This window comes from Pogoniulus pusillus, chromosome 22, assembly GCF_015220805.1.
Source record: "Pogoniulus pusillus isolate bPogPus1 chromosome 22, bPogPus1.pri, whole genome shotgun sequence".
Taxonomy (NCBI): Eukaryota; Metazoa; Chordata; class Aves; order Piciformes; family Lybiidae; genus Pogoniulus; species Pogoniulus pusillus.
Genome location: NC_087285.1, coordinates 12,525,057 through 12,799,121, shown reverse-complemented (window position 1 = coordinate 12,799,121; position 274,065 = coordinate 12,525,057). Strand labels below are relative to the sequence as shown.

The window sequence follows — 274,065 nt, the reverse complement described above, 5'->3', positions numbered from 1 at the left end:
AGTTGAAGAATATGAGAAATATTACTACTTCAAGAAGAGCAGAAGAAAAACTTGCAGGTAGGTAATCACTCATTTAGCTGTCAGACTCTCCCATTCAACCACTACTATTCTCAAACTGAAAGCTGAGTATCAGCACAGCAGTCAGACAAATTCTGTTCTTTCACGAAAACAGAACTCAAAAAAAAAAAAGAGAGAAAACCAGTCCCCATCCGGGTTTGTGAGTTGTCTTAATTACCAACAGTGCTGATGTGTGAGAACTTGGGTACTGTACTTTTATCACTCATTCTGGCAGTGTCTTTCTCACACTGATATTGTCTGCAGTCAGACCAAGGCTCAGACATCTGCCTTTGTTTGTCTCTGTGTGTGACACGTGCAGTATGAAAACAGCAATGATATCCAGAAAGAGTACAGGCATATTGAGCCAAAATATACAGCTTAATGTCATTAATTCAGCATCATCCACTTAAAGGGCAAATATTCTTTCCCATGCATAGTCTTGTGAATATTAAATAGTATTTATGTTACAATTACAGGCATATTCTCTTTGTCCTCCACATCTTTTACGATAAAGCTGATACAAAACATGAGGTAAGTGAAAGATGAGGGTAGACAAAGTTTGAATTCACATTAGCACTAGCAGCTGGAAAACAGAAGACTGAACTCAAACTAAAGCAAAGGCCCAGCTGTGAAGATGCTGAAGTTTTACAAGATGATTTCATGAAGATTTTGCACACCCAGGAAAACCTATAATATCAAACATTAATGGACTCCTTATGCTCATGTTTTAGGCCTTTCAACTTCCAAGATACTTAAGGATTTTAAAATCAGTAGTGTGCTTTCCTTATTGTTTTCACCTAGAGATCTCAACACACTCTTAACAGCCAGAGTAGAATAAGCAATGTCTAATCCCCCAAGAAAACAACACTTCAACTCCACTTCAAGCTGTTAATTCAATATAGATTCATTTTATATTTTCAGTAAAAATAAATCTTCTGTTTGTGTTAGTGTTGCATGCTGAAAGATGGCCAGATAAGTGGTGGCTAAGAGGTGAGAGACCTGAACTCAGCCTTCACATCACTTCTTAGTATTAATCTGTGTATGTAATGAAGAGAGTTTTACAGCCCAGCCAAATATTTGATGAATAAGCTGTCTGAGTGCAGTGCTAATGTGTGACCTGGGTCTGGTTTTGTATCCTTCCTTGAGAAAGGCCACACACAACTATCATTGCTTGTAAAATGCCATAGAAATCACCCAGTTGTAGGAGCAAGGAGTTTGTTTTAGCTAGTCATATTCTTCAGGTCACTGGATTATGTCATGTTTTGAAAGTACAACGTCCAAGCTAAGTATCTCCTGGGAAATGTTAAAAGCTATAATTTTCACTCTCTCACTGTGACTCAGTGCTTCACTACTGAGATTTTTTGTGGTTGGTATTGTTGTTGCAGTTTTACCATATTAGGGGGTTGTTTTAATTTTCTTCAAGGAGCAAAGAAAACAATTCCCCATCCAGGAAGATACCTACCTAACATACTGAAAAAGGGAAGATAGCATCCATTATTTAGTGTGTACCTTCCCTGCATTCTCCTCTGCTCCCTGAAGAATCATTCTCACTGGCATTTGATATATTTGTGCTGACATACTTTGAAAAATAAAGAAAAGCCCCAAACATCACAGGCTGTAGGGGACATTAATTTCATACATTATTCCAGCTTGGTTTCTTGGCAGGGAGAACTTCTGCTTTAATGGGAAGGAAGACTCAAGACATGTAGTTATGTGTGGACTGGCAGTACTGGCTGCAAGTGGACTAGGACCGTCTTTGTTCTGGCTCCTATGATAATGATGAGCTCACCAAACTTCAACAGCTTGCTTCATTGGCAAGGATTTTATCTTATTTCATAACAGCCCCAACGTATTACAGATCACATGTATAAAACTTGCAGTGGAACTGGGAGGAGAGGATGGAGGAGAAGCTACAAGTCACCAACAGTCACCAACCAGCAAGTGTGCTGACAAGACCAACCTCTGAAGCTGCCTGAGCATGACAAAAACCAGCTGGCCTGTGTTTATGTGTTTGTTTCTCTGAGAAATCAATCAGAAAAGCTTTTACAGAAATGAGTGAAAGGACAAATCACATTACCAGCCATTAGACTGTAGGTAATGTGCATTATCTACAGCCTGAACTGGAAAAAGGCAACCAAACAAAAAAAAAAAAAAAAAAGAGAGAGAAAATCTGCACTGCTGGTCCAACAGTTTTCCTTACAGACTATACTTGCTAAGCTGAGAAAATTCACAGCTTCTGACTAAAGATATCAACAGCACTGAAGGTCTGCCATATAGTACAGAGCTAGTGTGGCTGTCTGTCAGCAGCATCTGTCCTCAGAACAAACCCAATTTTGTAAGAACTTACAATGCGTAACAGCTCAATTAAATTGAAGATACCAATTAGGCACATTTAGAAACATTGCTGACAACAATGCCTGCTTTTTCTTTCTCTTAGAAACCTAACCCTATACATCAAAATGCTTTTTCAATCCTCTGAGTCCTCAGTGCTCCACCTCTGTAGTACCTTTATAGCTTATTGCTAATGTCTTTGTCACTCACTGTGCAAGTGTGCAGTTCACAAAGAACACAATAAGGACACCATTGCCAGACCTGTCTTTTGCAGCTGAAGGGAAATGCCAGGTTTTACAGTATAATTATTGCCACCTTTTTTAAGGCTAATGCTTAGAAAATCCCAATTGCTGGCTTTACCACACTGAACTTCATCTAGATATTCTTATTGTCCTAGTCAGTTTTTTATCAAATGAAGTACTTTTTGTGCTTGAATCTTCTAAAACTGCAGCTGCCAGACAGTGGAGCTCTGTGAGAAAGCAGCCATTACATGTGGACTAAAATATCAAGTGGAATAGGTCCCATAGAGCTGAGAAAAGGATGCTCTACTTCCTGTAAGAAACAGCATATGAGAGCAACTGGCTACCTTGAAATAATAAACAAGTAGTGGATAGACAAACAGATCCCAGATTTTTCCTTGGTTTTGCTTCTTGTGCAGTACAGCTACTCAGAAAAGGTGAATGCAGTTCTTCCCTTCAAAGTACTAAAATAGTATTAATGCCTGCATATAAGCTTGGCCCTTGCAGAGGAAACTATCTAAAGCAAGGCTTTGCTTTTGCATTCTTCGTGTAGTGACCTGAGTAATCTGCCATCACAACTCACTGACATATTCACTCAATATAAAGCCAAAAGCAGCATTGTAGAGCCTCAGTAAAAATTCCTGGCACAAATCTGAGTGAATTTGCATTTCTCTGGATACAATATTTCTTTAGAAAAATAGGTACATATTGATTAGATAATTGCTAACAATATAAACTTTGCTATTGCCATCAATAAATGTTTTTCTCACTTGACATACTCATTTGTTACTTCCAGTTGGAATTTATCAAGCTCCAACTTCTAGGTAACAGATCATGGAATACATCTGTCTTCTTATGGAAAAGATGTATTAAAGTTGGTTTGGTCTGTGATTTATACTTTTTCCTTGAAATTGCTGTTTGTATCTTATTATCAAGTCATACTCATTAATAAAGAAGACTGAGTTTTATTTACTCTTTTAGGAATCATAAAGGATATTTTTTCAGACCTGGCAATTTTTTGCATGGATTTCCTTGAACTTCCTGAGTTCACTGATTTTCTTCTGGTACTAAGAAAGGTTCCTGGTAAGGCAATTTCGCAATTTACTTTAGAACATATGTTTATGAACTTGGCTTCTGCACAAACAATTCATTATGCCTTGAGTCAAATGTCTGCTAGTCTGCAGCCCTTAAGGTGATCTACTACACGGCAGAAAGAAGAAGTGTTAAAGAACCTTGGAATTCATTCTGGACTGCTCACCAGCTTATACTGCTTACATTTATACAAATGAAAGTACAGTTTGACTTAGCAAAAGCTTAGGTGCCCTTTATCTGCTCTTTCATGTCAGTGCAAGATAAATGCAGTCAGGAACCTAAGCATTGTGGATTTCTTGACTTGTTCAGTCCAGGGACTACTGAGAGAGGTGTTCTGTCCTCTTAAGAAAATACGTTTGAAGGCAAAAGACCTTTAACTTTGATGCCAGTTCTTTTAAAGTTAACATCAATTTTCTTATTTGTGGCAGCCTCCTAAGAGTAGCTTCTTTCTTTCTGCATGTTTTTAAAAAAGTACTCATTGTATACAGGAAAGAGCTAACAATAATACAGCAAGAATATATTGTTACATGGCCATCGAATAAAGAGTATGACCACATCTGCCTTGATGTCAATCACAGTTTTACCATCAACTACAATTGGATTACTTCATATCCAGGATCTTTTGGTTTGGGCTAGTGCAGCCCTCACAGCTAGCAATACAAAGCCTGGCTGCAGGAAGCTGGCTTGTACCCCACTGGATTGATACTCTGTTGGCATTAAACTCAGCTGATCATACATTGCTCACATCACCAAGAAATCTGGCTCTATTCTCACCTCATACTTGGTATTCATTGCTATCAATTTTAAGCACGATCTGATCTTGTTTCCAGTGCTACTTAGATCTGGAATTGAGCTGAACAGAACTGTTTTTGATTGCCTGCTCATGGCAGCAAGGGTGGACGAGATGTCATGTAAAGGTCCCTTCCAACCCAAACCATTCTAAGATTATGTGATTTACATCACAGTAGATGAGATTAGAGTTCCCCTGTCAGCCCTCTGGTATCTGCTCTTTCACTCAAATATCGTGTCCTTTCTACTATGCAGCATTCAGGGCTGGCCCTTCACTGTCATCTTCTCTGCAGATTATCCATTTGTAACATCTCCATGTTCTCTTATCCTTAAAACCTCCCTACCAAACTCTTAATGTTATTACTACTGCTCATTTACAGCACTTGCAGAGTGAAAGTATCAGTCATGCTTTATCTGTGCTAAAATGGTGATTAAAGCTGTTTGCAACCACTGTCATTGCTGCACCCAGCTAGGTATGGGAAGCAGAAGCAATTACATTAGTTGTTGGATAGTCTTGAAAAAGGTAATGCTGCATCTTCCTCTTGATATTAACAGTGGGTGGCAAAAGTGTTAATTTCTTTTTATCCCGCCTGCAGTATCTCTGAGAGTCAGACACAAGAAGCAATAATCTTCTAAGTCACTCATTTCTATCTACACAACCTAATAGAGTCAGTATTCTGTATGTCATCCTTCAAGGTCCTGGTTCAGCTCTGACCCAGGTGGTTTCAAATTTGACCTTACAGAACCCATTTTACTGCAACACACTGAGGCTGAGAGAAGAGTAACTCTTAAGGGAGAGGTCACATTTCCAGGTGTGGGTTGGTTTTTTTTTTTCTGATTTATTCCCCTTTTTAATACAGTTCTGTGGAGCTCTGAGAGTTTTCAGAAAACTCTCTAATTTGATACAGAATTAAATCCATTGTATAGCTTGGCAGGTTTTTAGTTTAATGATTCTGGGGAATTCCAAAGCATTTTTCTGTACAAGATAAGGCCCTTCTAGAAATGGCTACAGATTACTGTGCCTGTGCCACAGAACAGCTCTCTGCACACTTTGGGGATTAAAAAGTTTTAATTGTTTGTGAAATCAAAACAACAACAACAACAACAAACCCCAACCTAAAACTGATGTTCCTTTGTGCTATTCATGGAAAACATGTTTTCCTTATTTTCTAGAACAATCTATGACCTTAACATGTGGTTGGAAAGTATACACTTGACATTCTGATTTAAGATCTGATCTGATCTTGGACCAGAGCATATTATCTGATGAAATTTTACAAGATACAATAAATGATGGCTCAGTTAAGTTTTGTTTACTGGAATCAGGAAAAGTCAACATTATACCAGTAAAATGAGGGATGACTGCCAGCAGTGACACCCAAACTCTCTTTATATCTCAATGCAAGCCCAATGGATCTGGTGGGATAATCAATACAAACCTGTATTGAGTGGATTGATCACAAGGGGAATAAATTCCTGCCAGTTCTGCCACATTACTCATCCAGTTTCTCAATGAACTTGAATGTTATAAAGACAAGAAACAAAAATACAAACATAGGGTTAATGTGAAACCTACTGTCAACTGGTAAGAGGTCACTTATATCATACTAGGATTCCCCTCAGCCATAACTGCCAAAGAAACAAACCACAGTCATTGACTGACTCAGAAAAACCTGGACTGAGCTTCAGCTCCACATGGCTAAGCAGTTTGCAGATTAATATGTAGTCATCTCTCCTCACCATTGCAAAAACATGTCCAAGAGTTTTGATAGGAGTCAACATGGAACAGATACCAAGAATGAGGGACGGAACTACAGTCTCAGGAAGTGAAAAATGCTGTTAAATATTCCCCCAAGTATAAGGCACTGGAACACTGGAACAGAAACTCTTAAGGTTCAATTAAAATTTAGTTAATATTTTGCAACTCTATGTGTCTTAATTGTCTGGGACTAGGAACAAGAAATCCCTGAATTCTAAGCCTAGGTATGTAATGGCATGCAATGTATAAATTAGACAGTTTGCCTAAGCTCTCTGTGACCATTTCTTCTAAATATGGATGATGTAAGGATGTCTGTTCCGAGGATTTTGTGAGGACAAACTTGTTAATGCCTGTAAAGCACTTTGCCACCACAACACAGTCCTTAGGTAAGGTCTAGGGAGAGAGAACAATACTTTTGTAATTTGTATTTAGCATTTCTGATAATCTTTATTGATATTTTGAGTTCTGACATTTGAACAGCACTGATTGTTTTCTTCTTACCTAGAGCCAGTAAACTGAAACAAACAAAAAAATCCCAAATAAATGCTAACTATAAATGCATTAGGAAAGCCTGTCTGAGAAAGGCTCTAGTTTATGAAAGGTATTAAAAATCAGTGTCTGCAGTCATTACTAGTGTGTTTCCAAAGTATCACAAGAACTGTACTGCACAGAAACTGCTCCAGAACCTGTGGTTCTGTATACAACTGTTTCTACATACAACCTATAGGGTAAGGAAAAGAGTAGCTGAACATTTCCAAGCTTAGTTTTGCTTGTGGAACATGTCACTGCAAGGCGTGGGGGCCTTATCTTTTATTTAATTCTTTCAAGCTACTTTCAATAGGTACACATAAAATAACTTTCAACCACCTGAAGGGACATTGTGGAGAGGATGGTGCTGGTCTCCTCTCATAAGTAATTTGAGACAGAATAAGGGGGAATGGCCTCAAGCTGATACTGGGTAGGTTTAGATTAGATATTAGGAAAAACGTTTTTCACAGAGAGACTGGTCAGGCACTGGAATGAGCTGCTCAGGGAGGTGGTGGAGTCACCAACCCTGGATGTGTTTAAGGGTCGTTTGGAGGTGGTGCTTAGAGATATGGTTTAAGGTGAATCTTGCAGAGTAGAGTTATAGGTTGGACTTGGTGATCTTGAGGGTCTTTTCCAACCTGGATGTTTCTGTGATTCTGTAATCTTAATGTCTGAAGTAAAAAACTGAAGGATGAATTGTTTATGCTGCTTTGTACTTCCCTGATCCTATGTATTAAAAACAAAAACCAACCCTACCAAAACTGATTGAAAAACTAATCTCTCTCTTTGATTTTCCATCTGCCCTTCCAGAGAATGCTATTAGCATATTCTCCAGCAAACCCAACATGCCTAAGGCTACCTGATACCACTGAAACTGCAAAGCTATCTGCCAGGGTGTGATTGTCAACTTTTGTACAGTTTTTGCAGCCCTCCTGATGCTGGAATATAAACATAGCTTTAACCTCTGCAAGACTTACGCACCACAGAATCGCATGGAGGGGAACAGCTGACCTCAGTTCCCTTTCTTCACTCCACTGCACAGACTGACTTTTGCATTCAGCTGTGATACAGAGATAACCACATGGGGAATTGAACCCACTGATCACAGCTGATTAAAGGGTGGAAAAACTACCACGAACACAATACTGTGTGGGAAGTTATATAGAATTGCTCCAATCTGAGTTTGTCTAATTGGAGGCAGACAAGTGATGACTCAGAATCTGGAGTCAAAAAAGAAAACGTCTGTTCTAGCCAAAGCACAAACCTCAGTACCATTTTTCCTGTGAACTATAGTGGAAACAGCTCGAGACCTTCTTTTTGCAGTGAGAAAGTGATACTAATGATAGTGCATTATCAAAATTACAGTACCATTCATGTCCCTACTGTCCCATCCAATCCCAGTCACTGTTATCACTACCAAAATAGAGCAAATCAGCATATCCAAATCTATTTTTCCAGGTTCCTAATCAACTTTGGCACAGTGTTGCTGATTTTTTTCACAAATGACAGATGTTTTGCCTTATACTTTGCTAGTGGGAGGGGTAATTCCAGAACTATCTGGATGAATCTAGCAATTTGTTTTTAAAAACATTGAAAGTCAAAATATTTGGCTCCATCTGTTGGACCAAAGAAGGAATCTGAGTTTATTTCTTTTTAAAAAAACTATTTATGTGTAGGCTCCTAGCATTGAAAATTTTAACCTATATATTTTGTAAGTAAAGCCTAAAAACTTTCGTAAAGTTAGGCTGGTAAATTTATTTCTAAGTATGGATTATAAGGCAAATTTCAGACTGTTTCAATGAAGAAGAGGACAGAGACTTTCTGGAACAGGATGAGCAGCTTTGCCTATGGGCAGACACTATATCAGAGGATGGTGCAGCCAGTTGTTCCCCCTCAGGAACTCGCTCATTTGTGTTAATGAAAGGTTGGAAGAAGGGAAAAAAGCAGCCTTAGCCAGATAGTAAGCATCTGTTTTGCTTATTGCCTTAGCAATTCTTATTAATATTATACAGTGACACAGTTCCCAGGAGATTAAGATTTAAAATGCTTTACTTCCTAATAATCTTTTATTTCCCACGTAAACATTGTGCTAATGGACTAAAGCCTAGTAAGTAAGTTCTTCTGAATGCAATTATTAATTAGTTATGAGTTACTTGGATCTTTTGGTTGAGCAATATTTGCTGAAGTAAAAGGTCATCAAAATCTTGTGTTGTCTGTGCTGATCTCTGCTAGAGGACCTGTGTTACAAGAGGCTCTTTTGGCAGGATTATCAGTGGCAGTCTGCAGTAAAGCTGCAAAATTCTTCCTAGGAAAATCCAGTATTTTTCTTATTCCTGCAAAGAGGTTTAGTACCATGCTGGGTGAGCTGAGTTTTTAATTTCTTTTGAAACTGTGATTATTGATAAAGAGTTTTCCTGATCTCTACTACAACTAGGAGATGGTCATGAAAATTGGTAGCAAAGGGTGGGAACAAGCAGCTGGCACAGGTCCATGCAGGCCAGTTACCTTGTGAATACACTCTGGAGCCAGTATTGCTTATGCTGGGGCTGAAGGAAGCTACAAGAAGATCACGTTGGACCATTTTTCTTATTCTAGAGTTGCCATTAGCACGTGACATATCTCATCCAGTCTGTCATGAGTCAAACATGTCTCTAAATCTGAGCCATTGATGAGCCTCAGTTTGAGTACTTCTAGCAGAACTTTCCCTTCTTGGCTACCTCACAACTTCCTCATGAAGCTGCTGCTAACAGTTGTCAGTATTTTGCACTGATCAAATTACATGAGGACAGACAGCTGTTCAAAATGCATCAGAAAGCAATTAATAAAAGTCTATTTTCAAAGGCATAAGTTGTGAAAATCGAGTATCAAACAATTTTTAAAAGACATGAGGTGGAGAGTGGTACTCAGGGCCCCAGGTACTCTGGGGCTTCTTCAAGAAAAGCCATTTGGATAGGTGAAGCACTGTCATGTCACACGGCTGCCCATCTGTCACTGTAGGCATCTCCTAAACATTAGAAGAATTGTCAAAAGAAAAAACAAAGAAACAAACAAAGCAAGGTAGTTTTGTGAATTACTAATTACAGCATTCTTCTTTTGATCAACAATGAAAGCCATTGGACAGAATATATCTGTCCAATAGATATCTGCCAAAGGCAGAATGATTGATGTATTATGACACATGATGGCTCACCCTAATGATTTATTTTACAAGATAAACATCCACGATTTAAAGAATTTACCCTCTGTTTTTCATTTAGCACAGGAATCAGACTACTTAAACATTTTCTATTGCTTATAGATGTCTTGCTCCCATCCAGCTAAGCATATCCACTGAGTACAAGAATTACTTTGAGCAGAGACAATACAATGCAGTTTTCATGCAGCATTATCTGTCACTCTCCTCACTGAATAGAATTAGAGCTGGAAAGGACTTTCAAGCCAATAAGCTTCTCTCCTTTACATCAATTAATCCAGACTCTTGCCCTTGCAAGATTTTTTCTATGTTATATTTACTATCATTTTATCCAAAATGAGATAAAGACATCATAAATTACAAAGTTCTAGCACATAGTCTGGCAGATAATTTCTGATGTCTCCTGTTGTCGGGAAGCTTTTCACAGATGCTCTGCCCAAATGTCTGTGGAATTAATCATTAATCAGAATAGTAAATACTAGAAACAGAAACATACCAAGTGAGTCTTTTCCTTTCTTTTACTATTTCTGTTGATACTGCCAATGGATAGAGATCAAACTATTTTTCAGATACTGGCTCTTAAATAACCACTTGATGGTTGTTACGGATAACAGTCAAAAGCTCTAAAGATGCATATTAATGATGGCTCTATTAGTAAGGACTCTTACAGAGTCCCAGGACAGCTGGCTTTTCAGGTTGTCAGCATCTTTTATGCTTTGCTTATTACCATTCTCAAGCTATGGAGACACCTATAGATCATTTACAACACCAGCATTCTCATGAATAATATGGAGCAGGAGATGTCTGACAGACAGACATGAGCCTTTGGGACTGGATAGTGTGCACGTCTCAGCATGTTAGTACCTAAGATGGGTAAGGGCTACACTGCCCAGAGTACAGGGTTCAATGGACCAGGCATCAACTAAAGAGCCCTGGAGGGAGACATACAACAAATATGTCCTACTCCCTATAGTTATTTCTCTTAGTCAGTTCTTCGCTTAGGTTGAGCACACAGGATGTGCTTGCCAGATTCTCGTAGGCAATTCTATTAGAGAAAACAAAAAAACAGAAATTAAGTTTATCTTCTCTTATGCACACCACCCCTGCAACTGTAGCATTCTTTAGTAGCTAAGACAGCAGATGTAGGTATGAATGGCAGCAAATTAGGGCGAGAAATTCCCATATGGAAAGTCTTTCAAGGCTAGGATGGCCCTTGATACTTATCAGTTAACCTAATACTTAGTTGTTTCATATGAGCCTGTGCAGCTGTTTCTGTAGATCCATTGGCTTTCACTGCATGTGTCTGTTCTTTTCTTGTTAGGATCTCAGACTGATAATCATCCTTCCCACTTGCCACTAGCTTCTCCCTATCCACACCAGCAGTAAATATATTAGATTTTCTTATTGCATGCTGAAAACAAACAAGCCTGGGTTTTTTAAAAGACCATTTGATTTCTGTTTATGATCCTAACATCTACTCTACTGAAAATCCCAGCGTACAAGAACTCTGTAATGATCCAATCTAAAACAGTGGGGGGAAAAATAACCAAGGGAGAAATATTTAGCAGAAAATGAAAGTTAGAAAGTGCCAGAAGACAGGTTTGTGAAAATTGCAATGACATTTATTTCTTAACATCCCATTTAAATTCTTTGCTTTTTACTAAGAAAAAATTTGGAAAACTAAGTTCTTTACCTGAAAGCTGGATGAGGATGATTCCACAGAAAGTCAATTTTTTTGTTGCAGAAAAATTCAAGCCCACTATTGTATTTTGTTATTAATCTAAACAGTACTGACAAAGATGCACAGATTATTCCCTTTACTATTCTGCCATCCCTGTGGTATGATCACAATTGCACTTGCTCAGAATGCCAAAATCTTACTACAGCCATTTCAAAACATGAAAGACTTTCAGGGCTTTCCTTCAGAGTGAAAGCACAGCATGGTCCAAAATGCTTCTGCTTTTGAGCTCTTCCCATTGGATCCTCAGCAGGCTTATGGCCTGAGGAATAAGAGTCAATCTCTATCAGAAGACTTGCAGTAACTTCAGAAGATCATATTCAACCTGAACTGCACAGCTACCCCCTACATTTTTGGTGGATCTAAACAATGTTAAACCTAACCCACCTTAAGCAGAGAAGGCTTCCCTGTCACATATGCATCCAAACGCCTGCCCTAGCTTTACTCTTTTCTAATCTGCGAAAACCTTGGATTTGCCTCTTTCTATTGAAGTAGCAAAAGAGAGCTACCAAATGGAAGGCAGGAAGTGATGGAAAGCTAGGGCTTGAAAGGGGACTTTCTGAAGGATATTGTTTACAGGTTTCAGTGCAGTTTGGCCCATCTCTCTGAGACAAAGATCTCCCTGCTGTCCTGGCAACACAGTAACGCCAGTGGAGCACTGAATGAAGGCCCACAGAAGTGTAACTCTAAAGGAAAAAGCTCATCATAAGGTATAATGTGCAATTATACCACTCTGAAAGAAAGCAGATTTTTATGTTTGAGTGAAATGCGTATCCAACAATCAAGAGGCTCTTTCATCTTGTAGCTCTCCAGCTACACTGTGCTACTGAATAACAATGATGGTTTCATGCAATAGCTCCAAGCAGTTTGAAAACATAAATTCTTCTGTTAACCTCTTGTTTCTGAGGATTAATATATTTGCAGGCTTTCCTCAATATGACATCAACTAGACTTATGCTCTGTACTCAGGTTTCATATACTGGGACTTCCCAAGTGTTAAATCCTGGAGCATTTATGCATGTAAAAATAGCAAAAACAGAGTACAAATTGTAATAAGCACTTGTCCTCTTTTGTACTAAGTGACATTAGTCATTATTAGTTCTCATAAATCCAGGGTTATTGTAACGGTAAGAAATTCAAACATCCGTTTTGTTTGTAAAAGCTCATTCATTTGCTGATTTTTCAAAGCAGATAATATCATTTCTTTTCATCAGTAAAAGAAACAAAACTTAATATATGATCAGTCATAATCTTGACTGTTGCAGCACCGCTAACACTGATTGGCATCAAGTGCCTGGTGAACCGTTGCACAGTTAAGCTGATTAAAGCCTCGATTCAGTACTGGTATTAGAGAGCACTTTTTGAAATTCACATTTTGTATTCTGTATGTTCATTTCTGCAGTGTTCCAGGCATAAAAGGATCTATACAACTCAATATGCAACTTTTACCTCTCTTCTGCTTTTTTACCTTTTTTCTATTTTTATAATTAATGTAGTATCAAATCAAATTTAGATAAATTAAGCACAGTAAATAGTGCGCATCTAGTTGGAAGTTGCTGTACATTGTTTAGCATAAAACAGAACCCTTTGATGTACATGTATTGCACATACATAAAAGGAATTACATAAAAAAAGATGCCTGAATAATATATTTGTTCAAATAAATGCAAACCAGTACCCATTTAATGCAATTTTCTGTCAAGAACTCTCTGGGGTTTATCGATTTTTATGTATTTGTCCTTGGAGCTCAGGATGAGAACTCCTGACTTGGTAGTTGCACAATAGTTGATCTGTCTTTTTTATTGCACCACTTTAGGAAATAAATTGCTTCAGTGCATGAGCAGCATTTCCTAGAAATTGTCCAGAAGAACTCTTGCTTTGATTGCAAGGGAAGAATTTTTTATATGTATGTATTCATACAGCTGCTCTTAGCAATTGCATAGCAATTTCCATCTGCAGATCACCATGGAGATTAAGAACTGATCTCTATCAATTTTCTCTATCAGAGTATCTTCACGATTCACTGCTTCATGAAGAAGCTTTCTCAACATTCACTGTGATCTCAGTCCAAGATACCTGGTTCAGAGGCTTCCCTCAGAGCAGCTGCTGCATCAGGAGATGATTGATATTCCTAGCACACCTCTCATAAGGTCTTCAGTGCTCTGAAACAAGACTTCACACTGAGCAAGTAACTCACCCACTACTGCCTGCTTGCCTGCCTGCCTACCTGCCCCAAGTTTTGTGACTGTGAATCCTCTTGCTTTTCTCTGGACAATTTATACATAACCAGACTGCACATGAACTAAAAAAGGCTCATATGAGTGCCTATGGTCTCATAATTCCTAACAATATTAGTGTCAGAATTGGGTTTTGTGAGCATTCGTGCATATAAGAAGCTCACTGACAACGAAGAGACTGGAACAACCAGTAAAAGGAGCTGGATCAGATTACTTGTGTTGTATTGATCCAGGGTGCTGGGTTCAGTGACCAAGCTATCTTCACAAAGACAGCAACTTGATTGCTATACTTGCAGGGCAGTTCTACAGAGGGAGTATTATCCCTGTCTACTCCCACAGTCCCCTCCACCTCATGCTTTAAAGTTTTAATGCAATGTTAAATGTAGTACAAATCATCACTGGTTGCAGAGTAGAGGTGATCCCACTCCACCTCATAAAGCAGGCTGAAAGACTCCAGAGCTAGCTGGGCTCTTAGCAATGGATTCTAATCTAATGCCTCAGAATAAAATCCATACATACAATCTCAACTCTAGGCTGAAACAAAAATCTAATGCATCAAGAGAAATTACATCTTTTTTTTTTCTTTAAAGGTGCACATTCACTCTGTTAATTGGAGAGCAGACACTGGAAATAATCAGGTAATTGGTTCTTGCTGTAAATGATTGTTGGGCATTATAATAAACACAACAGCTCTTTCTACTCTCAGTCCACAGTTTTCCTCACCTAACTGCTACTGCTAGGCTAATTGTCCTTGCTCAAAAATATATTTGTATTATGCAAGCCTTTCCATTAATGCTATGAGATTAAATGTCACAAAATTAGATGCGTTTTTCAGTAACACTTGAAAATGTAGTACCTGAATTACAGCAATGGCTGCACTGGTGCAGCTGTAAACATGATATGTTGCCCTGAAGAGGGAGTCTGGAATTTTTTATTCATCTTAAAGCTTCCATGTGGTTTAACGTTAGTGTTATGATAGTGATAGCAACATTCAGCAAAGAATTTCACCCAAAATTACTTCAGCTTTTACAGCCAGTGCCAGAAGATTACTATCTGTAGTTACCTAGATGGAGAACCATAATGCATATATAAATACACATACAGGCAAATGCACACATATAATAACTTAAGTTTCTTAAATTGCTGATCTTCAGCTGGCTTACTTTGTACCCTCTTAAGAAAACAGGAGAGATGAAACAGTGTCATATCTCCAGGATGCATTCAGAAAACATCTTATGCAGCTGAACAAGTGCAGTGTTACCTGCTAAATTAAGTGTGGTTCTTTCAAGGAGATGGTTGACTTCTAGCTGCTGGAGAAAAGGAATATTTATGAGAGAAAAGAACGGGTGAAAATATGTTTATCATATTAGCCAGGGCTTTTTTCAGTCATCTTTTCATGTGCTTTTATGAAACTCTAGTGAACTATTAGGAACCAGCGGTGAAATCAGGAGTCCACCCAGCCCAGGACCCAGAGCTTCAGAGGAAAACATGGAAGAGGAAACTGAGAGTCTGCACAGGCCAGTGTTCCTTCCAGTCCTAAGGTACTTAACCAGGTTGGGGTTTTTGCTTCCTGTTTTATTGAGGGCTACAAATACCATCTGCAACAGAAATCATAGTGCCCATCATGAACTAAAGGACTCCAAGCCATGGACTCAAAGGCTGTCTAAACACATTCTCCTATGTGGTGCCTCCCTGAACTAGTTTGCTTGCTCACTGCCTGACCGCTGTTCTCCAATCATTGTTTTCCAGCTGTTCTGACACTCTTTTTGTTGTCTATCTTCAGATACAAAAGCAACAGTTATTGTTGGAAAAGGAAAGAGTAGGGAAGTCACACATACAATTATGAAACACTAATCCTGTGAAGAGCAAGCTAAACATTCAGCATTGCCACCCATATGCCTCAATCAAACCTCTGCTGGAGTAGAGTCCTCTTTCACAGCACAGGAACAGTATTTTTCATCAGATTAATTACTTCCTAGGAAACATGAATGCAAATAAACTATTTGGTAGGGAAGCAGATGTGTTTGGTGACAGCCTGGGAAGCAGAGTCATGTAACGTAATATTCTTTCAATTGTTGTTTAAATTACTGCTTCCAGATACTAAACCCTGCTGTTTTCAACCTGGAAAATAAACAAAACTGGAAGACATCTCAATTAAAATATTACCTCTTTTGTTCCCCTAATTTTCAGAATGGAATTAAGGACTTGGATCAGTTATGGTGGAAGCCAAATCCTTATGTGTCCCCCAAAACGTGGCAACAACAGTAGTCAAGAGCACATATGCACCCTGAGCAAATAAAATACTTTGGTCTGTGAGCTCATGCTAATGAAGGCTCCTGCGAGATCCTTGAGTGCTGCTCTGCTGATATTCCTAACAGAGGTGCTATGGTTGTTTTTCATGGACTGAATCACACAAATCACCTCTGCTTTCTTTGTCACCTGTAGAAAAAATCTTCAAACTATCTATCCCTAATCACACTGATTATCATTCTATTCCAAAGTAGTGAATAAAAAACAATATAAAAACTGGAGCAGGATAGAATGCTGCCCCAGGAAACTATAAATCCCTGAAAAATACTACTGTTCAACAGCTATCCAGATTTAATTTTAGGATAAAAAGTAGAACACATCATCTTTTGTTCTGCCTAGCACTGATTTAATACTTGCAGTACTAATGTAAATCATTCAATTTGCAGAACTTTTAGGTCCATCGTCTGTTCCCACAGCTCAGTCAATACTGTAGCTCAGCTCACACAAGAAATTGATCTGCAGGTCACTTTTTTACAAGATAGATTAATTTTTGTCAATTGATTGATTGGCCTCTGCCCACTATACATACTAATTTTGGACCATTTAAAGCTCATAAGGCTTTATATTGAGATTCATTGATTTCACAGAGTAATAAAATGATGAATGGGTGTTCAGCCAAGAGCAGACAACTGATGTAAGCTTGAGGAGAGACACCAAAATAACTCCCACAGAGCAGAAAATGCAGAGTTGCAATACCCCTTCTGGTTCTGTTCTCATTTTCCTCAGGTGATTGGTGGTGTGTTCTTCAGCCCATGCAGACCAAAGCAATGCTTAGAGCAACTTCAGGCACTTTTACCAGATCTGTGCCTCAGGACCTGTTCTGCTGCCTCACAGTCCTAATTTTTAGATCAAGATCTCCAGGTCTAAATACAGGTGGAAGAGTCAGGATGTCCCTGTCAGCATCTTAGAGGATGACAGTGAACACACTGTTCACAACCTTTACTTGTGTCTGTCATGTGTAGTGAGGCATATTGATGTTTTTTTAACGGTCGAAAATCAGATATCCTTCCTGGAGATCACCTTAAGTATTGTTATTATTTGCCTATGATAACATATAGAAATGCAATACAAATGCAAAAGGTAACTAAAGTAACATATTTTCCTGATAAAATATCATGCCTTTAGAAGTGTTCTCATGTGAAGAAATTAAGACATTTTCTGGTGTTTGACAAGGTTTTGTATTTACAGGATCACAGGATATTAGGGATTGGAAGGGACCCAAGGATATCAAGTCCAACCCCCCTGCCAGATCATTCAGTTCATATTCATTCAGTTACCTCCTAAAATTTCCCTCCTAAAACTGACTGAAGAATCAATCTCATCACACAATTTTGTGTACTCAGCTCCCTCAAAAGTCAGCTGGGAAACAGAAACATGATCTTTTATGCAGTGCTTTTTTGACGTAGGTTATAAGGTGTTAAGAAAATCTCTAGCACCATGAGGATCCAGTCACTGCAGGCTACCAATCAAGACCACTGTTCTTCCTAAGCCAGAGTTCAGTTTTCCAGTGTGGACAGAGGACTGCTTACCAGAGGCAGAGCCTCATATGGGTCTTGCTTCTCTCATTTGTCTGCTGTATCGAGTGTCTTTCAGCCCACCATGTTAAGATGTGTGAATCATGTTTTCAGTTTGGTCTTGGGAGCATTGGGTCTTATAAACTGAATCTTGTAATAACAATGATTCCTTCTTTGTTCCACAGTGTTTGATATTACAAAATCTGGATGCCTGGAAAATAAGCACCACCACATTTATATGAAACTAGAATATCAACCAGCACTTGGACACATGAAGCATGTCAACCACAGGAAAATTATCCAGCTCACTCTGTTGGAATCTGCAGAATTATCTTGGCTCAAGGAACCTGAACTGAAGCATTTTTCTTTCTGCAGGTTATAGTGTCAGGATTTATTTTCAGTCTTATAAGCACTTTGGATACTTCTCTATATATAGTTCTTATAAACATGACTGATTCACGCAGGGCTTCACAACATCTTGCTTCAATCTTGATGCCGTACCGTATGTTTTTTGAACTACCACTTCAGCCCACTCTAAATTCCATCAAATGGAGATGATCAGTGCAATCCCAAGCACAACTCCAGGCTGGGTGGCAAATGGCTGGAGAGCAGACTTGAGGAAAAGGACCTGGGGGTCTGGGTTGGTGAAAAGCTCAACAAGAGCCGGCAGTGTGCACATGCAGCCCAGACAGCCAACCATGTCCTGAGCTGCATCAAGAGAAGTGTGACCAGCAGGGCAAGGGAGGTGATTCTTCCTCTTTACTCTGCTTTTGTCAGACCCCACCTGGAGTACTGTGTGCACTTCTGAAGCCCCCAGCACAAGAAGGTCATGGAACTGCTAGAGCGAGTCCAGAGGAGGGCCATGAAGATGATCAGAGGGCTGGAGCACCTCTGCTATGAGGACAGGCTAAGAGAGTTGGGGCTTTTCAGCCTGGAGAAGGCTTTGAGGAGACCTTATCTGAAAGGGACCTATAGAAAGGCTGGGGAGGGACTACTTACAAGGTCTTGTAATGACAGGACAAGGGGTAATGGGTCTAAACTGGAAGAGGGGAGATTCAAACTAGATGTTAGGGAAGGGTTCTTTACAGTGAGGGTGGTGAGACACTGGCACAGGTTGCCCAGGGAGGTTGTGGATGCTCCCTCCCTGGATGTGTTCATGGCTTTGTGGATGAGGCCTTGAGCAACTTGTTCTAGTGGGAGGTGCCCCTGCCTATGGTGGGAGGCTGGAACAGGATGACCTTTGAGGTCCCTTCCAACCTAAACCATTCTGTGATTCCTGTGCCAAGGAGGGAAGCACTTCAAGGCAAAATGTGTTCTAAGCTACACTTTGTAAATGAGCAGATTTCATTGCAATTACTCTGATTTCCACACCAGCATAAAGACCTGTCTCTTCATTTTCCTCTTCCATCAAAGAGATAGGTATACACTCTCTATGTAGAGATTTTCCCATGCTGAAAAAAATACATATTCCACACAACTTCTTGCTGGTTAGAATTAATTTGAATTTGAACTTTTTCATTGCAATATCATTGGACTATAGACTTTCCAATTAGACAATCTTTGCAACTCCAACTAGACTATTAATTGACGTTACTGCCCACAAGTTACCAGATTCTCTTTGGATACAAACAAAAAAGAAAAATACCAAAGATTTGGAGTTAATAAAAAATAGTAGCAGGCTTCATTCTCAGACTTCTGTTTATACACTTTTAGGACAACTATACTGCACTGGCTGAGTGCCACAAGAATATATGCACTTGTGTATTTTATTAATAATTGCATTATTTTTGTGTGTCCTGAAATTTAGATGCTTTGTCAAACAAAGGCTGTATAATGTAATATTAACAGGACTCCTGGGTCTATCTCAAAATCTGGAGCTAGAATTTCTTAAAGTCTCCCAAAAAGGAATGTTTCTCAAACTCTTTCTACAAAAACCCTCTCTGAATTAAAAAAAAAAAAAAATCTATCATTTATCTTGTTCAGCATTAGCATCATGGTATTCATTTATAAACAAGCAAAATTAGACTATCTGGTTTAGTTTATCAGGTTTATTTTTACCCATCTTGTTTATTTCTTGATTGCATACAAAGGAATGTGTACATGCAGTTTCACATTTGCACATATTCAGAGACTGTTTTTTCACGTCTTACAGAAACAGCCACAGCCAAAAGGCACTGAAGCCTGAGTGTATAGACCTGGAAGCTCAGAATTTCCACCACTGCCGTGCAACTATGCAGATTCTCATTTATATGTACTTAGGAGGAGATTAACGAAGGTTGAAGGCAGCTGCTGCTTCCTTCAACAAACCAAAGGGGTTTTTGAATCTTTCCATCATATATGATTAGACCTGTTTAGTTCTCTGTTGTTAGGAAAGCCAAAAGTTAAGTTTGGGACTCAGCAGGATGAGCCTAGCAGGATGACCTGCCTGCTCTTACCACCTCTTGCAACCTGCCTGCTCTTAACCAGTTCTTGCTCTGTAGGAATGCTTGTCCTGGGGGCTGGCATTCCTGCCCCAAATGGGCTGCCACATACACAGGTGTACACTCTGCCTTTGGTCTGCTTAAGTATCTTAGTCTTGAGCAGTGAGAGACTTTGATAAGATGCTATAATCATGAATTTACCCAGGCCTTTTCCTGTTGTGTTCCATCTGACAGCCTCTAGCTAGGAAGGGGAAGAGGTTATGAGTTGTAGTGAGACCTCTTATGACTCACACCTAATTTAAGTGCAAGTACAGAATCTGCTAAAGTCCAAGGAGAGAAAATAGAGTGGTATCTAAATTGTACATTTCTAACAGGTAATCTGCTTCTCACCAGGATATTTGTCAAATTCTTGAGAGAGAGACTGACATACACATAATGGACTTAAAGCATTAGCCTGGCTCAAGGTCCCATTGCAAGACCCTTCATCCTTCAACAAATCAAATGGTGAAGCTCTGCTGCATGATAGCTGGGCTCTGCTTCCCCTGTCAGAGAGCAATAATCACCAGCAGGGAAACCTCCCTATGCAAGGGTAGCAGACAAAGGAGGAGTTCTGGGGTGCCCACTGCAAAGCTTGAGGGAGCAGAGAACTCTGCCAAAACCATTCCCTTTTGCACAGGAAAAAAGGCATCAGCCCTGTCAAAATTCTTCAGATAGAAGAGCCATAGGAGATAATAGTTTAATCCTTCCATTTTACTAAACAGCAGTAAGATAAAAGAGCAGGAGATGACTGCAGAGGGGTTGGACCAGATGCCTTTTAAAGGTCCCTACCAACAAAAGATTTTACAACTCTATGATATAGGGAAAATCAGGAAGAAGGTAAATGGTGTATATGGGCCCTAAAAGAAGTTCCAAGATGGTGAATACTTCTTTAATTGCATAAGTAGGCCTTTAAATTAAGTTCATCGACTATGTGAACAGTAATTTAGCATATAGATTCTATTTGTGCATCAGAGTGTATACAAATAGCTCAGTGTTCTGCTGGGAAACTATCTGGAGAGACTGGAGCAAAGGCAATATCATGTTTCCCACCACAAGGCTTGGAGAGAGCTGTGCTCTCCCATCCTGGCTTTGCCTCTTGGCCTCTCCAATCCTGTGAATACAGTTCCCTACTTTAAAAGGAGGATATTTAATTATAGCTGGATATTTTAAGTTCAGGAGAAAGGAAAAAGGGGAGAGGCAAACAGTTTTAAACATAAAACAATGCCCTGTTGTTTATTTTTCTCTTTTATATGGGAATTCTACTGCCTTGCTCTTATTTACTCTTACTCTAATTTAAAGTGACATCTGTATTTAAAACAAACAAGCAAAAAAAAAAAATCTGTATATACTACCAAGCACTGAGAAAACAGGAAAAAAAGTTGACTAATAAGACCTTCTCAAAATACTGTCACAGACAGTGTAGTTGCCTGGAACTCAGAGATTCTGTGCTTTTTATTTGCTCATACCACAGTTTTGCCACTGGCACACATAGAAGTTGTGGCAGTATTACTGGCTTGGTTCATGAATTGTTTAGACACCAGTGGATGAAAAGCGGATAAGAAGAGGTATGCCATTAAACAAACTCTAAATCCCTAGTTGGAATAAATCAGCAGCTGTAAGCCATATGATAAAACCATGTTCCCTATCACAAGCACTGCCCTTGGGGCAGATGAACATTTCTGGTTGGAGATCCACTGCACACAGCCAATTCCTCATCAGGCTGAGTTGCTTCAGCCAACATATCCTCTGCAGAGGAGATCCTGGGAAAACCTCCAGGCTTGTCCATGCCATTGGAAATAACATAGTGAAGTTGAGGCTGTCAGAAAAACACTGTATCATATGCAGCATGCTGTGGGTTAGGTGCTGGTGATCATGAGTATAGGATGTGTGGGATGAGAAGGGTAGAACAAATTCTCTGTGTGGAAAGCCCTCCTACTCACTGCCAAAACTAAGAGGACATGAGTCTGTGCTGGTCCACTGCATTAGTCCTTCACATGGGCACTGGCAAAAACACCTGAAGTGGCGCTGGGGATTTCTTTTGAGTAGGAACTGAAGTTCAGATTCAACATTTTAATTTGACAACCTGTAAAATTACTATGAATGGAAGTTATTATATTGTAGTGTAGTCACCAAGTGGAATTTACATGGAAAAGTTAACACATTTTTCCTTTATTTTTTTTCCTTACAGAAATTACTGTCAGTAGTTATGAAGCTTTCCTTAATCATTTCAACAGCACCCCACAACTGAACTTACTCTGCTGAAATCCACAAAATTCTGCATTTGAATACTGCTTAATAAATAGTACCAGTTGAATTCAGATTATTTTCCAAGTGGCAAAAATGTTTTTTCTTCGGCACAAAGCTGTTGCACTGGGGAGTTACAGGCTTTTTCACAAGCCTCATTATATAGTTGCTATGTTAGAATCATAAAGTCATACATTAAAAATGTATCTGGATAGCTTTATTCTACTTTCCTTTCACCTCTCCTATAAATGCATCAGAAGCAGATACAATAAACAGGGAAGCATATTTGTCACCCTCATTCTTTTAACAAGATCTGGACATGATCCTTTTCTAATAAAATTACAATACAAAGTGATTGAGTCCCAAGATAAAAAATGATTGAAACAGCGCAGAAATTCAAAGCTATGTCATTAAAGAGTGATATTTGCACAGTGCTGGACCAGATAAGATGGAGACAACTTAAGGTCTCAGAATTTAAACCTGCATTTTATCCAGAATTAATTTCCTCTAATAGCATTCTCAGTACCTACGTGGTTATTTCTCTACAGTTGAGTGGCTTTGATAGCCAAGCTGAAAACATCTCTTGTATTGGAAGAATGAAAATAAGCAGATTTCTACACTAATAACATGGGGGAAAACTGAAAAAACTGTAGAACAGGCTTTATATCATCAGAGGTGTTACTAGGCAAACAGCAGAAGTTGGGTGAAATGAAAACCACAGTTAAGGAAAGAGAACGAAATTACACTGTCACTGTATTAAAATGTACCTTCACAGATGCAATTTTGCAAGATATTTACAGGTTGGCAGCTAAATTTCGAAGATGCAGTGTCAAACAGAGGCAATAACAGAAGAGGTTATTTTGGGGGGGGGGGGGTATATTTAAAAATAGCTATTATTTCAGGGGTTTTCAGGTAAAAAGAACACAGTATAATTAATCACTAGATTGGAACCTTCCTTATTGATATATAGCACATCTAGCTTATCAGAGACTAAATACATTTGATCATTCTGGGAAAATATCACAAAACTATATACTGAAATATTTTTTTCAGAGTAATGAACAAGTGATAAAACTTAATCTGACCTTTTTTTTTTTTTTCAATACATAGCTATAACAAACCTCTAAATTTAAAAGAAGGTTACATTCTTGGGTGTCTTTAGTTCCTCCAGTGACAGCTTGTATATCTCCACAGTAAAAGCCTGTCCATCTGGTCCATATTTAGAAGTTAACAAACAGATGTCAACAACTGAGTTAGTTATCAAGACTCCCTTCAGCATCAGAAGGGAGAAACTGGCATTCCTAAAGGGCAATTCATTCACTATTTTAGATTTCTACTTTAAGAAGAGAAGAATCATCCCATAAAGGTGGTGCTTTGCCAGTGAGGATAACCTGGACAAAGAGCTCAGAGCTGATGACAGATACATGACAGATATCTCAAGTTAGAGATTAATTCCACCATATACCTCTATGTCCAACATCTCCCTAGTACAGAAGGTTCATGATTAATTCCTCAAGGGAACATTTGCAGCTGGCAAGGAGGCCAATACACAGTGTTTATGTACAGATACTATTCTCCCAGGGAGAGAAAAGTAAGCAGGTCAAAGATCAGCTATGTGCATTACACATTGTGCTGTACTGTGTTATTTCTATCTAACATTTCACAAAACTACTTTCAAGGTCTTCTGGGACTACAGTCTTCATTTTGGGCTGAAATAGCTGTTCAATAAAGATAGGAGGCATCTATGATTCTAAGCAAATATATGCTTTGGCTCAGAGGCGCCAGAGTTCCGGGATGCTGAAAAGTTGCACGTCATTGACTTCTCAATCTGGCAGGTGTCACTCATGAAGGAAACTAAAAGAAATGCTGAGAGGCTGCTGGCTTTGACAGGCAGATGTTCACAGGTACAGCAGAGTTCCCTCATGGGTTTGGCTTATACAAAGTGACAGACAGTGAAGTGTAGCATAAGAAGAGAAAGGCCTCCTTTGGGAAAAGCTGCCTGAGAGAGCTTTCATCAATGCAGAGTGGCTCTTCTCTAAATTGCAATCCCAGTGCTTATTATTCTATGGAACTTTCTTGCCAAAAATAACCATGAAAGGGTCAGAAGCTATGTCAAAGGTCTATCTAAGCACCACTAACATTTACTTGTTCACAAAGTTTTTGAGAACATGCACATTACCAGCCGGTCTCTGACAGCAGAACCTCAGCATGCGGAAAAGAAAATCCACTTTTTCAAACTAAAAATAAATATGAGACATTGAGCTGCTTAATTTCACTGCCAACATTTTTATTCTTTCTTTTGCACTCTGTAAACCCTTATCTTAAATTTAGAATAAGAGTGATAGACAAATCCAACTGGAGAAAAGGGAGGTCTCACATCTCAGCCTGAACTTTACCTTACATAGTGTCAGAAAGCAGACATCAGCCAGTGCTTCCCTTGTGCATAGACATGGGTTAGGGGTGAACATGGTCCATTTCCTCCACTATGAGGAAAGAACCTGTACTGCTCTAGAAAGTGCTAATAAAATAATTAATGATCCCAGAGCTTCTCCCCAGTAAAGCTCTGTTTTGTGAACACAGCTGGAATCTTCACAAACCTCAGCTAAAGTACAGGGGATGAGTATGGCTCAAGCCCTCTCTTACAGTCTTTATCTTTGCACCACACTCTCCCATTAGAAAAAGAAAAAAAAGGCAATACAGAAAGGCAGCAGAAAGCACCTAAGCTGTTGATTTTGAAACAATCTGAATAGAAAAGTGTTACAGTTTGTTTCTATCAGAATCAGTTATTTACAGATGGATGCACTTACAAAGCTGGACTACCCAAGAAGCTGTAAGATATGACAGAAGAGACACCAAAACCTTCTCTGTGCTGACCACTATCACCATAAAACAGAGGTAGCACATTCATGAGGAGTGTGTAGCAGTCTGTTTTCTCTCCAGGGGCTGCATGAGTCATGCTCCAAAGGATTGTGCAAATGTGGAGCTGAACAGCACGACAAGAAGACGGAATATTCCACATTGCTGTCCAACAAAGGACATACACTGTTTACATTTACTATAATTTCATTGTTTGGAAGATGAAAGTAAGTCTTCTGTTCTTTGAGCAGTGACATTTTAACCTAGTGAAGTCTGGAGCAGCACTGCCTATCATGAAATTACAGAATAGGAAAGTTTTGAGATATAAAATTGAATTCAGAATATTAGTCAGATTTCAGCAGCAAAAATAAAGTTGAAAAAAATAAGAGATACTTTCTGAAACATGGTATATATTTATAACACTCATCCCACTGTGACAAGACTGTGGCTAAAGCATTTTTCATAGCATCTTCTGTTGCCTGAGACACAGTAACAGCAGAAAAGTAGTTAGATGCCTATAATGATTATGGAATTATTTTGTTAGTCCTTTAAAGTAATCTCTTACTACTTAACAAGAAAATGTCTCTGAAAATAGCTAGAAAACACATGTTTGCATATTTTGACACTGTCATTACATTTATATTTAGAAGTGTCATTAGTTATGCTTCTGGTCATGTGAAATGAAGAAACTACACTATTGCAATGTCTTTCAGTTTTAACAAAGTGAACTAAGAAAAGTGCAATATGTCTAAGAAGAAGTTCTGGAAATAATTTTCACAACTAAAAATGAAGGGGAAAATGCTTCCTTATCTGAGACTGCCTTCGCCAACTTTAAAGTAGGGTGCCTCAGTCATAGTGTATGATTTCATGGTAATTCACACATATATACACACACAACTAATTTCAACACAAACATAATTTTCAGCCTTTCTCTGTATGCAGCTAATACATCATTTCTGTAGAAACATTTGAAGTAGCTAAAGAATAATAGGACACAATTTGCTTTTATCCCAAACATGTAATAACTGTCATTTGCAAATGCTCAAAATCGCTCAGAGTGGGAGGAGGAAATTCTTTTACTGGCTGTAATTGTGGATAGAAAATGTATGTGCTTCAGGGAAATGGTAATAGTTCTAATATGAACTAAGGCATCTGAGGACAAGGGGCAAGGGAGAGGAGGAGGCTGTTTGTTGTTGAACATTTCCTAGAAGACGGCATTTATAAACATGCATTTTCTACTAAATAAAAGCACAGAAACTGAAAAGTTAGAAAGAGCAGAGAAAGGTCTTCACTACCCAGATACAGAGTTCATTGGGTAAGTGGCAAAGACAATCAGCTGTGAATTTGTGCCACTGATGTATTTTCTAAACTGTAGCACGTGGCATTGCTTGCTATGAATCCAGTCTCCTCAAAAGCTATAAAAGGCCTCTCTTCCAGAACACAGAAAAAGTATTTCAGAGAGGAGACTACTCAGAAGAAAATACATTTTTTGAAAGTAACAGTGGTTCATACGATAGAAGGGAACTCCCTGTGCCCAGAACAAATAATGAAGTGCCACTCTTAGAGAAGCATTGTGCAATTTTAGCTGGAAATAAGCTCTGGATGTCTCTGATCCAAACTCCTCATTCAAAGCAGAATAAGTCTTAATGTTAGAGCTGGCTTAATCAGCTTGTACATATAATTAAATTCATATTATAAGCTCTACTCAGTCCTTGAAGGCTAATGGTAATGAAAAGGGAAAGTTCTCTGCAGTATCTCTAACATGACAAGTGCTTCCAGTTCTAGGTACAACAGACTACCTGTTGTTTTATGATCCCCCTCTGTGGCAAACCAGCAAGGTTAAACCAAAATTCAAATAAGATTTATGAGGACAAGCCAAAGAAAAAAAAAATTATCAGAAGAATAGGTAATGAATTATAGAATCAGAGAATGGTTAAAGGTCAGAAGGGATCTCTGGAGATCATTTAGTCCAACCTTGCTAACATAGGATCACCTAGATCAGATTGCACAGGAATGCATCCAGGCAGGTTTTGAAAGTTTCCAGAGCAGATTCTCTGTCACCCTGTTGACCCCTGTCCTGTCACTGGCCACCACTGGCCACTAGGAGGAGCCTAGCCCCCTCCTCATGACCTCTGCCCAGTACTGGACTCAAGCTGTGGCCTCCCTACAGCAGAGTAGAGATATAAGAGAACTTCCCTCAACTTGCTGCCGGCCACACTCTTTTTCATGCTTTCCAGGAGACCCCTGGCCTTCTTGACCACAAGGTCACATTGCTAGCTCATGGTGAACTTGCTGACTACCAGCACTCCCAGGTCCTTCTCTTCAGAGTTGCTTTCCAGAAGGTCAGCCCCTAACCTGTAATGATCCATGGGCTTATTTGTCCCCAGGTGAAGGACTCTGGACTTGGCATTGAAGAAATAGTTACAATGATCATTTGTGCAAATTAAATACATCGATTTTAGAAAATTAATTACAAAAATCACTTTCAAATGGGGCTTTAAGTATGTGAAGGCTTTATCTGATTGAGACAGTGGAGACAGAAGCACTGGGATCATTCATAAATCCCGTTAGATTTAATTAAACTGTCTGTGAACAAACATGCCAGCAAGAATGTAGAGATTCTGGCTTCTGTCCCAGTTATTTTCTCAGAGGCTTTCCTCTAGAGCAATAGTTATTCATCTCTTCTGTTGACTAAACTTTTCCAAAATCACATTTTCTGATGACCCTATGCCCTAATAGTTACTACAAAAGAAAGATCATGATCATGTACAACTGATCAAAACAATAAAACTCCAATGTTTATTTTTATGCTTGACTTTAAAGGTTTACAGAAAATAGTTAACCTTGAAACAGATGGGAGGAGGATGAAAGAGGGTGAGATTTTTTCCTGCTTTGGACTGAAACACAATTTATGGTGACTTCTTTTTCCAGTGCCAATTATCTTTTATTCTGCCCTTCAAGGTCTACCTCTCACTGCTTGTGAAACACCTTCAGAGGTAATTTTGTTAATGTGTAAACTTTGGGTACATATTGCCTCAGAAATCTTAAAACTAGGAAACCATTTTCAGAGCATTTACTCAGACTCCAGGCCAGTCAAGCTCATTATATTTTATCCAGTAACCCCTGAACAGAACTCAACAGACTGAACCTAGGGTAAGGCTACAGGTATTAATTTTTAAATAATAGCCTACTAAGATGAAGAAAGTACCAGACCTCTTGAAAGCTGTTTCAGGGTGCCACTGATAACAGTATGTCCATTTCTTCACTTCTTGATCCTTTATTTATTACATATTACACAACTGAGGAGAGGAAAAACAATGCTTTATTTGAGCCAAAGGTTACATAAGTTCTGGTATCACTGGTGAAGCCATATCTCAGCTCTCTGCCACACTTGTAGAGAGTGAATCATGGACTCTAAGCCTTTAGTTAGCTTTGATTTTCAAGATTTTACTTCAAGCTTTGGTTTTATCAATCCAAGAAGTGGTGAAGAAGAATGCTTAGTTCTAAGAATGTTGTTTTAATAATATGTGAGCTGATGAAACTCTCATGTTACCATAGAGAAAGATGCAAGAAATCCTAAATGGACAATTTTCTTCTCAAGTTAGAATGTGTACCACAAACTATGAGGGTTAACTGCTTTTTCAAACTCATATTAATTTGTTTTAGTATTATGATACAATTATTGGTATCAAATACATTAATAAGTCAAATCTTTGGATGTTGTGTCTGACAGTGCTAAAATCAACTCCAAACCTTCTCCATTAGATTGCCAGAATAACATGTGCACCATATGCTTCCTTTATAAAAAATGCTGACATGATGACCTTGTTTTTTTAATCCTGCATTGACCCAGACATGACCACACAATAAAGACTGATACAGAAAACTCTTTACGTTCTCTTTTATGAGCTCAGCTTTGTATATAATTGAGTGATGTCATCCCAGGGGGAAACGAAGATACAAAGATAATCTGACATCCTGAAGTTCCCAGAAGGTAGTTGTTTGCTGTAAAGTAGCTCATTTTGTTTTCACTAGCTTTCAAAAAAATAACAGTACCTCCTAACAGGCTGTCCTAATTAAGATTCATTGAGTTGCTGTTTAAATTAAGAAGAGTTTGCATTCCCTGTTTTTTAGATTTATCCTGAAAACAACTTTTGAATGAGCAGCCTCTGCAGCTATGTGTGTAAGTCAGAAATGTGCTTGGGATTTGTACCCTTCAGAAATGAGATATACCCATTTCTCTTAATCTGTGCCTGCCATGTTTTCTGTGTGACACTTAACAAAATGATTCATCACAGTGACCCAAAACAGCTTCTCAGCCCTGAGGGAGTTGGGGAGATATAAGAAGTGGATGTCTCTTTGAAAATTTTTATATTAGAAATGGCCATGATGAGGTGAGAGAGGTTTCCATGACACCTGCTGTTACAATCTAGTATCTTTAAAAATTGGTTAGGAACCACAATAAATATTTTATAATGATTAATTTACAAAGGTGTCTTCATGGAAATTGGTCTTATTTGAGTATCTTCCCCTGCAGTTCCGTAAACAGTTCAAGGTACAATTAGATTAACTTGATAGGATGCATGTAATTCAGCTTGTGTTCACACAGCAACTATTTTGCCTTCAAAGTTGTTCTTTCTGTCTCATTGATTGTTTTAGGGCAGCAATCTGGAATATTCCCAGAGTTTTTCTTTGCCAGGAAGCATAAGTTTGCAGTAAAAATTGATTTATTCATCTATCTCTGATTTACTTGTGTAGATCATCTTTCTGTGTTTGTTCTGTGCTGCTGACAGGAAAATTACTTGTTTGTGTCTGCAGTCCTAGCAGAAGCTGGGGTAGTACAAACTCTGAACACTGTCAAACATGCTGAGCAAAGCAGTAGATTCAAAGGATATTTTGGTCAATAAAGGAAATAAAAGTGAAGAATAAGACAAAGATTTAATTAGTGCCAGCATCAAATATTCTAATACAGAATGTTTCTATTAGCACAAACACCTGAGCTCAAGTGAGGATGGTATTTCACAGGACAAATTTACTCTTGTCTTTTGTCTGCATGGGGCGGGCAAGAGGGCAGAAAAAAAAGAGTGTGCAGGAATTCACCCTCACCCCTTCATGCTCCCAAAGAACAGGTGGTGTAGCTGAGCATGCCATGCAACCCATTCAAAGTTGTGGGATCCTCTATGCTATGGCTGACATTAAGAAATTGCACTCAGAAATTACTTAGAAATGTGGTAAAGTACATGCTGTACATTATGTTCACAGGGTGCTTTGAGCACAGAACTGGAAAAACAGCTTTTATCACTCTCCCTCTAAATAACCAGTAAATTACTAGGTCTTTCTACACACAGAGGCATGTTTAGCACAAGCAGTTCCTGTCAGATTATGGACCATGTTTATGACTCTCTGTAAAAGCTGAAGCATAGATACAAAGTCTTCACAATACACTTTTTCTCTTGCTGCATTTTAACTTGAAATTTCCAAATATACTGGGGCAAGTTTAGCATGCCATATATGCCACAAAAATTGGCCCTTTTCATTTTTCTTAGAAAACATAGTGTAGACTGGAATTTACAAGTTTTATATTTGTATGACTACAGCAGAAGATGCTTTCAACAAAGGCCTAACAAAGGTTAGGATTTCATAAAAATCAAGTTGATTTTAATAGCAGAAAATCTGTTCCCTGTCACCATCAGAAGCCTGAGGTCGAAATCTCCAAAACTTCTTTGTAGGAAATAAAAATGCCAGATGCTTTCTTAAGAGCAGAACTTGAGTATTTTCTGTTCACAACACTAAATATTTATGGTTTTTTCAAAGATCTGCTGGAAAATAACAGTTGTTGGCCTGAGCATATTTCCATGTCAACTACTTGCATCACTGGGATGCTTCCTGTTTTATATTTTGGTCACTCGACTTTAAATAGAGGACTGTTTCATAAATCACTTGAATCATGTTGGTGAAGCATTGAGAAACACGATTTGCCAGGAAATCTATGTTCTCTAGTGATACAAGTCTGACTGAAGAGGTGCTGAAAGAAGCTGATTAAGAAGCAAAAAGCAGTATTTGGTACTGTGTGTTCACAAGTTGTCAGTAAGCTGCTGTATTAGCACAAGAAAGTCTTGCCCTAGATGGAGGGCAGCATATGGTCCCTGCTGTTCTGTAATACAGGATGTCTCAAGTCCCTGGTTGTCCTGCTCCAGCATAGACTTGTCTGGAAACAGCAGTGAAAAAGACTCATGAGTCAGAAACACTTAACTGTTTTTTGCCTTAGCATATTATTCCAAATCACCTTGTTTTAAAAGCAAAGAACTCACTCATCAGTAAGTATTTTAGCACTAGACAGTGAGCTGAGACTGGACCATGGCAGGATGAAAACAAAGCAAAAATACATTGTTTGTGCCATAAACTTACTCACTCACTACACATCAGAGTGGAAAAAGCATTCATTAATATTAAAAACCTGGTAATTAAAAGAGCTATTAATTGCCACAAAATCACAAAATGTAATGTTTAGCACTGGTGTTATTAATTTTTATACTTAATATTTTAAAATATAAATGTTTTGAGGCACCTAGTGATGTCAATGTTAATGGGAAAAAATCAGCTGAACAAAATACAGCTTTCTTTTTCAAAATTGGATTGTGAATTTGGAGATATTGATTTATCAGTGACAAGGTTCTGTAAAGAATCCATTTGTAGTGAAAAAAAAGCCTGTTACATGAACTCTACCTTTGTTTAGACCCTGAAACTTTAAATTTAAGCTGGTATTATGGCATTAGGTTTTAAAGTGGGTGTTTTTTTGTTTGAGTTGGGTGGGGGTTTTTTGGTTTGTGGGTTTGGTGTTTTTTTGGGGGGTTGTTTGTTTGTTTTCCCCTTTCAATCATTCCTGTCTGATCTGCTCCAGGTGATCCTACTCCAGCAGAGGAGTTGGACTAGATGATCTTTTGAGGTCACTTCCAACCCCTAACATACTGTGATTCTGTGATCCATACTTGAAATCTCATGCCTGCTGTTCACTTGTTTATATTCAATTAAAATTCTGTTTAGTCAAGCAAAATATCTTCAGTTTCACAGATCTTTTGCAAGACTAATGACTGGTGGCAAGTTATTCTTTGAAGATTCCCTGGAGGTGTTCAGCCTTACATATCTGAATTAAAAATATTTCACCTTGATGTACAAATAGAGGTATTTAATATTGATGACAAAACTGTGTTTTCTGAATTCCCTATAAATGTCTGATAAGCTTGATGTGCTTGAAATAAGCTGATAAGCTATTCAGAAGCTACTAATTCTCTGGAAAAGGCCAATGTACTTGAAAAATTCCTGATGCTCATGGACAACTCTCCCAAGCATGTACCACAACCACATAACATCAAACTTCCTAGCAGAGCCCTGAGCAGTAAGTTGAGTGAATTTGATTATTTTCTATTTTAACTATGCCATCAGATTGTTTTCATTGTTAAATATAATTTAGTTATTTCCCCATCCCTACGTCTGCAGGTTTTGAAAATTCCAGCTTGTAAAATTCTATTTTCTTGAGAGAGTCATTTTGATCAGTGTCCCAATTCTCTACATCCTCCTGTGGATATGCACAAAACTCTGTGCAATGCTAATTTTTAAATGAAGTAGAGTGAATACATCTGGTCTATCTTTTCAAAGTGCATCCTCTGCCCATCATACCTGAGATAAACTCACTTAGTGAAAGGACTATTTTCCAAAATAACATTCAAGCAAGCTGCAGAAGCGCCACTGAAAGTTCATTTTAAGCATGTAGCTCTGTCTACTAATGCAAATTCCAAAAGCTCTATCAGCCATACAAGGGGCTGGCCCTCTGCTCCTGAGCTACCAAGGCCTGAGGATGGGCAAGCTAGCCACAGACTACCAGCACACTTCTCCAAATGTATTCAAAGGACAGGAAAGAAAAAAAGAAATTAGCCTAACATCTCTCTAATAGAGGTAAAGTTCTAAGGCAGTTATGGTCAGCAGGAAAATCAACTGAACAGAATCCAACTGTTTCCATGTAGAGATTCTTTTGTGCTTAATAAAATACTCTAACAAAAGCATGCTGCTTTTTGACATAATGTACTGGCAGCTGAGAAGCAATTACTAACTGTACAATTTATGCTTTCTTCTTAATTATGTTAAAAAAACGTGCACATGTACATGTACACCATATCAGAACAAATATTACAGACAATATTAAATTAATTGTTTATCCCTGACCAAATACTAGCAACGATAACTGGATAATTACACAACTACAGAAATTTCAGCAGTTATATTTCCTGATAAACTTCTGCTAACTTGGATGACTTTATATGCTTCATATCTACCCCTTGCTCAATATGAAATTTTAATGACATGTCTGTTTACATGCTCTAATCTACTGCAAAATGTGTACTTTCTCTTAGATTTTGGAAGTACTTGTTTTCCTGAAAGAATGTGAAAGGACATAAAAAAAATCTTACGTTTTTATATCTCTGTTAACCCTCAGACTCACTGAACTCTGTATTTCCAAAAGTCTTTCTCAAGTGTCTTGTAGTTCAAGTATCACTTTGCTCTCCTGGCCCTTCAATCTGTGGACCCAATGATCTGGTAGGTTCCCTAATACTGCTTCCTGTCGACTTAGAGTACTACAAGATTTTTTTTTTCCCTCATAATTTATTCTGTGCCCTGAAAAAAGGCAATACCTTGGAAGCACAAGCAGGAAAATACATTAAGGGAAGTGAAGAAATTAATCCATCTTTTAAAAAATCTGCTTACTTATCAGTGATCATTGCACTTACACAATCACTCACATGAACATTACTGGAAGTCTGAGGAATGACAATGAAATTCTGCAGTGGCTGTCAGGCAAAACTGCTTTAACAGGACAGGAATGCATTATGATTAGATCAGAAGAGTGTGTTGACTGATGGCATATACAGCTACTCTTTACAATATCTCTACATCAAACTGACAGAAAATTCTAAGCAACTACCCAAGTACTTCATGAGTTATTTTAAATCATCCTTACATTAAATTTGTACTTTCTCCAGCCTCCTCCTCTGTCATGTCCTGGTACCACGCAGTGTGTACCCAAACCCTGTCTATGCCCTGTTAGCTAATGCTGTGGACTGGGCTGTCTCCCAGCTTGGCAGGAGGCTATCACTTACAAAGCTGATTTCACAGCTGTCTTGTCTCCTTATCCCACCTCCTTTCTGCTCTCGTCCCATGATATTTAAAAGGCAACTAAAAATAAGATAGCTGGGCTCCAAATGTTATTGACATAACCACTTCTCAGCTTCCTTGGATTAATGATATATGTGTTTGACTTCACTATGGTGCCAAATCCCGTTATTTTCTTGCAAGTTGCATAGTACCTCCTTAAGGCCCTGGTTGTGTAATTATGTAAGAAAGCCAGCAGCAGTTAAAAAGAAAGTTTCTAGGATACATGTTTGTGGTGAATGGTTTGAAAACACAAGGAGCCTTTTACCCTAAGGCTCCAAAAAAGGCAAAGTGAAAATGATCCTACGTTGTTTTCTTTCTTCTTCGTGACTTACAAGTTCATTTTGTGAATTTTCTGGGCTCTGAACTCACTTTTCAGTGCATGGGTTTGGCATTGCTAATGTAAATACTCAGTAATTAGCACAAAGTGTCCCTTTATTTTGGGCTCCAGTAAGTCACTTAGTTATGACAAGTATTTCTCAGTGTAGAAGAGACTTTGTGTGTTATTGCACTAGATGCTGTATCAGTATTACAGGCTCTCAAATGAGATCAATCTCATATATTTTCAAGTCAAGGCACTATATTCTAATAATGAAGTCAAGTCAGGTAATGCTTGAAGATCCATTGTGTCTAAGCAGATTTTTCAGAGGCCTAGAAACTAGTCTTAAACACAGATGCATTGTCATTTTTCATATTTATTTGTTATTTTCTATTAATAAAGAGAGAAATTGCAATTCATATTACCATGTAATTATAATTCTGAGACATTAACTGCTTTGTATTGTAGACTGAGCTAAAATAATTGAATTGATTCCTCTTAGGCCAGTCTTTTTCAAGCGGAAAAAGGTGGTTTTCTGCTTTATCTCCTCTGTATGGTAGGACAAATACTTCCACAATTATCTAGCAAACCACAGATTTTTCATAATTTTCTCTTCTTCAACCTACTAGCTGATATCATACCAGTCAAGTCATCGGTAGAAATCGCTTCTCTCAATTTATACTTCACATTCTCTTACATCTACCAACATTACCCTTTGTAGAATCACCCTGAAAAAAATAATAATCATTCTCATCAAAATTTTGTGTCTGGCTTTTGATGTTGGGCACATATTTTTGTACATATATCTGAGCCAAAATGTTAACCCTATGTGCATACTTGTATCTAGAAGTTTCCCCTCCAACTGGTGGGCACTGCTGTGACTGGGAATCTAACAGTCTGCAAAAAGGAATCTGTTTTGCTTCATTTGATCTTATCAGCTCCTTTGTACACAGCCACTATTCCTTCACCACTGAACTGTGTGCTAAAGCACAGCTAGAGATAGACATACATTGAGCACTGTCAGTACATGGAGCCTGAGCCATACCCATAATGACAACTGAGATCTCACTAACATGCATCTGAGCTCTGTGGTAAAGGGTTGGACTTGATGATCTGTGAGGTCTCTTCCAACCCTGATGATACTGTGATACTGTGTGATACTGTGAATGACATGAGAAATTAATGCCTTGGCCTGCTTGAGTGTTAATTATATGTTTCTCAAACCACAGAGTATCAAGGAGGTTAAACACGACTTGCAAGTTACCACATCAAAACATCCTGATGTGACACACAAGAGCACACTGAAGACTGACTAAATTAATTTGTCCCTAAGAATTCCCATATAGTGCCCAAGACATCCATTACCTTGCTACATATAGCACGTCCTGGTCATGGCCAGGGTAAGTTCATCTTGTTGTGCATAATAATAACATATTTCAGCAACTACAACTTTAATTAGACTGTCTTAACTAATTTTTTATTTGTTTACTATTCCTCTCCTAAAATACAGCTAATTATGCCTGGAATATTTGCCTTCCTATCAAATATACTGTTATGTTGCAATTTAAGGGTGTCTTCTAGAATATGGCTGAACAACAACAGGAAAGAGGCATGGTTAAAAGCCAGCCATACTTTGGAAGTCAATATTCAGATAACCAATATTGGTTATCTGAAGTTTTACAATTAGTGCATTACCTGGACACTTTCTACAAGCAATGAAGACACACACTGTACAGGACACCTCCACTCCTGCAGTCAGGGTGGGGCAACTGTCACCCCAGTGCCAGGCCTCTGAGTGTGGCTATTTGGTGGGACTGATCACAGGGCAAATGCTATGGTTACAAGTAACTGATTTCGGTCACACTGAAAGGTCACTCTGACTTCAGTTTAAGGCTGTTCCCCTTTAAAATAAATAAATAAATAAATGCGTGGTAACGTCAGTTTCTTGAATACACTAAACCAAAAAGAGATTTTAAATGAGAAGTATCAATCCCATCTGTTTCAGCTGAGGCAGTACTTTGGGCTCAGTACAGCACTTCGTACTGAAATCAAAATCTCTGTGCTTCCACAGATACATAGCTGAATTACAAGCCACAACTGAAAGTTGATAGAAAGATTCCTTTGCATTCACAGGAGTGATATTTAATCAATTTACATCCTATTACACAATCACCAGCTACTCTCTTCCTTCATGTCTCTTTCACTAAGCCACAATCACCAGCATAGTGCAGATGGAGGCCTGGGCAGGATGAAAAACACATAGCACAGACTAACAGATGAGGACACTAGAACCTCTTCTGGGACATTTCAACATGCTAGCAGTTATGTCCATTGCAGAAAGCAGGGATACACAGGGAAGGAAGTCTAGACGTAACAAATTCAGATGTGGGCAGTCAGTGTACTCTGTCATTACATGGCACTTACAGAAGCTATTACGATTAATATAAGAGCTCATGGAAGAAACCTATTCTTATTTATGATATCTTTATATGAACAGCAGATCCTCATTTTCTGACCTTTACTGCTAGCAATTTCTTGTCTGGCTTTCTAGAATTTACAGAAAGGAAAATGTGTACCCATTTATGTGTTGAAAAGCTGTCTAGTTGCCATCCTCTGCTTCTTTATGAAAATGTGACTCTGACAGTCATCCAAATCAAAATGTGACCCGCTGTATATTAAGAGCATTTACAAGGTGCTAGGTAATTTCAAGAAAAGATGTGTTTGCTGAAACCTAAAATGATAAGATGTCAGGAAAGGTTGGTGAATGTCTTCTGCACAATGTGGCATAACAGCACTCAGCAGTTTCAAAGCAATTTACATCACTTAAAGAAGCCAATTTATGTTGTTGTAAACAGAGCTTTTCCCTGCATTACCGGAGGCAGTAGATGAAACCAGGCAGACTCAAGACAGTTCCTCTAAAGTTCTGTCATCTGCAGAAGTGCATAACCTCCCTGCTGTATGCCAACAACAGGAAAGTATTTCACTCATTTCTAAGAGTCCTCTACTCTGATCCACCCTCCCTTCTTCCCTATGTCCAGCTGTCACTCAGTTCAAATGACATTGTTGTTAATTCTAGTTGTCAAGGTTTTAGGAGGGCAATACCAAAAAAGGTATTTGGTTTGGAAAATATGTTATGTGTTCTTGGAACTGCATAGAATTGGTGACCTCATGACTTTAAATATAGACTCCAAAACCTAAGAATTTATCAGAAGAAATAGTAAGATTTCATGCACATTTTGTTAATCATGCTCATTTAGAGTGACTTGAGATTTCTTGATGTGTTCTTTTTTCCTTACACTTTGCTTTTCAGTAGTTGACATCATTGGCCAGTGTTGAAAGTGATAGACCAGCACTCACATGCTCCCCTGCTTAGGATCTTACCCAGACCCCCATGCTATCCAGCCCTACCTCAGAGCAGCTCTGCCAGTATGCTTCAGTCTCCACCTGTAGCTCCTAATTTCATCCCTGTCGTTTATAGGTCTTCTCATTCAGTCTGCTATCAAAATTCTGTCCAGAACCACAAAATAGATCTGTAACAGGGACACAGATTACTTCTCCAAAAGGACTGCCATAATGAATGAGATCAAAGGTCCACTATATTGAGCATCTCTCCTGTGGGAGAATTTCTCCCGCAGTGGGGCATGAGCTGTAAACATGAGAACTTGTGGTGGGAGATGTCCTGGGAGCCCCAGCTGGCCCCAAGGAAGCTAGGCTGTTAGGCTGAGCAACCCACGCACACCTGATAGGGGATGGAATCTGCCAGCCCCTGGGGCGTACACAGCTCCAGGGGGCTGTCCCTGCCAGCCCCCCTGAGGTGGGACCACAGGCTGTTTTGGAAAGGGACCCTATCTGCACCTTACACATAACTTTGAGCCAATCTGTACCTTCCACTTGTACCAATCTCAAACTAAGTTAGTTGTGCACACCCCCTCTGAGGGCTATATAAACAGCTGTATTGCCTTAATAAAACACACTGATGCATAGCAGCTACAGAGTCGACTCATCAGTACCCCGATCTTGCCTCTCGCCAGCCTCCAGACCCCAACACTCTCCATCACAGCTCACAGCAGGTGCTTAGGAAAGGAATACCAGGAAGGAGAGAGGAAGACTCTTCCCAGTCAGAGGAGCACTATCAGCATGTCTTTAGCTCATCCACAGCTACAGATGTTCTACATTCTTGCTACAAGTCAGTTCAGAAACAACCAGTGACAGGACAGCTTTCTATTACATGATTAACATCATGGTCTAGTAAAAATCACTTCATAAATGCAGCTACCATTCTCAAAGCCCCATTTATAGATTGGGCAGAATGGATCTCAGGATATTTATTTACAGATGTGAGGAAGAGACAAGTTCAAATACTGAAGCCATTATATGTCTTTTGGAAGTATACAAGACAGGACAGGACAAGTCTGACAACTCTTTTCTTCTCTACTCCTTTGGGAGAGGAGATGCTCTTGCTCTCCTTATGGGGACCTGCACAGCAGAGGGGCTGTGCATGTCCCCATAAGGACCAAAGGAAAGAAGCAAAGCCTCCTGCTGCAGACACTTCTCCAGCAGCCTGCAGACAGGGTGAGTGATAGACAAACTCACCACTGCATGGACAGCACTGTGTGCAGAGGGAATAGCAGAGTTTAGAGTAAAAGCTTCATCTGATCCAAAATTGACTGCATCTTGTGCCTGACTGGAGCCCCAAGGAAGACTGTTACTGCTTGCATCAGCATACATGAGGAGGAGGAAGAGATTTCACTTCATCCCTCGTTTCACTTGAGCTGGAGAGGTTATCTTGTGTCATCAGAACAGGATGGAATAAATACCTTTTGTCACTGCGCCCACACATAGCACACTCTAAGTACTACGGATCAGGATACGTGTTTTCCTACTCCTTCTAGTAACCACTGTGTGGCTTTAGCTATACGTAGTGAATAGCTTCTTGTCTTTCCTAACTGGACTACTACCTCTATTCTGCAGGTTTGCAGTTGTTTAGTAAGTGTAACATGCTCCCTTAAAAACCACTCTACTAATAGACAAAGTGTACACAGATGCACACTTTATTAATTGCTTTCTCTCTTTGTGTTATGTACTTTAACTTGTAATTTCATTTCCCATTTTTTATTTATGTTGTTTAGTCCACAGTCCCTGAACTATGTTTTGCCTTCTGATGAACGTTCCCTCCGGTAAAATCAGCAGTGGCTAAACAGCCACTGTCAGCTGAACTGATTCCTACAGTTGGAAGCAGAGCCACTCTTATTAATGTAATTAAATTTTGTAGCTTAAAAGAACATGCATCCTCATTGATCTACAGTATGCAGCTGGTGATTAAATTCCAAAAAATTCATTTCACCAAGACACTGTGTTCTATTTCAGTTCTCCTGGGATGATCACATGGTCATTCAAAAAATTGTTGATACACACTATTCTGTCATTAAAAGGAGCTGAGAAAGCTCTTAACACAGAGACATGGATTATTTCTTTTGAATCAGACATTCTAAAAATAGCTGAGGAGAAAACATCAGTGTTTAAAAGCCAAAAAAGTAAACAATAGATAAATCCAGCCTAGAAGTGAAAATAACACATGCCAAAAAAGAAAAAAAAAACAATCAAATAACCCCCTCTACCCCAAAACACTCAAAAAACCCAAGCAAAGGCTGGAAAAAAGAGTTGCGAAGTATCACTGGAGACAGTCACAAGGGATGATGAAGTCAGAAGTGCACAACTACACAAACAGAATACTCTCTTCAGCTGTCTGCAGAGTAGATGCTGGTAAAATGGAAATCTTTCTGGAGAGAACATATAACTCTGTGTAACCTTTGTGGGAACAGACACACCAATAAAAGCCAAATTCATTAATGGAATTTCTGCACCTTGTGGGTAGTGGATGTGCAATGGATGCTCAGGTATCTCTTAAACTATCAAATAGATCACATTTTCCTAACATTGCTGGATGTATCACTGCTGTTTCACTGAACGGTATCCATTATACATTTCTTCAATGAAAGGAAGAATCACTGGCCTGAGGCCTGGAGAAAATTACAGATATTTGATAAGCATTTCTGAGTGATAATTAACAATTGGAAGGGGCCCTAACTCTCATCTGATTGCTAAATAAAACAAGGAAAAATACAAGATTTTGGAAGAGTTCAGAAGACTGTTGAAGCTTCAGCAGAGACAATGTAAAAATTGGTTCTCAAGGAAAATTATATTCTTGGATAGTCAATACTCAAAGAATTCTTCTCCAAAAGCACCTTCTCTACATGGAAAATGTAGCATTCACTGCCATTGAAAAACTGCCTGAAAAAAACTTTTTTTTTCCTGAAAGCTAATTTTGTCAAACAAAATCAGCAGTTTTAACTTAGGTTCAGCAGCAGCAGCGCACTGAATCTTAAGTTGTGTAGTATCCATTCATCCTCACGGATGCAGGTTTTATTCCTGGACATCTTTGGAGCAGAAAATTCCCACACAAACTGCCTTTTCCTAGCCACGGACTCAGCTTGGGCAGCACAGTCCACATGGAGATACTGAGGCTGCATTTCCCCCAGATAATTCAGGTGGCACTCCTAGCTTCTACCCTATCTTATTGCTTGCAGGTCAGGTAAGCATTCAAATGTAAATAGCTCTGCTAATCATAGAATCATAGAATCAACCAGGTTGGAAGAGACCTCCAAGATCATCCAGTCCAACCTATCACCCAGCCCTAACCAATCAACTAGACCATGGCACTAAGTGCCTCATCCAGTCTTTTCTTGAAGACCCCCAGGGACGGTGCCTCCACCAAATGCCAAAACACACCAAAGACCAGGATCTATCTTTTGCACCACATATGTGTCTATTGTGCAAATTCCTTGCCACTTCGCCATCTTATCTGTTCTGCTCTTCTTTCTTCTTAAAAAAAAATGCCCTTTGAATAACCTTCAGTTTCCTGTCTGGTTGAGGATGTTGCTCCAGTCCCATACACTTTGTTTATTTGTCTTTTGATGCAGGCATCTTCTTCACAGTTCACTCCAGGTCCTCTACTACAAATATTTGCTTTGTTTCCATGCCTCTTATATTGCAAGTTTTTTTATTACAAAGACTGACTTAATCTTTTCTGTTAAGAACACTCTTACTATACTGGTAAAGAACACTGCTACTATACTTCATCCATTGTAGATCTATAAGTATTTATTGTATATATAGATTTATGACACAAAAATATTGAACAAGTGTAAACCTTAATTACAACTCATGGTATATTCCCTGTTTCATAATCATATTATATTATTGGTTATGTAATATCTGCCTTACTGAAATTAAATAATACATGTTTTTGGAAACTCTCACCTATAGCCAGATGTCAGCTGTTGTGGAATGCTTGCTTGGAAGGGGGAAAGATCAGAGAAGCCAAAAGATATTTTACCCATTGGTGAGAGGTAAAAGACTCAGTTGCCTTAAAACTGAAACAAACAAATAAATTCTTTGCTGCCCCAAACACTGCCTCTCAAACACTCAAAAAAATGTTAACATCTTACACATGTCAAGAGAGTTATTTATGAAACTATTTTCTTGTCAGCCACTGCAGTACATTCCGTCCCTTTGCTAAGATACTGTAAATTCATGAATGATGAGTAAAAGTCTTACTTTGGCAGAAATATTTATCTGAAAATTATCAGCTTGCTTCAATGATGAGATCGTCTTCCACTGACTAGTGGTATGCAATTATACCACGCTCTCTCCCTGTGCTAGGGCTCTGACTTGTAGCAGACAGTGTTTGTTAGTTCAATAAAGGATTTCAGTTTGGCTGAAGCAGATTTTCTTCCTTAACAGCTTCAAAGTTTCCTCTAGTTTTGAATTTCCAGGCCTTGCCTGCATGGTTTCTGTTGCTTCAGCTTGTGAACTGTTAATAGCCTCCTGCAGGGAGAGCTGGGTGCTAAAAGCAGTGTGGTTGCCACATCTGCACAGGCCTGCCCAAGCTGGGAAGAGAAGTGCTCTGCCTTCAGAGCTGTGCTCTTAGCTTACCTGCTCCAGTCCCAGCTGAGCTACTCAAAGCTGAAACTTCTGACAGGTTTTCTGTAACAGCCAAACACTCTCTCACCAGCTGAGATAAAAGAAGGCTTCCTGCCCAGTATGGTGTTTTTTCAGCAGAGCAGGACAATTTATGCCAAATTTATGTGCCTCTGTAGTATTATGAGCTAGAATGTGGCTGTTGTCTGGGAGGTGATGGTAAACATGAATGGGCTTCATAACCCAGTCTGACAATCAGTCACACAGTTGCATTCACTAAAGCAATGTCTGTTTTGTTTGCTTCTCCAAGTTGTAAAACAAGCATTTTATTGTTTAGCAGATTGATAATCTGAAGGCTGTAGGATGAATTTCTATGGCCAGTATTAGGCTGGAAGTTGGGCTTGGTGATCTAATTATCTATCTGTCCATGAAAACTCTGGTTCTATGAATTACAATGTGTTTTTGAAAGAGACCTAAACAACCACTGTTTGAAAGCAACTGTATAGAGCTCTCCTATCACTCTAAAGAGATCAAATACAAGGGACGAGAGACCACATTTTACATTGCATCCCAAGTATCTCCCTAGGTGAAAAAGAGTCTAAAGCTGACTTCTCTGAAGCTTACCTCCTCTAAAGTTCTGAGCTGCCAGAACTGGACCCCAATTTTCTCTGGTTATGTTTTAAACCAGAGCGTAAGAACACTGTTAGCTGTTAATAAAGAACAAATTGCAACAATCTTCAGCAGTTCATTGCAGTAATTCTTCCTGAATGGTGGATGCTTCTAGGATAGCACAGACCCAGAAACATTACAAAATGAGCCTTCCTCATAAAATTCCAATATTCCCTGTTCCAGAACGCGGGGTCCAAACTGGAATGGTGATCTCTCCCTGAAAACTCTTGTGACCAAACTTGAGACTTCAGAAAGGAATAGGAAAAGTTGATATAATTGAGTTTCCATTAGTGGAATGCTAACCTCTTTGCTCATCAGAAAGAATGTGGATCGTGACTTTATAAATACATGTCTGTAATTATAATCATAATGCTTTATAAAAAGCAACCACCATTCTGTCTGGAAATTAGCCGTAAATTTCCACACAAACTTGAAATCTATTTTAAGCAAAGTGCAGTTTGTGATCTGACAAATGTCAGTTCTGTGCATGCTTGCAAAAAGTCTGATATAAATTTGGGTAATGCTCTCAAGCAGTCTTTTTCTAGCAATGAATAGAACATGAAAAAACGGGGAGAGGGAAGCTTTCCCTGAGACTGATCACATTTCCAGCCTCATTAAAATCCTCCTCTTTCTTTAACGCAATGTTTGTTCTCATTATTTATCTTCATTTCATAACAGAACACTTGTTCTCATGAAAACATAACTTTGTTCTCACACCCTTTCACAGTACATGCCAAATTTTGGTTCTGACATATTTAGTTTTGTTGGTATTCCACTACAACTTGGAAAAAGCAGTTACTGAATGACATGAGGGAGTCATAAACTTGAAGCACAAGATGACCACAATGCCAGCAAATTATCTGTAGGATCTGCTACAAAGTTAGCTGAGGTTCTGACCATTTGAAAAACAACTGATGAAACTCTAACACACACACACACACACCCACCCCATTTATTGTTATAAGAAAATCTTCAATATTTAGAAAGAAAGACAACTTCATACTTATAAGCATTTTCTCACAGTGCAGACCTTCCATTTTAGAAAATGCAGTAACTAGATGGAGTCATGTTTGTAATTTTGAACAGACGTATTTGTATTCATAGTTTATACCAATTAGAACAGCTATTCTTCTGTGGAACCACCACTCAAAAGATGACATGATTTGGAAGAGTAGGGGTGGAAATCTAGCTCATGATTATCAAAACTAAAACTTCAGCTCTGCTTTGAAAGTCCCAAGTTCTGTAAATTATATGAAGAGCACCATTTTCAAAATCCCCAAGGCCAAATGGTAAGAAGGAATCTCTGAGAACCTCAATTTTCACTACTTTTCCCAGTGTTGTGGGGTCTTCCCTTTCCTGTTTGATGAATTAGACTCCTTGTACTTATTTACAGATTTGAAACAAACAAAAAACTTTGCCCACGCAATATGCAATACCCATGAGACACAGCTAAGGCTAGTGATTAAGATAAGCAAATCTAACCAACATATCATTCTTGACCTCCCATACATTAAAAATAAAAAACAAATAACAAAATCCAGCCACAAACCAAAACAACTTCCAGAGATGAACAGGGTCTTAGCTTGCCATTTCAGAGCTCTTTCTAAGTATAGTTTTAGGTAATTTCATAGCACCAAAAGGAAAAGCATCAATGAAGGTACCTCAAGAGTTCTTTTTTGCACACTTAAGAACAGATAGATAGCTTGTGTTATACCACTGATTTGCACAGCATAACAATGTAGAACACTTGTGCAACTGCAGAGACATCAATCGCTGGTTTTATTTAGAAACAAACACAAGGGGGTCTGAGTCAAGCTGTCACTGCCAAGCACCACTAATCCATACCCAAAGTTGAATTTCTCACTCTTCTTTCTCTTCCCCCTCTTTATCTGAATCCAGAAGATTAATAAAAAATATTAATTTCCCTAAAACTTGATGTGTTTAAAATTCAAGTCTCATTCTTGTGTCTCAGCCCATTTCTAATTAATATCTGTTTTACTGTTTACATGTTTTCCATTTCACTGAGCAAAACAGATCACTGATCTGTCCATCTTCTTCCTAATAAGACATGAAGGCAAAGAACAATATGATCTTCTCATTTATTTAATCACCCAAAATATTATGACTTGCTCCCTGTCTTTAAGATACCATTGAACTTTATTCTGGTTGGAACATTTTAATAATAACAAATATTGAGATTCCTATAGTCAGCACATATTCATTAATGCTAAATCATTTAGCAGTTTCTTGTAATTATATGAAGTGTCCAAAGCATTGACCACTGAAGGAAATTATAATTAAAGTGATTAAAATTAGTTAGGAACTGAGATAGTAATTAAATTCCAGTTGCTGAAACATTAAACTGCACTGAAATTAAACACTATCAATGCTTCCTCCAGAAAGGAGAATGCTGGTAGCATTTCTTTTCTTAGTTATTCAAAATTTAAGCTAATCTTTATGGTAATATTTTTCTCTTTAATAAAAATACTTGAATAAAATTCTTTACCCAGTCAAGTTTTTTCTAAGATGATTATCCTTCTATTTCGTATTACCCTACTAATCCATATTGTTTAAGTCTTCCCTTTAAAAGAGAGACCTGGTAGCAGGCCTGGTAAACTCCATGGTCTTACCACCGGCTGCAAAACACCACAGTGATAGAGTTAATGCTGAAAGCAAAGCAGTTTCTCAGTGACCCACTCCTTTTCTCAACTACGTGGTAATGAGTAATACTCGTCCTTATCTTCATCTTGCCAGACTTACTGCTGTGAAGATCTGTTTTCATTTCCCCAGTAAACATCCTCAGTAAACACTCACTAGCTTTCCCAGTCTCCCTCTGCTTCAGTAATAAGTTTTCTTGTAACACACAACGGCTCAGGCTGCCACAGTAGACTGAAGGCCTTTCCACACAAAAGCGAGGACAGGATAGGCAGCTCTGATGGGAGGAAATCCAAGGGCAGCTCCCAGGCACAAAAGCAACTACAGTTAGATTTCTCTGCTTTGCTGAGAGAACAAGCTAAAATTTACTGGCTTTCAGTGAATAACCTCAGTCCACTGAAGCAGCTCTCATGTCCTCCTCCACATCAGGCACCATGTGCTCTCCTGAATGTTTTTTCCAGGAAATAGTTGCATTTCCAAATTGAATCTGCTCAATGAAGGATTCATTCCCATATACATGGAAAGGAATCACTACTTCTATAAAATATGAGTGCATCCTTATTTGTGTTTCCAACTGACAAGTTAATCCTAGCTATTATAAAACTCGGTACTCTGATCTGAACCTCTGAGAAGAAAGAGGTGACTATATAGAAGCCAATGAAAACATTTTATTTTCCAAGTCATTACAAAGTAATCTGTCATTTTTCAAGAAAAGTCATCCCATCACTGCATAGACTAAAAATGGTAAGTTTCATATAAACCCAAAAATTAACTGTCTTCTAAGACTTTCCACATTAGTGTTAACTGCCTGTAAGACAAACACAAAACGTGCAACTCTTTATGCTACTGGGCCATGAGAGACTAGAATGAATCTTTATGAGTAATAAAATCACTTGAATGTTATTCTTGTGACTACTCATGGAAATATTGATTCACTGTCCATTGTTAAAATAATATTGACAAAAGATTCATGTTCAGGGGAGAAAAAAAGTCTTTTCCTCAACCTCTTTCTCAGTCATGAATAAAAGAAAAATATAAGAAATAATACAACCCCAAATTAACCATCTTGCACAAAGCTTACGATTTGTGTTTAGTTCCTGTATCAATACACTAGAAAATCTGGTCCAGGCTGTAGATAATTAAGTTGAAAACACACTAAAGTGTGACATTGATGGAGAAATTAGCACAAGTCTGCTTTGAGGATTTTTGTCATGATTTCTTGAGGAATAAAACTCTTTTCAGTGATACAACTTTTGCAACAAATTGATGCAAACTTGTCTGGAGTTCCCACTAAGTCAGTAAAATGGAGGCTGGACTGATGAGGAACAACCAGAAGGTTTGGACAGCTATGGAGAAGTTTGCAGAACATTTTTTTTTCTATTCCATGCGCGTACTGTGCCTTATCACTGACTTGTCCCTTGATTCAAGCTTTTGATTTTGCACTTGGATCTCCCCACCACTCCTTGTCTCCTAGAGCCTTCTCCTTCCTCATCATTTGCTCCCTAAAAAACCCATCAATATTGTCCTTCTTTCCAGCATTCACTCACCAGGAGCAAAGTGGAAGCAAAGCAGAGGTCTGCTGCCTTGGATGAATCAGGCACAACCAATTCATTCACAGAGTACACCCAAGGAGAAATCAAACTATAACAGCATTATGTAGCTGTCCTGGGAGTGATTTTGTGATACATAGAGCTGTTCACGCTTACCAGCTGACCAAAGACTCCAGAAAGCCTTGTAAAAAAGTGCTAAAGCTAAACTGTTCAGAAGGAATTAACTTCTGTAATGTTTATGTCCACAAAGGCCTCTAAAACAGGTCAAGTGCTGACCAAATTATGGGTTTTTTTGGCATTTCTTCAGTGGGTCTAGCTGTCATTTAAATGTTCTCACCTCAGCTAGATTTGAGTGTATTCTCTTTTCTTAGCACTGCTATCATTTCAGAAAAAAATATCATGAAGCTTAAAGCAGTTCTTGTGTAGACAGGTTATGCACAAAATCTTATGTGGAAGAAGGCAGAAACTGCTCCATTTGAAACAAGAAATCCCTACCACTTTTCCAGATAAGGTTGCTTTACTTAGTGAGTTTACATGCATGAGTTTACGGTTCTTCACCAGCAGATCAGCTTGAAATTATACATCAGGCAATATGACCCATTTGCTGTTACCGTGCAGCCAATGAAAAGGTATTCAGATACTATTGATGGTTAGTGGTTACCTTTCCCTCTAATACCAGCTCAAAGAGCAAAACATGGTGAGAAGTTTTTCTGGCTTCTGGATGCCAGTCCAAACCTTTTGGAAGCTCAGCTGTCATCTTACTGTTTTGGAAGGAAGACATCCTCCCATACTGAAATCGGACTGGTTTATAGTGTACTCTCTGCTAAACATTAAGCTGTGAAGAACAGCTGATTCTTTGACAGCTACATGCACACACCAAACTTCAGAAAAGTTTTTACTCTACTGGCATGTTTTGCAACTCCACTTTTTGCTTTAAAGCTAGCAAAGCATTTAACAGTTTCAGTGGCAGATGACAACAGCATCCTTAATACTAAACTATTATGAAAAACTCTTTTATCACCATTACAGATGGATTTCCTATACTCTAATATCAAAAACAGCTTATCTACAGAATCCAATTTCTAGTGTTACTACAAACTTTGTGGTAGGATCCCTTCTCTCCTGGGAGAAGAGAGATTCTATTAACTGTGTTGTTGATTATCTTCTATATGTTCCTTTCGAAAAATTATGTGCAACTCAGTTTATGGAAACGATCTTCAGTGAAATTCAGTGGCTCCTGCAGTTGTAGAAGCATTCCTGCTTGAAACAAGATGTGTCTGAGTGATAATATACCTTTACCTTAGGCTAAGGACCCTAAAGCTGGTATAACAATGGCATAAAAAAGAAGCCTTGCTAGTAATAAACTTTCATGTTTTAAGCCTGCTAACTTGCATTGTTCATATTGGCTTAGGCTGTTTTGTACTTTTGGAGAAGATAAATTACTGTCTATGAAAAAAAAGCAAATAAATGTTCATGCGGTACTTTGCCAATAAATCTTTTCTACTATATTTTGTATTCCTTAAGTAGCTTCTGTAGAAAATCTAGCATAGTCATAATACATCTGACTCATGATATTGAATAATACATCTTGATTAGTTTGAAAACCAAACTAATTCTTTCTGTGATGTTTTCCTCTATCATATTTTCCCACAGGTCAAAGGATGCAAAAATAAATATATTTCCACAGACACAAGCTGAAATCATTTCAATGACTGTACCTCACTTTAGAGCTGTGCTCTCCAGAGGTTTGCTCTGATCACTGAAACAAAGCAAAGACACTTTGACTATTTCCAGCTGTTGGAAGAACAAATGCAAACTCAGTTTCTTTGTAGCAGCAGATATTATAATAGGGAAGAACATTTTGTAAAATGATGGCTTTAAAAAAAGCTTCTGTCTCCTTAGGTGTCTTCTTTATGTACTCAGAATTATTTCTGGCAGCTAACTTTCTGATACCTTATCTATGTTTGGGTAAAGAAAAGGCTAAGATTACTCACTATTTCCTTGTAATGATCACAAATGTTTCAAGTACAGCTAAGTTTTAGAAGCGGGTATTTTGGGTTTTGGCTTGTTAGACAAAGAATACTTTGGATGTGGTGAAATTGCAAAGTTTGTCTCTTAGTCACATTTGTGCTGAATAATCTAACAAATAATTTTCCTGTTCAACTCTGTCAGAAGCACAGTGCTCTGAAAAAATGAAATGAAATTATGTTGCCTATCATAAGCAGTGAGCCCTCTTTCTTTCATGGGGTGAAGGTTCAGAAGCAGCAGTCCATAGAAACACATCATCAGCGAAGCTTCCATAGGTTTGTTGCTGCCACTGAGTCCAAGAAATAGTATTTAGTCAATGAACTTCCATGAAGGTCATGAGATATCTGTGGGCTTATAGGCCAAAGCCAGCTTCTCTTCCTATTCAACAAGGGTTGAGTGTATCCCAAAGGAAATGACAGACATGTGTTGCCTGGAACTATTTACTTGTACTATTAATCCACCTCTACTTGTACCCTTTCCACCACATAGCCTCCCAATTTGATACAGCTTTTTTTTAGTATTTTCATCTCTAGAGATTTCATTCATTCAAATAAAGCCAGCCTGTGGACAGACATTTCTGCTGGATAAGGAAGAAAAATCCAGTAGCTGTTAGCCACAAACAGAAACAAAGTTAGAAGTTTACTTTCTCTCACTTAGATTTCTTTTGAAAATTCAGACATGGGTCAAACCTCTTCTGCAAAAAAAATGCAGATCCTAGAAAACCTTTTATAAATAAATAATTTAGGAGAATATTTCCATAATCAGGACGGTCAGACACATAGGTGCTGCAGCACTGCCTCAGGAAGATGGCTGGAGAGCACTGGTGAATAACTGTACAACAAGGATCAATCACCAAGCCTGTCCTGAAGAAACCTTGGGATACACACAAATACATGCAGTGCTGTAATCCACTCCACTGACTCCTGCAGATCTAGTTACATGTTAGAGGCAGCACCTCAGCAAAGAAGTCAGCACTGAAAAACCCATAGGACACTGAAGGAATTTCCATTGGCTACTCTTTTTCCCATGCCCTCATCACAAGCCTGCTCTGGAAAGTCCTCAAGATTAAAGGCAGCCAGCAGCATAGCCATCACTTGGCTCAGCTGCTTTGGGAGACCTAGCCCAGTTCAGACACTGGACAGAATCTGAGTATAACCCAGGCACCTCTGTTTAGAGAGAGACAAACACACTCTCCCAGACTGTACTTCTGCATCACCAATATACTGTTTACGCATACTCATACTTGTGGCATTTTCTGAAAGTCCCAAACCTTGGAATCATTTTCACTTTTCCCAGACACTGTCTTGGCATCAGCACCAGATTTTGAGCGTGATGAAATTTCACTTATCATTCTTAACTGATCAACAGTAGATACGAAACATCATTCCTTACAACTGGCAACAATTCTGTGCTATATTCTCACTTGTAAAACAAGCATTTAACTGCATTTGTGTCCTACTGGCCTTAGATCATGGTATTAAAAAAGAAGGTGCTATTCTAGAAAGAGGAAATTTGGAATGAACTTTAAGCTATCCGTACTGCAGATTTGTAAAGAGCTACTGATCATAAAACATTAACTAAGTTTAAAGAATTGTTCATTATCACTATTAGATATAATTCAGAACATACATACTTAAAAAGATCTGCCATCATCCTGCTGAAATTGCATCTAAGTAAAAATCCATCATCCTCATTATTCAATCCACAAATGTCTGAAGTGATGAATCAGAAACAGAAGTTTGTAGCAGCAGTGCTCAAGCTGTGAGTTGCACCAGCAGCCTCCTCATCAAACGTAAATCACTGCTGTGTTAAACCAGCTTGAGGTATCATGACTTGACTGAAGAAGTAAGAAAGGAGTCATTACTGCACAGAATAGGTAAAACACACAAATGAAACAATGTCTGGAGAAGTTCAGCCTTAGAGGTGCAATAAACTTGAACTAATTTCATTAAATAGAGTTTGGATCTTTAGGAAAGGAAGCAAGAGACAGTGTATATATTATAAGAACGAAGGGTTGAAATTACAATATATTTTCTTTATTTTTTTTTTCCTGGCACCAGCTCTTGAAGAGCTTTAGTCACTGCCAACCTTTCCACATGAGCTCAGAAAGCTGTCATAGCTTCATGATTCCATACTTTAACACAAACACTTCCAGTTCTCCTAGTTCTAGGATATGGTGAGTCTCTGATGATTTCGTTTGAAGTGCATCTGAGTTTGTTAGCTGCCACAACATCAGTGTGTTTGCAGAGAGACTGAGAGGTCTAGGGCTCACATATTGCCTCAGTAGCTGCGGGGTTTGATACACCCTTATGTGGCCTAGACTTACGTAGGTAGGTCATAGGAATGGGTGCTACCCATGGTAAGACAGAGGTGACATTTCAGAGGGGCATGTTTTTCAGGGCACTGACCTACACAGGTGCCAAGATCTTTTCTGTCCAGATGTTCTGTTTCAGAAGTGCTACAATTACATGTTATAAGGCTGTGAATCCTCAGTCCAAATGCCTTTGCAGTGCACCTCCTCCAGCAGCACTGGTAAAGCTCTTGAAAATATTTCTCATTTTTGGCCAGGCCTTCTCAGCAGCTTTGCAGGTCAGTCAGCTGAAATCCCCAGCCTGATTCAAGAAGCATGCTTAGCAAAACTCTGAAATGTGGGGCAGCTCATAAACAAAGCAAGCAAAAAGCAGTCTGCATCATATCCTTTGGATGAACACAAATGAAGCAGACCATTTCAAAGATACCCAGTCTAGTATAATTTCTGTTTCTGTCAAACCAAAAGGTCAAAAGCATGTCTACAGATGATACTGCATGTTATCATTACTTAAACCACCATAAAACATGGGACAGCTGGCTCAATGCTTAAAAGAAATAAATATTATGACATGAAATGCTAACATTGATTCTTATCTATGAACATGAATAATGCATTGCATATACTCATCCAAATCTAGAAGGCAGGAAAGATGTATCTGTTAGAAGGTGAAAGGATAAACTTGGTAACAAAAAAGTAGTAGGCATGATAGAAGGGAGAGACAAGACAGGGAATAGAGTTCCTGTATTCATTGAATACTGCAATGTAAAATCAATCTGAAAGCATTTTGATATTCAGAAAAGAAGCTACCCTATATTTGGCATAGTATAATGTTACATCTGAATGTTGCTTGCAAGTCTTTACACTTATTATCCTATCTACTTTCACACAGAGTAATCCCATTTCCCTGGCATTTGAAAGAACAGGAGCACTGAGGAGCAGTGGTTCACTCATTTACACAGATTCTTATTGGCTTGTAACCTATCTATGCAGTACTTAGAAGCAATACTGCAATCATCATATACCAATAAAACACTGTATATACTTATTGAAGGTATTGGTTAAAGATGATTCCTATTCAGGCAGCTGTAGAGAAGGTGACTCTAGTCAGAATGCAGGGTTTGCATGGAATAAAAATTACAGCATTGTGTTCCTTCATTTTTCTAACACAGCTTTAAAAAAAAAAAACATTGTGTCTGTACCTGCTATATTTAATAAACACTATTCCAGCTAGACAACTGCACTTGCATAGGTGGCAATGAAGAATAAAGAAACAAAGCAGACTTTGGTATGACACGAAAGATAGCCATGAGAAAATAGTTTTTTTATTTACTACCACTTGTTAAATATTCTGTCATTTAAGAACATTAATTTCATAGATCTTACTTTTATTCTGCTGACTAAACTTGTTTTCTTTCAGAGAAGGCAAAGAGAAGCAGGTAATAAGTAACAATCACACCTTTCTCCTTAAAAGCATTTTATATGTATAAGTCATACTAAAATACATTTTGAGTATGGAAAGACAACATTTAGAAGTAGAACAGTTGCAAATGCAGGCCAGTTAGCTGAAGATACTGTGTTCAATTAACTAATTTCATATATACAGGTCTAAAGAGATTATTTTCAATAAATAGGCAAAGTCCATTTAGTATAGAAAACTATTTTCTTTCTAAGAGATGCAAGTACACTAGTAAGATCCACTTTTCCTATGAGAGCGTTTCCAGTTAACATACAAAGTCCCTTTATAATTTGGAGCTTTTTAGAGAAATATTTCACCAATCTTAATTTGCTGAATTTGCATGGTCACAGTTACTTCCTCTGGCACTTTCCTTGCTTTTGCAGGAATGGTGCCTGAGCCATTACTTAAAGGATGATGGCAGCACAACATGGAGATAGAAGCAGAGTTATTAGACTTTCAGCAACAGCAAAACACATTAACTGTCCATCTGAAGTTTCCCATCAAAAAAGATTACTGTCAGACACCACCCTGTAGTGGGAGTTTCCAAGCCTCCATAGGCTTCACCCATTACAGTCTCCCCATCCTGTTGGTTGCCTTTGACAGCCCACAGCTTTGCCTCACTTGCAAAGAGCAGACACATTAGGACAATCCTAGCAACCTTATGGCAAACCTGTCTGTGTACTAGCAGTTAGCTCTATTCCAACTCTTGCCATGATTACAGATCAGCAGCCTCCACCATCTCTGGAAGTCTCCAACAGCTCCCTTCCAGCACACACCTTCCCATATTCCTGGGGACACATAGCTCTATGATTTCTCCAGTCTAAAAGGAAAAATGATCTCCAGTTTTCACCCTGCTCCACATGAAGCTAAATGCTGAGCTGCTCCTTATCTACTTGCCACTCTGACATTTAGCCTGTCCTTCTGCAGGCATGCTGGAAAGTGCATTCTACTAGCCAGGTACTCAACTGAAAACATCCAAAGAGCAACGCCAGCCAGGATCGGGCAGGCAAAAAGGAGAAAATTGATGGAAGGAAAAATCTCTTCACAGCCATGGAAAAGAAGTGAAATATGATAGCCATATGTGTGAGCCACTTGGATGTCAACTGTGAGATAGGTAGAAGATGAATTTGAATGCTGGCTTAGCCAGAATTCAGCTAAAACAGAGCTGTCTCATGATGGGCCTTTATCTCTCTGATACTAATCAGAATTTCCACCCTGACACACAAAAGTAAGTGAAAGTTCAGCAAAATCTCCATGTTCTTATGGAAACTTCAGATTGCAAAGAACTTAAAAGATTTTGTAAAGAGGAATTTATGATAAAATCTATTTCACTGGAAAATTCTGATCAGCATCTACAAAATGTCCCTGCTTACCAAAAACACAGTTTAAGCCTCATATATATGGAAACCTCTTACAGTACAAACCAGTAATAAACAGTGAAAAAAAACAGCTATTATCTCCTACGTGGGAGTTACCTTCATTTCTTCTAGTAGCAGTTTACATTCATCATGCAGCTGCTGCAAGCAAGATTTGCAGTTTGAGATGCATCATATATTCGGCAGCACTGAGATCACAGTGACGTGCAAAGCAAGGCAAGAGAATCACCCCTTCATCCATTCCAAAAATACTCCTCTTACAGCCGGCAAGAGCACGCCTGCAGCTGATCCATCCACCACCAAAAAGACCCAAGTTGTATTTCCAACTGCTCCATTTTTCCAAGGCTGAAGGACGTCACAGAGACAGGTACACCACTAAAGTTCCTAGCTGCTCATTTATTTTTAAACATTGATGTTATTTCTCTCTGTAATAGCTTCAGAGTCACACAACAGACGAACAGGCACTCACCCTGTTAGTATGCGTAAAAGGCTACAGAGGCTCTGTGAAAAATTCACTCTAGCAGAAGCAGAGACACAGGAATGATGATTGTAAATATAACAGAAAGAAAATCACACTTGTACTAAAGTGGATCTGAATATATACATCTATATATCTGTATGCATGTGGGAAGATGGAAAGCTTGGGTGTTCAGAGAATTGTATTTTCTTCCTAGCTAGCAATAGAGTCTTTCTGCTATATTGCTTTTCACCTAAATGTCTGGAGGTATTTTATCTAAAAGACAGGCATTATAATTTCCTTGGAAAAGGCAGAGAAACTCAGCACTAGCAGAGTGCATGACTGTTTAAATTCACTCAGCAACCCATTATAAGAGCTCAATCTACAATTACCATCTCCTCATCCTCAGGCCAGTGCCCTGTCTAGTAGCAACACTGCTGCTGCATACCAGACCCCAGCAGTGTGGTGTATGAGGATCAGTCTGGTCAGAAGAGATCACAGCCCAAAGGTGAAGGAATGGTATTGTGACATTGTACTGCTATTAACTTGACAGTACATTTCTGTTACATAAATACACAGGCAAAGAATTCCCATGAAGCCATACAAGTCTTTGTTTTCACTAAATAACATGCATGACAGGAAATTCTGTCTCCTTTATCAGCTCTGGAGAAGTCCAGAATCTATTTTCTGGCTGCAGTTACTTTATGATCACAGTCAATATGACAGTGACAGCCATGTTACATTTTATCCTTGCAATTGTGAATACTTTTATCCCTGATTATATTTCAATACATTTAGAGTAGTAGTACACCCTATGCTGGTAGTATTGAAGACTGGCAGACACAAAGATGAGATGCAGACCATAGTAGTGTTCTGAATACTCTCCAGATTTGTAGCTGTTTCTATTTTAGACATCTACTGCTCTGCTAGACAGAGATAAAGGCAACAAGTGAAATGAAACCTTTCCCCCAACATCTATTCCACAAAGTCTTGCAGGACTCTCCAGAATTGAAATTGGTTTAGCTCTTTTCCAGTTTTACTACCATAATGTGCTCATTTAATTTATGACAGAAATAGCATGTTTCAATTATCATCATTCATCATGTTAGCTTTTTCTACAGTTTCATTTGTCCTCTTTCAACTCTCCATTGAGTTTGCTTAAGCTATAAATACAGATCTCCTGGGATACTGGATCTTGCCCTCTGAACAGAAATTTCAGTGACTCAATCTCATACATATTTTCTCCCATTATCTTCATCATGGGCAAATGTTCATGCTCATTCCAAAAGGTCAGAAGGAAAGAAGCTGGGACAAGCTTTCTGTCAGAATTAGGTCAGAATGCTCTTTTCTTAGATGTCCTAAAACAAAGGTGAGTTATCTATTAACCAGAGACTGTTTGACTACTCCCTGGTTACAACTAAATCTTTTGAAGCCACAGAGATGTTGGGCAATTCCTGCCCAAAAAAGGAAAGTTGCTAATCAGAAGAGTGGTGCCGGACTGACTGACAAGTCTAATGACTTCATTTGGCATTACTAACTTGTAAGCTAGTTGACGCCTTTTTGAATTGGTTTTACTAATGGATATGTACAGTGCTGGAGTCAAGAATGTCATTCTTCATTACAACAACTACTAACCTGAGTAATAGAATTGGAATGGACAAAGTCTACAGAAGCACTGCCTGCAGGGACACACACTATCCAGAAGGTACCCCATATCTCAGCTAATCAATACATTATTGCTAAGGGGTAACTTCCTATTTCCTATTTGTTTGAAATCTGAAATTTTTATAATTAAAAAACTCAGCGACTTATGGTCCTCCACTGTCATTAAGTTCTTTACACTAAACACTGGCAAGATAATGAGATGTTCTCCCGAACAGGTGGTTATGACTAACTGGATCATGCACTGCCAGTGGGTGGCAGCTTGTAGAATGATCTTGTGAAAATTTAGAAAGTGAAACTATTCCTGGTGGGTCAAAACTGTTGCATTTAACCCCCTTTTATTTCTGACTCACAGTGACTTCTGACACTTCCAAGAATATCTCTTGCAATAAGCCTGTAAAAAATGTGAATTCCATCAAAATCCTGCTTATTATCTCAGTTGAGCAATAGCACAAAGCAGCTGCATACTGCAGCACCATACTACTTTGCTTCTGGTAAATAAATCCAAGAGTAAATATTCCTGCGGTTATAGGCCTTTTTAGGAACATGCCCTTATCTTCTATGCCTGGTGTTACAGCTACATTGTTTATGTAAGAAAATGACAAATCAGTAGCTGTGTTTACCTTTAATAAATTATTGATAGCTCTGTGAGGAACCCAAAGTGGAGTGCTAGTGCTATTGAAGTATGCAATCTCTGCTCTACACTGAGCTCTACACTGCTGCCAGTAATCCTCCAGGTTAGAGTCAAGGTTCTGGTTACAGACTATGTAGTTCTTAATAGCTTGAATTCCAACAGCTTTCCTTCTCTGATCTACTGTACAATCTGCATTCAGAACTAAAATGTTTCAGGCAACTGTGCTAGTGATGAGACTTCAGAGGGTGTGGGACATGGGTTCAGGCTGCTCACAGAAGCCAGCTCTCCTGCCTGGTGGCAGAGCTGGCAATAGGAGCATTATTCATGCTTGATAATGATCAGATGTGTTTTCTACTGTTGGTGAGTATTTCTTGTTGCTGTCAGGGTTTAGTGGCTGATGCTATAAAAGGATTACAGAGCATACACTCCATATAATGGTGAATGCTTCTGACTCCAAATCACATGTAACAAATCTGAGCTCTGCACTGCTGGGCACAACATGCCTTTGCAATCCATAATAAACCACTTAAGCACCTGTCAGAGTAGTTAAATAATCAAAGTGAGACCTGTGAAGGTGATTTGTGGATTTTATTCTTTCTTCTCTTTGTACCTGGAGGGATCAGGTGATTTGCCTGGCTTGAATCCATTCATGCAATGATTTTATACCCATCTGCACTCACCTGACTTGCTGTACCACATGGCATGTGTGGATGAGCAGCAGCCAGATATTGCATGTCTCTCTCTTAAACCATGGGAATATAAAGAAGCAGCAGATGCAAGCTGTTCTCACTGTTTTCTTATACTACCATCAGCTATTAGACAATACTCAATGCAGCTCACTTTTATATCTAACGCATACTTAATTAGAATTAAATAGAATTAGGTCTTTCCCAGTTGCTTTAATAGTCAATATAATTATTTCAAATCTTGACAGGAAAAAGACAAGAAACAGATGCTTTCTTTCACTTAATTTTTCTCTGGAGAAATAAAGAGTGGTTAGAGATTTTTATGGCTTCTCACAAGAACAAAATATGGGAAAAGTAGCAGATTCATGAATAATTAACATTAATTCAAAGAAGAGTTCAGTATTCATTTTAGCAGAAAATACAAGCCAAACTACTTCTTTGAAATTTTCACAGTTCCACCTGCAAGTACGTGCTCTAACTACTGAGTGCTTGACAGTCACTAAGGCACTGACTAACACTGAAAAAATAATTTATTTCTCCTCTTAAGTCACCTTTAGAAGATGGAGTACCACACACTTCTTTTATTTACTCTGAGTGGTGTGAAACCAGTAGGGTGTATTTTAAAGCATTACAAAATGTTTATATGCATTCAAAATAGTCTTGTGAAGGAGAAAAATCTGTAACACTTAAAACACCTGACTCACAAGCTGAGGCTTACAAAGTAGTATGGAAGAGGGAATGAATATCTTGGTTCACTGTTTAAGCAGGAGTCGTTAATTGTCCTTATAAGAAAAGGCACAGCAGAGACAGTTTATCTCAGCAAGTTCCATACTACAGCACAGTGCAAACATCCTCCTGCTTAGATGAACAGACTATTGGGAGCAGCACATTTGAAGACAGAACATAAGTCACTGTTCCAGTTCCTTCTGTTATGTTTGCTAAGAAGGTCTCTTTCTTTCATTCTCTCCTGCACAGTAAAGAGGTCCCCTTTGTCCTTTAGCTCTTTATTATCTTAATGTCTTCAAGAATGGACCAAAGAAGCTTTCTATCCATTTACAATCCTTCTCCAAGCAATTACACCATTTAATATTATTTTTACTGCAATGAGTTTATCAAATGAAAGACTGTATAATTATTGAGATATAGAAGAGAAACTCCAGCTTCAAGTTTTTCTGGGATGTTCTGCTGGAGCAGGCAACCAGGAAGCCTAGACTAGTTTCCTTTCCTCAGAGATACTCATATTTTAACAAAATGCTTCAAGAATAAAGTAAAAATAATAAATAAATAGTAATAAAAGATTGCCCTGATTCATTAAATGTATTCTGGAATATATCTAAATACCAATTTATGAAAAGGGACAGATCAAATGAGAAGATAAACTGACATACATTTCTCTGAAGGAAGATCTCTGATCTATATTTTAAGGCCTGTTATTATTGCACACATAAAACTTTGCCACTGACTCTCCCAGGCATTTTTATCAAGGCAAAACATCCACATGGGTTGGTATATCACCACAGCAAGATGAATTTCAGTGTTTATCAGCAGTGGGTCCCTGCCCACTTACTGACAAAAAGATATTTATGCTGCAATTGCAAATTCTGACTGTCATAACGATGTAATGAAGTACTGTGCACACCATGATCAGAACTTAATGAAATGGAGAGAGACAAAAAATAAGTTTAGGTTATTTATTTTAAAAAAAGAAATATTGCTTTTTCACCAAAATGCCCCAGCTTGAACGATTCAAGTTTAGATTTCAAATGCCCCAGCACTTTGGGACTCAAATTGCTATGACCTGCTAGAGGCAGAATAAACCATCTGGATATTTAAAAACAAAGGGCAGGCTATCATCAGGCTCAGAAATAATTCTAGTTCTCTTGCACAGATCGAGGAAAGCTTTCAGAAGCCTCCAAGGACCAATAAGGTATTCTGGAGCTTAAAGATGAAGGTCAAAAATATCAAGCAGTAGAATTCCTTTCTGGTGCAGCTAGAGCCTTGAGTCAGCCTAGGTATCTTCAAAGAACCTCTTTCCTAGCCACATTTCTATTCTGTTAAAAATATTACTTTAGACTCAGCACAGAATTATTAGAATGAAGAAATAGTTCTGAAAAAGTCATAGAAATGAGACTAATTACTTATGACATAATTGCCAGTATAAGAAGCTTCTTTCCAGCCTGAATTTACCTTCAAGTTTATTTTTGGAGGCATGGAGATTTATAACACTGTGGTCATCTTTGCCAGGTTATGACTGGATGTTTCATTAGCCACATAAATGTCTAATCTACTTCTAATCTTGCACAGCTCTTGCCACAGTGTTGTTTTATGACAGTGAGTAACATGAGTTATGTGTTGTGTTTAAAATGGTTTGGGGCTTTTTTCAGTATTTAATTACTCTCCTTTTAATGACACATTAAGTATTTTAAATGAGGACTGGTTTATTTAATGTAAATAAATATGTCCAGCCATGTGCCTTTCTTTTGAAAGACTGCAATTTGTATTGATTTAAATGTTTATGACCAAGAACAGACTATAATATGGAGATTAAAATGTCAAGTTCATTTCACCGTAATTTTGTTCTTAAGTGTCACATTATGAGGCAGCTTAAATGCATATGAAAACAAAGGATTCTTTCAGGAGAACCTGGTATCTCCCTCCTGCCTCACCACCACAATTCAACTGCTTACCTTAGAATCCCAGATCAGCACCTGTCAAGTCCTTTTGCACACCAGTAGGACATTAATGAGAGCTGAAGGTGCTGTCAGCCTTGCAGAACAGTTCAAATAAAGTGTGATGCTTTCTAAATAAGTCATTATGGCATTTAATATGGTGACTTCTGAGTAGTCATGGACAGACTTGTTTCACTCCACTCCTACTTCACTTTGGTCAGACTTTAGCCATGTTTGGCCAGGAAGCCACATAGCCATCTTTCAGAGCTCAGTGTTCAGGCTCAAAAGGCTTTCTAAGAGTAGCAGTGGCCCAGTTCTGCTGTCACAGCTGTTCCACTGCTGGGCTGACAGTTGGCCAACATTCAGCCCATGCAAAACACAAACACTGAAACTCATCTGGTTCCCCTAAGTGTCCCCTTACTGGATCAATGTTTAGAAAGATTGCCTATGCCAAAGATTCACCAAGATTTAGGACTCAACTCAATCAGGAAGAAATTCTCTTTTCTTTGGTGCAGTTTAGCATAGAATTGTAAGGGATTTACAGGTTCTTTTGGGCAGCTTCTGTCCAGGCTATCATGCAGATGGGATACAGGCCAGCCAAACACTTTTGCTGCAGGTCTATGTTATTACACTCATCAAAGATAAAATCATTCTGCTCTGTTTTATTTAAAGTGTGAATCCTTCAAATGGCCCAAGTTTTCAGTCACTTGCATGCCAAGTGATGTCTGTCATGAGCTGATAACTGACTCACAGCTAGGGTTTCTTTCAGACATTCAAGCCAAGCCAAACTTTAGACTATATAATGTTTAGACTGTTGGAGCTCAGATTCATTCTTTGCTTACAAATCAATAGGTTTATAAAAAAATCTAAACATACTTTGAAAGGTCACGGTTAAGATGGAATACACAAAGAAAGATGAGAAGAAATAAAAGAAGGCTTCTGATCTCTAAAGCATCAGCCATTATTTGAAATTCTGTACAGGGGGTACTGTGTACCCTGCATGGACAGTTAGCCAGTATTCACCATGGCAGTCCATGGCCAAAATTAAAGCTATTTCCTGTGAAAATGGCTCCTGAAGATTAAACTAACTCGCCTCTACCTCTGACTGCCCAGTTGAGAATTCTTTGATTAGCTCAGTGCTTGGAGAAAGTGAATTAAGAGGTTCCTAAATCTAACACACATTTTCCCTTTCATAGAACACTTAGGATTGGAAAGGACCTTACAAGACAATCTAGTTCCAACCCCTCTGGCATTGGCAGGGACACCTTCCACTAGACCAGGTTGCTCAAGGCCTCATCCAACCTTGAACACCTCCAGAGAGTTTACTTTCATCCCCTTTATTTTCAAGGCATAGTAATAAGGACTGTGGTCTCTAATTTGGAATGAAGACTGCATTTTCTACAAAGGATACATATTTCAAGCAACAATCAAGAGGGCACAAGAAAACTCTTTGAAGAGTTTCTCTTTCTCCTCCTGCATTTATGGCTTTAATCCATGTTGCTCTGATTAGCTGCACTGCAGAGTGAAAGCAACTAAGTGACCAAATTACTAGGCAGAGAGGAAAAGGATGGAGACTGCACATTTGCAACCAGAGCAGGATCAATACACTGCATGGGCAGTTCCATCACACCAGCTCACCAAGAAGAGGACTTTTTTGCAAGCTCCCATACAGTGACATCCTATGTTAGATTTTCACTATTTCACATTTCATCATTTCACATTCACACAAAAGATAAGCACAACCGTATAATCCAGCACATGTCAAACACAGCTTCATGTCTTTTCCTTATTCTTAGTAAAAATATTTCACCCTTAACAGTTTTTTTTTACTGCATTATGTTTGTCAAAACATCTTGTCAGCTAATATTATCTTACAACAGCTCTGTGATCTCCACATATCAATTAACTCCAAGCCAGTATGACTTCCTGAAAAAAGTCAAAGGAGACTCAGTAAAATGAAATTTTCTTTCACTACAAGAAATGTGCTATTGTTCAATGCCAGTAGGTGGAAATGCTTAAGAAGAGACCTACAGTTTACAAAAGAACCACAAGTGATTGTTCCTGTAGAAACATTTTGATTTTTTGCTGTTGTTAGGCCATGCTACAGGATAGAACCATGTGTTTTATCTCACTGAAAGTCCCAGTGCAACCACAAGCAGAAAATAAGCTGCCTGCATGAACTGATAAGAGGGTCATGAATAGTAAGAAAATTATATCATGTATGCTAGCCTGCCAGCAGACCATGAAAACAAGTCAGAACTTCATGAGTTCTCACTTTTAAACTCATCCTCCGGTGATTTTGTCTGATATTTATCTAATTCGGTGGTAGTTACTTCTCCAGTAGTTCTAGTCCTCTCCTGAGAAGATACTAACAATATTAGCTTGGAGCACAGAAAAGTGCTGAGCTTTTTCTTTTTGATATCAGCAATCCAATGACCTTGTTCAAGCAGCTTGAAGGAGTCTGTTTATAGCTATTCATTGGTGTTACTGGATGGGGATGCTTTGTATTTGTACCAGGAAAGTGTGCAGACTAGAGTCATTGCTGGAGCTTCAGGAAGGTGATGAGACTGCCTTCTGAATAGTAGTGCCCTGTCCTCTCTTCACAGCTCCAGGGAGCAGGGGGCAGGTGGGAAAAGAGAGCCAATAGTCATGAACCACGTGATCAAAACATAAGAGGCAGGTAAACAGGAAAAAAATGCATAGCTTAGATAAAACGTAGAGAAAAGGCAGAAACTCAGATGTAGCATCTCCATACTCTTCTTTCTCTTGTTTTGGGGAAGATGGATCAGCTTTGAAGTCATCTGTGCCCCTCCTCGATGCTACCACTGTGTCGCCATATACAAAGAAAGAGAACTTGCTGAGATTAGCAGGTCATCCCTTTCTCTTTGCAGGTCTGTTTAGTGCAGTGTTTGGTTGCAAACTACATACTTTGTGAAAGACAGGTAAGAGTATCAGAGCAGAAGACACAAAACAGTATCTGTCCATCTAAAGCTACTCCCTTTAGTGAACTTGTAGAACAACTGTGACAGGAGCCATGCAAGATGGCAGCCTAAGGGGAACCTGTGTACCAAAGCGGCCCCACGGGTTTTGATAAGTGCAGTTTGCATTAGAAGAGCAGCAAAACTGTCCCAGACACCTTGGCTTGCCTTTAGAGAGGATGTAATTTGCCATACTGTGAATTCCACTCTAGCCTGTGGTATTTTCTTTTTTAATTCAATTGCTTGGTGACATTTTTATAGGGAGACAGCATGAAGTGGGTCCATCAGCTTCCCAAGCATTTTTAAGCTGAGAACTACACACACAGACATGCATTTATTTCTCCCACTGCTGGAGACAGAGAGGCTGTTATTTGCTCTCTCTTTAAGGCAGGGACATACTTTTTTCCCCAGACTTCCAAAGACTGATTTTTTTAATGGACTTAAACAAATAGTCCATTAATCTCTGCCCAAAAAAGTTGAACTGACATCATCCTCACCAATTCTGCTTCTGAGATGGGTATCAGTAACTGGTCATTCTGAAAGTCTTTAGCATAGCTCTAGCAGAACTGTACGACTAAAGGAGTGTGTGAAAACATGTGTTTTATTGTGGGAAATGGGCCTGCAAAATTGAAATCTGGAAGAGAATTTAAGAGCCAGGTATAACATAAAAGACATAATATTTTACTTTACTACATTTTACTTTGAAAATGCTTTTTAAGTTCTATTTACATAAAAATGACAAGTACTGAAGCATGAGAGGAAAAAAGATTACACAAAACTGCATATGTTTGCAGCCCTCTTTTGGCAAGTTCAAGCTGACAACCTTAGCTTTTAATCCAATTCTGTGATATATTTTTCTTACTCTGAAAAGAGAAAAACAAACCACACGTTTTTAAATACCATCACTGGACAACTGAAAATTAGCATTTTAAATGTCTTTTTTTTTCCATTTCTCATCATAGACATTGACTCTTTTCCTGAGGTTCAGGGTTTGTGTTGTACACATTCACAGGAAACTAGCCTCTGCCTAACTGTGAAGTTTAAAGAAACTCTAACCTCGTGTATTTCCAAAGTCCATGGAATTTTTTCACAACTCTCCCTAAGCCAAAGAGGTTTTCTATGAAGGACAAAAATCTGCTAATCAGCATTAATGGAAAAGAAAGGAAGAAATTTTGCAGATCACACTGTCTGTGGATTTTAATTGTTGCCCAGTGGTCCTTAGAGAAAGAAGGAAGACTTCAGAACAAACACTTGTGCCAAAACAGTAGCAACTTTTTGTGTCATCTGTAATAAGCAATAAAATAAGTGTAGTTATGCAGCTAATGAAGTTTCTTACAAAAGTAGACAAGAGTTTCATCATTCTATCAGTTTATTTTTAATGATTAACTGTGTCTACAAAATAGCTGTAGCAAGAAGAAAATAATCTAGTGCCAAAGAATTAGAGCCTCGCTGATCTTCTTTGAGCTGCATATGCATTTTACACATCACATGAGCCTATGTAAGCACCCATAATCATACAAAAACCTTCCCCTAGCCCACCTCCCCACTCCACATCTTGGGAATGTTTTAGTACCAGAGACAGTGTCAGAGAAGTGAGATGTTTCTACAGTTGCATCCAATGACTTTCTCATTGCTTCCTGCTTTTCATATTACTGTCATGAGACAAAGGCTTACTGGTATGACAAGAACACGTGTATCAAATATGATAGCATGTTCATAATACTCTTCAAGTCAGAAGGAATAAGCTAAACTATTTCTGACACTATAGCCTTGTTTTAATTCAGTAATTTGCTTATTTTTGTGAGTTATCAGAGTTTCTAATTACATCAATTAATTAAGAAGAATGATATAAAACTATATGTGGATAGACTCATTTAAATTATATATTGGCTCATCCTCCCACACCCAATTAGGAGCAGGCTGTGTTGTTATTCACTGGTGTTGCAAAAGTGCTCTGGAAGTGCTTGTGCTGTTTCTGAAATCAGATCAAAATGCCAGTACATATTTTTAACATCACTTTGCAAAAGAATAAAAGAAACACAGCTCTGTACAAAACTGAGCCATGACAAGATGACTCATTTTGTATCATTTATATGATACAACAAAATACCTTTTAGAAGTTCAGCATATTTCAACATTTTAACTAGTCTAAGAACATATGAAGGTGTTCTCCATGTTTCCTCAAATGTACATTCTGTGTCCAGTCTTGTGCTGCTTCAACAAGCTCCCAGCAGAAGTATACTGAACAGCTACAGAACATCCTGTCTTGCTGTACATCATTATTGAAATAATATCAAGTAGAATCTCCAGGCTATTAAATTGACTTTTTCATTGAAAACTGTGATTAATGTGAACAAAAGCAACTCTGCATTGAACACTATCTGCACTTTCCTGACCAGCTGTTTTGACTGCACTATCTTGAAGTGCTACCTTGAACTTAGCAGAAAAAGTCACCTGTGTTTCATAGTACCCACTCTCACTTATCCAAAGTAGGTGAAGAGTTAAAATTCATGTCTGGGTTTCAATACTCTGTTTTATTATAGCACCTGCCAGTGAAGAACTCAGAGCAATTTATGAACATTAATCAACTGAGCCTCATGATTATTCAGCCAGTATGTTATTACACAGACTGGTAAACAGAGATGTGAAAACACATCAGAGATCTTGGTATGGCTGTAAGAGATGAGCAGTAGCTTTGTCTCCCTCTTTGTCCCCAAGCCTGAGGAATTGATGCTTTAGACAGACAAGGCAGAGAAACAAAGTCAGGAATTACAAACAAAACTCAAGTGTGTTTATGTGGAGGCCAGTAAGACTGCTAAGTGTGAAGGATGCACATCCAAAATCAAAGGCTGCTAACTGCTTTTATTAGCAGTGAAAACTCTGCCATGAAGAGTGGAGGCAGAAAAGTTGGGACTAAGCTCATAAACTGAGTGTTTGTTCCTCTTCCCTTCAGTGACTCCATGACACGGTATCATGTCATTCTTGTAAATGTTTCAAAGAAAACTTTTTGAGTGATAGTGTGCTGCTCTAGTTCCTGCTGTTAGAAACGGCTATACAAACATCAGCCATACTCTCCTCAAATAAAATTCAACCAGAGCTTTTGTTTACATGGTTTGTCCTTAAAACCAGCACTCCCCTGCAACTTCCAGCCATAGCTGCCTTATTAAAAGTGAACCTTTTATTTTAAACATAGTACATTCTGTAACAGGAAAATCAATATACAGTAACCCAGAGTGCTGCAGACAACAGCTGCCGGACATAATGTGATGACAGAAAGTTGAGAACAGTATTTTGGCAGTTATAGGTTCAGCTAATCTTTCACTTTTTGTTTTTAATGGCAGTGAACGACAAAGATCTGAGATTTCTCCCTACCTGGTGACTCAAAGCTACACAAAATGAGGAAACTAAGAAACCACTGTTTTCAACATTAAAGGCTATTCTCTAAAAAATAATCCAGTTTTCACTTATTTTTTTCCATTATAGAATACTGTAAGAGGGCAGCTCTTCCCAGAGCTACAATGAGATGTGTCTGCTGCACAGGATAAGAGGACAAACATAAAGATCTTAACAGAGATTTTTATTTTGATTATCTGTTACTTTTTCTTTATTTACAATTAGAAACAAACTACTCCATATATGCCATCATTAAACACTGACCCCGTGAATAAATTATGGATTTTCAGAACCTATCTATTTGTCCTCAGAAGGTGGGAGGTGATTAGTTTTCTAAAATGCATGTGATTCACTTCAATTACAAAACAAACACATTCCCTTGGTGAGCAAAAGGCAAAGGGTCCTAGATCATTCTGTACTGAAATTGCTTTTTTTTCCACATCCCACCGAGTATATTTTTCTCAGATAATGAAACTGGGTTTTTAAAAGGTTTCCAGTCCAGATTTATGTGGCAAATGCTTTAATTAAGATTGATATGTTCCATTTGTTTAGCTTTCAGATTTTGATACGGGAAGTTTTAACTTGAACTGCATTGCCCTCTAGCGCTGTGACGGGGCCGGCGGCAGTGATGTCACCAGCACATGCAGTGTGAGCACAGGCAGCCAGCTCATGCAGAGCTGCCTAAATGCTGACAAACCCTTCTTGGAGACGCATGTCACAGCAGCTAGACAGGGGCATCCTTCCAACAGAACCACAAGTGCACAAGGGAAAATAGTAAACCTGTCTTTTCTTCCAGGGACATCATGATCGAGACAGCTACTTTCGGGCTCCAGCCAAGACTCCTGCCTGCTAATTTCTGTTTAAATGAGTTCGTATGAGAAATTATGCAAGTTTGCACAGCTTATTATTTCTGACAGGCTTCAGAGGACTTCACGCCGTACAAGTTTCACATGCTCGTGGCCGACAGCTTGCTGGAGAGATGAGTTCTCAATCTAAAACTGTCCGGGGCTTTGCAGCAACTTCTTGGGTAGAGAGATAACTTTCAACAGAACTCAAACCATCTGTGTGCTGTGCAAGGGATCCAATCACAGCTTGCTATGGAGGATGATTTTTAAGATGACTACCTACCTTGGTGATAAATCCAATTCATCAATACCTGGATATTTGAAAGTATCTGCACTAAATAATGGCAACCTCTCTGCAAACAACTCCAATGAGACAGCAAGCAACCTGGATTCACCTGCCTTGGACATCAGTAGGGCAATAATTGTGGGACTCATCCTAGGTGCCTTTATACTCTTCGCTATTATAGGTAATATCTTGGTAATTCTCTCTGTTGCTTGCAACAGACATTTAAGAATCCCTACAAACTATTTCATAATTAATCTGGCAATAGCAGATTTGTTGCTGAGTTTTACTGTCCTTCCGTTCTCTGCCACACTGGAAATACTTGGCTACTGGGTTTTGGGGAGGATATTTTGTGATATCTGGGCAGCAGTTGATGTACTGTGCTGTACAGCTTCTATTTTAAGTCTGTGTGCAATTTCTATAGACAGATATATAGGGGTGCGTTATTCCCTCCAGTATCCAACTTTGGTAACAAGGAGAAGGGCAATTTTAGCTCTCCTAGGTGTCTGGGTCCTTTCCATGGTAATTTCTATTGGGCCTCTTCTGGGCTGGAAAGAGCCAGCACCCAAGGACGATAAAGAATGTCGTATCACTGAAGAACCATTCTATGCTTTATTCTCCTCCTTGGGGTCATTCTACATTCCTTTAATCGTCATCCTCGTGATGTACTGTCGGGTCTACATAGTGGCAAAAAGGACTACTAAAAATCTGGAAGCTGGGGTTATGAAGGAAATGTCCAACTCTAAGGAGCTGACTTTACGGATCCATTACAAGAACATCCACGAGGACACACTAAACAGCACCAAACCCAAAGGTCACAATCCCAGGAGCTCCTTAGCTTTCAAACTTTTTAAATTTTCTAGAGAAAAAAAGGCAGCCAAGACGCTGGGAATCGTGGTTGGCATGTTTATCTTGTGCTGGCTACCTTTCTTCATTGTCCTGCCACTAGGTAAGTTGGTAATCCAGGGGTTGTGAGGGGAGGGTGAGGAGTAAGGTTAGTTGTTTACTACAGAAATATCACAGAAAAAAAAATCAGACGAATGCTAAGTAGATATCATTTTGAGAGCTGCAGTGAAGAGATGAAAAGGAGGGCAGTGAAAGTAATTTGCTTCTGATGTTGGCTTTTTCAAAGTGTCATGGTGAAACTTTACAAAGCATGCAGCCTGAAGAAAGCCTGCTCCTCTGGTAGTTCTTATCAGTGACTGGGCAGATGTCAGTCAAATCTAGGGACAATATCTTCAGAGCTTTTATATATTACATCCCCCTTTATGGTCTTTGTTTGAATTTAATTTGGTTTCAGAAACAGTTTAATAGAATGCTTTAAGAAATATCTAGATAAGAGCACAAAAAGATTTCCAGCACTGAAATGTTCTTAGTTTAGTTTACTGTTAGATGTTTGGACTGTAATACAGTAGGTCTTCTGGCATTATTAGGTCTTTTAAATGGAAGTGAATCTGCAGTAATGATGAGGTGCAAAACTTCTCTGAGCTTTGGGAAATGAAAAAAAGTTTGTGTTAATTTTCTCTTTCTGTTTACTTAGTTACCCTACCAAAACATTTCTGAGTAGTACACAAATATTTTTACAGGCTGATGTAGAAAACAGAGTACATCAACCTGGCCACTGAAATGTGAATTTCATACTGAAATGTGATATAGTTTAAATTATACTCCTAACTGCAAGACAACTCCTTAAGCTATTGCAGGGTGACTTATGGTACCAAAGTATCACAAACTTCAAAACCTTTACAATTCAAAATCTGCATAAAGCTAATATTAAGGATATGAAGAATTCCAAATAGATGGAAAACTGTGAGCAAAGTTCTTTTCACCTATTAATGTTTGAATCTTTGTGCTGGCTCTTTAACAAAGTTTGTAACACAGAGCAGGTTTCCACCTGTTGCAAAAATACTTGTGGATATAAATAGGTTTTCGCCATGTGGTATCAGTAGTAGTACTGGATGTGAAGCTAGTAGGTCATGATCCCCTGATAAAGTAGACTCTTTTTGAGACTCAATTTTGAGTTAAGAAAGGAATTGTGGGGTGAAAAAAGTAAATGTGAATGCAGTACAGCATACCTTCAGCTCACTGAAGCCAGCATTGCTACTGACACTATTGAACAAGTGTAGACTAGACTTCCAAAGGCTGCATGGTCACAGGGCAGAAGCAATGTGAGAAACAATTAAGTTTCTTGAAAGAGTGTCAGTTTTTCATTTGAGAAGTTATTTCAAAATTCCTGAGTTTTTTTGAGAGTTGTTGCTCAAGATGCTGGAGTGTAGAATTTATTGCTTGTCACAATATGATTTTGTCTCTCATATAAATAGTGTCAAAAGCGTAAGTGAGGTGAGTCTTCATCACAGCACTTTGTCTGCTGGCAGAGGTGCTGGGTGGGCTGAGGGGCTAAACCCACTGACCTGACTGTGATTAAGTGCCTTAAATCCCAAGATGCTCACTTCAATGCTGTGAGCACCTGGTGACCACAGAGATGAGGTTCAGAAAAAGTTGCTATTATGTCACTTAGAAGTGTGAAAAAAAAACAACAAAAAAACCCAACAACATCGTGGCATTACAACACAGTCTGCTAACTCTCTTATCCTCTATCTAGAATTCCCCCCAGGCCATAACTCTTAATCAACAGCCTTTAGTCTAAAAAAGAAGAAGAGAAGATATACATTGTATACAGTACAGTATCCAAATGTATCTAAATAGTAGGTACCCTATCTTTGTGTTGCTGATAAGAAATGTATTTAACGCACTCCAAAACCTTGTACATTTCATCTCTGTGCATCAGTGTAAAGTTAATTAATGATAGAGATGACTAAAGCATTGCTCACTAAAACAAGAGGGGAAAGGGCCTTTTCCTGACATGCATAATGAAGGTGATCTTAACCAGAGGAGAGAGTAGATTAGTGAAGAAAAACTTAAGGAGCTTACTGTGTGCTGCATTCTTCACACCAGAAATCATTTACTTTGTGTCGTGAAGTCACCAGATTAAATGAAATGCTATTAAGAACCCTTACAAAAAGCACACAGTGCTATAAAATGAAAAGGGATTGATGATTTACACATTTCTGCATAGGTGCCCTAGACTTCTTTAGTCACAGCCTACTCACTCATCAGAGCCAGACTGCAAACCGTGATGCCTTTTCTGTTACTGAGTCCATACTAGATGCTCACCTTCACTATACAGGAAGGACAGGCTTGCTTCCTCCCTAGTTTGTATTTTTCACACCTTCTATTTGCACCATTAACACAAATCATAGCCTCAAATCAGCACTTACTATTTTTATTTTGCTCTAAGGTGTTTCACTCAGTAATACCATGACTCTGCAGAATGGTGCTAGCAGAGCAGCTCTGGATTTCTGAGGATGCGACTACAAAACATGACAACTCAGTAAATGTTATTTCTGCAGAACCTTGAAACTATGTCTTAGAAAATCTGCTTATACTTAGAGGAGCTTCCTTCATGTTAGAAGTGTTCTCAGCTCTTTTATCCGTTTCCCAGACACTGAAATTTTAGTATATTCCACAGCTACCCATTTTGATATCCCAGACAAAGATTTATTACATCAAGTAGCAGATATAGACTGGGAGCTGATGCAGTGCTAAAAGCAGGGATATTGATTGAAGAAAAAAAATATGTGACAAAGGAAAAGAAATAATACTAACATTTACTTAACTTTCAAGCAAGAATCAAATGGCTTTACATGAAAAGCTCTCTGACAGCACCCTGTATACAGCTGTGGAGAGGAATTACAGCACTGACACGATGATGCACTGAGCATTGTGAAACGATCAGCAGAATGAATGATCCACAATCTTTTTTTTGTAGGACTGAACCATGCTGCCTTTACTGCTGAGCACCTGATGATGCAGCAAAACTTGTATCAAAGAGCCTCATGTGAGAAATTTGTTCTCCTTCCAATAGTTACCAGGTGCTCTTTCCAGACAGCAGTAGAGATATAGAATATCCTTGTGCACATTTGTAAATGCTCCATGACCTTTGTGAACAGTTGTGTTGGCACTCAGAATTATTTGTGGTGTAGCACAAAATATCAAATTAAAACATATGTGTCTTTGAGGCAACTTCTTGTGCCATAAATTCAGTGACTCAGCTTTGAAGAGTAAATATCTTGCTTATTTAAAACAAATGTTTCTGCCCCCTCCTGCAGATCCATTCTTAGGCATCAGGACTGTATTAAATATGTATTACTAGAAAAGATCATTTTTTAGTAAAGACTACAGCCATGCAAAAATAAGGTAGCACTCATTGAAACTTCCTCATTTGAACAATGGCCAAATTTATGCCAATACATCTACTTTAAAAAAATAATATGTTTCACCTTGGCTACTACACAGAAATTTAGTCTCATTCCTGTTAACTGAGATATCAGAGTGGGCTTTCCAGTCTTCTTACACCCACAAACCCCCACTGCAAAGAGAAAACTTGCCACCTCCAGTACTTTAAGCAAAGTGTATTAACTTTCCCAGGCTACTGCTTAACTCCAGTGGAGATCAGCAGAGCATTATTCACTTCCTGGTTCAGAGTATAACTCCTTCTCTTCCCACAAAACCTGCAAAGTCAGAAACAAAATTCTTGTAACTTAACTGGCAGTGGGATAAGGTCTCAAGACCCTCATAATGAAGATAGAACTGTTTTGACTATCCTCAAATATATTAAGTTTTTGAAACCTCTCTAAAACAATAAAAAAGAACATAAAAATATTCTGCATGCTCCAGGTCTGCCAATAAAAAATTATTCTTAAAATAAAATGTTATTCAAGTACAGTATGTAGATTTATGTTACATCAGGCTGGCCTCTGAATCTCTGCACCAAACATACCAAATTAGGCCACTCAGTTTCCCATGGGAAACACTTGAAGGCATTAAGTCCAGTGCTGTCAATGCTACTGGTTTCTGCTTTCTGCAAGTTTTTAGGCCTGGCTTGTCTTTAGTCTCATTTTGGTCTTGTCCACTCTTCCCACTCTAAGCAGCTTATCTGTTTAGATTTGATGCTCTCAGGTTAATAGTTATACAGAAATTGAACAAATTACTGATATATGTGGCAATCTGACCCTCTGCCCACTTGCAGGTCAATCTTTGGCACACCGTTCAATTGCACAGGTGATAGCAGGAACCTTGTCCACCTATGTTCTAGCCAACTCCTATGAAATTAAACAACGTAAGGGCATTTAATGACCAGCACAGTATGTTTCATCACAAGTGGAGGCCTAGGTTATTTCAAGACTGTTCTTTTACTGCTAAAATAGCCTTGCTTAAGCCTTGGCTTAAGCATTTGGGTTTGCAAAGGATGCCAGTGGTCAGCTACATGCACACTTCCATTTTTTACAACAAAGGTGTTTGTTATTGAAGTGGATCAAACTGCACAAATTCTGGAGTACTTCCTATGTAGGCTTTTGATTTGCAAGTCAGAAAAACACAGGGGAATTTTAAAGTGTTCAGTCTTACAAAAACAAGTATGTAGAGAAATACAGGAAAAATACAAAGGAATCAACTTGCTGACTATTCAGTCTGAGGGACAGCAGCAACTTCTGTCTCAAGTCATTAGAAAGCTCCAAGGGAAAGAAAACCTCAGGACTGCGCCACTGGGCAGCAATAGGAAATCTCAAAATATTTTAGAGGAAACACTGCAAACAAGTGCTATTACTCAGCTTGGTAGTTTAGATTAAAGCACTGAGTAAACTCATACGTGTGCATCTGGTTCTAAAGCCTTGCTGCCACATCTCAGCTGTATATCCTTTAGTGTACCTACGTGAGAAATACAGATGTGAACCAAAAAGTGATGAGATTTTTAGTATCTTCACTAAAGTCCTCCTCCATAGCCCATTACAAGATTTTCAGCTATTCTGATGGGCTCCAAGTGACACCTAGAAATAACCATCAGTCTCCAAGTAACAAAAAAAGAAAAACATAATGGAAGTTCATACAATACTTCTGTTGCTTTGTTATTCAATTCCACTCCAACGGTGCCCAAAGCAGATGGCCTCAGTTTTAAGTTAGAACCAAGAAGAAGAGAAAAAAACACCAAAGCGTGCCCAGTAACTGAAGATATTGAAGTATAATAAATGAAATGTCAGCAGACTTAGATGAACTTTCCTAGGGCCCCTTAATCAGCTAATCTTTTGCAAAACAAGCATAAGCTTGGCCTATATTTTTTCTAGTTAGCAACCTGCAAAAGTCTGTAACATTTTTAAGCAAAATAATAGTAACAATGATATTATGTTCCTGTCCCTACCTACTGTCAGTTTCAGAGAGCTAAACAATATTCTTGCTAAAACAGGTGTTGATTTTCCCAAATTTATGTGAGGGCAATACAGTTTAAACACCAGAGACTTCTCCATATTTTAAGTAACTATAACTATTCTGGACTGAGAGGTGATAGTCTAGTATACATAGTTATAGAAGGTTTGTGTCAAAAATGCAAGTGCTTGACAGAATTTCCCCTGATCTCGTGTATTTTCCATCTCTTATATCTCCATATTTTGTTATTCAAGCTATAATCAACATTTTTGCTAATATGAGAACTATTTAAAGGCAGGAAAAACCTTAATCCTGTTGCATTTTGTATTCTTCCTTTTTAACTACACCTTGCCTCTTTCTTTTTCTTTATGGGCTCTGCAAATAAAGCTCCTATTTCTATTTTCTATAGCTCTTCTAAACAGTAATTTGCAAATTGTCTGTTGTACTATAAGTTTTTCAAGAAAATTTTCATCTGTCAATGATTTAGAGCACCGAAATCATCTTTTGTATGTGCTACAGTAAGAAGAGTCATGGACTGCATATCAGAGCAGGATCTCTGAAACTTATAGATTATTCTTAGTTCTGTCTATAAATCAGAGACAATCTTACAGTGCCAGGGGTGCTAACATTAGCAGCTCTGTGGTTAAATATGTAGGCACCGTCTCTTGGAAAATGCAAACCTAGTTACTCTGTTTTGCAACTGCTTGTAATACAAGATGTAGCAACTCTGGGGTTTAGTAAAAAGATCTGATCCCTATATGTACTGCAATTACAACCTCCATCAGCAAAGGGTCAAGCGAGGTAAAGTCCTACTTTTATTTTGGCCATTCTAGATAAGTGTATTTTTGAGCCCTTAAAAGGTTCTTAAATTTGAGCCACTGAGTATGAAATTCACGTACGTCTCATCAGAGAATGATTTGTTCATCTGAAATATAAGACATCCGTTGTCAGAAACAGACAGTGTGGATGGTGAGAAATTATAAATTTTAATTAGGATGAGAAAATAGAAACAATAACCTTTCTCAACCTATGAAATAGGTTTTCTCTTACCAATAACATACCCATGTGGAGTTGCACATTTTATGGACAGATTCTGCATTTGTTTATGTCTGATACTTTCATCTGACTGTTTAAGAGCTTGCTACACAGGGTCAGGTCTTAGACTGGTATGAGTTACTGAGATTAGTTAATACCATTAATGTACTGATTTGCAGGTATTTATTTCCCCATTTGAATGGGATGGAGGAATTAATATGAGCCACTTTTACCCTGTTAGGACAGTTAAGGGAGATTTCTCTGTATGACTTCCTTGACTCAAAGGAGCACTGGGAAATGAAAGATTCGGGGGCTGAAGACTGGCTGAATGATATCCTCATCACCCCATAGGCTAGAAGGCTCCAGTAACAGAGACAGGTGATCACTTGTGGGACTACTATTCCTCACCACCCAGGCACTTTTCTTCATAGCTGGCCTAGATCCCTGGATATATGCATAATGCACCTGTTAATACAATGAAGAATGAGAACTCCTGTACTTGTGACAGCATCATTTTTGTATTTTTATTTCTCTCACATTTTCTGAAATACCATTGTCAGTTATTCCCTACTTCATATTTCCTCTTCCTCAACTGCAAAGTGTTCTTTCCCCAACAGACACATAAGTTACTCCCAACAGACACACAAGTTACTCCCAAACACAAGAGTGCAGATCTGCACTGTGTTGATGTCTGTGGGATTACCGTTATTCTGACAGTGTGCAGCCTGTGCCCCAGCCTGTAATAACACCACTAGAATATGCAGCCCGAGACATCCCACAGAGACAACACGCTCAAAAAACATAAGCAAATTCTAGCTGTCATTTCTTGTTTGTAGTAGTTATAGTTTAACCATCTTTCTTTTCATTTTATTTAATTTTATCCTGTTGATTTTGGATGCTTTTCATGTTTCTTAAGATGTTTTTTCACTGTTGTCTGTATTCTCTTCTCCAGAAAGCCTGCAGTCCCTCCCAGCTTGATCAACTTCTAATTTTATAATCATACTCTCTATTTCATCCCTTACTGTTTGTAAACTGTCGGGTTTTTTCCTATATTAAATAAGTCCAGGGAATGTAAACAAACATTGAATGCTGGAAGGAAAGAAATCAGAAGCTTTAGAAATCCAATTAGCTTTAAAACCTTGGCATGCTGACTTGGCTAAGCATGTGGTAAAAAGGCCCACAGAAAGAAAGCTTAAACAAAAGACAGACACTTCCTTCCTGCATTCTTTAAACTCAACAGCTCAGGTCAGAGGCAGCTTATTGCTTTTACAAGGAAAATTTTGACTAGCTATACACATCTAGCATTTGAGATTCCCCTGCTGATTAAGAAGTGGTCATAACTCAGCCATTAGCAGCTACCAGCAGCTATGACTGCAGCAGGAACTACAGCATGAGCAGCAGAGGAGAAGCGGAGGTTCCCAGCCAGGCCAGCAGCAGCCATCTACTGCATAGCTCTGGGAAAGTCTCTTTGGTACTCACATCACAAATGTGATCGAGTCATTTTTCACAAGAAGGCCTGAGCTCCATCATAAAACAAATTTCTCACAAAGCAATAATTGTTTTTACAAAAGCTGTCTTCTCAAGAACAGATGGAGAGACTGGGTTTGATATTGTTGAAGCTTCCTGTTTTCCATGTTCCAGCTCTCATTTGTTACCACTGTGTATTTTGCCATGGTTTCCATCACCACGATTTTAAACATTGGAATTTTTTTCTTCTGTGGAATGTTCAAAAGTTCAGATTTAACTCCAGTCAGAATGACTCTAGTTCCCCAAAGGGAATAATTCTCTCCTCTAAATAAAAAAAATGGTTTGCCTTCCAAGGTTACATTAACTATTTAAATTTGTCTAGATTCTAAGAAATTTACCAATATTTCTAAATTCTCTAACTATTTATGTTTCATGGTATTGAAACAAGGTGTTTAAGTCCATATTGGATGAGGCCTTGAGCAACCTGGTCTAGTGGAAGGTATCCCTGCCCATGGCAAGAGGGTTGGGACTAGATGATCTTCAAGGTCCCTTCCAATCCAAATCATTCTATAAGTCTATGAATCCCCTCGCTCCATGTGGCTTTAAAACTGTTCATTATCTGCATGTTACAAATAAAGACAAGCAGTTTCAAATTTTATGACTTTTCTTTCATCTCAAGATGATGACAAAAATCTGTACAGCAAAACTCTCCTCCTACCTCATCACTGTTCCACAACTTAACTTATTGTCACTAGTTCACTATTACTAGAATTTCAACTGGCATGTTGTGAAGAATTTAAACAACTCCAGGCCATTTTGTTTCAATAAAACCAAACATTGTATTTGTCTCAGTACACAGGAACATACAGTCACTCTAGGTTGGCTTTCATCTAAGCAATACTGAAATTAGAAGACTTGGAAATATGACTTATGGTAACAGGCAGAAAAACACAGCACCTGAAAACCCAAAACTCGTTCCCAGGAAATTTTCCCCCTTAAATCCAGGAAATTCACAGTACTTCTGCACAACTATTATCTAATCTAAGTATCAAATACTCAATTCTGAACAGAACTAATGATTCCAAGTAATTGAGATACTTACCTGGTATCAAATACACAACTTACTACAAATTAATTGCTTGTTAATAGGAAGTGATTAGAAAAGAGATTAGCAGTTAGAGTTATAAACCAAAGAAAACATAAGGAGAGCAAAAATAAATATTTAAATGTTAAGAGGAAGAGAGGAAATGAGTAACTGTAAAGTGAACATGCTTGGCTGCAAACATGAAAAAGAGAAGGCAGACAATAGAGGAGAAGGCAATTAGTTTTATACTTCAAGAACATTGCTAGTTTAAAATGTTCCTTCCACAAGGTACCAATAATAAATAAATGGCATTCTTGAAAATATGCACACCCAAACTACCCTTGCTACTGACGATGGATCACACAACATTAACATAGGATGTGAACCTATTCAAGTGTCCCTATCAGATGTAAACTGAAGCATCTTGGGCTGTGTAACAGGAACAAAACCAGTAGATGGAATGAAGCCATTATGCTGTTTTACTCAACACTCATTAGACTGTGCCTGGTGTACTGCATTCATGCAGTGAAGACAACAATAAACTGGAGTTCAGTAGAGGCAACCAAAATAAACAAGAGGCATCTACAGCCCGGAGAAGGGAAGGCTTCAGGGCACTTAATGCAGTATTGACTCTGCTTTGAGCAGGAAGCTGGACAAGAGACCCTTGAACATCCCTTCCCTATAGTAATTCTGTGGGCTTTCAGTCTCATCATGTATAAATATACATATATTCCTTACATGAAGGATAGAGGGAGCAAATCTATGCACAGAATGAAACCAGTGATATTTCACAGATGACTGTCATCGCAAACAATGGGTGGTGACTTACACATAGGTATGTTTCCTCTAGGTGGCTGGAAGTGGCATATAGAGCTGAATGGCACAGAGGTGATTTAAAAAGTTTTCACTCATAAACATTATCTTACATGCCATTCTTGAGATTTAAGCTGCAGCTAATCACTTAATATCTGTTCATCCTGCATATGTGGGTACTGCACAAACAGAGCAGTAGGTTTTTCTCCCTCCTCCTGAAAGTAGATTAGGAAGTTTGATCTGGTTGGTTGGTTGTGTTGGCAGGTCTAAATTTGTGGCTAAGTTCTTTCTTCCATAAAGTAGAAGTGGAAATTCAAACATGTTCTGTGTATTACACTTCTGTTAATAAGCTTGCCAACTATTACACTAAGAATCCACAAATAGAAGGTCGTAACTTCCCCACCCTTCTTTCCCTACCAATACAGTAGTCAGCAGTGAGAGGTAGCAAAGGAGCAGGTATTGAGATGAAAGAATAATATCAGAACAGGAAAGAATGAGTTGTGTGTGTTTCTCCTGCGCCAAGGGCTACATCAAAGATTCCTTCACTGAAAAGTTTTCCTTAATTAAGAATACTGGGATTAGGCCAGTCCAGAAGATTTTCCTGCTGCTCACCCTTCTATTTTAAGGACTCCCAAAATCCACTGAAGTCCTTATGAGGCATTGTCCTTTACAAAGGCTTTCAAAGACTCCTACTGACTCTAGTGGACTCTGAATTTTAATGTCCCAGTGGCATTTTGGCCAGATATCTAGAGATTATGTGAAGACAGTTAATATGGAAAATTGTTTCCCACAATGTTCCCTAATCTCACTGATTTCCCTAATTTTACTTTCTGTGTAATTAAGCATTCATTATAAATAACCAGTGTTATTTCCAAACTGAGTAACTCTGTGAAGTCTGGTGAGCATGGTCAAAAGCCAGTCACAACTGATCAAGTTAACTGAGTTTCCAAAATATTTCCTCTTCTCTATTTGTGCTGGACACAGGCTTTGCAAAAGCTTCATTGGTGTCAATGGTGCAATTAAGGGTAAGATTGTGGTGCTATATTTAGTAAGTCACAGAGTTTAGTGCAGAAAAAAAAAAAAAACAGAAAATATAGATTGTCTAGGGTGAAGCCATGAAGGATCAGAATAGTGATCAGTTTGAGTAGGGAAGTCACTCTGGCCGCCCCCATCATAAATAAATCACTGAGGAGACAATTGCATGCAAAGTTTTCTGGCCATTTTGAAAGGCAATCTTAATCAGTACCAGGAAATGTTTAATCTTCTCATCAGATTGCAATGGGAAAGTACTTGGAGATTAGGGGAGGAAATATTAGTCTCATGTTTAGAGACTGTGTCTAGTAGGCATTGCTTTATCATTCTGTCAAGGTACCAAAACAGACTGCACCTGTGTGTTATTGACAGGTTAATTATGAGGTAAAGCATGTGTGCAGCTAAATAGAAGGTATTGTTAATCTGAAGAGGTCAGGAAAAGGATAATAATGTTAAAAATATTAAATATTATCAACATATTTTTTGTATCTTTATATAGTGATAGCTAGTTGGAGCTTTGCATAATAGTTCCCAAGTTAAACTATACTTAGAAGTACAGGGCAGGTATGGGGACTTGGTGACATCCACCTCCTGGATAATAAAGAACAGCCTTTCTCCTGCTGTAGAAAACCTGAGCTGGGATTCCACCTAGTGAGGAGGAACAGAACACAAAGCCTCAGAAACTTTTCAAAGACCTGGAGAGAATAAATACCAAAATAAACCTGCCTCAGGCATTGCATTTTGGTAACAGTTAATCCTCAACCTACATAATGGATGTACTTACCAAGGGATCTAAGACCATACTGTCAGCGAGGTTCCACTATTGCAAATGTAAAACTACTGGGCTGCCAAAACACAATCCATAATGCTTTCCAGTTAAAGTCTGCAGAATTAATCAGAGAAAGGACTAGAAGGAATCTGACAAGGTCATTCAGGCCATCCTCCAAGTCAAAGACTGGATTAACTATACATAAATCAGTAGATGTGTGTCTACTCTGTTTTTAAGAGCTGCCAGGGTTGGATTTTTACACCCTTCTTAGGCAGTATGTTCCATAACTCATATTGTAAAGGAGTTCCAGAAATCAGAATAAGAAAATTTTCAGCATAAGCTCCAAAATGTTCCTTATTATACAGAATACTGCTTTGTATTTGTTTTGGGATGTCACAAAAATCATACTTCCCCTAAACTGAGGGGAAAAGACTAGCAATTATTATTTAGAAAATGAAGCCTGAAAGTTTTGCATCTGTGCATATAGGAGATTTTGGAGCATCTTGCTCATCTTTGGTGCTGATAGAAACTTAGATCAACTTTTCCCTGAAGGTTTATAGGAATTTGACATCTATTTAACTACTTATTATATAGAATCATATGATTTTTTGTCAAATGGTATGCAACACTCACAAAACAGTTTTTAGTGCTTGCATTGATTTCAAATATCTGTTAATCTGATCCATCTGTTGGAATCATAGAATCCTAGTATTTATTTATCAAACACAATCCATAGTTTCTCTGAAGTCAGACATTGTACTTTCTGCAATACCAGTTATGACAGATGTAGGATCTCCATCAGATGAACACAATACACATCAGTCAATCCATGCAAAGCATTAGCAGCAAAAGAGAGTTAAGGGACATGGGTGCAACTTACAAGAGTCTTGTGTATGGAATAAAAGTCAATAAAGTGCAGGAGTCATGAAAGAAACACTATGAGTCTTGTAATTTAAAACCTTAAGGGCTTAGCTCTGAGACAATGGATAGAGCTGGCCCCACCCCAAAGCACTACTATGGAAAAAAAAGTCCATTTTTCTAGATTCACAGGATCTTTTCTGGCTCCTATTGCCCAGCTGAGGCAGAAGATGAGTCTCTCCATATAGATCATACTGTCTCAGTATCTTATTTTCTCTTCTAGGATAGTTTTGCTTTCTTGTGATCTGAGGAGTTTCAGACTCCTGCAGTCAGCACTGTCATCTATATAAACAGCATTATCTGCTGTGTACCATAAGAGCTATTTACTCAAGAAGCTAGGACACCTTTTGCACAGTTTTGAGGTCCAAGCCATGGCCTCTACATTGCTATGAGACGGGAAATATGCCTAGAATTATATCCCTCCCCATTAAGGCATCCCGATGGTCACAACTGACTCAGCTGCTTTCACAGCCCAAGGAATCTGAAACTACTCCAACAAAAATTTTCCCAGAAATGTGACATTCAGGCTTAAGCGTCACCTTCCATTTGAAAAACCCTTCAAACCCCACTCCAGCTCTTGACACAAGAATTCTCTCCTGAATCCCCACTCTGGCTACTTGAGCCTGACACAAAGGTGGTTTCCCAGATGGTTAACTATTGAATGCCTATTTTGCTTTTAAAACATCATACATTGTTTTATAAAGCCCCATTTGCTAAATTTAGCTGATCAATTTCATGTTTATAATACTAAAAGTACACAAAATGAGTTTCCCAGTATGAGTTCTTCATTTAGGCTGCCTCTTTAGGGAAATTATTTGGTTCTGAACAGGAGAGGAAGTATTAATAAAATAACCTGTTTGGGTTACACCATTTTTATGAATGCCTGAGATAGAGGAAGTACCAGAACTAACCTAGGTCTCAAGAGGTTTGTTCTATCACAATAATTTAGATAGATGGGGTGATGTTTAGGAGCTGCCAGAGACTGTGTTAGAAGTTATATAGTCTTTCTGAACATGCCTCTTCCAAGTAGCCTGGGAACAGTTAGACATTTTTCTTCCAAAATGACATTTGAAGGCTCTTTGAAGAACAACCTTATTCCATGTGTGCTTTGTACAACAGATTGGACAATGGAGATTTGATTTTTCATTAGGATCAATACATGTTAATGCAGCAGCTGTGTGCAGTTAGACACAAAGACTGCCTTTTTTTTTTTTTCTTTAATTCTACATTAGCCACAACAACCTCAAGCAGCACTACAGGCTGGGGGCAGAATGGCTGGAGAGCAGCCAGCAAGTAAGGGACCTAGGAGTACTAGTAGATAGTAGGCTGAACATGAACTAGCAGTGTGCCCAGGTGACCATGAGAGCCAATGGCATCGTGGCCTGTATCAGGAACACTGTGGCCAGTAGGAAAAGAGAGGTTATTTTCCCCCTGTACTCAACACTGGTCAGGCCACACTTTGAGTGATATGTCCAGTTCTGAGCTCCTCAATTCAAAAGACATGTTAAGATACTGGAATGTGTCCAGAGAAGGGTGACAAAGCTGGTGAGAGGCCTGGAACACAAACCCTATGAGGAAAGGCTGAGGGAGCTGGGGGTGTTTAGCTTGGAGAAGAGGAGGCGGCTCAGGAGTAACCTCATTGCTGTCTATGACTACCTGAAGGGATTAAGTATGTGTTCCTTTAACTTTCAGATGCTAGAAGGCATTTACTTATTCACTGCAAAAATAATAAAAATAATTATTACCAAAAGACCAAAAATGAAAGAAACATGCACAAAAAATTTTCAAGAAACAGATTCTAACAGTGATCTGATGGGACATTTACTCTTCCTATAGGAAGACAAGATGATTATCTCAGGTATTTTCTCTGCTTCTTTTTCCTGGACAGGATCTCTGTTTTCAGCTCTGAAGCCCCCTGAAACGATCTTCAAGGTGATTTTTTGGCTTGGCTATTTTAATAGCTGCTTGAATCCAATCATCTACCCTTGCTCAAGCAAAGAGTTCAAGAGGGCTTTTATACAGATCCTAAAATGCCAATGCCACCGTCGAAAGCAGTTTGGGTGGTGGACTTACAGCTATAGAAACTGGAATCGGTGCTCCTTTGAACACCACAGGAAGGATTCTCTGGAAGACAGTGGGAGTTTCTTAAGTGGCAGTCAGAGGACATTGTCTTCAGCATCTCCCAGCCCTGGCTATCTGAGCAAAATCACTCACCCACAGATGGAGATGTGCACATTCCAGGAATGGAAAAACTCCAGCTCTTTCCTGAGCCCTTTACAGGAAGGCAGCAGACAAAAGGACCCATACCAGTTTTTTACTTTCAATCTCTTAACAGAACGCAATGGTCATGTTCCTGCTGGCAGCCAGGTTTCCATCAATGGGGACCCTGAAGCCATCTGTGACACACTGAATGGCAAAACCCACTGTAGAGCAAACACAACACTGGAATGAACAGATGCTAAATGGTCTGCTGTCTTTGTACACCAACCCATTTGACATTCAGCCTGCTGGAAGAAATGGACTCTTACAGTTTCTCCATATGGTACTAGAAGGAAGCCACTGAGGAACAGGCAGATTTATGTCACAAGAGCGGCAGTTTAGGGACTAACCATGCTCCCAAACATGGTTGCTAGAGAGGCTCCTGAAGCAAAACCAGAACGCCGGGAAAGCGCTGCATAAACCCAGGGAAGTGTACATACAATTATTTAGCTGTTGTGGAAGAGCTGTGGAACAGCCAACCAACATGTATATAGACAGAGTGTATAAGTATGGGGGTGGGCAGGGGCAATGTGTATAGGGGGGGGTGTGTACACGTGTGCTAGCCACATGTATGGATGCTGAGAGTCGAAGTGAGCAATGCAGTGTTGTTTGTACCTCTCCAAGGTACTGGCTGCCGCTGATTTTGCCTGTAAATTCTTTTTGTTGTTGTACTTCACTGTACATTAGCACTTTAGAAATGGAAAACAACTTCAAAGATTAAAGTAATTTCACAACCATATAAACACTTACACTTTTACTACAGGAATGGAATTCAGCCAACTTCCCTCACTACAGTTTTCACTTCCAAGTAAAACACTTGCAGCAGTTAACTTAGCCACTGTAACTCCTAGCATGCTCTTGAATCTCTCTGCAGTTGCTTCCCTTCCATGATCCTTTTATCACCAACATCTGTAACTCCTCTCTCCTTCACCATGTTGTGTTTTTTTTTTTTTTTTGAAAGTTTGGAAATACCAGCAATGAGGAGAGTTCATAGTCTACATTTCAAAACATTAGTTAGTGTCCTGCAAACATACAGGCTACCAGAGAATCTGATTTCTAAAAGCAACATTCATAAATCATCCAAAATACCTCACAAACAGTGTTGTGGACAAAGCACAAAAGAGCACTCATCGCTGGAAGCCCAAAGCCCAGTCTTAGGACAAATAGGCTGAGCACCTGGTTCTTTCAGCACACTTTGAACATTGTGTCACACATTTACTTTGCCACTTAGATGAGAACGGAAAGTCAAAACAACGGAGTAGTGCAAGTTTCACTGTCATTAATATGTTTTACCTCAGTAATACAGCACTGAAACAGAATTCCTAAGAATATCTTCTAGGGCATCTTAGGTCATGTTTGGATGTTGTTTTCATCTCTTTCAATTAAGTATGAATTGTGAAACTAGTGACTGATTTTTTTATTACATGAAGTGGTACAAACCGTGGAAATTAGTATTTTCTCCTTCCTCCAACTGAGACTTTCCTTATTAGGAATTTTACTGTCATTTTTCTTAACTTGAAAGATAGAACGAGCCATAAACAGATGTACTAAAAACATGAGGGACAATTTAACAATGCTAGGTCCCAAGGGAGACCCACTTCCTCTCATTTCCCTGAAAGTGTATTCTCTCATTAAATTGACAGGGTGGATGTGACTTGTGGTTAGATGAACTATCCCCCAGCTCAGTGAGCAACAAGAGGAAAGTCATGTTCAAAGGTCTTCCCATGGTCCTATGCTATGGTATGAACCACATTAATATATTTTAAGTCTTATCCTGACTGAAGTTATAGCCAATGTCCCTTTTTAATAATTGCATTTTGATTCTGGGGCAGGCCAGCACTTATCATCTTTGTACAGTTTTACACAGTGTTAACAAAAACTGCAAAGAAAACTTCCTTAGTGCTTTATCTTTAATCTACAAAAAGATAATTTCAGCCTTCTTAGTACTGAAAAAGCAGCTTTCCCTAATCCCTGTAACAGATCAGAAGAAGAAGATGAGCATTATTATCAAGTTAGCCCATGACATTTAGAATATTCAGTGCTTCTAACCTTATCAATCATACACCAAAATCCTCAGAGAGCCAAAATCCCCAAGACATATGTCCCACAAGTTCTAAGGAGTAGAGAAGAGAAGGCTTCCACAGGCAGACAGTAATATTTTTCCCCAATAGTTAAGCTGGGAAGGCTGTTGGGCCCTGCAGGGACAGCAGCATGGACTCAACCCATCCATGCTAACTTGATTCTGTCATAGACAGCCACAGCACTGCAGTTCCTCTTGTGTCCTGCCTAGCATGGAAGGCACATCTGAACTGCAAGCAAAACATACATGGCTTCAGAGTCAAAAGATCTTTGTAGTTCTTCCCTTCCTCAAGCCCAAGTCCTGCAAATATTTTAAGGGCAGTATCCCTGGGGACATGACTCGGTTATACTGCCTTGGCAAGAAAACAGGAAACTAAGAGAAACTCTGCCTTGGGATTTCTGATACTAGGGAAAACAAGAAGAGGAAGAAGACTTTATTCATAATGTTGAAATCGGAAAACAAGAAGCTGGAAATCAAGAAGTCTGAAATAATCACAGGCAATCAAAATAAATATACTCCATTATTTCTAAGACAGACACTTACATCAGGCTCATTTCTCTTAGCATATTCATTAGATCACATTCTGAGAGATCATTGCATACAATCCCTGGCATCAAAGAGATAAAGGAATGACAAAATGTAGCAGAGCAATCAACAATAATAGAAATAAGTGAGAACAAGCTCAGACAATACCTGAAATATAATTTCGATAGAATTCTAACAAACTATGTTGCATTCTTAATCACTACTCAATTACATTTTTAGACTCTAGAGCCTACAACTTGTAGCTGCAACAAATCTCTTGTCCAAGCTTTTTAAAGGTCATTTAGGTACATTGTCATATTAGGCTCTTTATAGCCAGCGATGGTATTATATGAGTTCCTAAAACAAATAGACAACAGAACCTCCCCTAAGATCTTCAGGGTTTGTGTCACTAATTCCCATTTTGCAAGGTCCCATATAGACTGCTCTTATACTCAGCAACATTGTCCTAGTGGGGGTCAATATCCATCAAATATGCTAAACAATTTAAAACTTCAAAATCATGACTACCTGCTCATAAGCTGCCAAAAACACCTGTCTGACCTCCAGCCACAGCTTCAATGAGGAGACAGGCAATAACACTGATTGTAAAGATGAAAAAAACAAAAGTATCTAAAGGAGGGTCTGCAAAGTTCACTGAGGAGGAAATCTGATGTGCCATTTTAAAACATGAAACCCTTTCAAAATGATCTGACTTCTCTGGAACAAACTTCTTCTAAATTTTTTTTTTTTTTACTACTAGAATTTTCTTCAGCCTTCACCAGGCAAAGCTATGCCAAATGAGGCCATACAAAGCCCCCTCTCCCCTTTGTGAGTCAGACATTTGTTGCAAGGTGTCCTTTTAAAGGAAAAACTACTTGGGTGAGGACATCATCATCGAACCTTGTGGGATGAGCCCATATTAGCTCTTTTTTTTAGTACAGCAAAAATTAACCTGCCAAGCAGAACATCCACAATCTAGTGAGATGGCAATTGGCAGAATACAGTGGACCACCAGAGGCAGCTATACTCCATCACACATGTTTTCAATGCATATTAACAGACTTTCTGATTAACCCATTTTGTGGGCAAATATATTTGCCTCTAAAGAAGAGTTGCTCCTATTTAGCACAGAAGGTGTTCATAAACTGTGAATTTCTCCAGGTTAAGCTACTGTGTGTAGCTTAATCACTAACCAGAGGCTTGTACAGAGCCATTCAGTTGAGAGGCACAGCTGTAATGGCTCAGAGTATTGTTACAACCCAGCTGCACATAAATTAAATCCATTAGGCTTCTATGCACTCAGCTATCACAAAAGTGCTTCTTATTCGTTAAAAGAGTTATGGCAAAACCAATCCAAATGAATCAGACTGAAACTCTAGAGCAATCCACATTCTTTACTCTTTGGAAATTCAGTTTTCTATTACCTTTCCAAATGTGACAGGGAAAGAAGAGGGGACATTAATATTATAAAGTGCAACTCCAGTTCAGAAAACGTAAAAATAGCAACTCTCTATTCAACAGATGGGCTCTCTGCTCTCAGTTTCTGTGTGTGACTTTGGCCTGATACAAACAAGCATAACACTGCACAACACAGGAGAAGGTAATCCGCAGCAGCAGCTATGGTATGAAAACAGTGGTACACTAACAACTGCTGATTCCTGTTAGTGGCCACAAACTAACCAGCTTCTTCCCACAAGAATTAACTGGATTCTATTCTGATAAATTCAACACTCAACAACAGATAAGCTTACCTTTCTTCCAAACCATCCTGGCAATGCTATGGCTCATGCACCTTGTAGGCCAGAACACGATATCTCAGGAATGATGCATCAGACAAAGAAACATCATTTTCGTCCTGAAGTGGTGGAAAACAAATACTTCAGAACGTTGTGACGGTTTGAAGCTGGTATTCTAGCTTAGTTTATCGTTCTAAATTATGAACATGAAGATACATCATGCTACTTTAAGTCACTTTAACAGAATAAAAAGTTGTTTCTACCAAGCATGACTTTTTTTGGGACTGGACATGGTACCAGTTTTTTCCTCATGAGGTATGTTATTTGAGCTTTTTCATGATTCTCAAGATTATGAAAAACATCTGAAGCCATAACCTGGTGATCAGGGCACTAAACCAGGAAAATTCCATCCTCTGCTTGCATGGTTTGCATGTTTCCTCTCGAGGCTGTGTAATAAACTTACAGAGACAGGGCAAGGAGCAGAGGATAGTACTCCCTCTTTTCAGATCGCTGTGCAAAGCATAAAGGCATAACAGTCATTCCCCCTTGCACAATGCACCCTGAGGTCGAAGCTCCACAGTAGGCTTCTACAGGAAACATCCAGCAAAACTTTTTCTCTAGGGTTTAAGGCAGTCCCTGGAGTGAAAATGGAATGGACAAGTTCCTCTCACAGAATGACTACTATGCCAGCTGCCATTCTGTGACTGCAGGGATGTGTACTTATTGATTTGCCTACAAAGTAGAAGAGAAGTTTCTCTCTGAACACATAACGATCAAAGAATCATTAACTATGCTTTCTGTGGTAAAGTGTACAGAATTTTTTTATGCCATTCTCCTGTCTGTGTAGAGGTAGATGAGAACAAGCATGATTGATTTCTACCAAATTGAACAAGAAAGGTAATCAACTCTGCATTATGAAAATTTGTGGCTGAACAGAGGAAAATTACCCAAATTAGTGCCTCCTCTCAGGGTAAGATCTTAGCAAGGCAGTCCCTTGACTAATATCAAAGCCTGCTGGCTACCAAGCTTGTACATGCTGACTAGCTAAGTCACACACTCCCATTTGCCCAGTGAGAGAGAGCAATGCAGAATAGGACATGTGGGAGGACAACATGGAAGACATAAAAGGAAGAAGCATTAAGAGATAAAGGTTGCAAATCCGTGCATAAGTTTATTCCTCCTAATGGTCACAGGATGACTTGTTATGATATTTTCATCCATTTGGTTCATAACTGTAGAGAAAACTAAATCTGTTGTGTCAATTTATAGCACTACAACATGGGCAGATGCTTCTGCATTCCTCAGTTCTCCTGCCTTGGTTGTAAAAGCATAAGGTTAGGTTTCATTTCTTAGTCGGTTTCTTCCTAGAAGAATGTGGCAATCACATATAAAATTCCAGTATACAGCTCTAATAAAACTAATCTAGAACTTTTTTTTTGTTAAATAATGACACACTAATTTTAATCAAGCACTGGCTTTGTGTTACAGTTGATTTTTTTAGCTACTCCTGTAAGCAGGAAGCTCTACAGAAATTACAAATATGTCTCAAACACTTCACTTTACCATTAGCATTGCTGAGGGTGTAAGTCTGAAACCAGTGTAAGAAGCAGCACAATCCAAATGAAAGTCACTGGTAGGGCACACAACCCCACTGGGTGAATTGATGACTTGACTTCGCTACAGCAAATGCTGTTTTAGATACTCTAAAGACATGAATTGGCATCATTTTGAGCTGAAATGAGACAAATTCACTTACATTGGCTGAACAACCTACAAAACATGTATAGAGTGAAAAAGACAAAGAATGGTCTTAATTAACAAGCTGGACTCTTATTTTATATCCTGCAAACTTGAGTCAAATTGATTAAAATAATGGAAGGTTTGAAAAAATACTGGGACAGGGTTGTTCAGGTAAGTGGAAGGTGTCAGAAAAAGGAAGTCTAGTGTTGTTCCTAGGAATTCCTTATTTCAAAATATATTAGCTTGATCAGTGAAGAACATGCTCCCACTCTAATAATTCCTATAATCTTTATAGGACTCCAGCCAAGACATGGAGAAGAGAATTAATGTTCAAAATAAGTAAGAATCTCTCACAATTTCTTTTGTAAGTCAACATAAAAAATGGATGCAGTAAAACTTTAATTTATAGCTGTGATTAAAAAGCCCTTAATTGCCTATTTCACAATTTCCTTCAAAGTGTTCTTTGGGAAGCACAATAATTTGATTCCACTGAGACTGTGCAAATGTTTAATTCTAGCAAAGAACATGAACTTTATATAACCTCCAGAAACAGTAATTATTTTTCCTTTGCTTGATTTGTTGGGCTTTGCTTTCTTCACTGGGAAGATCAAAAAAACTGCCCTCAAAAGTAATTTTAGTATGTGCTTTGGAGCCTGAGGTAACTATGGAATGGTCCATCTCTCTTCTTCTAGTGAGCTTGGAGTCTAGCCCTACACTATTCCAAGACAGGAGTTTGATCCCTCGTTTCAGTAAGAACTGGAGCAGTTTTACAAGGAAATTAATAAAGAATTGGCTTTGAAAATCCAACATCGCCATCTGCTGGATTTCTATCTCGAGTGAGACTCACAATCCAGCTAAGAGTTCCCTGGATTTTACACACCACAAATTCAGCTTCTTTATGGGTAAATCAGAGAGACATTTTCTTAAGGCAGCAAGAGAAGTTTGAAATCCTAGCGTTAATTTCATTTAAGTCTCTTCCAGAAGTGATGTGTTCCCAAAGCTTGGTCTGTTTTGTTGAAGTGTTTATTTTACAATAAAATTAATGCAGCAAAGCTGATTGGTCATCTTAGAGCAAAATAATTTAACTAAATTATGCAGAAGCCTTTAAAAATCCCCTCCTTAAGCTATTTGGTTTCCACAGAAACTCATCTGGAAGTTTTATTCTGGTTTATTTTTAAAAAAGAGAGGGTGCTGTTCAGGCAGCTCAGGTCTAAAAAGGAAAACTGTGAAAAGCAACTCTTCCTTTGAAAGCCTCCAGATACAACATGCATGCTTTTAGAAGAAACTTTTCCATTCAGTCTTCTTTCCTAAAACAGTCAACCTCCTGTGCAACACATGCCACTTTACTATAATATTTTTTTTAAAAGAAGCTCTTTTCCAGAATGCTGAGTTTTAGCAGCACGAATTGCACTCAGCTGCAGTACACACCAGTCAGACTGTCTGCACCCTAGCTGTGAGTGCAAAAATTGAACTCATCCTTGCAGTTTTGCCATTGCACCAGGTGTCACACACAGAGGAGCCTGAAGCACCTTAACATCCACATCAACAAACTCCTCTTGAATGCCTGCTACTTTACACTATTCCCGTCTTCAGCAACAAAAGCCTGGGTTGGTTTTTTTTTCTCACAGATTGTATTCTTTTAAAAAACACCAGGAGTTAGCAGAAGATACTTTATAAGCTTGAGTATAAATCAATGATTTCCCCACTACAACAAAAATTCCAGCATTCACGACAGGGTGAAAAACAGAATCCAGCCCTGAGATCCTGCTTGAGAGCAGCTTCATTCAGGTGGGCAACCTAACAAGTTCAAAACAGGCTATAGAGAAAAGATCCTTTTAATATGCAGAACTCATAACTCCAATTTGTTCTAGCTCTGTCATGCTCCCCCTGCAAAAATTAGATCTCCTGTGAAAAGAAAGAAATGTGTATATATTGCTCAGTTTGTGAGCCAGATATTGGCTCTACCTTGGCAATCTTCTGCTGTAAATATCAGTTATTTAAGAATCTCTACAGAAAGCAAAATTTAAATGCTTATTCCTTTAGTCTATGACTGATGGAATCCAGAGTTTTGGTTCTGCCTATTAGCAAAATTTAAACCTCCCTTAAGGCTTAGATTTGAAACACCTTAACTCTTTTAACACTCTATGAAATCAGAGTGGTATGTGAGAGTGAGTTTAGGATCATCTCAAAATTTATATATATTACTGAGGTATATAAACATGAAATGATCATCACGGTAGCTCAGAACTGGAACAGTTCACAGTTCCTGGGAATATTTAGGAAAACATTACAACTTTCTGGAATGAAATGTGAGAAACTTGTTATCCACAAAAGATAATCATGTGGGTATCACATGCTCCAGAAGGCAGTTTTTGGTTGTTTTGGGGGTTTGTTTGTTTGTTTGTGTGGTTTTTTTTTTTTAATGCAGGTACATATGTTTTCTTATGTTCAGCTTTCTTTTCATACAGATCACACAAACGAACAAACACATGAACTGCAGCAGTGAGGTGTCACCTACTGTGTTCCTAAAATCACTGTCATAATACACAGAGAGTAGGTGTCTACTTGCGTGCAGAACCATCTGAAAAACGGGCCTACAAATACCAGAGCTACAAATTGTCAGTGTGGGATCTAGATGCCAGGTATTTTATGGTCAGCATAAAATCAGTTGGCCTGTTAACAGCTGAAGTATTCTATGTCTATTGTTACATTTTATGAACATTTTACAGTTGGAAATAGAAATTCTCATTGTCTTTGGTCTTGTTAGATGTTTTGGAGAACTCAGGGATTTTAGTCTATAAATTGCCATAACTTCAGTTTAAAAGCAGAGTCAGTCCACCAACTGCCAATTAATTAGGCATTGCTGCAAAATTGGAAGTAACTATTACAATTTTTTTTTAATATCTGTTTTGAACAACCCAAACAAAATGCTCTGCTCCTCTCAGTTGCCCTCTTGTAATTCTATACTAATAATAGTTAAAATGCAGGTAAAATTTATCTTGAAAGCAGTCAGATTGGTATACAATTTAGTAGATAACTTCCATGTCAGAAAAAAAGATAATACAAATCATCTTTCACATTAGTCCTCTCTGTTTCTTTCAGAACTGCTGAGGAAGTGGGAATCAACACAACATTCTTCCTTTCCTGCAGCTTGCCTTTTTGGCACACCACATTGCACTTGAGTGTGTTGATCGTGACAGGTAATATCACCATCATCAGGTTGTGTATTTGGGAAGAAATAGGAAAAAATTTGGAAGGGTAAAGAAGTTTTTGCTGGAGAAAAGTAGACTCTTGCTCTGACTTTACCTCTTCAACTTACATCTAGCTCAATAAAAGTGTTCTAGTATGAGCATTCCACTTGAGGTACTCTGTGACCCTGCTGCATACTCACCCAGAGAAGAAAGAGGTCATTAAAAGAGTAAATCTCACCAATAAAAGCTAAGGCTTCCAGCACTGAACTCTCATCCAAACACATCTACTTAGTCAGGATTATGTGTTCTTGATTTTTTTCAACAGGTGCTCACTTAAACAAACATGAATGCTCTGAAAAATCTCTTAGCACCAAGAAGATTAAACAAATGATTCCGAGTTTTCATTTTTTGTATATACAGCATCCTCAGCTATTCATACACTTCCACTTACAGCAATGAATTAGAGTTCTAAAAGACTGACTAAAGCAACAACACATTCTATGTTTGAACAAGTAAGATTTAGGGATAAGAGCCAGCAACTGTCTTATAACCTCCAAGGTAAATGTCTCTTACTAAATGTGCATGTTTGAAATTACTGTAAGGCAAGTTGTTCTTCTATTTTCCAAACAAAGCAGCCCATGAATACAACACTCCCGTAAGGAGAGTTAAATCATGAAGAAAAGAAAGTGAGGCATACAGTGAGTCAATTCTTGGGAACAACAAAGACAGAAGTCATATGCATTGGCTATGCTGACACCTAACGAAGTGTTAGAAAGTCTCTGCTTCTTCACTAGCAAGCTACAAGACTTGTTCCCAGAATGGACCAGGCACAGAGCCTTCAGTTCTCCTCATGAGTAGCTATTCCCTGAATACCAGTTAAGCCTTTGGGATTTTACTTCATAGTGGCACTGATGAGTGTTCCACAGGAGAGGGATTCAGGGACTTTCGTTGAGCTGAGGCTCAAAAGCCACTCTGATAAAAAGGATTCCCAGAGACATCCTCACTTTTATTAAAGTAGGATCATGAGAAAGCTTGCCCTTCTTGCTAGATCTAGGGTAAAGATTGACTAAGGAATAGTCACCCCTAAAAGAAAGCAGGGATTTGGGGTTCTAGAGAGTTATATCTTTTCCCCTATGATGTGCCAAGAGAAACAAAGCTCTGAACAGGTTCCATTGATAAAGTTCAGGAAGGTCAAAACCATCCCTTGATCTGAAAAGACACAGGCAGAAAATTCAAACAGTAAAACTGCTACTTTTCTCATCCTTCTTCCTGTGACAGTCAATAAGATTTCCTCATCAAAGATGAGGAAATCTTATTTAAAAGTGAGATGATAGGAAAAGCTGTCAGTCATTTTGGAATAGTAACCTCATGAGATAGGAGACAAAGGTGACAGATAGATGGCACACAACAGGGCTGGCCAAGGAACTGGAACTGGGAACCACGGCATTCCTGAAAAGCACATTCCTGACTCCCACAAAGCTTGGTGCTGTGTGGAAGTTAGAAACCTCTGTCTCAGGAGGAAAAGTATCTTGCTACTAATCAGCAGCACCCCAAAATTTCTAAGCAGGTCCAATTCCTGTGGAATTACGGCAAATAAACTCTATTTGGGAAAGTCAAAATAGAGGCTGGCACACACGTCCTGGATGGGTTCCTGAACCCTTATAGAATCATAGAATCAACCAGGTTGGAAGAGACCTCCAAGATCATCCAGTCCAACCTAGCACCCAGCCCTATCCAGTCAACTAGACCATGGCACTAAGTGCCTCATCCAGTCTTTTCTTGAAGACCTCCAGGGACGGTGCCTCCACCACCTCCCTGGGCAGCCCATTCCAATAGGAAATCACTCTCTCTGTGAAGAACTTCCTCCTAACAACCAGCCTATACCTACCCCGGCACAATTTGAGACTGTGTCCCCTTGTTCTATTACTGGTTGCCTGGGAGAAGAGGCCACCCCCCACCTGGCTACAATGTGCTTTCAGGTAGTTGTAGACAGTAATAAGGTCACCCCTGAGCCTCCTCTTCTCCAGTCTAAACAACCCCAGCTCCCTCATCCTCTCCTCATAGGGTTTGTGTTCCAGGCCCTTCACCAGCTTTGTTGCCCTTCTCTGGACATGCTCCAGCACCTCAACATCTTTCTTGAATTGAGGGGCCCAGAACTGGACACAGTATGCAAGGTGTGGCCACACAGTACTCAAGGTGTCCAGTATTATTCTTAGAAGTTCAATTCCTTATGGGGATGAAACACAATAACCTATTCAAACTCCTGCACTCCCTGCACTGCAAGATTTAAATAGTATTTTGGCAAATTCAAAACTGCATGGTTTGATTTTGAAACACAGCTGCAATTTCTCTCTTTTCAGACAGGATGGGATTTAACAAGACAGTGTAAAGGTTCAAGAATACTTTAGTCAAAATAAATTACATAGTGATAGCAGAACAGCAGAAATTCACTTTGTGGGCCAAATCATTGCAGTTGGGTTGTTGAATGCTGAAATGTACACTTTTATCCAAAAAGAGTAGGAGAAAACTCAGCAATGCAAGTCCTGCTTGCAGTAAACTGTCAAGAGTGTGGCTAGTTACAATGAAAGCAAAGTGTTCAAATCTCTCATTAATACCCACACCCATCACTGGCACCAACAGACCCAGTCATCAGAAATGGTCATTTAGAGAAGCAGCAATGAAACAACTTCACACGAAAAACTAATCTGGCATCTGAACCTGTAATTTCTACACTGATTTTCAAATGCCAAACATACCACAAGCCCTCCAGACCTCAGTCAAAGGCGGTGATGCCAGTTAGAAGTACAAAAGCCAGGTTGCATTTCAAAGTATTTCTGAAGATTTTACTTCAAACTTTTTGAAAATCCTGCTCAGTGTTAAAGCTTGAGGATTAAAATTTGCAGGATACACAAGGAATGCATGCAAACAAGATGAAAGGGAGTTCTGTTGCAGTGCTTAATTAGATAGAAGTCAGTTCTCCCATGTCACTGGGATAGAATAACTAAAATTGACAAACATACTCGAAGAAAACAAACGTTCATGCCTTGGAATTGACACAGCTGTTACATGAACACTAAATATTTACCAAACCCTACCCCCGAACCCTAATGATCTCACCTAACCCTCATTGCCAAGCCCTAATTCTAACCCAAATGTCCTAACCATAAAACTAACCCTTAAAGGCCTAACTCAGAAGGTCTACAGACCTTTCTTCTTCTTCTCTAGACCCTTTGACGAGTTTATTCTCGACCAGAATCTGAAGGACTTGCTCCTAAACCCTCCAAAACTATGGCTGAATTTGCGCAGGCAACAGAACTGGAGCGAACGCCACCGATCTGCTGCGGCAGGTATGATCCCTTTTTCTCTCCACCTAGCAAGACTTCCTTTTTTTGTCTCCTTTTCCAGCAGCTGCTACCGGTGGTTTTAAGTCAGGCGGTACTAGCCCGAGGCCACACCCTTCTCCCTGACGGCCACCACCTTCCCCAGTTGTTCCCTAAGTGTATACAGTCATTACGCATGCCCCAGCTCTCAAGCGCTTCCTGGTGACTCTGAACGTCGTCCTTACCGTGAATGAGAACCGGCAGGGCTCTACCATTCCGTGCCCCTCCCACAGATTTAACCGCGTCTGATTCCTTAAGGACCCTCGAGGGTAGCAGCCCCCAGGCATCCCTCGTCCTCAGCGCTACCCTCCACACAGCCTAACAGGGGTCTGTTCCAGTGTGAGCACCACAAGGGCAGTTTCGAGGTTAACTTTTAACGCCGCCATGAGCCCACGCAAGGACCTCCCGAGAGCCCGCAGGCACCGCCACGCAGCCCGTGCAAAAGGCCTGCCCACGGCGGCTGGGAGGAGGCGGAGGCGGAGGCGGAGGTCTGACCCCTCCCCGGTTCCCGCCCTCCGCCTGAGGCGAGCTCGCGCCACGCCGCCGCGAGACGGCCCAGCCCCGCGCCCGTGCGTGCGTCACGCGCTCGCAGGAGACTGCGACTCCCGGCAGCCTGCGCGCGGTCTCCTCCTATTGGCTGACGGCGGCAGGAAGCGGTAGGCCGGGCGAAGCGTGAGGGGCGCAGGAGCGACGGCGGCCGGAAGCGGAGGCTCAGGCTGGGCTGGGGGTGAGCGGGCCCGGGCCCGGCCTCGGGGCGGTGTAGGTGCCATGGGGAGCACTGGCCTAAGTCGGGCCCCTTCTATCGCGGGGCGGGTTAGAATTGAGGAGGCGGAGCCGGGAACGGCTGCCTAGAGCCTGGCCCGGGGCGGGGGGGAGGGGAGAGAAGGGTTCGTAGTGGGAGGCTGAAGGGGAACACAGTGCAAACGGGGGCTCATGGCGCACAGTCCTCTGAGGTCTGGGATTGGCGAGAGGGTGCTGAGGCTTGTTGGTTGGTTAGCGTGTTTAACTTGAGCCCCACTGCAAGGGAAAAACCGTAGTGGCATGGTGCTGTGATAGTTCTGAGAACCTGCATTATTTGTGAATTGACTTTATTTGTGGGATCTGTACTGCCCCCGTGACGCTGCATAGTGTGTAGAAGCATGTGTAAAGTGCTTCCCTTAAGTGATGTCAAGGGTACTTTTGAGTACTTTAGAGATTAATCTGCTGACACGACATTTATTTGTGCTTATTGAGGGTCATTTCTTTCTCATTTTTAAAAACCTAATTCCTCCAAGGAATCCAGTATGGAAGAGTGTAAAGATGCAAGTTCTCCTGAAAAATTACTTGATCAATTACAACTTTCTGATCAGAAGTCTTCAGAAACTGGCCCTAAAGATGAACAGGATCCCCATAACACTGAACATGGATGTACACCATCTTCAGCCAAAGATCCCACAACAGATGAGAGTTTCCATGACTGTCATGACTCATTTGAGGCAAAAGAACCTGTGCTGGATGATGAAGGAAATTTACAGAATGATGAGAATAGCTCAAGAAAGCAGACAGAACTAGATGAAGAATATTTGCTAGAACTAGAAAAAGATATGCCAGAGGAAGAAAAACAGGTAATCCAAAGTACCAGTGTTGAATGTAAAATGACATGTCAGTGCCTGAATTCAGTTTGTGAATTATTTGTGTCTCACATAAAAGTGGACCTTTAAAATTCACCAGTTTTATTGTTCTTAATGTCTCCTTTTAGGTAACAAATATTTTTGTTAGATTTCCTTGCTATTCTTAACCATCACATTCCACTGCAGATTTTTGTCTTACTTTCACCAGTATGTAAAGTTACTGTGGCTCAGATTATAAGATACAAGAGCCTCCCTGTTTCACTTTACTTTGTGTGTGTGTGTGTGTGTGTGTTCATTGTTTTCACCCAATTACTTGCAAGGTGCTTTTCCAAAACTCAGGGCAGGTTTCAGGTTAGCTTTCCTATATGAAAGGCCAGTTTATGTAATACAAGTGATTTGGATTAAATTTGAAAGTATTCCTATAAATTATTTGGTTTTTAATCAAGCACACACATCAGATGTGCGGCCTTCTTTATTTTCAGTATGGTTAGGTTGAACAAAATGTTTTGCTAAGAAACTGGGTAATGGTGGGTTAATGGAACAGGTCATAGGAAGGATCCACCAGTGTCTGTGAAGGTGTTTACTCCCCATGTGAGTCTGTGAACCCTTTTTTTTTGACCCTCAGTCAGTGAGGCTGACTTGACAGCAGTCAGTTTCCAATGTTGTGAAACACTGTGGTCCTCAAGTAAGTAGAAATAAAGGTAGACATGTTGAAATATTTTTTCTGACTTTGAGAAAACTTGTTAAAGTTGTGGCTTAAATAGTTCCTTTGCTCCTAGTGAGGGATTTCTGAGTGAAATCACTGAAGCAAAAGGGTAATTTTTCATCTGTAGTACAGATCGTTATGTTAATGTACACCTTGAGGTGGAAAAGCAATATGGGACTAGTGGGGAAGCAAAACATGAAATATTATCTCCCTGAAGTAGGAACGAGCCTAACTCTTATCACTTGTCTACTGCTTAACCTTGTGGAAATCTGTTCATCTGTATTTTTATCTGTCTCTCAGTTTTGACCTCTGTAAAATGAGGATAATGATACCTGCCAGTTGTGATACTTGAGAGATCCAGTAATGAATAAGAAAGGGTGGGGGTGAGTCTGCAAATGTTAAAGAGTTATTTAATGCATCTTTTGCCCCAAAAGTGCCTCTGAAAGCTACCTCCCTATTCCAGGTTGAATCAAATAGATTAGCCTGTGTGGAGCCACACAAACATCTCAGAACCTGGAGGACTGCACAGCTTCTCCAGGTTCATGTCTTAGTGTTTAACCTCATGGTTGAAACATTTTTCCTCCTGTTTAATTAGAACATCCTCTTTTTGCACTTGTGAGCACTCAACTTCTTTTCCTGCATGCCTGTAAGAAGAGTCAGTCTCCATTTTTTTCTTCCTTGAAGCCTCCCCTGAGCCACCTTTTCCTAAGACTGAACAAAATTAGTTCATTTAGGCTGTCTACTTAAGGCATGGTCTCAAGTGTCCTGACCATCCTGGAAGCTGGACACCTTCCAGGAAGTTACTAGCTGGTATTTTTGTTTGGCTTTTTTTTTTTTTGTGATTGTGGGTTTTTGTTTTGTTTATTTGTTTTTGACAGAGTGGAGAGGGCAAAAATCACTTTCTGTGACCTACATTACATTGTCCTTGCATTTTTCCAGTTTAGACTAAACAGTCCCTATTCTCTTGTTGTATTCCTTGTGTGTACAAGGAGCATTGTCATCATGAGTCTGAGGCAGCCTATAACTTGAGAGTTTCATAAACAGAATGATAAAAGCTATGAGGAAAATATGCTATAGAGTTAAACTCTCGGAAGAGCAGCAGGCTGGGACATTTGGTGTCTTTGGTTTTGTTCTGCTTTTGGTTCTGTTGTATTGTTAGGTAATCATTTAATGTTCATCTTCTGTAAAACGAGCTAAAGAATCATGAATGTGGAATATATGGATTTAGCTTTGTGAAATTCCATTGGAAGCTGCTCTGGGAGTACAAAGTAATAACTGTTTAAAGCTAGAGAAAGCGTTGAGACAGCTACACTTCTCATCTTTGTCTATTTCTGTTGGTCAGTTGTGTCTTTCAGCTTGGTTTATGATCATACCAAATGAAATGGAGGAGATCCCATCTTTTAGTATCGCCATGGCTATTAGATTTGCAATACTTACATCATGAATTTTGTGTTGCATATAGAGCTTTCTGAGTGGATTATAGAGGCAATCTTTAAATTACACCTATTTTTTCCCCAAAAAAAAACCATTTTTGGTATCTCTTACAAGCAGAACTTGTGAAATTCAGAATCTAAAGAGAAATTGGAAGCTTAAGAGCAGCTGTTAAATCTACTGAAGTAGCCTATCTTCATGGTCTTCCTCTGCATCACTTTATATTCTGTGTTGTAAAACTAAGCAGATTAATCTTTCCTGAATTCCTAAACTTTCATCGTAGTACTTGGAATGATGGCTATAAGTGTTAGTTTACTTTTTAAAGTGAAACATTCCTTATAGTTGGATTGTGAAAAGAATCTGTTAAATGATGCCACTTTTATGAAAAATTACTGCAGCTGGGGTCTTAAACCAGCTGCTGTACATGCGTTTATTCAGGAGTTTTAAATCATTTTAAGCCTCCTTACCACTACTCAAAATGATGTTTTTAAGGACAGTGATTTTGTTGTTGTTGTTGCAGCAGGGCAAAACGAGGCAGAAATATTCATAATTAATCTGTTTGGCTGTTTGGGAGTAAGCAGACACTGCAGCAGTGCTGTGTTTGCTGCTTGGGCAGTCCTTGATCAGTTATGCTCAGCCCCCTGCTGCCTCCTTCATTGTGCTAGCACACCTCTCCCTGGGAGTGTGCAGTGAACCAGTTATGAGCAATGATTCAGATGAAAAATAATGCTGCATTTTTAGATCAAGGGCACTGCTGGTAAAAGTAGACATCAAATGGCAGCCTCCTGATGGCACACAGGGGTAGTTGGATTGTCTTCATTTGGATTACTTGCCTAAATAAGAAAATCTTGCTGTGAACTGTGCTTGCTGCGCCAGTCATAAACTATGCACTTAAGTCATAAGGAAAGCTAAATGTTAGCCCTGCTCAAATCAGATTTGTGGAGCTACCCCTCAATACTTCCTTGGGATTTTTAAACTAAGTCCATTGTTATGTCTTAGCAGCTTTAATAAATTAATTACTGGAGGGCATCACTCAAAAGAATTACTCTATAGAAGATAAAGTATCTAATTTCATCTGGAGGTAAAAGCAAGATTCTGGTCTTTGCTCAGTGAATCTGTGCAAATCCTGGGTGCAAGCTTTCGTGGTAGCAGCTCTGAGTAGAAATTCTCACCTCTGCAGAAATCAAGGTGAAGGAGCAAGTGGTTGTGTGTTTTCTAGAGCTTCATACTGTGAGATTTCTATTTAAGCAACAAGAGTTACTTGCAGGAAAGCAGCACCAATTCCATAAGCCTTCTCTGCACAGTGAACCAAAATAAGAATTTGAAGGGGTATTGAGACACAAACAAACCTGGAAGAAATATTCTTAAAAATAGATGTAGTACAGAGCCTTGCCTGAGCTTGCAACCCTAAGCTTTTTAAGAATTAAGCAGCCTAAACCAAAACTGACTTATAAGATTGTATTGTTGTTTTCAAAGCATGCTGATTACTGCCTTAGCAGAAGCACTGAGCAGTAAATTGCTTTTTGATGCATTACAAACAGATTTTTCTGGTTAGTTGTCATTGACAGTGATGGCTTTGACGTTGGTCTAGTCTGCAGAATTAATCAGAAGACACTCAACAGCTGTTACATGGTAATTGTTTCAGTCTGACCCAGTCCTTTTCTGGAGAGGCACCCATTAATTATGAGTTTATCCAACAGCAAGATTTGGATCCTTCATGCTTTTCCATCATGACAGATGTTGTCTTGTTCTTTGGGCCTTGTCTGGCAAAGACTTAAGCACCTGGCTTAGCTCTTGTTTTGGTTGTAGAGCACTCCTTTCTAGCTGCTTTAAGACCCTGGAATAAATATCTAATATTCCTCAAAAGCAGTTCCTATCTCTGGGCACTTGCCTGTGTATTAGAGCTACAGCTGGCTGGCATCATGCTCAACTCCTGTTTTAACACTGGGAAATATGTCAGCCAGACAAGGAGCACAGCTTTAGTAGTGAATATTCTTGATTAGTATCTTGTTATCAGCTCTGTAAGAATTAAGTGAAACTCATCTTTGAGAAATGCTATTTTTGAGTTATACCATTTTTCAGTTGTTGGGTTAAACAGTAAAAATTCCTTTTATTTTTTTCCTGTTTTCCTCAGAAGTTCTAGGATGTGTTAGAGAACATTGTCTTAATCAATAACCTGCTTTCAGCTGCTCCTCTCCCTCTTCTGTATGCATCAGGTAGATCCCACTGTTCTTTCAGAAATTATAGCTTCTGTGTGGAATTTGCTTTTCCAGAGGTTAAAGAATTGATCTGGGTTTTCCTCTGAGACTGCTTTTTGAGTGTAGTTGTTCATTTCAGCATGTGATGTTTTCCTAGTTCCATTTGTCCTGTAGTAGCCTCACCTCTGTCAAAGGCAATGTTTTTTTCCATAGTATTTACAAAATAAAAGCTAAAGTACAAAATAAAAGGTGGAATGCCATGAAGTCTTCAAGTGTTGATACTTGGAGGTGGCCTCAGATCACCTTCCAGGAAGAACTATATGGTTGGACCAAAAAACCCAGATTTTTAATACATGAGACAATACAGCTGACTGTGCACTAGTAAAAATTATTGCACAAATTACTGACAAATACCAGTAAGGAATTTATCTTTTGTCAACAATTCTCATCAGCATTCAGAATTATTTTTTATAGCAATAAAACTTGCAAGACAGTTGAATTTTGAAGGCATCACAGTGGAATCTTTTGAAATGTAATAGAAGGTGATCCCTTTATTCAGATGACTGAATTTGTTAGCCTGAACCCTGTATACAGTGCAGCACCAATACAAAAGGTGCTATTGTTTTGATCAAATCAGAGGAAAAGATAGGTTGCTAGACTGAAACTGCTCTGTCTTCTGGCTTGCAAAATGGAACAAACTGTTTTGGTACAATTTCTGATTTAATCAAACCTGGAGAAGAACAATTGAGAAGTACATCTGTATCTTCTAGTGCTGGTGAGAATAACTTGGATGAAATGTGGAGTTACAATCTTCCTGTAGTTTTTTAAGTTTTTAAGCAAGCATAAGTCTTCTGCTAGGTGGCAGTTCCCTGGGCAGAGTGAGAAAGTATACTTGCATCTTCTTTTCAGTACTGCTGTCTGATTTTTAGTCTTGCATTCACTTTTTTCTTGCTCTGGATGACGCTGGTAGTGCCAAACTGAGACCTTTTTGACTTGTGATGATGGATGAAGTGGTCAGGCCCAGTTTTCTGCCTGAGGCTGTTGCTTCTGGAACAGGAATGACTGAATGGCACGTTTTCGCTTAGGAATAGTCACAGTAGTCTGACATGTTAACTTAAGCTGATTGTCAAGGATGGATGTGACCTGTTGTCTCTGGAACTGCTGTTTCCAGTTTGAGGAAAACATGGAGTTGCAGCAAGCAGAGATCAGCCAGAGTCTGGCAATGTTTATTATTCTACCCCCTGAGTGGAGAAGGCAGATTTGGCAGTTCTGGCAACTGTATCAAGGTTTGAAAAAGGCTTTTTTGAGTGGCTACAGCTCTAAAGTGAAATTAAACTCCTCTGAAGTGCATGGTACAGCAATAACCTTACACAACTGTAGGGGGAAGCAGATGACTACTAATGAATGACTTAGAATTGGGATTTGAAACTGAAAAATACGCTCCTTGTCTGTTTAAATTCCTTGCCTCTGTGCACCCTTTGAACTCCTGTAATTTTAAATTGACTGCTGCTTGGCGACCTTACTAAAGGGTATAAGATGCAGATGTGCATTGTCACACTGTATAAATAGCCTTACAGGGAAGAGGGAATCTGCATTTGCTGCTCTTGACAAAACTGGAGCCAGGAACAGTTCCCTACCAATGTTAAATCAATTGATCAAATAAAATGCATAGGGACAGCCAGAGGAAGTGTAGTTGGAAGCATTGCAAACTGGGGGTGTTTGTCCTTCAGCTCTCAGCAGCTATATTCAAGGATTTAATTTCCAGCATTTTTATTATATTGGCTACTTCTGCAACAAAGAGTGCAAATGTGTAGGTTGCTTCTTTCTCTGATAGTAGAATAATGCTTTAAAGCTTTTATTTTTAACCTTGAAGGTTTTGGCATGGCAGCTAATGTCTAGGGACTGTATTTGATGCTCTTTCTTTTGAATTCTTGTACATTATTGTCAGAAGACCAAGCTGTCTTAGTTTCTTCAGAGTATGAACGATTGCAATTTGGTATCCAAATCTGCAAATGTTTTCAATCAGATTACTGGTTAAATGTAGTTTTTTCTTTGGGTCTTTTCAATTTTTTTTTTTTTTACTTTATGCATCCAAAATTAGTGCCTGTCACTTGGAATTTATCATCAGTTTGCACAAAAAAACAAACCTTAAGATTTTGCTGACTTTGAATAGCAGAAAATCACAATGGCACGTGAGTTAGGGAAGTTATGCCTGACCCTAATGTCGTGTATGAGCAGCCTGAGGGAAGGTAGTGGGCCAAGATATCTTTAGGCAGAGCATTCTAGGAGTTCAGTCTGACCTACTTCCCTCACTGAGGAAAAGGAAGCCTGCCCTGCAGCTACATAGATCTTTTTTTTTTCTGAAAAATGAGTGGGTGGGGGACTCTAAAATGACATTGTGCAAAATTTGTCCCAAGGACAAGTCACTTGCAATTTTTTCAGTCTGTGCTGATATGATCACAGTACAATGATGACCAGTCAACTTGCAGTTATCTGAAGCTGGAAATCTAGTACACTGAGTGAAGAGGTTATGTCTTCTAAGTGGTTTGGGTTTGGCTGTTTTTTTGTGGTGTTTGGGGTTTTTTTACCCTGTATTTGAATAGAAGACAGATTCTAGGGGTATTCACTGGAGCAGTCCTTTCAGCATAAATATAAATTCATCCAAAATAGTTGACTTTCCATTGCTTTTGTGTTAGGATTTTCTGTGAGAGAAATGTGTATGTGGAGGAAGAAGTGATGTATTTGTTTCACAAATACTTAGTGTGCATTAGAGGGCAGTACATTTAGGACATGACATGCTAAAACATATGCTTTTATGGAAATGTCAAAGGAATTTACTTTTAGAGATAGTTTGCTCCCATGTATCACTCACAAGAATTATACTTTCTGATATAAATTCTGAGTGATGCTTGAAGAACCCTATAGATTTTACTTGTGAAATGTGAAAACTTTACTGTTTGGAAAGCGAGGACCAGTCTAAAACCCTAATATGTTGGTCAAGCTGTAACAGAAATACCAGGTTTGAACCAGGATTGCATTACTGCTTTCCAGAGGGACAAATAAGCTGTAAAACCATATAGGGTGTTTTTAGCTGGCTTCTGAAACATGCCTAGGCAGTGCTGTTTCAGGACAGATAGTCAGAAGTGACCATGAGACTGTCACTGACATTGTATGTCTGTAGTGTCACTGATTGTCCTCTGTTGTTCAAGTCTGTGCAGTTTAATGTGCAAGCATGAAATAGTGGGGACTTGATCAGCTTAAAGGTTGCTTCCAATCAAGATGATTCTGTGATGCTATGAAAAGAGGCTCTTGTTTGGGATTTCAGTCACTACAAGACATAGGAATAGGAGACTCAGGATGGCAACCTGCCCAGTGATGGGATGCAAGCGCTAGGGGCGTCGGGGCTGTGGCATGTGGCAGCCTCTGTCCCTCATCCTCAAGAGCTTCCACAGCTTGCACCTAAGCATGAGGAGGAGCTTGACTGTAGGGGTAATAGAGCACTGGAGCAGGGTTCCCAGAGAGGTTGTGGAGTCTCCAGCTCTGGAGACTTTTGCAGTGACAGAGTGTCAGGGACTGGGAGGGACCTCAAAAGATCACCCAGTCCAGCCCCCTGCCACAGCAGGATTTCCAATACTAGATCACACAGGAGCCCAGGCAGGAGGGAGACACAAACCCAGAGAGACTCCACAACCACCCTGGGCAGCCTGTTCCAATGTTCTGTCACCCTCACAGTGAAAAAAATCCTCCTCATTTTTACATGACATTTCCTATGCCTCAACTTCCACCCATTGTCCCTTGTCTTGTCATCAGGCATCACTGAGAAGAGCCTGGCTTTCAAAACCCACCTGGGTGTGTTGCCATGTGGCCTTCTCTAGGTGAACCTGCCTTGGCAGACAGATTAGACTAGATGATCTCCAGAGGTGCCTTCTAATCCCTGCTGTTCTGTGACATACCAAGGAACAGGCCTTTGGGAGAGGAGCTTTTCCTGAGTCATCAGCTACCCAGTATGAGAGTCCTTAAACTCTTTGGTTGCTCAGAACATCATCGCCCATGTTTCTCTGGTGGTCAAGACTGTACCTTGCTCTTTATTCTGTGCTATTGAGACTTCAGATCACAATCCTTTTGGCTATCTAAGAAGGAATCCCACAATTAAAGAGGGTTGGTTGGTTTTTTTGTTTTTAAATATAACCTTGCTCTCCTGAAGCCTTCCTGATTTATAAATCACTTTATGTTAGTGTTTAACACTTAACTGAGGTAACCATGTAATATTTTGTATAAGTTTAATAAAATTAAACAAAATAATGATGATAATGCAGATATAGCTTTTAATCCAGTATTTGATTTTTAGTATTTCCACATTCAGGAGTACTGTTACTCTGCTCTAGTTCTCATTTTGTATCAGAAAATGCTTCCCTTATTGTAGAGGTTTTACTCTACCTTATGCAACAGTGAATCAGTTAATGGCACTTAAAGGCCGATTCTAAATAGGTCATGAGCAATGAAGTCAGTAGGGCCAATGTTTCAAGCGTTTCTTTCGTTGAAGAAGGATTGTCTATGGAGATCTTTCATATTTTCCAGTAGGATCATCATTTCCTAACCTGTTCCATGCTGAAATTTGGCTGCTTTGTTCACTGATATGACTTCCATGATGCTAACTTTCACTCCGTGACCTTCACTCAAGTCAAGCTGTTTTAATTTTTTTTTCCTGTGGAAGGCCAACTCCCTGTGTGGCAGTGACCTTGCTGGAGCTGTTCTGTGTGGCACTTTGACAGTTTGGGTACAGCTTTCAAATGCAGTCATGTACTCCCTGTGCTGAACAGCAGAATCCTGCACATGCACAAAGAATTTGTGCTTTCAATGCAGCTTGTGCCTTAAGTGCTTAAATTTGTTTGTATGCTCGTGTTTAGAAAGCACCAGCATCAGTGCAAGTGGAAGGACTTGCATAGATTTGTCACTCCACCCTGGGGAAAAGCAAATTTCTAAGTAGTTGTGCCTGGTTTTTATATTTTTTTAAATCTCAAAGGATGTCAGGGGTTGGAAGGGACCCAAAGAGATCAAGTCCAACCCCTCTGCAAGAGCAGGAATATGAGGACCAGTGAGTGTTAGAAGACATATTTAATAGGCAATAGAAACAAAAGAGTGATATAGGCATGTTTCTAAGTGGTCAGATGGTCTTTTACTGTGTAATTTTATGTGTCACAACTGAATGCCCTTCCCCTGTGCCTAGTTTTCAGACCACTGTGATCTGTTATTACCAAGAAGGTGACAGTGGTAAGGTGAATTACTTTACTGTTTTTGGAAAAGCAAGAGGAGAGAACCTCTGATTTTGTATTGTTTGTCAGCTGCTTGGCATAGCTGTGAGATGGTGCAGTGCTCCACAAAGAGTACTATATTTAGCTGTTTCCAAGGAGATGTTCTGTGCGATATTGATAATTGCATTAATCCTTGATTTACACAATCTGCAGGAAAGGAAACTGCTCCTTTTCCTAGTGTTGGCTTTTTAATTGCTCAATGATCTGTAATTTATAGACACCTTGATTTAAGTCCTTTGTGTATGCATGTGTGTTGCAGTGGTCAAATGATTTTTTTTTTACCATAGAAATTATTCATGAACATGAAAATTAATTCTTGATGTTACTGCCTTACTTAGACTTGCTTTGTTTTCACATGTGTGAGGTATGTCTGCATGTGAAAGTCTTCCATTGTTAAATAGGTTGAAGAGATGGCTTGGTGACATCCTGTGTTTTCTGTGTCAAAGGCTAAGAGCATTCATGTCAACTTCACTCGTGCTAAGAGTACTGCTAAGATATTCATGGTTGAAAACACAACTCTGCTCAGCATGTGCAATTTTCACTGTATAACAGAACAATCTTCCTGTCTCTGAGTCTGATGGTTTAGTCACTCCCTGCATAAGAAATCTTTCAGGGCAGCGTTTTCCATGGAACTGTTTTTAATGCAGGCAGCTCAATGTGCTGGTTACATCTCTAAATGTAACTGAGTTTCTGAGGTGGAATTATTTCAATCAAGACTTTTGAGTCTTTACATTTAAAATACGTTCTACAGAGTTAACCTGCACTGATGAATTAAACTGAGTTGGAAAGAAGCAAACAGCCAGCTAAAAAGCTAACATATCATTCATTATTTCTGCATATTGTTGTCCATTAACTGGAGACTTTTAATTGCCTTCTTGTTGTACTCCAGTGTTTTGTGGACATACAAAATCTAACATGTCACAATGACTACAAGCAAGCAATCTTGGTGCACCAAGTTAAAATTCTTGGGGTTGTATTTTTACTCTGATAGCCATTCATACTTTATTTGGAACTGCAGCTGACCTACTTGTTCATTTCAATTAAATACTTTGAGACATTGTCTTTTCTTTTGTAGAAAAGAAGAAAGGAAAGCACAACGCTGAAGGAGAAAGGAAATGAGCAGTTCAAGAAAGGAGGTGGGTGGATAATCTCTTAACACCATATGAATGTAAGAGAATCTTAAACTCTTAGCCATCATGGCAGTGGTGTAGAATACCCATAGGAAGATCTCACACATAGCATTGTTCAAATTTATCATCAGTATCTTTTTTCATCCAGTTCTAGAGAGCAGAAGGAGTTAACAGACCTCCTTTAAAGTTAAGTCACAAAGACTTGGATTTCTAAAGCAAACTTCTCCTGAAAGCTAAGTGTTTAAATCAAGATTATGATAGACTACCTTGTGTTTAACTTGTAGGTACATGTCTAGCTTATGCCAGAATTGATCATGTTCTGAACACAGCTGAGGTCAGTAATACATAGTTATACCAGTGCATTTAATTAAAAAACACAAAGGAGGAAGAGATTTTGACTCTTGTCTTTAATTTAAGGTCCTGGTGGCTAGGAGATTCACAAAGAAACCAGGAAATGCAGATTCATACTTTCCCCAGTCAGGAGGGACACAAACAACTAACTTCCCAGAAGTATACTCTGATAACCAGCCAGTGGCATTCCTGTTGGAGGTCTCCTATTGTGTGCTGAGAGCAAGATTCCTGGGGATGGACTTAGCAGTTCATATGTGGCTTATCACTGGTCCTTGCTTTAGATGAGATTTGGTGATGGATGACCTTCAGGTGATAATAAGTTTGTGGTGACTGACCTTTAAGTCAGTCATTGAAGACGATGAGGCAAATAAAGTATCTCCTGCTTTGAACTGATATCAATGCAGTGACGTGTTTCAGCCCCTGCTTTCTTTCAGATCAAGAATCCACTTAAGGAGACTGGTATTCAAATAGAATTAAACAGTTTCAGGAATGATAATTGTATGCACTTCACGCTGCATTTGTTACATTAAGCTCAGGACTATATTTCTGCTTTTATGAGGGCATTTATATGAAAATAATTAATTGTCATTGATATATGTACTAAGTAACGTATTTCGCCTGAGAGCAGCTACTGATTCTGGTTTAATATTGCATAATGCATTGAGAAATGTTTCCAAAGTAATCTTAGCCATGTGGCTCACTGACTGTACTGGCATTTGAAATAAATGGTCTGTTTTGTTTTCCTGCTATCACATCTGCAGACTATGGAGAGGCAGAAGACTCTTACACGAAGGCTCTGCAGATTTGTCCAGCATGCTTCCAAAAGGATAGGGCTGTTTTATTTTCAAACAGAGCTGCTGCAAAAATGAAACAGGTGAATTTTCTCCTTACTTCATTCAACAACACGTATTGATTATACAACAAATGCAATAGTTAGGTTGTTAGGGGTGCAGAAAGAAGGGCAAAGGAATAAAGCTGCTTTTCTGCTCCCTGTAGAAATGCTGGTATGCCTGGTTTTACTGAGGATAAATACACAAACCCGAAAGTTGTTGTGGGAACAGCTGTCCAAAGTTGCTCTGCTGTATTATGTTTAAAACACTGATTTCCTTTTTTGTTGGTTAGAATTGTAGTTAGTGTTTTTAATAAGGGCCTGGATTGTCACATACTCCACTTAGTTGGAACAAATGCTTAAGAGACATAGGCAGGACTAGCTAATTATGACTTTAATTCAGTGAATCTGATTCCTTCATGGCTGCTATATAGTAGGACAGGCCTGTGTTACAGGGCATGGTCTGGATAGAATGGCTGCAGCTTTCTTTGTGTGTTTTCTGTTCCGTGTCCAGATGTTAATCAGGAAGAGCAATACACTCAGCATGGAAGGCACAGAAGACAAGCTATTAGAACAGAAACTCTCCTTTAGAAGGAGGAGATACTAAGAATTCAACAGAAATTACTCCCTATTTTTGCCTTTTTTTCAAGGTTAAATTATTTAGAAAGATAGCACAGTAACTCTTACCCTCAGTTTACCCTATGCAAAAGCAACTTTCTTGCAGTTTTCCTCTCATAATGAGATAGATGACTGCAAAACTAATCCAATAGTCCCCACAGGAGCCCAAGGCAGTAAAAGACACTAGTTCGTGCACAGTGATCTCACCAGTATAGGTGCATGGAACCTGGCTGATAGATGCATTACTCTGAAAATAGATTCATAATGTTACTACCCCATTAAGTTTGTTCTTCCATACCTGCTCACCCATTTGTTTTGCACTACAATAAAAGCTTCGGAGGCATTCTTCTCTGAGAGCTTCTGTTTGATGGAGGAGAAAGTAGTTCCTCAGGTGTAGAACAATTACTACAACTTAGATCATCAATACAAGCACAGAACAGCCTGGGGTTTTGTTTGGTTTGGTTTTTTAATCCCTTTTATTTTGGATGAAAATAGGATCTCTGTCTCAGCTCTTAGGCTTCTTGTTTTTGTTTCATTATAGGCAGATTGCATGGCTCATTGTCTAACTCTGGTTATCTGGCCGCACTAAAATGCTCTCCCTAACACTTCTGAAAGTCTTGTGCATTGTCCCTTGTAGAGAAAGCTGTACTGGTGCTACAGGCAGTATCTGCTTTCTAAATGTCTTAGCTAGTACAGACAAGAATTTTTCTAGGACCCTTGGGAACCATCTATTCCAACCCCTTAATTAATTGACAAAGGTAGAAAAGCTGTAGCTGGGTTAAGCCAAGGCCTGCAGATGTGACTCAGCCTTTGACTGCAGCCTGCTGCTGAGTGCAGACTGATTAGTGGGGCAGCCGTGCAATTTGAACACTGGCAGCCTTCACAGGGAGGAAGCTAATCACTGCTAAGGAGCTTTGCATCAGAAGCAAAGGTATGAAAAGCCTTGATTACATGGACATCTCAGTGCCTTGGAATGCCAGACAAACGTTTTGGCTTGCAATTGTAAATCATGTTTCCCAAGAAATATGACTTAAATAAAACCATTGTGTTCTAGGACAAGATGGAAGCTGCCCTAAGTGACTGCAGCAAAGGTATGTCTTGTTTCTGTGCTGCTCTTGTGCCAGATCTTTCATGCATTAATTATGCCATTTAGTGCCTTACTGCAGAGCTGTACTTCTGGGCATAGTGTCTAAAGAATTCAAAGAGCAGCTGTGATGGAAAACACCTGAATCTAGAATTACTTCTGTTACTTAATTTACAAAATGTCTATCAAACCTTTCCTGCCTGTAATATTTTGCTTTCTGTTCTCTTGGGACAATAAGGCTGCTGTTTGTACTTCTTTCTAACAGGAAAGTCTTTTTATTATGGAAAATCTACTTCCACCTGCCATTCCCCCCAAATCTTGGCTTAATTTCCAATTCCAAAGAATCATGAGGCCTTACAAAATTAAAACCATTATCAAGTCCCTTTTATGCAAGGCTTTTGCATTGTCATAAGGAGTTATACTCTCTTGTTCTTGTCCTGCATAGTTTTTCTCTCTGCAGCTTCTGGTGAAATCATTTCAGTTGTGCATTGCGTTATTGCTTCCACCCACTCACCCATGCTTGAGTATTTGTTAAACTCCCCATGACAGCTGGGGAAAAAAGTCCAAATTACCAATCAGAAAACTAATCCAATGGCTGCCTGCCAGCGCTGCTTGTCCAGTAAATAAGAGTTTGTGCCTGCTAAAAGTGTTCTTGAAGGTAACAAATTCTAGCTGGCCTCTGTCACTTTGGTGGTTTGCCTTGTTTTGGTGGTGGTGCATTTTGAAAAGTACTTCTGCTCATTTTGTCATGGCTGAGAGGGAATCAGTCTGCTTTGCAGCACTGAGGCTTAAACCTACCGTGGCGTGACATTCCCCAGGGACTTGGCTTACAAACTGCAATGCAACACTTGAAGCACAGCAGAGCAATTCACACTAACCTGCAACTTGCTGACTGTAGCATTGTCTTTGTCCTTCCAGAAGAAACAAGGTAGAATATTTAGCTAGAAAATCCAGGATTTCCATGTCCCAAGAACCATTTTCGTTTATAAAATGGGCAGTCCTTCATATGCCCTCTTTCTGTGTTGAAAAATGGATGAAGAAATTCATAAGAAATTACCTTCTGCAGGTTACTGTTAAGTTCAGCATTCAACTTTAACTGCATCTGTAAATATGGTCATGGCTGCCAAGGGAATGAGAGGAAAAGCTTAAATTCAGCCAGTATTACCACTCTGCTAACTTGCAGGGCTAACGTAACTGCTTGTGGATTCCCAACCCAATTTTGGCTGTTTGATATTAAATTTAGAATAATACCAGTAGTTGTCTGGGAGTTTGTCTCAACTTGAACTGAGAAATGCTTATTTTTCTCTGCTGTGTGTAGCTTTAGGAATATTTAACTTTACCTGTATGCTTATTAAATATACAAAAGCTGAAAACCAACTTACAGGTCCTTCAGATTTCTGAAGCGTCTCTTAGAATCTCTGCATAAAGAGCAGAGATCAATGTTTGTGCATTATAAATCGCTTATGTGACAGATTGTGGACAATGAATGAAATCTGATCATTTGAATTAGGCTTTCACAGGCACGTGTATACCTTTTTTTAGTCGTGACTTAGCTTTTAAAATGTGATTCTGCTTGATTCTAAACTACCTTTTTACAGTTAACTATTAAGGTTTTAATACAAACTTAGAAGAGATGTAGAAGCATTTCAAGTAAAATACTGTGCTTTTGTTTTCTTTTCCAGCAGTGGAATTGGATCCTAACTATATTAGAGCTTTGCTGAGGAGAGCAGAGCTGTATGAAAAAACAGAGAAACTAGATGAAGCTCTGGAAGATTATAAGGCAATCCTGGAAAAAGACCCATCAGTCCATCAAGCCAGAGAAGCTTGCATGGTAAGCCTTTTTAGTATACTTTGGCCTAACTTTCTACCAAGGTATTTGGTTTGCTATTGTAAATATTCAATGCTGTTTCTGCAAGCAGCTTCACATGCAGTGGTGCTAGCTATTTTTACTGCATCTGAAAATGTAGTGGCTTTCTCATCTCATTTTATATAGGGAAGACTACATGAACTACAACTTCCATGACAAGTCTCAAGTCCTCTTTTTACCTCATGTAAAAGGAGTGAAAGTAAATTGCGTTCTGAGCTGTAAGCATCTAATTGCACGTTTAATTATTGACTAGCAGAGGTGTGCACATGCTCTTACAGTTTTCTGGTTGAGGCTGTTAATTGTATTTATCCCTGTGCTAGGAGAGCTTTCCTGAACCACTGCTGCATTTTGGTGGCCATTGTTTCAATTTACAGCGAAGGTAGTGAGACGCTGAAACAGCTTGCCCAGGGAGGCTGTGGATGCTCCCTACCTGGAGCTGTTCAAGGCCAGGTTGCATGAGTCTCTGAGCAACCTGGTCTAGTGCAAAGTGTCCTTGCCCATGGCAGGGGTGTTAGAACGAGATGATCTTCAGGGTCTCTTCCAACCCAAAGCATTCTACAAATCTATGAATATGAATCTGCAGTGTAGAGATCTGAATGCAAGCACCCTAGAACACAGTGCTTGCTAGTTGTTGAATTAAATGGGAGCCTGGTTTCCTTTCACTACAACTATTTTTCTGGTTGGTAAATTTACAGTTGAGTACTTCTATGGCATAACTATAAAATAATTACTTTTTCTGTTTACTTGATTATATAACTTTGGGAATAGGAAAGAGACAGGTTCCTGTCAGCCTGTATATACTTTTGAAGTATCTACTTTTAGTAGTTGGTATTTTTGTTTCTGGATTTGGCTGTTTTGTGTTCTTGTTCTTTGCAGCGCCTTGTGTGTATATTGGCCACTGAGTTATTTTTACTAATAGTGGCTGAAGTCTGCTATTAATCTTCAAAAACTTAGCCTTTCATTTAGAGAAAAGGCACCTTGTGGCTGCTAACAAAACTCTACTGATGCAGTTTGTTTCTTTGTTTAAAAAAATACCCTAAAAATTCTGTGGCTAACTGTCTTCCACTGTTCACTTTTCATAGATTCATAGAATGGTTTAGGTTCAAAGGGGCCTTAAAGATCATCTAGTTCCACCCCTCCTGCCATGGGCAGGGACACCTTTGACCAGACCAGGTCACTCAAGCCGGCCTTGAACACCTCCAGGGAAGCAGCATTCACAACCTCCACGGGCAGCCTGTTTCAGTGTCTTGCCACTCTCACTGTTTCAATCAAATTACAAATTCTTCAGGAATAAACGTTTCTTGCAGAATTTTTGCCTTCGCCCTGGAAGTGTAAGGAAATGCTTTGAAAGCTTCCTTGGGCTTTAGGATGTGTCAGCTTGGATAAAAAAAGGTAAATCCCCAGCAGTTTCTGAAACCCCAGTTTGACATGTAAATAATCCCTGGTCAATGGGGATTTAAAGTCACTGACACAGCCTGCTGGTTTGAGGTTTTAAGTAACTCTTTGTGTAAAATACCAGCAGGAGTGATTTTTCTAGTGATACTCAGCATGTTAATGCTCAGTGTGGAAAATAGCTGTGAATTTGACAAGTGCAGAGGGTCTTTTCACAGGGGTAGCAAGAAGGGAAATTTATTTTGTGGAGAAAGCTCCTCTTACAGGCTGCTTGATGTTACTGGTTATGAAAAGAGGTTATGCAGACTCTGTTGAAAGCACACATGTGGTAAAGGTGTAGCCAGACAGCCTGTGCTTTTGAAGGAACATGTGCCAATGGAATGTAGCCATTATAAAAAGTACAGAGGTGGTCACTCTGTCAAACTGGGAGCTTCAGGTTGTGGTAGGTGAATGGTTTAAAAGCACCAGAGAGCTTGGAAATAGCTGACCATCTTCTACAGGGAAATCAAGAGCTGACTGTTCTTTACTTCCACTTTAAGGTGAATCAATGCATATTTCAAATGTAGTTCTTAGTTGGGCACCCCATTTGCCAGAACTTACCTTTACCTATCTGGCTAAATTTTCAAAAGGTGTTGTCATTTTATTTTAGCTTCACATCAGTGAATCTGCAGCTTATTTTTCCCTGTAAAGAAAACAAAATGTTGCATCACAAAATTACCTCTAAAACCACTTTGAATATGTTGATGCAGAAATATTTTTGAAGGGCTCAGATTTTAATTGCTTTAACTCTGCATTTGGGAAAATAAATAATTAGTGATTTCCACCCCCATTCTCCGTACTGCGGTGTTATAAATGACAGATTAGAAACTGCTTTTGTAGCATATTAGACAAGAAGCCTTGCCTGAAATTACTTCCTTTGGGACAGGATCAGTTGCACTGATAGCAGAAAAATATTCTGCTTAATGGTGTAGCTGCTGTGAGTGGTGAGGGTATGGTTTCACAAAGTAGCTAAAGTGATCCTCTAACTATGGGCTGCTGACAAAGCTGTCCAGTTGCTTTCCTTCTGTTAGCACTGGTAATAGCTGATGTCCAACCCTGGGAATGACTGATTCTATCTATGACTCTAGCAGACAACTCTGTCTGAAGAGGAACACAGTAACAAGCAAACAAAAATAAGTCAGCAACCAAAATACTTTTATATTGCTTTGGATTTTTGCAGTCAAAAAAGTCCTACTGTAAATGCTAGTGAGGAGGAAGATGATGTGGTCAAGGCATTGCAGGAATTGGGGCCATCTCTTTTGGCAGCACCCACTGACAAGGTCAGTTCACTGTACTGTGAAACAACCCCCTGATGCTTGTTGCATGCATCTAGTTGGGAGCAGGAGAGCACTTTATCACCTAGCTCTTGGCAATGGCTTAGTGAATGACAAGCTTGTCAAACATCGTTACTTCATGGGTAATGAGTGTGATGGGTCTGCCAGAGTCTGGAAGAGTATTTGTGTTGGCCTTGTGTATAGTCTCTTAGCTGAGACTATGGCTTATTTGATTTAGGAATTCAGCCAAGGAGTCTGCTGACATTTCTAAAGGAAACAATGGGGTTTGGTGTCTATAGCTTGTGGCCATTTCTGCATTAGGCTAGCTCCAGAGTGTGAGGCCTGGTGTAACCTAGTCGCTCGCTTGGTAAAATGAAACTGGTGTGTAAGGAGTGTGTTTGAGCTGCTCATTGTACAAAGAACAACACTGAAGATCAGACAGATTAAGAAACACCTGTCAGGACTCCGCAGAGTATAGATAATCATAGAATGGTTTGGGTTGGAAAGGACTTTAAAGGTCATTCCTGCCCCCTGCCATGGGCAGGGACACCTTCTACTGGACTAGGTAATTCAAAACTTCATCCAACCTCATCTTGAACACAGAGAATGCCTCCCAGAGAAGGGGCATCTGTAACCTCTCTAGACAACATGCTCCAGTGCCTCACCACCCTTCTAGCGAAGAATTTCTTCCTAATAGATGGCTTGGGAACACTGTCAGCAGTTGGCACAAAATGTAAGGAGTTTAAAATATATTTTGGCTGACTGGAACCTCCTGAAGGTATGGATACAATCCTTTGTCCCTTTTGTAAAACCACTATTTTCTTTTGCTGAGTGTCCCTATAAATAATCTCACAAAAGAGCCCTTGCTCAGTAACAAATGGAGATTCAGACTAGGAGAGAACCACAAATAGTGCTGCTGTTCTTGCTGGCTATTTTTCAGGAATGTTTTAAAGTGATCAGTAATTTATTCTTCATTTTTTGTAGCTGGGAAGTATAGAGGTTGACTGTACCTTCTGCTCCTTGACCTCATTTTACCAGGCAGAGGCATTAGGCTCACATGTGGTGCAGAACACTTTGTACAAAATGCCCTCAATTTATACTGCAGTAGGATTTAGGACATTGTGCCCCAAGTTGCTCCTGTTTTTTGTTAGGTTTCAGAGTAAAAGCAGTGTTCTGAAGCTTAAAACTCACCTCTCCAAAAGCTAAGGAAATACTGACAGCTAGTTTCACACCTTTAAAAGTAATCTTCATAAATCTCTAAATTTCATAATAAAAAGCTAATTCCAGCTCTAATACTGGCTCTGCTTTGTGATTAGCATATCTAATTTGTAGGAGACAAGAAGCTTTGCTTCATTGTGAGGTAAAGTGCACAACTCTTTGCAGAAATATGGCAGCTTCCCCCCCTCCCCCCCACTGGTAATGAAATGATACATCAAGAAAGTCTGCAAATTAGCCTCATCCACTGTTAGAGCAAACCTTTGTCCTGTACATATAAAATATTTCACGTACTGCTTTAGGGGGTGTCATGATCTTGTTAAAGGACAGTTTACAAATATTAAATACACAGTAGTTCTTTGCTTTTGATTCCTGACGTGGTAGCTGCTTTAAAATTTCAGCACTGTTTATATTTCAGAGTACAGTGTTAGTGTTTTAAGTCCTAGCGTCACACACTTTAGTTGTTTTTTATGTCTTCAATGCCAAATGAAATAGTTTGAAATGATAATGATTTGTGGTCAAATAGTCCCTGTTGATGCTTTCCCAGAAAGTGTTTAATTATATGGTATCAATCTGTAGGCTTTGTTTTCAGCAGGTGTGTGAATTTTAGCTTCAACGGTTTTTGAGGGATTGTCAGGCCAGCTAAACTTAGTAACCAAAAAAAGCTCTACTGTAAATATCATAGATACTGGATAAATAACCATCCTTGTGGACACCTTTCCATGGATTACTGATATTGCAAATACATTCCTGGAGTGAGAAATGCTAAATCTTTGGGACAGTGAAATCAGACAGACAAAACATAGATGCAGATCAAGGATTTGTGTCTTCATTTCCTACCAAAGCTTAATGTCCAAATGTGAGCAACACAAGCTACGTATGCCAGACTTATCCAGGATTCAGCAAATCTCACAGCCACAATGCAAACTGAATTTAGAGCCTGGGGATATCTGCACATGTTTTTGTGTGGGCTTAGGTCTAGATCTGCACCCAACTTAATAAGCCCCCCTGGGTCAGCAGGAGTCAGATGAGGTCTGACTGGGCTAATTAGATCTGGCTCACTGGTGGTGATGCTAGGCCTGGGCAGGTTTCAAGCTTAGCCATCCATGTATCTGTGTTTTATTGCTCAGTACTTGTTTTTCTGTATTCTTTTCCTGAGGTATCCTACTTCTCTCCCCCATCACTATAGAAGATGAACTGTTCTTGTCTGTGCTTACCAGCATACCCTGCATCAAAGAGGAGAGGAGTAGCCAGGCAGCCTTGTCAATGGGCTTTTTCTTGAGGTGAACATCTTACTTCACTGTGGCAGTAATATCAGAATGATGAACCTATCCATGGTGCCAGAGTTGGAAATAACAGGAGAGAACAAGACTGGAAGATGAATTAACTATATTGAAATCTTTTTTTAAAGAGAGGTGTGCAGTGAATTCCACACCTGTTACCACACTCTGCAACTGTAATTAATTTACTGATAGCACCATTACAGCAGATCTGTTTTATTTGCTACAATCTCCACAGCAAAGAATGGACAGCATAATTATGCATATAATTGCATGCTGGACTGCCAGAATTACACAGTACTAAGCATAGTATAGAAGCTTGAAGCAGTTCTTCTGAGAAACATGACAAAATATGTATAAAATGTGGCTGTCATTTGTACTCTGTTTTATTAATACTATGTTTAAGTGATGTATAGAAAATGCAGAACTTAAATGATACAATGGTAAACAGAGTTGTAGTGAATAGAAAGTTCTGATTTAAAATGATCATTACCATCTCATAGCAGAAGAGCAGTGCTGTGGTGCTGTGTAAGGATGGAGGAGGAGTCACAGCTCTTCTAGGCACACATGGGAGCCTCAAATGGTTAGGAATGCATAGAGACCATGCAGTTGTGTAATGCGTAGTAAAAGCCTGTGGAAAATTTGTCCATGATGGTGCAACAGATTTTAACATCAGCGCCAGTTCCAAGAAGGGCAAAAGCTTGTCAGTGAGCTGCTGCTTGGCCTCTGCTTTGCTCAGGATGAACTGTTGGAGTTCCTCCATGTGTTGAACTGCCCTTTCAAGGTCCTCCTGTACAATATCCTCTCCTCAGAACTATTGTTTGTATTCTACATTAAGATGCTGCACATTAGACTGTTGCGAAGCTCGTGGTTAATTCAGTCATCTTCTGATAAAACATTTGTTATGTTGTCACCATGGATTCCCTCTCAGGTGCCACCAAGAGCTGACTTTATGGATGTTTTCCTCATTACACCTGTGTTTACGTTCAGAAGTCAAATGCTTAGTCACCCTAGCCTCTCTTACCAAATTGAGTGCGTGCAGCAGAAGAAATAGGGCTAAAATATACTTTAAGTGTCTTAGTTTCCATAAGCTTTTCAGGTAAATTTCCAAGCAAACAGATCTGCCTTTCAGCAGTAAATGTGTATGCCTATATGAAACCCACGAGTTATGACTTACTGTTTATGTGAGCTGGTGACATAGGATGGAGCACAGGTTTCCAAAATAAGATGAAAGTGTGGTTTGACATAAGGATTCATTTTAAACCACAAAGATTGTATCCTGAGTATGTGTATGAAGCTTCCATTAGCTTAGCCTGCAGCGTTATTGACAGTGTGTGGCTGATTCCAACTCTCACTTCTCTCCGCAGCGATTGCCTAGACAAATTGAAGAGCGGAATGAAAAGCTGAAGAAAGAAATGTTAGGTAAGTAGCATGTGCCTATACCATAGGTAATAATCTTCCTAGTTTACTAGAAAAATTAAAAGTGCTCATGTAGACTCTCTTGTATGAAATTGAAATAAAGTAAATCTTAATGGAAATACTTCATAGACTCATAGAATGGCTTAGGTTGGAAGGCACCTTGGAGATCACCTACTCCAGCCTCCCCACCATGGACAGGGAAACTCGGCCACTCAAGACCACATCCAACCTGGACTTGAGGCGAGGAGGCTTCCACAACCTCCCTGGGCAACCTGTCCCATAAAATTCTGTGGTAAACAAAACTCCTGATTACTTGGTTTCACCTACAGGCCATTCTAAGCCAAATAGTTTTCCCATACAGAAAAGGCTATTAGTTAAAGAATACTCAAGACCACCTAAAACCATTTAATATTGATGCATGTGAAAGCAGTGGAAAATGGTTCGAAAGAGACCAACTGCTCTGCCCTTTCTCTCTGCAAGTAAACCTTCAAAGGAAGCATTCACATGAAAGGGATAAAGCAAGGTTTTCACTAAGCCTTTATGTAAAAGGAGTCAACCAGCTGTAATAACTGAGCATGTTTGATTTAGTGTCTGGAGAAATAAATTTGGTTCTTTTTGTAGCACTTCCAACCTAGAGACCTCCAAGTCTTCATGTGTACTGTGATTTGTGTAGTATATCAGTTCTGTTTGTTTAGAGGCTGAATTACACCTACCTAGAGTTACAAACAGGCATCTTGTCTTGCTGGGAGTGGAATTAGATTTCCTAACAGCATAGCTCCTTGTCATTTGCAGTTCTGTACCAAAGGATGCTCCAACTGAACTTCTTTGTAGAAAAGAGAATTAATTCTTTCAAGTGTATCTGCCCTCATCATCATGTTGTGTGGTATTGCTTGGATAATACCTTAGCTGGGTTGGTGTATTTCAAAAGCATAGCTCGCTAAATATGATTGGCCAAGCATAACTGATTTTCATGTGTAATGTTAAATACAAAAACACTTCCTTGCTTTGTGACCTTGCAGTATTATGGAGGTTTCCTCCAAGGGTTTTGGAGGAAACCTCCTGCACCTAAAAAGACTGCTCTCAATGTTGCCTACTGTCTCCTAGTTAATAGGGTTTGGTAATTGTTACAGGTTCAGATACCAATCTGATATCCTGGTGCTTTTATATAAAAAAAAAACAGCCTTATTCTTAATCTTTAATTCAGTTTAGAAGGACAAATGACAGTATTAGATAAACTAACTGTCCCTAACCTGTTTGAGAAACAGCTTACAATAGTTAACCATGTCACACACATTGTAGGTGTGACAAATAGTAGAAGAAGTGCTATTTTAGCATAAGTAGGCATTGGAGGGTTGGGATGGGAAAGGGGAAGATAGTGTTTTGCTATTCTGCAGAGAATCAGGCTAAATAAACTGAGTCTGTCTTGCATACTGTAACACTAATTCTTAAAATATTTGGGAAGAAGAGACTGCTTCAAAGGCTTATGCTGAGACTTTTGTTTGTTTTTTCCCTTGCTGTGCAAGGAGTCCGATTTGCTCTTGCTTTAAACCTGTTTTGATCGAGTAAAGCTGCAGTGAGGCTTTTTAGAGCTTTTCATCACCAGATTCTGTTTCCACCATTGCACTTAGAACAAACCATATATAAAGAAAGGGTAAGTGTGGTAGTGCTGTAAGTAAGTGACAAATGCAGAAAATCTCCAGAAGGATCAAGCTCTTTTGTAGGACATGGAATGAGTTAACACAATGTGAACTCTCTTCATTACCAATGTCTAAAGGGCCTCACTAATCACAAGGGACAATGCCACAACAAGAAATCCAGCTTTATAAACTGTCATTACAAAACTACTTCTGTACTGCTGGTTCTTGCCTAGATTTCACACAGGATGTGATCTTTTCAAATGTATTAATCCAGTCAGTGGCAGTTAGGATCTAAGAACTGAATTGGTCTTCTGGGAACCAGTTCAGGCTGTTTATATTGGAATTCTTAAGAAAGGAATCCATCCTCAGTGACATTACATAGATGCAAGGAGATAACAATGTTTATTGGTGTAAACAGCCAGGCAAACCAAACTAAGAGTGGGGCAGTATAGCATGTAATCCTCTGGCCATAGAATCATATCATAGAATCAACCAGGTTGGAAGAGACCTCCAAAATCATCCAGCCCAACCTGTCATCCAGCCCTATCTAGTCAGCTAGACCATGGCACTAAGTGCCACATCCAAGCTTTTCTTGAACACCTCCAGGAATGGTGACTCCAGCTCCCTGGGCAGCCCATTCCAATGCCAATCACTCTCTCTGTGAAGAACTTCCTCCTAACATCCAGCCTGTACCTTCCCTGGCACAACTTGAGACTGTGTCCTCTTGTTCTGTGGCTGGTTGTCTGGGAGAAGAGACCAATCCCCACCTGGCTACAGCCTCCCTTCAGGTAGTTATAGACAGCAATGAGGTCACTTCTGAGCCCTCTCCAAGCTAAACAACCCCAGCTCCCTCAGCCTCTCCTCACAGGGCTGTGTTCCAGGCTTCTCACCAGCTTCGTCGCCGTTCTCTGGACACATTCCAGTAGTTCAACATCTCTTAAGTTGAGGAGTCCAGAACTGGACTCAGTACTCAAGGTGTGGCCTGACCAGTGCTGAGTACAGGGGAGGAATAACCTCCCTTCTCCTACTGGCCATTGCCTTTGCATGAGATAGGATTCATACAAATTCTCACAAAGATCATTACAGTTATATGGTGTCAGTTAGGCAAGTGATATTTTATTCTTAGCACTGCTTGTGATCATTACTACAGTAATACCAGGTGAGGATTTTCTGTAACACATTTTCTTAGTAGAACACTTGAAATTAAGTTAGGAATATGGGCAGTAAGAAGACTTTTTTTAAATCTCACAAAATTCCCTACATCTTCTTGTTAAGAGAGGTAGCAGTGATATGGATCAAATTATGAAGGCCTGGGAAGGAAATACTTGACAAGGTGTACAAAATGTTGCTGTTCTGTCTGAGGTCAAGTTAAAAAACACTTACAATGGAAGAAGAGAGATTAGATGGAAGTTCTGAAGGAGTGAAAGAGGAGAAATTATATAATGTGAGGGTTACCAGGCTTCTTTGGATTGATTTTATTGTACAATGTATTTGTTTTAAGCTGTTCTAACTTTTTTCTTTTTCAATAACTTTATTAATGCTGTTGGACAACTTGAGTCCAGTTTCAGAATAGACAACTGCTTGTGGTAATCTGCTAGGAAATTATCTGACTACTAGTTAAGCAATGCCAGATGTACAAGGATTCATTCTTGCCCTCTCACTGGGGAGTCAGCTCAGGTGTCTGGCTTGTACCCCAGATTTTCTTATTCCAGGAGAGGAAGTCAGGTGCATCAGGCTAGGTCTGCTTCTGGAGCACTGACACTAATGTCAAACGCCACCAAAATCTTTAGAAAGAATGGCACAGTTCATGCTTTGGCTCCTTTGAAGCTTTGGTCTTGAACTCTTACTTCAGTCAATGAATCTTCCAGCCTTTAACTAAAACTAAGCCCTGCTATACCAAACTAACTCATACTGGCATGAAAACTGCAGCTGTGTACAAACAAACTAAAACAAATGGAGTGCATTTTCCTCCTTCCCCAAGTGTGTTTCCTGTTTTCCAGTGCTACAGCTCATTACCACATAGTTTGTCAGAAGCCGAAACCACTTCTTAAGTGATTGTGTGTAAATAAATCAGAGCACACATTCTTGGCTGGATTTTTCTTCCAGACTACCTAAGTATGAATTCTTTTGTGTGCATGTGATTGATGAAGTCGATGTGACTGGAAAAACTGTGGTTTGTTGCCAAACCAAGTCCATTTCTGCTATGTGTTCTGCAAGGGTCTGACTTTTTCAGAGCTGCCATCTGTATTGTAAGTATTTTCATATTTTCCATTCAGTCTTTGCAGAGTATTTCTTCCACTTGCCACTGAGGTTTGCTCTGTATGAACTAAACTCTGAATTTCACATTAAACCAAGCTTGGCTTTGGAAGCAGGTTTTACATCCATCTGGCTCTTTATGCTTTCGTAACATGAGCATCCTCTGCCTTAGTGATTGCCCAGGACATGAACATACATTGACCATTTTTTGTAGTCTTGCTTTATTTCTCTTCTGACTTTAAAGCCAGACATTTCCAGCTATTGTGCAACAAGCTAATCTTGTTTAGAGAAACTAATTATTGTGATAAGTAGGACCAGCTCCTTTGGAGAGAGTGAGCAGAGAAGTTGGAACAGTTCTAACAACGTTTAACAGCTTGAGGGCTGTGACAACAGGTTTCTGCATGGTTAAGTATAATGGATACAAGGAAATGGGATGAAATATGCCAATCTGTGTCACCCGTGCTATACACAGCTTTTGCTAACTCTAAGAACTGTTGGGACCTTGAGCTTAAGTTATAAATGAAAGCATTGCAGAAAAGAGTGAAATGTACTTGATAGGCCTCCCCATAAATCACATGGACAGTCAGTGTATCACTCTGGGCCCTTCTGCCAGGAAGAGATTTTTCCAGCTATTTGAGATCAGCAAAGATGTTTATTAGGCTCAGCGTCTGAATTAAGGGGGGTTGATACTGAAGGGTATGTTGTATTTGCAACGAAGTTGCTGAACTCAAATAATTTCACTTCAAACAGTTTAAACCAGAGCTGATACACACTTGCTTTAGTTCTGTCCTCCCCAGTTAGGGAAGGGAAAAGGAGTTGCCTTTGCTCTTTCAATTGCTTAAGGAGTGATGTCGGTAGTACAGAAAGTTACACAAAGATGAGACCTCATCATGAAAGTTGCCCTTTATAAAAAAATAACTCTTAAACAATACCTACCTGTTCAACCCCAAACACCACCTGAGCACTGGCAGCCACATCGGAATTGTTGCCAGGAAGACTGAATAGCAGTTAATTGTGGCTGCTACAGCTTGATGTAAATCATCAGAAATCTTTTTGTGCATCTGCCTTTTGCAACAGGATGTTACATTGCACTTCAGGTGAGTAATAAATCACAGCCCTACATTGATTGCTTGCAGTTAGTTTACTTGTTAACTTCCTGAATGTTGCTTTGCTGAAGAAACTTAACATGATGGAATTCCAGGTGAAAAAGAGAAGTAGGTCCTCTGAAATAGAAAGGACGAGATCAGTGAAAGACACAGACTTGTAAGGGAATGTGACCCTGCTCCAAGACAAGTGAATGTTTGATTGCTGGGAACTCGCTGCAGCTGAGTCACAGCCTCCCCATGCCTCCTTCTTTCCTTCAAGCACAGTCTCTTTTAAGAGAGCTTTTCTTTGGGGAGAGGGAGGGAGGTTGGACTTAACTACAGATCTTGATTTAGGGATGAAAGGAGAGTGGGGGAGGAGGATACAGTGCTTTCCTACAATGATCGGTTTATGTGTGCCAGGAGCAGTGCTTTGGGCTTGAGCGGCTGGAAAAGGCAAAGCCGCCTTCTGTTCCAGTAACAGGTTCTTAAATGTGGCTGCACCTAACGGCAGTGCTCTGTGTGGATTTACTTGATAGAACAGGAAGCTGACCTATGACTTATTGTTTTAATTATTCAGTCACAGTGAGATAAAGACTAAGGTACTAAATATATCTTATTACCTCTAGCTTCTCCCAGAGAAGAGAGCTGGCCTAGCTACAAGAGAGAATACCAAGGCAGTTGTTGTGTGTTTATTGGCGCTTGTGTGGCCGGAAAAGAGCCATCGCACTAGCTCCAGTTAGAAAGGGCCTTTTCACAGCTTCCTGAAACAGGCAAACTGGTCTGCCTGCTCCTGAGCCAGCTGCAGTGCCTGGATAACTTGTGAATGGTTTACAACTGACTCTAGCAATGCCAGACTATGTCAGGATTCTTCCACCAGCAGACAAAGACACTTCTCGCTGTGAACCTGAAACTAAGCAGTGACCAAATGTTTAAGTACAGTAGCAACCAGTCATGGAGATGCTGTGAGCTACTTTATAGTCTAATAATCAAAATGCTCTCAGTATAAAATTATGAACTTAACTGTTCATTAAACCTCCACAGGATGTAGCTTTAACACATCACCAGTACAAAGAAGCTAATCCTAGCTGAGCCACTCACTGGAGTGACTTTCACCAGATCACTCAACCACCTCACCTGTTAATCCACACAGAAATAAAAGGAGAAAAAATCTATCTTACCAAGTAGCTGCCTTCTGTAGGGTAAGGCTGTCTGATTCCCTCCTGTGTAGGGTCATGGAATTTACATATTGCTTTAAAATAATTGCACAAATCTTGGGAAAATACCCAGCTGTGAATCAGCACTTTGATGCAGGCTCTCAACTGCTGTAGAATATTTAGCAGTTAGCTATAGTACCACTGGTAGTTTCTTTATGCAAGACTGAGTTGTTCCTCAGAATAAAATGTTTGTGTTTTTCCCCAGCTGTTAACTGCTTTTTGTATTTTCAGTGAAAGTGCTGAAAATTTCAGCTTAATTTTGGAAATGTGATTGAAAAAAACAAAAGTATTTCGATTTATGGTGATGGTGTTTTAAGCTGTCTTGAGCTGTTGCTAGATTGTTGCTTCCATAGGGTGAGTTCAGAGTTGGAGACACATCTGCTTTGAGCAGGGTCACAGGCCTGCAGCGTTGTGCAAGGCAGATCTCTTCATCTGTCTGTACTCAGTTTGTGCAACACAAATGCTGCTTGGCTCTGTCTGTAAAGAACTTACACAGGGCTTTGTTCCTTATGCTTCTGTGCTTTATCACTGCTGTGGAGTTATTGCTTCAGTATGGCTTAGCACCAAAGCCTGAATTAAACCCTGGCTGGTGCATTGTAGCGAGGAGACTTAGTAGCAGTAGTGATGATTGCACTGCTGGACAGAAACAGGGTTTTCAAACACACCAGAGAACACAGGGAAAGTAAAGAAACTAAATAAGTGTTCATACAACCTTGCATCTGGACTCTGAGATGTTGATTTAGAAACAGACATACAGGTGAAGATGACTAGAACACAACTAGAAGAAAGATGACTAGAAAAAGACTTGAGATGCCTTGCTGAAAGCATGCACATGCAAATGGAAGTAGGCATGGCATGTGCAGGGTTTAGTTACGTGACTGTGACTGCTTCAGTTGCTCAGCTGGATTTCCTGTGTGCCACTTACTGGTGGTGTTGGGTTTTCCCCACTGTGTGCATGCACAAAACTCCCAGCAAAACAATGCTTTGCCTTGAAGAATCTAAGTATGTGGGTGCCAGCCTAGGGTAGGCTTCACCTTGTCAAACTTCGTTTTGTTGTTAGGGAAATTAGTCTACAATTGTACAAAGAAACCAGGATGAAAACAATGTTTTACTTGAAAAACACACCATCTTCCTTCTTTGTCTTGTCTTTTTAGGGGCTCAATTAGCTTGTGTTTAGCCAACATTGCAGATATTACCTCTGCTTCTTGTTTAATTTTATGTATTTTATCTATTCTGTCATTTCTATATAGTTTGGGTTTTCTTAAGGATGTCCTTTTGTTCCTCTTCTCTTGTTTGTAGATGGAGGTAAAGCTGATTTTATAGAGTCAGAAAGCATGTATGACACACTTTGGTAGAAACCTTTAGATTCTATGAACTGTTATTCCCTATTATATTTAACAATGTTTGCTAAATAGTAATTGTTTAGAGAGTTAGTCCTGGAGAGCTGTCCTTTTGCAAGTGAGTTAATTCATTTTGCATGACCTCATGGTAAGTTTTCTTGCAGGGAGTTGTCTTCTACAGATGGAAGTGCTTAGCTTGCACATGCAAACAAGGATGATTTTTACAAGAAAATTGTCAATACCTAGATTTTAGAAAGGGACTTTTAATAACTGCAAAAGAGCAGTTTGAACTTTGGCTGTCATTGTTATGTTTCAGTGGTCTAGGAAACTGAGTGCCTGAAATACCCCTGACTGTTTGTGGAGCTGTGGCTGCATCAAAAGTAACCAGAACTGAAATCGTTGTGTTAGAAATTGAAAATTGGCAGCTATCAGAGTTAAATCCAAGTGTAAGCATAGAGAAGATCAGTGCTTTGCTGTGAGCTGTGATACCTCAAGAGCTTGTAACTAGAGGAAACAAGGTACTTCTGGCTAGCTGGAACCACATAGCCATGACTGTCAGCGGCCACTGGCTCATCATTGGAGCTGCCTGAAAAAACATTCAGAACCACCTTGGTGATCTGTTTTCCACCCCAAAGCTGACAGTAACTACATCACAGTTGGGTTTTGTTTGGGTTTTTTTGGGTTTTGTTTATGTTAAGAGCCTGAATAGTCAACAAACTACAGGAGTTTCCACAGCATTTAACATAAATTAGCAGATAAATTAATTGGTAGAGCTGTACTGTGTAGATGGGCATAATCCAATGGAAGCTTTCCTTCTACTTAACATATTGTCTCTCCTTTTCTTTCTAGGCAAACTGAAGGATCTTGGAAATTTAGTTCTGCGCCCCTTTGGCCTGTCAACAGAAAATTTCCAGATAAAACAGGATTCATCAACTGGCTCATACTCAATCAATTTTGTTCAAAATCGAAACAACAACAGATAACAGCAATTCGATCTAATTCTGCTGGCTTTCAGGCTTGGCGACCCTGTGCTTGCACGTACCACTGAAAGGATTCAGCAAACATTCTTCATGCTCCTCAAGTGAAGATGAGACCCAAGCATATTCATTTTCCTGCTTGCAAAATTATTTACAGTGTGGATGTAAAGCAAGTTATTTGACTTCTCTTAGTGGTAACTGTGTCCAGTGTGTAATTTTATTTTTGCTTTATTTTCATTTCTTCTTTTGCAGTGTTTGGCTTATCCAACAGTCTGGGCTATTCTTTTGGCCCATTCAATGCTGACAAGGACATTCTAACAAACAGTGCAGTTAAATCAAAATGCTGATGCAGCTGCAGCCAAGCATGGTGGGCTAACCCTAGCCAGCAACTAAGCCCCACACAGCTGCTCTCACAGCCCCCTAGTGGGATGGAGGAGAGAATCCGGAGGATAAAAGTGAGAAACTCATGGGTTGAGATACAGACAGCTCAGCAAAAGCTGCATATATAAGCAAAGCAAAACAAGGAGTTCATTCACCATGTCCCACTGGCAGACAGGTGTTTAGTCATGCCTGGGAATGCAAGGCTCCATCACACATAATGGTAACTTGGGAACACAACCTCCATCACTCTGAACATCTCTGCCCACTTCCTTCTTCCTCCAGCTTTATATGCTGCGTGTGATGCCATATGGTGTGGAACATCCCTTTAGTCATTTGGGGTCAGATGTCCTTACTGTGTCCCTTCCCAATTTTTTGTGCACCCCCAGCCTACTTGCTGGTGGGTTGGTGTAAGGAGTAGAAAATACCTTGACCCTGTGTAAGCACTGTGCAGCAGTAACTGAAACATCTCTGTGTTACTGAGGCTGCTCTCAGCACTAATCTAAAACATAGTCCCATACCAGCTATGGTGAAGAAAATTAACTCTATTACAGCCAAAGCCAGCACGCTAAGAACAAAGCCTAATGGTGTCTTGGGGAATTAATGAATCTAGGAGAAGCACTTCTCCATGCTCAGCAGGCGGATAGGACTGACAGCATGCATGGAAGCAAGCCAGTGTCTTCTGTGGAATAATTTCTCTTTGTAATAAAGGCTTGGTACTTCTGTTGGTTTGTGAAGTTCTTGCCTTATTTCTGTCCTTGCCATGGTGGTATTGTTGTGTAAAGTGCTTACAGACACCCACAAATAGTACACCTGGCAGACATTAATTTGATGTGTTTGCTTATTTTTCTTTCCTGTGCTTATAGCAATACCAGAAAATTCACCTCAGGCCACCCCTGCACCACAGTTTGTTTATTAATTTTTCTGAGGGCAACAAGGAAAGGTTGTGCCTATATACATATGTACACACTTTGTAATGGTGCCATAAAATTAAATCTGCTTGTCTGAGAGTTACTGATATTACAGAGCTCCCTAATGGCAAACAAATAAGTGATGGTAAAGTTGATTGCCAATGACCTTCATAGTACACTAGATCTTGAAGACTCTGATATGTATGTGTGTGTATATATATGTATATATAAATGCTGCTGAAATACTTCATTAGGACTTTGGAGAAGGTGTCTTTTGTAATTAGTATTTGCTGAGGTTTATATTGATGCTGAAATGTTTACATTAGAGGCAGATTTTACAGTTGTCTCCATGCAGATTTCAGTAGATGATTCAATTAAATAATTAGTGGTGGCTAGCTGAAGGTCACTGGTTGTCATCTTGAATTTATCTCAAGAAGCATCCCTGTGTGTACTTAAGGACTGAAATTCTGGAGCTCCAGTCTTTCCACTGACATGCAGGAAAAAACTGTTGCATGACATAATCTTTTAAGTAAGTGCTCCTACACCAAGTTCCTTGCTAATTTGCTCCAGCAGTTACTCACCATTAGCAACCATGTGCCTTTTGTCCACTTCGAGTTGTCTGTCCTCAGCTCCCAGCCTTTGCTCCTTCTTACTCTGCCTGCAAAATTAAAAAGCTTTTAGTACCTGGCCCCTTCTCCCTGAACATGTCTGCACGGTAACAAAGGGGCCTGTTGCTCTTCTCCCTAAGCTGGACAGCAGGGCTGCTGTAATCCTGAGGCTGATCCTGAGTGTCTTTTCCATCCTGAATGTTTCTGTGATATCTGTAAGTCTCTCCCTACAAAGCACTTTCTCCAGGATTCCCATAATGTCTGTATTTCAAACCTTCCCTTTTTTGACATTTAGGAAGGGATGTCAGAACTGACACTGAGATTTGTCTCTGCAGAAGCAATGCCATTCTTTTCTTTGTTACACTCTCAAAGGTGGTCTTAACTCTTCTGGGAACATAAGAGCTAAGTTTTAGATCTCCCCTCAGCCTTTTCTTGTGTAGCTGAGATACAGCCTCCCCTTTTCCTGCAGCTGTGGACATATTCTTTCTGCAGCTAACAGAAGTCATGTTTTGTTTGGCAGGCCTGGCTTACTGAGCAGTAAATCATTTTCTGTGTGTTTTCCCACCAAGCTATTGATTGTCAGCATTTTCAGGAGTGACTTTTAGATTTGCTTCTCAATCACTGCTGAAAGTGTCAGATGGTTTGAGCAGAATGTCACAGGAAACATCCCTGTTTGAAGGACAGTGGGAAGCTGTTTGAGATCTGTCATCTGTCTCGGAGACCATCTTAGCCCACATATGCAGCACTTTGTGTTGTAGCTGGTCCTCTGCAAATATTGCATTGGCTGCAAAGTGCCACCCCATGTGATGTCTCCATAATTAGACTTACTAAGCCTGGCCGAATGACATGGTCTGGTTTTGATGGATTTTAATTGCATGTTTGGCTTTAATTCTTTATCAATGGATTTTCCATCCTGTTTTCAGGTTCCTATCCTTGATGTCAGCCTGTATTTAGCTTGGTTGCCATCTTTGCCCACTGCTGCTCCACTGACCAGATATTAAAGGCAAAGTGGGTGAGCCAGCTGGCTGTTTCAAGTGGAATACCTGGATTTATTTTCAGCCCTACCTGGTTGCTAACAGAACGGCAAACACATCAAACCACTTGTTTTAAACTGAGAAGTACCAAACACCAGTACTTTAATGGTCAGCAACAGGCTGCCCCTGGCATTTTGAACTCTGCTTTTGTTCCTAATGCATTACAGTTTCTCATCTGTCAACCTCATCTTTGTTAGCTGTGCTTTTTTCCAAGCTTTCTCCATCAAGACTGTATTCTCTTACATCAGGTTTATAGCAGCTACCTGTTTTGTCTTTCCATGTGCATTTGGGGTTTTTTCCAATCTCTCAGCAATTCAATTATTCTCCTTCCTGTAGTTATCCCCAGCAGCAGCCCCTTGCTGGGTCTCTGTATCCCACCCAGCCTTGTAGCTGCAGCTTTCATTTCTGCCCTTGCAGCGCCACACTCAGCAGTAGCCAACCAGCAGGGCTTCCAAAATGGATGTTTTGCAAAGCTCCTAGATGGATTGCTGAGAAAGCAAACACTCACTCATCCCCCTGAGAAAGCTGGGGGGACTGACATATGCTATGCCCACGATTTACCCTGAACACAGCTATTCAGCAGGGATCTGAAATCTCAGCCCTTTGTGTTGGGATATTTAGGATCTGATAAAGCACCAAGCTTTGAAGCTGCATCTTTCCTTCCCCGATTAGCGCATTTCAGCACAAAACTTCCTTGAGATCTACCTGCCTCTGATTAGCACAGACATAGCTGGAGAGAAAGAAGAAACTGCTGGTGACCAGTTCCTAGGCTTTAATTAGCTGTGTTATTCCCAAGGGATTATTTCAACAGCCGAGCTCTGTTGCTGGCTGCTGCAGCCAAGAACCAATTATATCAAAGTGCCACCTCTTTTTAACAGTAGGTAAAGATGTGTAGGGGCACATATAATGTGCAGCATTAATACATTGCTCATTCACAAGCTTTCCCTCTTTGGAAGAATCCCAGCATTTTCTTGTTCAGCAACTTAATTTTTTTCAATCCTGTGCAGCCTCCTGCTCAAAAGGATGTAATTGCTTGAGAGTATTTATCAGCAGAGGCTCTGGTCAGCCTGTTTGTCTGCCCAGACACAGCCAATTGTCAGGCTCTTGGCTACTGCAGCACTAAACCAGGGTCACTACAGCCTACCCTAACAAAGCTAAGTCCTTTCTAGATTAAAGGTCCTAAAACAACTGAAAAATATTAACTACATTTTCCTGATTCTGCAGATTCAGTGGTAATCTCCCCAGATGGAAGCTTCACCATCGGCAGCTATGACTCCAGCCTAGATACTCATATCTGCCTATTTCTCAGCCACCAGCTCCTAAGAAGGTGATTTACAAAACCAGGATCCCTGAGGTAGATGCAGCAGACACAGGTTTGCCTTTTGTAGACCAGCTGAGACTAATACTCTGGTCCTGGCCTCAAGTACAGCAGCTCCCTGCAGTGATTGGTCTCTGGGTGCACATATATGAATCCCCCACGGCTGCTGACCAAGAACATAACCCTCCACCAGCCACAGAAATTGAGACTTCAGGTGCTGAGGCATTAGGCACAAGCACTTTTTTTCTGATCCCTTTCTAACTCTGGCGTGTGCAGCGCAGCCTGGCTGTGGCCTCAGCAGTGTGGGAGGTGCTCCTGGGCAGCACCCTCTCTGCAGAATCAGCGAAGTGAGATGTCAGGAAGCAGGAGGTAAATGGTATTTTCTAGTCTAGGCAGTAGCTTTGTGCCTGGCTGCAGCAATAGCTTCCTAAATGTATTCCTGGAGCAGTGCTGGTGAGTGCCAAGTGAGAAAACAGGCCCTTGGAGAGGCAGCAGGGCTGTGGGCTCTGCCTGCCTAATTGCATTTGAGCACAGCTTCTCACAAGTGCATCTTTATCTCGGTGAAGACTGACACATTTGCATTAGCTTGTCTGGCTTTGGTGCTCCATCTTGGTGCACTTTTCTACCTCATGAAGGAGGCACTGCAGTATTTGAAAATCCTGGGAAAGGAGAAGGCTGGAAGCTGATAGATTTACTACCAATGGCTACAGCCCTAGACCTGCCTTTGAAGCCACATTTCTCTCTGTGTCCAAATGTATTTGCGTGTCCCTACTCCAAGCTCAAACACAGCTGAGGTCACGGTACTTGCAGCCAGCAGCAAGATTCCTAAGCCAAGATGTGGCTTCTGGTATGATTTTGCAGTGCTGCTGAAAAGTGTATGATGTACAGCTCCCCAGCCCCTGCTCTCACAGCTCGTTTGCAGTGTTGTCTTACTCAAGGCAAACAGAGCAAACGGAGTGCACCACGAGAGGATTTTCCATATCTATCTGTGCAGCATTGGTATTTCTGGGATCTTATATTTACCATGGTCCAGTATTCATCTTTTTACACTCTGGAGCCCCCAGCCCCTTGTTCTGATAGCTCACAGTGCTTCAATGTTTGAATGAGCCCTTCAGCAGGCACAGCCTTAGTTTAATATTTAATGATCAAGACAACTACATTTGGAAATTCCAGTCCCTAAGCTCTGAAGATGTGGAGCTCTCAGCTGAAAAATCTTCAGTTCAAAATTAGAACTACCCCTCCTAGGCTTTGAATATTTACCCCAAATTCAGAACACCTCAAACACATCCACAGGGGTGTTCTGCCTACCCACCATGGAGCATCCACGGAAAGGGAGTAAAAACAAAGACCACAGAAACACTCAGGGGAAAAGCAGGAGCAGAATCATAAAACCAGGCTCCAGAATGCAAATAAAAACCAGCTGCCAGCACTGCCTGAACCAGCAAACAATGTGATCCTTTTCCTACTGCCACCCAGCACACGCTGAAGCTCCCTGAGCAGAGCCTTTGGAGAGCCCTTCCGGCATGAAGAGGGAGAATGATGAATCCACCCACAAAGGCTTGAGCAAGGACAAGTGAGCAAGAGCGGAAAAAAACGACGGCAGTGAGCGGCAGCTGATAGCAAGGCCACATGCACGCTGGCTTGTTTCTGCCCCGGCAGTTGCTTAGAGACCTGCTGTACTGCTGTGTGCTGCTGCTGACAGGCTCTCTGCATGCCCGTTAGCACTTGGCAGTTGGAGCGCTGCCGTACCTTTGGCTGGAGCAGAGCGATGGGCTGCCTTGCACAGCAGCTCAGCTGCTCTGCTGCACCACGGCTGCTCCTCACAATGCACAACCACACCTCAGACAACTGCCCCAGCCCCCTGACGTTCCCAACTTGCCAGAAAGTGCAAAAGCACGGGGAGATCACCATGCAAATCCCAGCAGCTCCCGACACTATCGGCAGCCTTGGAGGACACTGTCGGTCAGGGAGACTGGCCCAGGGAGCACTAAGGTGGTGTAAGAGTATCCCTTGTATGATTTCCTCAGCTGCAGATGAGGCTTCAGGCAGGTGACTGCTCACATGCTCAACCTGCACTCCTCATCATTTAGTGCTTCAATAACGAGTGTGTGGCAGTGCCTGAATTTACTGCTTCATCTCCTTCTGACCCACTCAGTTTCCTGAAGAAATCTGCCCACTGGTCACACCCTAAAAGAAACCATATCCCTCTGTACCGATCTCTCACGTTTTAGCTGCCAAGCTATCACAAAAGCCTCCTGCGCCAGGAGCTGCACTGAGCAGCTGCTCTCTGCACTTTTGCCCTCATTAACTATCACCCTTTTGATGCTTGAGGGCAGCAGTAAACACTATTACTGAGTGGCATTGTGTAGGACTGGCTCCATCGCTGAAGGTTGGGTTACTTTTATACTTTTGTCACTGAACTACTGGAGTGAAGATTAATCAATGGAGTAATTGCCGAGCTCTGAAATCTGCCTGGCTAACCTCTTTCGTGGGCTTCACAGTCACGCAGCAAACCCAGCAGACTCCCACAGTGCGACGCTACCGACATAATGTCACAAAGGAAAAGCCATTAGAGAGCAATTACATTTCAGCAGGACTTCCCCTCTCCACCACGGCCTAATGAGGATAACCAATTCAAGAGGAACTGCCGCAAGAAGGAAGGAATAAGGAGAGAACGAGGATGGGAGTTCCTGTAATGCAAGCAGAATAAGAAACAACCCTGTGAAGGAAGAGGAAAACATATGCTGGAGCTCAGCTCCAAGCAACAGACAGATGTGGATGTTTGCTTGCAGTTACAGGAGGCATCAGCTGGCTTCAAAAGCACCTTAGAGGCCCAGGGCCAGAACAACAGTGGCTACAAACAGCATACATGCACACGACCACTCCAGGTCAGGATTTTCAGGAAAGGCTTCTGGCTACCAACAAGAGGTCACTGCAACAAAACACCTTATTTGCTAAAATTAGGAAATCTTTACATCAATAAAAATGCAAATGGGGAAAAGCCCTCTCTATAAATGCTCTACCTTCTGTTTAATGGGAGAGGGCAGCTCTGCAAGTTCTGCCGTTTGAAGTATTGGCCAAGTGGCACTCATTTGACTGCAGTACCAGCAATGGAGAGCTCCGATACAGGAGTCAGCTGCCACCACACAACTTGCTGTCTCTCCTGTAGGACACCATGGCAAGATAAAGCAGCTCAGTGCAAGGCATTTCTTCCCTAAATGGAGAAATACCCAATTACACTTACCTGCAAGAGCCAGGCTTGTCTGAGACTGTTCGTGCTGCAGTGCAAACCAGCCAACGCTCAGCTAGACTGTCCTCAGGAGCCCCAGACCCCTGAAGCCCCAGAACAAATCAGGATAAAGGAGGCGCTTGCCTTGGTTGATGAGGGCTGGGTTAGAGATCAGTTAAGCAACCTGGGCATCCATAAATCCATGGGTCCTGATGGAATGCACCCACGGGCGCAGAGCAAGCTGGTGGAAGTCATTGCTGGGCCACTCTCCATCATCTTTGGCAAGTTGTGGGGACCAGGAGAGGTACCTGAGGAAAGCAAATGTCACTCCAGTCTTCAAAACGGGCAAGAAGGAGGACCTGGGTAACTACACACTGGCCAGCTTCACCTCCCTCCCTGGAAAGATGATGGAGTAACTTATTCTTAGAGCTGTCTCTAGACATAATAAGGGTAAGGTTACTGGGAGCAGACAGCATGGTCTTACCAGGGGGAAGTCATGTTTAACCAACCTGATAGCCTTTGATGAGGACACAACAAGGTGAACAGATGATGGTAGAGCTGTGGATGTGGTTTATCTTGATCTCAGGCAAGCATTTGACACTGTCTCCCACAGCATTCTTGCAGCTAAACTGAGGCAGTGTGGTCTGGATGATCAGGTAGTGAGGTGGATTGGAACTGGTTGAAGGAAAGAAGTCAGACAGTTGTGGTCAACGGGATGGAGTCCAGTTGGAAGCCTGTATCTAGCAGGAGCCCTCAGGGGTTGTTACTGGGACTAGTATTATTCAATGTCTTCATCAACAACCAGGATGAAGGCACAGAGTGCACTGTCAGCAAGTTTGCTGTTGACACCCAACTGGGAGGAGTGGCTGACACACCTGAAGGCTGTGCTGCCATGCAGTAGGACCTGAGCAGGAAGGAATACTGTGTCTAGTCATGGGCCCCTCAGGTGAAGGGCCTCAGAACCGCTTGAAAGAGCCCAGGGCAGAGCCACAAAGATGACTAAGGGAGTGGAATAGCTCCCTTATCAGGAAAGGCTGAGGGAGCTGGATCTCTTTAGCTTGGAGTAGACTGAGGGGTAACCCCATTCACATTCATAAAGATGTGAGGGGCGAGTGTCAGGAGGAGGGAGCCAGGCTCTGCTCAGTCCAACGACTGGACAAGAGTCAATGGGCACAAGCCGGAGCATAGGAGCCACATGAACACAAGGGAAAACTTTTTTCACTGTGAAGGTGACAAAACACTGGAACAGGCTGTGCAGAGAGGTTGGGGAGTTTCCTTTTCTGGAGACTTTGAAAACCCACCTGGATGTGTTCCTGTGTGACCTACTCTGGCAGAAAGGGTTTAGACCGGATGATCTTTCAAGGTCCCTTCCAACTCCTAACATTCTGTGATTATTTCCCTTTAAAAGAGCACTGAAAAAAAATCAAGGCTTTATTTGAATAAATGTTACACAACATTCTTTATCATTTACTTCTCAGCAAACCTTAAAGGGTGAAGTATATTTTCCTCATTCAAGTCTACAAAATGAAAGAGGCATAGTGACCATTCAATATACAGACAAGAAGGTAGCACGGAGCAAAGCTTAAATATTAAGCAACTAAAGCAAAGAAGTGAAAAGCAATACAATTACTGTAATTCTCTACCATTAGAATATCCCTGACAATTTCATTTCAAAATGAGAATCTGGTTTCAAACAAAAGGGCTGTGAAAACAAAGGCAAATACAGTTAGCTACCTTGTCTATCTTTATGCTATTTGCTTATATACCCATATTCTCCAGTGGAGAGACCTGCATCTCCCTTAAGCATATTTTCTTCTATTTCAGCTGCTGTGCACAAGTGCTCGTGAAGATGAGGAAACAAGAGCACTGGTTCAGAGTCAGATGTCACACAGGCAGGCACTACTGGCTTCTACTTACAACATCAATCAGTTTTCAATCCAATGTGCAATAACCCTGCTATTACAGACTCGGGCCTTTTTCCTGAGCAGAAACTGGTTTGTGCCACGTTGTTTGGTGGCTTCCTTTTAGTTTGTGTGTTGGTTGGGTTTTTTTGTTGGATTTTTTTTTTTGGGGGGGGGGATAAAAAATTCATTTATTAGGCCAAGACCCTCGTTAGTTGTCAATACAGTCAGGGTTGGGTCTCCAGAGGTGAAAGGCTAGCACATACACAACAGCAAATTGCTTCCCAGGCCCTTGAATTACATGCCTTCTGTTGTCTAAGTTGTAATCAAATCTCAGACCACAAACAGGACCAGATTGCCAGTGATCCTCTTCAACTGCAGTAAAAACATTGATCTCAAATTAAAGAAGAGGTATTTGTACCTTATTATGAAAAGTGGTACAATTCAAACCTACTGGACAGCATTAGGCAGCTGCCTTTTAAGAAGGGAGCAAGTATGAAATGTCTGGGTTTATAAATAAAGAATTTACCCTGGAAAAAAGGGAAACTGCCTCAGCACACTTGTCAGTGATACTCCTTTCTTGGGCCTGGATGTCTGTCCCAGCCTCTCACTTCCCCCCTCTCTGACTGTTTAACAAGGATAAACCTGTTTGCCAATATCAAAGCCAAACGACAGAGTTGTCCTGACTTCAGATTGGATGTGATTAACTGGGGCTTGAGAGACAAAGGCTGTGAAACTGCCTTTGTGCTGATACAGATGCCTCTCAAGAAGGTGCCCCTCTTTTCAAAGGATCTCGATAAAGACACTCTGTTTACTCAAATCGAATCAGGATATTAGTAAGGAGGAAAAGAGTTTACTACAAGTCTTTTCACTTCTACAGAAACACAACTTTGACTTTTAGTAGATCATGTGCACGTTTTCATTTCTTCAAAACAAATATTTCTCTTCCCAGGTTATATAATCAAGCCCCTGCTAAGAACTCTCTAAGAAATGATACTGCTGAGAAAGTGTGCACACAATGTCAAATAATTAGTGACAAATAAATTAATATTTAATAACTCAATATTTCAGCAGCGTGTCCAGCATTCACAAGCTCCATGGAAGTAAGTCTTAACCAAACACCTTTTAGGGAAGGGAATAAAAATGGATAAAACCCACTGGGTTTGGATCTTTCTTTTTTGATTTACAGCTATTCAAAGAAGTCAATGCAACTCAGATAAACAACCATCAGAAACACTAATAAAACCTTTGCTCTACTAGTTACCTATCTGAAAAATATTTATGTCAAAAGGAAAAAAACTTAACCCATGATCTGAAATAGAAATGCCATTCCATTTAAGCACTCTCCATTTGTGATTCCCATCTTGTTAGAGTAGTATAAGCAAGACGCTGTTCCCTGCGGTGTAACCCTTCTTAGCATCATTCCACAATCCTCAATCCCCTAAGTGTTACAATAGCACAAATAAAATGCAACCATATTCACACAGAAGGAGCTTTCCCATAATACAGAGATACATGAAGTTTGTGGTCACTGTCCTTTCCATCACCTCTATGGGAAATATTGGTCTTGTATAGCAGGACTGTTCATATTTTACAATACAATTGTTTCTGGACATGCTTTTGATCACAGATCACAGCTCTGCTAACACCTGCACTAAATACTAACTAAGCCTCATAGAATGGAAAATTGCAATGCTAAAGTTAAGAATTAAAAAGAAAAGTTCAAAAGTTACAGTCAGCTTCCCAGGCAATTGGCTCCATCACTGGCACCTATCAAAACATACAAACGTGACTGTCACATTACAAAAAAAAACCCCAGTTATTTGCAGTGATTCTTCATACCAATAATTCAAGTGGTTCCTTGCATGTCAGTGTTGTATAGTCCTTAATAATTCCATGCGTCACTTATTGCAAAAAGGTTTTATAAAATAGTTCCTAACCTCTTTTTAAATCTTTAAAGAAAATGTACATTAGGTACAGGTGCCCTAAAGAGGGTTGCGAGAGGGAGCTTTGACGTATTTACCCCCTTTCCCCTTCAAAAAAGGTTTACTACTTGGTGAAGATTTCAGAGGAAAAATAGGACAAGTCAGTCTCAGATTTCTTTCAGTCCTGATGAGCTGGTGCTCTTCGTGGCAGTGTAGTGAGGTTCCATAAAAACAGCAGTTGACTAGTGTCTCTGAGCTGAAAAGGGGAGAGAAAGGGAAAATGGTTAAATGCCTTCCAGTAAGTATTGCAAAAGTAGGTAAGTAAAATCTGAGGTGGCCAGGAAAGCTACCAGTTCACCTGCTTTGTGCACTGGGTGCAGAAGGGGAAAAAAAGAAAAAACCAAAATTACTTATCACAAGCCATACACAAGGGAGCAAACTCCTCAGTTGACTAGAGTTTTAAGAGGAGCTACTGTACCAATCTAGGTTATGTCTCACCCCATTTCAGCATTCAGAGAGAATTTCAATTGTTAAAGACTTTTAAAGACAGATGATGAAGGAGGGCAACTAACATACAAAGTCCGTACAGTGATGTGCAGTCTGCGATACAAAGCTAAATCTGACACTGATGCCATTCCACGTGCAAGGCCCAGGTGTACATGGGAACACTAAAATACCAAAAACCTGCTAAAATTGTTTTCCATTATTGCTCATGGAACCTTATTGGTTCCACAGAACTGGAATAAAATGATGCTAAAGCAGATAGAAGCAGTCCAAGTAATAACTATTGCATGAGACTGCCACCAGTCTGTAACCATACAGGGCAGTGAAGAATCAGCACAGTCTGCCCTTGGCATGCCTCTTGTGCAGCGTGAAGAAAACTTTGTTCTAGAATAAACTGAGTAGGAGAAGACCTCTGCAGATCATCTGCTCCCACCCCTTTGCTCAAAAAACACACAGGAGAGCAATAAAGGTTCCAACAGGACCAGGCCACTCTTCTTGATTCCTTTTACCCATCAGTCGAGCTTTTGACTGCCAGGACTACTTGAGAGGTATGTGCACATTTTCCAGTACTGACCACAGCACTGTGAATAACATAGCTGAATTTAAAAAAAGAGACTGAGCATGGGCAGGAAGATCCTAAAGTTAATTCTAAACAGAAATAAGAATAACAGAAATAATAACTTTTTTTTTTTTCTGGAAAAAAAAAAAGAAGTCTAAGCAAAAAATGAGAAAGAGGAGTTTGTGAAAATGGTCCTACCACAGGAGGAGGCAGGGAAGACAAAGGGGATAACTATGAAGTTTCTCAAGGGCTCAGTTGCTCACTGTGCCACAAAAGGACAATATAAACCACAGAAGAATAATTCATTAAGACTAAAACAAGAATGAAACTTTGGGAAAGTTGAAACTTGACAGATTCAGGCAACGAGGCCCTGAGCTACTATGTGCTGACAGTAGATTAGCAGGCACTCATCCCAATACCCAACAGGTCCTCATTCAAGTATGATACTCAGAACTGCTATGTAATTAAACCTACTTTAGCTATGGTCCACTCCAAGGTGCACAATATAAATCTGCAGGACCTCTACAAAGAGAAGAATGCTAGACAACATTCCACTGTGTTCAATAGTACTTACTGTTGGTGCAGGTAACTAAACACCACAGTATTCCAGGCTGCAAAACAACCAATATTGGGTATTAAAGCATACAGTCAGTGAGAAGTTCTCCAAAGCAAGATTAATAGTAAATTAGCATTGTATGTCTATGAGGCCTTGCAATGAGAAGTGTTTAGAGTATGCCCAAGAACCAGACTCTACTCAGAAATCAAAGATCCCATAAGAAGTTGAATGACAGTTCAGCCGCTAGGTTCCAGCACCCACATTTCCAAAGGTGAGCCTCAGTGACACTATTAGTAGCCAGCAAACTTCTATGACACAAAGAAAGAATCTGGTTCCCTTACCTGAGCGTGCATATGGATAGTACCAGCTCTAAGGACATGGCCAGTTCACTTTAATGTGACTCTTCCCTCATTTTAAGGACAAGCAGTTTTACTTTTCACACCCCCACCTTATCAACTTAGCAACTGATGCAGTTGCAGTGATTCAGAACCCAAGTCTGTTCCTTAGAAACAGGCACTCATTCTTCTGCTGAAGCCAGTTCATACAGCTCTCTTTTACTCTTCAGTTTACTGTTGAGAGATTCCAGAATGCCCTTAGCGAGCTTCACTTCTCCACTGACATTTACACATCATTACTAGTGAGTTCAGAAACGTCACTTATCTGTTATAATCCATTCTTCTGTTTGCACCACCAGCAAACCCTAGTTTATAGAACCTGAAACCAATGGATGTCAAATACCGAATCCCAGACCTAATCCAATAATATAGGCCTGGATCACACTTTCTAATGTTTATGACTTCAGGCAAATTAAGCTCCCTTTGCAGCAACTCTAAGCTCTCCTCACTGCCTTATTTCCTCTTCATGTTAAAAAAAAAAGGCTGAGACATGCACACATCCATGACAGAGCTAAGTGCTGGGTATGTGTCTAGGCTAGAATTTCCAATAATGTTCAGTATTTGCTGGCTTTAAACATGTACTTTAAACTTCCTTATGGACTCAGGCACACACTGAAAGCTGAGCATGCTTGCTAAGTGTCATTCCCTCAAATCTAACCTTTGGAAATTGAGGGGTTTAAAAAAAAACACAAATAAAGACTTCATTTTCCTAGAAGTCCCTTCCTAACTCTGGTCCCTACATCATCTGCAGGTTTCTTGTGAGATCTTCCTACTCATGTTTCCCAGCCTTTTCCTTGTTTTAGGTAGTAAGCTTCTTTTAAAATACCCAAATGTTACTATATCGTTTCCTTTCATACATCAGGAAAGGCAGGAAAATGGACTGCCCATATGGTGCATCCTATTAAGATGTGATCCACATAGCAAAAATGTTTGATTGCTGGTTTAAGGGACAAAAATCTCCATTCTTAATTTTCTTCTTTTTACCTTTACATTATACCTGAAAAGTTATTTAATCTGTTCATGTAATGCAAGCTTCAAGATGCAAGCCTAAAGGGAAACTTAGTGTGGATCTTTTCAATAAAATATGTGTCAATCCTGACACTAGGTTGAGTCAGAGAGAACAGCTGGAGTGTTCAAAAGGAGGGAAATAAAATAAGAGGCAGCTCATTACCTCTGTCCTAACCTGCTCTGCATATGATTAGTTGACAGAATAGCACTTAAGGCAGGGCTTAAGCCAGACAGACCTGCCAAATTCACTGAAAACTTCAGTGCCCCTGGTATGAATCCACAGTGGTCAAACACTGTGAGGGAGCAGCAGGACTCATCAGACCGATGTAAAAAGCTGCTATTTGTTGAAACCTATGGTAGAAAAAACCCAGTTAATGGGAGTAAAGAATTGATGAGGGTTTGAAAAAATAAATTAATTAACCTCTTTGCTTGTCTGAGTTCTTACTGACTGTGCCATAAAAAAATCATGCCAGAAAAAGATGCTAAAGTCTCAGAGGAAAAAAAAAAATCAGATGCTTTTTTTGAGCTTAAACCAGACTTTACTAGCAGAGTTCTGGGGATGTTACACATCATTTAGTAAACAAACGAGCAGACAGCAAAACAAAATATCTACCAGTACAAACACCTGTGCAAACACTGTGCTGCTCAAAGCCAGAGTGATGCCATGGAATTCTGCTGGACAAAGTAAATACTGACAATAAGTGGAAACTGAAGCAATGGATTCATAATGACCATCACCTTTCTGTATGTTAGAGTAAAAACAGTCAAACTTAGGGCACTATATATTCAATATTGAGACCACTGGAACAATCTCCCAAAGGGAGTAGTGGGTTCCCCTTCATTGGAGAGTTTTAAGGTTCAGCTTGACGTGGTGCTGGGCCATCTCGTTCAAACTATATGATTACCTAGAAAGGTTGGACTAGATGATCCTTGAGGTCCCTTCCAACCTGGCATTCTACGACACATTTTACTTCCATTATGCAATGAAGCCCATAATAATCCAGAATTTTTATGTCATGAGAAATGCCAACAAGTGTGACAGCAAGGCAAACAACTTTCCACTGCAGCAATGTGACTGGTAGTCAAATTCAGATAATCAGTGCTTTCTTCCACATCTTAAATTTCTCCTGCTTTCTACAATGTGAAAATCACCAACTACACCCCCCTTTGTTAGGGCATGACTCAGATGAGACACCTATTTTCCCTTCCAAGTAAAAATCATTAAGAAGAGATTGTGCCTTCTTTTGACTTTGCATCTTCACATACACCTGCCTGTACACTGTACTTGTTGTGGCCAAACTATCAAGAATTTCTTCATTACAATAATTAAATTTGCTTAATAGAGAAGCAGATGACTCACAGTTGTGCCCTGCACTGGAGTTTCTTTATGCTTGTTTGCATTGAAGTTTTCTTTATGCTTCTCATTCCTTATTACAACTACTACAAAAACTTTCCATTTGGTCACTCAGCTTTTTAAGCTGAAATTCAAAGCTGTCTTAACAGTGGCATTATAATCTTTGTTGAAATGATTACAAGATAGAAGAAAACTGAGACGACAGAAAGTGAAAGAACAAATGGATCAGTTGCTCTTATGCATATTATGATTTGCAGGCAAAAATCCAGAGTAAAAAGGAGAGGTTTCTTCATTTCAATACAGTGTTTCCAACTTGCAGAATCTCACTATTCCAGTATACACTAAACTTGTTACCTGCACACTGGCAAAATGAATATGAAATATTTTGTATGGGAACCTTTGTACTGTCACAGTGAAGCTGCCTCCAGAGTGCCGCATGTAAATTTAGCTCAGTCCAGAGAGGACTAACCTTGGGCTGGATTGCTATAAAGTATGAAAATCAACTAGAGGATGTCTTATCTGCCCAGTTAAAATGCAACTGGCATTGCACTATTTTAGATGTATCAACAGCAGCGTTTTGTATAGCAGAGGTTTAAGGCAGGAGTATATATAAGCTTAGGCTGTCTGATACAGTGACTGGAAAATAAAGCCAGACACCTGCAGTCACCTATCTCACTATTCATGTGCTGTGAGGAACATTTCTTACTCTGCAGATAGAATCATAGAATCAACCAGGTTGGAAGAGACCTCCAAGATCATCCAGTCCAACCTAGCACCCAGCCCTAACCAATCAACTAGACCATGGCACTAAGTGCCTCATCCAGGCTTTTCTTGAAGACCCCCAGGGACGGTGCCTCCACCACCTCCCTGGGCAGCCCATTCCAGTGGGAGATCACTCTCTCTGTGAAGAACTTCTTCCTAACATCCAGCCTATACCTACCCTGTCACAACTTGAGATTTCCCCACTGTGAACCACGAGGAGCAGTGACTGGCGACCCAGAGAACAAAAGGTACAAAGAGCGTAGCTGCCACAAAGGATGAAGTGTGCCTGGGTCCTCAGAGAGTGCGAGTCACCTGCTTTGGCTGTATCCCTGCCACTGAACGCCCTGACCCTCCTGAACGCAGCCGGCTGCCCCAGCGCCTTCGCTCGCTTCACCCTGCAAGCCACGATCTGCAGCGAGCCACAGCAAAGCCTAATTCTGAGAGTGTGGCTCCCCAGTGGTGTGCAGTCTGCACTCTGCTTGGAAGCAGTTTCATTCAACTGCCAGGGACTACGGAGTCATTAAACATCACCAGCAGTAACAGATGTAAGCGTGTGGGTTAGAACGAGCAGCGCCGCGGCTTATGGCCGCTCGGCACTGATGTCATGAACATCTGCCTCACTCAGCTGCACTTACACAGCCTTCCTGGGAGTCGTCACTGCCATGTGCAGTCTGACTTTTCCAGTGTGAACACCGCTCTGATCCTGTCTATTCATTGATGTCCAAAGAGAAGCACTGCCTTTGAAAGCAGCTGGTTTTCTCTTCAAAGGAAATGCAGAAAGACAACAGGCAGCCATCAGAAGGGAGAAAAGGCAGCCCAGAAGGGCAGGAATGCAGAAATAGCAGGCTGCCCCATCACACACGGTGAAGGAGACAGTGTAGAACTCTTAGAAAGCCCAAAGCTCCAAACAGTTGCAGTAACATCCATGCAACTCCCTAGAGGACTAATACTCTGTATGTCAAACTATGCAATTGAAGAAGAAAATATGCAAGTTAACTGTTCCTGATTAAATTAAAAACTAGTTAGGATGAGTTAAAATAGGCTTCTTGCCCATACCATGAATGACTAAAAAGCAAGCAGAACTAGTAGATTTCTCTGCAGCTCAAGGCAGCCTTCACCAACAGGGCCTCAACTACAAGGAAAACCAAGAGCAGGAACACGTTCTTCAGTTTGCACAACTCGTTCCCTGAAACAGCACCAAGAACTTGTAAAACCCAGCCAAACCCAGCTTTTTCATATAACTGTATCAGAAGAGATACACTTGAAAAATCTTAAGGAAAGATTTTTCTTCCCCCAGAATAGGAAAATATTGCTAACAAGAAGAAAATAAACCACAACACCACAAACCGACCAACCAAAACCCACCCACCCAAAAACTAACCAAACAAAATACCCTCTTCAGGGCTCAAACCCTTCTGCTATGATTTTTAGCATCAACTTGTAGAGGGAGGGGAAAAAAAAGGTAATCTGATTTTGGTTTTGTTTTGCTGTTTTCCCTAGCAAAATACAGGAAAACAGGTTTGCTTTGTTCTGGTTTTGGGAGCAAAGGTAAAGGAAGGAGCTATTTTTAGTACTAAACCTTCTCTCTTATCTTGCCTGAAGAATTCGGGAATTAAGAGTGATTTGGGAGCTTTCACAAACACATCCCAATATCTTGCACGATGTCCAAGTTAAATAAGCACCATGAAAACAGTAAGAGTAACCTCGTAATTTCCTTCTCCTATTGCTCAGAGGTCAGACTTGCTGTTACAACCCCTAGCAAACACATTTCTTGGCATTTTTACCAAAACAGAATGAAAATCCCTATCTACTAAATAAACGCTGCAGATGGCCAAAAAACCACAACTTTGTTGTCAATCACCTTCCAATTGAGGTTCCACAGGTTACCAACAGGAGAGCAAAGGTAGCAGAGCAGACTGAGACTGGATGTTAGGAACAGGTTCTTTACCATGAGGGCAGTGGAACACTGGAACAGGTTGCCCAAGTTGGTGATCCCTGGAGATATTCAAAGTGAGGCTCGAAAGGGCTCTGAGCAACCTGATTTAAATGAGGATGCCCCTGCTGACTGCAGAGGGAGTTGGACTAGATAGAGTTTTGGAGGTCCCTTCCAACCTGGACTATTCTATGATCTAGACCATTCCTAGTACTAGCAAACATAAGGACACGTTTCTTACCACACTCCTCTGTGGCACTAACTGATTTTAGGGCTTACCTTAGTAGTAACATCTTAGAAAAGCTGACACAGTATGTCCCTTACTAAAATCAGTATCAAGACACCTTCAGTTTGAGACAACTAAAGAACCAGATCCCATTAAATAGACCACAATTATTTATGAAACATTGTTTGTAGATACCTGTGCCAACTGAAGCATTTAATCAGGTCACACAGAGCAGCTTGAAAGTCTAACCCAAACTTAAACTTCTTTGAAAAATCCATGGTTTATGACTTTATCTCCTTTTCACTAGAGCTAATTGCCAAAACTGGCACCACATGCTTTAACATTCTGAACCACCACAGCAGTGCAGTTAAATGCTAGTGTTTCCCAAAGCCAAATAGAACCCCCCGAGTATTACTAAGTAAAAATTATGCAAAAGTAGCATTTCAGTAAATATTTGCTTGAAATGGTATCTGCTTACTTTATTAGCAAAGCAAATACACTCCTCCCCTGCAGGCACCTGTTAAAAGCAGGCAAGGACAATTCTGTCACCAAGAATTACGCTGTGTCTCTGTTATAGAAACCTTTAGTGATGGTAACAAGCTAGTGAGAACACAGCTTGCCTTCCAAATTAGATTCATAGCACATAGCTGGTACATGTTTCTTATGGCATATTTGACATCAAAACCATTAGTAAGTGAACATGAAAACTGACCTAGATCTACTTTTTAAACAAACAAAATGAAAACCAACCCATAGCCTAATTTAAAGCTGACATGGTATAGAGACAATGTTGCCCAAACATGATTTTGGATAGAAGTCCCTAGCAGGAGATGCAGTGCAGCTTTACTACATGTGGAAGCTAAGACCCCATCAGAAATCCATCCTTGCATTCTACCACGCATGACTCCTGCAGGACTGTGAACAAGGATGCATGAGGCAGAATCTTTCACGGTATGTCTGTTTCTACAAAGACTTCAATCTTCCAAAATCACGATGCACAGTAACAAAATTAGAGAAAATGGAGTCATGATGACAGAGTCAGGACAGATCATCTGTTCCATCCCATACCCAAATGCAGGATGAGTGTAACCCTTTCCTAACAGAGCCAGGTAGTTATGCAAAACCTGTGTTGTTGTTATTGATGCTTTGTTGCTTGAAGTGAGATTTTTACTGTACGATTGCACATCTATATCCCCAGAAGGTATGCTACTATAGTCAATTCTAAAAGAACCAAAAAGACACAGGCACTTCATCTATGCACAGCTGAAACTGGCAAAATACTGTAGGAAGTCACCCCACTTCCATGAGTGAAGTGGATTCTAGATGACATTCAAACAGTTGGCTGTGGGACAATGACATACTTCATGCCAGAATTCTCCTATAAGCTCTCTAAAATAGGAGACTACTCCCTTCTACTGAACTTGCAGAAGAATGTATCACCCTCAAAACCCACCACACAGTTCCCCTTCCACTATCACATCCAGCTCAACACACCAACTTCTTCTCTTTCCCTTCAGGTTCCCTATGACCTTTCTATTTATACCCTTAAAAAGTCAACTGAAAATCAGAAGAGAAAGCACTTCAGCGTTTAACCACTATAAACTCTGGACTAGAAGATGACTTTCAATATTGGTTTTAGTGTACCTACTCTTTTACACAAAATACTGCCACATCTTACTGCTCTTTTGATCATAAACTCACTCTACTTAACTTCCAATTCTCAGTCTTTAAAAAGTCAGTGCAGTGATCTCACTGTCTTGCCTGAATTTGCTTAATTCTACAGACATTTATTAGAATACAGTCAAAAAGATTATCTGAAGTAGTTTTTCACTGATTGTCAGCCTCCTCCTTTCCAGAATTCAGCCAAGAAGGAAGCTCTATTTTTTTTCCCACTGTATTCTGGAGAACATGCAGAAGAACAGATGATGATGCTACTGAGGACTAGCTACTAAGACTTTTTTTCCCCCCCAAAGTTCACTCTCCTATTCTACTCAGCTCATTTTAGCAAGAGGTTATAAAAGACTCAAATGGAAACCAGTTTCAGGACATAAGAGAGTTAACTAGAAACCAACCTAAGGCTAGCAATACAAAAAGCAGTTCTTACTCCTTCCTCACTTCCACTGATGTGGAACCAAAACACATTTATCAACTACTTTTTAAAACAAAAAGATTTTACAACATGCTGGGAAAAAAAAAACCACCACAAAAAAAGTCTTCTCAGCCTTGGCAGAGTTGACTTAAGTTACTCCCAGTAACCACACCCTTCCTGGTGAGGTAGCTGTTAGTTATGTAGGTTTCAAAGTAAAGATATCAGTGCCTGAAAGAAAACACCATATAATCAGAGATGATTATCTCATTTATGTGTTGACATAAAATCACAACTCTGATTAGAAAAATAACAAATATTTGTTCAATTTCTTGTAGAACTCCACTTCAAAGACATAGAGGCATTTGATGTTTTCTTCCAGCTACACTCATGAACTGATTATACCCTTCACATGCTCATGTTAAATCTAAGGTTTTTTTCCAAACCACTGTAAACTGAAGCTAAACAGCTGCAAAGCAAAAGTAGGCTGGTACTAGAAACTCCTCACTACAAGCCACATTTCCCCCCTAAATTGTAAGGCCATACATATTCAGTAAGTAAACCGAGGAATTTCATTAATTCAGAAACACATGATTTGAAATCTATATTAAACTGACAGAAAAGTAAGTCACTCCTCCTACTGATGTTTGTCTTCTCAGGACACACAGAGCTTACCACAGCTGCATAGCCTAATGACAGAGCTGCACTACTCTGGCAGTGTGCGAGCCTGCTCCTGTCAGCAGTTATTGGAAAGTCCTTTATGCTGCCAAGCTAACTCAGAGGTGGGCAGATGTGTGCCCAGCTGCACAGTGCAGATACAGAGAAATGTGGGGGGTTTGAAGTTTCTAGCTAAAGTGACACTAAGCTTTGTCTAAGTCTTCAAAGCTCATCTCCATGCAGCATCCATACTGCCCTAAGCAAGGTTGCTTACTGTAACCAGGCTTTACATCAAGCCAATTTTGTCCACTGTTATATCTAGAGCGTTAGCTACTTCAGAGTGAAAGGAAAATTATGGCTGAGTGTGAATAGGGTGTGTACATCCTAATACAGCAAGGGATGAAAGAAATCCCAACAAAACAAGCTGTTTTGAGAGCTGAAGTGAGAATGCATCTTCACTGTAAAACTGTAAAAAAAGACTTCTTAAAAGACTGAGCGGCTACAAATCACAAACTAACTCTTTAAAGGCCTTTCATAAACAGTTCTCTGAACATAAAACAATCTAAAGAAACCCTTGTACTTATTGTTACCCTCCCACGTTACTATTGAACACCTAAGCAAACTATGTATGCTTGAGCACTATTCTAACTGTAGACAATGGAAGAGCTAAGAGTACAACACATTGAGGTCTTTTAAAGAAAAAATAATTACATCAATATTACTTTCACCACTACCTGGCTCAGAACAACTTACATCCAGTTCACCTGAGCTCCTAAACCTAAAAGGAACTAGTAGAGACACCTAAACCACATTGTATGGGTTCTTGACTTCAAAAAGCAATCTGCTTTAATAACAAAGTAAGGGTTATTTACTGAAATAGTTAACTGTTTCTGTTTGCAGGTAAGAATACAGAGAAGTCAAACAGGATTTAATTTTATTTTTTTTTCTTTTACATTATTAAATTTTTGGTGTGTTTATCACAGTCAAAAAGCATTGAGCAGTGTTTTGGGGTTTTTTGATAACTGTTAGAATGCCAAGGTAACGTTGGCTTATTTGGAAGCTTAATTAGCACCTAGCAGAGGTAACCATAAACTTGAGCATTTGAATGGCCATTTGTTTGACACTTTTAGACTTCCAATTGTTCTGTAGGCACAGCAGAATAAAGGCAAGAATGCTTTGGAAAGACCAGAAAGTATCATCAACACACTAAATTTAATCTTTAATTTAAAAATATTTTAAAGGGCCAGACAATTAAATCCTTGCTCCCATTTTCATGCCTATTTAAAAGGTAATTTCAGACTGAGCTTAAATTTTTTACATCTGTCAGGATTGCCTACATGGGCAACTATGAAAACCAAAACAAAACCAAAATGGGAGGAAAACTGCTTTGGGATGAACACAGAGATTCTTCAAGGCATTGCAAGGCTGAAACAGGAGTGGGTTGGAGAAGAGACAGTAATTCACATGGTCAGATAAGGACCAAAACTAGAAGGAAAAAAAACACGTAAAGTCAGTTGCATGAAAATGCCCCAACATTGAGCAAAAGACATGCAAGGAAAACTGAGTAGCAGTGGAAGTGGGTCTGATTAGGTTTTGATAGATGGAGAAAACTAAAAATATTTCCCCACTGTACAACTGACATTATCCACAGTCTTTATTCAAATATATGGAACAAACTCTAATTATGGGAGAAATTTTATAAACTCCACAGTTTTGTAATAAAAGGGTCAGATGATTGCTTCATCTCAAAATTAAGACTGAAGTATACCAATAATGCTTTTATATCAAGCAGTTATCTTTAAGAGTGCATGAAAAAGGACAATTTACTTTTTAAAAGGGTGTCCTCTAAATATGGCATACATATAAAATACTCTAACATCCTGGATTTTTTTTTTTTCAAAGCTTTTTGAGAAACACACACAAATAATTCAGCTTTAGTCAATTTTATTTACAGTTTGTTTTTCTTTACATTTCAGAGCATTACACAATTACATATTCTCATTTTCTGACCTGCAAACAGATACCTTAAACGGAAATATTAAAAAAAAAAAAAAGAAAGAAAAAAAAAAAGAAGTTAGATACATCCAAAATGCAACAATTACACATCTGACAATTCACAAAGTGTAATTTACTAGGACGTATCCTAAGAATTTAGGAACAACCAGTCAGGAGAAAATCTGACCAATTTCAGCAATCAATTATTTACACATTCAAAACAAAGCCTCTCTTAAGCTAAACCTCCAGGCAAATGGCCTGAAAGATTTCTTCAGGAAGAAAGACCAGAAGTTATGATTCACACCTATGCAGCATTAACAGCCCTTGATCCCAAACACTGAGCGACTTCTCAGCTTTGTCTTAGAGCTACAGGCATCCCTCTCAGCTTCTCAAACCCTGAAGTGTTATATTTGTGCCCCCGTGTGCATAGAAAGGCTGAGTGTTTAAGTGGTCACTATGATAAAACCTCATTTAACCTGGTCTTTAAGTTACACAGATTTTTCTTCCTTCACAATTTCAGCAAGTCTTCTAATGCCATTTCCACTGGCCTGTATGGTGGGGCCTGCCTCCTCCAGATGTTTAAGTAGGCTTTGAACCACTTTGCACTGGCCAGACTACATACATTAGAGACTATTTTAAATCATCTTTAAAGACCATTTAGACAAGGCTTACATTTCTACACTTCCCTGATGGGCCACCTAAGAAGAAAAAAAAAAAAAAAAAAGAAAAGAAGTCACAACGCCTACTTTCATCCCTTGTGTTAACCCTTTGCCACACAGCAACTAGTTATATACTGGGTAGAAACTACTAAAAAATTCCCTGCAAATAAGCTGCCTTTCAGCTGAGGCTATGGCTCCTATGCATTGGGTGTCTGAGGAGGTTTTTTTTTTCCTTAAAAAAAATTCTCGCTTGAAAAATACTGAAGTTCTCACTTTAGGCTAATTCTGATTGCATGTTCAATTCACTTAACTGTCAAGAAACCGCTACAAATGGAACAACTTTAGTATAAAAAGCAGTCAACCGAGTGCAACTTCTGACTTGGCAAGTCCTTCATGGTAGTTCTCTAACTAGACTATGAATTTTGTGGAGCCTCCAGATTTCTTGCCTACCTTACTTCCCATGTTCACGTTTCAAACTGTGTCAGCAGGGCCCGAACTTCGGGAGTCAGCTGCTTAGCAGCCTTAGCTGCCTCTGTGACGGCCTTGCGGTAAAGACCCTTTCTCTTCTTATTAAAGCGCAACTGGAAGCTTTCTAAAAAGGGGGAGAGCTGTGCAAGAGCAAGAAAAGATGTTGTTGTGGAGCCAAACCACGAGATACGAGCCTCCTGTCGAACTAAAAGGCCATTATCTTTCCGGCTCACAGTTATGGTAAGAATACGGGCTGGCCACCAAGGGAAGCCATAAATCTTGGCCCAAACAATGTCCCCTACACATACGGTCCTGCCATCTGGTGTGACACATTTAGAGACGTTTTTGGAAAAGACTTCCGTTTTCAAGGAATTACTGAGCTTTTTCTCTTCCTTTGAAGAGGAGGAGGAGGAGGAGGAGGAAGGTGCATGCATGCTGCCTGGAGGAAAATCAAAGCTTTCAGTAGAGCTACACTCAGAGTTGGTAGATTTCAAATCATCTGTGCTATCGCTACTACAAACTGATGCACTGGAAGAGTCAGATTTCTTTTGATTAAGGGTCATGTAAACCGTTATATTGCTTTTGCTGCCTCTCTTGCCCAATGTCTGGTGTTCATCCTGATCAACAGTTACATGCATTTCACTTGTGTCCTGAACCTCACTGCTGGCCTCTTCAGGGCCTTCTGAGGGGCTCTGATTTTCTGAAGGGGCCTCACCTGCTGAGCGGGTGGAGGAGCAGCGAGACTGGGGCTTAGTTGCCATCTTGCCACTCCGTATTTTCTCAAGTCCTGTCTTGAGAGAAGAGTCATTTTCTTCATTCCGATACCTTTGTGGCTTTAAACGCAATCGGGGTGGGAGGGAACCTGAGCTGGTGTTCTGGAGACGCCGCGTGAAGTGGACCTTAGAATGTGCATTTTTGGAAGAGGAGGTTGCACTCTGCTTCTTTTGTGCCTTTTCTTTGGCCATTTTCAAGACTTCCCGAGCTTTTGCATGATCCATGTTTTTGCTCTGGAGAACTTTTTTTGTACTTAACTGCGCTTTTGAAGTATTTGCTTGTGCAGAAACTTTAACTACTCTGCTTCTGCTATGGGCAATATTTGAAACCTTGACCACAGCATTCCTTTTCTGGCTTTCATTTTGGCTTTTTCCATCCACCTTATGGTCAGTCTTAAGTTTTTTATTCACAGTAGTCACACTCTCGTTTCTTCGCTTTTTATTATCCTCATACTTTGAAGAGTCACTTGCATTGCCACCTTTTTTTATTTCCTTTTTATCTGCAACAACACTGTTTTTGCACTTGTCACATAAGACCTGCCGGGGTCGTAGTTTGATAGCATTCATAATAGAAGTGGGCTCCTCCCTGTACATTTTACGCTTGGGTCGCTTAATTTTCCGGGGTGGAGGCTGAGGTATTGACTGGTTATACGTGTCCCTGATAAACAAAGGAGGAGGGTATGGCGCTCCCTCGTGAAAGAGAGGAGGTGGTTTAGAAGTCCATAGGCTTTTAGCTATGCTAGGTTCTGATGGCTGCGTCAGAGAAGAGTCATCAGGGACTGCAGCATTAGATTCACACTTGACCTGTGCCTCATCTTGGAATGGTTTACTTTGGAGCTGCATGGCTTCAGGTTTGTCCTTGTATTCCCTTTTAGGAAATATGGTCACAGGAATTCCATGGGGTCCAAACCTTTAAGAGGGGAAGAAAAAAAAGAAAGGAACCAATTAAAAAAAGTTGAGGCTTCTTTTGTTTCATTAAAAATCGTCTGAAAACCTGTCCACATTCTGTAGCCACCATTTGAAAGATACAGAACTGCTGAAAAACTAAAACTTTGTACCTAGCCTTACGGTAAGCTTTGAAAAAGCAGGACACTAAAATCAGATCAGTAGAGAAAATCAAATACACAAACTTGAATCGCCTTGAGACAGCAGTAAAACAATTTTGTACTTTTAGAACATGTTTATCAACATACAAACTACATGCCAATCCAATCAACTCTAAATCTACCCAAAATTATTCCATACTAAATCAATGTATACAAAAGCAGCACCTTTTGCAAAATTATTCCATTTTTAGCACAGCACAAAAGGCTGAATACGTTTTGGATTTATGCAGTATAAATACTCGCATTGAACAGAGAGTACCATTATTCCTCATCCACAAAAGATTAGCACTTGATCATCTGATGAACTGCAGCCCAAAACAGGATGGCTTATTAGTTTTTGAGTTTCTTCCAGCAAAACTGCCCTTAGTCCACCACAGTATAAATCATTTCTTTCTGTTCTACAAACAGACTTTTTAAACCTTAGCCTACTTCTCTCCAGACTCCAGTTCTGCTGCCCTACTTGACTCAACATCTCTGAGAGAAGAGAATGAAAATTCCCTGTATGACTTGAGCATAGCTCAGCTTTCCCCTTAGTAACAGCAGTAGAAGGTTGCCTAACAGGTAACCAATACCGTCTGCAAAGCCTTGTACTACAGGAAACATTGCATAAGCAAGGTATCATGCCTGCATTTTCCTTAGTGAAAAATCAAATGGTAAATATATTAATTGCAACACTGTATCTTTCAATCCCCAGAGCAACAGCAGGAGGGATTTTAATAAAAACTTGCCTAGATTTCCTTCTGTTCCACTCCCCAACCTACCAGCTGAGACACCAGCCTTACACAGAGCTGTCACTAAGCTCTTCACTGCTTTTCAGCTCTGCCTAACTTCAGGTCCCATACGCAGACTAGGGTCTCGCTTCTATCAGTTGGTATATGAATAGTTTGCCTCGAATGCAGTAAAAAGTGATAGACAAGGTTGCAATGCCAAATCACCCACTCTGAATCACTAAACAAACACCATTGTGTTTATCCCACCTGACAGAACGAAATATTTACTCAAGATTTGTCCTCAGGTGAACACTACTTCTAGCCGCACTGCAGCTGCTCAACTGCAACATCCTCTTAAATGATCGAAATGAAGTTTATTTACACTCTCTGTCTCTCAACTGAAGATAATGCTGAACACCCATTTATCTTCCATTCACACTCCGGCAAGAAACGCAGTTTATGCAAGTGCCTACAGGTCGACTTTATTTCTTTAAAGCTGGTTTTGAAAAAAACAGTCTGTGTGTTAGAAGATTCTTTACACTGTCACCAACAGAAGCCATCACTTGTTTGTCCTTTTGCTTATCTGTTAAGCCTCGTTTTACACTTAGAAGCTGCAACTGAAGGAAACAACCCACCCAAGATTAAATTATCCATCCAAACAATTTGCACTTCATCACAGAAGGAGAGCAGAAGCAGACAACCCAAACAAGGGGCAACCAAACAATTTTATCATCATAAAGAAAAGGGAATTTACATTTTAGCAACAGCTAACACCCGGGCACTGTTCCATTGCTAGCTTTGAACTCTGGAGACAGAGGCGGCAGCCCAGGTCGGCAGCTGCTAGAGCAGTTCTGTCCTTACCCATAGGTAATTAACAACAGTTAATTTCTGGGGTTTGAACCCACTCCAGTTGAATTCCATATCCCTCCAGAAAAGATCAGCATAACTAAATACAGTCTACTGCACTAGTGAAGGCTACAGAAAACTACAAACATTTACCACCTGATACAGGCATTTCTCCAGCCTTGCAATCTTGGATTGAACCACAAGAGACTCACCAATAACTAAATTTAAAGTTCCCTAAAGCCTCAGAAGTCCAAGTTTAAGACGTTATTTTTTCACAAACACTTTTCTTTCCACTGAGGATTGTATGCGAGTTGTTCAGTTCCAAGTAGGGCTTTAAAAGAAACTATCAGCTGCAAATAATTAAATTAGCAATATTTTCAGTGTTACTTGCATTAATAACTCCAGCTTCTTTAAGAGCAGTAACATCCAGATCCCATCTTTCACCACCTGATAAAGATTACAGAAATAAGACAGCTGACAACAATACAGGGTAAGATTTCTGATGTGCAAATTTCAGTCCCAGATAAACACCGTAAAAGCAGAGTTAGACAGGAGATTCATATCAAACGGGCAAAATCCATGCAGAGCACCATTCAGAACTCTTCTCTTTTTGGAACTCTATTTCCTAGTCCCTTACGTGACTTTTCCATTCTTTAATGCACAACCCTTTCCTCTAGAAGACATTTATGATGACCCTGTATTAGAAAGTGTATTGTTAGCAGTGACCAGGGAAGAAGCAGATTCACAGGGACCGCAAGGAGGTTCTTCAGAAGAATCCTATTGAAGTATTTAATCTCTCTTTCCCCAGACTTTGTTCTACTGCTTCACAAGCAAAATTAGCATGATTAGGGCTTCAGATGCATTTAAAAAGCCAAACAGAACGCTCAGCATATGACTGATAGCATGACAGCATCAAAAAATCAATACTGCAACTTAAGACTATCATTCAAGCATCTGCACAATACACAGGCCAAACAGCTGAAGAACAGAAAAGCCAAAGAGGAATTTAACTAATAGGCAAGCTTCCTTTAGCATGACACAAAAGCAATCCAGATTGAATCTCTGAAGCCAGTTTGTCTCAAAATAAAAATCACAAATTAATTAGAATCTCCCACTGCTGTCCACCTAAAAAATAACAAACTGTAAAATTAGAGAACAGTCACAGTTACCAACTAGTGCTAGTTATATCAGAGCAAACAAAGACATCATCCTTAAAAATGATGTGTCAGCAAAGACAGAGCTTGTCAAGACACAGTCTACCTGAAGATAAATTATAAGATAAATCTGCTAAGTCCAGAGACTGAATATCACTTCCAACAGCTCAGTGTATGATGCCTCCTTCACCTTGCCTAATAGCAGGTTGCATCCATAAATAGAAAAGTTTTAAGATGATCTTTGTTTCCTTCTGAGTGACTGAGGTTCTCCAGCTACGCAGTTTAGAAGAACTATGAAAATGAAAAACAATGGCAGAAAAACTTAGAAATGAAACAGTAAATGACACAGGAGAACAGAGACAAAGAGCAAGGTAAGAGTGAAGGCAAAATGAAGAATGGCCTCATTCTACTTAATAAAAGACGATGTGATCTTATAAAACCTATTCAAGACAAGGCATGACACAGCACCTAATTAGTTCAACAGGAAGCACAACTATTTACTGCAAATGCTAGCATTCTGAGCCCCATTTTCCAAAGACTAGTGGTTGGATCTTGAATACAAGTGCTTCCCATGCAGTCACCATAATTATTTATTATATAAGCTACCAGTCCAAAATAGCCAGGAGTGCCATGTGCATGCAGTTGAGACCTAAAAGTTGTGAAAGCTAATATGTGGTTCATCTACTGCAGAGATGGGCTAAAAGGCTACCATATAAAAAACCCAATGTAACTCTACTGTCATGACATTCACCAATTCCCCTCAAAGAAACCATTTCATATTTGCTGTATCAGTGAGCAAATCCAGATATTTCATATGTCATATGTTGCATAGTTAAGTAGAATAAAAAATGGCAACTCCTCAGAGTAACATCAGATTTAATATACTGATCCTAAGGACCACCCATCCCTACTAGAATCCCAGAAAAGGCTGTTCTTAAAATATACTGGACTAGTTTCCTTTTAAAAAAAGTCTCAAAAATAAACACCTCAGTTTGTGCCTAAGTTGTTCATTGTACAGCCCACTCCTGCATAACATCACATACATCTAGCTCAGTTAAAGGATTGCAAGGATTTGTTGATGGTGGCTCTAAAATGCAAAGAAAACCAAAACATGAAATGGGCATTTCAACCCAATTTAAGGCAGTTGTAGAAAGTAGTACTCTGCTGCTCCAAACATTCAAAATTAGAACCAGTCTTCCATGTTGCCACCAGCTTCCTCTCTTCTAAAGGTGTGCTGGCTTTTTTTTTTCTCTTTGAAAAGACACCTCTAAAAGAGAAGAGAGTTGAGATCCATTTTAAGAAATCAATCTCCAAGAAATTTTACAAGCAACCAGACCAATCAGTAGGATCCAATCATATTGCTGCTATACATATCACTTCAATATACATATGCATTAAAGACATAAATAGCAACAGGAACATCAGGAACTGTATATTAAAGAGAATGATGAGCTAGATGAGATCAATTCTGTCAGTCCAGTGATCTTCACATCGAGACCTTTCTTTTGACCAAGGTATGACAGAGACAGATTTGACTTCCACAGTTTGTCAACTGCAAATTGATCATGAATATGCAGCCAAGGCATCTTTTGTAGTTATGCAAAACCTAGTCTGGGTATCAAAAGCTCAGAACCCTGTCACTTAAAGCCATATAGATCTGTATTATAGATATGTTAACTTAAGTACTTCAGACAAAGTAAAAACTTTTTTTTCAGATCTAATCTCTACAGCAGAATTACTGCAACGAATTCATACTACTATTCAATCTCCATGCAAAACAACTCAGTTAAAGAGCGCAAAAAGAAGGAGCAAATTCTGTTTAAATGTCTACCTATGTACATAAACATCTAAACAATGCTGTAGCAAAGCATTTTTATGTTATTATGTAGTCTTAAGCTCCCATCTTTAGCCTCCAATGTCTAACTTAGTTCTCTATTGAAAGAAATAAAAATGAAAAAAACACCTTGTTCTACTAAGAGCAGCCAAAAGGACAGAACTCACTGAACAGGTTCAAAAGGATTTCACGATTGTCTGCAAATACACTGAATTAATGTCAAAGCACAGTAACTTCCACTGTTGTGGCAAGTGTTAAATGAAGTCTGTTAGAAATGACTATGATCAAAACTCATCTTCACTGCTAAGAGTACAGTAATCTCCGATTACCTTTTTTTCCATTGCCCTTACACTCAGTATCATCCAACACAAGCAATATCTGAAGCCATGTTCACTGCATGGATAAAAGTTTAGAGACTGGAAGTATAATAATGTGCTGAAATAATATAGAGCTAGAGATATATATTTCAAGCCTGTGTCCAAACTGGGAGCTTAAATTGTAACGTTCAATATACAATTAGATCACAGCTATTTGAACACAAAGTATTTCAGAATTGCTCTAAACAACCTATATTCAAAATACAGATTATGCAATTGCTCTTTTTTAATATACAATTTTCTGGGTGTGGTAAAACCTGATATAGAACACATTGCTTTAAGATGTACTGAAAAAAGCACACAGAAGCCAACCTAACAACTCAACGCTGTACTCACCTCCTGAGCAACTTTATACCAGGCTGAATAAGACTAGTAAATGCTTATTTCACTTAGAGCCCCAAGAACATGGCAAGGAACTGCAGGGTTAAGTGATTCTTTGGACATAACACATCATCAAGATTAGATGTTGCCTCATCATCACAAACTCTTGGTGCTAAGAAAATTTTGGTTAAAGATACGATAGTTCAAATTAAGCAATGTGACAGTTCACATCTACGCAAACATAATCAAAGACTTTCACTAATCAGTGTTAAATTCACTGTTTCTCAAGCAGGTACCTCGCCTAAAATCCAAGCTCTTGCTACTGGCACACTTTCAAGGGAGCAGAAAGACAAGAGTAGGGAAGGTATAAAACTGAGTTTGAAAGAGTATGTCAAGGAAGCTGGTTACAAGAATCCATCTTAGTCTCCTACTGCAATCACTACCCAAGGGGAAAACAATTCATGGATATCAAACAATATGCAAATAGATGAAAGAGTATATGAGCTAACAGTACATCTTCCCATGTTAAAAGCCCTTTGAAAGACTCAAGCTTTCAGGAAATTCAAACAGAAGTCCTTGTAATCAGGATGCCAATGAAAACTTTTTGAAGGACTATCCATTACAGAGAGAATGAACTAAGATGATAAACCTTAAGAGTCCACAGGTGATCCCCTAATCCTTGATCTCTCTCCCTCTCCACCCCCTCCTATAAATCAGAATGTGCATCTCAACTTTTCATTGGAAAGGACTTACATGTGAATTCACATAATTTCCTTCCATTTTCTGTAACATGAACTAAAATTTTAAGCTTCATACGAACTTCCACAGTTTTACTGGCATGCTTTATAAAGCTGATGGTTTGCTTAAACTGAAATTCTTTTACATTTTATATTTGTTGGCATTATTAGCTAGAAGTTTCAGCTGCATTTTGAAGTGGATGTTTTGCTGATACATGTGCAGGTGTTACACAATTGCCAAGCTCCGTGATTAAGATAAAATACCTCGAATACACACTTCAAGATCATTCACATACCAAATTCAAGACACATGGAAGAGAATGGTACCATTTACTGATGAACTCTAAGCCAATTCAGTGTCAAGATGAACAAAATTCAGCCCCACACTGGTGTAAATAAAACACAATTTAAACCATACCCAAAATTTCACCTTCACCCTGTCTCTTGAAGCCAAGACAAGTCAAGCTACTGTTACACAGCAATCCCACGCTGTTGGAATGCAGGGAAGCACACCATAAGAAACGCCAGTTTAACCATCACCAGTTGCAGCTGAATGAAGAGGAGCAGCAGCCTGCAGCCACTTCAGGAAAGGCAAGCTTCAGGCACAATCATAGACCAGCAAGAGTAAGCTCTACTGGTTGGAAAAAAGGAAAAGTCAGCATTCTTTGTACTGACTCAAAAATCAGAAGCAGGCTGGCAAGTGTTTTCAGTACAAGCAACAGTTTTAACATGCTCTATACCTATACTAGGAAAATCCTAGAAGCTACTCCAGTTTTGTGAGGTATTTTTGCTTTCCAAGTCATGTTCTCTAAGTGTAGTAAAACTCACTAGTACGTATAATCAACTATCAATCACACACATATCCCTCTTTCCAGTGTTCTGGGGATAAAAATGTGTCAAGATGTGTTATGTATGTTCCTTATACGCCAGAATTTCACCAAGCTACTTCATACATCTGAGAAACAAGAGACCTGGTGGTGAACTGCAGGAGCACCTTGTAAAGTGAGTGCAAGTGGAAAAAAAAAAAGGAAGAACAGCCCAACCAAAACCACAGCCCGCAGGTAACCCTGGGGAGCACATGTTACTGTTGAGAATGTGTATCATAGAATATCACTACTTCTACAGAACTTCAGCAATCCCCAGACACGGACAACCAAATGTCAGAACTTAAGAGCAGGGAAAAACAAGCCACATTTTTTTCCCAAGACTTCCGCTACTTCCTTCTCACATCAGCAGATCTTGAATTAGACTTGGTAGCACTATTTTTGACCCCGCTACCTTTCCTGGTGCATATAGTTACAATATGTTAAATTCACCCTGCAGAGTTTATGACATCAAAATGTGAAGATACATAGGCTGCAAGTTCCAAGAAGTGATAAATGTAAACAGTTTAGAAATCTAACAGATGTTCTGCAGATTAAGACAACACGAACCAGGGAACGGATGCAACAGTTCATTGCTAATTCTTCTGCAGCAGAAACTCCAATCAATATATTGGGAAAAGCATAAGATTGAAGAGGTTAGAGAAAAAGATAGCAGAAAGATATAGAAGCTCATCAGGTCTGTAGAATTAAAAGGAAATTTTATTAACCAAGTCCTGACTGTTGTCAAAACAACAAAACAGATTTTATCTCAATTCTCCCCTCAATCTCTGAGAAAAGGAGAAAGAAAAACCACAGAAATAATTTTCCTCATCCAGAACAAACTAAAAGCTGAACTTCTTAATTTTACATATTAAGATTATATGCTCATCAAGTAGTTCCTTACTGTCTACTTCCTCCAGGTGCAGAGCAAGATTTACACTAAATGTGAGCCAACAGGTGGCATGAACATCTCCTACCCCTAAGCAAACAGTAGCAGTCAAGTACTGTATATCAGCAAGCTTACAAGCTCTGTTTAAGACCCATACTTAAACAGCAGAGTAGTTTTCAATGACAGTCTGTACAATGACAGAAAATTAACTAGTCATGAAAGAAGCATTTCACTATTCACTCTGACAAGATGGAACTGTCTTCCCCCGCCTGCCCAATGGTTGGCTGAGGTTCCCATCTCTCCTGTTTGCCCAACTCCATCAAATATACATTGAGGAACTCGCATCAGAACCTTACCCTAGCATGCAACAAGGCACTTGAAAGGTAATGGAAACAGAAATAAAGAGTAAGATCACATTTTACATTTGTAGAGTAACAGAAATGGAGGTATGTCCCTCTTTACGTAATGACTTACTGCATAAGAAATTGATTTGGAACTCAGTAGATATGGATTCCTATTTTCTGCTGATATCCAAAACTTCCTGTGCACCTGCTGACAGGTTCTCAAGACTGCCATTAGTACAGGGCACAGAAAATACTTCCTTACCTCGAATAAATGTAGGAATAAAGCCTATTGAACACTGAGGTGCCCATGTTCTTGCACTGTAAATTGGACAACCTATTTACCAGGCATAAGAGAGAAAGAGGAAATCAGATCTTGAATACAAACATCACTGACTTCAGTACGAAGTCCACAAGAATAAAATGCAAAGTCAGTGCATCATTTCAACAATGGAAACAGGATTAGAAAACAAGAAAGAAAAAAACACTAAAAGAATTAAACAGAGAAATATAAGGGGACCTTTTTTCTTTTCTTCCACTTTGAATTTCAAGTGATTCAGAAATAAATTGAGACAGCTAAAGAGAGCTCAGTGGACAGGTTTTTAGAAGTCTTTGAAACTTACTCTTCTTAGTACTGTACAGAAGTAGCACCTCATTGTCCTGGAGGCAAAAGCAGAAGTTAGAATCCAAAATAGACTAGGATGTATTTTCTTCAGGGTATACGATGAAAACAGTATCAGCATGTGCAGCAAATGCATCACCCACTTTTTGAAGCTATTTAGTAAATTCTAATACAAAATTTGATTTTTATTTATTAAGAATTGGTAGGCTTAAGATACTGGTTCCCTTTTCATTAAGAAAGTTTATAAGATTATTCCTACACAACTGAATCAGTGGAGACAGCTTTCAATAACCACCATTTTGATTCCAGAAATCCCAATGTTTTAATCTAAATGCATGCTGGAATTTAGACAGGTCTGATTTAACTGTACCCTTGCTTTTTCTTTGGTTTCCTTTTGGTGGTGTTCTTATTTTTGGCACAGTGGAAAAATTTAAGAGTAATTTCAGGGCCTGCCAAAGATATGGAAAGAAGTTCATGAAAAATGTTAATATTCTATAAATCTGCATGCTGCTACACAAAGCAAGCAATCAAAAGATATAAAGAACAGCTGATATCCAAACAGTACTATCATTCACTTACCACCAAAGTCCTAAGTCTAGAATAAAATTTAAATATGGGAAATTGATACACCTGTTTTCCAGTAAGGCTTCAGTTTTACAGGTAATAAGACCTTGGATTATTTCCACAGTTTGCTTACCAGTAACTTCACTTCCCAAGACCTGTCAAAAGAGACTCCTATTCACTTTTGAGTATTTACTTGTCACCAGCCAAATAGTACAGACCTTGTGTCTAGTAGCTCTCCAAAGAACTCGACTTTTAGATTTTCAATTTCACCTTCTGGACTCATACGTAATAAGCACCTCTGCAGAAAGTCCAAGATCATATGAATGTAGAGAAAGGACTAAGTCGTTTTCACTGCATAAAAGAATCTGGGAGTAATAGCACAAGCCTCTCTATATATGGTTACAAGCTGCAGCAGGGGAGGTTTAGGACTTATTTCTTCACTGAAAGGGTTATCAAACATTGGAATGGTCTGCCCAAGGCAGCAGTGGAGTTGCCATCCCCCGGGGTGTTCAAGCATCATGTGGACCTGAAGCTTAAAGAGCATGGTTTAGTGTTGACCCTTCAGTGATGGGTCGAGGGCCAGACCGAATGATCTTTGAGGTCTCTTCCAACCAGATATATTCTGTGATACCACTTTTCCATAGTTCCTTCTGTGAAGACTTGCCCTGGGGGCCTATGCCTCAGATGCATGCTTCCACTGAGGTCACCATGCAAAAAGCAGTTTGCCTGCTACAGATGTCCTTTACTGCAAACAGCTGCTGTCAGATTTACTGCATGAGAGAAGGATCTTCAGTGCACACAAAAAAATGTAAAAAATCAGGGAAATGAGATGCTTTTGGACAATGTGTATTTAGCAAGATATGATCTTTTCCAGGTGTAAGGGACATACAGACCCCTAGAAGTACAGAAGCCCATGCTTTGTCATCCTGCTAACCAGGCTAAACAATCTAACTCTGCTAGCATAAGTTCAGACCTACAAAAGAAATTATGCTAACTCATGACTTAAGTTGTAATGTCAGCTTTGAGACATAATATTTAACAGTAAAAGTGAGCACAGTTTGCAGATCAAATGTTAGTATTTGGCTTCAGACTGAAAACCTGCATTTCAAATCACAACTGACAAATGTAAAACTTACTTCCATGACACTATCCAAAAATTAGGTTTTCAAAAAGGCCTTCTGTTTCAAAAAAAAAAAAAAAAAAAAAACCAAGAAACTAGGTCCAAGACAAAAGTGATGGTCCCTAATATTTCCTTTAAGAAAGTATTGACAACATTGATATTATAGGAAGCGATTAAACAGCTGGGGAGTGATAAAAGACACAGGATCACACATGCAGTTTAAATCTGGGGAGAAAGGTGCACTGCATTTTCTGCATCTCAATTATTTTAAATAACTCTGGTCAAATTTCACGTTGCTGTCATGCATATCCTTATATGTTTAGAAAAGAAGCACTAAGACGAAGAGGTATTTTCACCTCTGAATAGTAGATTGTTCATAAGACACACAGGATCACTGATGACGTGTGGTCTCCCAAGAACCTCTTGTTATAGGAAGGCAATGTAAAAAACGACCCCCAAACCTCACAGTTTGATAAGGCTTAAGTAATTCTGTGATACGTAACTGTTCCTCTCCCCAAAAGGGTATTTAAGAACCATTAAACTTCACCCCATTCATCGCATTGAAGGAGCAATCAGTACTAATAACTGTACTTCAGGACTGTAATAGCCTAGCTTGCAAGCCATTATTCTGAAAAATAGTATGTACTGAAAAATAAGGTTACCTAGGCAATGTAAGACAAGCCCACAAGAAAAACGGATCTCTGGGTCTGTACGTTTCGACAGACTCCAGAATGAACGCCAACATTTGTCGCTCAGATCCTTTTTTCCCCAGCAGCCGGGAATGCTGGAGGCCCGACGTGAATCCCGACCCAGTCAAAAGGATTGTGCCTATGTGCTCGCCCTCCTCCAGGCTCCATCATTTTCTCTTTCTCACTCGGGACTACTGTTGTAAGGGCACCACTGTAAAATGGGTGGTCGGACAGCCGCTGGCCATCGCTCCCTTCTTCCACGAGTTGAGGCCGGGGAGCGCAGCGCCCTGCCCTCCCCGCTCCCTACACCCCCTGCTAGAAGCGTCGAAGAGGATGCCCGCGAGCTGCTGCGGGCTAGAACCACTTGCCCCAGGCAGTCTCACGGCTTCGGGCTTCCCAGGGCGAAGGCGGGGAGTCTGCTGCCGTCGTGCCCCGCGGCTACTGCCCAAACTGCTCCCCGCCGCTGGGCGAGCCCTCGAGGGTCTCGGCAGGGACCGCCTCCCCCCCTCCCCGAGGGCAGGAGAGGCGCAGGGCGGCGCGGGCAGGCGGCTGCGGGCAAGCTCGGTGCCCTCATCGCTGCTGGGGGGTCGGGCCGGTTCCCCCGTGAGATCTCACCTTTTAGAGAGGTCCATGAGGACCCCAGAAAAAAGCTTCTCTCCCAGCCGGAATGAGACCACCAGGGCGTCCTCGATGATGTGATCCAGGGTGACCCGCACCTCGGAGCCAGGCAGCAGCGCAGCCTCCACCTCCCCTCCGACCGGAGGCACGGGCACCGGGGACTTGGGCTCGACAGCGGCAGCATCACCAGCATCCGGCTCCTCCTCCTCCGGCCGGGACGGCTCCTCCCCGGGCTCCGGCTCCGCGGAGCCCCCAGTAGCCGGCGGGCAGGGCTGCGGCTCCTCCTCGGGAAGTTCAGGGTGCCCAGCAGGCGGCGGGCAGGGCTGCGGCTCCTCCTCAGACTCGGGGCTAGGCGCTCGCCGGTGCTCGGCCTGGGGCAAGTCCACCTCCGGGGTGGAGGGCGGCAGCTTCTCCGTCCTCTCAGCTTCCGGCTCCCGAGTCCCGGCCGGGCTCCGGGCGAGCTGCACAGGCGGCGGCTCCTCGGCCTCGCCAGGAGCAACCTTTCCCCCGTCGGCCTCCTCTCCGTCAGGCACCACTGACTCCACGGCCTCAGTGACGGCAGGGAGAGGGTCCGCACCGGCCTCGCTGCCAGGGATAGGCTCCATCTCGGGCTCGGCTTCTCCGGCCCCCCCATCGCCCGGCACCGCTGCAGTAGCTGCCGCCTCCGCAGCCATAGCCGCCATTTTCTCTGCTGCTTCACCGCCGCCTCCCTCCAGCAGCGGGATCGATAACCACGGCCTTCCCCGCCCGCCTTGGGAGGGAGAGCCCACCCCCTAGGCTCGTATCTGGCAGCCTATTGGTGGGCGAGATGCAACTTTCTATTTCTACTGGGGAACGGAATAGTCCATCAAGCCAGCGGCAACTTCTCGTTGGCCGGCAGGAACTTCATTCAATGAAGAGTCGGGAAGAGGAAGAAGGGGTGTGGTTTGGTGCTGAACGGGCCGTTACAGATCAGAGGGGCTGGACCTCTGGGGCTGCTCCTCTGTCTCATTGGTTGAAGGAGGAGCTGCTCCCGGGGGAGGCTGGTAATTGGAGGCGCCAGGCGTCTGTCAGGGGAGCGCGGGGCAGGAGTCGTGCGGTGGCGGGCGCGGGTGCCGCGGGCGGCCGGGAGGGGGCGCGAGGGAAGATGGCGTGGGCGGCTCAGGGTCGGTGGTCTTTGGAGCGGTACCCCCAGCTCGGCCGGCAGTCCTGTACGGGAAACTGCGTGTGTGTGGGGCGGTGCTGCGGTCTGTAGCGCTCCCTGCCCCTCTCTGTGAGGGCGAGCGGAGTCCTTAGCGGAGGGATGATGGGTCGAGGGGAAGAGCAAAGATCTGAGGGCTGCAGAGGGCATAGTGTCTTTTGTGTAGTAAATCAACGCCCTAAGAGATTAAGTGGCATAAATTAGGTACATCAGATGAAGATGAAGAGAGTAGCGTGGAAAGGGTGAGAAAAAGAGTTAACATTTTCCCCTTAAATCTTCTGAATTGGTGATTTTTTTTTTCTTCCTGTGGCATCAATGGTTTCTACCTTGTGGGCATTTTGTTCCCCCAGCTAGGAAATCTCACATTTCCTAAACAAGAATCAATTAAAGAGTTTTAATCTCTTGTATGAATGATTTTACATTTTGAGGAGCCGTTGTGGAAAGGAGGGATTTGCGGGGAGGAAGGATGGATTAGACAGAGCGGTGAGAGCGACTTGTGAAAGACGAATGCGATCTTAGGGCATGAATGGTTTTATTCTCCTCAGTGCTTTTATGGGGGATTTCAGCAACAGGTGACCTTTTCTCAAATGTAACAACTTCTTAAGAGAGGCAGGGATCTGCTAGAGAGGGTCTAGCAGAGAGCTACAAGGATGATGAGGAGACTGGAGGGCATACTTTGTGAGGAGAGGCTGAGGGACCTGAGTCTTTTTAGTCTGGAGAAGAGAAGACTGAGAGGGGCTTTGATAAGTGTTTGTAAACATCGGAGGGCTCTGGGCGGAACACAGGCTCTGCTCACTTGCTTCCTGTGAAAGGACTAGAAGCAATGGGTGTAAGTTCCAGCGCAAGAGGTTCCACTTCAACACAAGGGGGAATTTCTTTACTGTAAGGGTCACAGAGCACTGGAACAGGCTGCCCATAGAGATTGTGATGTCTCCTCTGGAGACTTTCAAGGCCTGTCTGCATGCTTTGCTCTGCGATCTGTGCTGGATTGTGTGGTCCTGTTCTGGTGGGGGGGGGGTCGGACTCGATGACCTCCTTGGGTCCCTTCCAGCCCCTAATATCCTGTGATCCTGTGTGAAGTTAGCTCTATAAAATTTTCTTTATTTCTTTTCTTTCATGTTAATGCCATTTACCGTCAGACTTCAAAGTTGCTGCCAACTGTATGCTTGAGCGTGTCCAGAGAAGGGTGACGAGGCTGGTGAGAGGCCTTGGGCACAGCCCTACGAGGAGAGGCTGAGGGAGCTGGGATTGTTTAGCCTGGAGAAGAGGAGGCTCAGGGGTGACCTTATTGCTGTCTACAACTACCTGAGGGGTGGTTGTGGCCAGGAGGAGGTTGCTCTCTTCTCTCAGGTGGCCAGCACCAGAACGAGAGGACACAGCCTCAGGCTGCGCCAGGGGAGATTTAGGCTCAAGGTGAAGAGAAAGTTCTTCACTGAGAGAGTCATTGGACACTGGAATGGGCTGCCTGGGGAGGTGGTGGAGTCGCCGTCCCTGGGGCAGTTCAAGGCAAGGTTGGACATGGCACTTGGTGCCATGGTCTAGTCTTGAGCTCTGTGGTAAAGGGTTGGACTTGATGATCTGTGAGGTCTCTTCCAACCCTGGTGATACTATGATACTACTATGATGATACTATGATACTATGATACAATAGAAACAGCTAACCCCTGGGTTGTTAGTAAAAAACTTAATAGGCATAGAAAATAAAAAGAAAAAATTTGCAAGAGATGAGACCAAAAAATCCTTGATCTGATTTAAGGCCTGATACTACATGCACTTTTAATAGTAGGAAAAGTGATTTGTACATAGCTAATAAGTAGTAGTAATATGAAGAATATTTATATATTGCCATAATGAAGGAGGACGTGGAATAAATAGTCTGTAACAGCTATGTATAACTGCATACATATAAAACATGACCTTGCAAGCTGCTAGCTCTGGGATTTTAGTAAGTAATAAAGGTCTGATTAACCTACTCTGTTGTCCTGGTTATAGTGGCTTGACTAGTATAACAGGTGTAAAGATTTTGTTTTGTGTCTGAGAGTGGTTTACTTTGCAAGGTGAACATACTGTTTGCATTACTGGCTGTGTGAAGTGTGTAAGGAACATATGGGAACATCAGGAAGAACAGCTAGACACATTTCTGGGGACATGCAGTAGAATTGTAGTTAATTTGCAAAAGATACAACTGCTTAATACGTTTTTTTTTTAATGTTTTGCCACCATACCTGGTAATGTGGGTAAGTAGAATAGAATGTGCTTCTTTGTGCAAGGAGTAGTAGATACTGAATTGCAATTTTTTTTTCCAGCCATGCTTGCAGCTTTATCAGCCTGTATGACAGAGAAACAGCAGATGGATCCAACATATGATCTGTGGCTTAAAAGAAATCAGATTTGGTAAGCTTTTCCAAAACTAACCTACCATTAATATTGCTTCCTAAATCGTTTTGAAAAGATTTATTAGACTAAATTTGTAAAATATCTGTATTCCATATCCTGAGGCCATAATGCTTTCAAAGGTGACAACTGTCTAGGTTCCTCTAAGGCTGAATATGTTGTCACAGTTCTGGGGAGTGAATGAGAACATTTGCGTTTCTACTGAGTTACCTTCATTTCAAAGCATTCTCTGTGCAAGGATTTCAGTTTTAATTGAGATCTGAGATTTTAGAGCATTTGTATATTCTCTAAGGAGAATGTGACTGCATCTCTAGAACGTTCACAGAAGTTGCAAACCGTTTGTGACGAATTCTCATTTAGAAGAAGCTTGTTGTACAAAACCAGCCAAACAAACATAGAACACCACACGAGTAGAAGGACAACTCTGCTGCTTTTTACTTTTGTTATTTTGGTCCCGTGCAATTACAGCAACACGTGTGTAAAATCGAGATTTGTTTCCCAAAAGCATTTTGCCTTAATCGGATGAGTCCTAGGACGGATGTGAAGATAGCTCATATGTAACACCACAAGTGTTTTTACATTGCTCTCCTACACAAAGAATTCCACTGTGCTTTGAGATGCTCCAACTCTATTTCAACAGTAGACCAAACCATTCTTTGCATGCACGCAAGTGTTCTGTACATTAGAGGTACTATCATCTCTCCAAATGCTTTTTTCATCATTACTGTCTTACACTGGTAATATTCTGTTTATTCAACCCAAGACTAGTAATATGAGGAAAAGGCATCACAGTAATGAGAAGGGCTGCAGGGTACAGGGATGTGTATTGTCATGTGCTTTAAAAAAAATAATAAATTACTTGGGGGTGGGTATATTTTGTTTTGGTTTGTTGATTTTGGTTTTTTGTGTGTGTGTTTGGGGTTTTTTTGTGTTTTTGTTTTGTTTTAACTAAGGATCTGTAATGCTCTGTTTCAGGCACTTGCACTCAGAAGTTTGCAAAAGCAAAGTTGCCATGCAGCTTTCATGCAGGGCAGGCCAGAACTGTCATATAAAACAGCATGGCTTGTGTAGATACTTTGTGTGGTTGGTGATTTTAGTTGTGCTAGCCAGTCAGTTCAGTCAGCCACAGCTGATATCTCTGATGCTGCTCTGCCTTCTGGGCGGCAGTAAATTCTAAGTCTACAAGACGTTACCAATTAATACAAAAAGACTACTCAGCCCTTGTGCTGATGGGACATTATGGTCCAATAGCTCAGCCCAGCAGGGTTTTTGTTATGTTAAATTCGGAGTTACACAGAGAATGGGCATAAAATGGAAGATTTCCCCTTGCAGACTTTGGCTAAGTTAATGCTTACTGAATTGCCTTGCTTTTTAGCAGGTGTTGCTTATGGAAGACAGTTACCATTAAAATGTTAACTCATCTTTTACATCTACTGGCGTCTCCAGCAATCCTTATGCTGAGCACAGAAAACAATCTGGTGTATGGCTGGTTAACACTCTGAATTGGTTTCTTTGCAGTAACAGAGACGATAATGTTCTTGACCCAGCACTTTGAACTGCTAGGAGGTCTTAAAACAGAATGTAAACAGCTATTTTGCAGTATAATTTGCGTGTTGAAAGGTGTGCGTTGAAGAAGAGGTATAAGGACGTTTACATACCACTCTAATGGCCAGCAGAAATGTGACACCATAAGTAACCCTTAAATGGAAGTATACTAACAGTAGGCTTGCAGATGCAGGACAAAACTTCTAAGTTTCACAAAAAAACCCTCACTACTCTTTTTTTAATCCCAGGTTCATTTGATCATCATTTAATTTCCATTTATTTTAAATGTAGCCTGTAATGTCTTTAGGCTAGGTTTGGGTTTTTGTGATTGGTTTGCATAGTGACTGGCATAGCTGAGGTCTTGTTTCTGTCCTGAAACCTTTAGAGACTGACAGAATAAAATTTAAAAAAAAAAACAACAAATTGCTCTGCCACACTTTCTGTAGATGAAAATGAATCTTCATATGTTCATCAAGTGATGGAAAAGACAGAAGTAGAAAGGAAGTGAATTTGAGAGAGGAGATGATAAAACTGGAGGGAATAAAATGATGAATTTGAAGGCAGGGCTAACACAGAGCTCTATGAAGGTGTGTTAACAGTGTGCTGGATGAGTGGGTAGTTGAAGAAATTGTAAGTTTGGGTTGTGTGAGTGAACAGTTGTAATGTGGTTGCATGATGCCTATGACAAGCAGAGGTGAAAGCTGGGACACGGGACACAGGAAGGATCAGGGCTCACATCTTGACTTTGTTCTTGTCGTGACCAAAACATGTTACTGCACTGACCTATCTGAGCAGAAAACTTTCAGGTCTGTGAATAGTCACAGCATATGTGTATGTGTGTGTTCAGTAAGTGCCTTGGGTTGGAGAGTATGGTTTAAGATGAGGTCTAGTGGTAGATCATTCTCTGGGCATCAAGTTCTGTAAAAGTGCACTACCATGAAGAAGCAGCACTAAATGCAAACTTGTAATGGAACAATATATGTAAGTGGAGTGCAGTCAGCGAAGCCAAAGTGCCTGATTACAGCATATTTAACAAATCACTTCCTTGAAGTTAATTTAGCTACCAATAATGCTGAAACTGGGATAGCAGTCTCCAGAATGGGCTGCGCCCTGGTAATTGCCTAGTAGCTGGAATTTGTGATGTTACTAGTATCCAGGCTAGCTGACTGTGCGAGTTCACTATGCCTGCTTGTGCTGCAGCTGGTCTTAGTGTAGGCATATGAGAGCTCTGCCTGAGTGTGGGAATCCATATGGAGTGTTTAAAGTGTCTTGATAGGATAGTCTACACTTTTCCTAATATCTAGACTGGAGCATAGGGATTTTACATTAGAAGATTACAATTTGAAGTTCTGACAGCCTTGCTGAGACTTTGTGACCACATGTTAAAGGAATTGTGGTTTATATACATCCATTTCTTGCTGGCTCCAGCAAAACCACCAAGAAATAGTGTACTGCAGGAAATGCCATACTTCTCTCCCTGTGTCAGTCTGAATCATAGTGTCAATCACTTCCCGTGGCTGCTATAGACACAGCAATTTCCTGTGTCCCTGAGGAAGGTCTGTCGGTCTTACAAAAAACTTCCACAAGTCAGATTTAGAGACCAATTCTATGCTGTAATAGATCCATCTTAACATTTGCAGTGTTTGCAAGGCGTGACCTGCCATTGTTGTAACATTTTCAGGGCTTTTCTATTTCAAAATAAAAAGTGTAACGGATTAAAGCCAATGCATGTAAGCAATGCAGAGAAGTGTAAGCAAACAAACATAGTAAAGAGTGTATGCTGCAGACTTGCTGCTTCTGTAGCAAGTTGGAAAAGTAATGCTCTTAAAACAACTGTTATTCACATTTAAGCTGCAGTAACATCCATACAGGAAAATTTTAACCTGAGAGTGTGTGTCTTGTGATGTGATGGATCTGAATTTGGCCTAGAACTGTTTATCTTGTCAACTAGGAATAACAGAAACAGTAGAATGCTGACCTTGATTACTTAGAGAAATGGGAATGATATGTAGTCTACTCTTATTTAGGTTTTTGTGCTGACAGAGCTTAAGAAGATGGGACAATAGAGGAAATAAAATCGACTAGTAATTATTTGGAACCATTATAGTTTGTGAGCTGAAGGAAGCAACTGCCAACACATCTCTGACACTGTGTCCTTCTTTGTCACTTACTTGTAACCTCAGCTTTGCTGCCTGTGAAAAATGGACAGTAACCATTCACAGAAATGTAATGTGGTTTAATTACAGTGAATGCTTAAAACTTGAGGATGGAAAGAGCCATGTAAGTGCTAAATGTTATCCTTGACAGAGACACAGTAGCTAGATAATTAGTCTTTCAGATACACCTAGTTATTCTATAAGTTACAAGATCATTTCTTCCCTTAAATTAAGATATTGACACACTTAGCCTTCTTCCTAATTGGTTTACATGACCATTTGGATATATTTCAGTAAAATGGCCAGTGAAGGCAAATGTTTTCCAGCTAGACATTGCCTTGCATTGAACAATTATATGTGGATTGGCTGCACATCAGATCTAAGCACTGCATTAAGATCAGCAAAGTAGGTTTCAAAAGTGTGCATATAACTGGCAGTCCCTCTTGAAGTCATCTGGACTTCATGGTTTACCTGAACAGAAGTAACTTCTGTCTCACAACCTTGTGTTATTGTTCATATGCCATTCATAACTGGTATGTTTTGTAACTGAATCCTCCTTTGAGCTTGCTATCTGTCTGATGTTTTGGAAGCCATAAAATGAAGACATTAGGATTCCACACTAACTTGGTTCTTTCTGCTTCACTTGTGACACAGTTTTGCAGCTGCTCTAAGGGGAAGGGAGTGGCACAAATGGCAATTTATCGAAGTTTCTCAAGCCTTTCCTTCTGCTTGAAGAAGCCAAGTAAGAGTATTGAAAGCTGGATCATACTGCTTACTCTGCCAACAGGTTAAGCTTGCAGTTAAAAAAGACACCCAACAAACGAAAAAAACCCTTGCATCAACACCAAAAAAGCTCACCTGCTACTAATGTCTGTGGTTCTTATGTGAGGGGGCAAAAAGCCACTCAGAACTGGAATCTTCCTATACAATATGATTGCATCATGATAAAGATATTCAGAGTAGTATTAATTTGTTACAATTCCACTGACTTTTAAAACCAATTACAGTGAGGATTAATTCATCCCTGTTGGTGCCTGCAACCACACACACAAAAGGCACTAAAAACAATTGAAGAGGTCATGGCCCTTTTTTGTATGCTGATGTCTCTGTGCCTGGGGTGCACATTTTGTCTCTTTATCAAACGCTCTGTTCTCTGAGTAAAATTACAATAAAAACTTGCAGTTAATAATTTTCAGTGCTAGACTTATTTTTCTTCCTGAGTTTCTTTTGGTAATATTTTGCTGGAAGATTGGTTCTTGTTCTTTCTTTGTCTGCCTTTCTCTTTCCTTTCTGTCTTTCCACAGAGTTCCCTTTTAACACATCCTCTTACTTCCTAAGATTTCATCTGATCTTCATGGTTTGTCAAGGCAAATGCTACCACCACAGACAAGTACTTTCAGCTCTTCTGATCTTGAAAATGTACCTCAGACTGTATGTGTCCTCATCTACTTAAATTTTTACATTCTTGATAAAAATAACGAATGTTCCACAGTGTTCAGTAATAATGACAACTTCGTTATTTATTTTAAAATACAGATATCAAGAAGGAGTTTATGGGAAAGTAAACTACAGAGATTGCTCTCAGGCAGCCTTTTGAGTAAGAGGGTGAAAGGGGAGAGTTGTAGTGTCCTTAAGTCCTTAATTTCTTTGGAAGGGAATACAAATTTTTAGCTATTCAGATTAAGATCTTTTACCTCCTCCTCCAAAATGAGGACGATCTGAAGACATTGCTGACATCTTGTCAGTAGCTTAGGGATGTGCATGGAGCATTCAGCACTTGGATCTGAGTGTTCTCATTCAACTTAATTTTTTAAAGTTAAATTAACCTTGAAAAATCTCTTTAAAAACTGTTCAGGACATGGTGGAGAAATTAATCTGGATCAAGCCATGGTACTTGGAGTTTTGGGTGGGAAATACTTTCCTTTGGCTAATAAAGGGTAAGTGTGGTCTAACACTGGATTGTCACATGCCTTAATTCCATCAGCAGTTTTCTGCTTGTGCCACTATTTAACCAGGCTTGGTAAGCCTAAAGTTGTAGAGACCTTTCTGTGCCAAAACCCTTTAAGTATGCATTGGAGAAAATGACGTACTGCTTTCAGGGAACAGGCATTCCCCTGCACATTGACAGGAAAATATGCTTGGCATGCAGTGACTTTCAGTGCTTTCTGAAATAAGAGCTCTTAAAAGACAGAGTCTGGCCACAGGACTGCAGAGTTCAATCCTTAACACAGTGAAATGACAACCTGAGCGCTGGGTCACTGATCACAAAGATATCTGCACTTCTGACCACTCTAATTCTTTCTAGATCTTAAGCTATTTTGTTGTTCCCAATGTATCATCTTATGTTCTCTTACAGATCTTTATCCTTGTCAGTGTCTCATGTTCTGTTTTCTTGTGGACTTTTAAGTTGAAGAACCCATTGTGCTAGTTGTTTCAAAACAGCTCCACATCTCCAGATCCTTTTGTCCTTCAGTCTTCCCAACTGCACCAGCTTGATATCATCTGCAAACTTGGTGAGGGTCCCCTCATTCTCACTGTCTATATCATTGATGAAGATAATCGAACAGCACTGGTCCCAGTACAGATCCTTGAGGGCCATCACTTGTTACTCATCTCCATCTGGATGTTGAGCTGTTGACTGTTACCCTTTGGATGTGATCATCCAACCAATTTCTTATCCACTGGAGAGTCCACCCATCAGATCTGTATCTCTTCAGCTTAGAGAGAAAGATAATGTGGGGAACTGCATCAAAGTCTTTACAAAAGTCCAGATAGATGACATCTGTTGGTTTTCCTTTGTCCACTGCTCTAGTTACACCACCATAGAAAGAGCTGTGTACAGCCCACGGAGTCTGAAAGAATGCTGAATTCAGGACTTAGTGGAAGTGTCTCTGTCAAAGCTGGAATGGGGTTCTTCATTTTTTTGTTATTTTTCTATTGGTCAAATGACTTCTAAAGCTGCAGACATCCCATTTTTAAATCATTAAGGTTATCAGGATTGATTGCATTTTTGTTCTACCAATATCCAGTCTTCTTCTGCCTGGTTAATATCAACTCTTAATGTGTAATGTACTGAGGCTTTGCAGTATTTTCTACAAAGTGTCTTGCAGTGTCTGTAGGCCAGGAGTCTCAATGCTGTAATTCAAGCATGGAATATTGTATTTTCTAGGCAAGTGCTTGAAGTCACCGCACCTTTTGTTTGCTTTTGTTTCTGCCTGATTTCAATACTAGACAATAAATTGTCTAGAGAAGACTCTGGAGAGGGCCTTATAGCTGTCTTCTAATATCTGAAGGGATTCTACAGGAAGATTGGAGAGGGACTTTTCATAAGGATGTCTAGTGACAGGACAAAGGGGAAATGTTTTGAAGCTCAGGGAAAATAGGTTTAAACTGAATCTTAGGAAGACATTCTTCTTGAATATGAGGGTGGTGAGACTCTAGAATGGGTTGCCCAGTAAGATTGTGGATGACTTCTCCATGGGGGTGTTCAAGGCCAAGTTGGATGAGGCCTTTAGCAGCTGAGTCTAGTTGAGAGGTGTCTTTGCCTGTAGTGGGGAGGTTGGAGTGGATGATCTCTAAAGCACCTTCCAATCTAAGCCACTCTGTTATTCCATGAAGTAAAAAACCATGCCTCCCTTAAGGAAGGCAGCTTGAGTGGTAATTCTCAGTAGGTACTGCAGATTCTTAAAGGACAGTAGTGTGCATGAAAACAGTGCAGCACGTGTGAAAATAACTGTGTTGTTTCACTGGGGTAGCAGCAGTAATGTCTGATACTGAACTGCAACTGAAGGATGAGACAATGTTTGTATCTCTTGTAACACAAATTCTCTTAGTTCTAGAGTTGTCCAACCAAAACTCTTCTCCTCCCACCCTCCAGCAAATAATAAAAATAAAATCATAAGCCTGCAACAACAGTTTCACCATTCTTGTAAGGAAATACGTTGGTGTAACTGTGCTCTCTAGTTGTACTAATCTAACTCCCCATGTACAGGCTTATCACAGGAAAAGGCCAAGTCTGCAGTACCAGGGATATGCTGATGTAGCTGTATGGAACATTTTTTTTAACAGATGGAGTTCCTTCCCCACTGCAGCTAAAACCACCATGCAGAATAGTACATACTCTACTAGGAAAAGATACCTTTGCCAGCCTAAATTTATTTCTGGAATGGTTGGTCAGAAGTGTGGTTGTTTTTCTTCATGCTCCTAGTAGGCATAGTTAGGTTGCAAAAACATTGAGGGCTCATGTAAAAGTGCATTTTTCTCAGCACAGTTTATACTAGTTTGAAAAATACAGGAATTTAACTGCCATAGAAGAGATTCTTCATTCTGAAAATATTAATGATTATGTTTTTTTTACAAATTGTAGGATTCCTCTGCTTAGGTTATGCTTAACTAAATAAATGAAAAGAGAGGGGAAAACTGTTGGAAAACTAAATAACTGTCATTCTGTTTATTATGATGATGATTTAAAACAGCAGCACAGCTTCTAAGCAATCTGCCCTTCATGTACAAGGCTCATTCTCTGTTTTTGAGGCCCACAGTCTAGATAACTAATGTTGAAGCACCACTAGCGTTTAGTGTTACTTTCTCCTACTTGTCATTGGTAACTGTGTCTGTTAGGTGTTTCCTGAATGTTCCATCACAAGTTCTTGCACTTCACTATGTCTGGGGGTTGTAAGTTTGTTCTGCTTTGGCATCCATTTGAGTTACAAAAATGTTCTGGAATGAAACTTGAATTTCATGATGTATCCTGTCAAGTGACACATTTCTGTAGTAAATAAGGTATGGTGAATTATACAATGCAATGTATCCCAAAAGAATTAACAGAGCTAATGCTCTGTCTTAATGACAATGAAGGAATTGAGTTGACCTCATGCATAAAATTAGAATGTTCTTAAGGTGAAGACAGCAATAATTTGGCATGACACCCTTAGCTGATGCTGCAGTCAAATTGTAGACAGGTCAGGTTCTGCTCCTTTAGGATTTGAATACCAAGTTCTTCCAAACCTAAATCCAATTCATTACTACTTTTTTTTTTTAATAGGATTTTCTAGTAAAGAAACACTGATTGCTTAGCTGTATAAGAAGTGCATCAGACTTTAATATTTTGTATTTTTGTATTCTTAATGGTTGTGCTTTTAAAAGATACTGGTTTTTTTTTTAATTTTCTTGTTTTAGATGATTTCATTCCTCATTCTTTGCTCAGGTAAAATTTACATTGTTTTCAATGCAGTTTTCCCAGTAAAGCCCTTGGAATTGCACCCAGTGTTTTTCATCTGGCAGTGCATATTTCATACCATGGCCTATGCTGTACTTTCAGGCAGAGAGCAGATGTTGCAAGTGTCTTAGGTATAAAATATGAAAATTGTAAATGCTTCTGTAGGCCACTCTATTAGAACAAGGTAGCAATTTAGTAGTTCAAAACACTGATGTCTGTTTCTCTGGTTTTTTATCATGGATTCATACATACCTATGAATGTTTTTTTTACATAAGTAACTCTGTGGTACAGTAACATTTTTGTAATTTTAAGCTTTTTTTTGGTGTTTTTGTTTCTATGGAATAAATTTAATATAAAAGGGATTAATTAAGTTTTTTCTCTCAGAATAAAATCAAGTTGACTGATTGATGCAAGCATGGGCCAGTGACAGACCAGATCTACACAACTGCATTCAGATTGGAGGCCAGGAATTCTCTGCCACATTAGTAGAGAGACTCCAGTTACAAATTCAGTATTGTTTTGCTTTTCCTACACCAATCTCAGCTTGATTGTAATTTTCTGAAGTCACCCAGGGTGACTCAGATCTGGTCAAGCTAAAATAAGTTCTTAAATTATTCCTAAATAATGGCAAAAATGAGTCACTTCAGAGAGCTAAGCAAGTAGGAAACAATCCTATAGGTATAAAACAACCATAAAGCTTTGTATGGTTCAATAGGAGAGAAGGTGAGTCAAGGATGAATACAACTGGGACGCTTCTGTTAGCAGAGCAGGTGAATGGACAGAAGAGAGGTACAAGAGCTATGAATGGGGAGGCAAAGTGGCCTGATACTTGGATGATTTGTTTTGGTTCAGTATAAGCAGCACATCCAGAAGAGAAGAGGTTTGAGCTGTGGCCTGGACCTGAATGTTCTTTTGAGGAGAGACTATGATAATTAACAAGGTGGAAATAGGCAGCAGACTTAAAACTCTGAAGGCAGGTGATGAGGCTGTGACACGGCTTACACCGTGAGAGCACATTCCTGGCCTTCATTAGCATTTTTGTTGCTAACTGTATCAGCCTGGGTACACATTGCAATTAATAACTGTGCTTTCTCAATAGTTCTGGGAAAATCTGTGCTACTGTTGTATACCACAGGGAGTAGTTACTGTTTTGCAAAAACTGCTGTTAGCTGTGGGAAAAATACTCTTGCAGTGAGCTGCAAAACAGGAGAACATGGTACAGCACAGTAACACATCAAAAGTCATGTTTAAATATGCTTGCTTTTTAAAGAGTTGTGCTTCCCAGCTGTCATAGGCAAAATACAGTGCATGTGCCGAGTCAAGAACTGTAATTTAGAGTTGGCTTTATGAGTGTGGTTACAAAATTTGGTGAAAATTCTTTGTATAAAGGCAAGACCTCAGTGATGAGTGAATTTACAGTCAGGTATGTAGTGAGACATAATCTTTTAGCTCTTTTCTCATTTGTAGCCTATTGCTGCTATCTCTTTACTATCCTATTCTTTGCTAGAGCAGTAAATCTGAAGACCTAATGGTGTATAAGCCCCTTTGAGGACAGCACTGACTTTTAAAATATTCATTTCTATGCGGATCAGGGATATCCCAGTCTGGCTGTAATCAGAGGAAGAAAGGAGGAGACAAATAATCACTGAACATGACTGTTTAGGGAGCAATTTCTGTCAAAAAAACAATCAGCAGCAAAGGTAGATATGAGCTGGCCTTGCACCCCCAAGCACAAGTAAGAGTGATGTAGGCTTGTTTGATAGCCATAATAGTCTAATTGCTTCTTTCTACTCCTTCATCTTCTAGCCAGCTGCTTCTCTTCACTATGCTGAAATGCCTGTTGTTTCTTTCTGCTAACTGCTGAGTAATGTAGGGCTGCTGAAAGGTACCAGACTGACAGCAGCAGGGTCTGCACATCTTTGTTTATACCCAGAGTGCAGCTATATCATGAGCTGTGACAGCGCCCCTTGTTACACTGGTGAGATACAGCCCTGACCTGCAGGGACAAATCACAAAGCAGAGCATCCCTCAGGGCAGCTCAATTCTCGGTTATTTTTTGTCAAAATGGTGCTGGCTGTGGCTGTGAATTGCATGTTCTGGAACAGCAGTACACCTCTTCTTCCAGCCAGTGATCCAGGCAGAGACCATTTCATAGCCTGAGTTATTCCAAATGCAGTAGACCTTTGTGCTATGAAATCGATTTGCAGCTGGTTTTCCAGCTACTGGGAGTTGAACTGACTACCAAATTTATCTTGCCCAGGCTTAATGAACAGTCATCAGGTAGTAATGATCCTACTGGTCTTGATTTAAATGTAAGTTATATCAGGGATTGGATTCCAGATCCCTGGAGTATTTCTTGTGCCATCTAAACCTCATCAAAGCATCTTGGTGAAGCTTATTTAAGCTAACATGTTGTACTGCGTGTTGGCAAGCATCTGAGGGAACCCATGTATCAGTTACTGTGGCTCAGTCGTAATGTGTTAACTCAAAGTAACTTCATTGTGTCTGTCCCTCAGACTTGTGTTTTATTCATACAGAGGCATAGCTCTAGGCTCTTTTCTCTATTCCCCTTTGCCTTTCCCTTCCCACTTTCAGTGGATAAACTCTAGATTTTTTTAGAAATAGGTATATAAAATGAATTATGATGGTGAAGAAAAAACATAACCACATAAAAATTATGTAAACTCATATCTGACTGTGTGAAAAAATAATACAGAGACCACAGCAACTCCAGAGCTGGCTCAGCCAAGCAATGTCACATAAAGCTCTTTTGCTTTAATTTTTTATTTGGATCATGCCTGTATGTAGGTCACAATGACTTAAAAGAGAAGGCACTGACCAGATGAAGCCAGACCTTTCCACAAAGTATCATTGAAGGAGAAGGATTCTTTCTTAAATGGAAGACTGAAAATTATCACTGAAAGTATTTCACTGTTCACTGCTATTTCACTTAGTTGTGATTTCCGGTACCAGTGACTGAGCAGAGAAAAAAAATGTAGTGGTGATGTTCTCAGCTTTCCTGGCTCCTGCTTGCAAGCTACCCAGTGCACAGCAGCAAGATGCTATGAAGCTGGTTCACGACATTTTATGCTGTGATGGCCCCATATAAATTAAGTCTAGCTTGATCATTCTTCCTCGGGTATAAAGGAGAAAAACCTCTTGCTGCAGCTCCCCATACAGTTCAAAATTTCTGCTTTCCTTCACTTCTTAATTACAGAGTCTGGGCAAAAAACACTCCTGCTGCTTCCACCCTTGTGAACTTCACTCAGTGGCCAGTAGCCACTGTAGATATTTCATGTTTCTCTACAGGAATTACTCCTTTACACAAGGACCTGTAAAATCCATACATGTTTTCTGAGGAAACTATTTTCTACTTCTGAGGAACCTGAAGAGGAAAGGGAAAGCAGATCTTCTATCTAGCTCTCTGGACAGCCTTTGTGCAAGCACAAGAACAGCAGCATGTGACAATAATCTGATAAGCATTTCTTCCAGGAGAGAGGAAGCTGGAGGCAGCGATGCAGCTGTGAAGAGCCAAGGCACAGAAAATCTAGATGCTGCTGGCCAAAGAGCTCGTAGTGACACTTGAGTTACAAATAGTAACAGTGAAGAGGGGGAAAAAAAAACAAAGCCAAGAAAAACAAAACACACAACTAAAACAGAAACAAAACCCAACAACCACCACCAAACCACAGCCCAAATAAAACCCAAAACCTAAACCCAAAAAAACAACCAAACAAAATAGAAAACCCCCAAACCAACCAAAACAAAGACATGAACTGGGCCTAAAAAGTGCAAATTGCTTGTAGGAAAGCTGTATCAAAATGCAGATTGATGTTTTTGAAATCAGCATACTCTTGAAGACTGTCCTATAATCACAAGAGACCACAGCAGAAACTCAGCAATCATAGGAGAAGGTGAGAGCTAATGTCCAGATGTGCTAAGCAGTACTGGACTGACGAGATAGCTGACATTAAGAACTGTTCCTTTGGCTGTTACAATGTATTATTTGTAAAGAATCTTGACAGCTTCAAGAGAAAAGTGTACTAGAACTGTAAAGAATTGGTAATTAGGAATCACAGAGGGCTGAAGAAATTTTTATTTCACTCCTTGGAGACAAACCTTGCAGTCCAAATCAATAGCAGAATGCCCTTGTTGCGCTTCTCTTTGCATTACAAGTTGGGAGGGATTTTTGTACTAAAGCTCAATCTTGCTGTCATCCTATCTCTGCATGCAGGTGTCATTACCATGGCTTATTCTGCATTCTACTGAGAAGCAAAATGAAAAAAAGCCAAACCACAATGAAAGCAAAAGGCAGCCTACCTTGAACCAAGGCAGCATTGTGTTGCAAAGCAGTCTTTAGTAACCTAAAGCCAACCAGACACCATTTGCTATAAAATCTTTACATCTGTCTTTTAGAACATAAGCTCAAATTAGACTTAGAAGCCACAGAATTTGGCATCTGTGGTCCATCTGTGGCACACTTGAACGTTTACTCAGCTGAGAAAGCAGAATGGAAGCTTTCTCGCTAGATGGCAGTGTGGCTTATGGCACAGGTGTCCTTACCTGAGTGTCAGAGTCTGCTGAGAAAGGCCATGGAGAAAGTGCCACTGAATTCCATATTGGTTTTGGAACCACTTCAGCGTGCACACCAGGGGAGTCACAAGAAAATCCTGGGCACTAGAATCCTGTGGTTACAGCAGTTTTTAAAGCTTTGTGCAAATTCTGTCAAAGCGTTTTTAGTCTGAGGAATCAGAATATTGGCAAGTTGATGCCCTATCCAGTCACTGAACTAAACATCCACATTTTTAGCACTCTGAGAATAAATGATCTGTGTATCTTGCCAAACTGTGCCATACAAAAAATGTGTGTTTAGGTTAAAAATGAAGTTTAAAAAAGATAAACAATTTTAACTGTTTAGATTTTTTTTTTTTGTTCCCTGCTGCTTCGCCATCATTTAGGAGAGAAACAGCTGTTGTTTGGCATCATGAAGTAAGGAAAATTTCTGAGTGGAAGTTCAGATCTTGAAGTGTTTTCCAGATTTTCTTCCTGATTCCAGAAGGAATCATTTAAAGAAATATAGTCTATTTCAGTGTTAAGAAAAAAATCACAGCTGTTCAGAATATAATCTCATTTTCTCAATTTTACATCAGTGTTGTCTGATTAATAACAGCAAATACATTGCTCACCATCTCAGGAGTAAATAAAACCATTGAAGGGGGATACTACAGGCTAGGTGTAATAAAAGCAGTTTATAGGGCAAGGAGATGCAAAGATCTGCTTGTTTTGGAGATGGTGAAGAAATGGCGTGCTACAAGAATCTATTTCTCCTGCTAAGTGATTCTAAGGAAATACAAACAATTTCAGATTCTGGTAAAATATGCAGGGAGATGTTACTGTGCATCATGCACATCAAAGCATAGCTGAAGTCTCCAGATGTACTTATATGTAAAAAAACCTGACTTTTCTTCTATTTCAGGAAAAGAAATGCATCCTTCTCTGCTTCACACATTTTCAGCCTTTTTCTGTTCTTGCACAGTCAATCCACATAAGCACTCTCAATGTGGCACTAGTGTAAGAAAAATTCACTTATATGTTGGTTTCTTATGTCTGCCTTGAAGGTTCTTCAAGACAAAATTCTTGTTTGCCTGGCTTACTGGGGTAGCCAGTATCTTATCACCATCACCAGATAGCTCTCTGTTTCATCTAATGCAGCTTCAGGTGAGCTGCAGGAGAAGAGAATAAGAGGAAAAGCTTGATAGAGTAAAGGGAGACAGAAATGAGCTAGTAAACATAATTTTAAAATAGAAGGAAAAAACAACTGCAAAACAGATGTGCCTTCAGGAAAAAGAAGTAGCATCTAAATTTAATGTTTCCTTCCACACAGATTCAGTGACTGCAGTTGAAAGAATCCTTTGGAATAGCAGATTTAACTATGCCATTGGGTTTATGTGCACAAATAAAGCAGCAGGCTTTACAAGTGCAGTTGATGGAGGTTAATACACTTCAAGAAAATCAGTGGAGATAGAGGGCAATGTGCTAGAGAAGTCATTCTATCTAAAAGATGTGGAGATGTTCATAGTTTTAACAGACAGCAGTGACTCAGGATTTCTGGCTATTAATCCCATCTCATATGACCTGGGGCAAACTACATAATCTGTATTTAAAATACAGTACTGTTGCTTTAATGCTGGGGAGCAGCAATCTGGAAAGCAGGATGCATAGTAAAGTATGCTGTGTTTATTCCATGCATACTGAACTCTGAGTAACCCTTGCAGGAGAAGGAGTTCCCCTGGCAGGCTAAGTGGGGAATCTGGCCTGTCTTTAGCTCTGCAGCTTTGTGTATTTGCTTCAGTAACCATTGATGATCCAGATACAGAGATGTTGACATTACAAAAGTAAAGATGCATGAAAACTGGGGAGCTGTGATACTGCAGTACCTTAAACAGAATACTAATAATTAATGTGTTCCATGCTGCAAATAAGAAAGCATTGTGTTGGCATTTTAAGTAGAAACAATCTGTTTCAAAATCAAAAGATATATTTTCATTTATTGGAATGACGTAGAAGGGTTTCTTTTGAGACACAGGAATCACAGATCTGTATTTCTGAATGGAGAATCGTCTTATTGAACTGAAAGTTAACCCTTTGCCCAGCACCCATTGCTAGCCCACATCTTTCATCAGATGTATCATGCAGTAAACTCCAACATAGTAAAGAAAATAAAGGGAAGAAGCAAAGGGAGTTGGACTGCTCTCAAGGTGCAGTTGTTAAAAGGCATTTGTATATAACGCATTACTGGATTTGAGAACCAACATTTTAAAAAGAGTTTTTAAAATGTATTTATTTTAAAACAAATTTAAAAATAAATGTTTGTCTTTTCTCCCAGTGTTAGCTGTAAGCTTGAAAAAAAAAAATCAGCAGCTTAGTACGTAAGAATATTATTCCAACCAAAAAAAAAAAAAAACCTAACTTTTTAATAGGTAAGCTATGGATAAGTTTGCATGTCCAGCAGTGACAGCAGAATTCAGCTTCTAAACTGCAAATCAGAAATATTTTCTAAGAGGTCATCCTTGATCAAACTAGACTGGATGTGAGCATGGAAGCAATTTAGACTAGACATAGTGCAGGGGTTATTTGAGACCCTTACATGTCTCTCTAAATTGCTGTCACTCTTTCTCAGCACTTTGATTGCTTAAAATAAAGGAAAACCAAGGAAAAGACAGAAGCTCTTAATGTCTTTGTTCATCCTTGAAGGAGTGCTTAAAACTAAAGAGTTTTCCTTTTAACAGCACTAGGCAGAGACAAGTGGGAAAATCTTGTCCCTGTCCTTCAAACTCGTCATTGTTTAAACAACTCTTTACCAGCTGAAGAAATCTTTTACATTAAATACCACACAAAGTTCTGCAATTCCTCTGAAATTCTCAACTAATACAACAAAAAAAATTGTCTTGCAAGACTGGACAAGTTTCAGAAGCTGTCCAGCTGTCATGAAAGGCCTGCTGCCACTAAAGTCCATGCTGAACTCCATTTATTTTCTGTAGAAGCAGAGTGAGATCCTCAAGCACTGAGTCCTAGCTTCATCCCTTTTTCATCCTGCTGACTTCTAAGCCTAATTTGAATAACTTACTGTACAAATTTTGTGGGTAACTGCAACTGTAGAGAGGAGGCCTCCTGAGTATGATACCTCTCAAATATGTTGTGGCTAATAAAGAATTTGTTGGGTTTTTTTCTCTTGGTGATGGTGCTGGTGTGAGTTGGTGGCAGCCTATTGCATTCAGGTACCCCTGCTGCTATCAGTTCCAATTAATTTCAAATGCAGGTACAAGGCACATTAATTTTATGTTAGTACATAGCTGTTATTCCCTCTTTGGTAACGACTAAAGATTTCTTTGAAGACCACAGCCATGTCATGAAAGTCTCCAAATTAGATTAGATCACCTTGAAGATAAACTCCCATTTGGAACTATATTGTCCTGGTGTGTCAGCAACTGTAACCATACAGATACTATCAAATAATAAAATCTTTACAGCACATTACATGACCTATAAAGATTAAGGGGAGATGACTATTGGATTTTGGTCAGAAAGTCCAAAACAGAAGTTGGAGTGATTCCTGTCTTTAGGGTTGTCAGTTCCTAACTTTATTAGAACTGTAGTTGCTTGCTATTAGGGACTCCTAGTATGAACATACGGAAAAAAGAATTGTATAGAGGTAGTATCTTTAGCTCAGTTTGCTTTTACCAGAAAACTCAGTAGATAAGGTTAAATTATTTTTTCATTTTAGTATCATTTTAAAAAGTTGTCTGTATAAGATAAAAGCCACTGAGTTTCAAAATGTTCTGTCATGACTCTTAATCAAAAGATACTTCAAAGAAATCTCACCCTTTTTTTAAAGCCAAATTGATAGTAGCCCAAACTGGCCTAACACAAATCTTCAAGCCTTTCATTGTAGTTGTTACTAAAACCTAAAATCAAGATAGCTTCCTGTTTCTGCCAGCAGTCTGCATTATGATTGGATTGAATGGAATTGATAAATTTTGTTGGAATATAAGCAATTATAGAGTCCTGAAGGAGGAAAAGAACAATTAGATTCACAAGAAGCTGCTGGTATCAATCTTACTGTAAACCAAGACTTTTTAGTAAGTTTGTTAATCATCTTAGTTTAAAAGGTGAGCAGCATACTCATGAAACTTGTTCAGCTGGAAAATATTACAGGTCCCTGCCACCTCTGTTCCAAAAAATTAGAGTAAGTGAAAAGAAATACTTGAATGAGCAGGGAAAGAAAAAATATGTCATGTCAAAGTCTTTAACAGAGTTTTGACATAGCTTAGTCTTAAAACCAAATATTTACCCTAGAATGAAAGAGGATGTAACTGTTGTCTAAAGGACTTTGGGGTAAACTTGGAGAGAGAAGTGCTATTTAAAAGGCAATGTTAGCACAAGTACAAACAGGCTTAGGATAACCATGCATTAATTTAAACTAGAAATTAAAAGAAGATTTTTCACACCAGGGAGTGAGCTGCCTGCTACAGTAACAAAGGCAAGAAATTGTATAGACTGCTATCAATTCTGCAAGAGACTGAAATGATAACAAGGATGTCCCTCCCAGTTCTTTGTTTTGGTGCTTCAAAATCCAGGAGTGCTGATTTGATTTACTTGGGTGCTGGATTCTGAAGAGACAATAGGAAATAAGGAGTTCAGAGAATTTGTAATGAGCCTTCAGCTTGCAGAAAATGTGCTCAGTGAACCTGAACTAGGCACACATCACTAGCTCAATTAGCATGAGCATATTTTTGCCTTTCCAGAGCCTGTTTACAATAATCAGTTTGGACTTCTTTATTCTTTTAATACAGATCATAAAGTATAACTCAGACCATCATTGCAGAGGGCATTTTTCAGTGTCATAGCCACCTTGTGCTGGTATTTCACCAGCTGCTTGTTCCCTTCTCTATGCCAATACTTGGATTATGCCTGTCCGTGTAACCATGCAAAGAGCTGGATCAGAGTACTAATCCAGATTAAAAATGCCCATTTATTTTAGCTTTTGTATTTTTAATTCAGATCAGACCATTGCTATGGCTGCTATGCTACTGCATAAACAGTTGTGCCAGCACAAAGCAGGAGGTGCCTCAAAGACAGCGATGAACCAATTGAGCAGTTTATGCAGCAAACCTCTCCTCAGGCTGCTCTCAGGCACTCTGTGGTCTGCACTTTCTGCTAATCCAAAGAAAGGGCTGCCTGGTCTTGATGATGATGGTGATGATTCATCTTCCCCTTGTCTCTCTCGTACCTTCTGTTGTACTGGCAGGGCCTGACCATGCAATTGAGACAGTTCAGAGAACCAAGTCAGCCAAAAACATGAAACTACCTGAAACCTAAGTACTTCTTTTTTCTTTTCCTTTTTCTCCTTAGGTTTAGTTTTCTGTCTCTGTTTGCTAAAACACAACCTCAGCAGTTCCACCGAGGTAGAACTTGGAGATCAGGAACATCAGTCAGGCACAGCAAAGCCAAACCCTTTTTACAGAAGCTGTGCTAACTTGCACAGCTCGAATGAATCACTTGGTTATCTTGCTCTCTGGAGACTACCTTTCTGGAGATCCAAACAGACTATAGGTTTTCCTGAGAGTGTTTTGACAGGAAATAATCAGAATTCATTTTAGGGAGTCCCAAAAATACTGTGTTGTTGGAAGACCTGTGTATTCCTTCTTCAAAAATATTCCTGCGTCTGAGCTTCTGTCTTTCTTGTCTTTGTTAGGCAGAGCTTACCCTTCAGAATGTCAGTCTGGGGCAAGGACGGTCTGTGCTGTGTCATCTGTAAAGACCTCTAGAGCTGGCTGGTGCATTGATGTTAAATATTTGCTTTCTTGGCAAGTGTTATCTTTTCAATAATTCAGCCACATCTCATTGGTAATTACTTTTCTGTTGCTTGTGGTTTTAGAACAATAATACCTACTACTATACTAAATGGATACTTAATAAGACAGTATTATAATAGGACTCCTGTGGAATTACAGATTACATTAACACCACGTGAGTTTGGTCTGAATTCATTATGAATGATTACTCTGAATAGCAAAGGAATTAATAACCATTAGCCATTTACTATGGAGGGTTGCTGAATAATTGCCAGATATAGCTGTTTTAAGAATTTACAAGCTTTCCTGATCAAGTTTTCTTCTTCAAGAATCATTAAATGTAATGACTAAAAGTTCCTACTTTTATTTTAAATTTGTACTCTTCTTCAATTGCATTCCAGTTCTAAAAGCACTGCAAAGATAGTCACTCGGCCCAGTTCATTCACTAATGGAATTAATTTCCTTATCTTCGTTTTGTCTTTGAATGTATCTCCATTGGCTTCATGCAACACAACTAAGAGGTTAATAAACTTTAAAGCATGCTGAGACATTCAAGGGCAGGGTGTCTCCAACATGCCAAAATGCCAAAGTGTTGTATTTATGACTGTGTGGCAAGTAAATTCTGAAAGTAAAGATATCCAAGGCCTTTGATTTGTTTTCTGAAAGTTCCCTCTGTTCCTGCAAGCATTTGAAGACTGCTGTTTTGCATATCAGAGGTAGCTGACTTGTGAGGCAGAGGGACTTAACTACTGACTTCAGATGAACTTTTCCTTCGGGTATAGGCTTCCACAGGAGTTTTACTTCTTTGAAAACTTACTCATGCTGTCTGCAAGAGCCACACAGTTGCAATTCAAGTCATCCTGCTAAATTTAAACAGCACTGAGCTTTTCTGCATAACTTCTCACTCTAACCACATATTCAGATATGAGATTTACTACGTGTTGATGTTAGATCAATGACACTGGTTTCAAAGCTTAGGTAAGCACAACTGTGAATGCACGGGTTTGGGTTGTTTTGGCTATTTTTCCCCACTCGGTGGGTGAGACAAATTCAGTGTAAAAAGCATCTGCACCCTTGACCTCACAAATAAAAGATGCCATTTCCTTGCATTCTCTCTGCAGACTCTGCTCCATCTAAGCATGCATGCCCTTATTTATGTCTCTCTGACAACTGAATCTACTCAGTGGGTTTCACAAATGGCAGTCTGCTGCAGACAGCATTTGCACATAAAGTCTCTTAAATTGTGGTGAAGTGTTAGTTGAATTGTGTGTGATCCCCACCAAAATGAGGGGAGCCAGCAGTAAGCCTCTGCTCTATTTTATTTAATTAAACCTGTTTGAAGCAGTTTTGTGTCCTATTGGTTGCCAGGATAGCAATACTGATGTATTGGTGTTAAAGCAAAGACTGATACTGTGTGATGATGATATATGATGCCAGAACCAATGCTTAGGAAATCAGCTTAACTTAGAACTATGCCCCAGAATGAAAGATATGAAGATAACTGTTTGTATGAATACCAGTATTTTTAATAATGTGTAAATATACACATTTACATGGTTTATTGAGCTGATTATAACCAGCTCAGGGCACAATTTTTTTCTTTTTTTTTACTCTTCTTTTCAACACTTAGAGAATGAGAGGATGGGTAACTCATGGAAATTCAGCAGTGGCACGCGGCTAGCTGCAGTCCCCAGCATGCTCTGACTGAAGTCGGGGATTTACAGGGGTGAGGAGGGATCTCTGTAGGACATGATGCCTGACATACGGGTCCTGACAGTTGGCCACCAGATGGCAGACACAGTCTCCTATGGAGTAATGATATTTTCTTTGACCTACATAAAGGACAGCTGCATCTTTTGCCACTGAAAATGATAGATATTGCCAAGTACACTGGAGCTAATGGCCACGTTCTGAGAGCTGCTTTTCAGCTTTTACACATGAATATTTTCATTCTTTTGCCTTTCTTCTGCCAGAGAAATATATTTTATTTTTCCATTGATCTCAGTTATAGGTCTTAATTATTTTGATTTGGAGTTCTGTTAAGCAGAAGTATAGCATAACCAAGGTGATTTTCAGTGATGTGGAGGCTTTACATTTTAGTGTTTGGAATGGATTAAGTGCATGGTTTAAAATACATGTATGCACAGACACAGATAATATTGGTTTGTTTTTTTCAACTGGAGAGTTCAGGAGTTTTCTGCAGCACTTAGTACAATGACCAGCCCAGCAAGGATGAAGCACTGCTGTAGAAGTATGGAAAACCAGCATCATAAATATATAATGAATATTGTAAATGCCAAGAGTAAGATCATTAAACAGATACTGGTTATAGCTGAAACTGAAGAAACAGAGAATTGGGTGACTAAGCTTAGGAATTGTGCAAGTGACCATAACTTCAGTAAAATCAGAGGACCTCCATTCCTGTATTCTCGGAATAAACATTTTGGTGGTTCAGTATTTGGAAATCTGCTTAATGAAATTCTTTGTTCCCCAATACACTGCTGGATTTGATTACATTTTATAACAGTAAAGACAAAGGTGAGAAGGTATTTGAGAACAAGTGAGCAAAAACATGGGCACAAATTCACAATGCATGTTAAAAACCCCCCTGCACAGACAGATACAAGTCGTGGCACATTTGCCCAAAACTTTAAACTGGTTCTCATCCTGAGCAGGCAGGCAGAGCATGCACATTCACTAACACCACATCCTTACCTTTATTGTTTGGATGGATGTTTGTAACCTGCTCTGGAACTCTCCTGGACAGCCTAGCATACAGCTCCTGGTGGGGTGAAGGAACTTGTACTTAGTGTGTGGCGGGAGTGACCCACCGGTCAAATAGTTATTCATCAGTAACTTGCTGTACTACATGCTGGCTCCATGCCCACTGTACTCCTACTGCAGGCAAGTTTAAGTATTGTATAGTTGTGTAGATGTCAGCATTTTTCTATCACGAGAAAGCTATCAAGATAACTTGATCTTCATGGAGAGATAACATAGAAGCTCAAATACCGTTTGTATAATCTGATTATCTTTTTCCTGTTTCACAGAGCTGTGGCCTTCTTATCCAACTTGATCTATCTTCCAAGGTCCATGTGGTGTTACTGCACCAGTGGTATTGTCCTCTATTAAGTTTTATGTGAACAGAAGAGTTTATAGCTTGAGTTCCTTTTCTTTCTTCACAGGGTCATGCATATCTCTGGAACACTCAGTGCAACACAGAGGCCTCCATTAGCCTGGGTGGGTGATAGGTTGGACTGGATGATCTTGGAGGTCTCTTCCAACCTGGTTGATTCTATAATTCTATGAACCTGAGAACAGTTTTATCAGTCTCTAAAAGCACAGCTGGGGATGGACAGTGGTTGTCTTTCAGTTTACACAAAGCCAAATGGAGATGTCAGGAATCATTACTAGAGACTTGTGGTTGAACTGTAAAGATTCTCATACCCCATCAGTGGAGCAAGTGTAAAACTCCCTAGGTGACTGTTTGAAAGGAAATGGTTGCTCAGGGCTCTTGCTGTTTGCTTTTAAGGGCCTGCTTACTAAAAGAATGTATAAATTAATGTGCCATCCTGTGGACACTGGGCTAGTGCTTGGACTTGGGATTTCTTACTGTTTATGTCATCCCTTCACTATTTTTGAAACTGTATGACTGAAATCACTAGGGTTTTTACCTTTGTTAATGGCATAGAGTTCACACTGCCAGTTTAACTGGCATCTACTTAGGTTTGACACAGCAATAAGAATCGAGGCTTCTATGTATGTGCAGCCATTTCATTGTTTTCCATGCTAATGCTGGTTTTCTTTATATAGATAGAGCCTCAGCATCTGGGTCCAGCTGATAAAGAAAGTTTTCTTTTCAGTTATTTGCTCCTGCTCAATTGGTCATGGAGTTCAGCAATCCTGGAATTAAGCTGAAGGAGGTTTAATTGAAAAAAAAACAAGTGTCAAATATAGTTGCAGGACAGAAGAATCATTTTAACAAACACTTTTATTTAAGAAGTGCAAAGGAAATACTGTTGGTGAAATAAATTTCTCTGTTTCTTCCCTTAGTCATCCCCAGTTTTGTACTTGTCTCCCACACTCTCCTGTGTTTTGAATGCTAATCACAGGACGTGGAGAATGTTCACAGGGGGAAGGTATATGGCTCTCTTCTGTTTCAAGTATGGAGACATCCTTTGACTTGCATGCAGACAGCAGATGGTATGGCTTTTGTGGTGTCATGAACCCCAGCACAATATAGTCAGCCACTGCACAGCATGGTACAATTTAAAGCTGAGTAAATATGGGGAGAGTGAAGGGTTAGGGGTGGGAAGGCAGTAATTCCTAGGACATTTGTTCCATTTTGATTTTGCAAAGTGACCATCATTTCGTTATGCTTCACTCTTGTTCACTTTCTGCATCTGTTCTAGAAAACTGCTTTCTGGCCAGGAACATACACTCAAACAAATAGTTTTAAAAAGATTGTTGTCAACATCAAACCCCACATCTCCATTTGAAAGTTTTATGCTTTCTTTTGGAAAAAAAAAGATGCAAGATTTTGAAGTTACTTTCTCTTAAGACTTCAAAAGAGGAAGTAGGTTTAAACTCCCCTAGAAATAATATAAATTCCCAGCTAACGAGCACAGATAAACTCTTTTCCAGTCCACAAGCATAATCTCTCTCAAAACTGCTTTGGAATTTTCTGAAGGTTTTTCTGGTCAGAAACATCCTTTGGAATTCCCCTCTTCACTTGATTCAGACTTTGCACCTAGCAGTCAGTACTATTTCAGATCTTTCTGGGTTTTCCTCTGTAAGGAAAAGTTTTGAAAAGACAAAAAATTTCCTAAGACAGGAAATATTTTTGTGTTCAAACCTCATATTCCCTGTGTATTATGTAATTAGTTTAGAGGCTGTGTAACTTAGAGACAGCAGAGGCTTTGCATAAAAGAATGCAGCTTAGTAAGTGAAAATAAAAAATAATACAAATTAGAGAGCATTTTTTTTTCATTGAGTTGCAACATACCTGTAAAGGTAATATGCTATTATATATGTGTATAATAGCAAATATATTTGTTTAATAAATCTTAAGCCCTTCCCTCAGCAGATACTAATTTAATGAGTTACATTCCATGCTGATATGCTGTGGCAAAACCATTAGGTATGGGTTGTCATTTCTAGCTCCTCTTGAATGTAATGCTGGTATTACATAATCTACATCCAGTCCTGAACCTGTGAGGCTACATCACAGAATCATAGAATGGCTTAGGTTGGAAGGGCCCTTAGATATCATCTACTCTTACTCCCCTGACATGGGCAGAGGCATCTCTCAACTAAACTTGCTTGCGTAAGGTCTCAGTCATGAGCAATGAGGTCTCCCTTCAGCTTCCTCTTCTCCAGACTGAACAACCCCAGATCCCTCAGACTCTCCTTATAGGCCCTTCATTAGCCTTGTTGAACTTCTCTGGACACTGTCTAGCACCTCAATGTCCTTCTTGTAGTGAGGGCCCCAGAACTGAACACAGTACTTGAGGTGTGATCTCACCAGCACTGCATACAGCGGAATGATTACTGAAGTTTGTTTCATTCTCTGACAAAGTGGAGTATGGATAATTTTGTTCATCAGAAATACAGAAATGGCTGTGTAGAATACTTTCATTTGAATGTATACCAAGGAGAGCAGTGGTGAAATTTAGTGGACCTTTGTTTTCTGTGGTTTTAATCATCCAACCTGTGTTCCTGTTCTGAGCAATTTCTTGACCCTAAATGGACATCTCCTGCATTAGCATGTGGAATTCAATTAATTGTATTTAAGAAACAGAACCTGCATTGTGTACAGCAAAACTTGTTGAACACTGCTATGTATTCTGCAGATTGTATAAAACCAGGGGAAAAGAGATGTTTCTGTTGCTTCCAAATTCTATTACTTTAGATAGAATTCCAATCTATGGCACCATTTTCACATCAGTCCTAGGAATCTTTCTGTTCAGATTAAAAATTGTTGCTCAGTATCCTTAGCCAGTGGAGCTATGCCAGTACACAGCAGCTGGGAATTTCCTACCCTGCTATCTGTGTGTGGTAGTGGATTCATCAGGCATAGGCCTGTGTGCCTTCTAAATTACCTAATAGACTCGTTTGACTTGTAACATGTGGTTGTCTCACAGAAATCAGAGTTTGTTTTTCCAAAATAAGTATTATTTTTTGTACTTGGTGCAAACACTTGCTAAGCAACACAAAGCACACTTTGTCTCTTGATATTAAATAAGGTGTGGCAACATGGTGCCATGGACTAACCTAACATATTTTACATCCAAGTAGTGTAAAATACTTCATAATTCTTTCTTTTTTCTCTGTGGAGATAAGGCAAGACATTTACAGGTGCAGTAATTTACCCAGAATCTTGTCACTGCCTGTATCCTACCAGAATTACTTAGGAATCTGTGCAGCTTGTTTCTTTATTTTAATATTTTAACTAATACAGGATATGCTTCCAAATACAGCAAGGCTCAGATCTTGACACATGACTCCAAAGCCATTTTCACCCTGTTTCATGATAACGTATTTTACTGTTAGTCCATCTTGAATGCAAAATCAATGAACTCTTGAAAGTAAAATGTGTCATTTTGCTTAAATATGCACTCAAATGAAAACTGGGCTTTTGTCCTTGATTTCTGCTGATCTCCAGATTATTGTCCAGGATGTATAATTGAATTATAGCCGTGATTTCCATACAGGTCAATGGCATTCATGCCAGTGACTCACATAGGTCATAAAAATATATTTTCAAGGGGTGTGGGTATAGGTGGGCTGAACAGCTTGGGCTGGTTTATAAAAACGAGGGCCTCAAGCCATCTGCACTTATCCATTCTTCTTTGTTCCAGCTGCTATTTTGCTCTACCAGCCACATCACCAGGGCAACATGGCATTCGCAGGCAAATACGAGTTCGAAAGTGATGAGAACTATGATGAATTTGTGAAGAAGATTGGTAAGTATATCTTGGGGTGTGAGTCTTAAAGGATGTAAATTGGGTTAAAGTTTGTTTTTTTTTTAAAGATGGTTTTTGCTGAAACATGCTGAAATGAACAGGGACAAAGACTGGTAGAAGTGCTCTGCACTTCAGCAAGGACATTCAGTTTTCATTCTAAGAAGCACTGTCAGCCACAGGAAATAGTCCTGTTCGACAGAAGCAGTATTCCTTTTCAGTAGCAGCACAATGAAGGGCTAAAATGTTTCTAGTATGATGATTGTGAAGGTTTCTTTTTCTTTCCTTAGTATTCATTGGTAGGAGTATAAATTTAGTGTGGAAATGCATGTTAAGTTCTTACACAGGAGCAGGATTCTGTGAACACTTTCAAAAGACCTGTTTCAGAGATTATCCTATAAAAGCTCTTAGGGACATCATGATCTGTACACATAAATTCAGTGCTTGTGATTATTCATTCAAAAAGCAATAGTAAATAGGTATGTGCAGCTATAGAGCAAAGGCAGAAGTTCATACACATTGCATTCCTTGCATCCGTGTATGTAGTTTAAGTAGAAGGAAATACTTATCTGTAGTTTATATCTATACATTTATTCTGTGTATTCTTTCACAGGAAAAAAAAAAGCTTATTTTAGAAAATGCACTGATATACCTGTATCTGCTTTTACACCAGTAATTTAAACCTGAAGCTTTGATGCTGCTGTTAAAATATAAACAAAATAAATAAATTCACTAAGTCAGATATCAGTGTCTGAGAGCAAACATACAATTGGCATGTTTCAACTAAAATACAGTTGGTGGGCTGCTAGTTTTTAAAAACTGTATATTTCTGTGGGTTAAGGTCTCTCCAGTGACAAGATTGAATTGGGAAGGAATTGCAAAATAGTCACTGAAGTGGTGCAGAATGGAAATGACTTCACCTGGACACAGCATTTCCCGGGAGGCCGCACCACAACCAACGCATTCACAATTGACAAGGAAGCAGACATGGAGACAATGGGTGGTAAAAGGTTCAAGGTAAGTTAATTTAGCTTTTAAGTTTTACACTGTCTTAGTTGCTTTTTAGTTTAGAGTGAAAATCAAGTCAGCCTCAGAGACACTTCCTTAAATTGTGTTTTTTTCATCTGTTGTAGTTTAGAAACACTCTCCCCCTATTTCTTCTTTCTAGCAAAATATCTAATTTTGATTTTAAAGAGAGCTAAAGCTTTGAAATTGTGTGGTTTAATAAAGAGTGAGGGCAGAGTGTCAAGCATCTACTGGTATCACAGCTCAGGCAAACATAATGCTCATTAAAACTTTAAAGAGCTGGTTGGCAGATGTGTCATTGTCCAGCACCATACAGCAACTGCAGCACGCTCAGAGAGGAGTGCTGTGGTTCTTAGCTCTTCCCATGCCTGTCAGCAGTGCTCACCTTTTGTGGTCACCTGTGCCTTAAACAAAAAGCTGTGTAAAATTAAGGGGGGGGGGGAAAGTCTCTGTATCCTCCTTCCTATTAGAAGTACAGAGCAACTTAATCAGCCTCTAGTGAGACAGAATACACAACACTGATCTGCTTGTATCATAGTCAAAATCCGTATTCAAGACCTGCCATAAAATGGTTCTTTTACTTATTTTATACTTTTCTCATCTATTTAAAGGGACAGGACCATTTGGGTAGAGGTTCACATCACTTATCCCCAGGTTATTAATATCTGAGAGTGACAGTTCAAAATTAACCCACACAATCATGCCTTTCTGACTGTCAGTACAAGAGTACCACAGAAAACATTGAGGACTGAATGAGAAGCATAGTTTTTAGTCACATCTCTTTTAGAGCTATGAATAAACACTGTGTAGATATGAAACTTGCATGTATTGTTAGGTGAGCATTTTCCTGTTTAAATTGTGAACCTATAAGAACCGAAGCACAGGGATTTTAGTCTTGTTCATAAAGATGAATGTGTCATATGTGACTTTGACCTTTTTAAAGTAAAGCATCAAGTATACAGATGTTTACAGTGTATCTCATAATATAAATGCCAGTAATCCCAGGCAACATTTAAATATTTCTGTGTTACAGGCAACAGTTAAAATGGAAGGAGGGAAAATAGTAGCTGAGTTTCCCAACTATCGTCATACTGCGGAGATTTCTGGAGGGAAGCTAGTAGAGGTGAGTTGTCAAACGTTCAAGTTACTTCAAACAACCAAAACATCCTAAGAGCAGCAGGCTTAAAATTTTGAGTTTAGAAAACAATCTTCATCTAAGGTAAAGCAATACTATTAAATAATTTTCAAGTCCACTTTAGATAATTATCTACAATTTCATGTAGGTTTAATGCAAAAATTGAATGGACAAACTTTCGTCATATATTTGGATAAACTTGAAATGTAGATCTTGCATCTTAGGCACAAACACAGCTTTATAGTGGTGAGTCTGCTATGTTCAGACTGAAATACTCCTAAGCTATTATGGTTTTGACAATATTCATTGTGCCTGTGTCTCAAGAATAGAAAATTATGCATAGATTTCTTTTTTACCTATTACTTAAATGTTTCTATTGAGTTATTAACTTTCTTTCATTGTTAGAAAACTATTTAGCTGCAGCTCCTCACAGAATTTCTGTAGAACCCTATTTCTTTAGTCTTACTGAAGGAAAAACCAAAACAAAACACAAAAGAGGGTGGATTTCAATTAGTTTCCTAATCTTTCAACAAAATAGCAACATAGCTTTGGAAGATTACTGAAACTGCAATCCTTACAGTCAAACTTCTAAAACAGATAGGATTGTCAAATGTGACAATTTCTGATTCTCAGAAAATTCTCCTGAATTAACTTATGACAGTCACAGTATCACAGTATTATCAGGGTTGGAAGAGACCTCACAGATCATCAAGTCCAACCCTTTACCATAGAGCTCAAGGCTAGACCATGGCACCAAGTGCCACATCCAATCTTGCCTTGAACAGCCCCAAGGACAGCGACTCCACCACCTCCCCGGGCAGCCCATTCCAGTGTCCAATGACTCTCTCAGTGAAGAACTTTCTCCTCACCTCGAGCCTAAATCTCCCCTGGCACAGCCTGAGGCTGTGTCCTCTCGTTCTGGTGCTGGCCACAACCACCCCTCAGGTAGTTGTAGACAGCAATAAGGTCCCCCCTGAGCCTCCTCTTCTCCAGGCTAAACAATCCCAGCTCCCTCAGCCTCTCCTCGTAGGGCTGTGCTCGAGGTCTCTCACCAGCCTCGTCGCCCTTCTCTGGACACGCTCAAGCGTTTCGGTGTCCCTCCTAAACTGGGGGGCCCAGAACTGAACACAATACTCAGGGTGTGGTCTAACCACTGCATCCCCCAGTTCAAGAGGCCACTTGCCTCCTCCTCCCTCCTTACTGTTGAAAACTGAGGCAAAGAAGGCATTCAGGACCTCAGCCTTTTCTTCGTCATCAGTCATATGTCTGAGTGTGTCTTCAGCAGAGACTAACCAGAAGTTATGTTACTCTGTGAATCAAGAAAGGACACTCATCCTCAATGAAAGTAATAAATGTCAATCACTGCTTTTGGACAACAATTCTTTCACTTGCCCTTCTCCTCCTGATATCTAAGAGTTGTTGTTGAAGCCATGTTTAACACAGGATCCATTTAAGGTATCCTTAAACTCCTTTTTAGAAACTGTGCTTTTTGTGTAGGAGTATTTTTGTGCATTTCAGACTTCACAAGGACAATCAGCTTACTTTCTAGATACATCTTCTACTAAAGGGTAAATGTTGCTTCTGCTGCAAAGGATAGCCAGTGAGCAGGTCTTTCATTTGTGACTCTGAAACTCTTAATTACACCATTCAATCGTTTTTTTTTCCCCTTGTTCTTTATTGCAGATTTCTACTTCTTCTGGTGTAGTCTACAAAAGGACCAGCAAAAAGATTGCTTAAGACAGTAAAGTCAGTCTCTTCTGACTGAAAATAATACAAATAAATAAAATAGAGTGTTGATTGTCTTTTCCTCTCTTTGTCTTTGTATTATAAACACAGTTGTTTTTCAAAGTAATTAAAGGCTTGCCCCATTCCTAAAGATCTGACAAACACTAAGAAAATCGAAATGCAAAGAACAGATGCAACAAAGCATGTAGTGATGCTGTACAATCTAAGTATGATACACTCTTGGCATATTCAAGTGTTGTCAACCACCTACTTACTAGAAGCTCTCTCTATTCAGCTTCTGTCTAGAGAATAGGACAATGCCCAAAACATGTATCCAGATGCAAGACTTGATGGAAGTCTTTTAACCCTGTTGCTGGTTGGAGGGCAGAAATTCAGGAGTTTGAAATCCATTTTATCAGTCTCAAGATATATCTTCATACTGTTGCCATGGTTTTCTCATTCTTAACATCTCCTCTTGATCAAAATTCTTAGAAGACACTTAAGGTTTTACAGATGGACTCTTGTAGGAAAAGGTGTCATCCTCTTCTCTCAATGCAATCCTGTTATTTATACATAGTATATGTGAAAACTTGCTTTCTTGAAGAGAGTATCATAGAATGCTAAGGCTTGGAAGGGACCTCCAGAGATCATAGAATCTATCTCCCTGCAAAGCAGGACCATTTAGGGCAGGTCACACAGGAACATATCCAAGCAGGTTTTGAAGCTCTCTGGAGGAGGAGACTCCACAACCTCTTTAAGCTGCCTGTGTTCTGCTACCTTCACAGTCAGAAAAGTTTTTTTTCATGCTGAGATGAAATTTTCTGTGATTGAATTTACATCTGTCAGCCCTTGTCCTATCACAAGGTATCACTAAAAAGAGACTGACTCCATCCTCCTGACAGCCACCCTTCAGAGGGCATTGATAAAATCCCCTCTCAGCCTTCTCCAGACTAAACACAGAGTATTTGCCCCCATTTGCTAGTATCTAGACTTCTCAGAAAAAAAATAACCCTAAAGCTAAAGTTTAAGCAACACCTGCACACTTCACTGAGGAGGTGATTATCATAGAATTGTCAGGGCTGGAAGGGACCTCAAGGATCATCTAGCTCCAACCCCACTGCTATGGGCAGGGACACCTCACACTAGATCAGGTCGCTCAGGGCTCCATCCAGCCATGCCTTAAAAACCTCCAGGGATGGGGCTTCCACTGATTAAAGGGCATTATATTAACTGTTCACTCAGTATGTAAAACTTGCTGTAACAACAGAATCAAATAGTGGCTTTGACAACTTTGCAAGCGCCAAGCATTTGCTTTTGCAGCAGCTTTCCTCTCAGCCAGGGAAATGCATATAATGGGCATGTAAAAATTCTGATCTATGACTGTGCTACAACTGACAGCATCAAACAGCAGAAGCACAGGGTGGGAAATCTTGTATCTGTTTGTTTACAAATTCACTCAGCTTTGTATGTGCCTCTGCAGCTCCCTCCACAAGTATTTGTGGCACAAAGTCTTCAGAAAACTATCTTTATGCTGGCTGAACTCTTCTACAGTCACTTCTCCTAAGGAGGATATGTTTTCACAAAAGAAAATAATTACAGTCCAGTAAAAAAAGCTATTTGTCTAGATATTAAATGTGTGGAAATGCCACCAACACTTAAAACATTCTGGACAGAGTTATCAATAGAAGCAGTATTGGGCCAACTTCAATTCTCATAAATCTTCCTTTCAGAGCCTGCTGTTGAACATTAATTTGCCCCAGCTCTACTCATGAAGTTGATGGCACAAGCAGAATCTGGAAGTTCACAGACAATTCCTGCTTAGAAGAGACAGTCACCGAAAGAAAGATTGAACAAACAATTACGTTTTCCTATTCAGCTTTACAATGTGCTCAGGTAAGGTGACACTCCTGCAACACACTGGCTGTGGGAGCTAGAACAATCTGTTCTTGTGTTACGTCCCTACCTCGTCTCTGCACATTTTCTCCCTTTCTCACACAGTGGCAAAATTCCTGATCTCCACAATCCTTCCAAATGTATTATTTGGCAAGGCCTTTCCATCATGTTTGTCCTACCACTCCTCTGTTCTGTGAAACATTATGAGTGCTCAGATCAAGTACTTTTAAGATACAGACCCATATTCTTTGCTGGCTCTTAAAAGCTAAGGAGAAACACCAAACAAGGAAAAGAAAAAAGGGTATTTCAGCTGCGTGCTTGTTCATTGGAAACTTTCACTGGGACCTGAACAAGAATTTTCACAATGAAGCACAATGTAAGTCCAAAGTCCAAACTGTAAGGGTGACAAAAAACAACTTCAAATCTGCACACAGTGCTGCCATGTGTTATGTTTATGTCTGTCAAATGACAAAAAAAAACCCCAACAGATACACTAAAGCCTTCTGAAAATAAAGTTTAATATAAATACAAAGCCAACAGAATGAAAGATGAACTGAACTCTTCCAATTTCTAGACTAATTTCTGAAGAGGATTCTCTTCATTTACATTTTGCATTTAAAAAAAAATACAAGAAAATTCCATTATCTTGCAGAATGGAAGAAATTATCCACTTGATAGTATAAGTTGTATTCTCAGAAAACAGTTACAGAAACACGCATTAGCATGCTGGTTAGTTTTTTTTTTCCCCTCCACCCCAAAAAAAACCCTGAAAACAGTTTTCTAAAAATATAATTTAAACCAGCACTGTAACACATGACTTGAAATGCCCCAAAGTCAGTAAAAAAAGCATATTGCACATTACTCATATTGCTATCCTGAGAACCTGAGAGAAAAGACAAACCGAGAACACTGCCTTCAAACAAGTTGACAAGAGTGGTTGCATATATCAGAATAAAGTTTCACATCTGCAGAAGTCCATTTCTAGTGAATCCTTACATTAACATAAAAACAAAGTCTGTACAGTGTGGGTTTTTTTGATCATCCCTGGTTTCAGTTGAGGAAGAAACCTTTGGATATGAGACAGTAGGTGTGTGTCTCACTGCAAAGAAGCAACAGGATCATCAATTTCCCAGCTATGTTTTCCAATGTAATCATGATAAGATGATCACAGAATGGCTTAGGTTGGAAGGGACCTTTAGAGATCATCTACTCCAACCTCCCCGCCATGGGCAGGAACACCTCTCCACTTAACTTGGCTGCTAAAGGTCTCACCCAGCCTGGCACTGAACACCCTCAGGGAGGAGGCATTCACAACCTCCCTGGGCAGTCTATTGCAGTCTCACCACCCTTGTACTGAAGAACTTCTTCCTAAGATCCAGTCTGAAACTACTGTCCCTCAGCTTCAAACCATTCCCCTTTATCTTGTCACTAGACACCCAGAAGAAAAGTCCCTCTCCAGCCTTCCTGTAGGATCCTTTCAGGTACTAGATGGCAGCTATAAGGCTCCCCTGGAGTCTTCTCTTCTTCTAAAAACTAAATTGGCAATCAATTTCACAGTATAGTTAACCAGTTCCCTATCTTTGCTCCCATTAACAACAGTTCCTCTGCCCTGAACCTGAACTACTGCCACAAGTCATTCTGCCAAAAAAGATTAACTAACTGAAGGCAATGAACCAAGACATTTTCTTCAAGTAACATGACATCCCTGACAAAGCTTATGAACAATTTAACTAACAATAATCTCCAGTCTCAAAAGCAGCAGCTCATCAAAGATCTAAGAGTTGGTTAAAGTTTCGTTTCTCTTTCTACAATACTTGAATGTAGAGTGATGTTCTCTTGAGCAGCACCACGTTTAAATTCCAAGAGAACTTCAAGCCCAAAATGAATTGATAGTCTTCTGGCCTGTGGTGTTTGTTTTTAACTTTTATTCTAAAGTCCTGCCCCCCGAAAATGGGAAGTGTTCTACACATAGATTTCCAAGTTAATGAAGCTCACATTTAGTAGGCACCAAGTTCAGTGTATTTCAGTAGAGGCTTCCAGTAGTATAAACTGCTGCTGTTCCAGTGACACATCCCTGGAGAGAAGAGCACTCTTTTTTCCAGCAGCATCCCCTAGGTACATTGCTACTTGGCCAGAGATTCAAGAACTGCTCCAACCTGAAATTACTCTTCAACAGAGTCTTTCAGCCATCTCTGACAAGTCACTCATAGGACTAACAGGCAGTAATCTCCACAGAGTTTCTATGCAGATGCCTCTCAAAGTGACATTAAGTGAGGTATATTCATAAATTTCTATTTCTCTCATTAAGAGTCAAAGGCACAGCCTTTGGCAGGAAGGCACCCAGGTTCCAGGGATCAGTGGATACAGATCAACCTCCTCTGAATGAGGCAGTCATGAGGATCCTGCTCCTTTGTGATTTTCATTCGGATACACACATTGTATCATGTGCAGAGTCTCTTCTTCAATTTCACAGAATAGATCTGGTTGGAACAGACCTTCAAGATCATCCAGTCCAACCTTTGATGCAGCACTGGAGGGTCAACACTAAATCATGTCCCTAAGCGCCAGGTCCCCTTGCCACTTGAAGGCCCCCAGGGATGGTGACTCCACCACTGCCCTGGGCAGACCATTCCAATGTCTGAGAATCCTTTTGATGAAAGAGGATTTCTTAGTATCCAACCTAAACCTCCCCTGGCACAGCTTGTAACCATTTCCTCTAGTTCTGTCGCGTGTTGTCAAGGAGAAGAGGCTAGCCTCCTCCTCGCTCCAACCTCCCTTCAGGTAGTTTTTCTCCTGTCAACATTTATCCATCTAAACATCCAGCTGCATATGAGTGATGACCACTGAAGAAACTGCTGCCATAAGGTGTGGAAATGCAATGTCTGGCCTCTGTTCCTAATGCCACCTGTACAGCAATGGGCATTTGGATGGGCAGTGTCTGGGCAGGTGGCCGAAGGCTGGCCTGAATTGCTGCACAGGAGTGCACTGAGCTGTCAGCACTCCCAGCAAGGAGACCACTGTGCCTGTGGGCCTGTAAGGAGTCACGGTATGCAGAGCACAAATCTTGCACTGGTGACTGGAACTGGGAAAGCGTAGCTGAATGCTGGGCTAAAGGGTGATAAGTGGATTGCTGGAAGAGCACTTGAGTAGTGACTTGATGGCTCAGATTTCCCACTGCTTCCTGTTCTTGATGTTGAATTGTTGCTTGCTTTTTTATGTTACTGGCTTCTTTGATGTCATTCTCATAATATCTGAAACAAATAAGTAAGATCTATCAAAACAGAGCAGTTCACAGTGCTTGCTTCTATCCCAAAGTTTTCACCAGTCAGACTATATCATCAGCAGTTTGGCCTTAGCTGTATATGAGAATCCTCAGTTGCTTTCACAATTAATTTCCAGTGATCCTGCCGCAGTCTTCATACACTAACAACAAGTTAATAGATCATTTTCCATCGCAAGTATGATTTTGGAAAGTTAAGTACCTAACACAGAACCATTCTAAAACAGCCATTTACGGAGTAAATTTCCGTTAGATATTAGGAAGAAACTTTTTCACACTTTTGATAACCATGAGAATGAAGAAGCACTGGATCAAGTTGTCCAGAGAGATTATAAGCATGAAATACTGGAGACAGCCAAAGCTTGACAGCATGCCAAGCATTCTGATTTACCTTAAGTTGGCCCTGCTTTAAGTAGAACTTCAGAAAGTCCAGCATCACTCCTAACCTAAATCATTAACCAATTAAACTTTTCTGATTTTCTACTAAGACTGTATGTGTTTACACACTAGACCTGGCATGTCTTTTATTGGGAAAAAAAGAGTAGTTCTGAAATGTCTCCATACTGTATTCTTGAAGTCAGAGATACACTGGTGTCTGCACCAAGTATTTTGCAGATACAATAAGAGGACAAAGGGAAAAAGGCTTTTATCAACCACGTGTAAAGGCTCCCATCTTATCACACAAACAGCTAGTACAAGAAAACATACTGAACACCAAATTATGCCCTCCATTCTGCATTGCAAATATTGCTAAAATACAATATTCAAAGTGAACTGTTTTTTAATTTCTTTGTTATTCCTCTCCCCAAACTGAAGATGCAGATTACTGATGTCGTTTTGTGATATCTTAAATCTAGCCAAATGATTACTTTAAAAAAGAGTATTAACATCTTTCTAAGAGCACAAGCAGGTTGGTTTCTTTCAAATCTTACATGAGCATCATTTCAATGCATTGGGCAAGATGTTCCCAGGAATAACACGTTAGCAATTCCAGCTGTGTTGTCCAGACAGGAGAAATCTGCATACACATACGTGAGGCACACACACAAGCTGCAGCAATCAGAGATGGACGAAAATGGAGAAAGGTATGATCTGCAAAAGAGCAAACAGAAACAAGAATTATACTCTTACTAATCACTACAGTGAGCCTATGTGTATACATGGCAAAGCATGGAAAAAAGTTGAGTCCACAACTTTGTTCCACACATTTCAGATTATTAACTCAAGACCAGAAAGTCTCTCAAAAATGGATGAAGCTTTCCTGAAGATCTCAGTCTTACTCTTGCGTAATTACTATCAAGGCTTCACAGTAGTTTCTTTCATTACAGAAAAACCAGTGAAATAGACTAGGCTGAAATTTGTACACTGGTCTCAACTGAACCAGAGTTAGGTATATTAATGCTGAACCTGGCTTGTGAGGGTGCAGCAGTTCACTGCCTCTCATATGGGCAGGTATTGGAAGCAATGCTGTAAAGAAAACCATTAAAAGCCCCATCACTCTTAATATGTCTTGCAGGACAGGACCTTCTGAAAACTACTATTGAAAAAAAGTATACACTGAATTGCATAGAGTGTCATAACTGCCACAAATGGGGTATTCTGAACTACCATCGGTCTCACCACTTAGCATTCCAAACTGAACAAGAAAAAAAAAATCTCCACTAGAGATTTCTGAAAAGAGACGAGAGGCTTATGCACAAGGAAGAGCCTCATAGCATTTCCCACCTGAAATAACTGCAAAGAGAAACCATTCTGCACAGATAATTTTGTACAATCCATATAATGACAAGTTTCAAAGCCCTTACCTCTTTCAGATTTCCTCCTTTTGCCAAATGACAGATCATTTGAGCATAAACTAAGACTCTTACCTTGCACTGAGAAATCAAGGAAATAATATGCATATTTCTGCAGAAAATCCTTGATTTTGGTCAGTGAAGTGATGGGCCAGCCATTGTGAAGGTCATTCTCACCAATGGACACATAGAGGTAGTAGTCAATATAGTGTGCTGGTGTTGGTAGACACAGATTCCAGTTGAAGTTTTCTAAAAGCAGCATCTCCATTCTAAGCAAATCTTTCTTGTTCAATACCACATTCATGTTGTACATGTATGCCAGGTTATTTAAGTACTCCAGCTTTGGAACTTTATCTTCTTTTTCTTCAAATTTACCTGCCAGAAGACATGGCTTCCAGATTAGATTCATCATTGAGTGTCCAAAACCCAACAAAGAATACTCCCCAAACCAGATGTAATGATAAAAGATGCTTTTTAAAAAGGGACAGGAAAGTGCAGTGACACAAGAAGCCAACAGATTGGTTAACATATTCCTACTGGACTTTGTTTGTTTGTTTTAAATTATTTATATAGTATTGATGCCAAAACTGAGGCTATAATCACATTAGGATTACAGATACTTTTTCTGACAATAACTGGAAGCAGTTTGCTGAAGTGCATTCGGTGAAGTGTGAACAAAGAAAGCAGTATGGGGAAAATATAGCAAAGCAAGATCTAATATTGAGTAAAAATCTCCTTTGGGTATGGGAGCTAGATGTAGATGCTACAAAAAGGAAGACATTAAAAACCCTTGGGCAACACCACCTTTGCCCTTGCTGCTTCAGAATTTCTCTTTGTTCCTTCCTGTCTTGCAGGGCCTCGTTAGGCAAGGTCACTGAAAGGCTGTGAGGAGTACACTGTAACCAAGTGATTAGCATGAATAATTCCTCTGGGGTTAGGAGAGGAATTTTCAGAGTCGAGATAGCTGAGGGAAGCTGAGCCTTTTTCTGTGTTGTATTTACCAGCCTACTGAAACAGTGGTAGTCTCTTGAATGACTCATTTTTCACCAGTAGCTACAAATTGCTGTTTTGTATGGAAAAAAAAAGGATCTCACTTTATTCATCATTCTTTCATAAAAAGCATCCAACATCAGGTTTGAGGATTAGAGTTATCAGTAATAAAGCTTTTCTGCAAGCAATTAAATCACACTTTTGGTTTACCAAGCAAAATATGACCTATCACCCTCCTTGTTCAACAGGTAGCAACAACCACTTCCAGTACAACTTAAAGAGCATCCTTGTTACAAAATACAAACACATAGCTACTCAGAAGTACTCTCTAGTTATTTTTTCCTCTTTGATCTTGGGGGCACATACTCCACAATTGATTCTTCCTTCAGTTGTCCACACAGACCATTTGAGAAGATATTAGCATGTCATATGGCTTCAGAGTATTCTCAAATATAAAAACAATTAAAATAACTATTGCACTAGGAAAATATTTTCAAAAGAAGCAAGATCTTGCTATCCATTTAGGATATCAATTCCATCCAAAGTTTCTCTGGTGTATTTAAAACCTGAGATTCTTCTGAACTATTAGCAGCTTCGGTGTCTTCTTAACATGTAAAAAACCTGTATTTTCCATTTTTCAACCTGTTCAGGTATCATGGACATGAAACATGTAATATAGCAGCCACCTCACTGTAAAAGGGCATAACAGTGACACTAGAAAACAAAATTCATCCATCATATGAGATCTATCACATCAGATTCAGTTTCTACTCTTTACAGTTTTAGAAATACAAGTGTCTTACAACACAGCCTGAAGAACACTTTTGCTGCCACCCTCTGCTACAAAACTATGCAACTTCCTACAGTAATGCTGTGCAGGAAGTTCTGATTACTGCATTTGCAGTAGCAGGCATGCAATTAGTTTTATTCTTCTTTACTACAATGAGACTGCAAGTTGATACTTCTGACAATTTTTTACTACAAAACATAAAAAAACCATACATACTGTAAGTTTTTTTTCCATTTCATATAATTTTGAAAGTAGCAAGCTACACACAGGCACTCCCACTTACTGTAAAGTGGCTTTGAGCTACACATACCAAAAAAAGAGTGTTCTTATTGATCACTAAGGTGGCCCAAGTAGTAAACAGAGCTTTCATGCTCCTAAAAGTCTCCAAGCTGAGCTGTAGCATTTTCAGCTTCACCTATACAGGTTAATTAGATATTAATTTTGTCCAAAGCTGCACTAGTTGAACCTTCAGTGGTTTATTTCTACATGTTGTTTGGAAAGCTGTCTTTACTGTAATAGGCCTTTTCCCCTTCCTGAAGGAATTAATTCCAGATTGAGATGTATAAGTGCTAGTGCATTTTAGAAAGATCCTCACATTTGTTAGCTCAGTAGACTCAGGCTTGCTCTTTCAAGCTTTTTTTTTTTTTAATAGGCAGAAGTTGCAAAACATTTCCCTCTAGTGTTATCACAGGGCTGTTTGTGAACTTCCTTCTGCTTCACAGTGGCACAGAGGGGGCCTAAAGGTGCATTTTACTTCAGCCATTTTTACAGAAGAGAAATCTTGAAAGCAATATGAATTCTAGCATCATCAGGGACCTACAAGAAAGCCCAGAAGGGACTTTCTACAAGAGCTTGTAGTGCTAGGATGAGAGGGAATGGATTTAAGCTTGAACAGGGTAGATTTAGACTGGATATTATGAAGAAGTTCTTTACAGTGAAGGTGGTGAGACCTTGGAATAGGCTGCCCAGGGAGATCATGGATACCCTCTCCCTGGAGGTGTTTAACACCTACTGGCAACCTGGTCTAGTGGAACGTGTTGACACCCATGTCAGTGGAGAGTTGGAACTAGATGATCTCTAAGGTCCTGTCCAACCTAAACCATTCTATGAATCAGCATGCCCACTAAATACCCCGAGAAGCAAATTTTCCTTTGGTCCCTGTATAAGAAACCTCTGATTTGTAAGGGACTGATTATTCCCAGTGATCACAACAGGGTCACAATTTGTCCAGGGACAGATCTCTGGCAGAGCCTGCATGTTACACAGATCTTCTCTACTACCAACTCTTCCTTGGAACTAACCTCTTCTAGTCTTGCCACTTCCTTCCAACCTTATCATCCCCAATCTTCTTTGTCCCCTTTCACTAGCCTGGTTTCTGCTGCCAAAACTTCCTCGGCACATTAACACCAGCATATAATGTGTGGTGCAAGCTACGCATCTGAGCAATTTATTAACAGAATCTATGATTCTGTGATTAACAGACTGCTTTATGCCTTCACTTGGACTTACCCCAAGTAGGTGGAAGCTGTTAACACAGAAAATGGCAAATGATATACAAGGAAAAGAGCCATCTGCTCAGAAAAAAAAAATAAAAGCTTTAGTAGACAGCAGCCAACTTACTTGCTAGGAGAAAACAGGCAAATGAAATGATGTGCAGTTGCTTGACAGTGATATCATAGCGATCCATAAAGAGGTCCAACAAATAGATGGCAAGATGCCGAGCTGTAGGGCAGAGACTGCAATGGTTGCTGAGGACAGTCAAGAGATCAATGAAGTATCTGCGCATCCCAATCTGCGGTGAGTGAGCCTTATAAGCAGGCAACTTAAGTTCCTACGGAGAAAAAAAAAGAAGGAAAGAGAAGTACTGAAATAAACACCATTTCAGTGTCTGAATCCCAAAGCAACTCCACCACCTGCAAATGCTCATTAGCTACAGCACTATGATTGACACAGAAGTCAGGGCTGAGTTACTACATGTTTTGACAGTCAGTCAACTTCTAAGGCTTCAATCATCCACACAATTTCTTCACAAGCACTGAACGCAAGGTCAAACATTGTAAACTACTATTTAAGATAGGAACAACTTGGTGTTGCTTTCTTCAGAACACCAAAATCTTGACCATGAAAGTTGTTCCTGAAAGACTCCTTTTAAATTTGATTGACCTGAACCAGGTTTAACAGTTTCATGTTTCTCTGATCTTGACCCTTCCTCAGTTGTCCAAGTGACTACATCCTGTTCCAAAAGCTGTGTAGGTCTTTAGAATAAGGAATATCTACTTAACTTTTTTATAAGTTGATATGATGCATGGCTACAGCAAGAAACAAAAGTAGATACTAACAAGAAAAAAAACTCACCATGGAAGAATTAAGACTTCTCTAATTATAGCAACTGCCAGTATTTTCTGTAGTAACATATTGCAGCAATATAAAGGCTAATTATTGAACTGATAGACTGTACTTCACATGTAATATACACATCTTCATTTTAAAGGCAGAATTATCTAAGTTTGGTTTTGTTTTTCTGGTCTGTGCTAGGTCTTCACCTGCAAGGGTTTTTACACACATGTTTATGGCCACTACACAAAGAATAGGTTAAGGGACAGACTGAAGATCCTTGGTAATTCCCACAACAAGCTAATGCCACTTAGAAGCTGGTGCTTTCTCACTTTAGATAGGGTCACATACTGTCCTGAATTGAATTATGCAGTTACCATGCCCAGACTTGTATTAAAATTTGCTGAATACATGTTGATAGACAGATTAAACCTCACCATTTCAGCAATCAGTCAAGGTTGTCAGGTTTGGGTTACATATACTGGAAAATAAATTAGTAGTAGTACAGTGCTGTAAGACAGACATGCTTTATAGTGGAGTTGGAAACAGTACCTAGCAATTAATTCTAATAAATAAATAATGATTTTGTTTGTTTGAAGCATTAAGAGGAAGTATCTGCCTTGGCTTCCCCATTTACAGAAACAAGAGGCACAACCTTGCACAGCCAGCTCAATGGCTGCCCACGCACCTTTCATCCTCTGGAAGGAGACATTCCATGAGGAGGTTCAACTTACCAGGAAAAAATAGCTACACAATCAGACTCAGAGGGACACAGGTAACTGGAAGGCAGGGAGGCTTCAGAGGAGAGGTAGCTTACAAAGAGGGCAAGCTGAGCACTGTTCAAGATGATTGCTTCCCAGACCTTTTTACAGAAAGTCAGAGAAAAAACACATTCCAGACTGAACAGACACATGCTGTGGACCGGCAAACAGCCCTTTGAAACCTGGAACAGCCTTCACTGTGTGATTATAAAGAAATTGCCACCAGCAACAATTTATAAAGCAAGGAGACAATAGAACATGTTCCTCCCCCATTGTTTTATACCAAGAAAACCTCCATAAATTTGATTTTTTTTCAATTGCCTTACATACAAAGCTTTCAGTCCATCAGCAGAACTGACATACACAGGTTCAGAGCAGGAGTTGATAGCAAACCCATAACACGAGTGTTCTGGCAGCATGGTTTCAAGCCCAGTGCTTACATCCTTTGAAAGAACTGGTTTTTAAAAAGTAGATCTATACAAAGCCCAAGCTATCCTAAGATCAGATGGTAATTCTACTGCTGAAATACTTTGTTCTTCTGGATGACTGGTAACTTCAGTTTTTATTTTCTGACATGTCCTTCCTGCTTCCACAGCTAAGCCTCCCAGCAAATTATACTATATACTGAGGTCAGCATACATATTTAATGGGAAATTTGCTCTTTAGACCATAGCAGCAAGTACAGGAAATAAACAGTAACTCCAGTTATACACGTAGTAAAAGAAATACATTTCCAAATGTTGCAGTGCAGTGGGTGAGTGTTAAAGACTCAGAATGAAAGGAGAGAGCCTGAAATTTGCATCCAAACCTTGGATGCTCAAAAGCCAGAACTACTCCTACTCAACCCCCTGTGCTAGAAAATTCAAATATCAAAGCCCTCAATTTAAGCCAATGCAATTATGCTGCTACCGGTTAAACACAGACAGTGACACAGATGTAAGACATCTGCTTTTTCAATTGTTATTTTGGCTTTTTTAATTGGTTACTCGTAGAGGGCATAAGTGAAAGGCATTTTCATTTTATGCAGCAAAAAAAAAAAACCAACGTGGGCTTTCCTATAACGAGACTTGACAACATAGGAAAGGTTCAACTTCAGGATTAGCGGTAAGAGGAACAGAGCAACGTGCTGTGGTTTCTTAGAAGATCAAGTTCCTAAGTATGAATCGTTCCAGGGTAATTATCTGTGTAGAGGCAAGAGCCTTCTCGGCACCACATGGCAAGAAATAGCTAATAAGCAGTACAATAGGGCTGCTTTCACACTGGCAGATCAGTCTGAAATGATTTTCTGTTAAAGGAAAGGGAGTGCTACACAGTTTAAAAATGCAAGAGCTGAATAGCAGGCTAACAGTTATCAAAAGGGCTGTGGGTATGGCTCATCTTTCCATCAGCCCTCCACTCCACCCCCAACCCCCCTCCAAGGTTCTTTAACACAAATTCATCATAAAAAAAACCCAAACAACTAAACACTCATCTGAATCCGTAAAATGGCTTTGCTGCTTTGGGGATAGGGTTGCAGGATCAGCAAATACAACTCTGTGGGAAAAAAAAAGAACTTTTGGGGAGCAATAATTTCCTTTTTTTCTTTTTTCCTTCTATCTCCAGTGAAGCGACAGAGGAGAAACTGGGAGTCCTGTTGTCTGCTGGAACTGCCCTTTCATATGCTGCTTCTGCTTATCTTTGACCTGTTTGGCTGTATCTACTTGAACAACTTCGCTTTGGGCTGCTGAGCACTGGCCACATTGAAATGCTAAAAGCAGCAGCACTAAGAGATTTCACAGGTGTCTTGGAAATTACTTCAGGAGCTTTGCTCAACGTATTGATCAGAAAGCCATCCCAGATGAGGCCTCCAGAAAGTCAGGTGCAGCATTTAAAGGGATCACGACTTAACCTCAAAATCTCAAAAGTAGGGCTTGGACTGAGAGCCAGTGTTAAGGGTGAAGACAATTTTTAAGGTGCCACTTCCTACCAGCTTCAAAACCTGACCTTCCAGAAAAAGGGAATCGGTTAAAGTGATGTTAAAGACAACAAATCTTCCTCAGCAAGACAGCCATGCTCCAGACATTAGCTATTCATTCACTGCAAAGGCAGTTCATCACCTGACCACTTTGGTTGGCACCATGCATTACCAGAGCTCAGGAGACAAGGCTTTATCTACTTTGGATGGTTTTGTAACTGGGCTGAGCAAACACTTCAAAGTGTCTACCTAAAGGAGAGTCTCAGCAGCAAGACTAAAGCTTTTGAGCAAACAGGAGGTTTGGCTTTCATTGACCATTTGAAGTAAATCAGCTAAACAGTGATTTGGAGAGGAAGGTATCTTAACAGGATCACATCCTCCAACTCCCTTAAAGCTGCAGCTGGTACAGTCCAGGCTACCCAGCACATACCTCCAGCAGAGTACCAATCACATTAGATGGTCTGAGGTTCAACATGGCAAGAAATTCCACAGATAACACTTTTTTATGTCAAATTTCTTTTCAGTAAAACTGTTCTCCCACTGATATAAAGCCAGTAATTAACTGACAAGGAGGCAGGAGATAAGAAAGAAAAAGTCAGCAGCAGGAAAGTTAGCAAGTGATGTGACATTATGGTAATAAGTCACACTAATAATGATCAGTTCTCAGAACAAATCAAGAGATTTTAGAACAACTCGCGGCCTCTTTGACAAGGAAAGTGAAGCTCTAACAAATTTGCCTCGGGTTCTAAAACTCAGAGAGATAACTGAAGCTGGTTTGCTGCAGTGTCAGACTACTTGGACTTATGTCAAACATGGAGCATCTCCTTGCAACAGCTCCTGTGTCGCTTACTGCCCTTCTCCTCCCCCCCTCTCAGCGACAGCCGACTCAACTGCTACACAGACATCCCCAGAGAGCTGCATCCTCTGTGGAGAGCCAGGTAAATTACTTCTCATTATTGAAGCAAAATGAAGCACCTACACCAGAGCTACTCAGTAAGGCCATTCATCTAGAAACTGCTGTTGCAATACTCCTTTATATAGACATTCATTTACCTCTCTCATTATTCTTTTTTAAACTTCTTATAAACTTCTGTTTCTTAATATGTAAACAGAACCCAACATATGGCCCCCTGCTACCGGAGTTCACAGATGTTTGCTACCCATCTTAACCCAACACCACAAAAGTAAATCAGTACATTTAGTTGCAGCTAATTAAAGGATACCCAGTGAATTAGAATTTCAACAAGTTCTCAAAGGCTACTAAGTATTCTATAAAGGGTACTGTAAGTCAGAAATTTTGTCAAACCCACAGTGACTCTGTCAATCGTTTAGCTCTCTGTGTTGCACACTCTGGAAAATAGGACGTGTGTGACCTTCAGGGTATTCTGAAGCATTCCTGTAGTAAGAACAACAGATACTGTGAAGTTGTTGGCATTAGAACAGGAAAAAAGACATGCCTGCAGATGAAAAATATAGAGAAAGCTTATCTAGCAGGCTATTAACAGTGGTTCTTTGAAAAAAGACAAACTCCTTCCTGTTTTGTGTTCTAACCAAACTGCTTTCCAGCTGTTGAAGAAAGGTGCCAGATTATCCCTTAGATACAATTATTGCACCAGGAAAGAGAAACCACTGAAAGTTAACTCCTCTGCATTATTTATACAGGCAAGAAGATAACATACAAAGGCAAATTTAGGAGCTTAAAAATCCAGAGCACTCTGCATGCTTCTTTGCAGTAGACTAGGTAGCATGCTACCAATTCCACTAGTGATATCATGATATTATTCTCTCTCTCTCTCCCATAGACTCAATCCTTCCGCCTCTGCACTGGCTGCAGCACTTTGCCTTCCAGCAACAGAATCACTCATGAGACGTGCTGGTAAGTGTTTCTGTGCAGCTAACTGCAGTTCAATTAATCAGCCAGGCTGGTGTGTTTGTGAACATGATGGAGTACAGCTGATGCATTTAGCTTTTACTGATCTTCAAGCTGGCCACAGACTCACAAGGCAAAGGTAACTGATAGGGCAATGCTCTTAGGCTATGTCCAGCAGGGTGAGTTTCCTCAGAGCAGAAACATGGTGCAAACTGGAAACACCCAGAGGGAGACCAATGATTACACTCGTTAGAAGACACAGCAATAAAGGACAACCTAGGATTCACTGCATTCCTCTTTTTAGCCCCACCATAACCATAGCTCTCAGAGTCCTGAAATTTACAGTGCTTCTTATTATTTAAGAAATCTTCAGCTGTTTTAGACAAGACTTAAATGACGTTTTAGGAGAAGTACCAGTCTTGCACAGTGTCTGGATTCAGTAGGTAGAAGCCAGAGACAAACATGACAGAACCACGTTTCAAAAAGGATGTCTGACATTTTCTCTCATTATTTCCAGTGCAAAATTAAAATCCAGATATTTTCTGATAAGGAAGGATACTTGGGCAATATATCCTTTATTTTTCCCCTCAATAAACAATGACCAACCAGCCAAAGGAACAGCTTTAGCATTCATTACACTTCCTAGGTCAGTGCTGCCAGGAGCTACCCTAAGTGACTTAAGATACATTCTGCCGATGTATGAATGAAACATCATAAATTAAGACTTTTTTTCTTCTCTGTTACCTCTGTTCCTATACACTCAAAAGGAGAAGCAAATTCAAGTATATCTCCAACAAAGGACCGGAACTTTGACCACATAAAACAGAACCTGAAATTCCAACCTACTCACTGACTTTGGCTTACATTTGGCTTTACTTTTTCAAAGAACATTCAAGTTTCTCCCCCCGCCCCCGCCCCGCCCTTTACCTAGAGAACATTCCATTCTCTTCCTGCATCTTCCCCAGCACCCACTTCTGTCTTTCAAAATACCTATGGATAGACACAGAGTCCGTTCCTTGAGCTGAGCTTAATGTAAATCAAGCTTGAGGTGTACTACAGAAATGCCACACAAAAAACTTGTGGCAGACCACAACAGAATTTCAGCTGCAGGTAAAAGCTTTTTGTGCTTGAATTCATGCCGCTTTTCAGCATCCTCACTGCAGTCCCAGGCACTGGAAATCTGCAGGAAAGTTGAGCTTGTGAAGTAATGGATTCTGGAGCACAATACCTGTTCCACAGGGGTATTTTATCAAGCATTTCATTAAGTCCTCTTTAAACACTTCAAAGTAATCAGAAGCTCAACAACTAATCTGGAAGGATCAGAGAAAGAAGTGTGAAAATGGAAATTCCAACTGGAAGGAAAAAAGAAGAGAGGCTAACCATGTACTTTATTAGGACACCTGCTCCTTTCAGCTTTCATGCACGTGCTGCCATCTATAACAGGAGCAAATTACAGCTACCAACCAGTAATGCTCTTGTTGCCAGTTGACAAAAGCTGGGGAGCTTTGTGTGAATTTTCTGTTAAGTGAACAGATTATGCTTTTGTTGCTGAGCTGCCAGTCTTTAATCACTTACCTCCCCGATATTAACACATCTCAATGGCTGTTGCACCTACTTCATTTACTTTTTTTTAGAGCTGATTCAAACTGGAAAGGTGCATCAGAACCAAAGGTTCATGTATTATCCTATTAAATGAAATGCAAGAAAGTGCAAAACTTTTTGCATGTTCACAGGTATCCCTTGAAGCTCTCATCTGGATTTTGGGTTTGAAACAAAACCCAGAAGCAGCAGCTATGCAACACCCCAGTACCTTCCCTCTGCTGAGAGTGTAACTGTCTAGTCTGCACCAGTCTGCATTTCAGACTGTGTCAGGCAGATCTCAACATAAACTTACTGCTTAATTAAGGACGGAAGGGTTGATCAGTTCTTTTAAAAAACAAGAAATGGACTTACAGGCTAAAAGATAAACCAGTACCTGCTACATCAAGACAAGTAAAGCAGATGCTTTGGCACAGCTACAGAAAATACAGGGGCATATGCTGAGTGCAGAGAGAAAAGGGAGAGGTTCTGTTTTTACCCAAGTTTTACTCAACAAAATTAATAACAGAATCCTGCACTGCTTCTAACAGGATGATTTAAAACTGCAAGAAATGCATTTATAGTGACAATAGTCAAAGGCCAGTGAAGGAAAGGACTCTGCACAACACACCGTGTACGGGTTACACTCTCGCTTCAGAGGCTGCAGTCCAAACTGACACCATGGATGAAACCAAGGCAAATGTTGCTCGTCAGAATGCTGTTTATCAAGCATCGTGGTGCTCAGTAAACAGCATTTTGTCGTCAAGATCTTTGAATCAAGAGGAAGTGGGAGACGGGTGTGGAGGGGCATTTTCCTAAAGGAAATCACTCAGATATTTTTACCGCTTAACAGCAAAGGTCTGAGTGCTTTCAGCAGAAACAGAATCAGCTCTCCTCACCTGGTTGAAAGTAACTGCAGAGGGTAATTTGGACTGCCTCTAAAAGATCAGGTTACAAGTATTAACCTTTTAAATTCACAAGCAACAAGGCCTGTAAAGTTTGGGCCGGCTCTGAGAAGCTATGCAAGAGATAAATAAAAAGGGAAACGCAGGCAGATCTAGTAATTCTCATTAATCACAGGAAATTAACATATCCTGGAAGGAAACAGCCCAACATAAGCATAAAAACGGAGGAGGAATAACAAACAGACATCATTTATTCCTGGGACACTCAAGACTGCCTTCTAAAGAAAACTATTTCCTCAACTTTAAATAACAAAATTGCCAACACTGACTTGTTACTCAGCTTTCCCCACTTTTGGAGTATTCAGGGCCACTGAAGCAGACAAAAGAGGTTTGTGCAGATGCCGTGGTAGTTCCACATTCATTCAGAAGCATCCGATGTTTGACATGGAAGTCAGCTGCCTGACAGAACCAGTACATTGCCATTATCATAACGTAGGGCCATAGCTGAGGTAGCATAAAATATCAATGCACATGCACACAGAGCACCTCTTTTTGGCTTTAGACTTCTAGTACAAACACAGTATGCTCCAATTCTTTTTACTTCCTGGGTTAGTCTTGCAACAGATTTAACATTCTGGTCTAATGCAGGGGAATACTTTATCTTTTCATTTACAGTTTAAGGGTGTGTGTAGTACTTTGGGATTTAAACATTGTGCTCCAATAGGTCAGCATGCTCAATAACTAACACAGTACAATCACACTAAGCTGAACACTACATTCCAATAATCACAGAACAGATATTTCACTCATGGGACAATTCAGAGGCTATTAATTTCCTCTACATTGAGCTAGAGCCTCTGGGAAGTCACAAAGCTTCATAGCATGTTTCAGCCCTCTCTGCAGTGGAAGCCAGGTACGCCACATGCATTCAGCATCTGCTGTCATGCAGAACATACCCATCAGATACAGCACACAACATCTGTCACAAGGGACACCAACTTTCAATGAGTTTAGACTCCCAAATCCATCTTAGGGGGTGGGAGTGATAGCATAAGACTTTTTTTCCAGTTGTTAACATAAAACCCCAGGTTTTATGTTAACAACTGGAAAAAAAGTCTTATGCTATCCTGTATTTGTGTCTAAATTACCTTAGAAAAAAACCCAAGTGTTTCTATGATCCATCTTTCAGTTTTTACAGGACCTTTTATTCCTCACCTTAAACCCAGACTTTGTGTTCAAAAAAACATGGAGGTCACCTGCCACATGCATTTCAATCTCCTTGACAAGCATCTTTAAACAACTTTTCTGTCAGATTCACAAGACAAAACTAAGACTTGTCCATTCTCATCCTAGACCAGAGACACTAGGACAAGTATCTCAAACCAGCAAAGTAATTTAGACTTGAGGGTATCATTGCCTGAATTCCTGCATTCTATTCAAGTATTAACATGCTAACACACTAATAATGCACTAACAGGCTCTGTTCTAGTGACGATGCCACTAGTGAAGCTTATTTTGTTTTGTACAGTGGCCAGAAGCATCCCTAAAACTGGTCCATGCTCACAAAATCAGATTTCAGTACCTCAACACTACTTATCTTCCTAAACTTTGCTGAAGGATCCTTTTTGAAGAGTTTCATGACATTCTATGGTAAATTCTGACACTTGAGACATCAAAAAAAGCAAACCATGGCAACATACTTGAGAACTGTTCCTGTGGACTATTACCTGGGGTAAAAAAAGCAAGTTACACAAAATGAACCAAAGGAGTTTTAAAGGCTGTAACTATTTTTGCTTGATATACTTGAACTCTGCATCCTTAGTACCTCCTTCGAAAAGAAGACACAAGGTGGGCAGAAGTAGGATTAAAATTGTCCAACCAGAGAGGCCTGTAGACCTTTCTCAGACCCTTCTCTGTCTTTGCAAGTTCTTTGAATTCAAACTATTATTGTCATTTCAGCTGGACTAGGTTAGTATCTATATACAAAGAAGTTTTAGCAATCTAGAGTTGTCAGATGCAGCCTGAAGAATGAAATTGTTGATCAAAAGGTAGTGCATACTGTAAAAAAGGAAAAAAATACCCAAAACAACCAACCAAAAGTAAACCAAAGCTTCCCCCCACCTTTTAACACCCAATGAGTTGGATTCTCCCAGTTACTCCCCTCCCAACTGTCGGGCCCAGTAGGACCTGTCTCAGCTGGAGGAAATGAAAACAAACTAACTCCCTCGCAAAGTCCTGATAGCAATTAACTCACCTGACAATTTATTGCTAAATGCTTGTAAAGAAAGCAAAGAGAACAGAATGTTCAAAGCATGAACCCTGCCAGCCACCACTTCAATAACGGACAAGCTGTGCCGAGTGCAGGCAGGCAGTGTTTGCTGAGGGCTCTCTCTCGTGTTACCCAACTAACTGCATTTAAAGCCCCTCCATAGTTGGGAGCCTGCCTAAGGAAATGTGAAAAGTAAGCTAACAGTCTTAGTTCTACCTGCTCGCCGCACAACTACATCAGTTCATCAATCCGATTCCGTACTGCAGGACATTTATCGGTGTGCTCATCTCTGTGCAAGCGAAGCCTAGAAAGGCCATTACGAGCCATGTCTGCACATCTTTCAGCTCTTCTACAGCCCCAGAGAACAGACTCCCACCTGCTACTCGAATTTGAGCAGTTATCTGTTGGAAAAAGAACAAGGCTATTTCTCCCAATCCTAAAACACGGTGATTTTTGCGGGTCAGCATCAGCACCCCCTCCGCACTTAATGCGACGAGACATCAACAGCCCGGCTAAGTTTAAGGCACGGAAAAGCTGCAGGCAGGTATCTCTAGGTAGCAGCGCTCACAGGTTTGGGTTTGAACAAGTCTGGGTCAAAACGCTGAGTCGAGGGATGCGCTGTGCAAACCTGTTCCTTCGGAACCCGCCGGAGGTGAGTTTGCAGCGCCAGGCAGCTGAGCAGCCCTTCGGCGGGGGCCGGGCGCTGCTGTAGCTACGAGAGGAAAGCGCACAGGGACAGTAAGAAGGAGGAGGAGGGAAAGGAACAAAGTAGGACCCAACCTTCGTCCTCAAGGTCTGATGGATGTCTGCTGCCAGCTCCCCTTTCCACCACTGCTCCTCCATCCTTTATCTTCCCATCCAGACAAAGGTCTGAAAGAGAGACGGGGCCGCTCTGCTGGGAGGGAGAACAAACCGGACAAGTCGCCCTAAGCTCTGCGGCTGTTTCCGCTGGCCCTCCCCGCGGCACTGGCGGCCGCCCCGGCTCCCGCACCCCGCTAGTGCCGCCAATAACCGTATCGTATCGATCTATTGACTACCTGCGCCCGGGGCGATCGGCGCTGCCAATATCTCCGCTCGCAGGGCACCCCCGTGCCGGGAGCAGCGCTCAGCGGGGCCCCGCAGCCCCCACGGCCACGGCCTGGCCGGGAGCCATCGCCCGGCGCTTTGTGCCGGCGGAAGCGCTGCCGCGGTGCGGCCGCCCCGGCAGAGCCCCGGAGTCGGCGGGAAGGGAGGGGAGGGGGGAGCTGCTGCCACTGCCCCTTTCTGCTGCTCTTCCGCCGGTGAGGGCCTTGGGTCACTTGGCGCTAACGAACTGCTGCTCTCCCCTCCGGCACCTCTGTGTCTCCTCCCGCACCTCCGTGCCCCTGCACTCCCATCAGCTGTAGCATCTGTGCACACCCCCCGCCAGCCCCGCGTGGAAGATGGGATGAGATGGGATAGGAGGCGAGGGGAACCCTCTCCCAGCAGCCGCCGAGCAGGGGTGGGGCTGGCCTGCAGCTGCTGCGTGTTCTTGCCTTCCTAGCTGGACTGGAAGGCATGGTGCAAGCAAAATTGCCAGAGAAAATTAAATACAATTCTCGCAGTAATGAAGACTTTGAATACTGAATAATTACCCCAGTACTGACAGAAGAGTTTGACTTTCTCCTTGTCTTATGATTCCCAGTACACGACACCTTATCGTTAGCTGCCAGGAGCCTGCAGATAGTAATGCTTGCTTATGTCTGCAGGAGCACAGCTCCCTTTTGTGCCACATTGTCAAGGTTTCCCTCTTACAGTGCCAGAAGGTAACTCTGTCCTGTGCAGACAGGACTTAACAGAGGATGTGCTTCTCCCCATTCTCCCGTACTTCAGACAAACCAGATGTCATGTCTTTGGGACAGGTCTCATCCTTGTTACACAGCAGTGCACAGCACCAGCAATAACAGGACCCTGATGTGTTGCCACGTTACTTGGGGATTTGTGGTTTGCCATCAGAGCTCAGTCTGGCTAAAGCTTCAAGACTGTGTCTCAGTCACTGCTTTGCCTTGGGAGCCTAAGGTCCTGGTCCTTTCCAAGTGTTATGCCCAAAGAGTCCAATAAACTGAGGCACGACAGGCCTTTATTCCCAGGCCTCTGAGGACCACGTTTATAGTCCAGGGAGTATTTCATCAGATTGAACTGAAGTATTTCAACAAGTCTTTCTCATCACTCCCCTTCAGCAACTCCAGGAGCCAAAATCTCCCTGCTGATCCATTAAGGATGAAACATGAGAAAATTTGCCAGGCCTAGCAGCAGCTCTCCTCTTTAAATAACTATATTTCAGGGGTAGGTGTTTTCTTAAAACAAACAAAAAAAATTGCTAGTCATTCTGCACTTGAATTTGAAAAAGACCCTCACAAAACATTTGTTCCTCAGTTGGTTTCCTGAAGGAAAGAAACAACAAAAATCTGCTTCAGTCAAAATAAATACGTGTTGACTTCAGTGTTCCTGTGAAAGAACTTTTGTGATCAAAGAAAGCTGTTGACCAAATCTTCTGGGGAAAACATACCCCAGTTGTTTATAGTCTCTGTTTGCTGACTTGTCCCCTGCTATAAAAGAGAAGCAGCGAAGTTAAGTGGCTACAGCTATTAAACCTGCAGATAAAAGCTGCCACCAAGTGTCCATCAGAAATAACTTCCCCTTTTTTCTTTTAGGTACATCCTAGTAACCCTTAAACAAAGTACTTTGGTGCCTTAAGGCAAACTGCCTTCAAACGAAGCATGTGCTTAACTGTTTTGTTGAATAACAACTAAAGCGTTTCTTTACAAGTGGCCTGTCCATGGTTCGTACAATATGTTGATTTTCTCTAACAGTTTTTGTATATAGGTGTTACAAAAATTTTTACAGAGCAAAAGGAGCCAATAATATTAATGGAAAGAAACAGCATCAGTGCTTTGAAATAAAGTTCTAATAACAGAATCATGGTATGGATTTTCAGAAACTCACATTCAAAGCATTTATTGATTTAAAACTCTTGTATTTTTTAATCTTGAGATGCTATGTGAAATAGAAACTTGTTCTGTATAATGCTGGCTTTAATTTTGCAGCCAGACCATTTTATTTTTCCCAAATATGGTCTGTGTGTTTCTCTTGTTCCATCTGAAACTAAATTAGGCATGACGTAACAGAAGTTTCCTTCAGAATGGCATTGACATTAAAAAAGGAAACAAATAATGAATAAGATTCTCCTTTCTGTAGCATGGCTGTTAGTGGGACTCAAATAGTCTGCCCTGTTGATTAAAAAACCCACCAAACTCCAACCAACAGCATCTTTGATATCATAAAATATTCACAGCAACAAAGAGAGCAGTAATTCTGCACTTGATAAGAGCTCAGACATAGCCTTGAACCTTGGAATCACTTCTTTTTGAAGGAGGGAGTGCCAGCAAGGCCACGTACATAAAACAGGGAATACAGTGCTGTTCCTTCTGATAGCCAAATGAGTAACACACAGACATGGTCATTAACTCATTGGTATTGTAAAAACTGACTGCAGCTGCAATGTGTCTCTTTTTTTTCCAGCCAAATGGGATCCTGCAAACCCTTGTCAGGATCTGATACAATGGGACATATTGGGTCACAATATAGTTTGGATTAAAATATAGGCTTTAACTACAACAAAACTGTTGATTTGATTTTCAAATGCTTTAAAAAACCTGAAACAACACAGACCGAGAGAAAAAAGCAAAATTTCATGGAGATTCCCAAAGCAAGTTTGCATAGAGTTTCTGTTAACTTCAGAAACTTCTGTGTTACTCTTTTGTGGCCAGTGTTTGGGTAAAGCACAAGTGCAGGCTCACTAAAACCTGACTGACACAAGCTGAGTTTGCATGTCAATGAAATTGTTAATGTTGCAATGTTTTTCCCTCTAAAACTAGTTTAACAAACCACATTAACATCTTCACGAGTACTGCTACCATTCTGAGTGCTGGGGCAATAAAATTGCTTTTAGGTGACCAATAACTGAAGACACCAGCCACAAACAGATCAAGAAATGACTCAGGCAACTTGTATCTTACCTGCCAGCATGAAGGGCAAGCTGCTCAGAGATGCAGGAGCTCTGTGCCCTTGAAGATGGCAGAGATGAGGATAGGGTGAGAGCCAGGCTGCCCCTTCCCATGTGGGTTTCATGGGTATGGAGAGCTGTAATCTGCTTGCCTTTGCTCTTGGTAGAAGCAAACTATGAATGATTTTTATATATGGGTTTTTTGGTTTCTTTTTTTAAAGATGATATAGGATTTGGACTGTCCTTAGGAACTGTGATTACTAAGCCTGGCTGGTAGGAAGGGCTTTAACCCTAGTGAGCTGCTGTTGGGTGTGTATCCATGCCACGCTAAGCCTATGGCACTGCAAGGAAAGGACAATATTACAAACTGTTTAGAGGAAACACTTCTGTCTCTCTGTGTAGCTTGAGGAGCTAGTTTTGTTTAAAGGCTTTGGAATGGTAACAGTTCTAGTTTTCTGCTGATGCTGAGCGGTTTGAGTCAGGATAGTTGTGCCTTGCCTTGGGGCACCAAGAGCCCTCAGGGGAGGCTCATGGGCTTCTTGCTGCCCAACAGCCTGAAATAGCCAAGCTTTGTGCTTGATAACTCCCAGCCAGTGGTTTATGTGGACTATGAACATACCCTTCTTTGTAGAGGTCTTTCACTTCTCAACCTGTCTGCCAAGCACCCAGAGGACACAGCCTCTTCTGCACACAGTCACTAGGGAACGACAGAGCTGTTGTTGGGGTTATAGCAGTGCTGGAGTGGAGCATGTGAAACTGTGGGTCATGGGCTTGTGCTGCCCTGATGTAACTCTGCAGCTTCTGCTGATTGACCTGGCTTGTTTCAGGTGCAGAAGCAGCTCTTATCAGTGTTAAAACATGGGGCAAAGGGCAGCTCAGACACTTGAGGTGCAGGAGAATGCTGCAGCATAACAGCTCTTGTGCCAGAGTGGCAGATGTGGATGGAATATCCTGGTTCAGCCAGGATATTCCTCCTTGCTGCCTGATGGCATGTGCCCGTGTGCTCACCCAGCTACTGCCATTCTCAGCTCCTCTCCCACCCTGCCTGAGGTGAAGGAGATGCCTGGGCTGGGGCAAACAGTCTGTGTGGGAGTGGTGCCCTCTTGAGAGAGCTTGGCTGTGAAAACTAGAGCTTTACTTGGTAGTTTTCCAGAAACTTTTTGTCTTTGGAACCAGGGAGACTTTATGTAAATCTCAGTTTCAGTTTAAAAACAAAGAACTGTTTGGCTGGAGGACAATGAGCACAAACCAAAATGCAGCCCAAAGATGCAAAAGCAAGCCAGAATGTTGTTTTAAATTCTCCAAAGTCAGATCCAGTCATTTGGAGTTAGGTGTGGGGGAGGTGGTGGGAGGTGTTCCCCTGCCTTTTAATATTTCAGTAATTGGCCCTGTAGTGACCCAAGCACACTTGTACCTTGCCAGCTGCCCATACCACCTCCCTTTCCACCTGGGCAAGGTAGGAATGGGGAGAGCCCTCAGCTGCTTGAGATGGTTTTCCCTGCCGGATTGGGCTGAGTGGAGACATTCTGTTCAACATGCAAGTTGCTCTTAAAGCATCATGAGAGGAAATGCATCTTTTTCAGAGGAACTTGTGCAAGAGGAGCCCACATCTATCACTTCAAATAGTCCTGCCTCCTTCACGAAGATGTCTTTAAAAGACTTCACACTGATGAGGGGTTAAACAGTCTGCCTCTCCCTCTTGCCTGCTAGATTTTGTTAGTTTGAGTTTTCCGTTTCTTGGTGTTGGAGTCTTCGCTGGTAGCAGATGCCTAGGCTGGGGTTTGAACTGTGCAAGGTAGAGGGCAGCAGGTGACCCGAGTCAGTTCCTAGCTAGCTGGACAGAACTCGCTAGTGCCAGAAGTCCTGTGCTGCTCCTGCGGGAAGGACTTTGCAGCTCCAAAATGAAAGCAAGCACTACACACTGAGCACTCAGTGGGGGGCAATGGTTCTCGTTATAATTTGCATTTTGATACTGCAGACTTAAAAGACTCACTTGCAGGTTTTCTTTTTTACTAGAATCAAAAGGATGCTTTGCCAGACAGTTAATAACTTCCCTTGCTTCTCATCTGGGGAAACCAGCTCATATTCCTCTGAGAGGGGTGATACTGGAATGAATGATGCTGGGAGGAAATGCTCCCTGCTGGGGTCTTTTCTGGAGATAACAAGGGAAGACTGAGCTGATCTCATTGCTCACTGCTGCTTCCTCTTCACCCTCCTCAGGCTTTTTCCCTCTGGTGTTCTCCTAGCTCTAGCACCCTCCTAGCTCAGGCACCAAGTGGATTTGTCTCATAAAATCACTGGAAAACTGTATTGACAACAAATTAAGCCCCAGGCAATAAAAAAAACCCCACTCCCAAAACACCCACTTTTGGGGATGACTAAAACACTAAATCAGGGGGAAAGAACTGAGGAGGGAGCCACGGCTTGTCTCTTGACAGCAGTGGTCTGTGAGGACTACTGGGTTAATTAAAGCTCTGCTATGTCATTTTCCTGTTGGGTGCAGTACAGCTGGATGGTGTTGTGGAGAGGCAACATCCTTCCCTGTGTCCCACCACCTCCCTTGAGCTGCTTCTAACATGTAAATTTGCTGGGGAACCTGTGTTTTGACAGAGACCTGCATGTAACTTAGCCCAGCCAAAAAGGGGTTATTTTCTCCACTGAACTCCTGGGACTGCAGAAATGCAGTTCTTGATCTGCTGCTTCCTGGGAAGGCTGCCTACAAATGCACTCCAGGACACCTTAAAGAAGGGAGCTTTGGAAAAAATAAATGGTTGTCCCTGGCAACCATTGCCAGGGACAGGACACTGGCCATCCAGGTGAGCAGCTTCAGGGCAATGGACAGATCCTATTCTTCCATGTTGCAGGTTTTCTTGCACAGGGAGCAGAAAAGTCTGCACATTCCCCAGCTAACTGGGCTGGGAGATGAGGGGAAATACTCCTGTTGCACAAAATCCACCAGCTATACCCAACAGTGACTGTGCAATCTGTGACACAGTTTTGAAATACCTTCTGGGAATCCAGCTTTGTAAATATCCAGACTATTCCAGCAGGGCTATTTCGGTTTATAAAGTGTATTTGACAGGATCTTTGTAAGATACAACACAATTGCTGTAGTTCATGAAAATCACACAAATATTTTGACTTGTAAAAGTAAGATTGGGAAAAAATAGTAAAAAAATCTTTGTTCTTAAGGGATAGCCTTTCAATGCCTCAGTATGATGGTTAGAGTTCATGAGAGTTTTCACCAAGTAATAAAGGAGATGAGGAAGTATGACTGGAAACCAAGATAGCAAGGAAGAGACTCCTTCCATCTGGCTATGGAAACACAGACCTCTTTGTTACATGAGCTTTGGACACCCTGGGGCAAGGCAACCAGACGGAGTGGCTTTATAGCAGGATAGCTCTTTGCTCTAGTAACAGCAAATCATTTTGGAGCATGTCTCTGTATTAGCTGCTACAGAGGGGGAAAAAATTGTTAAGCTCAGTTTAGTGAAAGTCCAGGGTTTGACTTCCCCCCCACCCCCCACGTGGTTTAGAACCAAAACACTGGGTTTTTTGGAACATTTGTAATATTTGGCATACAACATCAAAACTGCAAAGCAGGAGTAAGATACTGTCTTGAGGAGGATCCCTGCAGCACCACAAGTATCTACCTCAGCAAAAGCTGTCAGGAGTCAAAGTCTTTGACACTTGGGTCTTAATTGTGAAGTTCGTCCTCTGCTGTGGCTCAGAGGATACTTGCACAGTCCAGTTTAGGCTCTGGTCACAGCTTATCAATGCTTGTCTGAAACCAGATGCAGGACCCCAGTGCTGGTATATTGAGGCTGCAATCTGAGAAATGCCAGTGGTGCTCAGTGCAACAGCTTGTGTTCTATGAGGAGCCTTATCTTCAACCTTAAAGACGAGATCTCTCTTTTGTGTCATTTCCCGTTTAGACCAGATGCCTTTGCTTATTACTGCTGCTTTGATGAGGCTGGGAGCTGCTCTTACTTTTATAACTTTAGCTGAAAACTTCCTGACTGTTGAATAGCCAGTGAAGTGCAGCTCTGTATGCACAAGGATTATTGCTGTTATAGGGTGTAGAGGGAGGAGACATAGTGATACATTCTTCAACATCAGAGGCACTTCTGAGCTCAGCTTTCAGGAACTGGTTGTTGGTTTCCATGCTTTATAATAATCAAAGTACTCTGCACCAGTATTTGAGTTATGTGTCCATGGTGTGTTGGAATCATCATGGAATACATAATGAATGGCTCTGAGATGTATTGATTCATGAGGCTGCTTAAGGGTGGGCCCTAGTGGTCCTGGCACCATGTGGACTGGTTGATGGCATCAAGTAAGTATCCAATATGATATGCAGTTGTTTGATAATCTCACACATATTCATGTACAGGCTATACTTGGCTGGAGTGTGGTCTCATGCATTTCCTATTTTTTCCCTCAAGTTAATTTCTCATCCTATATTTCATTGAGATAATCTTGATCAGGGTATATCAGGAAGCCAGTAAATAAGCTGTCTGTCCAATAAGGATCATAAAAAAGCCCATTTTGTTCTGAGTAAAAGATCTGCAGCCATACCTCATCCTCCTGCTTCAGAGAAAGGATGGTTGATCCAGAGGCAACATCATGATTCCCTGTGTTAGCATCAAAAGTCTTGATGCGATACTGCCCGTTGTGAACCAAGCCAATAGCCAAGTGTTTGTTAGCCAAAGTGATGTCATAAGTGAAGTAGTAAATACCTGGGATGCTGCATACAAATTTCCCACTGGAAGCATTGTAATGTCCTCCCTCATTCATCAAGATCCTGTCAAATTTGATGGGCAGCCTTTCCCTTGGGTAGCTCTTTGAGACTGCCACGGAGAAGGCAGATTTGGCTTTGTTGGCATTACAGGTGCAGGGTCCTGGCATGCCGGTCTCGCCCTTGTTCCCTTTGGGCCCTTTCTTTCCTGGTGCCCCATTTTTTCCAGGATTACCCTTCAAACCCTTAGGCCCTCGTGGGCCTGCTTTGCCAATAGCTCCTGCTTTCCCCTTTGGTCCTGGCTTGCCGGGGTTTCCTGTTCTGCCTTGTGGACCTAGAAGACAAATAACCTTGTAAATTTTTCAATGAAAGAGATGATATGGCAAGTGGAAAGGGGTTGTATGGTTGCAGCAGTATAATTTTCACTTAGGAGGAAAACCTTGATGGTGAGATTCTCAGTGAAATACCACCTGGGGCTGAACATCTGTCAGAACTGACTAACCATGTTAGGTAGGTAGTTGGCATGATAACAATGAGACTCAGGAGCAGGACAGTCTGTCCCTTTTAGGGACCAAAAGGCTGGTTCAATTATCTGGCTCACTTGAGGCAAAGGAGTAATTAATTATAGAGCTAGCCAGAAACAAGCTTTAGATTGTGTGGATTTTAAAGAGTGGGACAGGTTTGTGAAGCTTTTGGAACCTAGCTTTGAGCAGAGTATTTTAAAAAAATAATTAAACATGAAACTGTTGTGCAAAAAACCAAATAATTAAAAATTAAAGTGTCAAGAAGCTGAGCCTCAGTCATGAACCAGAAAATACCTGGTGCAGGGATGTTCATGAGGTGGGAAGCAAGTTGGACTGTCACGCTGGTGCTGAAACTTCTGATTAGTGCTGATTGGATTGTGGTAGTGTCCAATATACAACAGATTCATGAGGATTTCTGCCCTGTCTCTAGCAAGACTTGATTTAAACGCAGCTGTGGGTGGAAACCTGTTCTCTGAATTCCCTGGTTTATGGATGGGAGAAGACAAGATGCAGCCTTGGCACACTGGTGTTGTGCTGGATCAGGAGTGCACTCTAGTGTGGCGATTGGAAATCACCACTTCCTCTCCATCGCTGGTCATGGTGCTTGCTGTAAGGCTGGAGCTAAACAAGAGCCTCAGCTCAGGATTAAAGAAAGGTTGTTGTTTACTTTGATTTAGACTGAACATATCCTGTCACCCAGTTAGAGAGCTCTGATGAGCACCTGACTGTTTCCTTGAGAGCAGGAATCAGAGACCATCATTTTGTCTGATGTGGAGAGAGTATATGGGAATCAGGAAAATCTCACTTGGCAACAAAAGGAAACCAATAGGAATTGTAAAGAACATTAAGCTGCTGTCAGCAAATAAAGTGAGTCTGAAACTCTATGGCAAAGGCTGACAAATGTGAGATTTTGGAGAAGGGGAGCAGAAAGTTCTAGAAAGTTCCAATGAGATGTTTCCTGTCCTGAGATTTGGGTTGCTGTTAACTGAGCTGTTGCATTACTTTTACATTTTATCCCTGGGGTGCCAAGAACAGTTTTCTCTTACCTTCGTCACCGTGCTCGCCTTTATCCCCATCCTTGCCATCCTTGCCATCTTTTCCTGGGAAGCCCATCCTGCCGACTGTCCCTGGAGTCCCAGGTGCACCAGGAGGCCCAGGTGGCCCAGGAGGTCCTGGCAGGCTGCATGCCAGCTGGGAACCTTCCTGAAGCTCTCCCTTGGCAAAGCCCCCCAGGATGTGATTTGCCACACAGGGCACAGTCCAGAGGAGGAGGACAGCCGAGATCATGGCACAGCCTGTAAAAATGAGATGGACCATGGCTGTCATGTGCAGAAGCCAGCATGAGCGAGTAGAGCAGTGTCCCCTCCACTGGAATTGTGGTGTTGTACAGACTTGCAAGGAAATGGGAAGTAATTGGGTAGGGTTTTTGTCAGGATAGGGGAGATGTTTGGTTTGGTGTGATATGCATTCAAGGATTTGGCTCATGGAATTTTTTTTCTCTGTTCATCTGGTCCAACCTTTTTAGATGACAGTGTAGTTGAAATGAGCTAGCCCAGCACCCTATCAAGCTGAGTCTTAAAACCATCCAGTGTAGGGAAATCCACTACTTCCCCTGGGAGATAATTCCAATGTCTAATTGTTCTCATGGGCAATTTTTTCTTCTGGATTCCATTTTTAATCTCCCCAGGAGTAGCTTGTACCCACTACCCCTTTTCTTTTCCTGTAAGTCCTTGTAGAAAAGGAGTTTCCTTCATTCTGGTAGCCACCCTTTACATACTGCTATGTGGTAATAAGGCCTCCCCTAAGCTTTCTCTTCTCAAGGCTGAACAAACCCAGTTCTTTCATGCTTTCTGATATGGAAGGTCTTCCAGTCCTTTGATCATCTGTAGTTAAACACAGCTATACTAGAAGATGAGCTGGGATAACCCAGACCTTTCAGGCTGTCAGTGGCCTTTTGGTCAGGAGAGGTCCTGCTTGTCATTAAGTTAAATACAGGAGGCTTTAGAGAGCCTCCTCAGTCGTTATGTTTAACTCTTGCACTGGAAATAAGATGCTTAAAGTATCGTATAGACTTCTTGTTGGCCTTAGCACTATCATCCTGATATTGGCTGCTGAAGGGGTGGAAATGCATACTACGTGCTCCAAATCCAGCCAGTAATATGTTATGTATTAGTGCTGAGTGGGAGCTCCCCAGTTCTGTGATACGTATAATTAAGAACATGCAGAGGAGTGGGAAATGCAAAACAGATCCCCAGGCTGGATTTGGCTCCTGAGGTGTTTTGTTCCTCTGCTGTCTTTTGCTTTTCTAATAGCTAAGATTACTTCCTGATGAAAGGTGTCAGTTTAAGTGGCTTTGTGGAAGTCACCAACCACTATTAATGTGGACTGCTGAATAAAGGCTTCTCAGTTCATGGAAAGGGAAACAAAATGCTAAAATGCCCACGTAGTGGGGAGATCCCAAGGAAAGCTACATCCTCCTTCACAGTAACCACCTCAAATGGGGCAGAAGAGAAATAAGAGATGTCTGGACTGGATGATGCTAATAAGATGTGGCAGCAGAAAATGTCATTGCAGAGCATAACCTGAAGAAAGCTGGGACTGCTTGATGTAGAGAATAAAGTGGTAAGGAAGAGCTCAGGGCAGGAGAGAAGCATTCTCATTTAGAGATTCTTACTGTACTGTGTTCAGCTCTGGGACCCTCAGTGTAAAAAAGACCTGTACCTGTTCGAGAGGGTCCAGAGGAGGCAATGGAGATGATCAAGGGGCTGCAGTACCTCCCCTGTGAGGACAGGCTGAGAGTTGGGATTGTTCAGCCTGGAGAAGAGAAGGGTCCAGGGAGACCTTTCAATACTTAAAGGAGGCCTACAAGAGAAGATGAGGAGGGACATTTTGTCAGACAGTGTGGTGGCAGGTTGAGGGGTGATGGTTTCAAACTGGAAAAGGGTACGTTGAGATTGAGGATAAGCAAGAAATTTTTTATTATGAGGTTGGTGAGGCATAGGAATAGGTTGCACAGAGAAGCTGTGGATACCCCCTCCCTGCAAGTCTTCAAGGCCAGGTTGGATGGGGCTTTGAGCAACCTCATCTAGTGGAAAGTGACTCTGCTCATGGCAGGGAAATGGAACAAGATAATCCTTAAGGTTCCTTCCAGCGCAAACCATTCTGTGATTACGTTTTGTGATAAGAACTTCACTACCTTTAGACAACCCATGTAGTTGACCTGGTGTGTTGAAAAGCAGCAAGCACAAAATAGCTCAAGACTAGGAGGTCAGCAGTAGTGGTACTTGGATAGACTAAGACAATTTGACTACCTAGAGCTGTGCTCTGGTGCAGCTCCTGAGTTGGTGTTAATTAATGGCTCCACAAGAACGTTTCGTCCCACATCACAGCAGTGCGTGTGGGATGCAAAGCACAGTCACATTCACAAGAGGCTCTATAAATAACGTCTTAAAGAAACCTCTTTGATAGAAAAGGAACCTCACACTGGTCCACCTTAAAAGGAAAATTGCTCCTCGGTGTAGAGCCTATGATGAGCTCCAAAAAGCAAATTGGAAACATCAGCATCTTTCCTCTCCACAGTGCTAGTGGCAGACCTGGCACTGGAGGCCATGCAACATTGTTTCAGCTGAGACCTTACTTTTCTAATGACATTTTAATTAGTGTCCTTGTTAATAGGGTTTTGGAGGCTTTTGAGCTGTGATCAATGCCTGTTGTATGAGAGGGTGCAATGTGACCACAGGGTTACTGATTACTGGAGGACTGCTCAGGGCGGAGAGCAAATCCTGTGTAGCCTTACTGAGCATGGGGATCAGGTGATGGCTTTGGTGTGTGGCTGCCACTGAAGTGCAGATGTTCAGCTCCTTAGCACCCAAGGAGGGCACACCAGTAGCAGGCACTGATTTCAGGAAGGAAAAATAACGTGGACCAGCTTCACTTCAGCTAGCTCAGATGGCTGCAGCATAGGCAAGGCATTAGGGCTTCTATTGCTCCAGTTTCTCAGCAGCAGAGCCTGGGAGGCAGCACCAGGGTTTGCTCGAGGTTATTGAGCACATTGGTGCTGAGTTTGGACCAGAGCAGAGATATTCTGGCCCTTCAGCTGTGGAGTGCTTGTCTCTGACAGCATGTTGGTGACAGGCAAGATCTTACAAACACAGAAGCACCTTTTTTTCCAATACTTAAAAATATCCTATTCATATATTGAGTCACTCTGAAATACTGAGCAGCAATGGTGCTTTCTAGGTTGTTCATTCAAAGAAGAGCAGGTTTTGAGGTCAGGAGATGGTGCAGCTCACAGTGAGCATGTGATGAACAAGGGCAGTACTGAGCTGCTCTGAGGGAGAACATCTTAGAGGAAAGACCCTTTGAGCTTCCAGATACTAGGTAGGCTCTGTCTGAGACATCATGTTCTGATGATGGCTGGCTAAAACCTCTACCTAGAGAGGCTCTAAAATGTGCTGCAAATGACTGGGTCCTGAGATGGAAGGATGAGGCAGACAGGTGGAGTCAGAGGTGTTGATCAGCTGGGTTGTGACACAATGATTCCTTGTGCCCTTCAGCTGAGTCAATGGAAATTGCTGGTGTGGGACATTGCTGCTGCTGGCAGCTCCTGGAATTGATGTAGTTTGTAAAACTGAGCTGTGGATCCCCACTGGGTAACTTCAGGGAAGTTTTCTTCTTCAGGAAGAAAACTAGGAAGGGGATAATTTTGGAAAGTGTCCACTCCTGAATCTTGGAGTTGAAACACAGCTTTCTAGAAAATACCTCAGGACAAAGAAAGCCACAGAGTGTCTCTGATTTGCCAGCCTGGTACATGAAGAGCTGAGCAGTTACTGGCCTCTCTTCCTACTGAGCCCTATGTTTTGGGTCTTCTGCTATTATTACACTTGATTATTCAATTAATTACTCAAAGCAAATGTGTGTCTGAAATGGGGTGTTCTGACCCAGCCCCATGGCCTTTGTGACACTTCTGTTTCAGGACATTTTGTTATTATTGCTTTTTACTTTGTGAGTCTTTCTATTCCTGCTGGTGCTTGGCCTTTAGCCGAGGCTGCCCCATGCCCTGGCTGTCCCCATGCCCTGGCTGTCCCCATGCCCTGGCTGTCCTTGAAGAGAGCAGACTGGGGCATAACTTTCCTCAGGGCTGAGAAACACCAGGGGCAGGTGGGCTGCCTGACTCACCAAATGCCCTGACCAGCCTGTTTGAAGCAGACACTTGTGCACTCAGCAGGGTTTGAACCTGACCCCTCCATGCTGAAATGTGAGCATCTCAAGAGCTTCTGTAGCATGTAGAACATCTGTGAAGGGGGACTGCAAACCCATGCTCTCTAATAGCTTTTTCTGTGCACTCTCTGTTGCTGGAGCAACGCTCTGCAGATGCATCACTCTACTACCCTTCCTAGGAGCTGTGTCCCCACAGGGCTCCTAGCAGCCTCCATCCCTGTCCTGGAGCTCCTGCTTTTGCTGGCTGCTGCAGCAGAGATGGGTTTGCTGCTGCTGGAGGAATCTCACAGACAGGAGATTCAGAGGGCACATCTCCTATTGTGTCTCCCCTATAGCTTTGGTTGTCATAACATCCCTGTTTAATGTGCTTCCTGCAAGCCTCTGTGTGACCACCCTCATCCCAGCCCTGCTGCAGGTGATCTTCCTGATTCACAGTAAAGAAGCCAGATGAGTTCTATAGATCAATATGCATAAAGGTGTTTCTGTAAGAAAGAATTTTGCCTGCATGAGTGATCCCCAGGAGAAAAGGCTCAATTGTACTTTCTGGTGCTTACAGGACAGCTGGGCTGAAATCCTCTTGGACGAAAAATCTCTGAGGGTTTGCCAGTTGTGGTTTGGTGGCACCTGGTGGCTGGAAAGTGATTTTTGGCCAGTGCAATGGTGGTCCCTGCCTGCCTATGGCAAGGAAAAGAACAGCAGAGCAGAGAAGAGGAAATGGTCTGGGGGGAATTGCTGCTTGGAAGGAGGAGCAGGATGCTTGGAATACTCAAGAGGAGACCCAGGAGTCAACAAAAAAAATGAGACTTTCTACTCTCTTTCCTTTTAATGATTGAGGCTTTCTTCAGTAAAACAACCATCATCCTGCTTCAGAATTTCTCAGCACAGATCAAGGCATCTTCCTTAGCCTTCAAAATAATCATTATCCCCGTGAGCCCAATTCTCAGCTTAGGTGGTGGTGTCCCTGGGGTGGAATCACAAGGCTGATTTAGATAAAATAAGGTGTGCCACCAGTGACAGCAGCTGGAATGGGCATATTTAATAATAACCCAGTGAATGAGTTATACTGGATCTGAGCTTGGTCTGTTACCTGCTGTTGCACAATGCAGTGTTGGAGGAGATAAAGAGTGATTCTGTGCCTGATTCTGCACCACCATCTCACCTTTAGGCAACCAGAGATGCCTGTGGCAAACCTAGCCCTGAGCTAAACCCCAGTTAGAGAAGCTGTTGGTCTCCAGCCTGAAGGGAGAGGCTGCAGTTTTGGCCACACAGGGTGAGTGCTCCCACTAAAATCTGAGGAACACTTCCTTCCTGGAGCATTTCTTTTAACTGGTGCCTGTTGCCTTTATGGATTCCTGTGAGGGTGTTGGAATTCTGAGTGCTCAGTGATTTAGACCTTATTTAGTAAGTTTTCAAAGTTAGAGTTAAGAGGAGGGAGGGGAAGAAAAAAAGGAAAAGTTAATCTACTCACCAGGACTACTCTCTTCAGTGAGGTCTTGACAGGCTCTGGAAGCCTACAGGATTTTGAGCAGATGTTTTGCTGCCGATCGCAGTCACGCAGGCACTGTCCTGCCACAGCAGCGTCCCTCTGAGGGCTGTGCAGTGTTGACTTCGGTCCTTTCTAGTAACGTTTTACTCCTTTTTTTTTTTTCACGTGGATTGCTGGCTTCCTGCAGCAGCTCAAGGTTTTGGCTCAACATTGCCAAAGGCATATTTTTATTATTGTGTAATGGGTCTGTGCCTCTGTCACGTGGCACAGCAAGAAATTTGTACGCACATATGGCTGGAAAGCTTCTTGGTGCTTGGGGAGCTTTTCTTTTTCTCCCTCTCTCTGGCAGGCTCGTGTGAAAGGCTCAAGAGTTGTCTGGATCATTTCTGACCAGTTCTGTCCCTCTCTGCTATAGTTGCTGCATAAGGGGATGTGTAACACAGACTGAACTAGGGAACAACTTTGACACTTGATCCTGAAGAGAAGCAAATCTTGTCCTAAAGGTGGAAATTTGCCTCTAAACCAATTTAGACAACCAGGTAAAGACTAATTGCTCCAGACCTGAATTAAGGAACAATAGCATATTTGTCAATTTTGAGAAGACACTACCTGTACCCTGGCACTTCTTCAGGTGGATGCACAAGAGAAAACACAGGGACTTTGCCATAGGGATGCCAGGGCAGGAATGTTTCTGCCTTTGGAAATGGTTGGGGGTTTGTTTTGAGCTTGCAAAGTAATTGCAACCCCCCCCAAGCAATTGCTTAAGGTAAGGCAGTGACACCAGAAGAGTTCAGCTTTAGCTCTGCCATCACATAAGTGTTGGGTTGCAGTAAGTCCCTGTCCCTTCTTTCTCTGCTGCTGCAAGTCAGCTTGTTGATAGCCCAGCATTGTACTGGCCTGTTAAACCCAGAACCTGCAAACACCTTACGACTCTCAAAACTGACAGTGCCTCCCTCTCAGTCCCTGGGGAAGTGCAGAGACAAACAAGGGTCGAAGTTTCTTGCCCATCCTTTCCCTCTGTCCTTGCTTTGCAGGATGCTCTGTGATGTTGCTGGGGCTGGTATGGACCAGACTAATTTTTTAAGGAAGTAATGAGTAGAGTCTAAACTGGAGCTGTAGGACAACCCAGATATAGAGCCTGGCTCCAAAGGTGCCTAGGCTGGCAGTGTGAGAGCTTGTGGTGGACTCATCAGCCTGTTGAGAAGGCAGTGATGACTCTGAGGCCATCATCACCCACAGAGAGCGGGTCACTGGTACTCCTGGCTGCAGCCTGTGGACTCCCATTGTGGGAATGCAATTTCTGCTCTGTCCTGGCCGGGATCCTGTGTAGGGCTTGGTGCAGGCATGTGCATTCTGGCAGGGCTGCAGATACTGCCCAGCTGCTCTCCAGCCAGTGAATATTTTCAGCTCAGTCCAGGCTATCAGCTGGTTGGGACTGCATGGTTAGTATCATTCCTTACTCTGCCAGAGCCCATCTTTGTCAGAGCTGTTGTGGTTTTTTTGTTAAGCTCTACCCTGCACATGCTGTTGGAACATGGTAGGAGTGGATGTAATGTAGCAATGAAGTGTGTATACAGTTTGCTTTGTGAGCTGGAATCAGTTCAGCTGCTTCTGGGAGGGGTTGGCCAAGGACCACAGGGCTGTGTCCATGCTGTGTTGATGGATCCACAGAGCTCCTTCAGAGCCTGCAGCCCGATCCCCAGCTCCCCGATGGTTCAGGGGTGTTCTCTGTCATTGAATAGCCTCCAGGAGAACAACCTTCCTCCTTCACCCATGCAATCATCACCTTAAATTTCACTGGGATAAGGGCTGCCTTAGAAAAGCTGCCATGTAGCTGCAGAGCTCTGGCATGCCTGTAGGGAGCTGCCCTGCCCACTGCCTTCTTGGCACTGGGGTAAGCAGAGGTGAGGACATCTCTGAAACAGGCTCCAAGAGCCACCCTCCCTTGGTGATCAGCTGAATTTGAATTCCCACTTTTGGCCTTTTTGGAAAAAGTCTGTAGGAGCCCAGTCCTGTTGGAGAGCCTTTCTCGTCCAGGTACGGTGTTGGAGTCAGCCAAAAGGCTGAAGGCATTGCCTGAGTGCAAGTCCTGCCTTGTGTTTCTTATGAAACCAGATGAAAATTTCCCACAGGCTTTGCCAGGGAGCTGGGCAGATTAGCCTGGGAAGCACTAACACTAACAGCGCTGAGAAGAGAAAGTCCTTATGCTTATCCCAAACCTGCCCCGTGTGGCAGCTGCGTTCAGGCACTGGGGTTCAGGGGGGAGGGCTGTATGCAAAATGTGCTAGGGGTGAGACAATACTTGAAGATAGAGCAGTCCTGCTGGGCAATTCAAGGCCTGACTAGGGAACTTGTGTTACTGGTGCTTTTGTGCTCAGATCACTGGCGTGATGAAGGCAGCAAGAGCCTGACCTAGTTCAGCGGTGTGGGGAGAGGCAGTGCTGGGAAGCTCCTGCCAGGCAGATGGAAAATGTGTCTGTGCTGCAACACAGAACTGAGCTCACTTGAGGTCCCAGAGAGCTCTGCTGGAGAACATGCTTGGCAGCACACTCTGTTAAATAAATAAACTGCCCCTCCACAGTGAAGCAGAGCAGCCCTGGGACTCAGTTCTCAGTTCATTTTGTTTCAGCCAGACGTTGCAGGGAAGTGTTAGGGATGGTATCCCTTCCGTGCTGCGCTTCAGCAAAAGCCTCCCTGCTGTGATCAGCATGGGTTCTGCCATCAATCACGGGGAAGGTAGCTCCTTGCTGCAGTGCAGGGGGCTGGCTGGGGCTGATCTCTGCCCTGGCAGACCCCCACAGGACACATGTGGGCCTGGAGGAGTAGGTCCCCACCACAGATGGGTTGTTGTGGTGCTTTCTCATTGGCAGCAGAGCCATGCTGCCTGTGCCATTCTTATAGTCTCTGCACCATCCTGGGAGGTCCTGTCTCATCTGGTCTGAGTGCTGCTCCTGGCTGGCATGGTGCTGTTCACTTTCCCCCAGCACAAGGTGCTGTGGCTTTACATCATTTAGATAAAGCTTGCTGCGGGGCTGGGGCAAAGGAAAGGTGCATGATCCAGCACCTACAGAGAAAAATGTGTCATTTTAGCTCTGCTGTCACCTGTGAAGGCACTTGGGGTGAGAAGCCTAAAGGTGAGCTATAGCTGGCTCCTTGCCTCAGCACAGCAGGGCAGGACCACGTCCCAGAGAGAAAGCATTTTCCCTTGTTTGGTATCAGAGTGCCAATGTATTTCACCCTTACAGACACTGACCTTGCAGCAGGGACTTGAAAGCAAAGAAAATGACTCAGCAAATACCAAAATAGCTGCAGTTCACCCAGAGGCTGGAGGCCTTCCCTTTGCACTGGGCAATGGCAATGAAAGTATACTTTTCTCCAAAGATGAGTGTAGGTGCTTTGGGGGAGATATTAATGGAATGGAAAAAGCTTTCTTCTACCCACCAGGCATCCTGGCTTAGTGTGGATTTGAGTAATTTTTATTGCTCTGTCTAAAATGAGTTTGGAAGTCTGTGAGCAGTCTGCAGAGAGTGATTGTCCCTCTCCAAAAGCCCCCATAAAAATGAGTGAAATCTCTGTTTAAACTTAAAGGATGCCCTTGAGACCATTAGCTCTGCTTAGGAACTACAGTCCTAACCCATTAAGATAAAAATAAATAGAGCTTATTTTAGGAAGAAGGAAGTGGGAACCAGCCCAAGCACCAGCGAGCCACTGCAAGCACAATGCAGATGTGTTAAGATGGGGGGGTTTAATTTTCTCTCATGTACCTTCAAATTCAAAGTGAAATTCAGTGATCCTGCCACAGTTGGCTTTCTGCCTGGGTGTCTAACAACGTAGTTAGGCAAGAAAGGACTTCTCTGAAAATGCCTTTTATTTCCCAAAATACAAAAAACTCCATGTTGAAATCTGTAGCAGCAGCAGCAGTCTCAGTACCTGAGGACACAGGCAGGATTTGCCATAGCCAGGAAAGCCAGTGACAAATGTCACTTAGCCATGTCACGGTACAGTGCCTCTGTCCTTCAGGGCAGAGCAGCATCCCACAGAGCCAAGGGAAAAACTGCCGGGCTTGCGTGTGAGCAGCGCCAGGCTGTGCAGGCAGTACTAGCTGCAGACAAAATCCCTCTCCTGCTGCTGCATTCCAGGCAGAGAGTTTTGCATTCTAGCTGGCCTTTCTGCTCTCAGAGAACGGACAGTTTGTTGAAAATCTCTTTCAGCGATTCCTGGAAAACTGAAGAAATGTTTGGTCTATCAGCAGAACACACTGTGGGGCTGTGCTGCCTCTTGGGTGTTAGAGCCTGCAGCCAGCGCCCTTGCTTCTGCACATGCCCAGCATGAGACTTGCTAAAGCAAGAAGGGACAGCTGAGCAAACTCAGAAGCCAGCTAAGGCACCATTTTCCTCTCCCAGCTTGGCTCCCCTGCAGCACAGAGGCTGATGGAGTAACTCCATCCCAGCTAGGATTTGCAGAACAAGTAGCAAGGCTATGGTGAGGAAACTTGTCTTTCACCTGTGCTGCTGTGACAGCCACCGTGCCAACAGGACACCACAGCAGCAGACTTCAGCCTGAGGCCCTGAACTCCAGCATCCACTTCCCTGATGCTGGCAGAAGTTGTAGCAGCTTGAGGAAAAGCAGCAATGGGTTAAGTCTCTGCTATGAGGTGGTGCTGGTGCACAGTGGTCTCCTTCTCTGGAGGCTTTCAAAACTCTCCTGTGTGACCTGCCTGAGGTGATTCTGCTTTGGCAGGGGGATTTGACTCTATTTCTGGAGGCCACTTCCAACCCCTAACACTCCATGATCGGTGTGCAAATGTGCTAAGGCCATAAATGTATCTGAAAAAAATATCCCACTCATAGGAGACATGGTAGAGGATTATAGAGCAATGGGCCAGCAACTGTGCTTGGATTCAAGTGCTAGAATGCTTCCAAATGACTGGAGTTACTCTGTAGGTTGGAAATTCTGGGTTTGCTAATCTGTCCACTGAGCAAGCTTTTCCTAGGCAAGCAAACTATTTCCCTGTTCCACTGAGGTCTGCAATGTTTTGACACTTTGCAGAAGTAAAAATCATTGCTATCCACTACCTTGTTGGGGTCTGGCTGGGAAATCTAAAGGATGTGAACAAATATGTTTCATGTGAAGTAACTTAAGTCAGAATGTTATATTTATTTGTTGCATCTGGCAAAATAAAAGCAAACAGGAGTGCCATGAGGGCTTACTTGTGTGGAGTTCAGGTCAGTGTTTGGGCCCAAAAGCAGTGTGGAGAACTGCAGTTATAGAGTTGCAGCAAGCACTAGTGGGCATGGAAAAAAAAGAAAAAACAGGAGAGACAGGATTTTCTTAGAAGCTGAACTCCATTTTGTCCTTAGCTAATTGCTATCATTCCTGCTTTTTTCTGATCCTTCAACAGCCTAAAACAATTACACTCCCCTGGAACAGTGCAGCTCTTTCATTAACCCACTCAGGTTAAGCCATAAAGATCCAATTACAAAGAAATGTGGTGACAGTAAAAGAGCTACCTTCTGGTATGCCTTGAAAGATAAGACAGAATGCTAATCTTCTGAACAAAAAATGATGAAGAATGTTTTAATCTGTGTGTTTTAAAAATGCAAATGTCTTCACATCAGTTGGCTGGTTCAGTTTGCAGACTGAGTATGCCTCAGACAGCCAGAAAGCAACAGGATGAAAAATGAGGCAATCAAAGCCATTGTTGAAGGGGAGTTGAGAAAGCCGCCTTGGAGTTTTGCTAAGGGCAGAATTCAGATAAAGCTACCCTGGGCTGTGCTGGAAGAGTCTGTCTGGTGTTTGGCTAATCTGTGTTACTAGGCTAAAGAATTTCCTCTCACCTCACTTCTGCCTCTGTGCATGTGAAAACGATGAGTTTCCAACTTGATCTGCTTTGTTTTGTTATGTTCATTCTTGTCCAGGCTGTCCTAGAAACTTGTTTCAAACTCATTTTAGAAAGGGAAAAAAAATCTTCTTGTGCAACAGGAATCAGTCTTTAGATGTGCATAGCCATATTGTATGCCTAATCCAAGGCGAAGCAGATGGAGGCACATTAATCTTCATGATCAGATTCACAATATTCTGTAACATTTAACCTTTCTGATATAAATAGGACAATGTATTTCAAGCATTGTTTGTCCTTTAACCATTGAGACTGATCCAGACAAGATCTACTTTGCCTCATTCACAAGCTCAAGTAACTGTATTTTGAATGAAATGCTATTAATTGCTTTTTCCCCTGGAGCTGCCTTTCTGCCTAAGAGGGGAAACTGGTTCATCTTCCCCACAGGTTCTCTCAGCAGAGCAAGGAGGACCATGCTGCAAAGTAAGTTACAATCATGTCTTTGGGTATTGAAAAGCAAATCCATCCACTTGAGTATGTTTAAGGTGAAGTTAAATGTTTGATACAAACAGATGTCCCTACAGCACTAAACATCTTATACTGGCTTCCAAATTACATGCACCTTTAACTCTCTCCCCACCTCTTAGGTTCTTTTCAGTGTATGAGAAGTACTCACTGAGCAAGGGTTTAAATCTGAACTTCACAGGCTCCATTGTAAATTGCTCTTTTCAGTGTTATTTCTAAACCGCCTCCTTCATTCTGGCTGCTTTTAGAAAACTATCCAAATAGCTCAAGGAGCTGGCAATATGGACCCTTCTGACATCTCATCTTCTCTGAAACTGAACTTGGCACTGCTCAAGACAACAGCAGCTGGAGGTAAGCTACGCAGGACTGCAGAGTAACTGTAAACTTTTACTCTTCTGAGGGCTGTAACCACTGGCTAACCCAGAAAAAGTCATCCAAGGCCACTTTGCATTGGGGTCACACCAGGGGAAGCTCTAGAACAGAGTACATACTCACTCCAAAGTTCTGATCATCAGTAAGAATATCACAGATAGTTTTAATACAGAACTGCAGCACAGCCTAAAGCAAATTTTCCATTATTAGCTAAGTATGCTAATTAAAATACTCAGCCTTTTTAGTGGCTGTGAAATCACACACCACGCTAAAATATATGTTTACTGTATGCATTTTTCTCATGGAAAAGTCATTTTCACTTGAACTTACACAGAAGCCAGGACAGGAACTGATGTGGAAATCAAAATGTGAGCCACTAGTACAGCAGAAGGGAAAACACATCCCTAATATTTTCCCTGCTTCTGACTGCCCAGATCCACACTGTTTGTGAAAACAAAATCAACTTCTGCTGTCTGCTTGTCAAAGTTTTGCCTTCCTGGTACTTGGTTATACTAACAATTCCACCCTCAAATCTTAGATCTCTAAAGTTGGTTTTACTGTTTTTGCAAGAGCTAGGAGGATTTTACAATAGAAGTCTGCAGTCAGATTACACATCTTATAAAGTCTGCATGCAGAACTCGTGTTTCTGTAACAAAGACAAAGGGGAAGCAGACATGGAGCAAACCTAATTTAAAAAAAGAAGTCAGCTTTACAGGTGGAAATTACAGGTGCACGTTACAGGTGTTAACATACTCTTCAATTTTCTTCCAGTAACTTTAACTTCATGCACTGTTTACAAAGTGGAAGTTGTAACCAGGTTCTTAAGGACAGCCAAGATTTCCAGTCTTCCTTGTCCTACCATTAATAAAACCACATTAAATGTGGTTAGAAAAGCCATGTCAAGTAAGACAGTTTAAGCCTTCCAATTCTAAAGGCATGCTGGGAAGTTTTTCACCTACTTCTACAACTTTTAACAGTCAAAGGGCAACAATCCAGTTTAAGGGCTGATACTGCCAACAGAAAGCAGATGCTGCTTCCCATTATCACAAGGTATTAGAGCCTGACACTTGGTGTAATGCCATGTAACAGGATTCTGGGTGTTGTAAAGGCAAGATAAATGCTGTTATCAGAGAGAAAACCAAAGAATTCAAATCTGTGCAACTGAAATTTGCAAAAGCAGACTTGGAATTTAAAAGCTCTACAGTCAGCTTCTAATTAAAAAAGGCTGGACAGTATTTAAGACCTATTAATTTAATCAAAACTGTACAAAGCAATCAATTTGCACATTTTCAAAATACTTACTACAAAGCAATCAAGAAAGTACTTCTTTTAAAGCCATGTGACAGGCAGCTCCCTTTACAAATAAGGTGCTTCAGTAGCTATAAACATTATTCCCAATAATTTTTGCTCTATGTTACTACTGCTTTCTTTTCAGTCAGCTTTTACTAGATCACGACAAAGCTGACTCTGTGTGTGTATTTGTGACTATTTGTATACACACAAACATGTAAAACTACAAGTATTGGACTGCTTATATCTGTTGAAAAAAGTTTTTTGCTGACTTCTCTGGCACAAAACAAAGGTCTCTGCCGTTTCTGATGCTTTAATATTAAACACGTGGAAGGTAAACAAGTGTTTACAACTCTGTAAACAAGTATGATAAGTCTTGCATATTGGAATGCTTTTCACCAGAATTACTGTCCAAGGAAAGAGGCCATGGGATCGTCGGGTCTCTGACGTTTCATTCTGTAGGCTTCCATTTCCTCTTCTGTTGGTTCCCTGGTTTCATACTGGCTGTTGTATGGTCTCTTCCTCTCATCTAACTGCATGATCTCTTTCACATGGAGCAGACGAGCCTCTTCTGCATTTAGTGCCTGAAAGCAAACAAAAAATAGCCACAATCCAAGTTAAGCAAAAGTAAGTAATCCAAAGTTTGTATTAGATTCTATTACTATCGACAAGCAGCAGGCACAATGGTGGCATAGGCCACACATCTGTCTGGTCCACTTACAGCACATTTCATTTAATGCTGAGTTTTTAGTGTTTAACAGAAAATGATGGTAAAATGGTATTCAGCAAACAAGGTACTTTATTGACTTCAATTGCCAAAACCAAGTAGAAACAATTTGGCTTCACCTGAAATGTAATCATGATCCAGCAAGTACAAAACCAGGTATGTGATCTCAAGGGTTTGGGTTTGTTACTGACATCTTGGTCATAGTTCTGTGATTTTTTTGGAGTTGTATTGGACCCCCAACCCTCCCCTCCAGTCAGAAAACATATTTTATTCAAATGCTTTTTGAAATACATGTTATCCCATGCCTCAAACTCCTACTGCTGCTCCTTTTTGCTCCTGAAAAGAAGCTGCATTTGCACAGTGCTTTGATTAATCAGAACTTAATATTAGTTTCACACCCTGAATGCCTGAAGGCAGGCTGCCAGTAGATAGCCTGGTGGATTCTGCTGGTTTGAGCCTAATTGGAGTATTTTAAATGACAGAAATTAGATTACAGGATGTGAAAACAGTCATGATGTTTACTTCACTCAAAGGTTTGCTGAGACGTGTAAAAGCAAGGACACAAACACAGATAAGATGGTCTGTCAGAGTCTGTCAATGTATGAGTTTCTCCCTGGCTTCCAGCTAGATCTGTGTAACACAACTGATCATTCCGCTTCTAATCCCCTTGCTGATCCATCCAACTCACTCTGCATGTAAGACAGAGTCTGGAATAAGGTAGGGAGGGTGGAAAGAAGGTGGAAGGGTGGTTGGGAGCCTCCTCCTAGGGACTCTTGATTTCTGGGAGGAGTACTGTGTTTCTGTATTACTTTTAACTTGTGTATTTCTGTATATAGCTGTAAATATCTGCTTATATATTGTGCTAAGCTGTGAATATAAAGCTCCGTTCCTTAACTTCCAGCTGGTTGAGTCTAGGTGGATTCATTGTGTGGGGGGGTGGGTAACTCTCAAACCATCATATGAATGGATTTATTGCATCCACTGTGAGACTAAGCCAAAGTTAAAAATTGGGGCTCAGAAGTGCCATGTGAAGCTCTGATATTGCATTTATCTCTCCATCTTTCTCCAGTACACAAATCCTGGTGTTCTGCAATGTTTTTTAGAGATTTACAGCTGTAAAAGGTGCCTAGACAGGCAATGTTTTAAATCATCCAAACTTAATCTTCCAAAGCTAAATATATATTGTATGGTCGCCTGAAAAACAGAGAATGTACATGAACATCTAACAGCATTTTAAATTTGTTTTAGCTCAAAATTAGCATCAAAGAACATCCCACAGAATACCACAAGAACTGCAGTACAGGCATTTTTTTGCTGCAAAACCACTGAAGAATATAATGCACCTTTTTAAGTTTTTCTTGCTTCTTTTTCTCTTCACCCTCGCTGTCTGAATTTGAACTCTTCTTGTGCTTCTTCTTTTTCTTCTCTTTCTGTTTTTCTTGGTGAATCTGTAAGGTGGAAAACCAGGTGAGATTCAGCTTGCAGACATTAGTAATGTTAAAGCCATTAAATCCCAGGCATCTATTAATGCTACTTGAGAGCTTAGTCTTCAATAGATGTCAGTGACCTAACAATGCAGCCTGATGATCATCAGATTCATTCTGATGTACACAACTTCGAAGTTACAAATATCTTTCAGTCTCTTAAAATGCTGAAAAAATACATCTGCCTTCCTGAAAAAGGGAAACAGCCTACCTCCATCAGTGTTTTGGGTTTCGTCATGTGCTCTTCCTCCCTGGGTTGCTCTTCCAGTAAGCTTGCTTCAGTATTCTACAGAGTAGACACAAGAAAGGACACTCATTTTCTTAACATATTTGAGAAGGAAAATTGCCACCCCCGACCCTCAAAGGTAAAAAACAACCACCCCCTATTAAAAAAGGCACAACAGTCTAAAAATTGGGTAGGAAGATGAATGTTTTTTAGTTCCAAGTGACTAAATAATACTTACAGCAATTTCTTTCCCAGCTTCTCCTGTACAGTAAGAGTACTTGACAAATGAGTGGCAGCATTTGTAGCCCCACTTGCCTTCTTTCCAGTATGAACCCCAAATGCACTGTAAGAGAAGACACCACAGCAGTTATGTCTATAAACGACCCTCCCAGAAGAATTTGGCTACAATTTATTCCTGAGGTTATATCCAGGTAAGTAAATTACTCAAAGAATTTAGAAGGGAAAATTATGAGAAGTATTTTTCCAATTTTATGTTAGCCTTACAGGTACAGTTTCAAAAAAGAGAAAAGCAACAAGATGCAGTCAACTTGCATTCAAAATTAAAGGGGAATAGGAGTAACTTCTCCTTTAGTTTAGGATCATCATTGCAACACCTCAAATTCACATGGCAACCATGACAATTTCAAATTCCTCCTTAGCAGAAAAGGTAGAATGTCATACCTGAGACAGGAAAGATTTGCTGCATTAATTATACTCTACTGTATCCTACCATACCTCATTCCCTTCCAAAAGGAAGGAATCTGATTTTGGTATAATTTTAACTGAAGCTAAGGCTCACCGTATGGTTGTTGATCTTTACATCCTCTTCATATTTAGAGCAAGCAACAGCTTTCTCTTGTCCTTTGATGACTGTTCCATGCCTAGAGTACTCCACATAATCTTCTGTTTGAGCTAACAGCAGCTCTGCTGGTGGGGCATCTAGATGTTCTTGTCCTCCATACTGAAATGTAAATAGAAATTACCTTTTCTGTAGTTAAGCATACATTTTAAAAATGTCACTTTCAGTACCTTCTGAAAGTGACATGGAAGAACTGGATAGAGACAGCTTAGTCTTTAGGAAACAGAAAAATGAATCTCCTGTAGTCAGTGTGGTGGTTTGTTTTTTGTTTAAGTCTGGAGGATTACAACAGTGATATTTGTAACTCAAAGAGGAGACTTTTCAGTCCAAACCAATGACTGCTACAACCAGAGCATTACCAAACTTGAACGTTGACAAAATGAGAATCTCAGTGAAGTATTTGTCAGTTGTCCAAGAAACCAGTGGCAAAATATAAAGCATTTTTTTATCTAGAAGACTGGACCAAAAGTAAGAGTCTGAAAATTCTGCTTTTCACATGAATAGAAAAAGCTGGAAAACAATTTTGGGAGACAATTACTTGAGTGTTTTACAAAAGATTTCACTTCTGAACAGTGAAGAATCTTTTCAACCACTGAATTATTTTGAAAAACCCAAACTTTAAATTCCCACTCCTCCTACTACATACTGCAGTCAGAATTTTCATTGGAGAAATTCTGACAGCTAAGTGAAGAGCTCCCAATAATCCAAAGAAATGCCAGAAGATCTTCAAAGGCACCTATATTAAATAACAACGAATACAAACTGATAAGCCATCTTGTATAGACATAAAAGATCTTGATAACTCTAAAATGCTGAGAACATCTGGTGCATTTTCACAAAGCACTAACTTACTTGTTCCCCAAGACCCAAAAGAATTCTTACTAAGTAAAACCAAATGTCTATTACCTTCTCTAGGATGCTTTCCTTCTGCTGTGCCTTGAAATCTTCTTTTTTCACTTTGAAAGATTTATAAAGTAGCTCTAATTTTGTAGGGTCTGCTTGAAGATGAACTTCAGAGCCTTTGTCATAAGCCTCCCAAGCAAACACTGTGTACACAAGAGATTTCAGTCAGTATTTATTCCACAACTGCAACAGGCATTCAAATTATCATATTTTATTCTGTAGTAATATGAAAGAAAGCTTCTGTCTAAAAAGACTTCGTTTATCTTTTTCAAGAAAACAGCACTGCTCTAACTTAAAAGTCTTGTTCATTTAAAGGAAGAACAAAACAAACCCAAACTACACTTACACTGAGTCTGTGCCATTGAGATGGTATCTCCAGTGTAGCGAACGAAGTTGTCACCTGCATAACCAACTCTGCAGGACAGAAAAATAAAATTCTTAGCATTCAGATAACGTGATTTTCTTTTAAATACAAAAATGGAGCACCAACAGGGAAGTCTAAGTTCTCTTTTGTGCCTGGAGTTAAGAATGGAAAGAAAGAGCATTCAACTCAACATAAAAACTAAAGTCTAGGGTCCTCACAGAGTCATGCAAGTATTAGACAGCAACTGACCACACCTGACGTTTATGCTTACATGGGAACACCTCATACAGATCTGGAGCTCTGCCTGGGATGTCAAGCACCATGAGTCAAACGTGGATATAAGTGTTCAATAAATATGCATAAATGGTAGATGATGTTCTAGCACAGATTCTCAGCTTTTGGATTTCTGAATCTGTCCTCTTGCCTATACTCAGTGTAGTTTACGGAGTTAAAACCCTGCAATAGCTTCACTGTTCTTAGTTGCCTTTTGAACACTCCTTGAAGAGATTCCCACTAAGTGTAAGAAACACAGGTTGAAAATAATCAAACTATATCAACAATCAATTTTCCCACTCCTTTCATCTCTCCAAAGCCACTCTGAAAAACTTATTTGTCTGCAAAGCTGTGGCAGAAACACTAATTTAGCAAAGGCCAAATTATAACTGCAGAGAAGTGAAAGCATCTGCATCTAAAAGAACTGACATTACACCAGCTGGGGGCAAGGAGAGGTGGACAAAACATTATTTGCTGGTATTAAGCCACTGCCATTGTATTTCAGGCAGCAAGCTAATCTAATTACTGTACAGTGAACAAACATTTCAACTCACAGTCGGTCCACTGTAATTCTACAGCACTACAAAGGTCGGGTCACACTCAAGTGCTTGACTCGAGTTTTACATGAGACAGCCAAAAGCCAGACTATGGCATTCTTTAATTAATTTGTCTAACTAGATGATACTAAAGCTTTCAGACCTATTCTGTGCAGACTCTGTTAACTCAAGCATTTAGTTAGGTACCACAGATATTCCAGTATTTGCACAGTGACTGCACAGAATGAACAGACACTGATAAACAGCATTCTAGGAAAAGAGTTTCTAAGTGTCTTTACAGATAAGAAACCTTTTCACTGTATTTCCAACAAAATGTCCAAGCCTTTGCAAGAAGAGCATATTCTAGAACTGCCACTGTTATGTAGAGCTTTCTATGCCTTTGAACACTAATGGTTTAGGCTACAGTATTTCATACCATGCCACCCACAAGCGCTAAATGCCTCTCAACAAACAAGGGATGAAGTTCAAGATTTGGTTGCTGAAGTACTTCACAAACTCTTTACAAGTATCACCTATAAATAAAGCAGTGTGTTCTAAGCCTTGTAGAGATAATACAAAATGCTCCATGTGTCCTTGATGATTAAAGCACACTATTACTAAAATAGCAGTTCTATACACTAGACCAAAAAAATGCTGCTAAATAACATTACCATGTTACTGCTATTGCTGTCCATAAATGATTTAGTTGTAAAAAGATACACACAGAAGAAAATGCAAAACTATTTTATCTCACTTTTTAACAAGAGTCCTATTGGACACACAAGCATAACCCTGTGTTTTACTTACTCATCTGGATTCTTGCCTGTATTGGCATAGGGGTTCTCTCTCATTGCTCTTGTTTTGGGATCATAATAAGCAGAGTTTGGATCTAGATTCCTCAAGTACTACGGAAAGAAAACAATATAGAAGATATTCAATATTCATGATCTTAAAAGAAATGAAGTTACTCTTCTATCCCCCAGCTTAGGCATTAACACAGTTGGATCTGTGTAAAAGGATGACCTTGACCAAGTCATAACATGAGCAGAAATGAACTGAGATTAGAGTTTAACCTCCTAATGCTGTATTCTATATACAAATTATCATAGAATCAACCAGGTTGGAAGAGACCTCCAAGATCATCCAGTGCAACCTATCACCCAGCCCTATCCAATTAACTAGACCATGGCACTAAGTGCCCCATCCAGAGGCACCATCACCTCCCCTGGGCAGCCCATTCCAATGGCAAATCACTCTCTCTGGGAAGAACTTCCTCCTAATTCATTAATAACTGAGCATACAAATGTTTGAAATTAACTCTGGGGAATATAAAAGGATACCTGTGAAGAATTCTTTACTCACCTTTGCAGTATCTTCCCGAATACGTAGATTTCGAACTGTGATACGTCTTTTAGAGTCAAAGTTCTGCCCAGGCATATCAATGTCATCTGCATATTTATCTTCATCCTCATCTTCACTGTTATGATCTCTTTCCTGAGAAGAGATGGGAGACTTCCAAGTAAAAGAGGACACTGACTCTAGAACAAGTAGAAGAATCTCATTCTGTGGTTTCCTTAAGAATTCTACGACTCCTGTTGTTAAAAGCTAGCATCATTTACCTGGTCTTAAGTGTGCTGTAACATTAATCTAATGTTCAGCAGTTTTCAGAAATGCTCCTGTTAAAGGATTTCTACTTCCTCATATGGGAACAGTTACAAAAACATAACTGTGATGACAATAAGAAAACAGTTATCTTGGGAAAAATACAGCACATATTAAAAACTCATTATTTGTTTGCATCTCTGAGGTTTGGCAGTGCACAGGAATTAAAATAAAACAACCTCTCTGTCAAATGCAGCAACTTCTGCCCAAAAAAGCAGGCACTCAGTGGCACAAACCCAATGTTCAAACCCATATGCCTCCCTTGGATTACTGTTCCACTAACTACAGGTCTTTTTATCTGCCTATGGTGTGATGCAGCAGGGTAATCATCTTACTGTCTGTGAATTTGGTTCCTCTTCTCCCCACTGGTGTCTTGGGGAGTTCTGCAGCAAACAAAGAGCACATCAGCAGGGAAGACATGATAGTGGAGAGATGAAAGATGGCAGGAATATAAAGAACAATCAAAGCAGTTTGAAGCTGGCTGCAAAGTACAATTTATCTGTGGCACAAAATGCACAAAGACTGCTAGATAACATTCTAGGAAAGAGCTTGCAAGTGTCTCTATTACAGACAAGAGACCTTTTTGCTGTATTTCAAAGCCTTTCCAAGAACAGCAAATTCTAGAACTGTCACCATTATTTAGAGCTTGCTATGCTTTTGAACACTAATGTTTTTGACTACAGTATTTCATACCATGCAAACATAACCAAGACTCCGCTCTGAGAGCTTATAAGGTAATTAAGAAGACACGTATGCAAGTATTTAGTTATGATTGACAGGAATAGTAAGCATCAATCAGAAGCCATAATTTAATCTGGAGAAACACAGCCTGAATTTATTTTTTTAACCTTCACCTCTAACTTGCAGCAGTAAAAATGGAAACAACTGCGAGTCCTGGAAAAATGACCTGCAAATTGGCCAGCACCGACTATGCAAATCAGTCTTGGTCCTTTCCATCAGAGGTAGATCTTATGTTTCAGGCATGCTTTTCTTCTTACAGCTCCCTTTAATGAGGAGTTAAGTACACGGAAGCCAGCATTTGCCTTGTGGTGAAAAGGGGCATCAAAAAGGGAAGGTCAGCACACTGCGGTTTGTGCTGGGCTGGATATTAAGTTCACTCTGCCATCTAGTGGCGAAACGCTGAGAGACAACCTCTGGGAAACGCAAGCCCAAATGCATGCAATCTTTCTCCTGCAGTTTCCTTTCATGTAGTATTCATTTACAGAACTACTTCTGACCTGTAGCAGTCTCTAGATTTTCTTCATTTTATAAACTTAGAATTCCATCAGAAATGACATTTAAAAATGGGAATTTTGTATCGAAGGCTGTCAAAAACATTGTGGATAACCTATGAGAAGCTTGTATTAGTTACTGGAAAATGAAAAATTACATATGCTCAGCCTTCAAGTAACCAGTGATGCTGCAAATGATCATAGCAACAAGTGAAGAAGGAACAAGTTTGCTTTAGGATAAGAACAAAATTACTACATGGAAGCTCAAGTCCTTCTGACCCAAAATTCCATCTATTAAGAATCACACAGAATTTAAGCCCTTAAGGGAGAAACAAAACACCTCTAATTTGAAAGCAGATGCTTTGAATTCTTGAATGTGACACAGGGCATAAAAAAATAATGGCAGACCCTGTATAGAGAGTAAGAGCATCATAAAGCAGAAGTAACCCGTTTTCTTTTTACTCAGCCTAAACAAAAGTAAATTAGGGTTCAGCTTACTTACCACTTGCTCAAGCTTTCCTGATGCTAGCTCCTCCTGAAGCTTCTGGGCTTTCAGTGTACGTTTGGCCTGTGCATCATGAAAATACATTTGTTTTACTATTTCTTCTTAATAGCAAATGTGTAGCAATACTTATCATAAGCACCTCTTGTGACTCCTGACAGTTAAAATTTATTTGTCATTACAAAAAAAGTTTTTCTTAACTCTTTGGGTGCTTGCAAAAAAAATCAGCAGCCTAGGGTTTCTCTCTCCTATATTTGGGGAAAGAAAATTCTGTACACCAGCCATTTTACTATTTTATATTATACTGTTGAAGAGTTTACTAGAATTTATGCAGCCATACCATCATTACATTACACAAGTTCTGATCTGAATTTTCAATTTAAGTGAAGTTTGCTATCACACACAGAAGCCACATTGCTTTTTTTACTATAAGCACAACACAAGGTTTAATATTAACAGTGCATGCAACCAATGTTTCTTCTCCCAGCCAAGCCAAACACTAAACCTTTCCCCCATTAAATATAGCACCTACATACCAAGTCAACCTTGGAATATTCCTCTACAATCTTCATGTGCTCTTCTGGATTGTAACCATTCCAACGATCTCGCTTTCCATCATAATCAAACATCAGTTGAGGCTGCACGTGTTCATCTGGTGCAATATTCATGCCTGTGTATTTTGCACCAACTTTTCTGGGTCTCTGAAAGGAGAATAAAAGAAATGGCTGATCAGTATATTAGACTAAAAATGGTTATTTGCTGAAGTATTCCTTTAAAAATAGTATCAGTTGAGCTCCTCTTAAGCCAGCTAAATTCATCCCTACAAGCCTGTCACTTGTAGTTAAATGCAAGCAGTTAATCTCTGAATTTTAAAGTACTGCAACTGACTCTAAACCACATCAACTTCTAACTTCACTTTTCACAATTGAAAAAGAGTTTCTGGGGATGGTTTCTAGCTGACATGAACACAAAGACAGGCATAGCAGCACTTGAGTTAAACTGAAATGAAGAGCTAACCATTTTTACCTATTACTGCAGTGCTTATCACAAACAGAACTGATGACTCCCACTCTCAATAGTACCATTTTTCCCTTCATTTTTTCTACATTGAGAAATTTTCAAGCCACCTTTCAATACTTGCAACCTTTCTCAAAAAAGCTTTTTTGAAAGCCAGAAATTTTTCTGTTATCTGTCACTACTTATTTTTCATCAAGATTACCATTCAGTTTTTAAAACCATTAAAACATCAGCAAAAGTCAAGTTTACCTCCATGCAGTCTTTCTTTTTGTGAGTCAGTGCGCCACAGTTCTCGCAAGCTCCTTTACGGTATCTTGTTGCTATTGAATTCTAAACAGTAAAAGGCAGAGTTGAACTAACTTGTGTCAAGATTCATACACAAGTTTTCAATAACCAATTCATTTTTTCAATACAACTACAGTGTGCATGGCCTACCCAAAGCCAGAACATATTTTAATTATGATTAAACACTTCACTTCCTTGCTAAAGAACTCTCAGCTCCTGTCTCCCTCAACAGCATGTGACCAGAAATATTTTCCTCACAGAATGAAACCAAATCTTTATACTATATATAAAAACTTTCTGCATACCTCTTGAACTCCTCGTTTGTACCATTCTCCAGAAGTGCTATACTGTTTCTGCTTCTCTGGCTGAGGTCTCTGATGCTTTAGTGTGGGTCTTTTAGAAGGATCTATATACCATGGTACTGAGGATATGTACTGAGGAATATGAGGATTGATGTCCCTGTAAAAGATCTTGTGTAAATATGTGACAGATGGAAAAAAACCACAACAACTTAGCCTAACAACTCTCACATGAAAGTTCAGTTCCTTAGGATAGATGAAAAAATAATACAATTGTTACAATGCACTGAAAAATGAACTCTAACACAACTAGATAAACACAGATTTTCACCGAGATTTTGCTGCTAATTCACCTAAACTCCTGCCTCTAAATCAAGTACTTTGTCCAATGTTGCTGAGTACAGAAATGGTAACATTTCTCTTCTCAGAAGCAACAAGCTTTGTAGAAGCAAGAGAGAGGGAACAAATAAGGTATGCAATAAAGTTCCCCTGTACTAGGTTTTGGTCACTTTCAAATACCACTTGTAACTAGCCACGGAGACAGGTAGTATTTCACTGTCAACAGACCACATCAGGTAAACACTGAACCTACTTTACTCATGCAAACTTCTGTCTTCCAAGGATGACTAGAATGCTAAAGAGAAATTCACAAGTTCAGCTATTTAGTTCTCCAATGATTCACACAGAAGTAATTTATCATACTAATGATTATTCTGTTGTTGTGACAAGACCAAAAAAAAAAACCCCAAAGGATTTTTAACCAATAGCTTTAAAATAACCACAGCTTTACTAAAACTTACTTTCCTTCTTCATCCACCTCAGCAGGTGCATTTCCTAGCTTTCTCTGCTCTTCTAATTCCTTCTTTTTCCTCCAGTCTTCCCTTGTCATCTTCTTTGGTTCCTCCAAGCTCACATCATTTGATCCTCCTGAAGGAGGGACATTTGCTATGGTCCCTGATGCCATTTTTGTTTGCCTACAATAGAAAAAAAAAGGATCTTACAGGTCAGTACCCTCTGACAGCAGTTCTTCGGAGTGGTTTTGCATTGTTCAGTAATTGAGTGAAACAACTAATGCCGTATTGTTCATTCCTGATGCAGGTCTTTTGACGCAAATAAGTACCAGTGCTGGGGTGGGCGGAAATTACCGTATTAACGTTCCTCTTCTCTAACCAGTATGATACGCGACGGAAACGAACCGCAGCAGCTCCGCACACAACTTCCAGACACGCACGATCGGCCCTTCCCCGCCGATACGGAGTTCACGGCTCACCACCGCTACAGGGTCAAGTACAGCCCACGGACAGGCCGGAGCCCCACACAGCAGGCAAACTTGGGCCTCCGTGTACCTCCGCAAAAGCACCACCCAGGCCTCTCTGGTAAGAACACGGACACGGCTTCTCAGAGGCAGCAGCAGTTCAGCAGCCACCCTTGCTCAGGCCGCCGGCTCCCACCGCGTCCCGTACAGTGCCCTCCCATACCGCCCCTGCAGCCGCCGCGCTTGTTTACCTGCTGGCCCACACTGCCGCCCCACAACGCACCGCGGCTGCGCCTTGCGTAGCTCCGTCACCCCTGGGGGCGGTACCCGCACTGTCGCCGTAGGTACGCAGGCCCGGCCCGACCCCGGAACCAGTGCGGGCCGCGAGTGCGGCGGCGCCAAGCGGCGCCCCTGAGCCAATCGGACGCCGAGCGTTAGTCGAAACAGCCAATGAGCGGCGCGGAGGCCGTTTAAAGGCTGCCGGCGGTTGCTGCGCGGTGGCTTTGCTCGCTGGAGTGCGGCAGCTGTGTTTTGGCCGGCTCTTTGCGTGACCCCCAACGAGCCCGGTCCTTGTCGGTTTGGGTGCTGCTGTCCGCCTTCAGCGCCCAGAGCTGCCAGCAACTTCTGAGGTAAGCTAGACGAGCGCGGCGGGTTGGGAAAGGTGGCTGGTGTTACTCATCTGAAGTTACGGCCCCCAGTGTCCTGGAGGAGAGGGCTTCTGGAGCTGTGACCGGGAGGCGAGTTAAACGAGGGGAGGCTGCCTGGCTTAACAGTGCTCTGATCTATTGTCGTAGGTGGGACTGAAAACTAGTAGTGATCTACTTGTTCGAGGCGTTCTCTTGCGCTTTATCTGGTAGAAAGATGTCTTTGCTAGTAGAATTAACGGGTGTTACTCTCGGCTGGTCAAGTGCTGCAATTCAGTCTGAGGCCTGGATTGCTAAGCCGAGAGATGTCCTTTTCTGTGTGACAAAACACTGCAACGGAGCAACAAAGCAAACCAAAGATATTTGACTTTCCTGTGTACTGAGACCTTGTTACTTCCCTGAGCATATACACGTGCACTAATAATGCCTTTGGCTATAAGGGTCTCTAGCTATTCTGTCGTGAAGTAATGGGAAGTATGGATTTGTTCTCCCTCTAGGGACTGGCACAAGGCAGCTGTGCCGTCTTTAATACGGTTTGAAGTGTGCTGTAGTGGGTGGAGTGGCAAGGCTTATTTATTCTTTTTCCTCTGGACTTTCCAGAGTGGTCTCATCACCTGAAGATGGCAACACTAATCTTTATTGATAAGGAGAACGGTGAAGTCGGGCCTACTAAGAGTCAGCTAAAACTTGCTTCAGGATCATGTGCGTATGTGCTGCCTTAAGCCAGTAAGGGATCAAGTCAAGTACATAAACAATGTTTTGTTATTCACTGCTTTGAACAGTACAGTAATAGTTTTCTGTTCTTAATTACTTATTGTGGTGGTTTGGGTGTTACCTGCCCCCTCCCCACTTTAGAAATCACCCAGACTAAACTTCAGTAGGCTCTGGAAACTGAATGGAGCTTTTTTATTTACAGATTTGCACAATGTACAAGCAGATATTTACAGTATATACATTACATATAGAAATATACAAGTTAAAAGGTAATACAGAAACGCAACACCCTTCCCAGAAACCTGAGTCCCCAGGAGGGGCTCCCAACTGCCTTTCCATCTTCTCCCACCCCACATCTCAGCAAGTCTATGAGTGAAGTAGACATCTCCATTGTTTCTCTTTCACAGCCTGTAATCTAGTTCTTCTTACCAAAACATTCTAGCTAGCTTCAAACTAGCACACTTGTCTAACCAAATATGCTAAGCTCATCATTTAGTGTTAAAAAGTAAGATAACTGTGATGTTTGTCAGAGAGACTTATGCTTCTGAGGTTTTCCAGGAGATTTTAGGGGCAATATGGTGCTAAAATTTGCTGCTGTTCTTCCTCCTCCTATAGCAAAAGTCTTCTCTGAAAGAGCACAAGTTAATACTCCACTTCCTAAAAAAAAAATCAACCCATCTCCAGCCATGCCTTGCTCTGTCAGAAAGGCTCTTGGGAATGTCAACAGAACTGGAGTCACAATCAAGATGGAGAAGACAAATCAGAAACCTCAGCCTTACAATGCAAGCAAAGTAGGTAAAATACATTTCTGCAGAGTGTGGGGGGATGCAAAGTTACTACTGCTGTAGCTTAACCCTGGCAGGTAGCTAAAACACCACACAGCTGCTTTCTTACTTCTCCCTCATTGGGATGAAGGAGAGACTTGAAAGTGTTGAAGTAATGAAAATCATGGGTTAGGAGTAAAACAGTTGAGAATTCCAGATATTCAAAGAAAACCAGAACCAGTTTCTCACCACTGGGTCATGCCTTGCCAGTCCCTCAGCAGTGGCTACTCTAGCAAACTTTTCCACAAATTTCCAGTGCTTAGCATGATATGTGGTAATGTTGTATCCCTTTTGTCAGTTGGGGTCAGCTGTCTTGGCTGTGACTCCTTTAAACTTTTTGTGCCCCCTTTTCCACCATGCTTCACAGTGTAGTCTTACTGATGGAGTCATGAGAAGCAAAAAATGCCTGTGTAAAAACTGTTCAAGAAGGGCCACAACAGCTGTGTTAACACTGTTTTCATTGTGGCATTGTATGTGCTGCTAGGAGGAAAAATAGCTCAATCCTAATCAAAGCCAGTACATGAGGAGTACAATAATTTTGGGACACTTAATGGCAAAGAAGTGGCTCTAGCAAAAATGGTCTGAGTTAATGTCTTGTTCACATGTTATGTACCAGGAGTTTTATTGTTGTGAGCCTAACTGATCTGGTGCACTGATTTGTTGCCACCATATGTGGTACTAGCATTGCATAAACTCAGTTGAAGCATTTCTCCATCTGCTTATTTGTGTTGAAGGTACTAGAATTTAGGCATACTGAGGACTGCATGGCAGGCACCCCTGGCTGTGAACTTGTACTGGATAGCCACTACAGGGCTACTACAGTAGGAAACTGCAGCAGCTCAAATAATTTGACTCTCTTTTTAAGGATGCTGAAAAGACTGCAGGATTAGAAAGCCTTGATGCAGTGGCTGAAGAAGAATGGCCAGAAAGAGAAAACATGTTTTCATTTGATCCTCGAGGTGAGAACAATTGGTGTCATTATTCAAATAAACAACTGGGCCTTTTTTGAGTGACATTGCAGGACTTTGGCCAAGCTGTTGCAGCATATATGCTAGCACTGCATTTCTCCAGTGCCTTTTCTTAAAAATGAGGGTGATTGTTCCTTCTCAAATATAATTTTATTATTTTAAACATTTCTAACTGCAATAGCTGTGCTCCAGATAATTAGTTGTTTGAATTTTTTGCTATGGTGGCAGGAAACCAGTTTCAAATTCCCATGCCCCTTAATTAAATGGCAACTGGTAGGCAAGTATTCAAAGGAATACATAAGGAGTACTGAAAAGTAGACTTCTCTCAAGAGAGTGTATGTCAAGATGGCATAGGGTAGCTGAGTATGGAACTTAATAAAGCTGTCCTCAGCACAGCCCATTCTCTGTACTTCAGAGTGTTCTTAAGCCATCCATTTCATGTGGAAGTGAGTGTGCAGAAACAACTGTACCAAAGTCTAATTTGGTGTTGGTAAATTACATGATGTGCATAAAGTTGAGTATAGCATTTGTAATGCTAAAAGCTACTGCATTACACTACCAGTGATGTTATTCAGTCTAGTCTTCTGGTGAGTGTTAGCTGTCTATAAAATGCCACACACTAAGGTTTAACTGCCAAGAAATACCTCATAAGAAAGCAGTGTCAGATTGTGGTGTTTGGACTTGCTCCCATTTCATTAAATCTAGCAGAATTTGCACCTTCCCAGGCCACTGCCACTGTACACTGTTACTAAACTACAATGTATCTTTCTCAGACTTTGAGAGTTTTGATCTTCCTGAAGAACACAAAATAAGCAATATCAACCTGTGTGGTGTTCCCCTTATGGTATTTGAAAGGACATATGACAAGTGTGTGAACATGGTTCCTTCACCTGTGAAGATTGAAGAGATTTCCTGGGAGTCTAGTAAGTAGAAACTTAGCATAATTTTTAGTACAGTGTTCATTAGTTATTTGAGAGGGGAAATGAGTTGGCTGTAGTGGTTACTGAAGTTCCAGTGCTCTCCTGTCTACCAGAACAGCACACTAGTATCAAACAGCTTTTGGTGTATAGTCAAACTGGTCAACCCTACTAGTACAGGTAGTTGTATCAAGTGATGCTGCTGAGCAATCTCTTGTGGTGCACTGGTGGAGTTGGGTTGTGTAATCAAAGCGTTTCCCTTAGTTCACAAGGCTTATGCTAAGTAGTTGAGAGCTAGCTTATGTTAGAGTATCAATTCTGGTTTTCTGACTTGCTCTGTCTAACTTTCAGACTTGCTACAATCAACTGCTGACTTCCTTGCTACCCTGGATGAGATCATTGACATGCCACCTCCGAATTATGAACTTTAATGTGTATTCTGATTCTTCTACTGAGTTCAAATTTAATGTAGTTACTTATTTTAATAAAGATTAGTTTAATCTATATAGTACTGGACTTGTATGTTTTCAATAAACCCAAGATTTAGTCCTGAAGTGCTTTGGAAAGGAATCTTTCTGGACAAGCAATTGAAGAGCCTGGTTCAGCTTCTGAGCGTTAGTATGGTAAACCATGTTCTGTTTCTTGCCCCAACTTGTCAGGGTATCAGCCAGTGTCTCACACTGTAATTAATCATACAATAGCTGGTCTTCCTTTTGTTTCTTGTCTTTGGATCTTTCAGGAATTTTGAGGAATATTAAATTAAACAGAGGAAAAACTACAGTTACGGGGATTCTATATAGAAAGTTCAGAGTTTAGCTGATCCATTTCAGTATTTTTCTATAAATAACTTGGCTGTCTCAGCTGAGGTTGAAGTTTGATGGTTATAGCTTGCAGGTGCAGGAATTAAGATGTAATAACTATAAAAGTAACAAAATGCACCTACCCTTTTGACTTTTTTGTTTTAACCAGTTCAAGCAAGCTGGGAGAAAACAGTCCAAGCCCAATTTTGCTGATAAATGCCTGTGATGAAAGACACTGAAACTGGTTACGCAGTGCCATCAGATGGCTGCTTACTGTGCAGCCACACAGATAAGTGCTTTGAAATACAATAGGATATGTCACTAAATCAATATAAATATTGGTTGTGAATTTTTTAATGTAGAAACAGACATGTCTGGAGAGACAATAGTGCTTTGTGTTATGGAAGTTAATATAGTAACAATTTAGTTTTGGTTGATTTAAAATATTTGAACATCCAGAAATAAGCATTTTGTGCCATGTCCATGTGTGTATAGATGCATGTGACAAGGTGTTTAAACCTGCTTGTAGGATTTCATACCAAAATGGATGAGCAGTTGTATAATGTTGAAGTGATGATTTAATTATTCACATGGGTCTCTTGCTACTGAAACTAGTCATGAAGCCCAAGGGCTTGTTAGTTGTGTGGACAGAGGAATGTGTGTGTAGAAAGAAATGTATGTGAGTCAGACTTGAATCCATCTGGTCTGTCTGCATGGAAATGAAGGCTACTGTGAATTAGAACATAAGGTTCTAGAATAAACAATCACCTGACACTGGTGTAACCTTATTTTACTGAAATTGTTAAATCCTTTTAAATGCTAGATAAAAAGCAACAGGCATAGATTCTGTGTCCTTTCCTTCACTTGCTTCTATTTTTTTCCTTTAGAATTGTGAAAGGATGTTTTGGATAGGATATCTTTTTCTGTAGGATCTCTTTTTGGGCGCTTCATCTGATTTTTCTACAAATACTGTCTCCTATAGCACAAGCCAAAGTTAGGTCTGAGTAAGAAGCAGACAAGATTTTCAAGATTATATCTGGAAACAGTTGAGATCAAAAAGGTATATTTCACCATGCAATTCATCTAAGCCAGAACCGGAGTGTTAGGAATCTTGTGCATGGACTATAAATCTGTATTCAGCAACACTATGCAAAAATCAATTTTCTTTATACTGCCACTACAGCTAATTAATATTTAGTATTTCAAGATTGATTTGCTTTCTAAAATGTTGGCCATGATCCATTTGGTTTAAAAGGTTGAAAATAAATGTTAATATCCTGTTTCAGATGCATCTATGACAAAACCAAGAGGTGAGAAGCCTCTACAGCAGGTGAATGCTGAAGTTCAGTTTTGCTTAGGTGTTAACTCTGTGGTGACTAGAATGTAAACTCATCTGGGGCTTTGTGTTCTCATGGGGATTTCTGCTTAATGCAGATCTAAGTTTGACTTTTACAAAGTTTTATTTTGTAAACACTTATCAGAACGATATATTGGTTTCAGCTGGCTTTTATCTTCCTCATTTCATGTACTTTTCAACTCAGCTGGCTGAGGTTAAAAAGAAATGTGTGCTCCTGTGACTTGTGGGAGAACAAAGCTGTAATGAGACTCAGTCTATGGTGTGAGCTTCCTGTCTACAGTGACTAAAGGAGGTCACAGTCACAAACGTGTAGTCTCCTATTTAGAAAATGCAAATTCTTAGCCTCAGCTGCAAAACTAGCCTATGTCAGCTCACTGAATGCAGAGAGCCTTGTTACTGGGAATTTTTCACTGCCTTGTGCCATTTCAGCTAGGTGTTAATGCTGATTTTACTTCTGGTGGCTGAAAAGTCAGCTTCCTTACTGTTTTAATGATACAACCCACAGCTTTTTACATTAAAAAAATATTTTCTGTTCAAGTATTGTCAGGAATAGATGTGACTTGAGTTCAAAATGGTGTCTGAGCACTACTCTGCACAACTGAAGTCCTACTTAAAACTGGGTGTGGTATCTTGGCTTCCTTGCTTGATGAGTTTATGCTCCCTGCAAAGATCTGACGTTTTAAATGCATGGCTGTGATGAAAACTAACGCTTGCTTGGTGGCTTGTTTTCAGTTTGAATGAGCCTTAATAGGCCAGTGTAACTGCATACCATGATTGGGGTACCTGGGTTGTAAGCAAGTACACAGATCAGATACCTTTTCTATTGGCTATCACTCCTGTTAAAGCATCATCTTTGTCAGTGCTCTGGCTGTGAGAATCACCTTAAATCCTTGCACAAATTTCTGTAAGGAGAACTTGGAGATTCATATAATAATAATCTCTTAGCAGGCTGAATAACATTACTTCAGTACACAACAGATAGCTCATCCTATTTGTAGTGTTCTAGCAGCGGGTGGCACCATGGTAACAGCATGTATTATGGCTTCTCACTCCCGCAACCTGACAGCTGTGGTGTGATGGTGCCTGCCTTTGGTGCATCATGCACTGTGCAGACATCTGTAATGGGTTTCATTGCTTCATTAATGTGAAATGGAGGAGAAGAGTCAGCACTAAGGAATTTGGTGTGCTTTTACCCTGTGACTACAGGGAATAGTATATCAGCCAAGGGCATTTTTATCTTTTCTTGTTTAAGAAGAATAGCAATTAGAAGCCTGGAGGCAATTGGTTTCTCTAGGGTCAGCAAAGCCATGAATCTTGTAACTTTTAGTTTTGCTGTACTTGTACTAGTGTTAATGAGGTGCTGTATAGCAGTACAGTCAAGTGGTGCTCCAAGAGATGCAGTACTGATTAGGTCAGCACATCTGTTACGAGGTTTGTACGCAGTTTATGCTTTGAGTAACTGGTTGTTTTGGAATCTGACTGCAAGCATTTAGTTTTGTATGTAACTTTGCCAGGAGTTCAAGAAAAGTATACTTGGTGAATTGGGGGTGTATGCTGTAAATCCAGACTTCTACATCACTGTCGTCTTGGCTTAAAATGGGTGTTTAACAATCCTGTGAGTTCTGTTCTGGCCTTTCCAAAAGACCAGAGCTCACATCTTTCCCAAATCAGACAACATTTCCATTTCAAAGAGTACTGACTGCCTTTTGGGAGGAAAGAATCCTGCCAGACCACTGTCTGTGGGGCAAGCCAGGCTTTTTCTATTGCAGTAATTGAAATGTGAGCATATTTGCCTGTGTTTATTGCAAAGAAAATTGTTCATAGCACCTATACCATCAGGAATATGTGCATTGACACAGGAGTCACAAGGCAGAGGATATTTGCTGCCTGAAGAGATGCTGAACTTGCTGCAATGCTGCTTGAACAGCACACGGATGAGATAGACCCTAAGTTAAAATGGAAAAGTCAGGTTGGGAGCTTGGCAGGATGAGGGCAAAAGGCTGATGATGCGATTTAGGTTACTTGGAGACAGCATATTTTGCGGCTGTATCACTGTGAATGATCACACGGGATAGCTGTGTGATCCAGAGACCTCAGTAACTGCATCCGAGGGTCTGCAGTGAAAGTGCTGTGAGAAGAGTGGTGAGAATGCAGCTGGCAGCTCTCGGCGGGAAGAAGGTTAAAGGAGCTAGAGGAGCAGGTGCTAGGCAGTGGTACCCCGGGCCGAGCTCGGGGGCGCGCAGGTGCCAGGAGGAGCCTTTTGGCAGCTGTTTTTCCGGCCAGCTGAGCCGCCAGAGGGCGTGGGAGAGCTGGAAGAGGCCAGCGAGCAGCTGCGCCCAGGTGCTCCTGCGGCCGTGGGGCTGTGCCGCTGAGACCCCTGCTGCAGCCTCGGTATGGCTGCCGCGCAGCTACCAGAGCAGCCAGGCTGCCCTCTGCCCGTGCTGCTACGTGCGCCGCCACAGCTCTCGGAAGCCTTCCCTGTGTTTCTTACTGCTATGGCCGCAGCGGTCTGGCCGCAGTCTCCCGATACGGGGAATACTTGATACCGGAGGGCAGAGACTGACCCTTTCTTCAAAACCCCGGCAAACCTATTTGCTTCTGAGCTGTGACAGCGGGGTTGTTGTGTAACAGTGGAGAGGGCCTTTTCATGTGTCACTGACCCTTCTCTCTGCACTGCTGCTGCCCAGGTTTCTTCCTGGTGTCGAAGCAAGAGGCTGCTGCTTAATCTTCTGCAAACGCTCAACTCTGATGCTGGACATCAGTGGGTTTAAGTAAAAATTCCCTGGAAACGTGCCCATTCCCCGTGGTGTCTCTCTAGCTGCAGTGTGAGTGTACACCTAAAGGAGGAGAGGAGAGAAGAGCAGCACAGGGCAGGGAGCCGAGTTCCTGGGGATGTGAAGTGCAAGTCTTCCCATTCTTCCTTCTCTGGCAAGCTCCCAGCTATCCACAGAGGCACAAACTTGATGTGTGCCTGTCCCTGCAGCGAGGGATGTCCCTGGGACTGTTGCAGGGAAATCCCAACTGCAGGTTTGGGACCTGCAGGTCCTTACAGCTCTCCAGATCATCACACAGTTGTCCAGCTTGAGGGGTGGCTAATGAAGCCAGCCTTCCTTCTGGAGCAGCTTGGGCAGGTGTAATGAGTCCATGTGGTGCACAGGTGAATCACCAGGCTCGAGGGGGACAGGCTCTGGCATGTGGCAGATTGCAGCAGGCACAACCAACCTCTGCTGGGGTGTCCTCGCTGGGGTATATCAGCTTTCAGTGGAACTGTTTCCTCAATAGGAACATTTTCTTTGGCTGTTGTTTCAGGGTAGCTTCTGCAAAGTCTCTGTGACTCAGGTTTGGAATAAATATACCAAAACCACAACCAAGCCAGCCTTGAATCAGTTATTATTTGACTTCAGCTTTCTGTAAGCCAGGTGAACAAAACCAGCTTCAGGAATGAATAAACTAATGCCATGCTCAGCTAATCTATCATCTTGTTCCTTAATCAAATACAAGGTGCTGTCAGAACTTATTAGTTCAGAGCCTTTTGCATTTCATTCAGCGTGATAGCAAATGCCTTTTAAAAAGCTGTTTAGCCAGAACTGGTATTCTCCATACCTGCTGCTTGTAGAAACTCCAAGCACAAGAAAAAAGTTGCAATTCTGTCTGATGGCATCTGATATATGTGTGTGTGCATATATATATATGCACGTCCCCCTCCAAGTTCTGTTCATCTAACCAGAATATCTGTTGGCAAACAATGAGTGACAATTTCTTTGCTCTGAACCACTTCAGCTTGAAAGCTTTGCCCATGCAGCTTCCTTCTTAAGCCTTTTAAAGTACTGCCTAGTCTTTGCCTATCATCTTCCTTATGAAATGCACAACTCTTGAGAGCTGTTTTTAGCAGCAGTATGATCCTTTGCTCGGAGTAGAGCCTATTATGTCCTCATCTGAATTTTGTAAAGGAGCTTATACATTTTTTAGGTACATTACATGGTCAAAGTGTTCCATTCTTATGAAAACAAGACTTTTATTGCCAAGCTGATTTTCATTCCTGTAAAACTTAGGAATAAAACTTCATTTGGTAAATGTAATGCTCCTTGGTTCCAGACGTTTGCTGACCTCTCAGAGCATGTGTGAGAGAAAAATGCAAATATCTGGGTGAAAATGAGAATGTTCCTGTAGGAAATTGATCCCAACAATACAGCACTTTTCTACAATAATTGTTCCACTGCAATATGCTGAAAACTTGCGTGTTGCAAGCAGGTACTGGATTTTGCTTTTAACCTTCCTAGTCTTTTCCCAGCCTTTTTTTTTATCACTCAGATAAGTTCTCAGCATATTCTTTCAGTGTTAGTAAACCTTCACCTGAAACGCTTTGTTCTTCTGTGCCCATCTCCCCACACCTTATTCCAAATTTCTTCTGATATTAAGGAGGATCTAGAACTGCTTTGCATCAAAATTTTATTGCCTTGAGGAAGCTTATATTCTGCTTCAGTTGTGTCCTTTTTCCTTAGGCTAGTGTATGAGACCATGCTGTGACTCTTAAGCCTTTCGCTACAGCAGTTTGCTGGTTTACAGGAGGTTATTCTCAGAAGGAGCAGAGTGACAAAGGCCTTTTATAGCCAGTTCTGTCCTTCTGTAGTTTTTTTTTTTTTCCCTTATTGGAACTAGCATCCTCTTTTTCTGATTAACACAGAGAGCAAAGAACGATTTAGCACTGGTCAGGCCACACCTTGAGTACTATGTCCAGTTCTGGGCTCATCATTTCAAGAGAGATGCTGAGATACTGGAACATGTCCAGAGAAGAGCAGCAAAGCTGGTGAGAGGCCTGGAAGACAGCTTTGCAAGGAGAGGCTGAGAGAGCTGAAGTTGTTTAGCTTGGAGATGAGGAGGCTCAGGGGTGACCTCATTGTGTCTACAACTACCTGAAGGGAGGTTGTAGCCAGGTGGAGTTGGTCTCTCCCAGGTAACCAGAAACAGAAGAAGGGGGCACAGCCTCAAGTTGTGCAAGGGGAGATACAGGCTGGATGTTGTGAGGAAGTTCTTCCCAGAGAGAGTGACTGGCATTGGAATGGGCTGCCCAAGGAGGTGGTGGAGTCACCATCCCCGGAGGTGTTTAAAAAAAAAGCCTGGATGATGCACTTAGTGCCATGGTCTAGTTGATTGGATAGGGCTAGGTGCTAGGTTGGACTGGGTGATCTTGAAGGTCTCTTCCAATGTAGCTGATTCTATGATTTGCCCTCCTAATGACTTAAACAGTACACCTGGCACAGAGCCCAGCACCTGATGGAACCCAGAACCTGTGGAACAGCTAATTCTTTAACTATTTTGCTCCATATAGAGGCTTTCAAAAGTTGTGAAAATGTTCCCAGCTTAAGGACTTGGTTCTTGTGTAGCTGTCCAGTCTTAATGGCTCTGTGTTATTTCCTTGTACCACAACTGGGAATGCAATACTTGTGTGTGATTTGCAATACTGTCAAATATGTAGAGTACAATTTTCAAGGCTATGTGACTTCAGAACCCAGGTTCTAATGCAGTTTGCGTGCCTGGAGGTACATCTACAGAAGGACCTGGGCCTCTTTTGTACCTATCTCCAAAATGCATACCCTCAGAACTCCTGCCACGGTGCTGTGGAGCTGTGGTAGCACTGATGGCTTATGGCTCTTCTGTTTACTTCAGATGAATTCTCTGATAAGCATCAGTTTCTAGGCAAGCAGTTAGGGTCTTGTTTGTGCCTAAGCCCTGCTAAGATGTTCCTTGGTCTACTTGTTCTGTGGAGGCTGATGTGACAGTGTTTTCAGAGCAATTTCTATGTGGGTGGAATGGGATGGTAACTGAGGAGGAGGTGGCTGTGTTTCTATTTCCAATAGCACAGTACTCATCTGAGCGCATGAGAGGCCACTGTTCACAGTTCAAAATGCTCAAGGGGACTCGAAATCCTGATCCCAGCTGAGTTATTCTGGAGGACTCTTCTACTCTTCTCGTATGCTTCTCTTGAGTAGTACTGCACCGGAAGCATCAATGTACCTGGGCAGGGAAAGGGCTGAGCTGATGGCTTAGTGTTTGGTCTGCTTCTACAAAGCCAATCGGTCAGAAGGCAGTACTCTGCATGGGGAAAACCTTCCATCCTTTGGGTTGTGGTCAGTGCAGAAGGGTCTCTCCTCCTCTCTGTTCCAGCCCTGTGGGTGCTGTCTGTGCTTGGGTTCATTCACTCGCTGAATGTCTGTGTCCCATGGCAGGGAGCAGTGGAAGGGGTTGCTGTTTGCTGTCCCTCCTGCTCAGGGCTGACTCATTTCCTGCCTTCATAACTCACTTGAAACCTTCCTGTTTTCTCTAACTTCTGACTACAAAGCATCCAGTGAAGCCATCTATGAAGCTTGTTACAGAAATTGTGCTGTGCTGCCTGATGCTACTTTATGTACGTTTTCACTCAAGCTGGCTGATAGGGCAGCAGCAGAATCCTTTTGCCCCTTGAAATGCTGCATTCATCTTAGCAAGAGCCGTTTGCCACATGTGCAGGCTGCATGCAGGCCCAGGGTTTACCACAGGCAGCAGCTCTCAGGCAGCAGCAAGGCAGCAGAGGTGCTGCAGGCCAGAAGTGAGGTGTGGCAGCAGGTCTGTGGGCACGCTGTAGTTTGTGTGGAGTCTGACTGTGTTGTGTCAGCTCTCACAGTCTTGCTTTCAGAGATGCTAAAGCCACTCACAGTGAAATAATTAAGAGAATGATAAACTTGAGCAGAATATCTGTGGCAGGGGTAACTTTTGCAAGGTTACAGGGCTTGTGGACTATTTTGGTAACACCCAAGCCCTCTGTGCAACTAAGGAGCAAAAGTCTTACTTTAAAATTAGAAATATGTGCATGTACATGCACTTGTGCATGAATAGGCTCTGAGGGAAGCTTAATGCCTCTGTGAATCTCTGCAGGCATTTCCTACTGGGAACACTTCCCGGATTAGAAAAACATGGAGAGGAGCTGCAGGTCTCCTGTCTTGGCATGTTCCTTCCTCTTGTGAGCCCTGTCCATGGGTAGAACTCTGGCTTCTGGAGGCTGCATAGGTCATCAGCAGTAAGCATGGCTGTTTCTACCATCCCCTTTGTATTCTGCTACCCAGACGCAGCTCTTCACTGCTTGCACAAGAGGTGGGAGTGCTCTGTCCTAATTTATGTGCCCATCACGGTGCAAAATAAGAACTGGCTAATCAAATCCTGCCTGGCTTGTGATAAGACCATAGCCTTTGTAAATGTGCAAAGTGGCCTGTGAAAGGTGCATGATTTATAAAGTGTTCCCTAGCTTTTTCTGTCAGCCCTTTTGAATCAGTTGTATTGGGTAGTAAAGCAGTAAGACAGAAATCACTGGGAGAGCTCATCAAATTTCAGAGTCAATTCAGCGTAAAGAAACCTGACAACTAGATGCACAAAGGTAAAAAAGAATATATCCATTTGTATGAGCCTTTATATCATGGAAAAAGATATTTCTCATGGGAAACCAAGTGAAAGTTTGAGGGAGAAATTCCAGTTTCTCCAAAAGTAATGTGGATTTTGTCATAGTTTTCAATGTGGCAAGCTCCAGCTCCTCCTGGAATTCATAACTCCTAGTATTATCTCACTGTTTGTCACAAAGAAATGATATAAGTAGGGATGACAGATTTATGCAATCATGGAAGAAGTGACTGTATGTCTACTGTGCTTTCTGAAGGCTATATTTTTGTGAAAGACATTTCATATGCGGGATCTGATTTATCTCTGCCTCCGTGTTTTATACTGCCATAAACATTTTAACTAGCTTGGGGAGAGATCCTCCCTTCTGGGAGTGCCTTCCTTTCCTCCCCAGTGAAAGAAGGAAGTTGGCCCTTGATATTTTTACAGAATACACTGAGCAGTAATAAATAAAGCAGAGAAACTGGAACTACCTGGTGGTAGTGACAACAGCACCTGGGCTGTGATTTAATGCCTTTAGAAAGCACAGCATGACCGTGCATTGCGTTCAGGGATGCAGTATTGACTCGTTTGGCCTAGCATAATATTGCCTCAAGAAATTCCAGCCACTGAATTAGAGTAAGGTCTAGACTTCCTGTCAAAAAAGCAATTCAGTTAGTCAAAACTTTCCAGATGAGATGCTAAGGTGATAACCATCCTGACTAATGTCAGCTGACAAGAGCAGTGCACAGTATATTTTCTGAATCTACTCTTATCAGTCACTGTGTGCAAGCTTTCTTCTTTTTCCCCCTTTAGCCTTAGCTTTTGTTTCACAAAGCAAAGTGGACAACCTGGTCTGTCATCTTTCCTTTCTAAAGCTGTGTGCAGATATTTAGGCTTTACTGATCACTTTTCTGTTTTTACTAGGAAGATGTGCTGAGAACTGAGGGATGTGATCCTCACTCCATGCAACTCTACTCCTCTTTAACTGCTTTCCAATTTAGGTTATCTATCTTGTGAAGCATCCACATAATGAAACTTACCTTTTGGTATCCAGGAAACTTGAATAATGAGCAAGGATGTATTTATAGGTAACAGATTAATTTTGTTCCGTGTCTTTTACAAAGAGGTTTTTAACCTGGGCCAGGATGAGATGCAGGATGCATTTTGAATGTTATACCAGTGAAGACTACAGAATCCCGACCTGAGATATGACTGTTCCTCTCTTTCTGTGCAGTGACTCATGCAAATTCATTTAAGCATCCTTATTGATAAGTCTTAATAGAGCCTTTGCTTCTCTGTACCCAGACTTGACCTAGGGCAGCATCTGAGAGCTCAGACATAGTACTTTATTAGCCAAACACAAGGTCTTTCATTGCAGCTGAAAAGCAAAATCCCAGTTCCTCATGCTTTTGAAAGTCTGGAATTATTTCCCATCTGGATCTGTGCACAAATATCAATGGGTCTGCCTTCCAATGGTAATTACTGTTGTTACATATTTTCACATGGGTATTAAAATGATGAGTGGTTTTTTTTTGTCCAAAACCTTTGCTCTTGTGAAACTTGTTTTTATAGAGTCACCCAGGTTGGAAGAGACCTCTGAGATCATCCAGTCCAGCCTGTCATCCAGCTTTGTCCAATCAGCCTGGTTGGAGAACTGTAAATGAAATCTTGGGATCAATTAAAGATGTTACATGCTTTTGTCCTGAGTGTGGGCAATGTGAGCCTTTGTACTGACTCAAAGGGATGTCATTATTAACAGTAAATATCTTACCAATTTTCCTCTTCTCCAAAATAACTGGTCCATACAGCAGCTGGTTTATCTTGTAACCCTTATCCTGAGTGCAGCAAAAGATATCAGAGCTCTCATGAAAAGCATTTGATATGTTTTATGCTCTGAGAGTGGAAACCAGCTTAAAGTCCTGACTATTTGCAAACCTGCAATACCTGGTATAATGTTCCTACTTGTTTCTAGATTTGCAGATGGAGGGAGGTTATCAAAGAACATACTCCTCACTGAGATGGAGGAGACCAGTGGAGTGGGAGTAATTTCCTGTGGGTGAATCCTGATTCAGTATCCGTCTGAACTGGAAAATGCTGGGGGCTCAAACTGTGATGGTGGAGATTTACTCTTCGAGGACTAAATCTAGAGATCAAAGAGTAGAGCCTGCTGCTAGCCTATGATGAGTGGCTGTGAAATAGGTTTGGAAACATTTATCTAGTGCCTGGTAAACAAGTCTCTACATTGAACAAAACAAGGCTTGCCATACTTGCCAGCTTTGCTGGAGAAGCCTGTGAGATGAGTGTGCACAAGCTTTTCAAGCAACCCCTCTCTTTCAGAAGCAATTTGCCTTAAGTTAATGGTGAACAATATTGGGATGGAGTAAGATATCCGTGCTGCTGCTTCTGCTGCTTTTTTTGTTTGTGGATAAAGGCATTTAATTAACTGTTTAATTCCACCCCATTTTGAATGACACATACTGAGCATCTTGATGCAGGTATGGAAAAGTAGATTTGGTTATGCCAATTTTAAACATTGGTCACATTATTTTGGATACCAGACGTGTTAGACTTCATGTCTTATCTCTTCTCTATTCAGGTCTCACTTTTATTTAGTCTTTAAAACTCTATTCAAATGAGGTTTTGACCGAAACTGAATCACTCTGTACTTGAAAGCTAAAGGGCTTATCAGGCATCTGATAATGTTTTCAGGATTTCCCCAGATTAGACCACGGAGTGTACAGACAGGAAGCTGAAGTATTGAACGCCTGACCAGAGCTTCCTCCTCTGCAAGAGTGGGGGTTTCTCTGGCTCGAATCTTTAGCTCTGCATGCATGGTCTGAGCCTTGAGATGGAAAAGCTAAAAAGCCCCCAAATCTCCTAGCTGGGTCCTCCAAGCAAGGCGAATGGAGCTCTGAATTTCAGCCCTGCCTGTAAGGTCAGCAAAACAGTTCTCACCTCTCCTTGCTGTTGCGTTACCTTCCTGGCTCTTTATCAACCAGGGAATCAGAAAGGGACTTTCCAGAGCTATAAACATGTGAGCTGCAGAGATGGAATGAACCCCTATGCAAATGAGTTTTGATTCTCTTCCCTTTATAAAGTTAAAATGTTTAGTGAGACAGACACAGATCCTCCAGAATGTGGGTGTCAGAGACTGTTACCTTGGACTGGCTGTATCTCTCTCCGGGCTGACTGACTGTCTGTCTTTCTGCGTGTCTGTCTTTCCATTGTAGAGAACAAAGCGGAGTGATGTCAAATAGAAAATGAGAAATGCAAACCTGTGGTGATTGAAGAGAAGGAAGGAAAACGAAAGACAAAAAGCTGAAGAGTGGGAAAAAGATAAAATAAAATGAATTTTGGGGATTCCGCTGTGAGTAAGAGCTGAAAAAAATTGTGAGCTGATTTCTTACATGTTTATCTTCTGCCTGAGAGTCAGGAAGCTTTGTATACGTGAAACGTAAATAGCACACTCAAACTGAATCCAAATACCAAATTTCAGTTCCTTCATCTTTGAACCAGAGTAATTCTGTCAGCTTCAATGGATTTAAGTTTTGTAAACAGCAGCAGAATTGAGACCGAGTGTTTGAAATAATTTTGAG

General features: G+C 40.6%; 8 protein-coding genes and 2 long non-coding RNA genes across 23 annotated transcripts; 5 read left to right on the top strand and 5 right to left on the bottom strand.

Moving 5' to 3' along the window:
• Positions 1 to 55,155: 55,155 nt before the first annotated feature.
• Positions 55,156 to 84,967, top strand: ADRA1B (adrenoceptor alpha 1B). Its single transcript, XM_064161772.1, has 3 exons — positions 55,156 to 55,261; positions 68,170 to 69,450; positions 83,766 to 84,967. Exons 2-3 carry the CDS (start codon positions 68,478 to 68,480, stop codon positions 84,326 to 84,328), a joined length of 1,536 nt encoding a protein of 511 aa, XP_064017842.1. The 5' UTR covers positions 55,156 to 55,261; positions 68,170 to 68,477; the 3' UTR covers positions 84,329 to 84,967.
• On the bottom strand, positions 72,409 to 97,265 carry LOC135185221 (uncharacterized). Its single transcript, XR_010306409.1, has 3 exons — positions 96,974 to 97,265; positions 88,493 to 88,596; positions 72,409 to 73,072 (listed from the first exon to the last, which is right to left on the bottom strand). It is a non-coding gene; the product is annotated as an uncharacterized LOC135185221 (long non-coding RNA).
• Positions 97,266 to 97,347: 82 nt separating this feature from the next.
• Positions 97,348 to 130,167, top strand: TTC1 (tetratricopeptide repeat domain 1). Of its 2 annotated transcripts, none has more exons than XM_064161776.1 (8): positions 97,348 to 97,547; positions 98,063 to 98,392; positions 109,121 to 109,181; positions 110,288 to 110,400; positions 112,028 to 112,064; positions 113,740 to 113,888; positions 120,492 to 120,546; positions 128,925 to 130,167. In XM_064161776.1, the coding sequence occupies exons 2-8, from the start codon at positions 98,072 to 98,074 to the stop codon at positions 129,056 to 129,058; spliced, it is 870 nt and encodes a 289-aa protein (XP_064017846.1). In that variant the 5' UTR covers positions 97,348 to 97,547; positions 98,063 to 98,071; the 3' UTR covers positions 129,059 to 130,167. The 2 variants fall into 2 exon arrangements, with proteins under 2 accessions (XP_064017846.1, XP_064017845.1); XM_064161775.1 differs by having other exon boundaries at positions 97,349 to 97,515.
• PWWP2A (PWWP domain containing 2A) lies at positions 129,480 to 167,863 on the bottom strand. Of its 8 annotated transcripts, XM_064161763.1 has the most exons (4): positions 167,080 to 167,863; positions 154,234 to 155,201; positions 141,994 to 142,030; positions 137,944 to 140,612 (listed from the first exon to the last, which is right to left on the bottom strand). In XM_064161763.1, exons 1-4 carry the CDS (start codon positions 167,763 to 167,765, stop codon positions 140,417 to 140,419), a joined length of 1,887 nt encoding a protein of 628 aa, XP_064017833.1. In that variant the 5' UTR covers positions 167,766 to 167,863; the 3' UTR covers positions 137,944 to 140,416. The 8 variants fall into 8 exon arrangements, with proteins under 8 accessions (XP_064017834.1, XP_064017833.1, XP_064017837.1 ...); XM_064161764.1 differs by lacking the exons at positions 137,944 to 140,612; positions 141,994 to 142,030 and adding an exon at positions 129,480 to 130,999; XM_064161767.1 differs by lacking the exon at positions 141,994 to 142,030 and having other exon boundaries at positions 140,514 to 140,612; positions 167,080 to 167,861.
• On the top strand, positions 167,401 to 200,849 carry FABP6 (fatty acid binding protein 6). 3 transcript variants are annotated; one of them, XM_064161780.1, is made up of 6 exons: positions 167,401 to 168,103; positions 170,569 to 170,656; positions 196,792 to 196,896; positions 197,735 to 197,910; positions 198,953 to 199,042; positions 200,738 to 200,849. In XM_064161780.1, exons 2-6 carry the CDS (start codon positions 170,626 to 170,628, stop codon positions 200,789 to 200,791), a joined length of 456 nt encoding a protein of 151 aa, XP_064017850.1. In that variant the 5' UTR covers positions 167,401 to 168,103; positions 170,569 to 170,625; the 3' UTR covers positions 200,792 to 200,849. The 3 variants fall into 3 exon arrangements, with proteins under 3 accessions (XP_064017850.1, XP_064017851.1, XP_064017849.1); XM_064161781.1 differs by lacking the exon at positions 167,401 to 168,103 and adding an exon at positions 168,188 to 168,466; XM_064161779.1 differs by lacking the exon at positions 167,401 to 168,103 and adding an exon at positions 168,188 to 168,504.
• A 2,290-nt stretch (positions 200,850 to 203,139) lies between these two features.
• Positions 203,140 to 222,593, bottom strand: CCNJL (cyclin J like). Of its 2 annotated transcripts, none has more exons than XM_064161773.1 (6): positions 222,234 to 222,593; positions 221,977 to 222,088; positions 211,146 to 211,356; positions 207,821 to 208,120; positions 206,885 to 207,044; positions 203,140 to 205,923 (listed from the first exon to the last, which is right to left on the bottom strand). In XM_064161773.1, the coding sequence occupies exons 2-6, from the start codon at positions 222,037 to 222,039 to the stop codon at positions 205,476 to 205,478; spliced, it is 1,182 nt and encodes a 393-aa protein (XP_064017843.1). In that variant the 5' UTR covers positions 222,040 to 222,088; positions 222,234 to 222,593; the 3' UTR covers positions 203,140 to 205,475. The 2 variants fall into 2 exon arrangements, with proteins under 2 accessions (XP_064017843.1, XP_064017844.1); XM_064161774.1 differs by having other exon boundaries at positions 221,977 to 222,066.
• Positions 214,242 to 244,019, top strand: LOC135185222 (uncharacterized). Its single transcript, XR_010306410.1, has 3 exons — positions 214,242 to 215,512; positions 216,377 to 216,450; positions 243,801 to 244,019. It is a non-coding gene; the product is annotated as an uncharacterized LOC135185222 (long non-coding RNA).
• Positions 229,506 to 231,769, bottom strand: C1QTNF2 (C1q and TNF related 2). Its single transcript, XM_064161299.1, has 2 exons — positions 231,529 to 231,769; positions 229,506 to 230,292 (listed from the first exon to the last, which is right to left on the bottom strand). Exons 1-2 carry the CDS (start codon positions 231,767 to 231,769, stop codon positions 229,679 to 229,681), a joined length of 855 nt encoding a protein of 284 aa, XP_064017369.1. The 3' UTR covers positions 229,506 to 229,678.
• A 1,140-nt stretch (positions 244,020 to 245,159) lies between the features above and the next one.
• Positions 245,160 to 257,177, bottom strand: SLU7 (SLU7 homolog, splicing factor). 3 transcript variants are annotated; one of them, XM_064161770.1, is made up of 16 exons: positions 257,090 to 257,177; positions 256,384 to 256,557; positions 255,590 to 255,743; positions 255,249 to 255,329; positions 254,519 to 254,683; positions 253,983 to 254,048; positions 252,584 to 252,631; positions 251,949 to 252,080; positions 251,394 to 251,491; positions 249,760 to 249,827; positions 249,417 to 249,556; positions 248,451 to 248,612; positions 247,890 to 247,994; positions 247,637 to 247,711; positions 247,285 to 247,389; positions 245,160 to 245,798 (listed from the first exon to the last, which is right to left on the bottom strand). In XM_064161770.1, exons 2-16 carry the CDS (start codon positions 256,545 to 256,547, stop codon positions 245,619 to 245,621), a joined length of 1,743 nt encoding a protein of 580 aa, XP_064017840.1. In that variant the 5' UTR covers positions 256,548 to 256,557; positions 257,090 to 257,177; the 3' UTR covers positions 245,160 to 245,618. The 3 variants fall into 3 exon arrangements, with proteins under 3 accessions (XP_064017840.1, XP_064017839.1, XP_064017841.1); XM_064161769.1 differs by lacking the exon at positions 257,090 to 257,177 and adding an exon at positions 256,729 to 257,046; XM_064161771.1 differs by lacking the exons at positions 252,584 to 252,631; positions 257,090 to 257,177 and adding an exon at positions 256,729 to 257,046.
• Positions 257,178 to 257,329: 152 nt separating this feature from the next.
• On the top strand, positions 257,330 to 261,409 carry PTTG1 (PTTG1 regulator of sister chromatid separation, securin). Its single transcript, XM_064161778.1, has 6 exons — positions 257,330 to 257,467; positions 258,083 to 258,184; positions 258,812 to 258,987; positions 259,886 to 259,979; positions 260,762 to 260,911; positions 261,257 to 261,409. The coding sequence occupies exons 2-6, from the start codon at positions 258,103 to 258,105 to the stop codon at positions 261,334 to 261,336; spliced, it is 582 nt and encodes a 193-aa protein (XP_064017848.1). The 5' UTR covers positions 257,330 to 257,467; positions 258,083 to 258,102; the 3' UTR covers positions 261,337 to 261,409.
• The last annotated feature ends 12,656 nt before the right edge of the window (positions 261,410 to 274,065 follow it).

What these genes read in the sequence shown, in the direction of transcription:
- ADRA1B (XM_064161772.1), top strand. Translation starts at nt 68,478, where the DNA reads ATGATTTTTAAGATGACTACCTACCTTGGTGATAAATCCAATTCATCA. An exon ending in CTTCATTGTCCTGCCACTAG is followed by an intron (nt 69,451 to 83,765) that starts GTAAGTTGGTAA and finishes TTTCCTGGACAG; the next exon opens with GATCTCTGTTTTCAGCTCTG.
- FABP6 (XM_064161780.1), top strand. Translation starts at nt 170,626, where the DNA reads ATGATCTGTGGCTTAAAAGAAATCAGATTTG. An exon ending in TGAATTTGTGAAGAAGATTG is followed by an intron (nt 196,897 to 197,734) that starts GTAAGTATATCT and finishes CTGTGGGTTAAG; the next exon opens with GTCTCTCCAGTGACAAGATT. An exon ending in CTGGAGGGAAGCTAGTAGAG is followed by an intron (nt 199,043 to 200,737) that starts GTGAGTTGTCAA and finishes TCTTTATTGCAG; the next exon opens with ATTTCTACTTCTTCTGGTGT.
- TTC1 (XM_064161776.1), top strand. Translation starts at nt 98,072, where the DNA reads ATGGAAGAGTGTAAAGATGCAAGTTCTCCTGAAAAATTACTTGATCAA. An exon ending in CTGCTGCAAAAATGAAACAG is followed by an intron (nt 110,401 to 112,027) that starts GTGAATTTTCTC and finishes ATTGTGTTCTAG; the next exon opens with GACAAGATGGAAGCTGCCCT. An exon ending in GCTGAAGAAAGAAATGTTAG is followed by an intron (nt 120,547 to 128,924) that starts GTAAGTAGCATG and finishes TTTTCTTTCTAG; the next exon opens with GCAAACTGAAGGATCTTGGA.
- PWWP2A (XM_064161762.1), bottom strand. Translation starts at nt 167,765, where the DNA reads ATGGCGGCTATGGCTGCGGAGGCGGCAGCTACTGCAGCGGTGCCGGGC. An exon ending in CTCATGGACCTCTCTAAAAG is followed by an intron (nt 155,202 to 167,079) that starts GTGAGATCTCAC and finishes CCCCTCTTAAAG; the next exon opens with GTTTGGACCCCATGGAATTC.
- PTTG1 (XM_064161778.1), top strand. Translation starts at nt 258,103, where the DNA reads ATGGCAACACTAATCTTTATTGATAAGGAGAACGGTGAAGTCGGGCCT. An exon ending in AAAACTTGCTTCAGGATCAT is followed by an intron (nt 258,185 to 258,811) that starts GTGCGTATGTGC and finishes CTCCTCCTATAG; the next exon opens with CAAAAGTCTTCTCTGAAAGA. An exon ending in GTTTTCATTTGATCCTCGAG is followed by an intron (nt 259,980 to 260,761) that starts GTGAGAACAATT and finishes TATCTTTCTCAG; the next exon opens with ACTTTGAGAGTTTTGATCTT.
- SLU7 (XM_064161770.1), bottom strand. Translation starts at nt 256,547, where the DNA reads ATGGCATCAGGGACCATAGCAAATGTCCCTCCTTCAGGAGGATCAAAT. An exon ending in AATATTCCAAGGTTGACTTG is followed by an intron (nt 254,049 to 254,518) that starts GTATGTAGGTGC and finishes CATGATGCACAG; the next exon opens with GCCAAACGTACACTGAAAGC. An exon ending in AGGAACCAAATTCACAGACA is followed by an intron (nt 252,081 to 252,583) that starts GTAAGATGATTA and finishes ATCTCTTCTCAG; the next exon opens with GAAAGAGATCATAACAGTGA.
- C1QTNF2 (XM_064161299.1), bottom strand. Translation starts at nt 231,769, where the DNA reads ATGATCTCGGCTGTCCTCCTCCTCTGGACTGTGCCCTGTGTGGCAAAT. An exon ending in AGGCGAGCACGGTGACGAAG is followed by an intron (nt 230,293 to 231,528) that starts GTAAGAGAAAAC and finishes TTTGTCTTCTAG; the next exon opens with GTCCACAAGGCAGAACAGGA.
- CCNJL (XM_064161773.1), bottom strand. Translation starts at nt 222,039, where the DNA reads ATGGAGGAGCAGTGGTGGAAAGGGGAGCTGGCAGCAGACATCCATCAG. An exon ending in TGCCTGTTTTCTCCTAGCAA is followed by an intron (nt 208,121 to 211,145) that starts GTAAGTTGGCTG and finishes GTCTTCTGGCAG; the next exon opens with GTAAATTTGAAGAAAAAGAA. An exon ending in TGCATTGAAATGATGCTCAT is followed by an intron (nt 205,924 to 206,884) that starts GTAAGATTTGAA and finishes TATTTGTTTCAG; the next exon opens with ATATTATGAGAATGACATCA.